General features: G+C 42.3%; 5 protein-coding genes across 8 annotated transcripts; all 5 read left to right on the top strand.

Moving 5' to 3' along the window:
* Nucleotides 1–3,445: 3,445 nt before the first annotated feature.
* LOC139299029 (membrane progestin receptor alpha-B-like) lies at nucleotides 3,446–7,113 on the top strand. 3 transcript variants are annotated; one of them, XM_070921891.1, is made up of 2 exons: nucleotides 3,446–3,466; nucleotides 5,280–7,113. In XM_070921891.1, exon 2 carries the CDS (start codon nucleotides 5,331–5,333, stop codon nucleotides 6,393–6,395), a length of 1,065 nt encoding a protein of 354 aa, XP_070777992.1. In that variant the 5' UTR covers nucleotides 3,446–3,466; nucleotides 5,280–5,330; the 3' UTR covers nucleotides 6,396–7,113. The 3 variants fall into 3 exon arrangements, with proteins under 3 accessions (XP_070777992.1, XP_070777993.1, XP_070777994.1); XM_070921892.1 differs by having other exon boundaries at nucleotides 5,294–7,113; XM_070921893.1 differs by lacking the exon at nucleotides 3,446–3,466 and adding an exon at nucleotides 3,480–3,514 and having other exon boundaries at nucleotides 5,294–7,113.
* A 5,408-nt stretch (nucleotides 7,114–12,521) lies between these two features.
* On the top strand, nucleotides 12,522–13,598 carry LOC139298926 (membrane progestin receptor alpha-B-like). Its single transcript, XM_070921752.1, has one exon. It carries the CDS (start codon nucleotides 12,533–12,535, stop codon nucleotides 13,595–13,597), a length of 1,065 nt encoding a protein of 354 aa, XP_070777853.1. The 5' UTR covers nucleotides 12,522–12,532; the 3' UTR covers nucleotide 13,598.
* A 5,396-nt stretch (nucleotides 13,599–18,994) lies between these two features.
* On the top strand, nucleotides 18,995–24,556 carry sh3bgrl3 (SH3 domain binding glutamate-rich protein like 3). Its single transcript, XM_070921536.1, has 3 exons — nucleotides 18,995–19,089; nucleotides 21,081–21,248; nucleotides 21,844–24,556. Exons 1-3 carry the CDS (start codon nucleotides 19,045–19,047, stop codon nucleotides 21,907–21,909), a joined length of 279 nt encoding a protein of 92 aa, XP_070777637.1. The 5' UTR covers nucleotides 18,995–19,044; the 3' UTR covers nucleotides 21,910–24,556.
* A 1,106-nt stretch (nucleotides 24,557–25,662) lies between these two features.
* On the top strand, nucleotides 25,663–201,014 carry trappc9 (trafficking protein particle complex subunit 9). Its single transcript, XM_070921413.1, has 24 exons — nucleotides 25,663–25,705; nucleotides 26,803–27,398; nucleotides 27,702–27,722; nucleotides 30,003–30,148; nucleotides 30,607–30,732; nucleotides 31,734–31,760; nucleotides 32,960–33,081; nucleotides 34,967–35,092; nucleotides 35,516–35,732; nucleotides 40,050–40,193; nucleotides 50,896–51,022; nucleotides 53,764–53,909; nucleotides 61,665–61,750; nucleotides 66,455–66,581; nucleotides 66,693–66,825; nucleotides 69,971–70,134; nucleotides 79,933–80,085; nucleotides 89,748–89,866; nucleotides 110,651–110,793; nucleotides 120,771–120,881; nucleotides 138,243–138,396; nucleotides 145,452–145,542; nucleotides 198,026–198,249; nucleotides 199,871–201,014. The coding sequence occupies exons 2-24, from the start codon at nucleotides 26,815–26,817 to the stop codon at nucleotides 200,048–200,050; spliced, it is 3,471 nt and encodes a 1,156-aa protein (XP_070777514.1). The 5' UTR covers nucleotides 25,663–25,705; nucleotides 26,803–26,814; the 3' UTR covers nucleotides 200,051–201,014.
* Nucleotides 201,015–209,421: 8,407 nt separating this feature from the next.
* Nucleotides 209,422–242,901, top strand: kcnk9 (potassium channel, subfamily K, member 9). 2 transcript variants are annotated; one of them, XM_070921977.1, is made up of 3 exons: nucleotides 209,422–209,439; nucleotides 209,849–210,134; nucleotides 242,018–242,901. In XM_070921977.1, exons 2-3 carry the CDS (start codon nucleotides 209,852–209,854, stop codon nucleotides 242,899–242,901), a joined length of 1,167 nt encoding a protein of 388 aa, XP_070778078.1. In that variant the 5' UTR covers nucleotides 209,422–209,439; nucleotides 209,849–209,851. The 2 variants fall into 2 exon arrangements, with proteins under 2 accessions (XP_070778078.1, XP_070778077.1); XM_070921976.1 differs by lacking the exon at nucleotides 209,422–209,439 and having other exon boundaries at nucleotides 209,522–210,134.
* The last annotated feature ends 7,268 nt before the right edge of the window (nucleotides 242,902–250,169 follow it).

A 250,169-nucleotide genomic window follows, 5' to 3' on the forward strand; every position in this document is an offset into this window, starting at 1 on the left:
ATTGAGCGCACAGTAGCTGCTCATAAGTTTTTCACTTGTATGTATCACAGCAGTGGGGCTTTTAGGGCCCCTGAAGCCGTTAGCTTGCTTTGCTCATTTGGCAACATGTGCTACCATACAGTCGTACATGGCTGGACTGGTTGAGCCAGTGATGTCCTGAGAAGTACAACTCAAGATGGCATGATTAAAAAAAAAAAAAAGAAAAATCTCACCTCACCTAAAAAATGTAAATAAAAGAAAAGAAAAACATCAAGAGACAACGACAGATTGTTGAAAGCAACATGGTAGAAAACTGACAGAAAAACCACAAAAATATTATGGTGATAAAAAAAAAAAAAATGAATATAGGCTTGAGGCAGGAAATGAAATTATTGAGCAAGTGAGTGCGGGTAGCAACAGGAAGCGTGTAAATATTTGTAAGAGAGATAAATGGACAGAGAGAGGGAGCGAAAACGTCAGCCTCAGTACGTCTGCGCGTGTTTATCAGAGGCCATATGTCTATATTTAAAACTGTGATGTTGCTGGCGATGTGAGTGTAACGCTTTCAGAGATCCTCCCAATGCAGAACCAACGATACGCTCTGTTTGCCTACCAACCGAGCCCAGTTTCACACATTACACTTGTTCTAGACTTAGATACGTGTATGGCAGTATTTAATCTAATTTTAATAGCAGAAATGTCCCTGATCTAACTTACCACTGGGGCTTTTCAAATGAGTCTCATCTATTAGCTTAGATGCAACCGCGGCTTTAATTTGCCCAGTGTGACTTACTAATTCAACATTATGCCGTTGCTACCGTCAGCACTTTACATATTTAAATGGGGCCAGTTCTTCAGACATGATGTCAATTTAACCCTGTACGGTGCATCTCATGAAATCCTGTCCCTGAAATAACACCGGTGGAGCCAAATTTAGTCCGAGCCATTGTAAGTGGACCACAGCTCCTGGTGTCGAGCACACTGTGAACTGGTTTCCTCCAGGACAGCAGAGGACTGTTGATTACTGCCAACATTTTCTACGCAGATGGAAAGCAGCCATACGTGTTTTTTTAATCTCACTCGGCAGATGAAACTTGCTGATATTGAGTCGCTGTAATGTGCAGTCGGAGTGGGAAGATCTTTCACGCCTGCGCCGGTGCTTTTCCTCCTCCTCCTCCTCCTCGTCCTGTCATCCTTCAGTATAAACAAACTCACAAATATGCAAACAACCGAGTACATTCTGCCTCCTCTTGTACACTTGTAAGGACATTCTTTGACATAATGCGCCGTCTTACCCCAACTTTAACCATCATAACTGCATGCCTCAACCCTTAGCATCATGCTAACCTATATAATTCTACCACACCTTCCAAAAATGTCCTGTCTGAGTGGTATATTGTGTTGCCTCCCTAAGAAATATCTTAGTATTTACTCCATTACATCGTCTAACTCCTGTGGTGATGAGACACTTTAAAGAAAAAGGTTGGGGGTGTTTTTTTCTTGCAACATATGCAATGAAAACACTGTATGTTGTGTTTTTACGCAGGCCTCAGCGCTGTACTGAGTCGAGCTTAAAACAAAGCAATCACAGACACTGTGAACATTCAGCAGAGCTCAAACCCCAGGGCCAGTTTCTGACTGCTGCTTCGGGCTAAATGACGTGTGGAATGTGGAACAGGTAGGGGATCTTTGAAGAAAACCGGACTTGACAACATACTGGGATACAGGAAGCCGTGGCAACGTGCTGGAGTCATTTTTGGTGTGCTGCACACGGCTGGATTTGAATTCAGAACAGTTTCCTGAAATGTCACAACACTGCAAACCAGACACTCGGGGACACAACGCCCTTTACAATCTTTCACAACGTCGAAGTCCCCCTTTAAACAAGCGCACACACCCCTTGAAGCGATAGTGAAAGTTGAGCTTTTATGCTACCAGCCTGAAGCCTTACACCGTATCTGTATTACAGGACAGAGTATTTCCCAACACTATTATTTCATTTTTATCTTTATAAATGTCAGTGTAATATCCCACCCCCCCCCCTTCGGTTGTAAATGAATGTGCTTTCAGTCCAGTAAAGGGAGCATGAGCTACATTTAGGACTTTCCTTTTGTCTGATAGACCAACTTCACTTGTATTTAGCTCGTTACATCATCTACACTGTACATTAACCACCACCTTAAAATATTAGGAGGAGATTTTAAAGTGAGAATAAAAGGTCCTGTCGGCCTATGATCATCAGATCTTTTCATAAAAGCCTTTAACTAACCCCCAGCAGGCCTTCTGGGTTCATCCTCCAGCACAGCGAGGTCTAATATGTAAAGTGTGCTCTGTCCAAACCGTTTGGAGTCCAATCATGTGAAGGAGCTGCCGCTGTTTATCATGTCTGTGTTAAACGAGCTCCAGAGCAGATAGTCACTGGCAAAGAATGTTCCAGGAGTTCACACCCACACAGGAGTAATACCCTCTCCACCCCTCTCTCTCTCTACCTCTCTACCTCTCTCTACCTCTCTCTCTCTCTGTCTCTTACGACAAGTGTTCCGATTTAAGTGCGATTTGGGGTTTACTTCTTCTGCTTTGCTCCGCCGGCGGATTCGCCTGAACGCACCGGAGGACAACTTCCTTTATTATATAACCGCGAACATCTATTGAATGTGCTGAGATCGGGCCGGGTTAATGCACCTCACGTCTGAGCTTTTCTTCTTTCTGCTTTTCAGTCTTCTTCGCAGAGAGCCACCGTCTTCCTCCCGGTCTCCCTGCGGCGAGCACGGCACGCGTTCCGCCACTCGGTTTTCAAAATAAAAGACTGATTGACGTTTAATCACCGGGCTGGCCTAAATACAAACCTTGTGTTCATAGGCCAGGCCAATCTGTAGGCTATGCCTGCCAATACGAAGGTTATATGATTTTTTACTTTACACTTGCAGAAATATACCAAACGTGTCCAATCTGCATGTATTTATCCACACTGTGCATGTTATTTCTACATCTGTAAGTACTGTTTCTTTGCTGTGAACTTGCACACAATCAAATTCAAATTGCTATAATATAACATATTATATAGTATATTATCAGACTCTAGGAGGCATGAGTTCTGAAAATCTAATCTATCTTTACTATGAATGAATTAATATCTGGGGTTTGGTTTTTTTTTTGGGGGGGAGGGGGGCATTTTCTCTTCAAACTTGTCTTTGATAGAGCTGACACTTTTTAATGGAACGATCTCATTTTTCGACGAATCAACCACGTTTGATCGCGGCCATACGATTCGCCAGCCAAAGAATCACTTGCTTTTATTTTTATGGCGAAATCACCAACGCTTCCGGCTGCGTTTGAAGGACGCTCGGTAACTTGACGGCGCCTCCTCACTTCAGAACAACGAGTCAATCTGTTGAATGTTTGTCCCGGCGGGCGGAGGAGGAGGAGGAGGAGGAGGAAGAGGTCAGTTGAGCTGCGGACTCCGGAGGAGACGGGCGACCACGACCAGGTGAGACGTGCCGGGCTGTCACTTCACGGCCACAGGGACAGTAAACAGGTAGCCTGCCGGGGGGAGATGCGCACTGGGTGTTTCAGGCTGTGGCAGAACTTTTTCTTTTCAGTAGCAGAGCCTACATGTGATTGACGGGCACATCGACACGACTCGGTTTAGTGGACCCAGATGAAGTCCGCCTGAAGGGGGTCCTCGACACACTGCTGCGCGTACTGGAAGAAAAAGTGATGAGTTTTTCCCCCCTCCCCTTAAAGCTTTAAGGGCAAAAGGGGGGAAATGTGTCTTAATGTCAAGCTCAACTTAAAAATGTCACCCAGTCCTGTTTAACCAGCCACACCGCTCCAAAGTAGACGACTGCAATAAAACATTGTTAAGAAAATAATGCTATTATTAAGAAAATACACTCTTCTTGAGAATGAGATAAGAGGTCTGGATCGATGTGCGATAAGTTCAGAGTTGGGGGCAGGATGTGGTTAGCCTAGCTTAGCATAAAGACTAGAAGCAGGGGGAACGGTTAGCCTGGCTCAGTCCAAAGTTTGAAAAAACAGCTACGCACACACACACACACACACACACACAGAGAGGAAGTGCTGTAACATTATTTTTTTTGTGCACGTGTCGCTTGTTTCCATCTTAAACGCCTGCTGATCCCTGGTCTGCTTTGGCTCTTTGTAATCAGAAAAGCCATGTCTGTTTTTCGGCTGCATGCAGGACATTGAGGTGAGGCCAAACATCCCTGGCCACACTCTCTTATTTCTACTTTAAACAGCACAACTCACAAACCGCACTAGCAGCGCAGGCTAATGGAGCGCAGCTCAGATTACAGCTACCAATCGGAGTCTGACAGGCAGGCTAGCTGTCTGTTTACGCCCTGATTATGGCCACAGATGCTACACTGCATACAAATGTCATACACCAAATGCTCAGCTACTCCCCTATTTAAGTGAAGTGTAAATGTCCAAGCCATACTGCTAAAGAGCATGACAGTATTAAGCATTGAATTGGCCTAACTTTGCAGTTGTTACTTACCATCTAAGTAAGGCCTGTCGGACAGTGTTTGGCTGTTCGACAGACCTGTGGTAAAGGATATTACCATTTTGGTAAAAGTAAAAAGTAATCAGTCACTGGCTGATCCACAGATTTCAGTTATTAATTCAGTAATTCAAATACAGAAACACAATCAACAAATTATTTGGCTAGCTCCAGCCGTAGCCATGGCCACTGGCTGTGACCATGGCTGTGGCTGCTGTGGCTATAGTCGTGGCCGTGGCCGTGGCCGTGGTTGTGACCGGCTCTTTACAGCACTTCAGATGATAACACTGGCCACTACATAGCCAGACACTCAGATTTGAACGTGGTGCATCTATCAGATATGACTGATGTGTTACCAATACACCGCAGGAGTTAAGGAAAAGCTCCAACACAACGCTCGTGAAAAATGTCTCAATGTGTGTAATTAATAGCCTCCAATAGTAATCTGAACATCAGCTGCAAAGGTTCAGACTCGTGGCCGAGTCACGTGGTGTTAGCATGATACATTTTCAGCCTCCGTCTCAGCACAACAATAGGACGGAGGTTAATCGACCTACAGTGGCAAACAAACTAACCAAGCCAAAGTTAACTGAAAAATAAATAAATAAAGACACCACATTTACAACCGAGCCAACTGCAGAGCTTTACATAGAGCAAGACTGTAGGTTGACTTGATATTTATATTTTTAGCAACAAGATATTTTAATCCCACTTAAAAGTGTTGGAAATATAACGCAACAAAAACAAAAAGTTAACTTTTGTGGATTTTACCTCTCAGGACCTTCTCTGCAGGAACCAGCCAGAGCGCACCCCTCAGCTACTGACAGTTATGGCGACGATGGTGATGGAGAGAATTGGACGAGTGTTCATCAGCCTGCAGCAGATCAGGGGGGTTCCCCGGATGCTGACTGAGGCGGCGCCCTCCATGCCGGGTACTGTGAGAGACACCGAGGTGCCCTACTACTTCAGGGAGCGCTACGTCTGCACCGGCTACCGACCCCTCAACCAAAACTGGCGTTACTATTTCCTGTCTTTATTCCAGCGCCACAATGAGACCATCAACGTCTGGACCCACCTGCTGGCGTTTTTTGTTGTCCTGGTTAAGTTGCGCCAACTCGCTGAGCTCGTGGACTTTGTCGGCGATCCTCATTCATGGCCCCTGTTGGTCCTCATCGTGTCCTCCTTGACCTACTCGGCATTCAGCGTTACAGCTCACCTGCTGGGCGGCAAGTCTGAGCTGTGTCACTATGCCTTCTTCTTTCTGGACTATGTTGGGGTAGCACAGTACCAGTACGGCAGTGCCATAGTTCACTTCTACTATGCCGTGGATGAGGGCTTGCACAGACTCGTGCATGGGGTCTTCATGCCCACTGCCGCTGCTCTCAGCTGTCTGTCGTGCCTGGGTTGCTGCTATGGCAAATACTGCAACCACAGCCTTCCGACCTGGGTGCGTAAGGTGTGCCAGGTGGTGCCCTCATCGCTCGCCTATGTCTGGGACAGCAGTCCTGTCGCTAAAAGACTCATGTCATGGTCCACAGCCAGCGATGACCCAGCCATTATCTATCACTTTGGCCAGGTGGCTTTCTTTCTCAGCTGCGCCTTCTTCTTCACCTTCCCCCTGCTGGAGCGCTGCTTCCCTGGGCGGTGCGATTTTCTGGGACAGAGTCATCAGATGTTCCATGTTTTTCTATCTTGCTGCACCCTGTGTCAGATCCGTGCGTCCCACCTCGACTACGTGGGCCGCAGGAAGCTGTACTCGCGTCTGCATCGGAGCGGTGAGGCTGCTCACTTTGTGGGACTGTACGTGGTCACTTTGGTTGCATGTGCGCTAATCGTTGCCTTCATGCTGAGGAAAGTCAAACAAGTGCTTGACGTCAAAACCAAGTCTAAATAATAGATTAGATGTTGTAGGAACTATGTGCAAAAGCATTTATGTGCCTTTCATTCCAGACTTACTGCTTTGATAGAGAGGGAACTAATTATATTTGCTGCAGGCTTGTATTATGTAAATGGCTAATTTACTAACAGTAAGTGGAGGATAATAAGAGGGATGCATCATATTAGGAGTTCGTATTTTGGTAGTGATTTGTATTAGAATTTTTGTAATAATTCACAATATCTATTTTTCATGCATCAGCAAAGGCTGGTGCTTTTTTTCGAGAAAGGGAACATCAACTTAAAACGTACGCATCGCTGCCATTTATAAGATCACTGCCGTTACTGATAAAAAATTTAAAATAAATCGTTGACATGCAGTTGGATTTGTTAAACTGTCAGATTTGTTGGGATTTTTTTTCTTTTATCCTGCAAAACTGGGATAATATATGGAATAGCATTTAAAATGTGCCAATATTTATTTTAAATATTTTGAAAGAGACTGACTTTTGTTATTGAAATGGTTTATTGGTGATACACTGATCAAAGCTTGTGGCAACATTTTTCCCGGGCAGCATTAATAAAAACAAATCTACCATTTTACGGTGTAATAACAGTGTTACAACACGTGAGGCCTTCGTCATTGTGCCTTGAAAGCCAGTTTGCACATTTTATGTTGAATTTAGCATAAAGTTGGTGCTGATTGAGTATTGCCTTGAACATTTTTTGCTGTTCTCCTCCCCTTAATGCCATCAGATAATGGCACAACGTGCAGACTCTTCAGAAACTGAAGCCTGAGGACTGAAGCTGCCATTGTCATGGGTTTGAAATCTTTAAAGACGCGTGATGAGATGTTTTTCATTGCCAGTCTGAGGTTTAAACCTTGTTTTTGTTGTTGTTTTGCTTGCTTAAGTTCGATTTCATAGCACTTTTAGATGTGATTTAATGCACTGCCTTTTAGACTTTGAGAAAGCGGGATATTTTGAAGAGGGACCTTACATATAATCAAGTCTTAGTTAGATTTATTTTAGACATGCAGTATATATGTGTAGACTGTTTTGTATTATGTATATTACGATGCCAGCAATCACTGTATTGTATGTCGTTTGTGCCTTTTGGAGTCATAAGGGAAAAGGGAGCGTGGGTGTTATGTGAGTGTACTAATTAAAGCTAAAGGTACCATGCTAATGTATGTCTTTGGGAAATAATAATGCCTACTACTGAACAAGATGTAAAAAACAGTAGGATTGAGTTAAACAAACATCTCTTGGAGACAGAGCTGGTCTGAAATAATCTCACCGTTTTTTGTCAAAGCACCGTTTCTCTCATAACCTTTTGAGTCTCTCGTGTGCAACACTGACGAACGATGCGACGTCCCATCTCACGACATGTTGCAGACCACCGCGTCGAATCCCCCCCCCCCCCCCCGTTACTGCTTTCACCATGAGCAGCTACAGAAATATCAAACTATGTCTGAAAGTGTCTGTGAGCTTCCAGATGGATGGGGTAGTGTTATTATGTTGTATTTATCAGGAGCGTGTTGACCTTTGCACACACTGTGCAAGGGACAACAAGTTATGTTATCTTCATTGTTATCTTTAAAATACAGTATAATAAGCATGTAGCCTACCTCCAGGCCAGTGGGATATAATGTAGGGAGCTGTATTTTCAATGACAACGATGACAAAAACACAAGTGAAGGTTAAAGCTCACTTGTCTGATCTGATGCCACGCTCTCTGCCTCTGATTGGTGTTTGATTAACTGAACCTCCAATTGGGAACTGAGTTCTACCTTATTGTGCCTGTTGATGTGTTGTTATGAAGCTGCTGCAGATGTATTTCTCTCAATGCACTTTTATTTTCTTGACATAATGCAAAAACTGTAGGATGTGGTCAGTTTTTCTTGCTATTGCCAAATGAAATGAATGTCAACCAGTGGCCTCCTGCTTGTGATCTCCTCAATGCTACCTGCTGGTTAGGTATGGTTCTACTGATGGTTCTACTGATGGTTCTGCTGATGGTTCTACTGATGGTTCTGCTGATGGTTCTACTGATGGTTCCACTGATGGTTCTAGTTGTTTTTGGCTGGACTCAAGTCCCAGAGCTGAAGAATGAGATGAAATGGTATTGCTTAATTTCAATAGCATGTAAATGTATTTTGTGTTACTGAAACCACTGTAATTTCAGTGTTGTTAAAAAAGGAGGAAAAACAACGAAGAACTGAATTCATACTGTTTTTGGAGGATATATGTGTTTATATGGGCACTGTAATCTTGTTTTTACGGAAGAAGGGTGGAAAAATACGAGTATACCATGAAATTCGTTTGATGCGAAACACATCTAATGGCTGTTTCTCGATGGATGTCTCTCAGTGGTTAATTGGTCTCCCTGGCAACCTGTTAAACACTGTTCCTCCTAGCAGGACCTCAGCTGTTATTTACATACTCTAAGGATACAGCTGACACTGCGATGCTGTGCATGTCAGTTGGTAATTTAGAAACTCAGACTAACAACTAGCACAAAGTGAATCTGTGCCTTTATTGTACCGAGTCAACGTGGAACAAACCCGGGGCTGCAGGCCAAGAAACTCCGTCAGGGCCATATGCAAGGGAAGCATGTCCTGAATCAGTAAATGAATATGTTCCTTTCATTCTAAATCTTACCAATTAGGTGACCTGTCGCCATGAAAATGGACCTCGCTATCTGTGTTGAGGTTCCTTAAAAGAGGACCAATAAAAGATGGGGACGCCATGGCAGCGGCTGCCCCCGTCAGTGTAGGTGTAGATGTTCTATTTCAGCCCTCCCTGACTGCCAGTGGCAATGAGCAAAGTCACGGGTGTGAGGCTACCTGCCTGCCTCGCAACCCGCTTGGGGAGTTAGTTGTTGCATTTGGGGAAGTAGGTCTGCTATATGTTCTGATAGATGTCCTGTGGCCCTTTTACTGTTCTAGCTCAGACTTCGTAGTCTGATTTGACAGTGATTTCATCTAATTAACAATTCATCATTTAAAACTGAGGAAGGCGATGAGCTGTGCCCCAACTGTCTGGATGTGGGTCACCTCAGGAAAGCCCTGTCTGACCCATGTCTTAACTGAAGCTACTCCCTGCGAGGCAGCAAAGGCTGCGTCAAGCGGAAGGCCTCCTATTTGGATGTTTAGGGTTATCTCTGGTTCACATAAACAGCAGGGGAAGCCATGGGTTAGGCTGTGTGATGGGGGCTGTAGCCCAGGACACACACATGCTGGGGGGTGGGGGGGTGGGCAAGGTCCGTCTCAGCTTTACAAGCAATAGCAAGGCACCTTAAAGCATTGGTGCTGGCTCCCCCTCTCCCACGCACCCCTCAGGTAGATGCCTAAGACTTGGATGAGATGGGTTCAAGCTCTCTGTTTCAGGACTTTGAAGTGGGTGCATTTTGCTCGTAGAGGATCCACCTCCAGAACTGCTACGGCAGGGATCTGAGTGTGCAGATCTTCCCGGCAGCAACTGGATTGTTGGGCAGCCAAATCGTGGACTTTGAAAACAACGTCCCAGGGTTATAAGTTGAATTGACAGCTTCACCTTTTTGTCACAGGAGATTGCCGAACTCCAACAAATGCCAGTAAAGCAGTAAATCCACATCCACAGCACGATGGGTTTCACTCAACATATTTTCCAAGGAAAAGCAATACTTTCAGGCCTATTCTAGACCTAAGAATGGGCCTAAAGATGCTTCGTACGGTCGACATCCTTCATATACAACCTCAGGAGAGTGGTTCATCTCCACAGACCTCAAGAAGGTCTATTTCCATTCCCAGTCACCTGGAACACAGACAATGACTCTGCTTTTCTGTCGAGCGCATACATTTCCCCTCCTTCCATTCAGCCTGTCCCCGGCTCCTTGACTTTTTACAAGATGAATAAAGGCGACCTCTAGGTGGCTTATTTGCGCCTCCTGCTTCCAGAAGGTAGAGCAAAAATACATCCTTGGTGGATGACAGTGTGTTGTGTTCTGGCAAAAGTTGCGCCAGGTTAAACTTGCCAGATGACCCTGCGTTTTGCTGGGGGCCCTCTACGTTGGTACCCCCCCCCCTCCCCCAGCGTCGCTGTACTCGCCTCATTCAAATGAATGGGAGGTTGCGTTTTTTCACACGGGGCTTAAGTCAGTCTGAACACTGCGTTAGGTGGTCAGAGCTGCTGTTTGTCTGCCACAGTAAGAGGAGCAAAGGGCAAGCACTGTCTAAACAAAGGCTTCCCCGCTTGTTGTCAGGCAGCAGTGATGTCTTTTTTTTTCGTTAAGCCACACGGGATTCCCATTCGTGCTGTGGTCAACCAGCGGTGGTCCACTACATAATACCTAACACTATATCATAATACAGCTCAGCCTTTTTTTTTTTTATGGATGAGAGGCAACGCAAAAAGTAAGTATTTTGAGGTAATGCAAAACTGTTGCAGTGCCCCAATTCTTTTGCATTACCTCAAAAGAATGCAAAGTAATTGGGGGCTCCAATAAATACCAGCTCCTCAATGTTAATATCTTGAAAGTCTTTGCGAGATCAGCATATGTATTAGGACTAAAAATGGAAAGAGCTTTCTCTTATAAATGCCTATACCTGCACATTCTTTACATGAGTAAGACATCTCGAAATGTCTCCTTTATCGCAGACAGGATTATGTCATTAGATGGATCTGGCTCAAATGAAATACAGTATACCTGCTGCCCCCAAGTGGTCTAGAGCGTAGCTTAGTTTGCATTAAACTCACATTAGCTGCAGGACAAGACAACAAGGACCTGGCAGACGCTGCTGGTGAAAAAGCTGTGTGTTTGCACAGTTTCAATCCACAGGTTTGTCATACACCAAAAAGTTGAGCTACTGGTTCTTTATCTCATGAGTAAACATCCAAGCCTTACTGCTTTCAGGGTTTGACAAACTCTACTGTTCATTTAAGCTTGCTTAGGACTTGTTACTTACCTGTGAAGGAAGTAGGGCCTCTTTTTTCTTTTCTTTCTTTTTTTTGTTTTGCTGTTCTGTTGACCTCTGGTAAGAACCCTTTTGTTACCTTTTTGTTAATAGACGCATTTGTTGTAATTATGTGCCGTGCGCATTATAGTGCTTCTATAAGAAAAGAGTGTCATTAGCTAAGTAGAGGGGGTGTGTATCGTTTTTTCATTGACTGGGTTGCCGCTTACATGAAGATTATAAATCAATAAATACATTTACATATGTTCTGTCCCCTCCTGCTGCTCGCTGTGGTCACTCACGCTGTGTTTAATGGCGCATGACTGCTGATTTAGTTGTAATGATTCACATTTTCTTTTTGTTTCTGCTGTCAGACCGTTGATTTGGGTTTACAAATGCTGCCTGTATACCAGATACGCAGGTCACAGTTTCTCTGCCAGAAAGCAGAAAAACACCACCACCCTTATGCCTGCCTCTTGGAGGGAAAAAGTACACGTATAATTTGGCTGTGATTACCACGTTCCAATCAAGTAAAGAATGACGTAAAGTTGACCAACCCTCAACAAAAAAACTCAGTAATCAGTTCAGGGAATAAAACCATGTGCTACATTTGACTTGACTATACTCTATTTGTGGAAATGACAGCTTAGTTAGTCTCACAAAAAAGTATGCCTGGTTCTCCATTGAAAACTCTTTTTCTCCCCTTACAACCAGTTCATTAGTCTTTAACTGCATTGGGAAGAGAAGTCACAAATCCTTAATCGTCATTGTGTTGGCTCCTTGGGACTTAACAGTCTGGTGTATGTAGTACTACTAAGTACTTCAATCCTTTGACACTTTGAAGGAAGAGTTTGGTCTTTCCCAGAATCAAGTCTGGAAGTGTTCACATCTCAAACGTGTTGATCGTTGTGTTTTTCATTACTTTTGGCCCATTTATTTCCCCTTTTTTTTGTCATTTTCTTTGTGTGGGGGGTGGGTTTACTTTTTACTTTTTTTTTTTTTTCTGTATGTGTGTGTATACACATACAGTGTGTGTGTATGTAAGTGTATTTGCATATGTGTATATATATTGCTGTTGAAATGCTGAATGTATATTTGGGAGGAAAATAATAAAAAAAAAAATGAAACACAAAAACAAAAAGTTCACTTTTGTGGATTTTACCTCTCAGGACCTTCTCTGCAGGAACCAGCCAGAGCGCACCCCTCAGCTACTGACAGTTATGGCGACGATGGTGATGGAGAGAATTGGACGAGTGTTCATCAGCCTGCAGCAGATCAGGGGGGTTCCCCGGATGCTGACTGAGGCGGCGCCCTCCATGCCGGGTACTGTGAGAGACACAGAGGTGCCCTACTACTTCAGGGAGCGCTACGTCTGCACCGGCTACCGACCCCTCAACCAAAACTGGTGTTACTATTTCCTGTCTTTATTCCAGCGCCACAATGAGACCATCAACGTCTGGACCCACCTGCTGGCGTTTTTTGTTTTTCTGGTTAAGTTGCGCCAACTCGCTGAGCTCGTGGACTTTGTCGGCGATCCTCATTCATGGCCCCTGTTGGTCCTCATCGTGTCCTCCTTGACCTACTCGGCATTCAGCGTTACAGCTCACCTGCTGGGCGGCAAGTCTGAGCTGTGTCACTATGCCTTCTTCTTTCTGGACTATGTTGGGGTAGCACAGTACCAGTACGGCAGTGCCATAGTTCACTTCTACTATGCCGTGGATGAGGGCTTGCACAGACTCGTGCATGGGGTCTTCATGCCCACTGCCGCTGCTCTCAGCTGTCTGTCGTGCCTGGGTTGCTGCTATGGCAAATACTGCAACCACAGCCTTCCGACCTGGGTGTTGAAGGTGTGCCAGGTGGTGCCCTCATCGCTCGCCTTTTTCTGGGACAGCAGTCCTGTGGCTAAAAGACTCATGTCATGGTCCACAGCCAGCGATGACCCAGCCATTATCTATCACTTTGGCCAGGTGGCTTTCTTTCTCAGCTGCACCTTCTTCTTCACCTTCCCCCTGCTGGAGCGCTGCTTCCCTGGGCGGTGCGATTTTCTGGGACAGAGTCATCAGATGTTCCATGCTTTTCTATCTTGCTGCACCCTGTGTCAGATCCGTGCGTCCCACCTCGACTACGTGGGCCGCAGGAAGCTGTACTCGCGTCTGCATCGGAGCGGTGAGGCTGCTCACTTTGTGGGACTGTACGTGGTCACTTTGGTTGCATGTGCGCTAATCGTTGCCTTCATGCTGAGGAAAGTCAAACAAGTGCTTGACGTCAAAACCAAGTCTAAATAATAGATTAACAAAGGTAAACCTACCAGCACCTCTATCTTCTATTTTCTCTCTGCTGTTCTGTTTACTTCCTCCATGCATTTTGTTCACAATCGCACGCCATGTTGTTCAATAAAAAGTTATTCAAGAGGGAAATAAAGCTATACAGGGTTCCCCATTTTGGACTCTCCAGCTCTTCGTCCCCTCAAAGGTCAGCTCTGCCAGCACGGCTTGCTATTGGTCAATGGCATGAATTGGTGTGTCAAAGTTCACCAAAGTTGAACACGGATTAATTTCGCCTCCTCGAGCGGATCCGCTCTCAATCCTAGTGTGCCCAGGCCTTTAGAATATGGCTTTAGTATGGATTAAACAAACAAGATTTAACATGCTAATACACAAGCTTCAGAGGTGCTGGAAGGCAGCCGAGCTGTTTCCCCCTGCACCCACTCTTCAGACATTAGAGTGACGCCAATATTGTCAATATAATATCTCATGTCAAACTATTCCTTTAAGAATTGATCACTTTTTATGCACTGTTTTCCTGCCATCGTGTTTACTTTTTAGACGTTTCTGTTTAAGCTAATTGCGCTTTTAAATAAAGACACATACACTGTCATGAAAGCAACAGCAGTTCTTGTTTCGAGGAGGGAATTTACATACTGTGAGGATACACGTGAGACTGTGCATTTGTGTTTTCAGAATAGCACAATGTGCATCTGTTCCATTACTGTACTGGGTCAACAAGTAGAAACATGGGCCCGTAGGTCCAGAAATGTGGTTAAAACTACATGCAAGCGACACTCGTCCCCTCTATTGGAAGACAAAATGAATCAAAACTCAGTGAGCGAATGAGAAATGTACCTTTTATTTAATTTCACATATGCCAGCGTGAAAATGTAGCTCTGTTTCAAGAGCTACATTGAAGGGTAACTCAACTCTTAAGATACACATCATTTTACTTGTCATGGGGAGTACTATGATGCCCCCTGCAGCTCTGAAGGACGCGTTCCAAAGTCTGACGAAATAAAAAAATAACCTCGAGACGTCGTGTTATCTCGGCTTGCACTTAGTTCCAATTTGCACCATTTACAGCCGGGTTTGAGTGCCAATGCCTCAATGTTAACAATATAAAAACATTTGGGATATCAGTTGTTTTATATTTTAATGTGTTTTAAAAACGTACCCATGAGTATCAACATTATAATACCAATTACCATACCATTCCATGACTTCTACTTCATAGTTTATGAATTGTTATGAACTGATTTGTACATAAAAATGTCTCCCTTATCAACATTTTTCACCTTTATTTTATTTTTATTTATTTTTATTTCAATCCCATTATTCACATTTGCCTCTTTGTTATATTGTGCAAGTATTTGCTGTTGCAACAACCAGTATTTATAAAGGCATCATAGAAGTTTCATGTTTCTTACTTTGGTCGCACTATTCCATTGTTGATCATGTCACCTCGTCCTTTTCTGTTCCCTGACCAAATTCCATGAACCATGAAAAACAAACAAAAAAAAAGAGACGTCTTTGAATATCTAGTTCATCAGGGTTCGGGTCTTGCTTGCTCAGATGGATCTGAAAAAAAAGACCTTTCTGCTGCCCCCAAATGTTGACGAAGGTGCTTTTATTTGAGGCAAACACATTAGCAGAGAGACCTGGTTTATTTACTCAAGGCAGGGGCAGAATTTTCCACTTCCTCTGTTGAAAACCTCAGAGACGGTATTGTTCACCTCACTCGCAGATATATCAGATATATTGACCCCTGCTGTCTGGCTCTGCAGTCCGGCTCCAGCCTTACTGCGTATTGGTGCGTACTGGTCCACACTGCACGGCTCAGTTGCTCACTAAAACCCTGAATCAGCTGAATTATGGCACTGTTGGACTCTCTCCCACATTCCTCCTGTCTGACTCACAATAGAAGGGGCCAGCCTGCTTCCCTTGTGATAAGTTCCAAATTAAATGGCATCACCGCTCATTAGACTTAATGGGGCTCAAAAGACTCGGCATTACAGCAAGAACAATACCCAGCTGATTTGTCGATGTTTGCGTGTGATGTCTCGTAAAATAAACATGCCATGGACAATTTGGGGAATGTGGATATTTTCAGGTTACTTACTGTTGGGTGGTCTACTGGTTTTACAGAATGTGTCAGAACTGGACTACACTTGAAATCCATGTGTCACGCTGAAGTTTCCTCGTGCAAAACACTAAACCCCCCCACCTCTGAATTTATTGTCTGTCCCTCACAGTGAATGGATGTTTGGAAGGCGAGACAGCTAAGAAAATGTCTTTGCCCTCTTATGAATATCAGAGGAGCTTCTGGTAAAGGGGAGAAATGTTGTAAACGTGCCGTTAGCAGTCATCAAGGACTAAATGCTTTTAGCCATGCTAATGAAATGGCTCGAGGGATGGCAGTGCCAAACTCTTGGTATGTCCAACATATTGGTAAATATCTCAACAACTACTACATGGATTGGAATATACTTTTGCACAGACATTCATGGTCCCCAGAGGATAAGGCCCACTGACTTTGACAAATCCCTGAGTTTCCCTCTAGTGCCACCGTGAGGTTGACATTTCTGGTTATTGGCAACATGTCTTGACATGCCCATGGTGCATATGGGAAGAAGAATCCCAATGACTTTATCCAGTGAAACATCTACAACAACAACTATTGGATGGATTGTAATCACTTATATTTCCCTTATATTTTCATCCAGTGCCGCCATCAAGTTTGATTTATTTTAATTATTTTTAGTTTGTGACCAAATGCCTGCAAAACGAATGACAATCCATCGGCCTCAGCTGTGCTTTTGTGTTTAGTGCTAATGCTAATGCTAAGCAGATGTTAGCAAGCTAACATGCTAAATTGAGAAGGCGAACACGGTAAACATTATACCGTCTTAGCATCCACATATTAGTATTGTCATTGTTAGCCTGTTAGCATGCCGACGTTAGCATTTCGTTCAAAGCGCTGCTGGGTTACAGTAGAGCCTCACAGAGCAGCTAGCACGACTGTAGTCTGGTTGTCACATGAGACAGAATCAGACTTTCAGGTGTGTAGTGGTGAAGACTGCTCCTCCACTGTTATGCTTGTGGCCACACACACACACACTGCAAGGCTCGCTGCCTGTGCTGCTGCTGAGTGATGTGGTTGCCGGCCAGGAACACTAAATCTTGTCGGAGGAATGAAGGCGTCCCGTGCCCCAGTGGATCCATTCTCCAGTGGCGTTTTTCTGCACACAGCATGCTCAGGGTAGAATCCTATGCTTAGAAAAGTCCTGTTGGTTGTAGCCATCACTAAAAAGCTCCACCGTACCGCAGTACCGACTTTCTGATCTACACAGCTATTATGCTATAATGTATTATTTTAGTTTTGCAGACAGGAATTTGTAATGATGCATAGTATAAATGCCTCATGATTGGAGATGTAAATCATGTTTAGACAGCAGGCAACATTTGTAGATGCAAAAACAAGGAGAAGTTCATTGCAGCCTGGATCTGTGAGCACAACTTCCAATGTTGGGCTCACTGCGACAGGCTTTGAATGGGGAGAAGGACAGATGGACACTGGCTGGCTTAGAAATGTTTGTGCTAATGTGCAAAGTTAACATACAGTTTCCTATTCATTGTCAACACAGCAACGGAAGAAGCGTCTTGGTGTTACGATTAAACAAGTAAATGATCTGTTTGTAACTTAAATGGAGATGTTCATCCACAATCATTTGAATTCAACCGTTTCAGTGATCAGAAATGTTCAATCTCTCAATCAACAAGAACATGAACATGTTTTCTTAGCAAATTCTGCAGTATGTCACTGGAAAATCTTATGTAGGACCCTTAAGCCTATAACACATACACACAAACACATGAACACGTTTGCTTTCAGTGTAACTCTTTTCACCAGTCACACACGCACACACACACACTCACACACACACACAACCCATAGACAATGCATGGAATGATTCTGTTGAGGTGAGGTACAGTTACCTATAAGAGACCACTGCTTTTTGTTAGAGAGATATATGTGGGGGACCTGTGTGTGTGTGTGTGTGTGTGTGTGTGTGTGTGTGTGTGTGTGTGTGTGTGTGTGTGGTCTGGAATTCCCAGAAAGATGGATGAAGCTTAACAGACAAAAATGAGGCAGAGGGGGAAGGAAAAAGGGGGCTAGGGTCTACGGAGGAGAAGGAGAGAAAACATGAGTGGAGGGAGGAAGGGATGCAGGACAAGAGACATAAAAAAAACATTAGCACACCCTTAATTACTATAAATTAATAATATTTCCATTTGATCTAGGGGTAAATGGAAACTTTAATTTTTAAAAGCGCCAAAGGAAAATATGAATAAAGTTCTGCACTGTCTCTTTAAACTGTGCAGCCAGTAGTGGTCCTCAGTCTGGAGGGAGAGTCAAGTGTACCAGAATAAAACAAATCATTTCCTGTTGTTTCCAATATTAAATATTTATTAACATGTCAAAAGAGGATGTCCATAGGTAAAGCCTATGACACATATCTGTAGGGCTAATGATTATTTTCATTATTACTATTTTCTTAAGGCTGGTTTATAAACTGGGCCAAGTGGGCATCTTCCTCGGGGGCCCCCAAAAGCCCAATTGTCACCGTGTGGCAATCTGTTAAACACTCACGTGTCAAAGAGAGGAAGAGGTGGGGGATAAAATCCGACATCCTCGTTCTGTCCCAAAATGCTTTTTATAGTAAGCCTAAATTAATAGGAGGCATCGGCAGACCAGTTTAATTATATCTAGTGGGTATGTTCTCCCCTCCACCGTGGCTCAGGAAGAAAACACTGTCCGGGGAAGCGAAAAGAGAAAATCTCGCATTAAAAAGACTGTAACTTTAAAAATATCCACTTGATTTGACTATTTCAGATGCTGAGGTCTCACATTGGCATTGGCCTAACTCTATAATGCATGGACTGCAGATTCTATCCCCCATGGCTTACACTGGAATTGCATAGATGAAGGGATCTCTTCCTGGCCGGTATAGATGGAGGAATGTTTTTAATACAGTGACTCTTTCAATATTCATAAGGCCATGTGACTCTTGTATTTAGACACATTTGAAAACACGTGAACCTATCCTTTCATAGGAGCCCATCCACTCATGTTTGCCCTGGAGGGCCCTCCAACAGGTTAGTCCGGCCTTGATTCCTGTAAGCTCCACTCTCTGAGATTTCCAGTCAGCTGCCACCTTTCACAGCGTCCATGGGGACTTTTTTACAAAAACGTAGCATTGCGAAGCACATAAATAACTTTGACATTTTTAGTCATAGCCGCACATTCCCAATATCAAGGGAAAACGTACGTCTTTTATTTTGAAAGCAGCGTCGCCGGACTTCCGTGCGTGGCGACCGGTAACTGTTGAACTTGACTCGGGCGAGAGAGGGGAGCTACTCGCGAGCAGATACACACAAAGGGAGTGCAAGGACCTGCGGCAATGGGAGTCAAACTGTACTACACCACCGTGACTGCCTCGCGGACGGTGAGTCAAGTGGCCGTATATGAGTGAATTTGTCCGTTATGTCGGTGTGTTCGGCTCCGGTGGCGGCAGCGGCGGCTAACAATGCTCAGTCCCACAGACACACCCAGCACCTTATCAGTAATAGCTTCCCCCTGACCAGCAGTGCAGTGGGCCTATGCTACTTTTGCGCCCATTGATATCATGATTGGAACGTCAGCGTTGCATAGGTCGTAGGCGGAAAGATGAATGTAAAAAGTCGTAAATGTAACAAAACGTAGAAGACGAGCCAAGATACACGATCCCACCTTATTCGCCTTATCTTGGTTGTGGGAAGGTGTTTGATGCAAGGTGTTTTTTTTTTGCATGTTTGGCTCGGTATTTCTGCAGGCAGTGCCCCTCCAAATGTATCGTATTACTCATCCTAAACGGTGACATTACTGCAGCGTCATGTTGGTACATGAGGCTGGCTGGAGTAGCTAACGTGTAGCCACCGTAAGTATCCGTTTCCTGCATCCAGCAGAACTGTGCGCCAAACTTCATGTAGAAATCGGGCAATTTAAGGTTGCCTTGCTTATGTTACATATAAACGGTGATGTTAAGGCCTTGGGTAAACAACATGTATTTGTCAGCTCTGCGTACGTCAAATGCACTAAACAGCACTTGTTTTGAAGGAATTTCATCTTCTGTAAGTGGCACACCTGCTGCTCAGTATTGCTCCAATTACTGCAGGTTGGCGGTAAGGGAGCATGGGAACCAGTAATACAATCAGAAAAGTTACTTAAGTTAGAGCTGCCTGGTAGTTTATATGTGAGCCGAATTGACCAGTAGACCCCTTTTAATCCAAGAAAAGTCAGACCTTTTATATTCTTTGCTGTGTGTATTAGTTTATAAGCCGGATACGTTTAAATAGATTGACTTTGTACTGAGGTTTTGCTACATGTTTTCATAGAATATATTAGGATGATTCGAGTGTAACAGGTTGACATCCATACTGTCTGCAGCAATCAATACGCTGATGTTGTAAACCACAACGTCCTTTTGCATGGATGATTGTTTTGCAGCGCTTCAAACAGTGTATGGCAAAGCACTGGGCCAAACATCTGGTACCTATTAGGTGTGAGGAAAAAGTGTTACAATACCTGCATTAGCTTTTAACCCTCTCATGTGCAGTATTGTATTACATCTACTAATAAATCCCTCTAAAATGTAAATCCCTTTGCCTTATGCACTTTTATAATGTTTTTTTTGCGTTTAAGTTCACTTTCAAATTTGCTTGCTCTCTTAATACATGTCATGAATTGTTCTGCGATGGTGTTGCACTTGTTTTGAGTTGTGTGATATTAGTGCATGCAGCAGTTCTGGGAGGTTTTGCACCACTCAGACCTAAAACCGAAAGTCGTGTTTCAAATGGAGTTGCTTCCTTTTCAACATGTTGCGTTCAGTTCTAGTGACTCTTATCAGCGGCTATAACTTTGTTCCTCGCTCGATTCAGAGAAGCTTTTAACTGCCGAGTCTACAAAACAAGTAAAAGCAGTTCCCCTTCTCAGTTTAAGGACGTGACGCTGGCCTTGCAACAACTGTGTGTGTGTGTGTGTGTGTGGCCAGCTAAATGCCAGCTGGTGTGTCTCCAGTTAGTGCTGTGCTTAGGTGTGGCTGCTTTTACAGACGCCCCCTCCCAACTTCCTGAGTCGCCCGAAAAGATAGCAGAGCGTTCAGCAGGTCTATTAATCATCGCCCAGGAGCCAGATAAAGCCACTGCTTTTTAAAGGCACAGCCTCAAAAAGTTCTGAAATCATATAGTCTTCTTCAAAAAGCTCTCCATAGACATAATAGTGTTACATTTGAACAGCCTTTGTCTGCGTATTGCGACTAAAACTCTAACGGCATGGAGGGCAAATGTTCCTATGTGCAGACAACATGCTCTGGGTTTAATGAGTCGGCTGCTTCCTGGTGGTGGTGCTGGGGTTGGGTACAGTTCTGATGGGGCGCCGTTGTTGTTGTTGTTGTTCCAGGTGAAGTCTCAGCAGGCAGAAGTGATGCGGATCCTTGACAGTAAAAGCATCAAGTACGAGCTCATCGACATCTCTGTGGGCGGGGAGCTCCGCGACGAAATGAGAAGCAAAGCGGGGATCCCCACGGCCGTCCCCCCCCAGCTTTTCAACGAGGACCAGTACTGCGGGGTGAGGACAGCGCACACACGTGCCTCATTGTTGAAAATAATCATAGAAAAACCTCTCCAGCTGTGTAGTGATTCAAATAATTAAAAAAGGCTACTGTATGTTTTTAACTGACACTTCACTTGTTTTGACGTTGTCACAGAAAGAGACGTTTAGTGGTAGAATTTCATTTTATTTAGTGCGAAATAGTTCACATGTCATCATATGGAAATGTGTGTTCCTCGAGGTCTGAAACCTGCGTTGTTTACATCCATTTTTACTCGTAAGCAGTCTTCTTCTTGCTGGTGCATTTGCGCGTTTCTTGGCCCATTACTGCCAAAAAGTGCTCCATAGCACTAGTAGAAGTCAAAACCTCCACCTTTACCTTTTTAAAGTTTCTGTGACAAGCACCCAAGTGAGACAGTTTCCATCTCAAGTCATGCAATTATTGTATTATATAACAGTACAGTACTGATAGCTTTGTGCCCAGAAATGTAAGAAATATTACATAAATTGGAGTTACAGGCATATAGATTAAGACCTTTATTGTTTTTATATTCAGTCACATTGGAACGTCTCTGCTCTCTGGTTTGCTGACTGACACTCCTCCTCTCCGCAGGACTATGAAATGTTTTCCGAGGCGGTGGAGGCAGACACAGTGGATCAGTTTCTGAAACTGGCGTGAGGAGGGCGGAGTGCGGTTCTCCATCTTAACCCCATTCCCCCACCCACCCACCCTGTGCCCTAATGGAGGGCCTTTATCCAGTCTTTCTCTACACCACCGGCAGTGTCCACTCACTTTCAATGCCATAACGAAGAATGCCAAATATCTCGTATCCAACCAATCAGAAGACACACATTCCCCCTACTGCACCGTTAGACTCTGAGTCAGTCTTAATCCCGTTTTATTTTCATGTTTCTTTTTCTGTTCTTTCCTTTTGATTTCTTTCCGCCCTTTTCTCTGTCTGACAGGCTAGTGTTACGCCGTGCTCCGAGTCCGCTAGGAATCAACGGGGCGTCTAAATGTGCGGTAATTAGGTGGACTAATCTTGGCCGTGGCCACATGATCGCTGGAGATTAAACTAATCCACTGGATGACAACATTCAACCCAGAATCTTCCTGATCCTCTGCAGACCAAAACACACCATCATCACTCAGTCTTAACTACTTTTGTCGTCTTTTTTCTGTAGCCTTCAGGTTCCCATGTTGTACTCGACTGCACACTAATCGTACTTCACATGGATGCGAATGCACACAGAAGTAGCAAGGACTGTAGTGTCCTTTAAACCCAATGAATTAAGAATGATAGCAGCTAAAGGCGTGGACAGCCTTTTGTAATATTGGCCACCACAACTGAAAAAGGGCGTTAGATTTGACAAATATTGAAAATGAAAATGACTTTAACGAAGCTAGAAACTCGTCTCGTGGCACATTAAAGGTGTACCCTGTGGTGTTTTTTTTGTTTTTATTACACATTCAGCGTTGTTCAACAAAAACAAAATATTTTAAATTGCTGTTTCATTGTTTGAACACATTGCTACTCTTCTTTGCGCATCACCGCCACCAACCGTGGATCTGAATGCCGTGAAACTGGTAGCAGGAGTGTGTATCGCCTGTGTGCACGATACCCGACAAAACAGGGACCCACTCGTAAAAACGCTGCTCCATAGCGCCACTAGTGGTCCAAAACTCCACAGGGTACCTTTTTAAGCCGAGTTGTGGAAATGTCTAACAAAGATGACGCCAGACGATGCGTTGGCGAAATTTGTAGAAAATCAAAAGCGGCACATGATATGTCGATAGTAATTTGTGTATTGATATTTTTCTTTTAATGTGGGTTCACACCTAAAGGTATCAGTGGACATTGCCATCAGCCACAGTGTCATTTTCAAATCGTTCACTTTGGGACTTTAAGTAATCCTTTGTGATCAGGGCCGTAGCTACCATTTAGTACTCGGAGGTCATGCCCCATTTATTTTAGTTTTCCCATTTTGGGATTTTAGGGACCTGTTAGGGGAATTAACATGCTACAATTAAAAGATACACATGGTGGGTATTTTATAGGCTTATCCAGTGATCTATGTATTCACATTTTACTACATAGGACAGCTAAAAAGCTTTCAGTATTTTCCCACCATAATTGTTTTCAATGTGGAAACGTTTAGACCTTCATGTGAGGAACACATGACGGGAAACATGACTGAACAGGTAAAATAATGGTTAAAAAAAGTAAAATGTGAAAAATCCAAATCATTAGACAATTTTACGTGCTTGTTTTGGTCTGGTTAAACTCTTCTGAGGGGGTTTCACGGGGGGAGTTGGATTCATGACTTCAGTATTTCTAAAATCCTGGCCCCTTGTTGGGGTTCAGCATCACAACATGTTTAATTAGGTATGTTATAATGGCCACCAATGTTCCAAACTTGTTTAAAAAGGTTGGTATACTCCTTTCAAAAAATCCGAACATTTCAGTAGTTAGCTGCTTCATGTTAGCATCCAGTGGAGCGGCGTGAGCACATTTCTTAATGTCACATTTGGTGCCAAGATATATCTGTAACGTGCTTTTGCAGGTGGTTGTTCACTGTAGTGTTAGCACTTTTCCTGCCATCTTCCACACTTCCCATAATCTGTATAACTTGAAAGCTTGGTTCCTGGCACAGACAGGTGCTCTGTATAGCCGACTGAAGGGAGCATTTCATGTGGATTGTGAATGATTAGACTGGAGAGATGCGAGTCTTCCAGCTTTCAACCACGTAGCTTTCCCTTCCTCCTTGTTTTATTTTTTAAGTTACAGTTTCACTGATTGTCCCGGCCATGAAGATGCAGTAATGTGACTATGCACTGAAACCCTGCCTCATTCTGAACACAGACAAAAAAAAGGTCAAAGCTGGTGTGTTCACATCGACCTGACTCAGTCTTACTAGCCTTAGGGAACACTCACCACATGGGAAAAATGAAGGCTTCACTTATTTGCGCTTTCATGTATGTGCATTTATTCAGTCTCATGTCTTTTTTTAAATTGCGAACAACGTTGTTTTCCCTCTTGTACTCGTAACGTCTGTCAATCCCTAGTAATGACGGCCTTCACACACAATGTTTGTGCACTGTTTTGTAAGTCGATGGTTGTAGATGTTTGCCTGTTGTTGGTGTATATTCACTATCAATCATGTTTTAGACATTCCATGTCTCTCTCTGAGATCCTGCTTTGCTTTTGGACCAATTCCCCTTGGCCAAAAAAAGAAGAAAATAGGGAATAAAATGCTGTTGTCTTCCAAGAAGATTTCGAAAAGTGATTTATGGGTTAAAAGAAAATAAAATGGAGTTGAATCTACCTGTCTGGATTGTGTTTTTAAACTGGTTTGTGGGACCTACCTAAAATGAAATGAAGTATGCCAACTCTGGCATCCTGAAACTCCAGTGTGAAAAAAACCTTTCATAGTCCTCATTTTAATGAGGAATTTTACAGGATAGTGTGGCGCATTTGCTCACCCACAAGAGGATCATTTCTAATTTGGAAGTCGGTGAAATATGGATTGCCAATACCGTCGCATTGATGACATCTTTCACGTTCTGGACCTGCAGTGTCAGTACATTCATAGTAATTTAGCATGTGAGCTACATATTTTCACTGAACACTTTTATTTAGACTTTATTATCAATGTGTTCTGTATAATTATGAAATATGACCAAGTTTGTACACACCAACCTAGTTTATTTATTAGTTTCATATGATTGGCTAATATGAGGCCATTCATATAATAAAGTTAAATTAACAATCAGTAATTAGGAAATCATAGTACATTTGATTATGATGAAGAACACTACAATATGCATATGATGATGATGATGAAGATGAAGCACATTAAAATGCACGATGATTTTAATAATAAAGTTTTGCTCAGTTGCAGTACCTCATTTGTTCTTTAGGCGGTGCTGATGTGGCATATTACACTTCATCTTTGCAGAAGAAGAAATAGAATACAAAAGTGATCAAGCGAACGAGAGGACGCAGGAAACAAGGATTCGGATTTCAAAATGAAAGCAAAGAAATCTTGTGGCACGTTTAACTCAAAGTTGCACATTCTCATTATCTTGTGTGGTAGGGCAAAGTGCATCTGTTAGCAGTTGCAGAGGATTATTCCCACATTATTTATTTATCCACCCTTCACCCTATACTACATCATTGAGCGGAATTACATCTTCTTCCTAGCCTAAATAATTGGACAGGGTTGATGTGGTCACTTGGAAAACTATCTGTAACGTGGTTATGGTGGTGACGCAGGTAGGGATATACATTGTTCAGTTCACCAAACTACAGCAGTAACATTAAACTCGCGTCTCCGAGCTGTATTATCTCACCATAAGGCAGACTCTTATTTTGAAAATGGTCATCGGACGTTTTGCCGTCGAGTTGTCGTGTGTCGCAAAACACTGGTCCAGAGGAGGAAGCTGTGAAACTTGACAGGTTACTACTGCTAAGGTAACGTGAGTTAATATCGTCTATGAAAGGCGTCGGTGTGAAAGACCAAATAAGTTTACTGAGCTGATAAATGCGCGCATGCAATGACCTGACCTATTTCAGCCTGCGTTGATACTGTGTGATTGTCACGAGCAGCCAATTCGTGGGGTTAGCTGGCTAAGCTAAGCTAGCTGACAGTGAAGTGTTTTGAGACGACAGCATAGCTAACATGAGCGATTTATTATGATGTAAAAATAGCGAAGTACAAGCGAACGACGCGAGGGCTTCTGGTTTGTTCCATATCTAGTGTTCGTCACGTTTGACGGCTGTAATGATGTTGTCAGTTGTTGACACTGCTTGGTGTTTTTAATGTTCGCAAAGACAAACGGCTGTGTTGTGTTTGCTTTTCGCCAGAGGTAACGTTACATTTAGTTAGAAACACCTTTTTTTCTGGACTGTTAAGGTTTTCCATCCTGTTCACCCCAGAGACTCCAAACAGCACGTTTTCATTCAAACTACAGAGGCACAAACCCGGCTAATGTTTGTTGTTGTACATTCATGAATTTAGAATTAAAAATAAATAAATAACCGAGCCACAAAAATATAGGACAGTCCATGTAAATTATTATTCTTTCTCTCATACACTTTGACGATGATGACGCAGCCTGTGCTCACAACACCAGACACGTCTTGGTTTGTCACTGGATTATTAAAACTGTACCCAAAGTACAAAATACAATTTTCTCACTTATTCTAATAATCTGTCCTTGCCGATAGACTTTTTTATTTGATGTGCCTAGATTTTGAGATATTTACCACAAAAAAAACTCTGCCTCCATCTCAGGGCAATGGAGATGAATGGCGTTTCATTTGAGGTGCTCACAGCCTTAAAAAAAAACTGCATTAAAAATTCAACTGCAGCATCTCTTTCCAGAAGTCATGTGCTGCTTACTCCGGATAATATGTGCTGTGAAGTTCTTTCTATTGAAGAAATGAAAGGTTGAATAACACGTTACGTTGTCATAATGAGATGGAAGTCGTTGGGTTGTAACTGATGAAACACAAAGCAGGAATATGATCTGCTCTAATAACTGTTTTTGGTTTTCTGTCCCATAAAGCCACATGTGAAGATGAGCGTCCCAGACTACATGCAATGTGCCGAGGACCACCAGACGGTGCTAGTGGTGGTCCAGCCGGTCGGCATCGTGCCCGAGGACCAGTTCTTCAAGATCTACAAACGCATTGCCAGCGTGAGTCAGGTGAGCATCAGGGACTCGCAGCGCCTCCTCTACATCCGCTACCGCCACCACTACCTGCCCGAAAACAACGAATGGGGAGACTTCCAGACGCACCGCAAGGTGGTGGGCCTCATCGCCATCACCACCTGCGCCTCGTCCAAAGAGTGGCCCCAGACCGCCGAGCGCTTCCACGGCCAGAAGGAGGTGTACACCTCCACGCTGTACGACTCGCGGTTGCTGGTGTTTGGGCTGCAGGGAGACATTGCGGAGCAGCAGCGGACAGACATGGCCTTCTACCCCGGCTTCGAAGACTGCTCTGATGTGGAGAAGAGAGTGGAGGACTTTGTGGAGTCGATATTTATTGTTCTGGAGTCCAAGCGGCTGGACCGGGCCACAGACAAGTCAGGCGACAAGATACCGCTGCTCTGTGTCCCCTTTGAGAAGAAGGACTTTGTGGGTTTGGACACAGATAGCAGGTGAGTTGTTCTGTTTGCCGCACCGTAACCCCCTTCTTCAAAAGCACTTCAGCACTTAGAGGCTGGTTAAAGAGTGCTTGAGTGTTCATTGCAGTCAGTAAATGTGATAAACTTCATTATTGGCAAGTTGTTTGTGTGTTTTTGTGTCTGTGTCAACTTGCTTGTTACATGTCAGCCTTGCCTGCTCAAAAATTCTCCTCCCAAAAATCTGTCTCTCGATTTTTGCTGCGTTCATTTTTCTTCGTTTACCTTGGTTTATTTGTCTTTCTTCTTTTTTGTTTTTCTTTCATACTGTCCTGTGAGTTTATTGTTGGGTGTGAAAAGGTGAGATGTTAGACTCATTAAGTGTAGTCCACCCATACCAATCCCATCAGCTTCAGCTCTGCCCTGAAAGAAACACCCAGACCTCTGTGCTGTTGTGCGTTTGCTCCCCGACTCTGAGCCAAACTCATCGCTCCTCCGCAGGTTTCAGTTTACGCACGCACACGCTGATTTGAAAAGGCTTGATTGACGTCACAATTAAGTTCAGATATTCCCATAGCGGTGGTATGAATAAACATCATACCAGCAGTAACACTAGCTACTGAAATTAGAAGAAGTGCTATTTTTCAGCAGTGTGGATGAGGCCTGATTTGCAGCACTACATTATAATTCATGGCATTAGTTGCACACAATTGTCATATCAGCAGTCTTGAGTTTGACACTACTTTACTGTACAGTTACAGTAAAGGAAACTGCTTACTTACATTGACTTGACCACATAGTGTCGACAGAGGCCCAGTGACATTCTTACATATTTGTGTGGTTGATTCAGAAGGCAGTTAAAGGACCATACCAGTGTTTTTCTGTGGTCCTGCCACTGGTTTCAGTCTCTATCTAGCCTATGTGTCTATCCATTGATGGTACGTATTCATGTATCTATCTATTTGTCTGTCTGCCAGTCTGTTTATCCATCCACTCCTCTTCATATTACAGCTGCTACACAGCACAGATGCAGTAGATACAGGGCTTTCAAGTGCTGGTGGGAAGCCACAACATTTGAAAGCTGAGCCGACCTCCAAACAGCAAATTTTTTAAAGCAAGAAGCTGTTTCATGTATGAGAACAATGTAATTTAGTACTAATTATAGGGAAAATAGGAATTTCCTTGAAAGAAAAGTTCCAATTAAAATCTACTTAATAGGCATTTATTAATCATTTATAATGGGGATTTCTCCATGTGAGTGTGTTGAATTGTGTGCTGGCTGGTAGACGCGTTTTACATTTTTGCATGTTCTGCTGACCTGACTTAATTGGAAGTCTCTTATTTCCCTATCATCAGTACCAAATTACGTCGTTCTTTCAAGGAAACTTCTTGGAAATGATTAGGAACTTGTTTAATAAGGTGTTACCTGAATCTCTAAACTACAATGCAATGTTTTGTAAACGTGTAAGTTTGGACAGTGATGTCCCCTCATTCATAAACAAAATGATGGCTCACTTGCCTCAAGCATGTTTCCAGTCTTTTCATTACAAAATGAGCTGAAACCAGTGGCCACCTTCACACTCCAATGTAACAGTCACGTGCCACACACTGTGTTTACGATTCAGAAGCGAGCAATATTTCGACATAATACTTATGTGCTGAAACGTTCAAAAACACTGGTATAGTCCCTTTTCAAGGATGAGCTGATAGTTTGGACTCACTGAACCCAATTTGGCGCAGTACATGCTGCTGAGGCTTCAGGAGAACATTTGGAGGTGGGAATATGGAAGGTGCAATTTGGGATTTTGACTGTTTGGCTGTAGAAGCCGGAGCGACACGCAGGCCACATGGATCTTTATTCATGAGAGAATACATTACCTTGCAGCTTGGCATAGCACTGCAGCTACTCATAAAAACATGAACTCCCATGTCCAAAGATCCAGCTTGATTGCTGTGCTTAATTTTTCATGACTCCCTGAAGAGCAGCCTTTTCATTTTCGGATCACTCTGCCAGAACCATTTCATTGTTGTTCAGAAGTAGCCTACTGAGCATTAGCATGACTATCTGATGAATGATGTATGATACAGTAGTTTATGTAGATTCTGAATATCTCCCTGTAAGAGCATTTTGTCCCCGGCTCCATTTCACCTCGAGTCCTCGATCACGTGCCGATTGACGTTATTGTCTTCACGTGAGCGTCCCAGTCTTTCAGAATGCTCAAATGTCTTGCACAATGGGGTTCATAACTTTCCTCAAAACAGTTACATTTCCCCTGTATCCTGGTGAAGCTGCTCCTTCCTGACTCCCTGTGTTGTTGTGCAAGACTGCAGGGTCGCACTGTAGGCCAGCTCCTACTGTCTGTGTTTTGTTGCTCTCCTTTGCTCGTGCTCTCCCACCCCATACATCCCCTCTGTAGCTGACTGATAAGAGCCCCCTCTCCTGGCACCCTGCTGACATAAGAAATGACAATAGCAGAAAGTCAGAGCTGTTTTTTTTTTTTTTTTTTAATAAGCCACTGTATGAATCAACACAAATCAATTTAAAAGCCAAAAACAACAACAACAAGAATTCGAGCCTCTTCATTCATTCTGCTGTGGTCTGAAAAAGTCTGTCTCTCTTGACCCGCTGCTCTCTCTCAGGCATTATAAGAAGCGTTGCCAGGGACGGATGAGGAAGCATGTCGGGGACTTGTGTCTCCAGGCCGGCATGCTGCAGGACGCCCTGGTCCACTACCACATGGCTGTGGAGCTGCTCAGGGGGGTTAATGACTTCCTCTGGCTGGGTGGTAAGTCTGGAGAATGGTGGCTTATTACTATAAACTGGGACTTACAAGGCTCAAATTAGTTCAGTGTTAGCTTATGTCTCAGCTGGAGTCTGACCGATACTGGGTTTCCTTTAGGCCACAGAGTTACATTTTCACAGTTGAAAAATAAACTGGTCAGTGCTCTCTGGTGAACCTACAATGTAACGGTAACCTCAAAGATATCGCTGGTATTACGGTGCTGCGATTTCTTGCTATTTCTTGGCCGACATATACACTGGCCGCATATCTGTGAGAAGCAAATAAAGATCAATAACATTGGCCATGTCAATATATTGGTCAGGCTCTTGCATCAGCTAGCTATCAACCCTAGCTGGTAAGTCTGCATTTTCTGTCTCGCTGTCCGTGTTTTGCTGTGTGCACATCTGCACATCTGTACTGACACGTAGTGAGTGCAACATTTTATTATTTGTGCTCTCCAGCCGCGTTGGAGGGTTTGTGCTCAGCCTCTGTCATATTCCACTACCCTGGCGGCACAGCGGGGAAGACCGCAGGACGCAAGCCAAGTGTCTCCCAGCCGGCAGATGCAGGGAAACGCCACAGACCAGGTGAGCACATTGCTCTGTAACCACGCTGATGGTACAAACAGTGTTCTGCAGGGGGACAATAGCTGAAGGCTGTTGTCTGTGAGTGAGCTGTGTGGGAACGTCACTGCTGACTGGCAACTCAAACATCGCTAAGCTTTGCTCGGCTTCCTTTGCCTGCAGAATACAAGATGTCAGCTTCCTACGCTGCTGAAGCTTCTCTTATTTACCCCGATGACCGCTAATTGAATTCAAACTTAACATAATTGAACCTGTCTGCTCTGTTATTAACATGCCATTAACATGGTGTTATATTAATACTGCCTTGCATATAACGACACTTGTACATGTGAAAGTACATGTTGACTGGCCGATCTGCGGATCAGCATTCTATGCCAGTGACTATGAACAGTGATAAAGTGCTGTTTTATGATGCCTGATCTAAGTAATTGAGTATGATGATCATTATTTTCGTTATTGATTCATTTACAGATTATTATTGTTTAATTGTTTATTTTATAGATTTGTAATCTGATTTACAGTGGTTTTGAATGAGATAAGATTTGATGAAACTTTATTGTCTGTGCACACAGTAAACTCCAGTACAATGAACAGCAAACAGTAGCAGAGTGCATAAATCAGTGTACAAAATATGCAGTACAAGTGCTCTTTATCAGTTTCTCAGTAAATTATTTCAGAACTAAAGTAAATGGCTTTCTCGTCCACTAGTTTAAATAACAAATGCACAACTTCCTCCATAAAACATTTGCAACGCTGATTTTTCTTAATGGTTTGAACGCTGCTTGGTTTACATCCATGTCTACTAGCTAGCACTCTTCTTCTTCTTTGCCTTCGTCGGCGCGTTGCCGTGTGTCCTTGGCGCATTGTTGCCTATAAGCATAGTTTCCAGGAGAGCAGTAGCAGCAGCAGCAGCAGCAGCCGTTAAGCAGATTGTTGGGACTAACACTGCTAACATTGCGCCTTGCGTCATGGAGTGAATCTGCATTCTTTCTCTCTGTCTGTAGGGGCTCAGGAGGTTCTCATTGACCCAGGTATGGTATGTCTAACCAACATAGCTCTTGTAGACAACAATCTGCCTGTTTGCTTGTGGTCACATTTGCCCTGTGTTTGACGTCATTTCACATCCTGCATTGTCAGCACCCTGATTCCTATGGTTTATTTTTATGGTTTGGAAATTGATTGATGTTTTTTTTCCCCTCCCTGTGGCAGGTAGTGTTCTCCTGTGTTGGTTTCCCATCACCCTTTTGTTTTCTTTTCTAATGTACCTCCTCTTTCTCACAGCCACACTCTTGGTGATCAGTATGACATCACTACACGATTGAAGACCAAGACTTTAAATGGCCACTCTTAGTCATTCGAATAACTCGCATCTTACTCTTGATTATCATACAGAAATCACTTAACCCTATCAAAAATGTTTTCGATAGCATTTAGCTATTTGAACTCGAGGTTACAGTATCTCTGTTGAAGCACCAGGCAGTCCATCACCATTGGTGCACACTTTGATTCCCTGCTCGTTGAATGCTCACTGCTTAACCTCTCACCTCCAAAGCTTAAGGAAAAGGACTTCTTTAACTTGATCATCTCATTAATTGTACTTTGTTTAGCTCTCTGCAATTGCTGCCGTAAGGGTTTTCTCTTTGTCATGTTGCATGTGCAAATTAGCCTAAGAAGTAGCGCAATGCAGCATCTCATTATTCACACGTTTGTCATAGTGACAGCACCACACTGTTGCTATGGACACAGCCCTGTTGCTAGGCGATGCGCTCTCAATTGGTATTTGTATTCTAATCAGATTTGGCCTGAGAGATGCACCTTGCAATTGCTTCTGAAACATTTCAGGTGCGGATGGAACGCTGCCTGGGACGTTAGCCATAAACATGAACATAAACACTTGATCACATCTTCGAGACTCAAAAAGGCCTCAGAATATTCATGATATCACTTGTAACTGGTGTAAGAGAGAGCGGGGCAAGTTGGTGCGGATGTAAGATTTACTTTTAGCTTTAAACGGGAGGATCAAGAGGCATCAGAACTAGGAATAAACTCACATATGTGCATGTGGCGGTGGCAGCCAGGGCGGTGTCTTTAAAGAGTATACGGTGGATTTTTCCCTTCTTCATGTTGTCCCTCCTGTTGTTTCCTTTCCTTTTGTGGTGGAACAGACTGATGGACGCTCATCCTGGTGTCTCTCCTAAACTAATCCTATGCCGTCCTCTTTTGAGCGTAGGTGCCCTCACAGCCAACGGCATCAGTGCAGACACCAGCACTGAGATTGGACGAGCAAAGAACTGCCTCAGTCCTGAGGACATTATCGAGAAATACAAAGAGGCCATCTCCTACTATGGAAAGGTACTGACCAAAAACGAGAGAACTGTGTAATCAAGAGCTCAATCAGTGCCACTGCTGTGATATCTTATACCAAACTGGGTGATTTCTTTTTGTCTCATGGACTGTATGCTGGTTCCCCCAGCATACAGTCCATGAGACAACAAAACTCTGCTAAAAGTAATGTATTTGTGCATAATATCAGACAAAATGTCTAATTGGAATCCAGTCAAGTCAAGGCCTGAGACATTTTACACCTATAATCTAAAAGTGGGATTGTTGAGTTTCAGTCAGAACCATCAGACCTGTAGCAAACACTGTCACTGCTGCTAGCTGCTGCAGCAGCTCGTTGTCTCATAATAGGCACGTGTCCGTTTTAGCAAAAACTTTAAATTCATTTTAAATTGGTTAATCCAATCCATGTAAAGCCACTCGATTGGGTCCAGGTCCCATTAATTGAGTTAATTATGCCATTAGGATTTATTGTTATATACTGCCGGGGAGAAATAAATATAATATATATCATATAATAATCAATAATTCTAGGTCATATTGCCCCTTCTGATTTTCCATCATACTTTCATACATTGGCTGATGTGTCTGTGACACAGGTATTAAATTGCGTTCTGTGTGGCCTTAAAAATGTCTTTAAAAAGTTGAACTTGGTGAACCCAGCAGAACATTAAAGATATATATTCATGAAAGATTTACATCTTCATTAGGAACAAATGGGCTTAGGGCTGACTGCCACAGACAGGGTAGGAAGGGCAGCAGCCCTCTAATGCAGATGGATTTGGATTTTGGATGAAGGCGCAATAGTGCCCGACCATAAAGACCTTTTCAAAAAGTGATCACAACAGTCTTGAACTGGATTCTGAATTTGTTGGGGGAGCCAGCGTGAGGAAGTCACATGCGACCACTTGTACTGGCTGTAATGCACAGCCCTCCGGCCTTGAACTGGTCTTACTGTATTTGTTCAGGTTGCGTTGATACAAAAGCAACACTGGTAGGCAGAAATGTAGCTACATGTCTGTGCAGTAATACTCATCCACCTCACCAGGGGGCAGTATTTGATCTGGTTTGATGGAGTCTGGAGGCAGTGACAACACTGTGTTGAGTAGTATCAGACCAGCAATAAACGCTGACAGCAGCTGTTTATTTCTGAATGCTACATGGCGACAAGACTTACAAACAAGCATGGGAGTGTATTTAATCTCTGGAAATACCACGTTAGTCAGTGGTAACCTTTTAAAAAGCACTATTAGACAGACAAAACAATATGTTTTATGTATCCGTTCCTTTCATAATACATTTGTGCTCTCCTTTGACCACTGTACTTGTACTGTGCTAGTCACAAAGAATAGCATTAAAGTATCCCTGTTGCTTAGGGAAGACTGAATAGGCTCATTATGCTACCAAACTATTCAGAGGCAACCGTGTGCTTTATCTTCATTATTATAATTGCCTTTTTGCACTGACCTCCCTCAGCCCTTTTACCTGTAACTAGTTCGTTGAGAATTAAATTAGATCTCAACACATAGCCATTCAGATATTAATTGAATTTTAATAAGGAGACAATGAGGGTGGAAGTGGTGGGAGGTTCAGGGACGGCGAGATAAAAAGTGCACACACTTGCGTGCGGCGTGAAGCCTCGGCAGCAGCAGCTCCGGTTCATAGCGGAAAAGCACGCAGAGTAGCTGAAAAGACGGGCGTCAGGGGATCTGAGTTATTACACTTGTCTGTAATCCCACGTCTGCGGTGACTGATGAGGGGGGCCATATGTTAATGAAAAAAACATTTCCCCCTGATTATGAGGTGGGTTGTAGAAGTCAAGGCGACCCTTGTTGACTATTCATTTTTCATTAACACCGAGCCTCCCCCCCTCTGCTGCTCCTCTTATCTCTCGCAGTATAAGAACGCAGGAGTGATCGAGCTGGAGGCCTGCGTGAAAGCGGTCAGGGTGCTGGCCATTCAGAAGAGGGCCAGGGAGGCCTCTGAGTTCCTGCAGAATGCTGTTTACATCAACCTGGGGCAGGTACGCTCTCTGACCGTTCCAGCTACACAGGAGGATTGATATGACCACTAGCAGTATGGTGACTGAGAGATATCCTACTATTAGTGCTACGCATCTATACCACCTATTGTCTGCCCTCAGAGTACTACACCTTTAGCTCTTTATCATCATCATCATTTTGTCCTGTTGCTGGAGTCTTGTTTCCTTGTGATCTATGCAGCCAATGAAATGTCCTCCAGGCTTGCCCTTTGAGTTCAGGGATTCAGCCTCTTTTTCCCCAGATTTTAAATCTTGCTGTTTTATTATAATATCATAATTAGTACATGTTCATATTTATTATTTTATTGGAAATCCTGCTCATATGTACACCTGTCAAACTCTGCACAGTGAAGCTCAAACATCCAAATGAAGTAACGGGCTTTAATGTTGTCCCCTTAACTGCAGCTATCGGAGGAGGAGAAGATCCAGCGCTACAGCATCCTGTCCGAGCTCTACGAACTGATCGGCTTCCATCGCAAGTCCGCATTTTTCAAGCGCGTCGCAGCCATGCAGTGTGTGGCTCCCACCATCCCCGAGCCCGGCTGGAGGGCCTGCTACAAGCTGCTGCTGGAGACGCTGCCTGGATACAGCCTGTCGCTTGATCCCAAGGACTTCAGCAAAGGTAAACTTGGGCACTTAGCCTACATGTGTTAGACTACGTGGAACTCGAGAGATAATAGGCCAGTTAGCAACCTTTTTTTTTTTTTTTCTTTCACACTTTCACATGGTAATATATTCATCTCACATATTGATAATTTTTTGGATTAAATGATGTATTATTTAGTTATAAAACAACGCCCACCACACTTTCCCAGAACCAAAGGGGACGTCTTCAATTGTCAAACCCAAAGATATTCAATTTACAATAACCCGAAGAGAATGAATCATTTTCTGTCTATCGACGAATCGAGTAATTAACTCATCGATTCAGCTCAAGTGTGTTTAAGGGTCTTCCTTGGGCACCTAAGGTTGAACATATCAGGGCCCTGTTTCCCGCTAACGATCGATCTTCAGAGTGTTTCCATGAACGCTTACACACGTTTTCCAAAGCAGAGCGAGTGCACGCTTCTTAACGTCGGCTGTCTGTGGTGCTGTAGAGGACGCTGAACACACTTTAAAGTAACGTCATATATTAAACTGTCTGTAAGGCCTGGTGTATATTAAGAATACATACATCACAAAGCGTTAAGTGTTGTAAACAACACAAAGAAATGTTTTATATTAGGAAGTGTTCAGTATGAAAATGAAACTTAATGTACAGTCTACGGCTTTCAGCTTCCTGCTCCTCATCATTCATGTTCCTGGGTGGCAGCCAGGAAGTAAACTCTGATTGATTCAGCTGTTAAACTCGTATGACTCATATAATTGAGGCAGTGCTGGTTCCTATAAGCTTTTATAAATATGCGCGTCATCTATTCTATCATTGATTAATCCACCAGAATGTGCGAGTGGCAGCAGTGTACACACACATATTTAATAGATAAAGAAAATGAATAGCATCGCCTGATTCCACCTCAAGCTTTGCTGTCCTCTCAAGAGTGCTCTTTCATTCAAGCCACCACTTTGCTGAAAAAGAGGCACAGTTGAGACCTGACCCGGGCTTTTGTACACTCTTTGCTCAGGTCCTCATGATAAGCCTCTTGGTTCTACAGACTATTGACCCTTGCTCATTGCAGCCACTCAATGGCAAGCATTGGCAACACAAAAGACAGAGCTCACGGCGAGCAGAAGGGCCCAGGGACATCCATATTTTCTTTTATGATAGTTATTCAAGGGACACCGTGAGAGGACTTTTCTCATATGTGTTCTTAATCTGTGGCCTAGTTTTCCTTTATAAACTGTGAAGAGAACCGTTGAAACGGTAAAATGTTTGCACTTAAACTGTGAAAGGTTGTGTTAGATGGCATTTAGGATAGCACTTAACTCTTGATGCCCTGGGCCTTGATTTCACATGAGTAAGTATCGGTCAATCTGGACCAGGATTTATTTCCCCTTTCAAAACAAAAAAAAGGTAAACCAGTGTTAAATACAATAGCCATATAATCTGTTTTTAACAGGTACCCCTCCATCTGTTCCCTTCTCAATTTCAAAATGTGACACCTCAAAAGTCAGAGGATTTTATGTGTGATCCATTTAGTTTGTCAACTTTTTCAGTGCGTGTTAGTGTCCACAGGGTAACTGGGTCATCTCTTCAAATTTGCATCTCAATTTACATTTTTTTATTCATGTGCAGTTTTATGTCTTTTTTAAATGGAAAAACTGCCAATCTGATGTCTCATGGAGAATGCAAAAAAATGCCCTTTTGTGATGACTTAGTGTTGGATTCCTCACTTGCAGAACTATGGCATTAAGGTTTGAGTGATTCCTCTGCCTTTTGTTCATTCTTTTTGTTCATGCTTTTTCTGTGGCAGGCTAAAGTGTCACCTTTCAATACAAATGTCTCTACTACACAAAAACAAAATAAACACAATCCTCCTCTGCAGATTGACATGAAAAATCTAGTTCACGGCAATAAAATGACCTTTATGATCTAAACTGAGCAAAGTTGAGCCTTTTAGTAAAAAAACAAAACAAAAAAAAGGCAACAACGACAGGCAGCTGTCGGAAATCTTTTTCTGGATACATTAAGGCCAGTTAGTGAATCATCATTTAAAAAGTAAAACAGTAGGGGAAAAGGGAGTACAGGATAAGACACGTGACCAGAAAGGCAATCCCACATTACCACATTAGTTTGTTATTGTAACAGCAAATGGATGTCAGACAAAGCTGGAACTGGAAACTTCACTTCAGTGAGTGTGAAATAAAATCTGTGAATACATTTAGAGTTGACCATTTGATGATTCAAGTTTTGAGATGAGACAGCAATATTTTTCCCGTACTCTTTTCAAAATGAAAAGACTTCTGCCAGGACTCCAGACTTTGGACACTTCTCCGCCCAGATATGTCAGTCCCCACCGCGCTGATGGGGAAGCAGGGAATGACAGTTGCGTGTCTTTTTAAGCAGAAGGGATCAGGTGGGAGTTTATCAAGCAATAAGATGGAGAGGGAAGTTGAAATAAGAAAGAGAATGGGCATCAATGGTGCATTGCAATAAGGCGGCTGAGATACAGTGGAACAAATGGCTTTGTTAAGTTTTCCACTACTCCCCTCTGTTACCAGAAATGGGGACATTCTGTCTTCTTTCTTCCTCTCACATAGACCCCCTGTTCTCCACTGTTGTCGCGCCGACACAGACATTTTGGGATTTTCTTTTCTTTTAATAATTTACATGTTTATTATGGAGGAGAATAACTGTGGCATGTGGCGTCTCATCGCCCTGCAGAGTAGAAAGTTCCCCTGGTTTCATCAGCGGCGGCCTGAAGGAGCAGTGCCTTTTTCTTTTCTTTTTTTTGAGTCAGGTTCTTTGCATGACAGTGCGGCTGCTTGGCCGCGGCACCGCGCTCATTATCTTGGTGGTGTGTTAAATGGATTGCCAGACACCTCCAGTTCAAGTCTGAAAATACCACAAATGAAGTAATTTTTCCGTGTTCGGGCGAGAGAGACATCCTCAGAAAATCCAAAGTGTCCTCTGGATTACTGTTCTCCAGATAAGCGCTGGTTTTGGCAGACAGGTGGAAGTCGGCTATTTTTAGACTGCTTAGTGGGTGCAGTTTCACGGCAGAAAAAATAGCGTATGAAGGAATTGCATTTCCAGCTTGTTCAGATGGCAGGAGAAGTCAGGATGAATAATAACCATGGTAGGAAAATGCTGATAACTGAAAAGCATCACGGCCATGATTTGACGTTATTGGAAGTGGTATTTAAGCTGAGGAAACATCAAGTGTTTACCAAATATCCTCCTTCCCTCCCTCTGGCCCCCGCAGCCTGCCCAGCACATCTTTCCTCTAGTTTTCTTTCCCACTTAGTGAGTCAACAGTCGACAGCTGGGAGTGGAGCAGGGGATCTCGTAGGGAGCTGAGGGTCTTATGTAACAGTTGGTGTCAGGCTAGAATGCTATTAAGATGTCTTGTGGAGCTCTGCAGAGCAAACAACGCTGGCTAAGTTAGCACCTCGCTGGAGCACATGAGACGGTCTGCAATGGGGATCCTTCAGTTTTAAGAGATGGCTCCGATGAAAAGACTTGGAGTTGGATCTAATTATGTGCGGCCTTGTCTGTGTAAAGCATGCCACATACAGACTTCTGGAGCTTTGTCACACACTTGTTGCACCGTCTCAAGCATTAATGTCATTGAATATATTGGAGAGTAATTATTGGTAGTTATTGTGTAGTTGTGTTGGCTAAATCACATTGCTAAATATAGTTTTTCAATGTCAGTACATATTACAGTACAATCTGCACATTTGTGCAAATTCACGTACTGTGATGTAATTGATGTTGAGGAAAATGATCTGTGTCCAATATTGTGCCCTAGTAGTTGATCATTCTGATTGGCAAAGATCTAAAAAATGTCAGGAAATAGTGAAAAGTGCCCATCTAAATGTATTTTAAGTCCAAAGTAAAGTCATGAAAGTGCTAGTTTTGTCTGACCGACATCCATCAATCAAAAAACACTTTCTTTACTTTCACATAAGACAAAGAAAAGCAGCAAATCCTCACTATTGAGGAGCAGGAGCTAGCAGTGTTTGTCATTTTTGCTTGAAAAATGAGTGAAGCGATTACAGCAAGCAATTGTCAAAAATAGCTGAGTCGAATCATTTGCTGTTGTCCGACAAATCAGGTAATTAACTAAACATTCCAGCTCTCATACGTGCTCACAGTGTTTTCTGAATAAAAAAAAAAAGAAGGTAAATGGTGACTTTGACATCATTAAATACAAAACGATGGTCAACAAGGAATTGATGCATCTGCACTGATCTGATATGTCAGCTGTGTAACATTAGATGTCAGCAATGAGCCTTGTTGTGAATGTGAACGTCTTCTCTGTTGTCTCTCTCTCAGGCACCCACCGAGGCTGGGCTGCTGTTCAGATGCGCCTCCTACATGAACTTGTGTACGCCTCCCGTCGCATGGGCAACCCCGGCCTGTCTGTGCGCCACCTGTCCTTCCTGCTGCAGACCATGCTGGACTTCCTGTCCGATCAAGGTCAGCTCACAATAAACTCTCAGAAAGAGGCTTGAAAAGTAGCAATGTTACACTTTCTTTTTTCATTGTAGAATTTAAACCCCTGTGAGGTGCTTCCAGCTTCATGCCCAAGCCTTCATAAAACAGCCACCCTGTCCTTTGGTGATTGCGGCATTATACCTTGTGCTTAATAGTATGTGATGCACAACAAAGCCAGTTTTTTCTTGGCGGGAGTGCAACATTGTGCTCTGACCAGAAATCCTGTGCTGCCAGGAGATAGGGTTTTTACTGAAGCAGTGTGAGCCACACGGTCCACTGGCCACACAATAGAGGCCAGCGTAATCCTTGGTTGGCTACAGAGCCTGAGAATGGAGGGAGGGAGGGAGGGAGGGAGAAGAAGGAGACGAGGTACGAACAAGATGAAGCGAGCTTACAGTATAAAATATTAAACATCAGCAAAGGGACGTCTGCAGCTGTGTTTAAGGTGCTGCTTATGCAAACCTTCTTAGAAATAATATTACTCTCTCCAGCCTTACATACATCAAGGGCTACAAAAACGCTACGCTAAATGATGTAATTACTACTGCTACAATAAAATACCATTTCATATTTACTGAGTGTAACTTTTTTTGAGCTGAGAGCGCTGCCTGCTGCAGTTTGGGTGCCCTCCTTTAATTGCGTCTTGTCCCGTCTGCAGTGTGATATTAGATATGTCAGAAAGGTTATTGTAAGCTTGCTCTAGTGGAGTAAGTCCCCATTGATGTGTCTTAGGTTTTGTGTGTGTGTATTTGTCAAGCATAGAATAAAGTTGGGCAGGAAAGGACTTTTATGGCTCTGATACAGTTAACAACAGCCTCTGTGCACATGTGGGAAGCCTGGAAAGACATAAGAAATAATTGGACAATACAGTTTAATTCAGGCTCTCTATATATGACTTTTGAGTAATAATACGCAGTCATTATACTAACTGCACATATTGTAGTCTCGTGGCATTCATCAGGGTCTTCATACAACGCATACAACTTACAACAAAGAACATTTAAATAGGATGAATTTAAAAAGTAAAAAAATTACAACGTAAGATAAAATACATCACAATCACATACATATCAGCCAATGGGGTATACACACATGGCTGATTTTTCCTGAACTGGTAGACAGGCAAGGGGTGTGCCTAATGATAAAAATGGGTGACACTATAGTTGGCCCATATATGGTGCATCTAGTGTATATATAGTATGTAGTGCATCTGTGGGAAAGCGCCCGAGCTGAAATATATGAAGTCTTTTCCCAAAATGTGGCGTACCATGAAAACGCATTGGAAGCTACGATAAAGAGAGAACTAGCAATGAGAACAATTATTAAAGCACATAAATTAGGGATTTGGAAATCCTTAAGAACTTACAAAACAACACTCTAAAAACTCATTAATTAAAAAGTCTTAATTCATGCCTCCAGCAAATAGCCTTTGGAGATTACCCCCCCCCCCCCCCAAACAAAAACCCAGAATTTCCACCTCTTTGGTTGGGCTTAATCACCACTCTACCCATAAAAAACTTTTCTTTTTGTTTTGCATTCAGTGACACCCTTAATGCTGATATTGGGGTGATTAAAAGACTTAAGGGGGCCGTATTCACAAACATCCTGAGAATACTCTCAGAGAGCTCCTAACTTAGCCATAACATGTCTAGCGAGGAGTCCTAGCTTAGGAGTGAGGATGACTAATGTTGCTTTTGAAAGTCACCTCAGGTAAGTCTTTGTTGACCTCCGCTACTCAATCATCATGTAACTGATCACTTTATAAGAAGTGATGAGAAAAGACGATGAAGCCGTGGTGCAGGATTTGATACAGTGACCGTGAACGCAGTCTTTCAAAGCTTTGAAAACGAGAAAAAAAGGTGATGTGAACATTTGAAACAGGATAGCAGTGACTGATGTTGTCAAATGGTGCTTCATGGAGCAAGTAACGTTTTCACTCATAATGAATTTGTGTCTTTGATGACACTGGTAATACCAAAGGTGGTATTCAAGCCGTGTGCCGGAGTTTTTTTAATTTGTTGGAGCTACTATAAAAAAGAATTTAATTGAAAAGGAACTAAAAATAGCAAGAGATGATGAGAAGAGCTCTAGATGTTGTCTTGCTGATGACATTACATACTAGTGTTGGTTGCTTAAATCTAAGGCAAATATAGATAGGATTGTCGTGAGGAAATACATTTTCTTGTAGGCTTGGATGCCATCTGCCATTCTTTCCTGTGTTAATGTCAGCGCGCCACGCACAGTAATGACATCTCTGATTTTTTTTTTCTTCTCCCCCCAAAGGCCTCTCTGATGCGGGCTGACCCTTTTCAAGTCCTGGCTGGTGTCATTAGAAGCATAGCTCAGATCTGTTTTATGAAAGCCTTTTTTATTTTTTTATTTTTTACCTTTTAGCAGTGCTTGAAATGAAATGAAATGAAGCGCTCTCCCTCCGGGCCGTGACAAGGTGACCAGGTAGGGCTGATTTATGGCTGATTGTAGGACGGCCTGAGAGAATGGCATCAGTGAGGGACACGCGGCGAGGCAGAGTGAGATTAAAACAACAACAATAAGGTGGAAAGGAAAGGAGCAGAAGAGTTGAATGAGGAGAGGTCATTCGCTGGTTTCCACTGGACGTGGCTAACCCTTGGTCTCATCTCTCAGAACAGAGCTGCTGGCTGTAGAGTGTGTGAGTGATGCTATAAAGACTTCAGGTGCAGTAAGAGAAATAAACCCAAAGCAAAACTAGACAAAACATCATCCTCACTGCTGCTCTTGATGTAATGCTTTGTATACATTTTGGACTGGGCACTATGGTAACAAATGTTGATATATTGAAACTTTTTTTGTATGGTTTTCACTCAGAAAAATCATCAGCCAGTTATACATATCTTCAGACATACACTACTTATGCAAACATGTTTTAAATGACTCACAATCTTCACATAGACAAAATGAGAAATAAAGCTCAAGTACAAATAAAAGTAAATAAAAACTTAAACACATATTAAGTGCAAGATACAGAAAGGCCTTCAGTGGTAATTCATCAGTACTTTTTATTTCCCAAACCCATATGTTCAGAGTGATTACCTCCTTTAATATGTAAGGGTTTATACCTGATGTTGAATTACTACAAAGATGCTATCCCCGATGGCTTTTTTAAATTAGCGCTGGTGTCTCTCAGGAAGTGTAGATCGTAGTGCCGTTTTCCCCACTGATTTGCAGCCTCATTGCAGTTGACAGTAAAGGCCCCCCCTGTCTCTGAATCATGGCTTCACGTGCCTCCATAACGTTAATCAGAGTGTTGCATTTAAAGCCTTATATTCTCTATAAGATCATCGACAAGCTTATGGAGCATGCACACCAACCCCCTTGTCTACATGCTCTGTCCCTGTTTTTGATCGCAAGTTTAAATTTGGACATGCACTTGCCTTGATGTGCTTTATTTGACCGGTTATTAGCTTTTACCCAGCTGGCTCCCGGATTAACAACAGCGTGATAATTGCGTTGTGACTGTTGGGTGTCTCGGGTGATTGGCGCTGTTGCTGTTTTTAACTCTGTAGCTCCCAACATTTAAGGTACGGTATGGTATGTAGGAAAACTCCACAGCGGGTGTTGTCGGCCCGACTTCATTATTCTCATTCGTCATTAGCCAGAAACTCTCCAGCAGGCACAGAATTACATGTCTGTATATCATTTAGAGTGATTAGATGGTGGCTGTCCCTAACCACCAGGTAGCCATCCTCTTGAGCTACAAGCCAACCAAAACCAAATAGTACTTATCATTTGGCAACAATGTCTCACTTCACTTCTCCAAGTAGTAAATTGATATGTTTGTCTATGGGGGTTGCAGACTCACAATAGTAAGTGCAGATGATGCCCCTTTTTTTAAAATAATAACTCAGATTTCCTGACTTACAATTTCCCACGTTTTTTCACCACGGTAATTATTAATGATAGACATTGATGTACATTTAATGTTCAAAGACAAGTATAAATCCAGTGACTTTGTGTGTTTTAGTAAATGAAAACTAAAACTGAAAAACAGGTCCTGTGAAGCAATGGTCTGCTGAAGCTGTTTACATGGTTGCAGTAACCTTCACGTAATAATCTATCTGTGGACATTTCTAAAAATGTTTTCTCCGACAACTTATTGACCACTATGCTGGTTTTACCCATTAAGATCCGTCATTAGGAGTACCACTCCGCCTCTGAAAACATGGAGAAGCTTCGACAAGTCTGAGAAAATAACCCCAATGATGTCGTCGGGATTGTCTCACATAGGCTTGGAGATTAGACATTCTTAATAATTATAAACTGGGGGCATGGAGTTTGAAATACATGGGCATTTACCAGGCTGTCAAAATATATGTAGTTGCATTATGGGAAGTATAGGATCCAGCATTTTGGGAACTTGAGCCATATTCGGGACTAAAAGATCCTGGGCTCTGCTGCTTTGGTCTCTTCTGAGTCCTCCAGCTTTTTGGAAGCACAAAAGTACCAAATTGCTAAAACACCCCGTTCTCTGTCTTTATTGGTATTGTTGCCATAGTCACAGACATTGCATATTACATGCTGTGGTGCAGACAGTCGAATCACCACATCAACACTAGATTTGCATTGAGAGGGCACATTGGGCTCAGATGTGTACTCTCACAACAATGGTAATTACTTCATTTTCACCAAAATGCCAACGCCTGACTTTGCAGTACCTGTCCTCCCACCCTCGCAGGCACACACAATGCCAAACTAAGCTGAAAGGAGTGTTCCAGGGTCAGGAAAAAGTCAACATGTCATACAAGCAGTGCAGCAACGGATTTTGTAAACACACAAAAATAGAGATGGGGAAAGTTTGATATTGCTTTACTTTTAAATAGTGAATTTCATGCCAGAAAGATTCATGTCACTCTTTCGGTTGCTCAGTTTCTATTCTACAAGGATTCTTTTTTCAAAAAAAACAAACAAAACGTAGTGTTTATTGTTTTCATGATTTTATATTTCACTTAAAGCCATTTTTTTGCTGCTGGCTTTTTGCTTGAAATCCCAGCCCGAAAAATCTAAATTATTCATCAAGCTGTTAACATGTCTGTTTGCAGTCTGTCAGTAGTTTTCATTTCACAATATAATTTGATAAATCACCCTTTGAAAATGTTCCCATTGTCTGCGCTGCCATGAAAAGTATTTGAAGCTCTAGTCTCACCTCTTCACAGTGATGTCTATAAAATAGTGAATGATAAGTCTCCAAGTGGATATAGCAATCTCTTGGGGGGGGGGGGGGGGGGGGTCAAATTGTGAAAATCTTTAAAAGAATCAGGAGAATGATAGCAGTGTCACTTCAGGGCATGCTCAAAGACCACAAACTAGTTTAAAATTTCTGTTTTTATTGCCCAGTTTGCCATTTGGTTACCACTCCATTATTCAGCCTGACATCAGCTTCTTGTTTGCCATTTTCTTCCAAACAGAAAATGGCTTATTATTTATGATTATTTTACCACTGACTGTTTCCTTGTTGCTGTGCACTGCGAGTCATGCAGCAGTCAATCCAAGTCTCTCGGCTTCTTGTGGGGTCCGCTCACACAGAGACACATTGCATACAAATATGCACATAAATGCTTTTGATCTCCATGTATTTCAGTGGAAGGATGCGTTCAGATGGCCCTAACCTTAACCTCAGAACGATCTTTATTGAAATGCACATTTCAATGCACATGTTGATCTGATTTAAGAGCAGGTATTTGAATCACTAGATTTAACAGCCTCAGTAGCTGCATCACCATGGTTCAGGATGAGTTGGATAACATTTCCCAACTTCAGTCCCTCATGCAAAGGCCCTAATTGGACATTCAGAGGTCTGCAACCTGTAGTTTAGCTTCGTCATCCTGCTTATTTTCACTTTTAACCACTGACTATATTCTCCCTTCTGGGCTCTTCACTAGATTCTGTCATATTCATCACACAGTTCTATATTAGCATTGTTATAGACTGGTAATTAAGAACCATTATGAAATAATCACAATTTGGTTCTGGGTAAGTGTGTGTGTGTGTGATGATGAGCCTAAATGCGACCAGAATTGATCAGAGTGAGGTGGGGGGGGTGTGTGAAGAACATTATGTTAAAGAAATACCTGAAAGCATACATGCCACTGGAGTACAACTCCATAGATCCCATTCTATCCCGTAGCCATGATTTAAAGGGATAATTTCTGTGAATATTTTGTGTTTTTCAGTGTATATATTCTTTTCAGTGTTAGTTTTACCCTCTCAGTGTTGTCACTACTGCTGTAATGTGGTGTATCAGTATTTGATTAAGTGGTCTCCCAACAAAGCTACGTAGTTCAGTCCTAAGCACCCACTGTTGGGTACACAGAGACCTGGGATCTGGATTTTCTTATGCTGGTTTTGCGATATGGGATATTTGTGCTGACCCTTCATGACGTGAGAGCAAGGTGCAAGTGTTTTCCCACTTCACAGAATAGCAAGGTTAACTAACATGCTTACCTTGATGATGTGAGCTGGTTTGCACCCTTCATATAACGCTTCACTCCTCCCTGATCAGCTGACCTAATAGTGCAGAATATGTCCATATCTTGTGTTGTTCACCTGTCTCTATTCAAGAATAGCGCCGCTAAAGAAGTAGCTTTTACGTTGAAACAAGAAGCTTTTAATGTACAGTAGTGTAGTGTTGAGCCAATCACTTTAGTACAAGACGCCGCTTGTTTGAAAGGAAGGAGACTGCCATGATCGACCCTGCTACCAAACACTCTACAGACTACTGCAGCGAAGCTCAGCACGACAATGCCCTGCAGTGAGGACACAGTGCAAACACATGAGTTAGCAGCGCGATTACAGTCAAGGCTAAAACGGGCCTGTGGAAATATTCTTTCTTCAGCCTCAGCAACTCCCACTAGTGGGTCAGAAAGCCTGAGTCTAGACCTACCAAGACCCAACCAGTAGAGTTGGCAGCAACGTGAAAATATGGAAATAAGCTGTGACCAAATTACAGCAGAGCTGTGCAACTGTGAACAAGAGTGGGAATTCTTCTTTAGAACAGTAGTCTGACTCACTGGATGTAGGCTGTTGGGATAAGTCAGGCTGACTATTTCGGTCGGAATACCTTCCACTATCTGCATGTAACCGCTTTGCACCGTCGCTGCAAAACAAGACAATTGTGATTGGTTTAAAGAAATACAAACAAGCCAGAGTGTTTTGTCCCCTATCCCAGAATGTCACAGGGTTCAGCCAGACATTTCTCCAAAGTGTGGAGATAGTTCTGGCTATGCGAAACTACTAGAACAGTAAAACTTGAGCTATTATGCCTCCTTTTGGGGGCAACAGCAGAGACACATCAAGGAAGAAGTAAGGCAGGCAGGGAGAAAAACAGAACATTTGTGCATCACAGCAAAAGCCTGCAAAACAGTTTCTGAACAAACTTAATTGACACCTGCTGCTTTACGAATTACGTTCGATCTGTCCCGACAAACTGGGGGTCATTAATATGGCTAAGTACAAAAGACGCTGTCAGAATACCTGAGCCCTCTCATTACTGTCACACTAATTTGTATGGTACGGAGCATCGTTTCACTGTTTATTCAGAAATGGATGTTGAGTCACGACTAGCTGTCGAAAGCACAGCGTTAACAAAATGGTTGCCAGGGAAGACGACTTTGCAAACAAACTTGTTCGATGAAGGCAGATTTAACAGGTGCAAATTTCAAAAGCGTCTCGCTCCGTCTACTTGTTGTACAACAGGGTGATGTAAGCTCAGTTTGCAGAGGAGAGGATTCTGAGCAAACTTTTACCCATGCTGCCTTTCATCCTGCCTTCAATTGTTATTCTTCCTCTTGACGGTTGACACTTGGAGATGAGATTCTGTCGTTTGGGGGACCGTATGAAGTGTTAAGAGCTGCACCTTTTCTCCCCTCTTTTGCTAAGAGTAAAAAAAGTGTTTCTTTGCTTATCTGGACAGTGTGTTCTAGCTGTCAGGCTAACAATGTGCTTTGTTGTGTTTGTCCGAGCAGGGAGCTTGGTGAAAGGAAGGGTAAAAACAAGCCAAAAATATAGTTTTTCTCCAAGTTTAACCCCATGGGTTTGATTATCAAACTGACCTTAAGGAACCAGCCCTGATAAAAGACAACTAAACAAATGTTTTGCTTTTGGTAAAAAATTGCAATCGCAAAAACACACCACAAACACAGTAGACAATGCCCTGCTGACCACTATCATGTATATAAGTCTATGTTAGGGGAAATCACTGGTCATAATCACAGTCCTAAAAGTTTTGGCAAAAGACAAACAAAACAAAGTACCCTAACATTTTTCATACAACTGTGAATCTACTTCAGTGGTTCTCTGGCTTTGCCAGCGCTTTAAAACGTTGCAGTCCAATATAAGGGAATATAAGAGACTGCACTATATGGGTGGCTGAATTGTCAGTCAGGTACTAATTCAACATGCTGTAAAGTTATTATGGCGGCAATTACTTGGAAATACAGTGTAGTAATCTACCAGGTATGTGCGCTTGCATATGTTTCACTGGCCACCGTGCCGCTTTGCCTGATGAGGTTGCGTTGCAGAAAAAGTTGAGCCAAGTTCAACTTTTTTGCCAGAGTCTCACGTTGGCACCCCTGCTGCGTCGATGGACTGGCTCCATTCTGATGAATGACAGGACTACTGTCAGTCTGAATGCAGTTTAAGGGACACCTAATGCTCATGGTGCCATACCGTAAACCGTTGGCTTGTTGTGTTGTGGATGGCCAGGCTTGAGTATAAAGCAGGGCACTATTTTGCTTCAACCTGTAGGTTTAATTGATTAGATGTTACTTAGTCGACTCATCTAATTCAGTGGTACTTACATTTTGTGTAGGTAGTTTATAGCATTGATTATACATAGCCATTTTTGTCAAAGACAGTATTTTTTGTAACCATGAATCATTCAGCCCTAATCTTGAAATTGTTTAATCTGAAATCTACACCCATGATAAAACTATTTTGACTTAAAGCTGCACTAATCAATCATATCAACAATGGACCTAATTAGTATGTGTAATGTGAGGGGTGTCCCTTGTAACAATAGCACAGAAAATTATCATCCAACTCTGCAGTTCCCCTCAGCCTAACAGAACATTTTTTAGCATCTTCTACAGCTCTCACCAATCTTTTTTCCAACCTGTTTTCCACACACACTGTACACTCCCTGCTCAGCACCAAACAGTAGGCAGGCAAAGTTAACAACAAGCTGGATGAACACAGCGGAGCATTTAGCAGCTAATAAGCCAGATACTTTTCTCAGGACTTGGTGGAGACCAGAGACTGATGTGTAAATAGTTTGATAACATGTTAGCCACTGTATATGTTTACAGATCGGCTGCCCCCAAGTGGCCAAAAATAAAGAATAAAATCAATTAATGGAGCTTTAATTAAAGATGCAGATTACAACTGAAAAGAGCCAGCATTGAAGAAATTTAAATGAATCCAAACAAAAATTAGGGCTGATAAAATGCTGTTTGTTAATGGTGTTTTTCTAACAAGTTTAAAATTCGAAAAATGTAACTTGGAATTGACTTTTACTTTGATTCATGCTGATTTTATTAATCATAATGGAAGAAATACACACTGAATGTTAGGTCATCACTCTATTCTGTTCTTTGCAAAAACACTTTATGGATACAGAATCAACATTTAAACAGAGATGACTTTTTTTTCTTTGAGCACACAACCACTGCTCAGCTTGTTGTCCTGGAGTGGCCCCTGAACAGGCGGCTGCTGTGTGAGCTCTCAGACACGGCAAACAAGAAAAAAAAATGGACAAATAAGTCATCAATCATGAAGGCTATGAGCCAGGAGGACAGCCGAGCTATCACCCATTCATCTCTTGCTCTTTTATTCCTTCTACGCTTCTTCCTCCGATTCCTTCCTCCCTCCATCCATCTCGATCTCACCCTCTCTCCATTCTTTCACTCCTTTCATTCCATCCTTTCCTGACTTCACTCTGATCTGCTGGCGGCGGGTTTCCGGCTCTCAGTCTGTATTTACAAGGTTGTAAGTTGTACACATATCAACATATTCACGTGGACGCTTTTCTTGGAATATTTTTACTATTGCTAGGAGACATGAAAACTCTTGGACTCATTCTTTTGGCATCTCATCTCATAGTATTTATAGTATTTATCTTAGGCGCCTGATAAAAACCCTCCCCCTATGCAAGTATTCAAGTATCCAGTATCCAGCTGTAGACATTTTGATGAGGTGAAGAAAGCTTGCAGTTATAGGACGTCATAAGGTACTCCCATGAAGGGTTGTAGATCTGAATGAAATCTTTGCCTTTTACGTCCTTCTCAGCTTGATGGAGACCCTTGAAACTTGCAGAGAAAATCGTATGGCTGGGTAAGCAGTAATGTTCCCTCAAAAGGTATTGATGGTACAATAAAACTTACAATTTTACTTGAAGGCTGGGGCTGTTATTGCTGAGAGAGACACCTCGCAGGTCATTAATGTCTGGTTGATTTATGTCACACACAAAGATGAAGTCTCTACAGTGGAGATAATAGTACTCGTGTTATCACGGTGCAGGGAACTTTAAAGGGAATTGTGTTATGTCATAATTGTTGCTGCCTGATCTTTGGGTAATTGTTTCTATAGATTTCTTTATGTACTCTGGCCATGTGCTCATTGATTTTCCTACTGTTAAATGCTCCCACATTTATAGAGAAGAAAGAGGTGACCCAGAGTCTGGAGAACTACACCTCCAAGTGTCCGGGTGGAATGGAGGTCATCACCCTTCCTGACGGCCTGAAGCTCCCTCCGGTGCCCTTTACAAAGCTCCCCATTGTCCGGTAAGTCAGGAGTGTGAATTATTGTTACTTTCGGGCATCATGTCATCATGTTGGCTAGATTTTTAATTTGGGAAAATATCATTTCAAATTAGACACATGGAGTAATTATACTATTGACACATACAAGCTTGGCAGTTAGTTTGCCATTACTGCTGAAAGATGTCTCTGAATATATAATTGGTGCTTTAAATGTCAATGGTTTTGAAATTAGGCTTTCTATTAATCGTTCATAGAATGTTCATTTTAAAACCATTTCTCAAATTGGGTAAATTGGGATTTGTTCTCATTGTTGAAAATCATCATCAATCATCAATCAAATTGTTTCAAATGGAATTCATATTGTCAACAAATCCCATTAAAAGACCAAACGTTAGTCCGTCTCTTAATAATGTCCAAATTCTCTAGCCTGTCTGTCGCATTCAAACGTTAAATCTTGCAAATGGGTTTAAAATGGGACATAAATATATACTTTTACTTAGAAAAAAAAGACTAAATAATTTTGTAGAACTGCTGGGCACTTTAGATTTGGAAAACAGGAGTATACTGTATATTTGTTGGGTCTTTGCCGTGGATTTGGTGCTTTGTTGTGTATTTAAGGCAGCAGGATGGTGTATGTGGGATCAAACCTAAAATAAACCACGATGTTAATGAAGGAATATACTGTATCTTCCAGTGAGGCTCATTGATGTGTTTTAATAGAGATGACCCGATCAGGTTTGTTTGGCCCCGATTCCGATGCAAGTCGTATAATATCGCTGTTTTGCCGAATCCAAGTTTAAATCCGATACTTATATTTACCTAAATGTTGATTAAATATGTATCTGACACATAGAAACAGCTGTAGCCCGCTAAATCTGAAACACCTTTTTCACAAGCTTCTTGATCCAAATACTGAAGGTCCTGATTTAAAACTATTAAACACCCTCTCAATATCTTGTCTTTGCTGACCTCCAGTGGTTTAACTTGTCACCTTGCTGCAGTGATGTGCAGGTGCACTCCAGGACCCCGTGACATCACTGGTGTGGTCACAGATGCAACAGAGCACATCAGCTGGAAAGAAGAACAATCACTCTGTTGGAGTTGTGGGAACTCCAGAAACACTCACGATTGTACAGTGGTGTTTCAGAGTGGAAGTTCTTCTCTCACAAAAGAGTTCAGACACGCAAACAAGTTTCATTTTGGTCGGTCATGAAGTTGCTCTTGGAATTAACATTAATTGGTGACAGCTGAAATGATCTGCTGGTGGCAACATTTGCCATTTCAACCGGTCGAAAGTGATGGTCAGCATCGGCTAAAATGAGAAGCTAATAGCCGAATGTTTTGGACATTGCTCTTAGCTAGAGTTAGTTAGCATCGGAGTTTATCGGTGTCTGAACTCAGAGTCAGTCACTGTTGCACCCAGGGTATTTTTTTACATTCCCACACAATAGCTGAAGACACAACAGACGCATGATGACCCGAAAAACATTCAATTGTTTTGCATGAACGAATGAGTTTTAATAATTTATTGCTGTAACTGCCGTACGTTTAAGAAACACTTTATTCAGCAAAAGTTGTTAGGTTCCCAGAGCTCCACACCCACCTCTAATGACACAGGCTGTTTGGGGTCATTTACATAATTTAATTATCCATGAGCCAGCACTCTGATTGGCTGGTAGGATTGCTACCCTTAAGAGAAACAAAGGCTGCTTTAAAAAAAGGAGACAAATCAAACCATATTCGGAGTTATGGTTGATACTGAGTATCATTATTAGTTTCCAGTGTGACATCACACCAGTGGGTAGTTGTGAGTGGCTTGTTCAAATGATGTCACTCAATAAAACGCATACAGAACTTGTTGGAAAAGTGAGGATACCAGTTTCCTGCTTTTATACTGCTTAAATAACTCATCTGACAGCAAAGTCCACCTCAAAGCCAGACAGATCTACCTCAAGGCAAGACCCCCACGACAGCTATCAGATTTTTTTTTACATTTTTTCACAGGCTTTAGAGTTGTTCTGCAGTGAAAACTACACTTGTAAATAAATTTTTCAGTCAGCCATTCCTGAATAAAACATTCTTGTACTCCAAAATTCAAAAAATAAGTTTACAAGGAGCTCACGAAGGCCGAAGGGTTGTTCTACCAGATTTCTTTAGAGCGCGAAAATAATTAGGTGATAAAAGTTATTTTGCACGTGCTGCAGTTAGTAGCCTGCTGTGGAAGTACTGGAGAGCTGGAAACCAGGCACTGCCAATGAAGTAGTTAAAAACAACTGTAACTTTCTCTCAAGTTCTCATCCCTTGGATTGGACAAGTCATCAGTGCCTAACCATAAAGACTTTTATGATGTTGTGAAATGCCTGACATATTAATGAGCAACAGTAAGTGTTTATCTACTACATTACATTGACAAAGTATCTGTGAATATATTAATAGGCCCCTGGTCCCTGAAATTGAGGAGTACACATTTCCCTCAAGTAGCTGTACTTCTGTTTTTATTGATTTGTTGACTTTTTAACCTTTAACAATGAGTAGTATTGTAAATATCTTGCATTTTACTGTCACGAATATTCATCACAAACACTTGGATTATACTGCATTAACTGTTGTAACTCTAAAGCTGCATCAACTAACTTACTAGGCGAAGTACACAACAAAACCTTTTCTCCTGAAATGAGGGTGAGATGGTCATTTATGGTGTGAAATGTGCGTGAGTAGATGACTTTACTCATATCATTGTTTTCCTGTGATGCCTAAACTAGATCGGTGAAGCTCCTCAATCTGCCTGTCAGTCTGCGTCCACACAAAGTGAAAGGCCTGCTGGGACAGAACATGTCCACTGCCAGCCCTTTCATCTACTCACCAATCATCATGCACAACAGAGGAGAGGAGCGTTGCAAGAAGATAGGTAAGCCCAACTTCATTTCTGTTGTGTCCATGCACACATATTTATATAGACTACAGACTGGACCAAATCACAACTTTCCTTTGAGTCTTCTCATTTCTTTAATCTCCCTTCCCCACTTCCTTCCACCTGTTCGTGACCTTGGTTGAGCACCGTTGATCCTTGCCGAAAACGCCTCCATATATAAAACATCCAATGGACATCGTAACCAATGTTTTGTGGTAAAGCGCTGAACTATAACCTTCTTGGCTGCACTCAAACCTGAAAGCCTGAAATAGAAGCTTGAGGGTCATCGTGAGCAAATGAAGGGTCCATTGGGAAGCGTGTCGTCAGTTGTGAGATATTGCTGACCCCTTTCATCCAGACTGCATACACGCATACATCCTGGACGTTCCCAAACGGAAGGCAGAAAGGAGCCTAATGTTTCACCTTGGACAATATAACTTGAATGTGAAAGGAGGTGCACACGACCGCACAAGACCATTATTACACATTGGCAAAAAGAAGGAGTACTTTTAAGTGACTGCTTGAAGAAGCTTTTGGCATGTCTTGGCATGCCTTCTTCAGACCTTCTTCCAAGCTTCCAAGGCCCCAGAGTTGCAGAACCATTAGCCAATGGAGCACGGTCGCACGGATTTTACCCTTACAGGTGTTTGGTAGTACTACTGGATATGCGGAAAAATGTTGTATAAAGCTGTTTCAGAATCAGAATCAGAAATACTTTATTGATCCCAGGGGGGAAATTGATTGTGTGTTGAGGGAGCTGTGTGAAGTCTGACGTCAGGGGATGTCACTTGCGTCAGCGTTGGTTGGCTGAAGACTACAAGTTTGAAAATGAAATAAATCTGTTGGTGTGGAGTTAGAAAGAAGCGACCTTACCAGACTTCTGTGGCTTGCTCCTCATCTCTGCCTGAGGCTAGAGGCTCCAGGCTACACTAGCCGCGATTAACACACCATCACATAACACACCCAAATCTCTAAGGCAACTGTCAGCGGTAGTGTTGCATTGTTGGCGATGTAGGCGCCAGGTGTTGAGGAGGTTTTTAAATGTCCAACGTGAGTCCGACTATGTTGTAGAAGTGCAGTGCTAAATCGGCGGAGTGCCTCTGCTTTTTATCGATATACTTGTTAAGTTCTTTGTTGCTCATCATGTTCAGTGTTTGGTTGAACATCGTTAGCAGTCATTGACAGGCTGAAGTCTACAACCCGCTGACATCGGTGGTACTCTCAGTTAGACTGAGGTCAGATCAAGAGGATTTCACTGTTTGCTCCTTAGTTTGCTGGAGGGTTGGTGTTCTTGGGAATAGTCATTGACATTGATAACACTTATGGGGATGACATTGCACTGGCTAATTGATCGAACTCCAGTCAGTGCAGTCTCTCCACTTCAGGCTTATCTCTGTTGCTTTGTCTTCTTGGTACCAAGATTTACGGACTGACTCTGATTTTGGAGTCAGTGGCGTAAAAATCCAAAAAATAAATTCCATCAGTTCTTTAATTGGGAGTTTGCTCCACTGAAGTGCAATATTATTCATTATTTTCTTTTTTCTCTCGCCTGCGTTCCTGTCATGGCGTCCTTGTAAGCAAAGCCTATCTTCTTAACTGGTCCAAGTTTGAATGTATGACTCCCTCTCATAAATGCCCTAACCGCCTGAGAAACATACAGTTTATTCATCACTCGGTATGTAAGCAGCAGCAATAGACTCAAAGCTATGCTGGAGTGAAGCTCTGCTCTCCTGACTGGCCAGTTTGTGTTGTGTCTGCAGTCACATTTAGCATTGCACTGTATTTAAGCAGCAGTGAGAGCCGTCCTTTGGCTGGTGTGTATTTGAGATTGCGTTGGTCTTGAGGTTGTAGACATCAACGGCAGCATGTTGCCAATGCTGAGTCAGGGACATCATGCAGGGCCCCCCCCTTCATCTCTTAACACTTTGAAGCCCTTTGAGGTCCGTCCCTGGCCCTTTTGAAGCAGAAGTTTACATCTTTTGTGTCCGAGTTTTTTTTATTTTTTATCATCAAAGCATAGTTGTGAAATAAATGCCCAGCCTAACTCATATAGCAATTAATGTAAAAGCTATTGACATTATATCAGAATACAGCTATTATAGTCAGTTTTGAGACAGATACTGATGCATTTGTAAAATAACTGTACAATAAGAGGGATTGTCATCTAAGTCAGGATATACAGAAAAGGGCATTAAATATTGGCATTTTTAAACAATATCTGTTATTTGTTCTTTTCAGGATACTGAAAAATGGCAGAGAGAGCCCAGCCTTTTTTTCCTCACTTACCTTGTTTCCTGGTTAAAGCAAAACTCAGAAACTTCCCCCGTCTTTATCTGTCGTCTTACTGTTCACTGCCCGTATTTCATCAGGATAACAACAGAATCATGTCAGACTCACTCTCCAACAGAAATACTGTTTTCATTCACTTTCCTGTCGTTTCCAGTTTTGCTGCTGTGCAGTTCAGCTACTGTCAGTGAAGCTGACACTTCCTGTCCAGCCTTCCTTTTCCTGGTAGGCTTTAATGTGAGAAATCCAACAGGTAGTGTTGAGTTTCATTGATAATGCCTCTACATCGATTGATAAAAACGACCAAGTGGAAGCGATAATGAAAGAAACTAGTATTGACATGATTAATCTGTTGTTGTACTGATAGAATAAGGGCTTTGGAAATTTACATTATGTTGAATTTACCACGTGAGCCATTATCGTACAGGTTATTCCACCACCCTCAGTGTTTTTTTTTTTACCCAGCCTTTATTAGTGACCGGCTAGCCACACCCCTGGCTATTACTTTGGACTAATATTATTTGAATACTGGCTTTTATATGCAAAATATTGGTAATCATAACTAGGACTTCTCTCACATGGTTTCCAGCGATCCCCCAAGAGTTTTTTTTCTTGGAAAAGCTGCTGAAACAACAATTTAGTTAATATTTAAAAGCCTGGATAACTCTCTGCATGTTCCGTTTAAGGGCCTTACATGGACAAACAAGTACATATTAAATACATTATCAATCAAATTGTACAAAATCATTGCCCGGGGGCCTGGGGATATATAGCTCTATGCTATATCTCTGTATAATGCATCAGATTTCAAGTATTGAAATGTATGTTTATTATACGTGATCCCTGTCAAATAAAAAATGTATATTAGAGATGGATGACAGTGAGTAAACCACAAGTGGTTTTGAATATACAGGCGATATCCATACCCCCGAGCGGCTCCAAGTCAGATACTCCTCTGGTGCAGTATGGTGTTGTGAGGCTTTGGAGATTAATTCAAACATGCCTTGCGTTAGTCCATCTGCCTCTGGAGAGCTAGCTGCCAGCTAATGAATTTACGATTCACTCTTAACTCCTTCAAAGCATCTCCCGGCACCAAGAGCTGTAGAACTCACGTCTCTGAACGATGGGTTAACTGTGAACATGCATTCATCCCACAATGGCCACATGTAGGCATGTCCCATCATGCAGAGTGCAGTATTATTTCTGCCTTCACCGACAATAGCAAACAGCTGCAACACGCTGTTTGATATCAGCTGCAACCTCATTTGCCCTTTTAATGACCTGGCACAGCTTGGAATTTCCAACCTGAAAAAGACATCTTTGGACTTTGGGGTGTAGTATGTGCGTGCCATGTCAGCAGTGAAATGTGCACTGTAGGGATATTCTTGAGGACTTCGTTATGCTCCGATATGTGTCACAGCTGTGAACCTTTACAGCCTCAGAGTAAACCATCACTTTGGGAACCAAAATCTTTAGTTTTCTGTGCGAGGCTCTGCCAATTGAGGTGTGCGGACACTGAGAATATATGTGCACGTATTTTCTTGCGCTTTAAGTCACATGCTATGAATCAGGTTGATGTTCAGCCATAAAAGAAGGGGTCCTCTAATGGGAGATTGTTTTCCCTATAATTGCTCTGATACTCAGTTTTAAGAAGTATGTGGTCTACAGCTCTCCATTCACTTTGATGTGGGTGATAGGCTGTCTATTACAGTGGCACATGGGCTGACAGGGATGTGAATTTCACTTCATCTAGTCCTCATAGGGGAAGCAGGGACACAGTGCGGTCTATAAGTGTTTGGACAGTGACACATTTTCTATTTTTTTTTGGCTCTGTAGTCCAGCATGTTGGATTTGAAATAAAACAATAACTAATAGGTTAATTTGCTGACTTCCATCTTTCAGGGTACTTGGGGGTGTTCACATCCATAGCAAGCAGAGCAGTGTCGGAGTCATTTTAAACATTGTGCAGCAGGGCAGTGATCCTAAACATAGTTTTCATAGTTTTTAGGGCCAAACTAATGATCTTTACTGGCCAAGTCACCTGACCTGAGTCCAACAGAGCGTGCTTCACTTGCTGAAACCCGACTGAAGGCAAAAAGATGAATTAATGTTGGGCAGCACTCTGGGTAGCACCGGTATCGGGATCTCCACTCATGATCTGTTTCCCCATAGTCTTTGGATTGAATGGGCCTGTCACAGAGACACACAGATGTTTCCCCATTATACATTTCTCAAATATCTCTACAACTAATTGTGACTTATTGTCACCTTTCAAGCTTTCAGTATGTTATGTCTCCACACGATGGGTCAGCATCATGATGTATTAAGAGGAATGGATACGGAGTGGCCAGGCAGCGTTGATGCCAATTTGCCCCAGTGGCCACCCACAGTATTGCAACACAAAAATCCCCTGTGGTGCAAAAATCATTTTCAGGACACCTCTGGAGACTACCAGCAAGATAAATGAATACTCTCTGTATTATGGGTTTTTAAACAATGATGGTTTTTAATTTGCAAAACTTTCCCAGAGCCTAGAAAAAAGTTTTATGGGCCATGCAAGACTGAGCTGGCAGTGCCCGAGGGGGCGGACTAATCGGCATGTCCAGTGGTCCTATTAGACAGGAGACAGTAGTGAGGGGAGAGAGAGGGGTTGAGAAAGGTCCCCAGTCAAACTCAGCCATTTTCGAATACATGGTCGGCATCTTAAACCTCTAGGTCACCAGGACAGTCCATGCCTGCTTTGTCTTGACCACCTGTATATCGCATATTGACTTAAGCGTGGCTGTCAGCTGCATCAATCATAATCATAAAGACATAATGACGTATGACGACATGACAATGGGGGTGGAGTCCAGATTATTTTATCAAACTACTATTTCTAAAGTCAAACAGATAAAGCATCCTTTGTTTTTTTTGTCCATTTACAGTACAGAACTAAATGTCCTCCAGAAATGTGTCTCCGTCTGAGGCGCTAATGACTCGTAATTTCAGACGAGCGCAAAAGCTCGGCTTTAGTTATGTTTGAATGCATTCCTTCCTGCTCCGGGGTCGCCTCATTTCACATGGATGATTTTTGCTCCAGTGCCCAGGCGTAGTGTGCATGTATTATTCAGTATGAAAGATTAATGTTGCTGTTTTACAGAATATTTCTCTGTAGGATGCAGTAAAGCCAGTAAACATCTTCAGTTCTGTCTCTGGTCAATAAAAGATGATTTTCAGAGCACATGAGAGATAGTTTGACGAAATAATTTGCCCATTAAGGAACCAAACACAATGTTTAACTAACCATGCAGCCATGCGTTGACTCAAAACATTCATTTTTGCTTTGTACGATGAGGTTTCAAAGAGCTGAAGCCTTCAGAGATCTGTGCAGAATCTCAACGGCCACTTGAAGAGTTTGGACTGAGGCAACACAAATGGCAGCAGTCCATTTTCTTTTTCTTTTTTCTGAGGTGTATTTCACACTTAATTGGCTGGCTATGAGAGCATGCCTGTGAGCCAGACCTGAGGTTGTGTGGGCCTTTCCAGACATTCATATCATAGATATCTTTCTTTTGACTGACTTAATTTCCCAAGGTGCATGGCTGGAGTTTGCTTTCCATAAATCCCTTTTCCTGCCAGCGTCTGAGCTGGGATTTTCAGGCCCTCTTTTGCAAGTCTATTTACGCCAATGGACTCTCCAAATGGACTAGAATATGTTACATTTGAAAATGGAGATAGGTATGGCTACAGTGGGACTAAAGTAGCTTCTCAATCTAACAAACCCTTTCAACAAGCCATTGAGGAGTGATGGATACTGCAGTGCAGAGCTGTAATGTCCAAAAGTAAGACTTAGCTGTTTCTAATATCCAAGTTTTTCTCTCAGGAAATCAATGACTACAGCTTTTCTCCGAATAATGCTAAAGGTTTGGACCTCTGCTTGACTACAGCACCCATAATGCAATACTAACCTGCCTTTTACAGTTCACTTTTCTCTGTCCATTTAATTAGTTCCTAACATAATGTGATCTCATTGTCCCTGCTGTTAGCTCGCTGCAACAGCTCAGTAAATGTCATTCTGTGAACTAACAATGATCCATTGAAAACGTCCTATCATGCCATTAACAGCTGCGGCATCAATTCAAATTATTGTAATTTCTTTTCAATATATTCAATGTATATATACCACATGGCCCAAAGTATGTCTGCACCTGCACATTACACCCATATGTGATTACTGAATCTTATTCCAAAACCATGGGTGTTAATATGCTGCTGTAATGGCCACCACTCTTCTGAGAAGGCTTTCCACAAGGTTTTAGCTGCAGGAAGCTGCTCTCTTTCTGTCACAAGAGCTTTAACCCTGCGTGAAAAAAACCCTCACTCATTCGAAAGCCACTCTGTTGACGCCAAAAAGCAGGGTCGTCCAGGCACTAACGTGGAACCTGGCTCAACTTTTGCTGGACTTTAATGCAACTTCATCCGGCAACGCAGTGTGTAGGCCTATCAAATACATGCCGGCGCACATTCCAGGTGAACTACTTTGTAACGTAGACGCTGTATTTCTACTGTTATCCTTCCTCATAGTATCATAAAACGCTGTGCAGTGTTTTGGCAACTTATTGGCTTTCAAACTCATGAATATGTTCTCCAACAAGTTAATCGTATTTTATCGTGAAGTTTGAAAGTGTAAAAAGTCAGGTTGTGGTTTTTATGTGGGGTTATGTGCCAGAATGTTTCTTGGCAGGGTGCAGTAACTTCCTGGCCATGAGCAGCAACTTCCCTGGTTCGAATCTGCCATCAAATGCCCCCAAAAATAATTATATAAAAAAAAAAGAAACAGTCTGGCACATAATCCTTTTTTATGGATTAACCAAAGGTTGTTTACCCCAGTTTCCTGTCTCTCGAGTTTCCAGTTTGATATTATGTGAAGCTTGAGCTCGCAGGTGATTGGCTTAGTTTTGCACATAAATCCCTGTAAAGCTACAAATGATCAGTTTTATGTGTATGAATTAAACAAACGAGATCTAACGTGTTAATGAGTTAAATTCCGCGGTAAAACTTAGACAGAGCCAGGTTCTCCTGCTTTTGGTCTTTATGCTAAGCTACGCTAATCGGCTGCTGGCTGTGGCTACGTCTTGAACGGATAGATTTGAGACTGGTCGTCACATCTTACGCGTGGCAAGAAAGTAAATGAGCACATTTCCCAAAATGTCAAACTATTGAACGATGCTTTAAAGAATCTGGGTGCAACCGAAATGTAACAAATGGATGAGCTCACAGGCATTTGGTGATTATTCAGGAAAATTTGACTCATTTTATTAGACTTTTTTTCTTTAATTCACGTCATCTATCACCGTTGCCTTTGATCTTTAAAAGCAGTGTAGCCTAATGGTGTATTTCCCTCAGCTCATTAATTACAAATGGGTTTAAATACTCTACCACTGACATCTTATTCTAATGTATTGTCTCTTTTTCTTTTCCCAGACTTCCAGTGGGTTCAAGGAGATGTTTGTGAAGTGCAGCTCATGGTCTACAACCCCATGCCTTACGAACTTCGTGTAGAGAACATGGTCAGTGAAATGTATTACACCTAAATGTGATAACATGCTATGAAGGAGAATCAGTGGGTTTAAATAGTTCATAAATCCGAATTTTTGAAAATCTAACCACAGCTTTGTGAAAACAGGAGGTTGCTGACCCGCTTTTCTTTTTTCGCTGTAGTAATACAAACAGTCCCTCTGGACCCACCTAAGAATGGCAACAGGGCAAGTGACATCGCTTTGTAGTCATCCTCGACACCCTAATTAAGATCCCTTAAAAGCTTTTTTGACAGTTTAATACTGTAATGATTGTATGAGATGGTGAGAACAAACTCGTCTCGCTCCTGACAAGTAAGAAAACATCAGTAGGGAGAGGCAGACCCCCTGTAGTGCCATTACTTTTATGGTTTCACACACCATCCTGTCAGACCAGATAGGTTCTATATTGAGGTAGGCGTAAGACCATTTGCTCTCCTTTTCTGTGCAAAATCAAGTTTGAATAGAGCCATGAGACATCAGGGAGTCCAGTTTAATTGTATTGTTTAATAGCTGCTTGGCGACTGCAGCTTTTTACGCTCAGAACGTTTCCCTATTAAAGGACCTCCAACTGTAGTGTAGACCTACACTTCTGTGACATCCATGTCTAATTTATGTACTTTGTTTCTCCCTTACCACTCCTTTTCAAACACACACACACGCACCAGTTGAGCCACTTTATCAGGTTCAAGGGTGCAAAAGATTACCAAATAAATTGCTGTTCTTCCCGCTCACTGCTGTGTCTGTTTATGAATGCAGTGATGTGGGACAACCTTGAAATGCAAAGCAATCATCAGGCTCAATAAAAGGCCAGCAGGGAGAGGTCTGCTCTCAGTGGCTGGATGGCGGCGGCACACACAGCGTCGCACGCAATGTACTACCTGTCAAAAGTGATGTTGCCTTTAATTATTTGGAAAGTCGAGAACAAATTGCCGTGAAAGTTTTGTGGCAGAGTGTGAACGGAGACAGTGGCCTCTTAATTGTGGCGGCTGTCTCAAGAGCTGACGCCAAATAGACTCGGACAGGTCTCGCTGGTTGATTTAGCCGCCCTGCATCGCCTGATAGCGCCACATGCTGTTACAGACATAAGGAATTGCAGGCGACCTCCAGTTTGGAACATGGAGATCAAGTGTTTAAAACTGGAGGAATAATCACCAACCAGTTGACCGAGTGTGAATTTGTGTGTGTTAAAGCTCCAGAGAGACAATGAATATCATCTCACTAGATCCCAAACTGTGGCTGCAGCGGAGAAAAGAGATCCATCCCTCCAAATATACAGTATCACCGTTCACCATTGAAAATAATGATTCAGAACTTAAAAAGCAAAATAACAACCTATTCCAATAAAGTGCGTTTTTTTTGCTGCTCCAGTCACTTTATATCACCTTGGACATTCCCAATTTAAAAGTTACTATTCCAAAAATGAATCAACTAACTTTTATTGATTATAAAAAATAACAGTTATTTGCAGTCCCCCAGGAATATTGCTGTGCTGTACAGTGATTTTGGAGTCGTGACCCCAGTCAGAATTACAGGTCATGTGACGTACATCACAATCAATTCAAATCAAAGATGTCTTTTCTGATTGTCATGACAATTTGTAAATGTTGGAAAATTAGCCATAGAAAGGTTTTGAAGAGTCGTATCAGTCAATTATTTTCGTGGCATTCGCGTGCGTGAGGAGTCCGCAGGAAGTCTGCCGGCTCAGCAACACAAGTGCTCTAATGACGAAGCTCTATGGGCCTTGAACATGCTTGGCGTGAGCACTCGAGGTGATTTGAAGTGCCATCTCAAGTACAGGGAGTTTCTGTACTGTTTGCAGAGTTCCTGTGTGGTGAAACAATCAAACCGGCAAGGTCAAATAGTGAAGAGGACGCCATTAACTCCTCCCACCCACAGGTGAATCGATCTGGTCACAGATGGAGGCTGGAGCCCTTCACAGCTCCGTGGCAGCTGGGAACCTCAGGTGGTGTTGTAGAGTCACGCAGGTGGAGACAGACAGGGGTGACGCAAGCTGCCGAGAGCTCCTCTGTACCCCAGACAAAGTGACTACCGTTAGACCGGAGCAACCATCTATCCACTGTACACAAACCAGCTCTCTGAAACACATGGGGAAACAAACAAACACACACACACACACACACACACACACACACACACACACACACACACACACACACACACACACACACACACACAAGGTCATTTTTCCATCTTCCGTCACCAAGGTGACCCTGTAGTTTGGCAAAGCAGGCCCTCCTTCTCAGTCACAGCACGACTTCAGTGCTGATATCCAGCTTTGCTTTATTGATTTTCTATTAAAGTGGTGCTTTTTTACCACAGCCCCCACCCCCACCCTTTCATTTTCAGAGGGGTCACTGTCAGATGCGTCCGTCACCCCTCAAACAAGTTTGGGATATTTCTTTGCTTTTTCTCAAACCGACAAATGATGCTTTTAGTTTTGCCTCTCATTTACTGAACTGAGGTCAACTGAGTTATTCACAGTAAAGATGGATTCATTATTTACTTCAATAATGAAACAAGAAAATAATATATATCCTCATATTGTGTGATTGAAGTACTGCTAAAAGTTGTATTTAATGTGCAGGTTTGAGCCAAATGAATACCAAGAGAATATCCTGTCTTGGGAATGTATGTTTCTTATTTTGTCTGGCTCTCTCTGCATGACTGTTTTGTTGCTATGGGATGCGCAGTTATCTGCCAGAGAGAAAGAAATAATCCCAATCATTAATAATAATCAGATCATTATCGTAGCATTGGTTAAAGCAAAACAAAAGGTTAACCGCATACTGTCAGTGTTGTACAATGAAGTCGATGCACACCAGCCCAGACAATATCATTGACTTGTACATGCTCTAATTGCTGCAAATGAACTATTTCCAATAGGTTAACATTGACACCTCTGCTATCCAATAAAGGCGTGTAATGTAAGAGTTTAAATCACAGCCGAGGTACCTCACAGGCTCAGCTCTTCGGCAGCCTTCCCTCTAGTGAGGTAGTGTCTGCTGTTAGGGATTGATGCAGTCATTACGTCACCTCAGTCTGCCTCGTGCAACCAGGCAGTGTGTACTGGGAATGTAAATAGTGCTATTCTGAGGGGGCATGAGCACACATTCAAAGAAAACTTGAAAGCCACGTGAAGGGCTTTTCTGACTACAAATTAGGCTTAGTGTTTTTGTCACTGCAGCCAATTTGACGACGATGCACTGTTCATTATTAAAACATTTTTTTTTATCACAGACTATTGAGAGGCTGCAGTTGACGTCACACCCTCTAGCAGCGGCCCTTCTAGCAGGAAGAATCCACACTATTCTCGGTAGCTAGTTTCAGATGAGACAGCCTTATCAAAGGAGGTATCCAGACCCGTGTAAACTGCACAATAGAAGAAATACCAAACCCATAGCTACATTTCACACTCCTTTCAACAAATACCACAGAAACGTATGGATATCTGAAATTAGAATTGACATTTTGGGGTAGAGAACTAAAGAAGAGACCTTTGTTGGGGTTAAGCTGGGAGCTGAGAGTTCACAAGGCTTTGTAGTGATTGTTGTGGGTGTAGGGATGGCAATGTTTGTTGGTCTGACCGTTGGTCGGTAGGTCTGCTGCTTTGGTCCAGACTGAAATATCTCAACATCTGGATGGATTGAAGTAAATTTTGCCGCAAATGTTTAGTGTCCCGAGAGACTAAATTCTAATGACTTTACATTTAGCACCATCATCAGGTCAAAATTTTAATTAGTTCAGTACTTTATGGCCAAATCCCTGCTTAACTCACTATTATTTTAAGTTCAGCGCTAATTAGCAAATGTTACGCTATGTTATGCTCTTTCGGGATTCCGGTTTATGATAACCTGGTTTTATTTTCACTAGTATTAATAATGGGTCAAACAACCTGTCTGATTGTCTGATCTTATTCCCAATTACTTTGGTGAGTGCAATGTTATCATAACCACGAAAACAAGACCCAAGTTGTAAAAAATCTGAATTATCCTTTGAGCAGTTCTTTCATATAATTGGATATTTCTGAGTTGATTTAAATTCGGTACAAAACCGTTCATTAAAGGGCTCTAAATCACTCTTTGGCCAGGGAGCTCAACATTTCCCAGTGCATAAAAAAAACCTTGGCATAGGATATTCCGGTCCCTACAACGCTCGGTGGGAATTTGGAGGGCTGAATTTGAAACCTGTCTGATCCCCCTTCCTTCTGTGTTGTGATCTGTAGGACTTATTTTCAATCACTTCTCCGGCACACATGGCTCAAGTGGCCATTTCCCACGGAGAGCAATTTTCCCCAATGGAAATGGCCATCTCATGCTGACAGAGATTTAATCTTCAGGACGTCGCGGGCAGATTAAGATGATGAATCACATGAAACAGCTGGAGAGATACTTCACACCAAACTGTTCCTGGAGAGTCAGGCAGCTGCACGTCACTCTGCTTTTTCAAAGGGAAAACAAAAAGGGGGATTTGATTATTTGTAGAGGCTTCATTGTCAGTTTATCAGCTTCATAGAACCAGACTTACAGTTTGAAAACAAACTTTTCTCATTCATTTTTTGACACTTTTTACAGCTATGGCACTATGTTATGCTTGTGCTGACAAAAGAAGCACAAGAATTCAAAGTTTATGTGTCTTTTGTGCTTTAATGAAAGTTCTATCGTATCTTGTTTTCAGGGTTTGCTGACCTCTGGAGTGGAGTTTGAGTCCCTGCCTGCTGCTCTGTCCCTGCCTGCAGAGTCTGGCCTGTACCCTGTCACTCTGGTCGGCGTCCCACGTACAGCTGGCAACATCACTGTCAATGGTGAGTCCAGCTGAAAACCTGCTCCATTATTCTGATGTTGCACATAATAATGAGCTGTGATTTCCGTTTATAAACAGCTAAACATTTTCTGTGCTCCGCATTTAAACCCAGGTTACCACACGTCAGTGTTTGGTGTGACCAGTGATTGCCTGTTGGAGGGCCTGTCTGGTGTGAAGACCAGTGGCTGCTTGGTGGAGGTCATTCCCTCCCTTCCTCGCCTCCAGCTCAGCACGTCACTACCACGGTCAGAAACTCCCTGAACCCTCTCTGTGTCATTTCCATGCTTTTAATTGTTCACTAAAGCTACTGTATGGGTATGAGTTTACGCAGTAGGTAACAGATGGGCAGAGCTACAGATGTGTTGTGTGGAAAGTTTGGGAATGCCTGCAATGTTTGAACAACTAGCTAACCAGATAATTTGACCAGTTCACAGGGCAGTCTGTGAGTAGGACACTGACATATTTTTTTATTTTGTAAGCTCTGTACTCCAGCACATTGGGTATGACATGAGACGTATGTGCCTTACTTTGAAGGTGTTAACATCCACATAAGTGCTTTAATGGGACCAACATTTATAAAAATGATTTATTAATCATTTAGATAAAGTTAAATAAAGTCATCCTGTTTATTTTTTTGGTCTTAAAACCTTTGCAGTCACTCGGGTTAGGGTTATTGTTGACTTCACTTCACTAGGGCTCGGTAGCTCACCTGGTAGAGAGCGTACCATCAAGGCTCTCTTTCCCGCCTTTCCTGTCTCCTCTCTGCAGCTGTCACTATACAATAAAGGCAAAATGCCCAGGAAAAAAAATTGTCTTTAAAAAAGAAAAAGAAAAAAAAAAAAAGAACATTGCACTCTTTGGCTATAAAAATCTGAAAGGGCAATGAGTCTTACAGTGTTCACCCACAATTGATGTGACACCCCGAAAGCTGAAAGTCAGCACTTTTACCTTTGTTTCATTTCACATCCGCTGTGCCGGAGCACTGGGCCAAAACTATGAAAAATGTGTCACTGTCCTAATACTCACTGACTGCACTCTACTTGGATAGTGTTGATACTCAATTTCCTACCAAGTAACAAATGGTAAAAGGGTAACCAAAGGAGTGTCACTGGCCTATTTGATGTATTTTCACATACAAATCCTATCATGTGAATGATGTGGGATGAACCCACATATGCCAAATTAACAACAAGATATTATAATACCTGGTCTTTGCTGTTCACACAAGCCCCGTGTGTGAAACTATAGTTGTGCAACAGGGTCATAAGTTTCAGTGTCATCAACGTGCTTAGTGCCGTGTTTACCCTGAAGATTTAACATGTTGGAGAGTGTGCATGAAGTGGTTTGAATATTGGGGTTTCTTTGTGCTTATTTGGTCACATCATCAAGTGTCTTTCTGATTAAAAAGAGGGGGTTTTAATGGCGGAGTGGGCTAAAAGTCACAACTAATACAAGCTGTAGTAACCCTATTGTAATCTTACAGTCAGTATGGAAACTCTAGTTCATGCCTTCATGCCGAGCAGCATTTCATACAAACTAGCAGTTTCACACTTGCTGTTTGTGTGGGCCCAGCCTTTTATTTAGAAACCAGATTCTAAGCTTGCGCTCTAACATTAACCCCAACGTTAAGATTAACTGTGGCCATAAAAATAGACTTTTAAAGATTATGAGTACGATTCAGTGTAATAAAATGCAACTGCAGGTGTTTAGTGAATCAGCACATTGCCAGTTGCAAAAAGTAATAATATTTTCAGAATGAATGTGATTAAACTGGTAAATAATGCTGATAGCGACAGCTAACATTACTATTCTAAACACCTGTTCAAATTAGAGATGAAATGATGATTAACAAGTAAGTATTGCATATTTTACTCAAACACTGCACAGGCTCTTATACACTGAAACACTCAAAATACACAACAAACCAAAAACACACAGTGGAAGTCTTGGCTGCATAACTGCGTAACATAACTGCTGATGTTTGTAACGGAGTAGGTTTCCTTTTGTTCTGTCTCCGACAACTTAAACACCAGAGTAGCAGGTGAAATTATTTTCATTTACATCCTGTAAGGTGTTTGTTGCAGCAAAAATGGGAAACACATGAGGAGAAATCTTGGGTTAAATTGCTAAAATAAAAAGAAAATGGCAGGTAAAGCAGGGTTGTAAATCATTCTGACAGCAGAGCTGCTGCAAAATCCACTATTTAGGTCATGCCTGTAAGTACTGCACTTCAGCAGCTTTTGATGTGGAAAATCTTTTTATTCTCCAGTGTTAGAAGAGCACCACAGCTGACACATGAAGCTAATAGAATACAGCTGTAATATGTGGACTTTCGGGTGCTCTCACTGGGTCCACAGGTAGACCTTCAGCTCTGACTTCAGTCGAAGGGGTCCCTCGTTGACTTGCCAGATATCTTCTCGCCTGCAGCACGGAGCTGCAGATCTTGCAGCTTCTCTTTTTCACATTTTTAACATCAGTGTTAAACATTACCTTTTATTTTTTTTTTGTAACACTTTTAAAGGCTCAGCGCACAGACCTAAAAAGTATATGCAGTTGGTGATGGCTGGCATTGTAATTCTAGCCTCGGGCAGAGTGTTTGTTGAACTTTAAAGTTATGATACTGAACATGTGCATGTATAATGAGGTATGATGGAGTTGTAGAGAACACCCACATGTGATCTCTCATAATCTTGTACATTCCCTGACTCTGCTGCATTTGCATTATTTTGCTAAAAACAGATGGCAGCAGCTCTTAAAGACTTTAAGCATCAGCTGCAGGTGCTTTACGTTTTCACAGCTGATGAGAATACTTTGCTGGGATGTCGCTGACTGAGATGTGGCCAAAAATGCGACAATACACACAGTTTGAACTCCCAAAGAAAAGTGGATGAGGTTTAATGAGCTTTATGTGATTCATTGAGGATTTGCTCTTTAAATTACTGTTATCCCAGGTATGATTTGGTTACACTTAATAAATGGACCTTAGCTTTTCACATGTCAAACACTTTAAATACAATCCAAATGAGGTTTGATGGCAAAACCCACAAATCATCGAAAGCAGCACTGAACTCTTGTCAGGGGGAAAAAAAAAAAGCTGTCAACAAATGACGTTCCAGCTAATGAGATTCCAAGCGTTTTATCATCTTCGTCCTCTCTGGTCGATTAATGCCCGAAAGATTGTTCTTCAAATTATGATAGAAGTATAATGGAACTGATTGCGTCATATCAAACCACATCAAAACTTACCGTCCCCACTACAAGCCTGATATCTCTTGACTTATTTTCCGGAGAAATCTTAATTCATATCGACCCCTTCAGGGAGTAAAAGCAAGATCAATTTCACTTTCCCTCATGGCTGAAAAGTTCTCCCTCCTCCACAAACCTGAACAGGTCGGCCCACACGCCTCAGCCAATGTCCAAAGAGGAGCTGTCCAGCACTGTGTCCGTCCAGCTTTTCAACGGAGAGACCCAGCAGTTGACCATCACCTTGGAGAACATTGGATCTGAGGATATCGAGACCCTGGAGCTCACCTCTAAGATTGTCAGCACCAAAGGTTAGTGCCCCGATCATGACGACGAAAGCCTGATCTGTCAAGATCTGTCAGACGGGAACCACCGAACAAACAGGAAGTTGTGTCAGTACAGTAAAGGAAAAAAGAAAGGCAGGACAATTTGTAGATTCATAGCAAGTATAGACCTGTAAAAGTTAAACAAACCGTGCATTGAGATTATTGATGTGCGTACATGTAGCATTTGTTAGCAGTGCTGTTTTAGTCGAGACAGCTTTTGATGCTCTTCATCACCTGCTGAGCTTCTGCTGCAGCCTCTTGCAGTCCTCGTGTCCACAGTACCACAGAGGTCACTAGCCCCGTTGTCTTTGGTTCTACATCTTTCATGCCCCCGTGGCTTTTCACTCTGTGTTCCATCTCTTTGTTCGACACCTGCTCAGGTCCTCAGATCTCTGCAGCCCCCCCGACTGGCTGTCTCTCTCTTGCTTTATTGTCTTTGTCTCTCTCTTTGTCTGTGTGGAAAAAAAGCAGCTACATTATTAAAATGGGCAGCAAAATGCCCTTACATTGCTCATTCTGTTAAGCTTTAACTGCTGGTATGCCTCCCAGGTGCTACCTGCGGTCAGCAGTAAATCAAGTACAAAGTAGGATTTAAAATCCCACTTAGTGTCTATTCTATATGAATACATTTGAAATGTGTCTGTAAGAGAATTCCAATAGATATCATGTCGTGCAGCATCATTGTTGCAAAAATGAAAATGAAAAGAGTAAGTAGTAAATGCTTATTAAATGGCTCGGTGATTTCATAAATGTGGATAAAATGTACGCAAGGATTAGACAGTTAGACAAATTCAGTTAGAATTGAGTTGACATGTAAAACAAAAAACAAATAATAATAAAAGTGAATAAATTGTTTTAAATGCAATAATGAATGTACAAAACTCCATTTCGGACCCTTTCCTGTTCCCCTTATGCTTTTTCTCACTCACCCTTCCTGAAAGCTGCAGAGCTGGTCGAAGGCCAAAGGGTCAAAGCTCAAAGTCTTAAGAAGTGGAAAAATGGTGGTTTTGAACTGGCAGAAAGAGAAACCACCAACAAAGCTCTTCTTCTGTCACTTTGTTGTTTAAGCGTATTCTGAATGAATCATCATTGTCGTCATCCCTGTTCTTCTTCTTTTTGTTTTATCTTTTTTTCAGCCCTTCCAAGCTGTCCTCTTCTCTCCTTCAAATCTTATTTTCTTCTCCAGTTTCAGGGGATAACTTATTCAATTCTGTATTTTCCTCCGATTCTTCTCTGTTTAAAGCAGGCATTCCTGTCCAGGGCAACAGAGTGACCAGCAGCACTGAACATTCAATTCACTGTATACTTTGTTGTAGCAGTCGTTCAGCAGCTCAACCATGTAGAGAACGTGATGGAAATGTGGCATTTCTGTTTGTTTCACGTGTTCATTTGAGGAAGGTTACAGTCCTCCTCATCGCTCCACTCAGATCAAAGGTTTCTGTCTGCCGCTAATCTTCACCTCCTCAGTGACGACTGACATTTAAGTCACATGTTTTATGTACATCATGTCGTACCAAAGCAGTACTTATTGATACCTAACTTCTACCTAAGTTCTCAAATGCATCTGTATTTGATATTGTCTAAACATTGATAAGTGTATCCCAGTTGAAAAAATATAAAAATGATCCATTAGTCTAAATAAAAAGAGTTCATAATTATTCAATCGGAGATTAAAACAAGCCTTGAATAACATCTAAACTCTAATGCAGTGCACATACAAAACAGTGATCCCATTCTCATGATGATCTCCAGTTGATTATTACATTAGCAATGAGTAGTATATTGGTTATATGTATGTATTAATATTTAACACCAAAATGACTTTTCCCCCCTCTTCTCTCTCTGCTGTTCTTGTCCTTGAGGGAACTCGGCAGCAGCGCCTGGAAGCTACGAGAATGCTGTTATCAGTCATCTAGCTCTCTCTACCTCTGCAGTCACTATTGTTTTGGCTATTTTGGGTCACACAAACTCTCCACACAACCTCTGACACACATACAAACCAGTCTTGAAAATAGTCCAGCACAGTTGTTATTAGTGTACATTTAGCGTCACCATTATCATGTCACACATTATGTAAATATGAACAGGATACAGCAGTGGTTAATAATAAAGTATGAACATTAGAAGAGCTCATTTACGTAAGTGTCAACATATTCACTGTTTTACTAGTTGTTTCAGTTGTCTTCTGTTTATCTACTCTGAATTGTTTTCTAATTTATGAGCAGCATCCAAACACATACTGTACTCCACGCAATCTGCGTCATTTCATCTGTGGCACAGTGACCACCAGTTAAGATTCCCTCCTTTCCCCCCCCCCCCCCGACACTCTGCCGTTTCCTTGGGTGTGCTCGTGTAGCAGGCTTCATTACAGTACAAAGAAAGAACCCCTGTAAGCAATTAAGTGTACCACATCTGAGCTGGGAGACCTTTGAAGGCCATTTTAATGTCAGATCAGCTTCCGTCTGGAGTGTGTCACAGGAGTCATTTTCTAAATCTGATCTGGGTTTCACTTTGTTCCTAAAGGCTGTCTGTGTTAGCGTTTGATGCTGAAACTGTTTAAGTGGTTGTATTGAGTGATGACATATCCAGGATGCGCTCTCACCACAAAGATTATTAAAGAAATTCAGACATTTCACTTCCGACATTAGCAGCTGTTGTAATTGCAGGTTGTTTTTGTTTGTGCAGATGGAACCTGCTAATAGAACAAAATTGAACAAAACAGCTAATGATTGAACCCAACTGAGATGTTCCAAAAAACATGTCAACTATGTCCCATGTCTCATCAAGATGTATTAGTTTACCCCTCAAGACATCACAGTTGTAAAATCTCACTTTTCTCCCAAGAAACAAGTAAGAGTGCTATTTTGCTTCTCTTTTTTTAGTAGGCAGCTCTCCATCCTTCACATTCTTTATTTATACCAGACTGGAGTAGTGCAGCATTAACTGACCAGTAACTTTGTTGTGTTCAGAGAATCCCCTGAATTCTGAGTGTATATGCTGCACCTCAGCTTGTTGAAGAGCGCCCAAACAAACATTCACCGGGGGGAAAATGCACCGCTAACATCAGTTCGTAGGCTAGATAGCTAATTAGCTGCCGAGCTGCTGCACGTTAAACAGCATGTAAACTGAACTGCAAGTGTCAATAAGGTCTGGTTACACGCTGCTGTGGTCCTTACTCCACAATACCACCACTAACAACGCGCTGTCTGCCCGTGACATGTAGGCCACAGCGCAGGTTTGTTTACTTTGTGTCTAGTTCCCTGCTTGAGCTCAGCCTGCCAGCTGCTGTCAATCAAACACAGACACGCCCCTCCCATCGCTGACAGCAAAAGGAGCTTCCCCCAAACTTTTGCCTTCCTTTTTGATAATACAAAAATGGTGACAATACATTGAACAAACACATTGGCATAATTTTTGACTGCCAAAAGAGGGGTGACCAAGTTCAACTTCAGTGGGACTTCAAACAAACTTTATTTTGGAAATATTCTTTTATTTAGTAGTATCTACAGTCCACTTCGTACCACCTCAAGGGCAAGACAACAGTGGTGTGTTTGTTTGGAAAGATTGTGCATTGGGGAGGAGGAAGAGAAGGAAAAGCTCTTGTTATCTTGCAAGGGTTCTCATTGTCCCGTCTAAAGTTGTATTTAAGTATTTATGCAATTGTCATCTTGGTGCATCGAGTCTGTCTGTCGGAGCCATTTCATCTAGTCTTGTTTTGGGAGTCAGGTAGGATACAGAGCTTTTCTGTCAAGACTTTTTTTATGTTTAGAAAGAGTTTAGAAAGAGTTAGTTTTTTTCCGCTTTATGCTAACCACAGTGACCCCTTGGAAGCTGCTCGTAGATGAGCATATTTGCATATTTGAAATAAGCCGTATTTGCAGTGTATTGTTCCCAGTTTGTCCTAGAGGCTGAAAATTAGCACAAACTGGAGTGCAATGCCTTTCTGCACTGCGGCCAAACTGCAGTCTGTGTGTTTCTTGTCTCTGTTAGACAGTACGAAAGTGTTCTAGGTTTTCATCACATTGAATAACAGAGTGTCCCCCCCCCCTGTTACTTGATGGAGTCTTTTGTAAATGTGTCAGAAACTGACAGTTCAGCCAAAGCTCACAAATTGCCTCAGAGGAAGAAAAGCCTGGTGGACTGCATGATACAATCCAACCTGCTAATTGCATTGCAGTGCAATTGATCATCCAGCTCTTTTCTCTATGCAACTTCATCTTCTTTTTGTTGCCATAACTTCTGAAGCCACTGCAGTTTCAAGTAAAGTGCTTTGAATAAGCCCAGTCCTCGAAGAAATTACCACATTTTAATGAAAATGTATTTTTAATCTGGTCAGTCTAATTTTTACTGGTGTTTTACCACCTCATTCTATTAATGATGAGCAATCATCTACTTAAAATGGTATTATTTAAAGGTGCTCTCTAGACGGATAGAGTTCTCTGAATGTGGGCCGCTAGAACTGAGTTAACTATCCCTTCTACTTTTATGTGCATGGCATTCTTGAGATATTACGAGTTATCAAGAGTTCCACAGCAGCCTTAACCCTTTAGATGCATAAAACTCTCATTCTTTGTATCAGATTTAATAAAGCTGTGCCCACTCATGGTTCTATTGTATGAATCTCAATCATTGTGAAACTGGGCGCACACGCCCACATATAGCCATAAATAGACATCCCCTTCATCACCCGTTGGCATACTTGTGTCTGCTCTACACCTGTCAGCGAAAAAGAACGGCAAAGAAGAACCTCAATTTCACCAATTTCTTTCAATTCCTACCACAGTGCCTGAGCAGCTGTCATTACGCACAAACATTACTGTGGCTATTTTTAGTGCCCACATCATTAATTCATCACATGTACCAGTAAACCATCACCATCATCATCATCATCATCATCGTCGGTGGTTTCTCACTTATCATCGTTATAAACCTCAGAAAGATTCTCAATGATTTACAGCGCTCGTATCAAAGCAGACTTTACTAAGTGCCTCGCAATTGATGCGATCGATCAGACAGGATAAAAAGAAAGGTTATAAACACGGGGAAATAAAATGTTGCCTCCAATCTCAATCACAAGAAAAGTGACCACCCCAAAGTGGTTAATTTGGTGGGCATTTTATGGATAGCCGTGTAGTCTGCAAAGAAACCCCCACAATCAGTGAAGTTTGGCCAACAACCTACAAAACAAACAATATTATATTATTAGATTCTTTCTCTCAACTTGTCTTTCCATCTCCAGCACATCCCCCTCAGATCGCTCTACAGAACCACGTGTATGCCTGGTCTGAAGTATTTTTAATTTAGTTAAGTTCAGTTGAAATTAGGGGGAGGACATTGAACCACACACACAACTAAAATGTCAAGGACAACACAAGTCCAAGACACCAAAGAAGCAGGATTCCAGGTGACAAAACCAACACAATTAATACCTATATTACCATCAATGAAATTACTCTTTCTTTCAACCTTTGTACATTATGCATTTTTTTTTTTTTTTTTTGTTCATTCCAGATATTGTTTCCACGTGATAATTCACCCTCTGGGTCCCTCAGTCATGTACGCAGTGTAAGTTGCCTGATCTCTAAGCAGGAGATCATTGATGCGGTAGTGATGGAGGCTTTAGTGTCGCACTGCAGCACCATGGCAACAGGACTTACCATCCCTGGTCATCATATTAGCTTGTCCCCCACCTGCCCGTGCCTCCTTAGTTATAACCCGGCAGTGGCTTTGGACAGGCCACAGTTGAGAGGGCCTCTCTGAAGCCCTCTGCATTTTCTGTGGGGGCTGAATGAATAAAAGATAAAGAGTCACAATAGGAAGACATCTGTGGCAAAGCAAACAAAACATTACTCTTTCTGCCACAGCACAGCCGCAGCCATCTTGACATATGAGATAGGAGCTCAGCTTGTCAAAAATAAATATTTATTCATAAAAAACTTTCTAGAAAACAAAAACAAACCCTTAATTCTATAATGTATTGTATTGTGTTTAAGTAAGAGTAACCGCAAACTGAGTTGTCTCCCAATAGCAGACAATAAGCCGCCGTCAGACCTTTTGTTCATCACTGCTACAGTATTGCTCTTCTGTGGATATTAACATCAACTCCGCTCAATTGTCCTTCTGCGCATTCATATCAAATGTCTCATAAGGACAAAACACTTTCCACTGTGCAGCACATAAAAAAAGGGAAAGAGGGGATTAATATTGCTTCAGTGATTTTGTTACCATGAGCAGAGCTGGCTGTCGGCTGCCGGTGCAGTCCCTCTTTCTCATGTGACTGCATCAGTTTCCTTGTGATGGCTGTTTATTTGTGGTTCCAGTTCTGCTTGACATGGGGAATGGCATCTGTGCCTTTGAGCCAGAAAACTCTCCTTCTCTTTTTCTATCTATATGGATATCATTTTCACAAGTAACAAGTAAAGCTTGGACACAACAGTTCACACTCCAGTCTTGTTTCAGTCTTTGTTTGTGTCCCAAAAAATGTTTGTTAACGATTCCGCTTGTTAGTGCTGGCCTCTTCCTGACATGTTGCTGTTTGTTGCATATGGAGGGCAACACACGCACTCTTGCAAGTCTCACGAGATTCTGAACCTCTATTACGTATGTATTGGCATGCATTGATGCACCGTCTCCTTAAATGGGAGCGTCACCGATTTAACACGTCAAAGTGTGTTCATAGGTGTTGGGGAGTGCATTTGTGAAAAACGTTGCATTGTATGTCCAGAGGGAGCTGCGTGAAAGCTGATGAATGTCCTCAAGTGATGTCACTTGAGTCAGCATCGTTGGCAAAAATGACAAAAATCTGATGGTTTGGAGTTGGAAAGAAATGACCTGACCTCTGTAGCCCGCTCCTCATCTCTGCTTGAGGCTAGCGGCTAGTAGCTACTAGCATAACACACACACACAAATCTCTGAACGAAATTTAGGCTGCTGAGTTGCCTTGTAGGTGCCAGGTATTGACAAGGAAGAAGAATGCGTGGAATAAAAAAAGATCTGGTTCTGCTGCATCGATTTTGATCCTTTTTTTTTGGCAATGTTATAGGAGTGCAATGCTAAATCATTGAAGTACTCTTTTAATACTGCCGTGCTTTTCTATTCTTATTTTAACTTTGTGAGGTAAAGGCAAATCCTACCACCAGCAATGAAACTTTAAAACTTTAAACCAAATACAGAATCAGAAATCATTGATGGAGCCTCTTCAGTCTTATATCCCTCTGATTTATGTCCTTATTAGATGATTCCACCCCCTGATGCCAACGTCTGATTTTCATGCAGGAGACCAAAGTAAATTATTGGTCTCCCAACCCCCAACCTTTCAAACCTCAATAACGGGGCTGTCACTCGCATGGCACTCACCACAGCACATGACCCTGGACACCCTCTCAACCCATTTTTCATTCTTCTCCCAACTGGCTGCAGATACAGGACACACATTTTGGAAACATTGGCATTTGCCTTTTACTTTTCACAACTGTTTTTTGTGTTTTTTCCCCACAACATTCAAAATCAATCACCACTACTTTAACAATTGCCATCTCCCATTAAATGTACCGCCTTTGTTGTGTGATATGGTGGCTCTTTTTTATACTTTATATTTATATATTTTTATTCTGGGACTCCACCAGAGCAGCTTTGCATGATCCACAAAGTCCTTATTTATCTTCTCCTGGCCCTTTCTGCACCGTCTGTCTGAAACAAGCCGTTTTACACAAACTGAACAACCTGCAAACACTTGGAAGAGTTGTTCCTGAGCAGAGCGCTCCAATAACTCACACAGACTGAGTGGGTGGATGAGCGTCCCTGCACTTGATGGGTGGTGCTGTGTCTGGAGCAGATGACTTGCTGGGGGGTGTGGCTGAGTGCGGTGACTGTATAGTTGTGACATCACAACCTTACAGAAGTCCTGACGGCTCGTTTTTAAATGAGTTTCTGAATATGGGCGGTGCGCGTTTCTGGACTGAGCGTTTTGATCCTTTCACAGTATTTATAGAGCACCTAGACCTGCTTTATAATCAAACAAGACATGGAGATCTCACTGTCTACAATATGGGACTTTAATGTTAAACATCTGTGATGCGCCTCTACCATCATTGGCTTTTGCTACGAAAAAAAGAAGGAACCTTTCAGTCATAGTGTTTTGTCATATATCTTTGTCAAGTCTTGACAATTAACACTTCAGTTAATAGGATTGTGATCGTGCACCTGAGCACATGACAGTGTAGAGGTCAGATGTTTCTCTTTGGTGTTGAGTCTTCCTTTATGCTAATCCATGCCTACTGTTGACACTGCATTGATTCAATTGGATCCTGGACCCAGAGCCCTTTGTTCCCCAATTACTTTTTGGCTTGATGAGAAATTAGATGTGCGGTGTCTCCTAAATTTTTAATTTTCAATTCAATTAAATTACAATTCAGTTTGGCAATTTTTAATGAGTACTTAGTCGTAGAAGTTTGGTGATTAACAGTGACACAATACCTCATGCAGTTCTCAGATGAGTCCTGATGTGTCCAGACTGGTGCCTGTTATACATACCTTCCAGCTCTACAGCAATGCCTCTACACGTTTCTAACAGGTGGATTATTGGGGAAGAAAAAAAAAAAGCAGGGGAGTATCAGCCAGAGAGAGTGAGATTATGAAAACCTAGCCTAAGTGTCTGGAGCAGTGTTTGAAATAGAGGTTGTTTCATATCTGCTCTGAAGTAGCACTGACTCCACATTGTATTTTTAAGATTAGGAATTTCTCTGGTTAATACTTTAAATAAGGCATGGAAGATTTCTCAACAGTCATTGGGGCTGCCATTTCTTGTGACTCATAGTTTAGTAGTGTGATGATAATAACGTCATCCACAACCCTGGCTGTCAACCTGTTGAATTACAAGGCCCGGCGTTGCATATTCAAGTGAACGACTTGTTTTTTCTTCCCGGTCCCATTTCTTTTAAATCATTTCCCCATTGCCTCCCTCTCTGTCCCCCTTCTCTTTTTTTCCTCTCCTTTAATTCACTGCAAGGAGCTCTGACTTTATGAATATTTAAAGTGGAGCGTTATTCACAAAATCTTTATTTAATGCTGCCTACATTCACATCCTCTCGGAGGATTTTAAAGGCTTTGGTTATGAATCAAGCAGGGACGTGTAAACTGTTGTTCTTACAGTGAGCTTGCGTCTCCCTTTCTGCTGCGCTTTTGTTCAAATCAGCCTGCTTGCTGTTGCTGCAATCCCTAAGAGCAGGAATGGCTCACCTGCATAGACAGAACACATGCTTTATTCAGGTGATCTATCATTCATTTGATGCTCCCGGCTGAAGTGGATGCAGCTGAGTCATTCGGCTCAGGTAGAAGGGGTTGGAGGCATAAATTAGGGAGTCAGGTCTAGTGACGAGCAGCCAAAGGACTCGTGGGTATGAGGCCAATCAGTGGCTTTGTTGCTCTGGAAAGCTTATTGCAAAAGAACTGTCATAGCGGCACTGGTTTCTTTAGTGCTGAGCAACCTGCAGCAGGTACAATCAGATGCCCGTCTCTTTTTCTTCCAATCTCAATTTGCACAAACTGCACAGACAGTAACCAGCAGCTCAAAGTCAATTTTGTTTTCTTTCTCTGGAAATATTTTCATCCAAAAGTGTGAAAGCAAAACTTGGCAAGTCTTGCCATATTTTATCCTTGCAGGTGTCATCATGCTCAGAAATGCCTTGTCATTTATCATCTAATTCTTTTTCATTTCATTTGTTTGTTTTTAATTTGTCTCTCTCGCTCTCTCTCTCTCTCTCTCTCCCCTTTGTGTGTGTGCAGAGAAAGTGTTTGGGGAGTTTCTGAGCTGGGAGCTAGAGGAGGCTTTGTCTCACCTGCCTCTGAAGCCTGGCCACACTGTGACATTGACTGTCAGCATCAAAGTCAAGCTGGACTTCTCTGGTCAGGAGAACCTGCTGCAGGACCTCAATGATGGTGAGTGGACACAGAAACCTGCTGAGTAATACAAGAGCTTATTAAATATAAAAAAAAATTCTAAATAGGTCCAAAGTACAGCACAATTGTGAAAAGCTCACAGTTTACTTTAAGGGTGTAACACATTTTTAGCTACACTAGCGGTGTGGCCCTGGGGATGGCAGTGTCCCTTGGTTGGTCAGTTGGTCCGCCATTTTGGACATATTTGGTTAGCAAAGACAAACCCTGTTGACTTTGGTGATGCTCCATCATCAGGTCAAAATTTGTCCAGTTATGACCCAATATCTGCATAACTAATGGTTCTCACCAGCCTCAGTTGTACTTTACTGTACTTTATGTTTAGTGCTGATTAGGAAATTAGCAGGAGCGTTGCTGTACCAAAGGACAACCTCACAGAGCTTCTAACGTGGCTAGAGATAGTGGCTTGATTGTAAATGTTTATTTGTCTGTATATTCATTGATGTGGGTCATAAATTCACAGATTACTTGGCTGACACATAAATATACCCTCATAGATACACATGTGGACAAAATATTAGAAACACCTCTTGTGTAATGCAATAGAATTCAACAGCACAACAAACTAGAGTCTTAAAATGACCATAAAGTTGAACCAACACTCTAAAACAAAAGCTGAACACTAACCTTCATGAAGGGAGGCTTTTTTTTGCAGGGCTGTTGCATGTAATGACTTCACTAGGTGTGTCTGTTAAACCGGCATTTGACGGTCCAGCTGAAGCTATGCACATGTTGGATGCAGAGTGTTAATGTGCTGTACACGGAGCGCTCTTTGTGACAGGGATTCTGGCTGCCTTATTTAAGATTCACCAGTAATAGGATAGAGGTCTCAAGGTCTCTCCACCTCCGTTTCCCTCCTAGCTTCTGGCTTCCTCACTTCAACTGTCGGATTTCCTCTCTTCTAATTCTTATTCCTGGTAAGATAAAAAAAAAAGAAAAAAGAAAGAAAGTCTGACCTTCTCCCCTACCTCGAAGCTCATTCATTGTGTTCCTTCTCCAGTCTTTCTTGTGGTTCACGCTCAGCCTCCTTTCTTTCCTGTCTTGCTCCCGACCTCTCTACCTCCTGCTTCAGTCTGCTGAACCTCTTCACCACAGACCCCATGGGCTGATAAATATTAATGAGCGATCAATATGGACCTGCTCCTGCAGCGCAGAGACTTCACTTTGTGTGTGCACGCATGTGGATGCAGATGACTGAGAAAGTAAACACATACGACGCTGCATGTTTATCTCAGCCCCGCTGCCACTCTCCTCATGAGGTCATTTAAGCGATACTGTTTCAATGTTTTAATTAGCTGAGCAATAATTGGGGCCCTGAATTAAAGAGATAAGACATGGCTCCGTCTAAACAGCAGCTCTGACTTCAGTTATTATGGTGACATTATGGGAGGCAGTTTTTGCCAAACACATTTGATGCTATCTACCACTCTAATACATTAATGAAATCACTTTAATAATGTCGTGTTAATATACTGATGAACTTATTTGCATGAAGCCAGTTGTTTGGCTTTGTTTTCAGTCAATGCTCCTGTGTGCTGGAAGATTACACAGCTCTGCCATCTTTGTTAATTAAACTGTGAAATCTGGATTATTTTGGGCACAGCTGATGCTTCCAACAACTGTTCAATTATGTTGCTTAGCCGCCACATATGGTCGCATGTACATTTTAATACTGCCACATTGTACCATTGGTGAAAAAGGGCCTTTTTAGAGGCAACAGTATAATAATATTTGCAGTTTTAACTGTGCAGCTGCCATTTAGTGATGCATGGGCCAGTTGACTATGAGCTGGTGATATTACCTGTTTATTTCCCATTTTGCAGAGAGTTGGATTAGAAGATAGATACACACTCTCGTGTGTGGAGTTGAGCCAGGAGGTGATTAACGTAGCTTAGCATAAAAGCTGGGGGGAAACCACTCAGCAAAAAAACGAACAAGCGTATTTCCCAAAGTTTTTAATACTTTTTTTCCTTTTGTCGCTAAACATGGTTTTAGTGTCTTCTGTGTAGATAAATTAAGCTTTTTGTATTATGAAACATTTTGAGACCTCTACAGTCACTCAGAAAATTGACATTGGGATTTTGACATATGCAGTCATGTTTCAGCGGACACACTCTTTTATCAGGTACGAACAAGGAATTAATTCAAAACAGGCCATGTTATACTGAAATTGAATTAATCATTATAAACATTGCTCCATTTCGTGGTAAATTACTGTATATAAAGTCTGAGTACTGACTATTTTTGGACTGACCAATGCAGTGAAATCAGTGTTATTGTCTGAGGTTTTGTTGTTCTGTCCACAAACAATGTTTTAAATGCAATTTAATATTTTAATATTTCATGGAGCGTAATGGAATGGCCTTGCTGCTCTGTTGTGGTATTTTAAATGACACTAATAAGTTGTTTTCATACAAGGCAAAGCATAATGCACTAATCTTAAATGCACAAACACAGAAGATGAATGCATATCATTGTTCAATGTTGCCATTTTCTACTTTTCTTCTTGAATACTGGATACAGTCAATGAACTAAACCCTTGCCAAACAATTGGTAGTCTCGACTAAATTTTACATTTCGTGCCACTGGGTTCCATGTGGTTGATTTCTTTACCATTCACTTCTTTAAATGGATGGTAAATGGACTGCATTTATATAAGACTTTTATCTAAAGTGCTTTACAATCTGTCTCTCGTTCAACCATTCACACACACACACACACACACACACACACACACACACACACACACACTCATGGACCAATGGCAAGGGTAGAATGTTCTTGGTCTGACCATAGGGAGCCATTTTTGGCTTTGGTGTCTTGCTCAAGGTCACCTTCACACATGGATGGGAGAAGCCGCCAACCCTGCGATTAGTGGACGACTCGCTCAATCTCTGAGCCACAGCTGCCCGGAGGAAGTTTGCTTAGAGTATACAACAAAAAGAGAGCGCTGTAAACAGCAATAAAACATTTAATTCTCACAAATTCTATCAGTGAAAGGTGAAAAATAACAACTTTATCTTCAGGGAAGAGTTGTCAGGGAAAAGGACAAATAGAAAGTCATTTTTTAAAACCGGAATCACGAAAGTATGTTCTTAAAAGATGACAGGATGTCTCTCATGTGCATATGCTGAATATGAAGCTAGAACCAGCAGGGGATTAGCTTAGCACATAACTCTAGCTCTCTAAAACTGCAAATCGTAATTTTTACTTTTCTGTTTGTGTACGAATTAAACAAACAAGATATAACCGGTTAAATGGCTAAATTTAGAGGTCTTTGTAGGTGGATTTGTATTCCCTACTTCCAGTCTTTATGCTAAGTTAAGCTAAGATAAAGTAAGATAAACAAAGCTAGACAAGACAAGAGCACTAAATACTGATGTCAAACGACCACCTGTTGCTGCATCCTCCTTTTATTTACAGCAATTATAACAACAAATCAATTTTAATAGGATATTGAAATTTGGAAATTAACCTTTATGGTCTTGGCCCATTGTTTCAGGCCAGTTTAATTGAAATCGGTTATAAATTACAAATATTCATTGTCCTTGGTAGCACCGGGTAGGTCAACACAATCAGTACTGAATGAAAATAGTCTTAATATAAACCGTGATAACATAACATCAGCTGCTCCCAATCCAACATGGAAAGTCTGAATATGATTGTGAATATGTGGAGGAATATGAATGAATTTCTCTGCTTTGCCCAGGTGAAAAGATCTGCACTCTTTTTCTCTTTCACACCTTCTCTTTTTCCAGCTCCACAGCTTGAGGATAAGTCACAGCTTGGGTAGTGTGTGTCGGAGTGTGTCTGATGTGTACGCTGCTGATATTTTGTGTTAACATCAGCACTCTATATGAGATATAACTGTCAGATCAGATGTGTGGCAGCCCTCATAAGACCAGCGTTTAGCTTTTACCGTCTGTTATGCTGTACTGAAAGTGGGAATTAGTTTGTACCTGACGAACAATCAGAATGTTGAGAGTGACATTACGTATCATCAGTCAAATGTTTTCGCTAATTATGCGCTATTTATTGATCAGCCTGTATTTGCATATGCACATTGCGGAGGGAGTCAATCCATCAGCCTTGACTGTGATGTTGCCTGGCAGTGCTGCACTCGATGTCCTTTGTGTTTCAGCTGAGGCAGAAGGGGCAAGTCAGACAAGGCCATTGAAAACAGTGCAGAGGGAACATTCAAAACAAGCCGAGGCACATTGATTTATCCTCAGATGGGTTTATCCCTCACTTTGAGTCCGGCCCGAGACCACGACGCCATAATTTAGGATCAGATGGGAGTGATGTCATCGCTCAGGACTAATGTGCCTCGACTTACAGAAAGCTTTATTGTGTTAAATGGTCTGAGTGTTGTACCTAATGACAGTGCTACCGCCTACATTAATGTTGTATTTGTCTTTGAAGACTGCACCTTGTACCAAAGTAAATGTCGGAATCAACAACCAAGTAAGACGACACAAGAAACACATTATACCAGCTGACAGCGATGTTGTAAGGGACAGGGAGATGCTGTCTCAGTGCGTTCTCATTGTTTGTCCTCAGTGAGAATTCACTGCTGTCCTACTTGTGTAGTTAGTTTTAAATTACTTAACTTTCAACTCACACCAGCAGGCTTAGCCCCCAAGAACGCGTTTTAAAGTAATAACCTGTGACATGTTCATGTTAGATTTCTCTTTCACTTCTCTCTGTTGTCAAGTGATACAACACGGCTGTTATTCAACCTATACCCATTTCATGAAAGGTTTTATATTTGCTGTTCCAAATATGTGGAGTCTTGTAGGTATTCTCGAGGGAAAAAAAATCCTCCTAGCAGTTACGGCTGGGTATCAAACTTTTTTGGTATCGACCAAGATGAGTCCTTAACTGAGTGTTAAAAGCAGTCAAGTATTGAAAGCTGGCATTGATTGTCTGGCCATTTATAATCTTGTGCAGAAAAGAAAAAAAGACCTCATTTGCACTCGGAAGGATCAAAAAAAGCAAAGTTTAAAGTCCCAGGAGCATTCGATACAGATACAGAACCACTTCGCAAGGTGGTCAGCCTCCAGGTAGTAATTATGACTGGGAAACTCAGATGTTTCTAATAGCTCCAATATACCCGACTTGGCGCTCACAAATACGGAAAAGCCTGAAAACTAAACAAATATAGATGCCTTACATCATCCAAATCAATGTCATTAAACCCAAATTTAATGGTGGTGTTGTATTGTCGATGCACAGTATTTTAATACTCACACAACAAACTGTAGTCATTCATCTGTCTTGATGACGTGAACACTTGCAAGTGGCTAACATGGGAATCTTTCCCATCTCTACCGTCAATCCCATAGGACGTGAATGTGGCGTAAGCTTCAAGGCCATTTTATACAATTTCTGTAACGGTCCCAAACAGACAATCCAAAGCCCGGGGTTTGAACCTCTTTCTCAAGCATTCTTTACTCTACTATTCCTGTCACTTTTCATCTGAACAACTGAGTGCAACGCTATGATAATCTTCCAAGAGAGACATCCATATTTAAACAATTTGTCAGACAATGTGTGGAAGCACTGAGACCTGTGTGTTATTGAACAATACAATACATTGGTAGCCGTAAAATGAAAAAGCCTGTAGTATAAAATGAATAGCTGACAGTTGACTCGAGTTAAATGCCATGTGAATCTCTGCACGCCAGACATTTGTTACTGCTGTTAAAACAAAGCAGTTGTTTATAGATGATTTCCCTCCGACTTTGATGGAACGTCGAGACCGACTAGAATGGCTTTCTGTAATGACGGTAATCATTTGTTCAGATCTTTGTATATTACCTAACAGATTGTAGCCCTGCTCATGTAGCCCCATTCCTCTCCCTCTCTCTGTAAGGCTGATAGAAGCGTAATGATGCTCTTACAGTCTCAGTGTTGCGTGTCAGCTCAGAAATAACAGTGTGGTTTTTGAATGAGGCACTCTTAAGTTTGTATCCTTCTTTTTGTCATAGATTGAAATGGATGTATGGCGCATGTGATGTCCAGAAAGAACACAAAGCTACAGCATCTGTCAAAGTGGTTTTACTCGCAGTAAAAAAAATGTTAAATGAGGCTCAGGTCAAGCTGTGTTTAGTGTTTGATTTGTATTTTCCATTCTCATGAACCTCTGCTTTGAACAGGATATTGTGTTTTTAATGTTTACACTGTAACAAGTCCTATTTTCCATACCTATTAGATATATCTATCTTCCAGGAAAAAGGGTGCTAAATGACACTGCAGAGATCCACAGTATCTTACGAGCCTTCAGATCTGTGGTAACAATGTTACAATTATTCCAGAAGTGATACTCTCAATCTTTGCTGTTCTACCTAAACTTAAGGCAGCGAGGTGGCCGCTGATAGAAATGCTGAATTCACCCGATTCTCCCCGAGGCCGTTAGACGGAGAACTAGACAGATACTGATTGGAAGGAGGGTGTAAAGGAGGGGATGATTGTGAGCAATGCCATCGTCAATCACGCCGCCCATTACTCACACGGTCTCTGTGCCACAGGACACGACGAGTGACGAGTGTGCCTCCTGAAACGGTCTGCGTCCCGTAATGAAGGATGCGGTTCATAAAGTCTAAAAGCGTCCTCTCTATTTTTGGTTCTTTCCTCTTTTTCTTTTTTTTTTGCCACTCCGAGGCCATGTCCAGATGCATATATAATCTGTTTAACAGCAGGATATAGAGAATGAGGCAATAACAAGAGATAGTTCTCACAAAAGTTGACGATCATGAGGGAATATATAGGGTGAAATGTTTGGTTGTTTATCAAAAACGGTGGATTTAGATCACAGAGCTGTGCTGACGAAAGACGGCCTGCTCAATTATTATTATTATTATTATTAAAAGTCTCACAGGATGACTTTTGTGACTACCCACGTTCAGACAGATTTCCAGCCAACCTGGCCCAGGTTGGGCCAATCGCAACCGTTTATCTAATATAGGGCAGGTTTGATCTGATTACTGACAGAGGAGCGCCGTTGAGGCATTTATGAAATGAGGCATTTTCAACCAAGATGATTCTGATTCTGATTCTGAGATGGCTGCCGCTGATGTGGAACGTTCTGTGGAACAAACTGGACGACATGTTTTCTCTACACCATCACAGCTCATCTCTGCACACCGTAATCTGTTTCCATTTTTCTGTCGCTAAGTGCTACATTGCACGTTTTGTTGCTCTGATTGGTTGTAGGTCTATTCAGTTGCGCCCAAAGGCATTTTGGTCTGTGCCTGTTGAAAATGCCTCTTGGAAATCAAAAATGAACAGAGGTTCCAGACTAATTTGCAGTTGTGAACTAGTCCGGCGATGCCAGGCTAAGCTTCATCATCAGAGCTCTGTGAAAAGTTTATGTTGCCATTACAATCGAAAGTATAAGTTATTGCTTTTGTTTTTGCTCAGGCAGATTTAAGTTGCATCGGGGCCACTGTAGTGGTAGACCTGTTCGGCCAATAATCATAAATTCCTGCACCTGTCCACATGCCAACGTGTCATTGATCAAAACTCTGAATCCCAACCCCTCCACTGAAAGGAGAACCAGACACATGCAGGGGTAGGCAGAGCCTGAAGCATCCGTGTATTCAAACAGACTTATTTGATAAAAGAAAAATGCAAGAAGAAAATCTGTGGGTGTTTGAGTAGAGCCTATGCTTATCTTTAATTTGCCTGTTACAGGAGACACACCCTTATTTCTTCTTTCTTTATGATTTATTTTTTTACTAAGGAGTCTCCCTGTTGCTGTTCCTGCTGTTTGCTGTTAATACAAACTCAACACTTCTTCTGTGTTTACCTGTTGTCATGCTATTTCACAGCATTAATTCCATCAGTACAACAACATATTCATTCCATACACACCAGTCTGTCGCTCAGACTTTTTATTATTAACACAAACACTCCGGTTCTATTTTACCAATCTTGCATGCAGTTGTTATAGAGTTTGATAGCCTGTGAACATTTCTATCTGTCTCTCGTGAACCCGATAGCCGGAGCAGCCGCAAAGGCCAGTTATTTCCCCTCTCTTAGGGGAAATTGCAGGGCTTTGCATTCCACTGACGTCAGAGAGCGATATGATTCCTTTGACGTCAGAGCGTGGGCTCTGGGCGTCACTTTTTGAGTATTGTCTGAGTGGGATGAAAGCAGCAGCCCCTGTGGTGGTGCCTAACGCAGCTGCTGATAGTGCAGCTGCTCCTGTGTCCACACTGCTTCTCTCAAGGTCACGGATATAAAATCATTCATTTATTCCTCACATGCTTATTGTAGCACCATGAAACCTATGATCTAATTTATCAAAATATTGGGCAACTACTGTACCAAAAGTATGACATTTGCTTTCTAACAAGACCTAATGACCACAGTATATTGAGATAAAGTACATTTGTATAATTAGTACATTGTATTAATTATCAAGTAGGCCTACACTGCCATAAATACCCATATATGGTCTGTATATATGTGTAGTTATATCAATGAGAGTAGAGAAAATATTAGAAACACCTGTCAGTATAATGAAATACAATTCAACAAACGACAGCTTCCAAAATGACTAAAAGGATGAATCAACACCTCTCTCGCTTAGTTTATCTAATAAACTTGACCATTTGCTAAGCCCTTCCCCCTTTAGTTACTGTTGCTATGCCAGTCAAGCATTCCATCCTCACACGGCACAATGATAATACAATGATACTGGTGGCAGATTTATCCTGCAAATTGTGCATAATTTTTGAAACAACTTCACAGAAGTAAACAAAAGCAGGCTTCTTCTAGCGACGATGCTCACGGACAGATTTGGCAAGCTAGCATCAGCTATAGCTAAAACTAAAACTTCATGAGGTGAAAACTGTCTAAAAGGACTTAAATGTGCACCTGATGGCTACATACACAATACAGTATATAAAAAAACTGGAAACAGGAAAACAAAGTCAGCATCAAGACATGGAAACAAAGGAGTTTAATCATTTCAGGCTCATATTTTCAAATGGTATGCTCCACTTTTACAAGAGGAAAGGATTTGAGGATGAAGAATGATGATTTTGGCAAACTTAACGCTGGCTGGATTGTAAACTTCCCCAAGCCAAATAAAAAGCGGGACAGAGCTGCTAACATTATCCTAAACTCTGATATACTAGCTCCTAGGCTCATATACTGTGGGTGTTCCAGTCCTGAACAGGTATTTTTCTAACATAACCTTCTAACACCACATAATAACATAATAAACCAATGGCCCTGGCCTTTGGAAATTACTCTAGGTTACTACTGTAGGTAGTATCCCAGTAAGCCAGAATTGCTAACATGTGGTGTTTTGAGGTAAGGGGTGCGATCACACATTAGAAAAAAAAAAATCCATATATATTCCTGCCTTTAGAACATGGCCCTTCTGGGAAATGTTGGAAATCACTAACTAAACAAGAGATAGATGAGGGAAAGTGAATACATTAAAAGAAAGTCATTTAAAACAATTCATCACAACATAGCTCCTGTAAAGCATTGTAATGCATCACAGACTGTTGATATCTACCAATGTGAGACTGTTTGCTCTGATGCTCTGCTAGCCACTGTTTAATGATAGCCATGTCTCTATACTTTGTTTTTTTTGCTGACTGTGTGATGCCATGGTGTCTTTTCAGATGGGATCAGTGTGACAGGCCTGCCAATCTCCAGTCCGCTGCGCCAAGTCCTCAAGCCCAGGTCCGAGACCAAGCCTGTCGGCAGTGAGTCCGGCAAGGCAGAGTACAGCCACATTAAGGTGAATAAACACTAGTCTGTGTAAAGTGCATTACAACCAGCTCTACTGTTTTTCCCCAGTCCTGGATTGAGATGCAAGCAGTTGTTTTCTTTCGTTTGTGTCTCCTGGCTTGTAGCATAGTTTAGGAAAAACACATTTTCACCCTGGTGCAGTCTCACTGCACCTTTTCTGCAGATAATGAATATCTCAGGTTGGAATATTTGACCTGCTCTCTCTCTCTCTCTCTCTTCATACCAAGCGCAGTGTGTACAGTCTTTGCAAAAGATGAAGTGAAACTATCGCATTATTTACTACCAACTACAGCTTTTGGTATGTGCCTATAGAAAGAACACTGAGTTTATTTGGCTGGTGTCTCATCTTGGCTGAGGATGCACTCTGCTCTTTGAATCAGGACTCAGAGCTTCACCGTAGGCATCGAACTGAGAGGAAACTGTTGGTGTGAAACTGCAAAGAGTACAAAGGGGAAGAATAGAAAGTGTGACAGGGAAGGAAAAGAGGCAAGAAGGAGATAGGCGGAATGAGAATGCACTAGATTGAGGTGATCAGCAGGGGAGAAGGTTTTGTCGAGGACTTGTGGATGTTCAAGGGGTAGACATGGGCGGACCGACAAGAGTCTACCTGCTGAGGGTCATCTGCAGCACAACAGCCACCTGCAAGTGTGGTGGCTGTGTTGTCTCACCTTTAAAAACTAGAAGAACCCCTCGCTCTCCTCTGTGAATCATCGGGAGAGAAAACCACATTGATGTCTAATGTTCAGCTGTGCTGCCAAACAAAGTAAACTTTTGTCACTTTCTTCGGAGAAGTTTGACAGGACGATGACTAATGGTAGAGAAAATACAGGAGAATGTCTCTTGTTCATGATCACAGAAGGGTTAGTCGGTGACAACTTTTGACGTAAAACGGCTTTTCAGAAAGAGCATAAATGTGTCGGACTAATCATAACATGGAGAAATAATGACATCGTGTTCCACAGAATTGTGTTACCAACCCACATTGGTTATACGGACTGTGGTCAACCATGTGCATCAAAAGTGACTGGGTTGAATAGGCATGGACGAACCAAACACCAAGAGCACAGATTTTCCACTGCCAGATATTAGCACACAAAGACATGACTATCCTTTATACTAACCCAAAGATTCTGCTGCACTGTGGAGGTGTAGTATAAAACTACTGCTTATGTCACAAAAATATACTTGGATTTAAACCAGAAGTGGGCAGAAATCGTCTAGATTGCTTCATTTTCTTTGTTGAATTGTTTTCTACTAGCTTGTATCTGTAAGTTTAGCTGCCAACAAAATATACAAAATAGTTTGTATTTGAACCCTATGTCCCTAAAAAAAGAGCAAAAAGTCTAAACTGAGTCTAAATGACACACGTGTTAATGGTGTAAGTGGAAACAAAACAGGATTTTAACAGTGGGAAAATACAAATCCGAGTTGTAATGGGCCACATTGCTTGAATTTTCTTTAAAAAACACGTGGTTGTGTATATAATGAAAGGAGGTCTAGATGAACTTAAAGTTGGTCTGAAATGTCTGATTAAAAATGAGAAAGCTTTGGACTAATATCGGGCCATAGCAGCTCATTGGTTCATATCGCAAAATGTTTAAAAAGGACGTTGTGTACGTAATGAGAGGAGGCCCAGATGAAAATAAAGTTATTTAAAAATGCAAAAAACCCTACACACTGTGGAATAAATCCTTACTATACTGACTACAAATCCTCCACATGCTGCACAGATACACTGCAGGTAAAGATGAAAAAAATTCATTCCCCTTGGGATTTATTACATAACTTGTTAGATATCCAATACCTATGCAGTAAGGCGAAAAAAAAAAGAACCAGCCATTGTTCAAGGTAAGCTGGGCCTTTTAATCAGTGGTTAGGCTTATTAGAGGCAAGGTTTGACTGTCAGCTCTGAGTTTCATAGCAGAATATAGTGTTGGAACCATGCTTAAAGCAAAGCTAATTACATAAGGATTGTGGTCCTGCTAGAAGTCCGCTTGAAAGCAGGTTGTGGGAATGTGAGCTCCCTCTCCTTTCATTTTGTAGATGTGCTGTTGGCCGTACAGTCGACACCAGGGTGATTCATTTCACTGTGTCCTCAACAAAAGCTTGTGCACTGATTTGCCTCTATACTGTAGTAAATGTATTCTGGGTTTCCAGCTGCATGACTCATCGCTTTATGGGCTGTGTTGTTTTCAGCAAATTGACTCAAACCCAAAGCACCCGGCAAGCACTTGACGCATGCTGATGTACAAGGGGTGGACAGGTGCAACACTGTTCCACGTAAATCCAAGCAAAGTTATGCAATACAATAATTTGGATGTTTGTCTATTGAAAAAAATCAAAGGAAGACTCATCAGCGATCAGTAACAGTCAAGGAAGCGACCCTTTAAGCAATCTAAGTATAAGAAATGTATATATTGAGGCATTTGACAACCATGGCACCACTTATGCGCGTTGGCATGTGGATGTGGGTATTTTCCCCTCTTCACCAGAAAGGTCCAGGTGCGGTCTCGACTATTTCTTGGTGAATTCTTCGTGACACCAGAGAAGTTTAAAAAAAACAAAACACAGGAGGTGTGTTCAAGTGCTGCATGACTTGCTGCCCGTCAACAGAATTGAATTTCCGTGTGTGGGTTTCACATAGCGCTGATGATGCAGGATGACAGTGACCAAAGCTGTCTAATCAGTGAGTCACCTGTCAGTTTGTATGACTGTTTGTTTGTTTGTAAAAAAAACAAGACTAGAACTAAAATGCAACAATGGTTTCGTTTTATTCCCTTGCCATCACAGACTTGTAATTAATATTCGCCTTTTTATTAACCATAAGCATTACATAACTTTTACCATACCAGTTGTCATGCACAGATACTGTAGAAAGCAAGGATTCTAAAAACTTTGGCATTGGAAGTAAAAAAAACGATTTGTCCAGTAGCGAGACGTTTGGTCCTGGAAAGCTGCTGAGACAAAGCCAGCAATGCCTTTCTTCCATATTTCTTGGTTGTCTTACTTGTCTGCCTTCTCTTTCTGTGTTGGTAGACACAGATTTATGGCAAAGGCAATAAAAAAAAAAATAAATAAAAAAAAAAGTTTTTCAGAATATGGAACCTTCAAAAACTGCCTTCACCCTCGGACGGCTTTCTAACAGGCCGATCTTCCTGATTCAATTTGTAACAGGAAGTGCTGATATGTTTGCTTGAAGGCATCGCTGTGAACCTTTCTAGCCCTCGCTCTGCCGCCTTTTTGAGCTATGTCTGTGCATATGTTAGAGTGCTTTTTGAATAGGCTGGAGTTGTGTGGTTCTTGATTTGTGTGCGTGCATGATAGAATGAGAGAGAATTTATATCAGCTGCTAATAACTGCTTTTGGCCCCGCAGGATGGATGGACAGATGCAGCGGAAATTGAAAACCTTTGAGCCAAACCGACTGGCAGTGAAGCGGGGCGTTCCCTGCATATCGAAATCCTACAAGGGCCAATTAGGTGTGAATTTGGCCATTTATGACCCCCTAAACCGAAGGTGGCCATTTTGATTGCGCAGGCTTGAGTTTCTACATACCGTTGCTATATGTTGTTTCTGTATATGTTTTGTGTGTGTGTGTGTGTGTGTGTGTGTGCGATGTGTGAGTATCTATGCTCTGTTTTGGCCCTGGCATTGCTTGGCATGTATACTTGCAGACTATGAGTAAGTGCAATCAATCATGACTGATCTGTAATCAGCACAGGAGGAGTCAACATGTTTATCTCACTGACCTTTCATCGCTCAATCTAAGCACCCGTTTTTCAATCCTCCCACCAAATTGCGAGTGGAATGCCTGTGGGCTTGAAAAATGTGTACGCTGTCAGGGAGGAATGAATCCACCGCAGGTGAAGGAGGTCTGGCTGCTCAGACGTGTTGCTTTTGCCGATTATTTACACATTTTTCGACGACTCATCCCCGAGGAGAGTGAGGGCACTTCCACAACTTGGTTTCTCAGACACTGTCAATTACTCCGCTCACCTCATCACCGCGGCTTCATGTCTCATTCCACCTGCCTGTCCTCAGTGGGAGTGCGTCACCTCCTCCAGCTCTGCGATGGTTTGATTGTGTCTGCGAAGAGCGCTGTGCCTTCGCTGCATCTCCGCAATTTCCGCTGTGATCGCCCCCCATTGGAGTGTCTGTGCACGTGACTACTGATGCAGCAGCATATGCAGAGTTTTATGGGGATTTGGACCCCCGACTCCAGCTGCTGGGGATTTATGTGAGGGGTGACTTGAGTGACAGACTGCGAGTGGGAGAAAAGAAGGGGATTCAGTAATCCCACTCATGAGTCACTGTAATGCTGGCCGGTGTGCAGTCGTGCTCATTCACTTCGCCTTCATGTGAGCCTATCTTCACTGGACAGATGTCATCGAGGGCATTTCACGTGAAGCTGTGATACTGAAATAGGCCGGCCCGTCAGACACGCCCCGCGATTATCTTCAAAACGCCAAATGCTGCGAAGCTGCACCCAGTGCAGTTTCACTCTCCTGTTCATAGTGCCATGTTATTGCAATACAGGGGCTGCTGTTGCAACGTAGACATCTGTGTTCCTCTGAGGATGGAGAGCAAACAGTGTGAGAGAGAGGAGGCTGTCACTGGCCTTCCTCCTGCCAGCATCAGGGGTCCTTAGAGTGCACTATTTTCTATATGATGGGCACCTCTTAACCCAGCCAAATATGAAATGCAATGAAATGGTTCCATTCCAGGTGGTCATTTGTAAGATATTACTGCAGTGGACACAGCAGTAATATCTCTGACAGTGGGAAACGCCCAGGGGGTGTATTGTCAGTAGCTGTATTCCGCTACGGTGGATCCCTGAAAAAATGGAAAAAGTTACACTTGCTTGAAATTATTTGGCAGATATTAAAAGCTGAACATTTTGGTGGTTAGTCAATTTATAGGTCGACAAAGAAAATTAATCTGCAACAATTTTGATGATCAAAAAAAACCAGTTGCTTTTCATTTGTCAAGCAAAAATGATGAGTTCAGCTTCTTAAACCTACAGATTATCTGCGTTTATCTGTTTTATATTATTATATATTGAATATCTTTGGACTTCATTTGAAGACGTCACCATGGGCTCTGGCAAATTGTCATTTCACTTTTTTGTGACGTTTAATTGACTAAATGAGTAATCAATTAAGTTTCTCGATAGAATAATTATTAATGAAATAATCGTTAGTTGCAGCTCCACATACTTTTGTCATATCATGATACAGTATATATTGATAACTGAAACGTATCCTTATTGATATCATAATAATGATTTTAACCATTTCATACAGCCCAACTAGTAATTATTAATTAATACCTGCTGAGAATAACCCAGGATCTGATGCCCTATTGTTGCACAAAAACTTGCTGTAAATTTGACAGGCAAAGCTGCGTTCATTTCTTTTTCTGCACAGCTTTTGATAATCAATCATAAATGATTAAGATCCCTATCACACGATGGCAAGCTGGTTTTGATGGTCGAGGGTTTTCGCAGGAAGGATAGGACGTCCAAATGTGATTATTTTTTGTTACCCTTTGTGTTGGATAACGCAACCCGAAGTTGCCGTGTCATAATTTGAAGAAGGTTTTGTTTGTTTGTAGATTGCCGCTAAACACACAAGTCACTGTATATATGCCAAGACATTAACCTTAAACATGGAGGCGAGTCGCAGAATTGGATCGCACTTCAGAAAAGTCGATGTAAGCATTTTCTCAACAAAGAGGAGTGCGTCTGTGGTTGTGTGCAGTGAGAGAGGACCCGGCCTCCAGACAAGACATGCTGCCACACACACAGTGTGGGGTGTGGGGTGGGGGGGGCGGGGGGGTGGGGGAGCAGGGAGCGTAGTTGGGGGTTGTTGGGGGGGCAGAGCTTCTTCAGGGCTAATCAAATCCAGTGGAGACAGAGGCAGAGTCGGCTGCCTGCCTGCCTGCCTGCCTGCCTGCCTGCCTGCCAGCCAGCCTGCTATTTTTAGAAGCCCAGCCCTGCTGATGGCAGTTCAGCTCTCTTCACGGATACAGATCCCAGCTCGTGATACAGATATTTATAACTGCCACAGCTGTCTACCCAAGTGTGAAACTCCAGCTGAACAACCAAATGATTTTCTTTTTCTTGGCTCAGGATTCAAACGGCTCCCTCTTTTGATTCTCTCACCACCAACTCTAAGTTCAGCTGTATGTTACTTTGAATGAGTATTGTTACTTGAAAGCGGATCTTAATTGATTAGTTGCTGATTCATTGCCTATGGAAGAAGAAAGTGGCCGGGGTTATTTTCTGGTTAGAGTCCAGAAGATTAATGTTTCTGTTCATTTCTCTTAAGGACGCAATTTATCAATAAAGTCTTACATTTATTTTCCTAATCTACCTACCGAAATCTGAGCTAATTATTGAGTCTATATGCACATTAGTGCAGTGATGATAATTGAGATATGATGTTTTTGTATGGAATGTGGAGGATTATTCATATCCCTCATGATTATAGCATAATTCAGCTTTCTAACTGCCGGCATCCTCGACATCCCCCTCATTTCTGTACAGACCAAGTCACGTGATGGGTTTGTGGTGTAACTACTTTGTTTTAAGGCCATTTACTCCGTCAGCAGTCTGTACATCCCAGCATGAACTGTTCATATTTTTAAGTGAACTGCTTTGATTATCGGATTGAAGCCGTATTCACTCACTTTGGCTCTGTTTTTGGTCTCTAGCAGCTCCTGAAGGAAATAGATGTCTCTGTAGCTGCTAAATGCTGCACCAGCTGACTTCTAACCTTGTCTGCCGAGCAGTGTACAGCAGGATTTTAGAACTTTTTTTTGCTGCTGCTGGAAACAACGCTAGCAGCTTAGATCTGTGAGAGTGAACCAAAATAGTAAAGTTGCGGGCCGGACAGATAAACAGTGAGCTGAAACTGACTCCATAAAGCTGAGGGGAGCTGCAGACTCAGCTGATAATTCTCTGTAGGTTCATCACATTACATTATTATTATAAAAAGACAGGGGAGGATTAAAGCAATAATTCTGTCAACCTATGATCAGGCTTCAAGCACGGGGAGGGGGCAACAAATGGACTATGCATCCCCTCCACACCCTTGGGATGGTGAGGTTGGTGTAGCGTGCCGCTGTCTGTCATTCTGTCGGTCTATTTTTAGATTATGGCGTCAGGTCTTCTTCTAGTTTTCTATCTCCGAGCCTCTTGGCTTTGCCTGGAGGTGGCTGCTGCAGAGAGGAGAGAAGAGGAATGTGAGATAATTAAGACTAATCAAAAGGCACAATCATCATAAGGAACACACACACACACACACACACACACACACACACACACACAGAAAGCCAACGCACCGCCACAGTCGCCGGCTGTTGGCCAACATTTTTATTCCTACAAGCCGTTTAATCTCCTGAGTGCTTAATTCACCTGTCCGCAACACACAGTCCTCACTGATTGGAGTTTGAAGCTACAGCTGCAAACCACAGCTGTGCCCCCCCCCCCTCCTCCCCGCCTTCACTTTTTCCAGTTTATCTGTATATGGCTGCCTGTTGTCTTTAGGCTACAACAACAACCTCCCTCGTGCCTCAGTGATAGATGATGGGGGGGGGGGGGGGGCATACGTGAGAAGGAATAAGAAGATGGATGGGGACTGTGATGGGGGAGGTGTCACTGAGGAGCTGATTCTGGTATGGTATTGTGGGCATCTTTTTTTTCTTCTTTTGGCTGCTTGTGCGTGAGTCACATGTGAGAAGATACTCGTTGCATCCTCCGTCTCGGCGGACGCTGCATCTGCTTCCATTCCTCGTCCTATCGCTCTCCGACAGAGATGCAGCAAGGCCTGCTGCTGGCTCTTTCATGCACTAGGTAGTAGTTCAATGAGCCCAAATGTAATTACCTGCGTTATTCTTTCCCAAGCAGGGTTGTCATCACACTCGCGATAATACAGTGTATAATTCACTCTACTTCTTTCTGCAAAACGCCCGCAAATGTTGAGCGATGCGATTTGCATGTGAGGCTTTTATTTAGCTTATGATTATATTTGCCTTGCGATTAGCATTTCCTGTAGGCGCTGGCGGCTGGATATCAGTAACTCATCAAATTAAACCTTTTAAGATGTGCTCAGATGAGGATTGTTAATATTTGAGTGAACAGTGAGAGCGTGTGCTTGATTTCCTGTGAGAGTCAGCAAACCTGCTGGTCTGCCTTGCAGTTGGCATTAGCGTTGACCTTAGCGCTGGCAGCAAGTCAGCATGCCACTTTATTGCAAAGTTTTAGACTATAGTTGCAAGGGGGGGGGGGGGGGGGGGGGGGTAACCGAGTTTTGAATTTGTCCTCCTAATTACTGTTTATGTAAAGTACACAACTGTGCCGGGGCTCCCGGGCACCTTTTTATGAGCTGCAGCGAGAGAGATTGGTTTGCCTGGTGGCTCTTTAGGATTCAGTGAGATCTCTTTAGATGGCTGTCCTTGTTCAAAGAAAGTACTGAAATGTAATCTTTGGCTTTTGAATTATTGTGTATGTATTAAATAATGCAATAATTGTATATATTTTATTACTTAATGCTGAAATGAACTTTCCAAGGAAATGATTTATTCTAGTACGAGATGGGCGATGGACGATACTCTTAAATCATATTTGTACAAATCAAAGTAGCCTCTGGCATGTTCCTGCGGACTAGGTTAATTGGTTTAATGTCCATACGTTAAATTCTCAAAGAATTATGTTCAAAGTCGAATGACAGGCTTAAGGCCAAAAGTTTTCCAAGGCAATACAGTGGGTTTCAGAACAAGCTCGATTGCTTGTTTTCAAGATAGTATGCAGGTAATTAGAGCTGAAACAATGAGTCAGTGTATCTATGTAGCGTTTCAATTGTGAGCATTTGCTGCTCTTCTCTGTTATGTATTATTTTTCTGTAGACTATATCTTTTGGACACAACACGAAATTGGAAGATGTCGCCTTGGGCTCTGGGACACTGTGACAGGCACTATTTACAGATGTTTTATAGATTAAAAGATAAATCAAAGGGATAATCAACCGATTAAGCAATACAAACTTTAAATAGTGACAGCTCTATTCTGTAAAGGTTAGGTCCGAGTCAAAATGTACTCTAGAGGGAGAAGAATTAGCTCCTATGGGGATTAAAGTTAATTTGCACTCACTTCTCGAAGACTTGAAGGACCAGTGTGGAGCATTTAGTGGCATCTAGCGCTGAGGTTGCAGGTTGCAACCAACTGAATACCGCTTCCCTCACCGCCCCCTTTCCAAGCATGTAGGAATGAGGATGAACCTTCAGTGGCCTTCAGGTGCATTCAAGCAGCCACTTCAACGTAAAGACGCGAAAGGCCCTCTCTAGAGCCAGTGTTTGGTTTGTCCGTTCTGGGCTCCTGTAGAAACATGGCAGTGCAACATGGACGGGTTCCACGGAAGCAGACCCGCTCCCTATGTAGATATGAAGGACTCATTCTAACGGTTCTTAGCTGCAGGTGATTATACACTAATGAAAACATAATTATGAATATATTTCTGCCAATAGAGCCCCCTTAATCCTGCACACTGGTCCTTCAACGTTCTCTATAGTCCCAAGTCCAAAAATATCAAGGAACAACAAGACCTACAGTGATCGAGCAAATGAGCCTTAGAATGAAACTCCCCCAGAAGGTCACGATAACGTTTTGTTTGTTTGCTTCTGTGTGTATGTGTGTGTCTGGAATTGCTGGTGTATGCAAGCCCGGCAGGTGGAATTAGTAGAGAATCAGGCATTTCATCATGCTCACTGGACTTGAATCCATGTGTGAAATCCGGCGAGTGTGGCTCCGTTTGCTGCTGCGCTTGATGGCTGAACCGCTGTCGATCAGATCACCTTCATCTGCACCACAGGATGTTCATATACCAGCATGCTTCACCGTCCAGCACGCCTGCTGTTTCATTTGACAGGTCATTGTTGGTGCTTTGTGTGTGTGTGTGTTTATTTAAGTGTGGCAATAAGAATGAGTGTGTGTTTGTGTCGCCATGCAATTTATCCTTCTTTTTCAGGCTTTGGAGCTTGTGGCTTTCAGCTCCGCTTGTCCCATCTTTGAAGCTGGCTTCACCTCTCCATGGTTGACTGGCTGTTGATACTATAAGAACAGCAGTGGGGGCCAGGGGTGATGTGAGGCTTCTCCCTGTAGTCGCTCCAGCTGGTAAATGGTGTGACACCTGCACAGGACCACAGGGTTACGTAAAAGAACAGCAGTTTCGTGTCTGAGGCACCCGTGGGTTCTTTGTTTACCTCTGATCACACAGGAACAGAGACAACCGTGTGTGTGTGTGTGTGTGTGTGTGTGTGTGTGTGTGTGTGTGTGTGTATACGCAGTAGCCAGTCTTCACCTCGGACAGATGCCACTCTCCCTTGACAAAATTTAGTGCTGCTGTTCATCCACTTTCCGTCCCCCGTCATGACTCACAACGCATAATCAGATTGAACCATATGTAAGTGAATTAGTCAACACTCAGAAAAGAAATCAAATTACTCTGGATGAAATGGTTCTTTTATTGTGAGAATTTGCAGGAAGTACTTATACGCATGAAGCAGACACACCTGGGTTTCCATTTTATGTGACAACAACCAAACACTATTAACATTAGGCTTGGTTTAGTGTATTTGCTAGATTGTAGCCCGGAATTTGAAAGAATGTGATCATTTTGCAAATGAAGCCCTGAGAGGCAAGAGAGAGAGAGAGAAAAAAAACCCCATCTGGTTACCCATTTTCTCAGACTGATCTTAATTGTTTTGAGATCTTTCTTTTTTCAGGATAGTGTTTGTTGTTGTAAAACTGATTCCGGCCACAAGAGGCTGTGCACCACTAAGCCATGTTCTAAATAGGACTACACGCATTCGTGTTTTCTTCCAGGTGACATTTAATTTCTCCATGCACTCTAAACACAAGGTGCATACTGTATGTTGTGTGTTAGCAAGTTATGTAACATTACTGTCGTGTCTTTCTTTGGCTAGAAATGTATTTTAATCTGCACTAGTCTGCCAGTATACATGAATGCTTTTGGTCCTGTTTAGAACATGTAGTTAGAAAAATGATCCTGGCAAAACTTTTTTTCCTCCCTTCTTCACCTGTTTTTTTCACCACCTTTTTTTTTTTTTCTCCCGGCAAAAACCTTCTTTTCACTAGTTCTTAAGTCTATTTTTTTTCTCAATTGCCTCTCAGGGCTTCAATATTAATCCCATAGTGGTACAAGTTTACAAATTCTCTTGCAAAAACACCTCCTTCTAATCAGAGTCCTTAAATGTCCTTAAATCCTTAAATGTGTTTTTTTTGCCCTCTATACAGTACAAAAAGACAAACAAGCAAGGCCACCCCAAAGTAAAACCTCACTGTGTCAAACTGGGGATATGGAGTTTGAAAGATGTGTGCAATTACCAGACAGGGAGGGTCCAACAAAAGATGCTTTTGAGTTGCATTATGGAAAATGTAAGATCCAGTGTTTTTTGTGCTTTACCCATATGTTATATGTATAAAGTCAGGATGTCTCAGCCTCTGTTTTAATCTGTCTGTTTTGATTTCCCCAACTTATTAGAAATATAGTACTATATTGCTGGAGCACCCCTTTAAGAATAAGTGCAGTGTTTTAGCACAGCACACGAACGATTACTTGTTTTTGGCAGCTGGCGTCCCCTGATCACAATCAATTAAAACAAATTCCTCAGTATTGGAAATGGATCAGGCTTTATATAAACAATATTATCTTTTGAAAAATGCCTCGATGGACCTAATCCAGACTAAGGATCAGTTCACGACGCTCCTTTCATACAAAAAAGTGATTGAAATGATGCAAATGGTGTAATAGAACGAAAATATCTCCTTTGACAGTTGCTTTGTGTGCTTGAGAATGAGGCTTTATAGCATTGCCACCTCGAGTGTCATTAGCTGTAAGCTCAATCTTTCATTGTTTAGCAGCTGGAAATACAAAGTGTGGGGATGAGACTCATTCGGCTGCTCTGATCTGTTGACAACAGACTCAGTCAAGTCTTACTGGTTTTATTTAAGAGTATGTCTACGTCGTGAGTTGCATCTTCTTGTCCGTGAATGTTTGCCAGGGGATAACACTGAAAGGGAGGGACGGTAAAAGAAGCATTCAAGACAGCCTTTTACGTCTGCCACTGCAAGTACCTACATGGATGGGGCCGATATCTGGGGATACCCAAATAATGTCGCCTTTGCCTGTTGTTGGTTAAGGTATTCATTTTTAATGGCAATTCATATTTGTTGTTGGCCTGCGTCCACCATAACATCATCAACATTGTGGCAGCTAACTCCCCGCTCGCATCCCCTGGGGCTCTGTGTCATGTTCACACTGGACGGTGTCAGCGCTAGTGTGTGTGTCCCGTGATGGTTGCTGCTGGGAGGCCAGTGAAGCACTTCAGCCACAGCCACCCCGTCACCGTGGCACTGAAGTGGACTAACAGGAACACGCTTCTTGTATTTCAAGTTATTTTGTGTTTTGTTTTCTCAAAAATGAACCGGTTAGTTACCGGTTAATGGGTTTCAGGCTATCAAAAGCATAACCTTGATACTGTCGGGTTTTGGTGACCCTGCTGTTCTAACCAGCCAGGGAAGCCAAGCCGTGGTTTTAAATATTTGCACAGGCTCCACGCAGCTGTTCCCCTGGTAACCTGGTGTTGCTGGAGGAGTATACACAGAGGATTTGTGGGAACGGGCAGTCCCGAAGGGGTTTCAGTGAGGCAGATTGTTCATGGAACAGTGTGACCTGTGTGCCCCATACGTCCTGAGGATGTCACCGTCTCCGACACTCCCGTTGATTTGCACTGAATAAACTAAGAAACCGCGTAGAATGACGAATCATAGCCAGCCAGCAGAGAAGTTGGTGTGGTTATTTCCCAACAGCCCGGCGCTGGTTGGGCAGTGGATCTGGTGTGTGTCACCACAGATTGACATCGGGGGATCACTCAAAGTAGAGACCGTAGATGGAACACACACCTGATGCCTTCAGGTGACTGTAAAGGGAGATAATCAGCTGGAACAAAAAGCCTTCATGTGGTATGCAAGTCGTTGTGAATATTAAATATTAATAAGACATTAATATTTACTCTGCCTCGCAGATGTATTTTTTAAATATTTAGATTTATCTAATTGCTGGGGATTGTATAATGAAATAGAAACAGACAACCACAACATGACTAAAAGGTGTTTGTGGAATTGTGGAGCGTTTTATGTGGGTGTCCTCTACTAATTAAGGTGCAGAAAGTATCCAAATACAGTGCTCTATTGACCTGGTCCAAACAGATGGGCGGCAGACTGTCAACAACAGTCAACAATTACAAAGTGCATTACTGAAACCAAACATAAATCCATAAAAAAACAATTAGAAAAATCAAGTGAAAACTGAAAAAAAAAGCAAAGAACAAAAAGAGGAAAAAGGACTAATAAAAGTCTGCCTCAGAAAATATAGCGGAGCTCAAAAAGTCCAGTTGGGTTGTCTTTTAATTACAGCCGTGGGGGACGTGCCCAGGAGTGCAACATATTTGAAGGTCTGTCATCAGGAATTACTCCCATAAGGGGATTCTTCCTATCTAGTAGTCAAATTAGATTCATTCTCCTGTCATTCATGTGTGACATGAACAAGAGATAAAATGTTTCATGCCTGAAACACGTGAAACAGCACTGTTTGCACGCTGCAATTCAGAAGGTATAACGTTTCACGCTTGCCTGAATTGAAATGAGATATTCTGGTTAAGAGCTTACCATGAACGATCAGTGCAGTATTGATCAGTCAGACAATAAATATGTAATTCAACAGCCTTTATCATGTCATGATTCTAGGGGTAGGCAAGGCTGACTTTAAGATATTTAAATCATAAGTCCCTGTCTGGAGCACATGACCTGCTGGGGGGCGTGGCTGAATGCGGTGACTTTATAGTTGTGACATCACAACCTTACGTAAGTCCCGGCGGCTCGTTTTTAAAGGCACTGAATACGGGGCTGTGTGCATGTCTCTGTGGACTGAGCGTTTTGATGCTTTCACAGTATTTATACAGCACCTAGAGCTGCTTTATAATCAAACAAAGACATGGAGATCTCACTTTCTACAATATGGGACCTTAAGTTGAATAGCAGGATTTTGTCTTTGGGACATCACTGCAGCCTGACTGTACATCGTACGGCGACTATCAGCTGCTGGAGGGAATTCATGTCGGCACGGCGCTCTCCGCGTTTTGTGGCAATATTTTCACTGCCCTCCACCTGCTATCATATTTTGAGCTTGACATCCCATAACCCCCTTTGTCACAGGTTCCTCATAGTTGGGCAGGTTGCTCACCCACTCTTTAAAATGTCTCCCATTCTAATTGCCACATCAGAGGCGAACCCTAACTGTGAGGGGGTGCAGAGCGTGACATTCTAAACGCTGTGGGCAGAAATGTCAGGACCATCATTAAGTGGACCGGCTCGGGGCTGTTCCTGATAGGCTTTTGGTTTTGCGGGTGGTTTTGGAGCTGGTGAAGTTATTATACCATGCTATGCAAACTTATGTGCTTCACTGGATCCTCTCCCTTAAAACAAAAAACAAAAATCTTTTTTCCCTGTCAGCTGTGTCAGCTATTTCGGTCTGCATGCAGCCTGGTTGTTACTGAGCAGTTTTAGATGCTCTAACCCCCCCATCAGCTGTCAAATCAACACAGACTCGTTCACAGCGGCCTCGCTCCTCATCATCCGTCGATTATTGCTAAGTCATTACACCATGGGGCCGATAGAGAACATACTCGCTCTTATCAGTCCTCCTGCCCTGCTTCTCTCATGAATCTATTGCCAACGAGCACAGCAGAAACATGATAATGTCAAGCTGTCTGAAGGCCACAAATACAATACGAGTGCCTCTTAGAAGCTGAAGCGCAGACAGGCAGACCCAGAAGAAGGTTGATCTTCTACGTTGATAAGCTCGGTATGAAAGGCAGCGCAGATGATCTCGTTTGCTCGTATTGTTGCAAGCACATTGCATCAAGTTTAAACCTTGTAGAGGCCATCAGTAATGAGCAGGAGTACAGGGAAAAAGCGCTGTACTGCTGTTTCTCCCACTTATCTGTTGAGACAGCAGACAACTTGGTCCTGCTCAGTCCTTGATTTGCATTTCACTTTCTCAGCTAGATATAAAGCTATCTTCAGGTTGCTGTTTAACTTCTCGCCGCTTCTCCTCGAAGATGGAACCCTGGGGCGACTAACTGATTGCCTCGGTGATTGACAGCCAGGTGTACATATGAGAGGCAGTCCCAGCAGCTCTCCGAATGGACATATTGCATTCAAATGCCCTCAAGCCATTTCTCAGTTTCCCGCAGAAGCCGGGGCCACCGGGCGACTAAATAGCTCTCCTGGCTGACGGCTCACTTCCCTGCCACCAGGCAGATGCAACCTAAGCAGGGTTCAGGCCTCATTTTAAGGACAATTAGGCACACAGGCATCCATTCCATCACATCATCAAAGTACACTGTGACCCCCTGTCTACCCACCATTCAACCACCTGTCCCGGTTATGAAGGAAAACTTCCTGAAAATAAAAACACCCGTTATCTATGGATAGATAATAAAAAAGAGATCATGTGTGTTGCTAGTGGAGCATGTTATTCACCACATTTTTTTTCTTCTTCCAAATTAAGGTTGAAAAAAATAAACGTTTTTGAAACAGAGAGAAATTGATGTTGTAAGTGTGTCTCCCATAAACGGGGGCTTTACGCCATTTCCAATTTGGCCGTCTGCAGGAAGATAATGATGTTTCACACCAGTGCCTTTTACTGTGGCTTTTGCTGAGACTGTGGGAAATTGCGTGGTGAAATTCAGGTTTTTTTGGTGTGTGTTTGCAATTATTACCGTTAGCTGTGTGTTATTTTCCCCACTTGTCAGAAAGGAAGAGAAAGTCTGCGGATGTGCCAAAAGTCATTTTATCTTGAAGCATTTTTGTCATTCTTCGGTAACCTGAAGCCTGTTGGTCTTTATTTAAAGCTACATTAACCACTCGGTATGTGTGTGGAAAGATACAAGTGTCCGTCCTGTTGGGTTAAATCACAAAATAGGGCTGCAAAATGTAGTGTGTTGGAGAAAATCTAACATAAACATGAAGTACAAACTGTGCCAGAAAGCTCTATATGAGGACTGTAAGGAAGTGGCACATGAAGACCACCTTTGCGCCAGGTGAAATGCAGACTTGTTCTGTCAACGGTGGGTCTGTGGTCCTGATTCAGGTGGAAGACGTGGTTTCATCACATCTTATCCTAGGCCAGTGGCTACTTTGGGAGAAAATTGGACTGGCCTATACTAATAAATGTGTTGTTTTTCAAAGAATCAGGTGGGAAAATTAAGACTTTTTGCCTTTATACTTTTGCAAAGGCTTCTCGGGGTAGGGAATGCATTCAAAAGGTTTGTTGGAGGATACACATAATGCATTTTGACTATGTAGAAAGCTTACAATATTTCATAGAAATTAGCATGACAATTAAACACACACTTGTCATGTCATCTCATCATTCTTTGTAAGTTTGACTTGCTTTCTAGTTCCAACTGTTCATCGGCTATTAGTTTCTAAAAACGAGTTACTAAACCACGCAAGCTTATGCAATTCTGTCCCTACCTCCCTGTCACTCTGATGCCATAATCTCCTCAGCAAGATGTGTCAGGATCTTTATCTCAGTGCCGAAACATTCAGAAAGCCTTCAGCTCCCCTCTCCTTTCTCTGTTTTGTTCACCTGTCATGAACACTGTGTGTGACGATGAAAAGAAGTGTAGTGACGGCGATGGTAAAAAAAAAAGGTCTAATACTGAGTCCGCTATCCATGTCATGTCTGTGATGCTCAGCAGCGAAACTCAGATTATGTAACTATTAAAACAAAGGCCAGGGAAGACACCAGCCAGTGACAGTTTCATGGAGCTAAACAATACTGTCATTAATACAGGCTCTGCTTTGTGGTTATAAGATTAGTGAAAATGTGAGAGAAACGGCGTAATGAGTGCAAACACAGTCAGGGAGTTAACAAATGGTTGGTGAATATTCGAAGAGGATTACTGCGTCATGGCTAGCAGAAAGTGTGCATCTTACCTGCAAAGACGAGGCCGAGTGGTGTTCAAGGATTGTCCAGTGACCTGCGTTGATGGTACACCACCAAGGGATAGGTCACTTGGTGAAAAGGGGTTGGTGCAGAATGAGCCGTTATAACCGAGTAAACAGCAATATTATGCGCTGCCAACCCACATCCTGACCCACCTCTATGTAAACTAGTTGCTATCGCTCGATACCAAGGTGTGGTGCCCGCAGTCAGAAAAAAGTATTCCCTTTATCTACAGGTCTTTTACAATCTGCCAGTGTAGTTATGATGAAGATATTTGCTTTTGATGCTTTTGAGGCAGGTAATCTTTTCACAACTCGAGTATTTTCTCACAGTACTGCAGTGTTATCTCAAGGCTGAAGGCCTGAAAAAAAGGCAGGAAATTGGCCGTTATGTTCCTGATAGTAATATGAGAGGCCTCATTATTCCCTGAGTGTGCCAGGGTGGGCTTGTCTTTGAGAATGCTGTCCTTCGAGAGTCTTAGGATAGAGGGTGTTTTATTTTGTACCGTTTATCAAACCCTCTGAGACAAATCTGTGATTTGGGGGCTATATGAATAAAATGACTTGATGCCTGTAAGCCCAATCAATGTTTTCATGCACTGTAGTAACAATAGAGAGGGAATTTTCCAACCCTGCCTACTTTCAGATCTCTGCACATCTGGCCAGTTGCTGTGCAAACTGTTTCGGAAAGGCGCAATAATTTTCAGGCGCAGTCCCCCTCCATTTACAAAAGTAAGACGCTGTCAGATGATCTGATAAGTGCTTAGTTTGAAACATACTGAGGCCTTGAGCGCAACCATATTGTGCTCAACATAGGGCTGCACAATTATGGACAAAATGATTATCACGATTATTTATCACGATTGCAAGATATGTCATTGCACTTTCACATTTAAATAAACAGAGCACTGCTTTCACTTCCCCGTTGTGCTATATTCCTGCTAATGTACGAATCTTTGCATCAAAATAAGACTCGTCCCTACTCACAGCGCATCTCCTGGAGGAAAAATATAAATTAAAATGTACCAAAACCATGCTGTACAGCGTCGTGCTGTTAAGGACGGGGATTCAGTGAGGTAACGTTAGCGCCGTTATTCTTCAACATGTGCTTGTATAGCTATAAGACATTAACTTAAACATAAAAGAGCTCGTGCAGTCTGGTTGGTGATGGTGGACCCTTAAACAAACTGTTACCTTAATCTGGGCATTCTTGCTAATCACGTTGTTTGTATGCAGGTGTGCGGTCGGGCTGTTTGCTCAGCTTGTGTGTTGCTACTGGCCTACTATCGAACACAGTCGGCTCATTACAGCAGGGCCTATTTATAGCACAGTGTGATTGAAATGGGGTCCTGAGGGGGCCGAGAGCAGACAGCAGAGAGAGGGGATTGAAGAGCTCGGGGTCGGCCCCGGTCTGAAAAGGGAATCGGGGTGCACAGCCACTGTTTGCCAGTGTCTCCGAGACAATCACTGTTCCTCAAGAGCATCATGTTGAGGCCATTAGTGCCACACAGGCAGCCACATTACCACACAGCTGCACTGGAGCACTCCACCACTCAAAAGAAAAAGCGAGTTTGCATATATTTTCAATTAGACCTCCTCACCATGAATAAAAATATGTCAGAATAAATAAATATACTGCACTGGTTGCGTTTACTGTTGTGTCAACCAGTTCTGTGGCAGTGCCAGGCTTTGGCAACCGACTATATTGTTAGAATTGTTGGGTTTTGTCTTTTCATGGGATTTGTTGATAATAGTTAAAAGAAAGAACAAAACCAGCCTCATCCTTTAACAAGCATGGTTAATGAGAAAACATAGAATTTAATGGCAATGGACTCCAACCAGTGTCTTTGCTCAAGCAATCTGTGCGATTTCAGTCCGTCAATTCAAATGAGATTCATATCAACGTGCTGTTCCTTTCATTCTGTTGCCAGTGCCGCAGGAGTCGGCCTCTTGCCTGCATTGTAGGGCTGCTGCTCTTCCTCCGCATCCAAAGCAGATTGGCTCCACTGTTAACCTTCCAGGGAAGACAAATGATGTGAAAAATGGTATTCAGAGAGGATATCAGGATTTTAATTTGCAGTCTTCACATCAGGTACGCTTTAGGAAAATACTCCGTCATGAGGGTGGTCTTCCTCTTTTGAAAATAAGCATGCTAATGATATTAAGGTCAGCGTCAACAATATCAGATGACTCACTGTAAGCTGTGTTTGTCGTAGAATACATTATCTTAGTAACCTGTAGTGCCTCTACCATACTACACGGCCGGATTTGAACCGGGGATGTTGCTGCTCATGGTGGGCGCCCTAACTTGTTGGTGCCTCCACAAGACCAACCAAGTTTTAACAATTCATCCAACATGAGGGCAACATGAATGTCTGTACCAAATGCCATGGCAATGCATCTAGTAGTTGTCGAGCAATTTCACTCAAAACCGACTTGAACCGCATGCTGGGGCCAGAGGACAAGTCGGAGTTAGTTGGGTTCATCCTCTGGTAACCATCAATGTGTGTATGATACTGTGCCAATGTGCCGATCCACCCAGTAGATGTTGAGATGTTTCACTGGATGAGTTAAACGAAAACTCAGGGGATCGTCCTCTGGGCCCCATGAATGAATGTACCAAATTCCATGGCAATGCGTCCAATATATGTTGAGATGCTGTGTTTCAGTCTGGACCAACATTGACCATCCACAGAGCCATGGTGCTAGCGCGGCTGAAAATAATACCATAATAATAAGATTGTATGTATCAGATGAAAATAAACCAGTGATGAGAAATAAAGCCCATGCAGTTGCAGCTACGTGAAAATGTACAATTAAGGTGCTTTGTCTGCAATGATAATAATCCTCTCTAATGTTTTCATCTCCCTTTGCTCAGTGTGCTGCCATTAGGTAGTAATAGGCCAGACGTCTAGCCACCAGGCTCCGAATCATTCCACTTGGCACTCTGCACACCCACAAGAGGGGATAAAGATTGAAAATAATCAGGGAATCAGTGAAATTTGTTCTGCGAAGGCACAGCCAGTGCCTCCATCAGCAATATGTGGAGGGATGATATAGGCTGCATAGGAGGAAAAGCGGGACCTTGGATGCTCCCTTTACCCCGCTGTAGCCCATTGCCTGAGTCAGCTAGTGCTTCCTCACCATAAACTGCCACTTTTAATTTCCCCATCCTTCGCCCACTTGGCTGAGCACCCCTGAGTAATTCCGCGTGTCCACTTTCCTCCCGTCACTGTGGAGCACGGCCAGCAAATCCCACCCGCCGCACCCACCCGCCGCCCTCTCCGCTATCACGAGACTTGTCGATTCTGGATCATCTGTTCGGAGCTGCCAATCGTACCCTCCCCACCCCTCAGGCTGTCTCACCGTCATACTTCCATTTCATTAAACAGCACAATAGCTGTGCTGCGCTGCTTTTCTTATTCCGCTGTAATGGCTTTTTATGCGTCGGTCTTAAAAACGCACTTGTTTTGTTGATGGAATTGCAGGACACAACGTTGGCCGGCTGTGACCTCTGACCCCAATCACACTTAGACTTCTATGCTGATGTTTTTTTTTTGAAACACTGATAGTGGATCACAGTTTCTTTTTGTGTGTTGGTTTGGCTGAATCAGCCCTTCAGTGTAGTGCGCCATCAAACCAGCTTGATCTAAATTTATATCCCTCTCTTGTCCTCTTGCAGACTTTGGAAGCGGTGCTGAACTTCAAATACTCGGGGGGAGCGGGCAAAGTAGAGGGCTACTACAGGGAGCTGTCTTTGGGAGTCCATGTTGACGTGGAGCCGTCTGTGTTCTTCACCAGAGTCAGCACCCTCCCTGCAACCAGGTAACACACCGAATTCACCTCCATTTTCTGTGGCTTGATATTGATAAGTATTAGTGAAGTTTGTGGGAGCTTTGGGCTCAGCCAAAGCCCGTATGAGGTTTCAGCAGTCTGGGTTACCCAAATCAAGCGGGTATCTTCATCAAATTTGGTAAAGGGCATGTACACAAGCACCAAAGCATCCCATGTATTCAGCGGCTACTGCTGTGCTCAGTGTATCTGCTGTTGCAGGCTGTTGTAGTGGGACGATAAACTTTGTACCACCTGTAGGCTTTCTCAGAAGTCACTTTTGTTTAATCCGATATAAAAACATTTTTTGGCCCATTTGGGGGCAGTCCAACAAGCCGTAAACACAACGCTGACTTATTATCACCTTATGAAGTTGATATGGCGGACATGTTAGCAAACAGTTGCCTATTTACACGTCCAGCAGACACTGTTTTGGTCTCTGGCTCTTTAGCTGCTTGATAGTGAACATGGTGGAATATCTAGCAGCTGAAGAGCCAGAGACTAAAAAACAGTTTGCCTGTCATTAGTTTGGTGCTGGGCAGGTGGCGTACAGTGGGTCTATCACAACTGTTTGGCTGAGAACAGCTGCCTGCTGCTTGAAATGCTGATTATTGGAGCGGAGTTGTCTGCTGGCAAATCAAAACAATGATCAAGAAGAGACTTAAAACGCTCTGTCTCTTCTTGCTTAGTTACGTTATTTTTACTGTACTTGTCACAAAAACGACTCCCATCACCCTCCACCGTACACAACAGGTGACTTCAAACTGGCATAACTCTGAAACTGAATTAATCTTCAGTCGTCATCTTCTTATGTCACAAGGTTTGCTCTTCAGGAACCAAATTCAGTCAGTCAGTCAGTCAGATGGTGCTGCCTCACGCACATTGAATGATCCTTGCTCACCAGCGAACTGTTGCTCTGATTAAAAAGGTGCTGTGGTTTCGTTACTTTAGAGTGGGTTGGTAAAGCAGTATTTGTTGTGGCGTTCAGTGGCTCTCCCTCAGCGTCTATGATCTGCCGTTAACCTTGCATGCCATTTGTGTGTGCATGTGGGCTTTTTATTTGTCCATTTAAAACCGGTCAATGTCATATAAGATCTCAATACTACTCAACCTTCATTGGAGTACCAGAGAAGCTAAGAAAATCGACCTCACAGCCGCCCTTGTCCCAGTAATTGGTGATAGATCTCAATTCTAAGGCTTCACTTCATCTCACGCGCGATACAAATGCAAGCAATGTTTTTTTTCTGTCTTGATTCGGTGAATAGATATTGACCTTGCAGCAACACTTTCACTATGACATTATTGTTATCCAAACCAGAAGACTCTGGTCAGTTAGCGGCAGACGCGAATGGATATTAAATGGATAGTCTGTCTCATGCTCTCACATTCTCTCTCTCTCATGCACATACACATACATTACCCCCCCCCCCCCCCCCCCCCCCCCCACACACACACACACACACACACTCATCCCGTGTCTCACTTCACTCCACTTTTCAGCTCCCCCATCTCTGGTGTGGAAAAAAAAAACTCCAAGCGAGGGAGACAGATCGTAGCCGAGTAATGGCCACTTGAGGTGAATCATTAGCTGTAATAATAACTGCAGTTTAAGCCATCCATCTTGGCTCAGCACTGATACATATGCGTACGTAGAGATGCTGCACTAGCTGCCATACAGTATCTCTTAGCTCTCGAGCTAATCTCGGAATATTTGAAATGTGTTGAAATTGAAGGTTTAGGGAGACTGCCTGCAGGTCTTCTCAAGTCAAGTAGAGTTTATTTCTGTAGCTCAGTATCACACTTTTTTTCTTACGGGCTCACATCAGTGATTCTTGATCTGCTGATCTAAAATCACATGTAAAGATCGACCCCAAAACCTTAGCACGTCAGCAGAATTGAACAACAAACATAAATTAATTTTCCAAAGTCCTTGAATACTTCAAACACCCACAACTGTCCCTTCTTCATTTGTGTCCCACGTTTGTCTTTACTGCCATAAAGGCGTTGCTTTTGGTGATCAGCGTCACATTTGACTGCTGAAGAGAAAAAGAAATAGAAATAATGTAGAAACATCTACATCTGTCAGAAATAACATTTTAAACATCAATATTTCTTAGCGTGATAATGAAGTTGCGATAGAATAATGATTTGAATTGTAATAATTGTGCGTCCTTTTCTTTAGTTATCATTTTATGAGACAGTGAGACAAACTGAATTGTCCTTGTTAACAGTTTTTCAGAATGAATACGCATATGAATAACTAAATAACAATAAGGCATGAAATTATGGGGACATTTAAAAGGAAAGAAAAAAATGGAATAAATCAATAAATAAACAAAACAAAAAGAGTTGGCTGAAACGTGAGCTTATTATACTTACCCTTATTACGTAAGGTATTCTAATAGGCAACACTTTCACGACTATATTTAACTTATAGTATACAAACCTTTCATGCAGTACACATTCTCAATTCCTTGTCACAACTATTCCACAAGTTTGTCCTTACCCTTGTTCCCCTAAGTTTATACTGGCTCTCTCTAATTTCAAACAACCTCTGACTACAGTCAGGAAGTAAACGGTATTGTGCTTTGTACATTATCTGTAGCCATTTTAAGATGAACTCGATCACTGAATTTCAAAGCATGTCATTTAGGAAATAGTGCGTTGGTTGATTCATAATAATCCGATTCATTTACAATTCGTATAGCTCTCTTCTGCAGCATGAAGGTTGGGTTCGTGCCTCCACACAGCAGGTAATGTATGGAACTCTGAGAGAACAGTACAGTATATATAGTGAGTTTTGATGAAACATTTGTAGACTGTTTTATTAAGGTATTAAGTGTTACGTTTTTGTAGGGCTGCCTTTGTATGAACATCACTCAACATCCGAGAGGCCTGGCTTTGTTTGTTAATTAACTTAATTAAGTGTCTTTTAGAAATGTTCCTCAAAGTAAAGCTCTCCAAATGTGTCGTATTGAAACTCAGGTATTGCACACTGCTACTGCTATCAATACCCAACCTTTATCCTGCCAGCAGTGATAATCTCCCCCTGACAATCCTGAAATATGGAGAAAGCATGTTTCCAGGATAACCTGCATCGAGTGGCTCGCATTAGAATGGCCAAAAATGCCTGGATGTTCGACAACACGTTTTGACTTTTCCGTTAAAGCATAAAAACATGATTGAAGCCATGATTACTTGTTGAGATAAGTACTATTGACTTTCTTCTTGGCTGCTGGTCAAAAGAGAATTTGGAAGTGGTTGTATGAAATTGCTCAATAATACAGCAACTTATCCTTTCGATCTGTTTTTGTGTCTCTGTCCCTCCCCCTCTGTCCACTCGTTTATCTCTCTCTCTCTCTCTGTCTGAAAAAACTTACATTTACTTTCTGAAAGTCCTCGTGCAGTAAAGTGTGTGATTTATCTGCGGTGTCCTCGGGTCCTAAAGCACACAGCGGTCCATTCTCTCTCTAATACTAACATATTATCTCTACTTTTGTCTCCCTCATTCTCTTCCTTTCTTCTTCATTCTTTTTCTTCTCCTTGTCTCAATATCATCATCGTCATCATTTTTTTTTTGTGTCTCTCCGCAGCACCATTCTCCAACTTTTCCTCCCTTACCCTCTTCTTTCTTCTGTTATCTTTAAAGTATTCCCATTATAAATGTATGTAGACAATACTCTGAATAGGCTCTTGCTATGTACAAAGTATTCTCCAGTTTCCTAACCCGAATAAGTCCGAACACTTTATATTAAAGTACACATATTCAGCATTTACTAGTTGCTTATTAGCATGCATATTAGTAGCATATCAGCTCTTTTACAGCACTTAGTAATGCCTTATTCTGCATGACCATATTCTGCGACTACTAGGCCATTAACTAAGAGTTTTCCCTCAATAACCTTATAATCACTGCTTATTGATAGTAAGTAAGGAAGTGGTTATGGGCCTTATAAGGTGGCAGTACCACAAGAATAGTCATTCTCCCTTGATAACACTTAACAAATATTATCTATTCATATGTAACAAAACACAAAACTACGAGTGTTAATAGTGTCCAAGGAACTCCAAATGAAGTCTTTCTAACTCAGAATTAGATGTTCTCCACTCTGAAGTGAGACCTGCTCTACCTGAGTAGTGTGTCACTTATTAACCCGCACAGCTTCCCTATTCTAAAGTTGCCTCCTGTAGGTATGTAAGTGTGAAGTGTATACTCTCGTACGGAGGTGCGCAGTCACAAGTGCAAACACACTCTTTCTCGATTCCGCATTTACGGGCTGCATGAACTGATAATTCCCATCTCGGTCCTGTTTATGATGCACAAATTTATACAAACCGCTGTTTATTTTACAGAAGCACAGTATGTGGTTCATTGATATCTACAGCAGTTGAAAGTGTTGTTGCAGTTGCAGTTAACAGGCCTATAGTCATTCAGCAACAGCCTGGTGCTGGTTGTGTTTTCATCAAGGTAACCAGGGGATTTGACGTGTATAATCAGGCTCTGACAATGTGCATCACTCCAGTTAGCTACTGTAGATGGAACACATACCTGCTACCTTCAGGTTGTGTAGGGAGTTAATTACCTGAAGGGGCGGGCATCATACATGCCAGCTGGTGTGGATGACAGATTCTGGTGGAATCCGATATTAATCTTTGTTCTGCCTTCCTGGCATCACTGCCATAATTAGAATAGAACTATTTTTGTCAGTGCAATTAGTCGCGTCTCCTGGTTGAGGAATGTATGGTGAAATTGAACGAGCTTTTTGGAGGTTTTAATGTGTTTTGCGCCACGGTTGAACCCGTGTGTGCTAGCAGTTGGCAGAAATTGCGGTGCACTGCTGGAGTGCCTGTGACACTTCCCCTGCTGGGCTTTTCCTCCAACTGCGGTGCATGGCACTAAAATATCCAACAGGTGCAGGCAAAAAAAAACAAACAAAAAAAACAAACTCACTGCACTGTTAGAAAATACAGCTTCACAAAGATAGGGCCACTGTGATCGTGAATCATCAAAGCTTCAAATAAAGCTAAAGGCTTCAAAAATCCACATTTGATTATTTTGCCCGTATCGCCCAGCCCTACATACATCCTACGGTGACGGTAAAATCCACTACAACACCACAAACCAAGGCCTTAAAAATGAGCATAGCAATCACCACCTCTCTGAAACATTTTCAGTTTCAGACAGAATGTATTTCTCACAGGGCTACTGTGATTGCATTACACTGTAACCCCTGTATCTCATTCTCTCTCTCTCTCTCCCTTTGTTATGCTCTCTCTCTCTCTTTCTCTCTGACTTTCTAGACAGACGTACTCTCTACTGTTTCTTCAAATGCTCTCTCCTTCCTTTGTCTCAGTTCCTCTGTCCGTTTCTTTTTTTAATTTTTTTTTTTTTATCTCAAATCAGTTTCTTCCTTTCTGCCTCCCCTCTATTGTGTCCCTCATGACTTATATCCTTGCTTCACTCCACATCTCTCTTTGCCTCTCTCCTACTCTCCTCTGTTGCTGTCTTTGCCCCAGCTATGGTATCACTTCCCTGCCGTATTCAGTACAGACCTCAGGTTCTCTCTTCTTGCTTTCTCACGTTATGGCCATATGTAAGGTGACAGGTCTGTTAAAGGAAGTGACTAAGAGCCAGGATGTGAGAAATACTCAGTGATCCATACTTTACGGGGACCTGTTAAAATCCCATTTGCTCAACATTGTGTCGCCCTGGAAAAATGCATTGCTCTACGGGGGGAAATGAACTGATCCTCCGATGTGTTGTCATGAAAGTGCATCCTGTGCATCGTATATACATCTATAGACTTGTGAGTAATTCCAACACTTTGCAGCTCCTGTATAAAGGAAACCCTCTGCTGTTCTGCTGCCTTCAGATAACAGATGTCGCTGTTGCCATTAGAACTCCTTTCTACCAAAGAAGTAGGCCCTATGAATATACATTGTACATCACGTCATGTTGACTGTTTAAAATAACAACGACAAAGTTTCTGGACAGAAATGTTGCTTTTGAATCTTTAATTTTTTTTAATGCTTTAAGCACTACAAATATAATTCCATTCACCTCCACTGTTTTTGGGATGGAAGCAGAATTTTTTTAAAACTGGTACCGATAAATCTAATAAGTCTATCTGCATGGCCAAATACTTTTGGAGGAGAAAATATGCTTTTGGGTGAACCGGCCCTTTAGTGGTTGGCTATTTATGAATTGATCTGAGTTTGATTATTTGACATGGTGCACATGTTGACAAGCCAGCAATTAGTTTTCAGCAAATTTTCATTCGTTATTAAATCTTTAATTGTGGACATAAAAGTTCAGTCAACTGTCCCTTATTGGCTCCCGTAGCTAAAAATAGCCCATCATTGGCAATACTCTAAATCCAAGCAGGCCAATTAAGGCCATTACATTCTGTGTGCAGAGAATATGTCACGTTTTTGTGCCAGAGTAGGGCTGCAAAATCAGCACTTATTGATCGCAGATTTGCAGAATTGACCGAGGTGTGGGCCCAGCTCCATTGATCTCTGCGTTTTTGCATCCTCCCACATTGTGCTCCATTTTTACCACCCACAACCTCACAATAACAATGTCCCCGGTCCCAACTAATGCCCACTCAGTTTCTGTGGCTCGACGTGTTTCCACATTGTTGACGCAGGGACAGAGATTATCAGACTGTGGTCCTGGCATTTGTCTGTTTCTTTTTTTGTATTGATGTCTGTTTTGTGGTCTTGGCATCGAAATGTGTGGCGCCAGGTTTAGAGAGTCGCTCTGCTGCAACAGGGTCCACTTGAAATCAATAATAGCAAAATGCTGACCTCATGGTTCTTTTGTTAGTGTGGTAGAGTTCTCAGAAATAGACGGTGGCATTCATTAACTCCCCTTTTTTTTCTCCCCCTTTTGGCACAACACCAGTTTTACCTGAAATGATCTGAAGTAAAGGTCTTCTTCATCCTTAAAATCCATTTTCAATTCGGAATTTGCACTTAAATACACATGGTGGTGATAGCGTGGTGCCATAATCCTTACCTCACACACTTCCAGGGATATGTCAAACGCATGCAGCCAAACTTGTTTTGTGCGTCATTAATGTACATAAGGAAGAAGTATTGATATTCCACTGATGGATGATTTGCTTTGTACACTGTGAGCAAAGAAGCAGGTTCGATGTGTGTTCGCTTTGAAACACAGAGGGTAACTTTGTTCCCTCGCCACCTCTCTCTCTCTTAAATGGGAATTTAAAAATTCACAGACTGAAATGGAGACAAGTAGTTTGAAAACCCTATTGGCGGCTTTGAATTATTTATTTAGCTTAGATCTCGGTGCCCTGCGTAGTTGCTCAGAATACTCATCAAAGTTGTGATTCAGTTCCCTCCAGTTCAAAAACATCATCTTCAGCTTTTGTCTGCAGACATGCTGTAGCAGTCCAAGAAACAGTTCCTGAGTGAAGTCGTCCACCACCGTTCCGACGGCCTTCCAGGCTCATGCTGTGGTAACTCTTATCGAGAGGTGCGAATCCACGTCGCCTGTGCCTACATCCCTTCAGTTTATCTCGGGTCCTCGGTGCATGAGCAACGAGCCCCTGTTTCTTAACTGGGTGGTCTGATTGATCACCCCAGCTAAACGCCCTGGCCTATAAATCAGTACCTTGCCCCACTCAGCCCGTTAATCACGTCCGCCAACAAAGACAACGAGACAATTAAAGAAACATGGTTAGGCCTTAAAAAATATGCTCCTTTAATTGCCACAGCAGTTTATTAGGGACTTGGGCAAGCTCAACTTAAGCCTCCATTAACCCTGAGATTTAAGATGGGGGGGTGGGGGGGCGGGGGGCCTTAGTGTTACCTGAAGGGATAGATGAGGTGATGGGCAGCATTTCATTTGTACAAAGGACACATTTTTACATCTGTTCTTTTGCTTTTGCAGTTTGATTCCACATATTGTAATTGCGTTGGAGAATGCTACATCTCCCTCCTTTCTAAATCTATTCCAAGCGTGCATGTGGAATATGTCTTTGCCCAGTGAGGCTCTATTGCTTCGCTTATGCTTTTGTCATGTTATGATAAGTCACTCTTCACCTCACTACCCCTCTCTGTCCTTTTTATTTCATTTCATATTTATCTCACTCCTCTTCGCTTCATTTCCATCCTGTATATATCTGTTCATGTGTTCATAATAAGGCATGTGCACCAGAAATAGTATTCATCGATTTCTAATCGGACACCTATTTCATTGATATTTTTTCTCCCTTTAGCGTGTATGGACTGTGAGCATACGTGCCCGTATAGAAAAAGTTGTTGACATTATTGTGTGGTACATGCATTTCCTACCAGTGGTCTGCCAAGACGGCATTCTAAAAATACTGTATTGGCTCGAATATGAGACAATGATGTTGTTGTATTACACTAAAGGACTAGACTAGCGTGTATTATTCACTCCGTCTCCTACAGAGAGCGTTGCATATTTGTAGACTTATTGTTGCTAAGCCAGCAGATGTCTTCAAGTCCTTTTATAGAGTGCATTTTGGAGTTAGTCAGCCCTCTAAGCGTTTAGGAAGCCCGGTTCAACCTACGGGAGTTTATGATGGCTTGTGTAATGTGTTTTACTGACGAGTGAAAACGAATTGAAAGAACCGCCTAATGAGGGACTCAAAATCAGACTGAATCTGAAAAATGCTAACGGGCAGAGAAAATAGTTTTGACTGCTTCCGACAGCCTGACAGGAGAGAGCGTGAGACTGATGGACTGGGATTTATGTCATGCTTTATTGGACATATTAGACATTTATCTTTTACATCTTATAATCGGGCTCATCTGATATTTGGGCCCATACGGCAGATTTCTTCTTGGCGCGACGTTACATGGCCACTCAATCTCTGAAAAACATGAGAATCAACAACCCTATTTACTACCAAAAAATCAAATATGTTTTCACTTCATTTGTGCGTCTGTTATTATGTATCCATGTTTGTATTTATAATGTTTCTTTTTTTTTTTCAAAATACGTTTTCATTCCATATTCAGTCCTGGCCAACATAACACACGCGACACCAATAACACCAGTTCACACAAACCGTGGTCACATAAACACAGACTTCTGTCAACAAGAATTGCAACAATGATTGTTTTTCTCTCTAAGCCTCACAAAGCTGAAAATGCAGCTGTACTGTGTAGCAACTACATGGATTTATATTGTGTCCAAACCCTGTAAGCTCAGCTCTTCAAACAAAAAAACCAAAGTGTGGATATTATGTGTAAAATGACTCCGTACTGTTTCATGTAGAGTTTGGTGCCATTTCTCCTCCACACCTACAGATACTGCTAATGTGACAGCACACTGGCTGCGTTGGACAGCCTGTTCTCTGTCTCTGAGATATCCATTCCTTTCATCCGTCATTACCAGGGGGAGGGAAAAAAAAAACACCTACTCGGGGGTTAAAATTAACTCTTTTAAAATCTAGCATCATCTCTCCTGTCTTGATCTAAATCACAAATTGGCCCTCTTATGATCTGCATGAGAAAAGCAGGCCCCGGGATGATGTGGAGATGGCCTGCTCCAGCCAGGCCTGCGGGTCTGATGAAAGCACCGCCACCTTTGATGTTATGACAAGGACTGATGAGTACTTCACACCGTGTCTTCTCTTGATCTCATGCATTCGCCGCGTGTGTGTGTGTGTGTGTGTGTGTGTGTATTTTTAGAAAGTAATTGTAACCTCCTGCATGAAGTATACGCTGACATACACATTAACAAGTCATTATGCGTAGTTCATATGAGCAGCAGTGTCCCTGTAGAACACGAGGGGTTGTGAGCTTCTTCTTATGTCTTTGTGTATGATGAATAAAGAAATCTTTGTCTCCAGTGGTGCACGGGACTGTGCATCAGTATGAGCCTGTGCAAACAGACACCTTATTTACTCTGATTTGAGCTTTTGAGAGATTTTGGTTCCGCACTCAGTTCTCGTGTCCGTGTCTGTCCACAGCACCCGACAGTGTCATCTGCTGCTTGACATCTTCAACCCGACGGAGCACGAGCTCACCGTCAGCGCCAAGAACAACCAGGACCTGGTCCTCCATGCCAGCGAGTGCCAGAGGTGAGTGGAAGGTTTCTCCTCCTACCTACACATATAGTGGTCTTGCCGCGTCCCATATGGCGAAGCACAATGTCCTCCAGGTCTCAAGTTTGCGTAGCTTATTTTCTCCCAGCATTCTTCCTTCTGTTTCTGTTTTCAAGCAGACGTGATGACAAAAATGATCCAGCTTTGCTCGCTCTTTCTTCAGCAACACGCTGATGTTAGTTCATGTTTGTTTAATGACCTTGCAGGTACCCTTTACTGCCAGTTGTTGCTCAAAGCACACCTTAAGTTTATGTACTGACATCCTACATTCCAGGCCCCCAGCATGTGGGTCTGAGCAGGGCTAATGTCGCGCAAATGTTGCCTCTTAAATGTACTTCTTTATAGGTTTGTTTATTTGCTTGTCATTGGCCTTAACAGGGGGGCTGATCAGTATATTTTTAATGGATCGGGATTGGCCCAATCCATTTATGATGCTGTGTTTATGCTCGCCCATTGCAATCTGGGTACGACAGCTATCAAAAATGCCCTGTTGTGTGCCATTAAATCACTGGAACCTGTTCTACTGTCAATGTCGTCGGCGAGTAAACCAAACAATTCACTGCCTCTCAGCTGTTTCCATTAGTAATATAAAGTGGCCGTGGTCAACAGCGAGCGATGCGAGCACGGCTGTGTTTTAGTCTATTTCAGTGACACTTCAGGTGCACCACGCCTCTAAACTGCCTCTGTAGATTCAAACTGCACCTAAGCTTCTGTATTTTCTTCGTAAAGGGAACGAAGGCAGGCTGTCCAAATTGTGCCTGAACCATACTGCCACAACAAGTCCACTATGAGACAGATCTCTCCGCGGACATATTACTAAAGGACGCTGTGCAAAATATTATAGGGAGCCATTAAAGCAAATCTTTTATGCTACTACGTTGATAGCATATCTAAATTTCTTCTGAATTTGACGTTAGGCCTACTTTAGGCCAGGCATAGTCTCTCATAGCCAGATCTATCTTCACACTTTGGAGAAAGGTCTGGCTGTATCCATTATCATTCTGGGATAGGGGACAAAAAACACTCGGCTTGTTTTTTCTGTTTGTTTTTTTTAAACCAATCACAATCGTCTTGGGTGGCGCTAAGCCCAGGATGCAGCGACGGTGCCCTGGCAAAGCGCTAACATGCAGATAGCGGAAGTGAAGCAGAATAGACCATGCTAGGTATTCACCATGCAGCTGTACAGCTGTGCAGCTGTGCCATGTATGAAAATATACATATCACATTGGACTGGGTGTCATCAGATACTAAATATTAAATGGCTCAGGAGTCGGGGCAAACCTGATCACGACATCTCTTGAGCTTAAGTCCATCCCAGCATTGACCTCGCAGACATATAAGCATCATATTCATTATGAATTAAACTTTGTTTACACCCAACCGTGTGTGTGTGACTGCATATAGACGGATATGTTTGGCTGGCAAGTTGGACAGTTCTTGCCACCAACATCTTTCATTGTGGAGTTTTCTGCTGATTTTTTTCTGCTTCACGGTGGGCTCCTGTCTATTCCATAAGGAGCTGCTAATTCACCTAAAAGAAGTTTATTAGTTTTCTTCTAGGCCAGGAATAAAAAAAATCTGGGAAATCCTATATTTGTATCGGACAATACAATATCTTTAATCCCAAAGTAGTCATTCCCTAATGTGCTTCCACTTTCATGTATATGATATGCAGATATAGCTGTACACGCATGCACACACATTGGCGTTTCTGCAGATTACCTCAGCCTCTCTCCTTCCCCGCTTGCCGTTTCACTGGAAAGTGGCAAATTATGATTCGTGTCAGTGCCGTCTCTCCAGTGCATCCTTCGCCACAAGCAGAGGTGCACTGTGGGTGACTCATAGGCCTTTCTCCACAGGGGTGCAATGTTATTATTTGAGGGGAATTAGGGGGTGGAAAGGGATCTTTTCAGACAGAGCCAAACAGCTCATCACTCAGCTCACTCCAAATAATCTTTCCGGTGCAGAAATGAGCTGTTAAGGAAGATAACTTCAGAAGTCGCTTCGGAAAGTTGCATTTAGAGAATCTGTTTTATTTCCTCCTATACAGTATTTTAATGGATTAGCTGGGAGCAAGGGTTTTATCATTAAACTGGGAGAACAAACAAAAACAAAAACAACACTTTCAAACACATTTTAATGCAGCATGCGCACACTCACCTGTTTGTAGTGTCGGGGAGTAGCGATGCTGCGTGTACTGTAGCGACGCTAGTATGACGCGAGACCATGAAACTTTTAAAAGAAGAAAGACCACATTTTTCCTCTTGCAAACAAAAAAGCAATATAGCGCACACCATCCAACATCACAGAGGAATTTAGTGGGACCAACTAATCTTTCCTCATTAACATGACATAAATATGTTTTATCAATTTCAAGTTAATTCCACTTAAAATGTCTGGTTCTTAAAGTCTTTTGACTTGAACTGATGAGTCGAGTGAAAGCACTGCTTCCCTCAACAACCTCAAATTAAGTTTAAAAGGAACACCACCAGCATATTAGCAGACTTCCCAGCATGCATAGTTTTAGCGTTAAAACTCTCCAGAGACTCCTCTTTTTGTAGTTTGAAGAAAACACACATGATTGAAACCTGGCGTGTGTCTTTAATACGTGTATTGATCTGTTTCATGTATGAAGCTACACTGCAGACTGGAGTTTCTGACATTCTCTTTTTTTTATCTCTTGTGGAGTAAAAACAGGACGAATGAATTGGTTTATTAGCACATAGCAGATGTGGCTAGCTTTTTCTGCATAATGCAGTGTAGCCTCCTACTTTCAACAAACTGTAGCTACACTAGCTATGAGCTATTCCCCAACAACAGTGCATGTGTTACTGTGAGATAATGTATTGTTTCCTTTTAAATGTAGAGTGGATTTCCCCCCCGGCTGTACACACAGTACAGCCAGGTCAGGCTTTGATTCAGTATAAATGTTCTAATGCCCACAGTGGAATCACTTGTTGGTTAGGTGTACTGCACTCCTTTCTTTCGCCTTGCTCTTTTTTGCTGTGCTGCTTCAATATATCAGTGGTTTTTTTTTTTGCTTGTTTGTTTTTCTTTTTCTGCATTTGTTTCATTAAATAAACAAATCATACCATAGAAAAAAAACAAACGTCTGCCTAAGAAAAGCACCATTGTGCTGCCGTTTTGTCATTTTCTTGAGTCTTGACAGAGATTTTGATCTCAAGGTTCCATGCTGGTTATCCATTTACCCCCCACTGTTCTGCCTGTGCAACACCAGCACTGTGTAGAACTGTAAGTGCTATCGAAGGTTGAATGAATATGAACATAATATATAATATATAAACGTAATATATTTACCTGATAGATTAGACGGTGGTCTTTTTGGTCAACCTTATAGAATGGTAGTGATAGAAAGTATTTACTCAAGCAGTGTGCTTAAACACATTTTAGAGGTACTTTACTTCAGTATTTTAATTGTATGTTACTTTATACTTCTACTCCACTACATTTATCTAACAGATTATAGTTACTAGCTACTTTTCAGATGAGGACATTTCAGACACAACACATTGTTCAAGATTAAACCGGTGGCTTTTTTGGCTCATGGCCTCTCACAAAAAAAGCAAACACAGAAGTGTTTTTTTCCTTCCCTCACATTAATCATCTCACCACCCTTCAGATTTATATTGTGACTTTTTGGAGGGGCCCGACCCCCAGTCTGGTTACCACTGTACTAAACTACCTAACCGTGTATAAAGTCAACAACTCTCTCCACCTCCACCAGCTGCAACATTAAAATACTGTTTGCACATTGATGCATCAGTCAATCAACACTGTCATGTATATATTAATATACCGGTCACAGGGGAAACTCCTTTGTGAAAGGATCTGAGTGCTTCTTCCACCACTGTTCAGGGACAATGCACAGCAGAGTATGCAACTCAATGAAATCAACAGAAATACAACAGTTCTGTGATTAAAAGTTGTGTTTGTCTCAGTTTTAATGTATTTACTTCACTTCTTTTTAAGTCAGGCCATCTGTCACTGTTATATAATGCCTCGAAATTCACTTAACTCCTCTCTCGTTGATACCGTCATGAAGTCAATGTTATCCATAAGAACCTAAGTAGCGGTCCGAATGCATATTGCGTCAGTTGTATAATTGATTTAAAGCATCCTGCTTCACTCGGAACTGATCCAGTATGACACAACGTGCCTCTGAGGCGAAAGATGTCAAGTATGGTAACAACTGCGGATGTATATATAGACGTACATGTCTTTCCCCCCCTTTCACTGACATTCCCTGTAGATACAGCCGTCGCCTTAGAGTCCACCAATCAGCTGTTGCATCCTGGAGATGGAAGTGCTGACAGACATAAATTTATTATCAGAAGATTAGCTCAGGTCCAGCATATTGATTCTTTTCACTGCACACAATATTTCTGTAGATACCCTCGTGAGGCAGAGAATGGCGGATGCAGCCGGACTCAATGAACCCCCAGCTCCTTTTTGGCAACGTGCTGATCATTTCCTTTTGACAGACACACACACACACACACACACACACACACACACACACACACCGGCACGCGCACAGATTATCAAGAGTGGGGTGGGATTTTTGCATATAGTGAGAGTCAGGGCCGCGGACTCGTAGATCTCCGTCTGCCAAGCCATATTGTGTGTCTTCAACACATCCTCTCTCGACATCAGATGGCCCTGTCATTTCATATTTCTCTCCTGTTCTATGATGAATGAGGTGTCGGGCGCAAGATGTTTTTGGAGTCTTCATCCAGGACTGGTGGAAGCTGAGGCTTCAATCCGACAGCCGCAAAAATGACTCTGTCAATCATCCCCACTGTCCTCCTACAGCAAACGATTTTTAATTGTTTCCATTGAGCTTTTTCATGATTACACAACTTGAAAAAGGGAGAAAGAGACTTCGTGCATGGATGGAGAGACACATAGCAGTTTGAACAGTAGATTTAATAGTTTCTAGACTTGTGTCCATATGAGGGGAACATAAAGACAACAACAGGGAGCTGTTTTCATCTTCTGTAGTTTTGTGATAACTTACATTCATTGAATGTCGCTACTGAAAAGCAAAGATGTTTTTGGCTGTGTTTGAGCAGTAAGTTAAGTTTGTGGAGTGTGTGTTCTCTCCCTGTGAAGGCGACACGTGGAGAGGGGGGCCAACAGGGTGAGCAACAGAGTGCTGCTTTCATCTTCTCATATCATTCACAGACATGTCTTTTACAAGGTCTTTATCCCCTTGATGGTGCTTCTTTAATGGCCAATGAAAAAAAACGTGAAGCGCCTCAGAATGTGAACAGCCACTTTGATGTTTGGGAGCCCAACAAGGCTCCCGAATGCACCACACGGCGAAGCCCAAACTAAAATGCTTTCCATGTTTGCTTTGAACGGAGCGGAACAGAGAGAAGAGGGCATGTAGGGGATGTGTACCTGTCTCTTCTTTTGTGGTTAGATCCTCCATATTTTCCTGGCATGACATTATTCTTGGTTAATCGATATTCACAGCATGGGATTTTACAGGCTCTCATTAAGAGAGGTCTGCTTTTGTGAAATATAAGGGTGCAAATGTAAGGCTTAATCAATTATTGGACGTGTTAGCAGTCAGTATTCGGCTAATCGTTAAAAAAATGATGCTACACAAAGTGCACATTTCCCATGATGACAGCATTTTGAAACTACTGGCAGGGCCCGTAATTGCCACACAATACGAGCTGCTCAGCTGCAGCACATTGAACAGCTTCTGAACGTGCCTGCTAATATCACTTGGGTCCAGTTAGATGCCGGTGTGGTCCTTACTCTTCAATAACACTAACAACACTGTCTGCCCATGACATGTAGGGCACAGTGCAAGTTTCTTTACTTTGTTCCCCTGCGGGTGTTCAGTACCGGAGCTCAACCTGCTGTCAGTCAAACACAGACACGCCCCTCCAGCCAGCTGAGAGGAAAATGAGCATTTCTGATATTATATAGGCCAATCAAAAAACTATTCACAGTCATAGACTGTATAGAAGAAGTGGACGTAGCCACCGTGACGTCACCCATTGGTTTGTGGACTACCGTTCTGAAGCCTTGAGTTTTGAGCATTTCGGCCGTTGCCATCTTTGTTTTTTGGAACCAGAAGTGACCATATTTGGGCGAGAGGGTAGAACTGTGAATCTGAGAAACCCGAAGACAATATGCATGCCTAGCTGCTAACAAAGTTAGCTTGTAAATGTACTTACCAGAAAAAATACAGCCAACTCCTTAGTGTCTTTTAGTACAACCGAACGTCTCTATCCTGATTGACAGGTCGCTGTGGTAGCGACTTGTCAATCACAAGGTAACCACGCCCTAAAGCATACCCTGCTTTATCGTCTATTTGACTCTAAGAGAGACCATAATTTACTAAATGAATATCATGCCGCATTAAAGAAGACTTGAAACTAGCGATTGAGACCATAAACTCATGAGGAAAATGTTTTCTGAGGTAATAAATCAAGTGAGAAGTAGGGTCATTTTCTCATAGACTTCTACACAATCAGGCATCTTTTTGCAACCGGTGGAGTCACCCCCAGCTGGCCATTAGAAAGAATGCAGGTTTAAGGCACTTCTGCATTGGCTTCACTTTTCAGACCCAGAGGTTGGTGCCTGTTAGTGCATTTAATAAACAAACGTATGTGATTTCATTTGGACTATACCCTTCGCACGCAACCAGGTAGTACTCCAAAACCTATTATTATTGGATTAATCATTCACATTCCTAGTGAAATAGGAAGTTTTAATGCAGAAGGAAAAATGAATGTCCTTCATATCTGATGAAATGATGACCACAAAGCTTTTGATGGTGAGACTGTAAAGTGTAACATCCATTCATCAGTATGCTCCACCATGCACATTAGGTCTGGTTTTGGCGAATGACTAATTCATCCTACAATTTTTCCTCGGTGGCTGGTTTTTGTTGTTTTCTTTTTTTAAACCACCTAGAACTGAGAAAAATGATCGGGCTCTAATGGCCACTGCTCTGCATAAACAGCATGTAAATTAGCAGCGCTCTCCTCGCTTCCTTTCTGTTCTTTCACTTGAGGAAAAAGGAGGGATCGTGATCATGTGCGCCGCTGGACAGCCCTGACCTTTCTGCGACTGAATCTTTGATCTAATGAGCAAATTAGGACGAGACAGAGCAAATTAAAGTGTCTGTTATTAATATGAATATAAGAAAATAAGAAAAGTTGTCAGGCTGGAAAGTCATTTCCATAAAACAAGTTCTTAAGCATTGTCATTACGTGGGTTTGACTGCAAGTCAGTCAAGTCCTTTAGTGGGTGATTCTTTGTGTAAGATGGGTTTGACGCAAGTGTTTGAACGGTATCTAAGTATCAGAATTGAAGAGCAGAGGCCCTGATGCACTTGTCTCTAGCTGTCAGCTGTATGAATATAACCAGTGGGAGAACACCCTCAGTCACCTCCTTGTGATATGATCCCTGATATCATCAGTCTCTTCCAGGAGATTTATTTGCTCCGCTCACTGCACAATCGTTTTTATATATAAGATTCATGGGGATGCTCCATTGTTTCCAGTCCTCTCTAGTCCTTTCAGCTCTTTGTTCCCAATGTGACTCACAATTTTATAAATCATTACTATTCTTGAATGACCAACAAGTGCTTTGTACGATTAAAACATTTCTGAATTGCAGGGAAATAAACAAATGGAAATGTAACGGGCCTAACATCGATAAAACAGCCTTTTTAAAAAGATGAAAATGATGCTGCAAGCTCTACCAAACCAGCATACTATAAGTTAGCACATATGTTAGTTATTTTGTGGCAGTGAGTGTCTATTTTTAAGCTCAGCATCATTTTTTCCTTGTGATAAAGATAACATTCTGTGGCACCATGCTCTCAGTCTTGAAAGTCATCCGGTGTCTGTTGCTCTGCCAGCAGCAGGTTGCTCTCAGACCTTCTTGATCACAATCCCCGCTCTGCATCAACGCCACAGCTGTGTCTCCCAGGGGATCTGAACAGGCCTTTGGGGGGTTTACATCTCATCACAGCGTTGGCCCCTTAGGCGCTAACTAGTTCCCACTGCCGTCCGCCATTATCATTGCGGGGCCAGCTCGGTAATACCCCCCTGCAGTAGAGTAAGCACTCGCTGCAGCAGCTTTCTCATTTTCAGCCATGCCTCCTCTCCATTCGCCATGCCTTCTGGCTCTGCCGGATCGGTGCGCACAAGGGCAGACATGCCTCATTGCACGAGCTTTTCAAACAAAGCTTGTTTCCATGGTTACCACCTTTCCCCTTCTTGTGCTACTTTTTTATGGCAGCAGAGCACATAATGCATCTGCAGTCAGTTATCCCATCTTCAACAGTCCCAGCCTCGTGCGAATATTATCATTTGATTCTTTTTTTTTTTGTGTGGCCTTTTTCTCACCCTGTCGATATAGTGTACATGCTGATTCCATGAACAGGATCATGTCTAATAAAAACATACTTGTATCCGTTGATAGGGCACAGGACCAATGTTTTCTGACAAAGATGAGAGCTGACTGCTGAGATATATATCCGCTGCAGCTCTCCCTGGGATTCAGCTTCACACCACTGTCATTTTTTCTCAGCATCTGCAGGAGGTTTTTTTTTTTTCTCTTTCCCTCTTTCACATTTTCTTGAAATAATGTGTTCCCTAGGGGGCGTTTCAGCCCTGTTGGCAGTCTGGAGATGGGTTAGTTAAGGTGCTAAAACCTCAAGATCTTAGAATCACTCCATCCAGCTGCCTTAGACCTCATGGCAGTCATTTGACACAGTGGTGTTTTTATATTGTTGGTATTCTGGAGATGCCGTATCTCCACCGACTCCATATGTTCATATAAATGGACATAGCAGGTTTATCTGGCTCACAGCCGTTTCCCTCTCCAGTCAACTTTATCGATGTTGACACTACGTCTGTGCTGTCATTGGATCATCCAATTCACTTAAAGTATCACATATAGCAATGTGTTATTATTTACAAACTGCAACGTCCCCGGTTCAAATCCAACTGGGGACTTGCATGTTGCATGTCATAACTACCCCCCCCCATGCCCTGCCTCACTCTACTGTGCTGTCTAATAATGGCAAAATGCCCCCAAAAAGAGCTTCTGGGTTTCAGCAGCATAGACAAAAATAGCTCACTCTGTCAACCCTGGTAATAGTCCACAAAGCCTCAATTTTCATGACAGCCAGCGCATTAGAAGATTGTCTGCACAGAAGCATTCTTGGATACCTATCCGCATTCAGTAATTGGCAGTAAGGATTCGGGTTTTTTTTTTTACCGCAGCTCATCATATCGAGTGAGACGTGGATGGATGGAGCGCCGCTGCCTCTGCAGCCGCTGCATGCAAAGGGTTACACGGAGTCAGCCGCAGTCTAAAAATAGACTGTTGCTCTCGCCTGCCTCTGCACAGGCCTCTATGGCTCTCCGCCCTTAAGCTCTTGCACGTGAGGTAAAAATAACCCTCTTTGTGAAAACATACACACACACTGGGTACGTTCTTCGCTCTCAGCTTGTCCCCCGTGACATAACACAATCACTGGCTGTTAAAAAAAAGATGCGAAAAGGCTCTGATAAAATGTTGGTTGCAAATGATTTGGCTGTTCCGTTGTGCTGTGCGGGGCATAATTCAAACTGTACACATTGCTCGCAGCATGCTCACCGCCGCACACTAGAGAAAACCTGCACACATTGCAGTAAAACCACAAGACAACAACAACAAAAAAAAACACATGTTAAATACCTCTACGCCCAACAGCTGTATAGTAGTGGCTGCATTAATACTGCAACAGTAGTTGCCTCTGCACAGCACGGAGGTGTTAGAACCGACTGTTAGTTTGTGTCCATGGTTGAGTTTATAGACCTCCTAGTTGAAATGATTCATGGCTCTGCAATGGTCAGATAAAAGCGACCCCATATGTTTTAATGTGATTATCATGTACTTTTCGTCCGAGGCAACACAGCATTTAATTAGCAAGGGGTCATTTCACTGTGACCGGCTCATCCTAAGCTGGTGTTATTACTGCCATTAAAAAAGGCTTCACTGCCACAGCTTATTACATGATGGTGGTAATTAGCAATATGGTGTCAGAAGTCACACCCGGTGGACAAGATGACATTTAGTGATAGGAGTCTGGTTTGCTTTTAGATGTTTTTTTTTTTTTTTTGTTTTTTTTGGCATAAAAATAAAATGAAAGGTTTGTAGACCTCAATTACCTCTGCTATACACCCAGATACATGACTGGAGCTTTCCCTTTGAGTTAAACTTTGTGTTTCACTGTGCGCTGTTCCAATAAGATAAGTGTAAAAACTTTTCTTTGGTTGGTTTAGTGGTAAGCTGCGTTCTTACAACATAAAGGTTCTTGGTTCAAATCCATCAATCGACCAGTTTGTATGCTACCCTCATGTTTGCAGTGGTTTCTTCTGGGTGCGCTCGTTTTCTGCTTCTACGTCCAAGAGCCACTTACTGGCATCTACATATAAAGAAGTCACGATCCCCACTTTCTGACCAACCTTTTTTCCTAAAGATTACATTCATACACAACTAATTTACAATGACAAATACATGGACGCTTTGTAGGCAACGTAACACCGGATGTCCGGATTACATAGTGTGTAGTAAAAAATGTCTATATTGAGTGCATCTGAAAACTGTTTATTCTGGTTGCGTCTGCAAAACATTCACTTTTATCCCATTGGGCAACAGAAAGCACTTGGTTAAGGTTAGGCAAAGGTTATGGTCTGATTTGAGGCACGAGACGGAAAGTTTAATTCAACCAAAGCCACAGTCTTTCCTTAACCGTAAACCAAGAGTTTTAATGGCCTGAAGTCCTGTGGGACACAGGGCTCAAATCCCAGTTTCCTCTGTCAAAGTCTTGTACTTTGTACACCCAACCATTCCTCCCTAGTGCAGCAAGGGATGAAACACACTCTGGATTGAAAACACTGCTTCCATTGACAAAGCAAATTACTTGTTTCAGAATGTATTTCGTAGTACACAGGGTGGATTGTGAGTTATTTGTTACAGTATAGAATAGTCATTCCAAGCACAACTGCATATACACAGAGTTTAATCTTATATCTCCCTGCTTGACAGTTTTATATCAAAGGCATTCAACCCAAATATTATTCACTGAGTGATAATATTTGGTTAGGATTTGTTCAAACATGCATGGCAGAGCCATGAAAATAGCTCCGAACATGACTGTGCCTTATGCTATGTGCTTTCAACTTGCTCTAAGCAAGCACAAATCTTCTGTTCCACACCTCTGCTCTGCCACTACTCTCACTTGTGAGTCATCAAAAACACCAAATGGATGCCGGCTAGAAAACAAAAAAACGAAACATTGTTTGCACCTGACAAAATGCCACTTGGCCAGTACAAAGCCCCGCAGACAATGTCGAAGACCTCTCTATCGGTATGCATCAACACGAATAACATTGCTTTTTTCTGCAGGACTAGCTTTTCATCTGTGCATGTCTTTGTGGGATTTATTTGAATGCTAACTGATTCACAGCTCACCCTTTTCGGTCCATCCATCCATCCATCCATCCAATCTCCCATCTACCCTTGTCGCCTTTCTCAGCCAGGGAAATGAAGGCCAGGCAGGCTGTTATCAGCGAGGGGCTGGGGGGGTGCAATGGACTGGGAATTAGGGCTAGAGATGTTCCACGGTGGCCCCAGCTGAGCACACAGGTTGTTATTAAAAGCCTTGTAATAGGCTAGATTTGTCTCCAGATATGGCCCAATCCTTGAAAGACTCCACAATCAAATCAGTGGAAAAAGAAGGTGGTGGGAGCCATTGGCCTGTTAATGCTCTCCTGCCTTGGTGCCGTAAGAGCTCTTTCAGGGGTGCTTGCGGGTTGGTTGTGGCCTTTTGTTGCACTTAAAATGACTGTTTTATGGACTTGCTTATACTTTAAATTGCATTTTCTGCACTGCTTTGCTGGTACACCAATAGGTTGTATGAACTTTAAATGGTTTCGCTGTTTTTGAATTAGGTTTCCATAAAGTTTCACTGTAGTAGAAAGTGGTTTCTTTCAAATCATGTTTGCTATCATGTCGCCATTACCTTGAGACCCCCGTGCTCATGCTACTTTGGCGTTTGTTGTAGTGAAGTCGCACCAGCATTTAAAATGGTAAAATGTAGACTGGAGACAGATCTTACTATCACGCTTTTTAGTTATGAATTTGTGTCTCATGATCCTCATAAGGGGCTTATCTCAAATGCAATTAACAAAATTCTTGGGAAGACACAAAACTAGTGATGAAATTAGTTGATTAACCAAACGTTATGAATTGATTCTTTTGGTTTTGAACTGAACCAAATCAACATTTTGTCCGTCTTTGTTCCACCTTCTTTTATGCATAATACAGACTAAGCAGCTAATTGAAAAAAGAATCAACAATTTATCAACAATGAAAACACTTAGTTAACTGAAGACCTACTCTGAATCACCAAAGCTAAATGCTGGCTCACATTAGCAGCTGTCAGCAGCTCTTGCTTCATAAAATCCAATCTATTTCCCTTTGCCACTGTTTTTTTATGTGTAGCATAGAGGTCTAACAGTGGATTACGAGTTAGCGGCTAATGCAGACAGACCACTCAAATTGACAAATCAAATCCCACCAAATGAAGGATGTTATGAAGGAAATTCTAGAGAAGATTCTGTGAATTCACCAATTCACAGGAAATATGATATATTGCTGTTGTGTTTTAATCCTTTGAAAACATTCCTTTCCATGTTGGTCCCCATTTGAAGTGTCAATTTGAATATGGCCGTCTGGCTCCTTGTAATGACCTGTCCAAAGATAACCAGGCCTTGCCAGATAGTGTCGTCCCATTTAGGGTCCATTTGCATTGTTGCAACGTGGTATTTTTAGACTTTTTAGGCTTTTGATGAGGACTGAATGAAAAGCAGCGCCCATCTGAAGATGGGACTTCAGTCAGTGACATAAGCCTCGTGCCACTAATCTTCAAAGGCGGATGTATTTGAGTGTGTCGCAGCGAGAGCAGGAGCTTTCCTTTCCTCCTTGTTTTGAAGTCTTAATTGTTATTTAATTTGTGTTCTGCTTTGTTGTAAAGGCTGCAAAACGATAATTGCATTGCCTTTTCTCCTCCACCTCACTTTGATGCATGTCTGTCTTTGGACTCATCAAGAGAGTAATTTTTTCTTGCAGTGTAATTTCATTAATTATTCACAATACAGTATGTCAGGAAGGTGAGGCAGCAGGTCACTTGTAATGATACTCGCACGCTCGCTACTGTGAAGTTCCATGTAACATAATGACCAAACAGACATCAAAGATCCAGATCGGACTTTCTCCCTCACATCACCGATTATAATAGGATGATTTCTGATTCGCCCATGTGATCTCTGTTCATGTTTTGATACTTCATTTGATCGCTCAGTGACGATAGCTGTTGAGAGGAAACGCAACAAAGCACTGGCCCGCTCAGTGAGTCTGACTGTGCTCTGCCCATCTTCCTCTCAGTACATCAGAAAATGACTCCGCAGGGAGCTGCCGTGGCCTCTGAACTGGAATCCAGAGATCAACCTACCGATAGATACATGGATCTGGGGCTGGGCGGTACGGCACTAAAATGTATGTCACGGTATGATTTGATGGACGGTAACAGTATACTTCACAGTGTATCCATTTTTCCTAGAATATCATGATGAATGCTGCTGAAGGGGTAAAGCACTGGTGTGGCAACTGCACAGCAGCTATTACTGTACTCTTAACTGTATTATTAGGACATATTTCACATAGTACAGAGGCATTTTGAGAGCATGTATTGTGCAAAATTGAAATGATAAATAGAATATAAAACCCCTTTTCCAAATAACTTTCATAAAACACGCAACTGTCTGAAAAACACTTTTTCATGAAATTCAAGCTGCACAAAGTGAAAAAATAAAAACTGACTTCAAATACAGCATGACAGGAGGTTTCTTCCCAACCAACTCAAACAGCGAAACTCTCAAAATTAGTTCAAATTAAGTAACTCTTCTTCCGTCATAGGAATGCAGAAATTGGCGTGATTGCTTCTGCACAGTCCAAAATAACATCTCTTTGCAGCATCTCGCCGTGCATGTTTACTTGGCGTCATTGCTTGTACCCTTAAATGTGCTGAATAGGTGATAGAACGTGTTTTGATTTGAGGTGATAGAAAAGAGTGCTTGTATTACCACCCCTGACAACCACTGTCGTCCGACATAATTTGCAGATTGTTGTTTTCTGCTCGCTGTCTGACTTTTTAAACCAGATCCATGTCCTTTTTTTTTTTTTTTGCCAACTCCTCCTCCTCCTCTTCGTTTTGTGCAGCGCTTTCGGCCATTTCTTTGTTTCCAAACAAAGCAGCATGGGCTCTCGCATTGTCCAGACGATTCGCTGGCGCAGGCTGATGGCGATGACACTTTTCTTTTTTGGTCGAGCAAAATGAGGGCTCTACCGGTCAGCACGGTGTAGTCAAAATTCATACCGTTTATACCCTCCACCCCTACATGGAGCCACTGTGTTTTGCCTATCAAGCAGACAAATTTGCTAAGAACATGAAGCTGCAGCACTTCAATATGTTCACTGAGAAATCTTCTGCAAAACAGGTCAAAACAGCGATTTATCAAGGCTTAAAAACAGAGGTACCTTCTGAGAGAGACTCTGCCTTCATAGGAACCTCTTACTGCGAGCTGGCCACCTGTGGAGATGGATGTCTAGGTAATTTGCAGTTAGGTGCCCACCTCAAAGTCACATTGTGTAATTTCTCTAAGTAGGGAATGATGGGAGTACTGAGGGCACAGAAAAATGGACTGCAGGTTAGACTTTTTTTTTTTTTGTTCTGTTCTCTGTGTGAAGAAGACTCTTGATGGTGTCTGTCTCCCAGTTAAACACTTGAAGCAAAGCCTATCACTCATCATGACAGTAAGAGGCCTGAGACAAATTTTCCCTCCTCTGACGTGCTGCTATATTGAGACCATGCTTCACTGAGCAATACGAGTTCAATGTGGATCTCAGAGTTTGGTGGTTTTTGAGTTTTCAGATAAGTTGAAGGATTACAGTACGGGCTACTTACTAAGAAAATCATCCTACCGCATATGCTCATAAAACCCTTTCAAAACTAGTGGATTATTGTAAAAATGGATTGTTACCAAGCTAAAAGTTGCAGTAATTGGCAGAATAATTTGGCAGATCCCCGCAACAAACACAGAATCGCAAAACTAACATATATTATCATATCATACAGTTGGTATGGACAACATTCAGCAAACATGCGCATATTACTACATTTTTTAACAGGACAGCAACAAAGTTTAATAAATAAGCTAAGAAGCTAGAGTGAGTCACAACTTGGAGATAATGTCAAGACCAGATTCATAATTAATTTAACCCCCTCAGTAATATTTAGTAGTCTTTCAGTGTCTTTCAGTTCATTGTTGTGGTTTTTCTGGTTCAGTCCCACCGCTCTCATCGACCTCGTTCTCAGCCACAGCAGACCGCTGTTTCAAACAAAAAAAAGCTCTGATAAACCCACTGTTCACTAAACTGCCGCGTGCCGAGCAGCGGACAAAACAAAGTTAGCGACTAGCTGGTGAAGAACATCTAGCAGACATTTACCTCAGACGTTGGTTGAGATCAAAACAGAGCAACTCAAGAATTGGTAAGAGTGTTCGACTTACATTTGTCAGGTGGCAAAGAACAATCAAAATGGATGCTATTGTTAGCTACGTATCTGCTGGATGTGTAAATAGGCAACTGTTTGCTAACAGAGTAATAATGTGTCGATGTTGTGTTTACAGCTGCTGCTCCCAAGCTGCAAAAAAACCTATTAATGCTTGCTGGTATTTTGTGTTGTTTTGGTATTTTACTGAGGCAGAGCAGTTGTTAGGCTGTGGGCTGCATCACACACTGCTTCATGGAGAGGACATTGGAGGCTGTCCACCTCATCCCATATTCTTCCTCTCTCATCTTTCCCCTTAGGATGTCTGCATCCGCCGTCTTTGTACTGAACTCCACTGGGTTCAGCTCTGAACTCCGCAGAGATTTGTGCAGTCAGACAAAGAGTATGTCCAAGTGGTATTTCCATTTTTGAATGGATGCTGTATGGGTAATTCAATGAGCGCGTGTGTGGTCTCGGCTTATTTACACTAAGGCTTTGAATCCTGGATGTGACACTTGACGTAACCTCGGGCAACGAACACCCTGGCTCTTGTTAATAAATAACATACCCACAGTATTGAGGGGGAGGCTTGGACCCGAGGCTGTTTGTTCAGTCTAGATAAATAATTTATCACTTGCTAAACCACACAAAGCAGCCCGCATTGGTTGTCATCAGGCAGAAATATAAGCAAGGTTTTCCTTGGTCCTAGATCATCACTGTTCTTTATTGTGGGTTAAAGTAGAAATATGTAAATGCATAAAGTCAGTTGTTAAATGTATTGTTCACCCAAATATATGTTTGGTATCAATTATTCAGGCACGATGTGAGTACTACACACTTATGGACGTTTTGAAATGATTTTGCTGTTTTTAAATTAGGTTTCCATTTGGTTTCATCGTACTAGAGTCTAGCTATTGTAGTTTGTTAGCTCTGTTTCACCACCAACTTTTATTTACCCTTCCTCTGTCGGGGGTATAAACTGTGTGAACTAAAAAAGCTTGGGGACTGACAGTTGGCCTGCTTGGTGTAGCAAACTCGCTAGTTTTTCCCTCATCTTCAATAACTCTTTACTGAAGCAACAAAATGTCAGGGGGAGTAAACGGCCCAGTACAGAGTAAACAGAAAGGAGCTTGAAGAGGTATAGTGACTGACTAGTGCTAGCTAGTTAGCAAGTTTCCCGGCTTGCTAGTGTGTCAGCCATTAGCTTTCCATTTCGTTTCCACTTTCCACAGTAGTTCCACTTTTTGGTGTGACGGGGTTTTAAATGTTGTTGATGTGATATTATCTGTATTTTGCTACCTGTTTTTTTATGTAATTGCTTACTATTTGTAACTATTTACATTGGTTGTCTATGGGAAGTAGTGAACCTGAAATGATTCTAAAGCAACATTATGTTCGGATTACTATTACGGTTTTTATTTCTCAATGAAAATAATCATTAGTTTAAGAACTACACTAAATGTTTTAACTTGAAAATTACCAAAGCTAAATGTTTGCTCAAACTATCAGTTATCAGCAACTCAAACGCCATACATTTGAGTGAAGTTTTAAAGTTTCAAATGACAGTTATGTAGCTGTCATTACCAGAGTTTTAAAAATGTTACTGTGTCATTTTCTTCTGGCCTGAAATGATATAAGCAGAAAGCTGTGTCTGTAAGTGCTTCTCCCAACTCCTGTTGCAGGATGGCCATCCAGGTCGACAAGTTTGACTTTGAGAGTCTCCCACAGCCGGACCAGGAGACGGCTCGCTTCACTAACCCCAAACTGCTGGAGGAGGAGCGACAGCATGCGCAGGGCTGCCAGATCAACAGCAAGCTGGGCATCTGTTGGAGCATCATATCCTTCCAGTGGTTACACGTACAGTAGAGTTGGTGTTGGTCAATATTCATAGTGTCTTTAGTCTATACTGAACCAATGAACAGGTAATAATCTCCACTATTTTTAAGTGGTCAAACAGAATTATTCAGCACTGTGTTTGTTGAATGTTGTTTGTTGACATCAGTCAGATCAGTAATACAGGACATCTGGATGCTGCATCTGGAGGCCCTCTGGCCAGCAGGGAACGTGTTCGCCTGCACTGACAGATGGGAAAGCGTATGGCGAAGTGCTTTCCACTCTGACACTGTCAATTGATGTCGTAGTGTGTGTGTGTGTGTGTGTGTGTGTGTGTGTGTGTGTGTGGAATTGTCCCGCATACTCACGTCAGCATGATATACCATTTTCCCATGGGTGCTAGTTTGGGGGCAAGCTTTGCGGTCCATCCAAGGTAATCTTTGACATCATCATTGTCAGCATGCTGCCCTCAGGAAGACAGCCGTTTGTATCTGTTCCTTTATACTGTTGTCTTCTGGCTTGCCATGTACATGTTCGCCATCAGCAAAAAGAAATGTATAGCTATAGGTTGTAACACAGGTGCAAGCTGGGTTAGTATGTGTGTTCCGTTCACTACACTGTGTCTTAAAACCTTCTCTCTTGTTTATTTTTTTTTTTGCCTGTTAGCGATTATCCAGTACGAGCATAAAGACATAGTTCATTTTTATAAAGAGTTGAATCCACTGGGCCACATGGTAGGTGCCCTCACCAAACAGATCCTCTGAGACGTGTTTTCTGTTGCTGTTCCCAATGTTGAGGATGTGTCTGAAGTAATGTGGGGTGACACTTTAAATTCAAAATTAAAAAAGTCCTTTACGGGGCTTTTGACCAAATAGTCTCAGGAACGAAGGAGTTTCTGGTATTAAACTCAGGAACTCAATCAATAAGGTCAAAAACTGTTGAAGGATGAGAATGTGTTCTTAAGTTCTTGCCTACGTTCCCACATCAAGAACTGTGAATGTTAATCAAATGTAACCATTACAAACTGACGCCCTTGTTTGAGACGTCATTTTTCATCTAACAAAAGGACATACTCTTGTAAGACTGATAAGGAGACATGCAGTCGTGGGAAAGGAGATTTAAAAGGGAGAATGATGGGGTTTTTATTTTTATTTTTTTAGATTTTTGGGTAGATGACCGAAAATCTTTAAACATCAGTCGTTTTTGATCAAGAAATCTAACTCAAGGTCCACTTGCTATTTTTTTTTTTTTTTTTTTTTTTACAGCGCTTTTAACTACTTCCCGCAGTCTTCATCAGCTTATCTGGTCTGTTCAAGTCAGTAACCTCAATTTGACCACCTGTGAGGCAAAAGGCGAATCTCCACCTATGTGGATGATACCGTGCTTTTCGATTAGTGACATCCAGTGCGTGCTTGCAATCTGACTGAATGTTTTGCACTATGTGTAGCAGATTCAAGGGCCGTCTTTGACCGGTTAGTGACATTCAACTCTGATACCCCGTGGTCAATCTGAATGTACCACCCAGGTAGTAGGGACTGTTTAGGTTGCAGAAACAACCAAAACTTGAACCAGGTTGAAATGCGGATAAATTTCAAGAGTTCCATAAAAGGTTTCTGGAAAAGTTCCTGCTGCTGAAATGAGCTACTACTCATCATGCATGTAGTGCCTTGTATCAGCCCATAACTCATCAGTTGGCAGTTACTGGTGCACATATTTAGAGATTTAAAAACTGCCTGTCAGCTTGTTGGTGAGCATGGTGTACAATTAATCTCTGAGCTACTGAAGTTGCCATTATATTTTTCTGCTTTATTAACACCCCCATCATTAGGTGCATTGTTTTATGTACAAGCAATTTGGCAGCATGTAGGCAGAGACGAAGACAGAAAATTACATACAAATATATTCCCAGCAGCAAGTCTGATAGCACTCATTTTACTGTAGTAAAAATCAGCCTGAAACAGCCCGTTTGATGATTTTATCCAATTTACAACACGTTATGAGTGTAATTTGCGGATTTTCTTTTGAAGCTGACCAGCATATAGGTAAGCTCAAGCGATTACGTCATCACTAGGCACATTGGTGGACAGTGAAACAGCCACTGTGATTTATCTGGCATGTACAGCGTAACTGATGTGATAAAAAAGAAAGAGGCACCACACTCTCTGAAGGCCGTATTGGAAAATTTTTACCAAAAGTGAAGGGTGATATTTTCTCATTCACAACTGGGAGGTTCAATTTAACTTATTAAGTTATGTTAAGCCACTTGTCCATTGAATGTCAGTGAACCAACATAGAAATTGTCACATGATGTTATCAAGTTAAGTCTCGATGCTATCGTTTCCAGCGCAGGAGAACACTTCTTTGTGTATAGAGAGTGACTCATCTGTCCAAAATCTTTGGAACAGCACAATGTAAATTCTGCTTTGGGGCAGATTTTCCGTTTACAGCACGAAGAACTAGAGAAATAAAAGATTTGATTACAGTGCATGTCACACTCCGGAGCGCTCACTTGGCCCTGAGCAAAGTAACAGTCACTTTAATTTGTAATTTATGAGTTCCCTACGATATTATTCCTGTTTTGTTGATGGCGTTCAGTTATAGTGATTCACTATAAAGGGAAAGGCTTTGCCGTGTACAGTACAGGCACTGAGAGAAACAGACAAAATGAAGGAGGGAATTTGTGTTGCTTGTCTTCCCCTTGAGGAGGTCATTGCCAAGTTCATGAATCATCCCTGTGTGTTGAATTTCATTTGTGTCGCAATAGCTCTCTTAACCAGCACTAATATCCACTTCAGTTATTATTGTAACCCCCGTAAAGCTGTCTTAGACAGCATAGTACATCCAGATTACAGTTTGTCTGAGATATTGCGGCCAGCCAGAAGCGACATCATGTTACTTCAAGTATAAATTGACTTCAGTGGACACCAGTGCAGTTTAGGACTTCCTTTAAAAATGTACAGATCACCTTCAAGGCATCGTGCTCAGCTGCACTCCTTAGGCAGCACTGTTTGTGTCATTCCTCAATGTAAACTTTGGTCTGAGGGTCCTCCTGACTGTCAAGACTCCCAGGCTCTGGAACCACCTGCCCACTGTTAATGTCTTTTAATACAAGCCATTTGACTGATAAGTTGCTAATATAGCTCACAGGCAAGCACCAAATGGGTAGCATTAATCACAAATAAATAGCAGAAAACTAGCCATTCTGTCAGCCCAAAGCACCAATTCTCAAAGCAACACTTTGCACTTTGTATTTCGAATAGCTGTAGAGAACTGTGAAGTTTTGAATGAATGTACGCATTGACTTGTCCATTTTCTTTTGCCGGGAAGAACTGTCGTGCATGACATAAAATTCCAACGAACAGAAAAGTGCCAAACGCTGAATGATTGTTGACAATAAGGTTTAGTGGGTGGACAAGCATGTTGATCATCAGCACACTGGCAGAGTTTCTATTGTTGCTCTGCTCTGCAGCAATCTAAGGGAATGGACTTGTCGGATGGGTTGCTCGTTGGCTGCAAATGTACATGATACACTGCGATACAAACTGGATTTCACCTCTTATTGCAGTGCCTAATCTTAGAATATAATCCTGTTTCACACAGCCACAGATACATAAATCCAATGGTGGTTACCAATAATCGTTTTTTTTCCAGTCAGTCCCATCAAATGTACAGTATGCTGTTCACGTGAGCTATTACCCATACGTATCCATGTAAAACCCCAGTAAGGGCTGAAAGACATCAGGGGAACCTTACCCCGCTGCCACTGTGACCCACACCTGGATAAGTGCCAGAAAATAGATGGAAGCAGCCTTTTAACTGTGCGCCATTTTTGACCCCTTGTTTCCAATACAGCTGGACTTATACTGTACTCATAAGGTAGATGTTCCTGAATTGGCCTTGTGAGACCATTAGACCTTTTATCTGCCGGTTTTGGGGAAACCTGAAGTTGAGTTTCCTTCATCCGTATGCAACACAGCAAGTGATTCCGACAACTTCAAGTCACAGTATAAATGCTAACATCAGCAAGCTATCATACTTACAGTGGCAATGGTAACGTGGTAATATTTAGCAGCTTCACCGTCTTAGCTTTGCATCTTATCATTGGACAAACTGACATGTTGGCCTGATGATTGTGGTAGAAAAGGCAGGGGATCAACGATGTCATTAGGGACACTGTGCCGTCCTAATACACATAATGGTGTAAAACGTGTGTTAGGACAGACAGCCATAACAGTGTGTGTAGGTGAAATGTACCGTGTGTGTACTGGTGGAATCACAGCGTTCAGTATATATAGGGTTGTTCTACAATCAAACAATGGCTACTCTTTGTGCAGTGGGATCAGTAGTTACAATGAACATCCTCATCTTATGTAACATGTCCGTTTGAAAGCGGCCCGCCGAGGGTTGCAGCAGGGAGTCAGATTCTCGGGCCGCTCGTCATCATCATCCCGCCGCTGTAACATCCGGGCTGTACTGATGAAGACGTGCTGTAGCTGCGAGGTGCTCCCGCTGCCCGACACTTCCACTGAAGCCTTGGAATTCTACATGTCCGTGCTTCAAGTGATCAGAGCCACAACGCTGCCGTTTGTTCGCCATTGTTCAATCAAACAAGATGCAGGTGCATGTTGTGACATGTGATTCATTATGAGTCAGGCTTTGGAAAGAGTCCAGCGGGCACAGTAGAAGCACTTTTCAGCACAGTATGTTTTGTCAGTAGATGCCTCTCTCTCTCTCTGCATGCATACTGTACTCTCCCTCAAAGGTTAATAGACACAGGTTTTGGTGCTCTGGGCGCTGCTCATCTCACCCATTATTCCAAATGTCAGCTGTGTAAATGATCGGTGGCGTGCTTATCATCACATATTATCTGGGTAATTGCTCTCTGACAGCCATATTTGTTTTGATGCGGCATTCACACGTCGATAGCCTGCCCTGCGATCACTTTAATGCTATCATTATAGTCGGGTTACAGAAACATGCTCGTCGTGTACCTTTGACATCTAAATGAATGACACAAATAACACGAAGCAGTTGATTTGTGGGGAGTTTTATTTCCCCCTTTTGCATATTGTGTGCAGCTGTAAATTGGGAAAATCAATGCCATTTTGTGCCAGTTTGAATTTGTAACTGACTCTTCTTTCCAACATTTTTCTTTATGTTCCCTTGTGATATCTCCCTTTTGTGGCAGCCTGTAATGCTAATCCACTACTGCTGATACTAGTATCTAATGCCTTATGATTTGGTGGCATTTCTTCTGTAACTTTGCTGTTTTTGATGTTTGTTTGAGGGGCATTCATCCACACATTCAGTATATACTACATAAGCAGCTTTCACATTTTTAACAGTTTCTCTCTCTCATACAAAGTCAATTTGGCCCCGTAATCTTCGGGTAGAAGAGTGTAAGCAGCTCTGTCCTATGAATAAAACTCGGAGGCAAGGGACTGTGTACTGCGATGCAAGTAGCAGACTGAATTGACATGGCTGAAAGAAAGCAGGGATGCTTCCTCACAGCTGATCTTCAATGATTGACTTTATTCTAAATGTAACAATTCAGATGAAAATCAAGTTATTTCCATAATATTTCTGGATTCAGTATATCATCACAATCTTCTGTATAAATCGGGGGACAAAAAGTACCACAAGATGACTCGAGTATAGGTCCATTAATGTTGTCTCTGCTGCAAAGCTAATTATCCATTAAGGTGCTGAACTTCATCAGTCTCAGAGGTTGTGTGTACGGGTTAATATGACTGATGAAATATGCTCATTCCCCCATGGTTGCCTGTACATGATTTTGATGATAACCGGAAAAGAAAATGCAGTGGGATTGCTGAGAGCTGACACTCATTGCTTGATAAAGTGTACCAGAAGGAGCAGCATCATAGACAATAATCATAGTTCCAGACAGTGCAAATATTCTCTCGGTCTCATTGTGTAACCCTGTATTGTAGGAATCCTCAGCTGAGATAAAAATGTGAAATGTATGTAAATATATATATAGTACAATCCTGTTCTCTGCATCTTAGAAATATTTCAAATATTAGTTTCTTTTTGACCAGTAACCTGGAAAGTGTTCTTCATGAACTTCATCACCTGTCGGCTGGACTATTGTAACTTTTTGCTTTCTGGAATCTGCAAACAAGACTGAGTGTCTACAGCCATGCTAGCGCCACTGTGAGGCTGTGCTTTGAGCTAAATGCTAACATGCTCACAGTGACAATGCTAACATCAGCAGATATGGGCAGGTAAGATCAGTCAGAAGATCCCCAGAGTGATTAGTGATGAGAAGATCGGTTCTTTTAAGTAACCTGGTTGCTTTTGGTTCACCCACCACAAGCTGACCGATTCATGAGCAACTCTTTTGGTCCTGTTTTTTTTAAAAATTCTGACTCAAGGAGACTCTCTGAGTTGGAACGTATGCACAGCTGCGCATGTGCCAGACAGACGCAGGGTTTTGGATTCACTTCTGCTTGTGAATGAAGTGAACTCGTTCCTCTTTAAGAGTCGTTTAACGAGTCGTTCGATCATCATTACAAGTAATTAGGATTTATCGTCTTGGCACCATAACACCATAACATCTATTCAGTAGATGTTGAGATATTTCACAGGACAAGTGAAAAGTTTGACCTGCTGGTGGCGCTAGAGGAAAAGCCAGGGGTTCACCAAAGTAATTTAGATTCATCCTCTGGGAGCCATGATTGTCTGTACGAACTTTACATCAATCCACCAAATAGCTGTTGAGATATTTCAGTCTGGACCAAAGTGGTGAACCGACATCTCCATCCCTAGAGCCATTGCTGTTGTTTTGATTTGTCTCATTGTAAAGTATTTATAGCTGTGTTTTTGACACCTGATGTATTCATAAAGTTTATTATTACATTATCTCTATGGTTATCTCTAATGTTGTCCCGCTCAGTTTTATCCTTTTACAATCACATTATGCAGGATGATTGTTTATTATTATTATTAACTATTGTGTCTACAGCAGAGTTTCTCATGTTGATTAATACTTGAAATGTACCAAGCCTTTCCACGCTGTTGTCCTTAACCGTACCCACCCTTCCCTGCGGCGCCGTGGAGAGGCCAGTGTGGAGGGAGTCCTCAACCAACTGGTCCTGGAGCACCTACAGCTTGCTCCTTTGCAGTGGGGTGAGTCTCTCGTGTGTGTGTGTGTGTGTGTGTGTGTGTGTGTGTGTGTGTGTGTGTGTGTGTGTGTGTGTGTGTGTGTGTGTGTGTGTGTGTGTGTGTGTGTGTGTGTGTGTGTGCGCGCCTGCGTGTGTAGATTGTGAGTTGTGATCACACACTTACACCACAGCCACGATTGAAAGTTTGTGGACTCCGTTTTCAGTTCCACAAATTTGTTGACTGGAAATCCTTCTTTAATCCAAATGTCTGTCGAAGTGAATGAAATGAGAGAAAAGGTTCCGATCATGTTGTTGTGACTGTAGATTTAGTTTCATCTACCATTTTTTTTAAGTGATGTTTTCCATGATTACGTTTGTCTGCCAATCACAGTTATCTTTGTGGTAACATAGCCGTCTTTTTACCTGTCAGTTAGTGCACAAACCTCCAGAACTGGTCTCAAGCCATGTTTTTTATTTGCATTCATAATGGGCTACAGGCTATTTTGGAGAAGTGTAGACAGCAGCTTGGGAAATGTGTGAATCACCGGGGACGCAGAATTTGTAGGAGCACTCTTCGGTTGCACCATCTGTGATCATCCTCTGAAATCACTTTTGATTTACTGCGGATGTTTGTTTTCTGAGATTCCCGGTCTCTCTTTGGGCACTGCCAGCATTTTGATTAGTCAGCTGGGGCCGTCCAAAACAGAAAGCAATCTGCAAAGTGAAGCGACGCAGCAGATCAAGCATGGAAATGTAAGAATCTATTGAGACAGGAATAAGGGGGGGGGGGGGGGGGGGATCAAGGCAAATACTTCACTGGATTCACTGCTCTTCAGATATTTTTGGCATTTGACATGCACTTCCTCCTGCGAAGGAGACATTCCCAAGAGTAAAGCTGTGGTGGAGATGTTTGAGATACACACCCACGTTTGGACTGATATTCTGTGTGTCATGTGTGTATTTTCTCAGACGATTGCTGGGCTTGTTATTTCCTCATGTCTCCGTTTCTCTAAAGGTAGGCTTGCAGCTTCAGTCCAGGCCATTGCAAGCCTTGCTGATTATGAGCCAGATAATTTGCCTCAGCCCATTAGGATCCCTTTATCAGGCCTTCCAAGACTATCACAGGCTCAATTACGGGTATAGTTCAAGCATTTCCCCTGTGTCTAAAATCGTTTGTCCAATTGGATGCTTTTAATGCCGTTGTGTCTCTGTGCGCCTCACACTTACAGAGACGCTGCAGATGAATAGGACTTGAAAATCTTGGTTGTAGTTGTATTTAATTGCTGTGCGAGACTGTACACTGGTACTCTTGTTTATTTCCCTTTAATAACATAGTTTAAGGAGCCAGACAATACAAACAGTGCTGCATTTTTAACTATTGATGATTCAGTCTGTCTTTTAAGTTCTAGACAATCTTGGTGATAGATTCTACGTCAAGAAGTCTTCAATTAAACTCTTTAAAAAGAACTCCCTGTCAGTTGCCCAAAGCTGCTCATTGGACAACCACATCTATGCTGCTTCAGTCTCACCAATATAAAATCATTACAACATTTCAGTGTCTTTCATTTTAAAAACAGAGATGCTGTTCTTCTCTCTTAAATGGCATCCTATATATGAAGTCTTGTGTTTATGGGTTCCACAAAGTGATCCTGTAACAAAAGAAATGTCAAGCAAATGTGGAATTCTTCATAGTTTATTGCGCTGCTGATGTATAAAGGCAGCATGAGATTTATGCTATTTGGAAAATGACGTTTTATAAAGTTTTATCCTTCATAATAATTGGGTCATGTGCAGAATGCGCCGTATGCATGTGCTTTTCCAGAGCAGCGGGGGGGGGGGGGGGGGGGGGGGGGTTTAAACCAGATCAATTTTTATGGATGTCCGTGGAGAACATGAATCAAATCATGCATACTCACACTTAAAAGATAAGTTGTTTATTTTTCCACATTTTCTGAAAAAAAACCACAACTATTATTATGATTGGAACTAATTGTTACGATATTCTAATGAATAGTTCAATCTCAAAATCTCATTCAAGTTGCTTCAAGGTGCAGTGAAAGTGGCTTCCACAGTCTTACACATACGTTTCTGTTACCAGCACTTTGATTTAAGATGTCGAGTGAGAACATTTTGAAGCGGTAACTCAGTAGCACTACGACATATGCAGAAACTGTCCGTGCTGTGCCTCAGTCAGAGAGAGACTCAGCCCGTTGTGATGCATGAGAAACTCGATGCCGCTTCATGATTTGCTCCCAAAGAAATCCATGAATATTTGATCACACAAGTTCCAGTAAACGGAGAACATGGAAAGGGCCAGACGGTCTGTGTGTTTGTTTACAAGCTCATTAGTATTGTTGAGTGGGGAGCAAACGGGGGCCATTAGTAAATGATTCTACCTCTGGGCAGTCACATGAGCAGAGCAGCAATAATGTAAGATCATATATGATGAAATTCACTACATTATTACAAATGACGTTTTTTGTTTTTTGTTTTTTTTAATTAGCAACACATCCTTTTGTTTCTGCTGGATTTCCATTTTGGGGGTTCAGAGGATGGCTATAATTCACCGAGTGGGCTAGAATTTAAAGCGGATTACTTTTATGTTAATGTGGTAAGCTTGTTTGAAAAACAACAACAACAACAACAACAAAAAAAACAAAATACAATTGGACACATTTTACCATAAACACAAACACAGACGAGAGGACTTGCTTTTTTTTCTTCCGTCTAGAGAGCATATCTCTCTTAGTGCTTATTTTCCTTAAATATGTGGACAGCTTGAACATTATTTCCTGCCTGTGTTTGTTTGATTACACATCATCAATATCATCAGCTGTGACTGCAATGTACCAGGCACATTTGCAGCATAATCAATTTATGGACAGGTTTTATAGACCCGGAAAAAAGCTTGTAAATAAGAGCAATTACGCCTTATTGGGTTGATATGTGCCTCCCCGCCTGAGCGCGAGTGCTAATTTGGAAAAAAAGGTTTCTACTGAATTGCTGTTCTTTTCACGGCCATTTCATTTTGTGCTCCAGTCCGTCTGGAGGCCGTTCTGTCGGTCTGTCACAGATCCCGTCAAAGAAGTCCGCTAAACTGTGTACGTTGGCCATGGATTTCATAGCGCCGCTGAAAAGGGTAGACGGTTTTACAAACAGTCTAAATGTCAGCAGAGCAGCCCTGGAGATTGTCAACTATTGTTTTTCAGAAGGTTACTGGTTGACTGGTTTAATTATCTGTGACAAAATTGTATTGTGTTCCCAAAACCTATAAGGGGTACTCGTCATCCTTAAAATTGGAGAATTCTGGGGGCTGCGGGACGGAACATTCAAAATTAGGACGTAGATATCGGGACCTGTTTTTCCACAAGAAATATTTCACCCAGCTTCCATTAAAACCTTAAAACCTTAAAACCTTCCTTGCTCCCTCGCTAATACAATATACAGTACACAATACATTGTTGAAATACGAAAGCAGATTTACTGAATTCAATGTTAGCACGGTGCCTATCAGTCAATGTAGATATAGATGATTGAGTTTTGATAAAGTAGAGTCATTAAAGGTGCATTATGCACATGTTTGAAGCCTAACAAACATGTTTAATGCATTCCCTTCCTCATAAAACTGTTTTTGTTTTGTTTTGTTTGTTTTTTTTGCATATTTTGAAACCTGTATGGCTTTCATTTGTCTTTCTTGCCTTCTGCTGGCGCATTGACACGTTTCTTGGCAAATTACTGCCACCGGCTATCAATGAACGGAATAGCGTGGCACAGTCAGCGGGAATGTGTATCACTGTGTGTGTATCATAGTCACATAAACAAAACACAACAACATTTACATATAACAGAATAAGAGTTCACCTGAGAGGCATGAAACTGAGAGCTTGGCTATTCAAAACGTTTACGTATTACTTGAAACATCTCTCGACTGCGGTGTGAAGGCAAGTGAAAGTGTTACCAAATGAATTTTTGTCTGCATCGAGCAAAAATGCAACTCTCCAAGTTCCAGAAATATTGCTGTTTGCACGTTCAAACGTCCGTGTCGGTGTAACCCTGTAGCTGGATGTGCAGCGGCTGTAATGCCAGAACAGGTGGTATCATTTGCTTTTTTTTTTTTGCAGGCTGGCATTATGTAAATAGCCCCATTGATTATAGCTCCTCAGCTGTCAATTTGATTAAAGCCAAAGTGGTGCACCTCGTGATAGGAGTCACTGTGTCAACTTAATGGAGTGTTGCTAAATAAACAGTCACCTGGGCCAATCAGACGGTGCTCTCCGAGGAGTTGACGCCATAATAGCAGGTTATGATACTGTGCTAAAGGAGAGCACGGGGTCTGTGTCAGACAGGAAGTGCCCTGACATTTAGAAGATCAGATTAATTAGGGTGAAATTTCTAATGATCCCTTTGGGAGAAATTGGGTTCTTGTAACAGTAAGTCTGACTGTGAGTAAGAAAAAGGTGAATGTTCTGTACTTAGGGCCCCACTACAATATACTGGAACACATAAAGTATTGACTAAGACTCTTAATATTTACATAAAACATGTACCTGTCAGATGAATGATGAATATGTTTAAATAATATTAGCTGATCAATAGCGAAGCTGTAACAAGTACTTGTACCGAACTGCATTAATTAGAAGCCATGTTTAAGTAACTGTGGACAGGACTTGATTTTCAGTATTGTCTCCCTGTTGAGTGCTGTAACCAAGCGAAATGGAAAACAGCGAGCCTGAATGCGGACTTTGCACTCCTTCCCCACCCTCCCCACCTTCCCCACCCTCCCCCCTTCTCCCACCATCAGTCTGCCACCAGGAGCCCATCTCAATGGAATACAAATTCACCCATGAATGGAAAGACAAATGTTTAGCCGAGGAGAGAGATGGAAAGAGAAGGGCGGGGGCTTGCTGTAAAAGGCAGAGAGATAATTTAATAAGACAGCGCTTCTGAACTGGCACTCACTGTCACACTTTTCCCCATCCTACCCTGCACACACACACACACACACACACACACACAGATGGACATTTGGAGCGGTCACAGGTGGTGGCTTTTCAACACACACAGGGGAGACGCCTCATGGAATAATGTGCCTTTAAGCTTTTTCAGGTGCCCAATTGCCACGAGGGCTGCAGGTTTGACAAATGGTGCTGCCAAACATCCCAGACCCACCTAACACTGAAGTCCTGTTGTGGTGGTGATGATGATTAGATCCGCTGACCTGAGAGAGAGCGAGAGAGCGAGAGAGAGAGAGAGAGAGGAGAATGAATACATGCATGGCTGAAATGAAAGAGAAATGTCCTGGCTGCACCTGTAACTGGTAAGATGTCACATTTGTGAGCATTCATCAACAGCAGACCGTCGTGCAGTTATCTGCGCGGCAGCGATAAGGCCAGGGGGAGATGGTAATAAGCCGTCCGAAAGCCCAACTTACAGTCCAGTCTGCCAGCAAGCTCAGAGGGAGGCAAACTCACTCACACTGATGTGTTATTTCAGATACGCTGAGACAAAACTGTATAAGAGAGTTGAGATAATGGGTGGATGTGTAAATGTTCATGTTTGGGTTATAACATGCATTTAGTTAGCACTTGTCTGATGTTCTGAAAAAAGGAGAAATGTAGCACTAAACACTAACCAAAAAATATTACTACGTTATTTAGAAGCCAAATAGTCTTATATTAACATGTTTAGGGCTGCAACTAACAAGTTTCATTACCTCCACTGATTCTTCGTTTGATCACCTCATCAAAGTCTGTTTACAGGTCTTTGGGAGGACTACTAAGCACAAAGCCTCATGTCACATGAGTCAGCTTCGGTCAGCTCTGAAGGGGGGGTGTGATTATCATTCATCACTAAATGTGTTTGTAAATTCTCAATAATAAAAGATGAGGTCAACATAAGAGAAAACAGTCAGAAAACAAATAAAACAAAAAGGTATTCGGGAACAGAGAAAAGCAACACATCCTCACAGAGCTCCCCTGTAGCCGGCAGAACTTTGCTGTTTTTACTTGTCTAAATCGTCATCAAACAATTTCCTGAAAACAAAAAAACAACTATTCAATTACAAATTACTATTTGCATTGCAAGTTAATGTGATTTGCTATTAGGAACTCATTTAAAAGTGATGTATTTTAATTCAATCAAATTGTGCAAAAACTGTTTTGTGGAAGTCCAATCTAGCCCAGACAGGCAGCTCTAGTTAGAAGTGGGGAGATCTTTTTTCCTTGTCAGTTCTTTTGTCAGGTTGTCAATGTAATCACAAGTTTCCATTATGTTATGGCCTCCAGAATGTGAGGGTATGGGCCATGGCTACGTTCGTGAAGCAGATTGCAGGAAATGCAGCCCAGCGTTGTACAAATGATTTGCATATTGGACTTTTCCGTGCCTTAGGATTTAAGTAAGAAAGGCCAAAACCGACGCTCAGCGCCAATGCTGGAAGTAGTGTGCCCCAGCGTGTGAAAGGAAGGGCGTTCTTCCCGGGTGGGGGAGGGACATGGGGCCAGTTTGCTGCAATTAACGTTTGCCTTTTTATTTAAGATAGCTACGATCTTTCTAATTGTACCTTAACCACAGTTTACAGCCACAATATTTCCGCGACCTTGACCGTATCGTAGTTGCCATGTGCAGAAATTGTCGAAAGAGTGGATGTTCATTTTGCATGTCCTTTTGGACAGCACCAAGAGAAACTTGTTTGGCAGCACTTTAGAGGAAACACCACATTTCAGCCTGGCTTGGCTTGAATTATATTGTAATCTTGATTTTGATCAAGGACTTACTCTAACATGGTTTCCACGTGTTGTTTAGTGTAGGCCTTAGTTACTGAGTTAGTTACTGGTTAGGGAAACCATTAATAAGAAAATCTGACCTACTGCCTCATATGTTTCCATGTCCCCAGGCATACATTACCACCCCACACCCCGCCTCGCCACCACCCACCTACTGGAGAGCCGATTTGCTTGAATTTGTGGCGGGTGCTGCCCATTTAGCTGACTGATGGGCGCTCGGAGGAGCACTGGGTAGGCAGAGGCTGATTTATCTGCTTGTTTTTCAGCTCTGTCGCCCAGGCTCTGTCAGTCAGCCATCCTAAAGGTCTCCTATTGAAGGCAGCAGAAAGCCAGAGCGAGATGGGAGGACGACACACACCTCTTCGGGAGGCTCACTCTGTCTCCAGGGCTAGTGCGGGTGATTTACAGAGGCAGTGCTGACTCAGATGGGCTAAGATGGGTGTGTGGACGGAACACAGAGATACTCAAATGGGTGATAAGTGCGTAATGACGAGGCCCTCGGACCCTTAAAATGACTCCTCTTCTCAGGTTGTCTAAGGAGATGAACTGCATGGAATTGTCTATTGTTTTTCAACCAGCTAATTAACCCATTATGAATGTGAGTAATGATTTTCATAATGCGGGATTATCATAACACAGGACTATTTGTTAATACATTTTTTTCATTAGGGGAGCAAGCATGAAAGGATCATTTGTTCTACTTTGGCTGGAATCACCAGTCTTATCCTATCACCCTGGTAGCTTTAATGTGGAAATGAGAGCAAAGAGTACAGCGGCCCACTCTATGATTGCCTATCTAGCCTTTTTTTTTTCCTCCCCCCTCTCTGGCCCTGTGTGGATCTCGAGTTAGCACATTTAACAGGCTCGGAGCGTCTGTTTATGGGGCATTTATCATGGCTACAGAACAATCCGGGCTGTCAGCGCGTCAGTTTGGGCGAGCTGTGGAAATAAATCAAAACTCCTCCGGCCTGCCACAGATAGCCCACCACACACTCGCCCATTCATTTAGACTGGTGGGATGGGGAAAAGAAGAAAAGAAAGGAAACTGGAGTAAAGGGAGGTAGATGCAGTTGGAGAAAAAGCAGAAGTTAAAGTTGTGGAGATTAGATTGCGGAGAGATCTTCAGACTCTATTTTGGCATTTTTCCTTTCCAGTGTGTTTCACTGTGTGGCCTAAGCATCCATTTAGTTACCTTGTTCACTCTAAGAACCACTGCCTTTTTTCTCCACCAGTTTCGAAATGTATTTTCAGCTTAAACCTGTTTCCCCCTCTCTGCTTTCTATCAAATAAAACCACCTCCTTCATTGATTTCTTTAGAGGAAACAAGAGTATCCCCAACGGCTGCCTTTTCATCCCTGAAAGACAGATTACCTGACATTTCTAAATGCAACCAAGTCCAGCCTCCGGTTTCATTGTGAGAATGTCTCGAGCCCCTTGCCACAGTATTTCAAGTGCTACTAAAAGAGGGGGATATTGTGACACAGCTGTTTCACCTGCTGGAGTACAGAGAAATGAGCATCGCCGGGTTATTACATGTGGCTCCGCACCATCAATCCTCGACTGTGGGAAACACAAATAGATCAGTAGTGGCCGCGTCCTCGACGTGTTTCAGCTAGGACTGTGCTCTGCCACAACAGCGGAAGCCTATTATGATTTCAGTTTGATTGCTAATAAATCCCAGTTTCGTGAAGTATGCCAGTGACATTGAATGATAGATGGGGGAAAGGCTTGTCTAGATTTCTAATCAAGAGTTTATGAAAAGGCTATAATGTGTTACACACCTGTAAGAGAAAAGAAAAGATTGAATTGATATTGTACTTGATGTCTGTGCCTACATTTTGACCTTTCCAGTGGATTCAAGAAATCCCATGATGATCTGAGAGCTTGAAAACAGTAATACAACCTTAAATACCAAGGCTTCTAGTTTGACAGTGGTAGCCTTAAACATGATTTACAGCACAAAATGTTGTCATACAACATTGGTACAACATTGGTATCAGTAAATCTGGTGGTAACACACACACACACAAAAAGTGGGGTTCATTAAATATAATGAGCTGCGTGAGTTGTGCTAGCCATACAAGCTATTTATATCAGGAACCACTTTATCTGTGCGTGACTACATCTTTTTGTTCTTTTCGCTCACAAACTCAAAGCGGCTTGTTCAACTGCACAGCTCATATGTTGTGCTTGCTTGACTCCTGTTGCTACCATGACCCCCAAAACCACGGCACACATACATGAACCCTAACTTTGTTGTACATCCCGACTGGTGAGGCTGTGCTGAGGCAGAGCAGTGTTCAGTGCATGCTAACATGCTCACAATTAAGATCTTTACTTGTTTATGTTTGGCAGGTTGTATTCGCCATCTTAGTTTAGTGTGTCAAGAAAGGAAAAAGCCCTCTTACATAGAAAAAAAAAAAACCAATTCGCCAGCATACCTTCAGTGAAACCTCATGGCTGTTTGAGCAGTGATTTACAGTAGAAGCCGTCAGCTGGCCCGTAAAGGTAACTGCTCTCACAGTAATTTCGGCACATGTATATGGCAACCCTGCCAATTTATCTCAAACATTAATGGGCCAAGGGTGCTTTTTTTTTCGTGATTATTTATTCTTTGAAATAAATATATCAGTTCTTGTTATACAGGAATGAGCCTTTTAACAGTAATCAGGGCAGGAACACACTTGACCTTTGGCCTGGTCCTTGGTGACACGGGCATCATGTTGAATCCAGGATTTGCCTCCTCCGGTGGGAGCCAGTCCGCAAGCATTTTGCTTGCTTGGACATCTGCAGAGCCTGCCAGTCTGTTTGACGATGGTGGGATATGACATAGCCCCTCAGAGGGAGAAGTCACTCCACTGCACTCATCTGTCGCTATTGATCCTCCTCAATGATGCTCCGGTGCCGCGGACTCATAATCAGACCTTTTCTCTGCATGAGTGGAGCAGCGTTTGTGCTGGTCGCAGACTGCTTCTCAGAGTTTGTAGATGCCATCAAATCTGTTTATGTCTCTACGCGCAGTGAAATCGAGGAAGGGAAGAATAGAAAGTCGGTTTTCTTCGTTTGGCCATCCATCATGTGGATCATGAGACGTAGCTGATGGGGTTACGAATAAACTCGGGTGAATATGGTTACCCACGACTGTGTCACAACAATCTCAGCATTGCATTGTCAGAACAAGTTGTTAATGATTGGCTCAGAGGGAACTCCACCTTCGCACTGTACGCTGTGTTTTGTTTGTGATCAGATATTCCCATGTGGGATTGTTGCATTATTACTTAGATGTGCTTTGCCTGTGCCATCGCTGCCCGTCTCTACCCCTTTCTGACAAGCCATCCGTCTTTTTCCGCGCGGCTGCTAAGAAGATGCAGCAGGTGATCCATCATGTTTGACTTGTGGCGCGTCAGATGTTGGCCGGCTAGAGATTCACAGGGACAGCAGCCCGCTGACAGGTCCGTGTCAACCCTGTGGGTAACTGACACTTTTTAGTATTCAGTGGACTGATGCTGCGCACGCTGCTGACAGGTTTCTGGCCCTGACACACACTGGCCATCGCTGTAGCAGGACACCTACTGAGAACCACTGAGCGGACTCTGTTACCCTGTCATTCCCCTCTGCCCTGGAATGCGAGCAGGAGGAGTGTGTGCACAGGTCTCGTTCTAAGAATATGTGACTGGTGACAGCGTATTATGGGGAGACTTCGGTGGCCGTGGAGCATCATGGCAGCATCCTAGTGTGCCTGAAAAGCACAGGGAATGTATTTTGGGAAACACTTGACAAGAATACTGTCACACTATCTTTTTCTCTCTTTACCCTTTCTCTTAATTTTCTCTCTTTCTCTCGTGCACACCCACGTACGCAGACCGAGTAATTTGACACTGAGTGTAAAAACTGCCATTATTGCCTCTCATGGTGGTGCTTGTTATGACTGGGGTCAGAGAGAGTGTGCTTGCCTTGGACCGGCATTGTCATAAGATAAAAGCTTTGCAGCACAAGAGATCAATTGAAATGGTGCTGGTAGACAACGTAATTAATCAGTCCGAACGTTGGCCATGAAAGTCGCCTTTAGCCGTAACGCCGACTGCTATCATTAGCTGTTGGCCTAATTGTCACTCATTAGCAGCTTTCATAGCTGTCAGCAAGGGCGCATCACTGGATTCGCAATAGAATATTAATAAAGTCTAATTGTCCCAGTAGGAAGCGGCTAAATTGATACAGTCAAACAGCTAAACAACTTAACTTCTTATTCAAATTGAACTGACCCCATTAAAAACAACTAACCAAGGCAGAATCTCCCGATTGCCGTATTCCAGTGTGATTGAATCGTAAGCCTTTAATAATACATTCTTTCAGGAGAACATTAGCTTGTGAAACGCCTTGGTTTCACAAGATTTCACATATTGGGTTTTAATGAGCATTCGTGCTTTGTTGAATAAATCTGCAGTAGGTGACAATAGGGCAAAGAAATTCTATTTTTGAGAGAAACAAAAGAAACAAGACAATTTTTTTTTGGGGGGGGGTGGGGTCCATGTTTTAGATGTTTCAATAGATGTTCATTTCTAGAGGTGTGTATCTATCCCTCTGAGGTGACCTGATATGTATCTACATTCATGGTCTACTGTCCATTACAAAAAGACTGTGATTCAAAGCCAGTTTGATAGTTTGCAGGCAGCGTTGTACACAGTAGCGCCTGACATTTTTTGCAGTGTGGCTCAAAGAAGATATGCGATTGGGAAATGCAGCAGGAGAGAGTTTCTTGAAAAGATTGGTTTTTGGCAGCCATATTGATTTCAGAAAACAAATATCAAACCGTTTGATTTGGATGTGTGGTTGAAGCTGTATTTCTGACTCTTGTATTTTTTTCTGTCACGTATCAGTTAATTCTTTACACCCCTCATGAAACCCCTTTATACTTTGAGATACTCACCAAAGTATAGGTGTGTGTTGTGGAGTTTTCATTTGTAGACTGATGATGAAAGACAAAGCAGGACTAGAAACAGCTGGTTGACCTGGCCATCGGTCTGATTTCTAATATATTACCTGAATCTACATTTGACGGCAGTAATTCAGCGTCGGCCACTCAAAGACAACCCATGATTTGGCTCCACACAAAAAACAACATCTCTCCACTTCTGAATGGTATGTGACACCTGTGGCCGCTGATCCATTACATGGCCTCACCCTGAATATGAGGGAGCACCGACTGTAAGGGGTAATTAAAATGAAGCCTGTGGACAGTCGCAGAGCTAGGAGAAATAATTGGTTTGTAGGCCTGGATGAATCGATCGGCAGGACTCATATCTAGCACTTGCTGTAGTCACACATGGGAGCGTCTATCCGCCTTCTGCCCCATTATTATTGGAGTGGCAGTCGAACAGAATGGCAGCGCGCATTGACAGCTTTGTGCAGATTTTATTCAAGTGCCGCCACCAATGCTGGGTCACAAAGAGGGAGATGGAGATGTTGGTGAAATGAGGCCACAAACACAGTTACTGTCTTTGTTGCTATGAAGCTACAGCAGCTTGAAAACGCCCCCTTCATACATTTGAAAAATACATTTGAACCCCAGACACACACCGCCGCCATGCAACCAGCACCCAACCCTGCGGTACCTAAGGTTGCCACCTTCAGAGTGGAAAAATAAGGGACACCTTGCCAGTGACCCCATGCCTGGGGGACACAAGTCGACAAATCTGACACCCCTGAGATTTTGAGTGTCAGACATTTTAATGCACCACTTTGTGCTTTTTTGGCATCAATTTCAATGCATTATGCAATAAATCTCATTTCAGCCTTCACTGCTACACCTTTCATGAAAGATGCGGTGACTTCCAGGATCATTTGTAGTGTAATAAAGTGCTTGTAATTTGCCAACTCAAAACATTTAGTATTAAGTTAGTCTTTAAAGAAATGGGACCTTTTCACACATAGTCAGGTATATTATCTGGATCACCATATTGTGTAATCATCGGCGCAGAGTTACAGTATAGCATAACATGCAGTGTTTATTGGTGTTGTGGTCTGACGTTTGAGCACAACACAGAACGTCATTACTCTGGCTGTGACCTTTTAGGATCGGATCGTCTGACCACACAAACGCAGACACATCACACACCCATAACATGTTCTTAGTGGCGGATTCACTTTATGTCCTCCTTTTATCAAACAGGGATGGCCTTTTGTTCCCCTCTTTTGTCTGGACCTGCCATTGTTCTGCCCACCTGGTATTTAAACACAATCATGGCGCGGCTAGTAATTAGCTCCAGGGATCCCACTTGCTGGTCTATTTTCAATGCTGGCTTTGTCTGCAAACATAATACCACAGTCTTTTTCTCAGATGCAGCGATCACAAGAGGAAGCAACAGCTACTTGTAACAGGTGGCTGGTCTTTTAATGTTAAGAAGATTAGACTGCAGTGTTCTGCTGAATCGCTTCGTTCCATTTCAACTGTTTTTAGAATTTTTGGGCAAAGTTATCCAGCAACACTTACTGCCAGCATTGCTGCCAGATCCTTCTGGGCTTTTTTTTTTTGGTTGCTTTCCCAATTCAAAAGATATCCAACTCAGTAACTCACACCTCAAAGAGTTCTGAGCTCCAACACTTGCACCTCAGTGCCTGCCAGCTGAAATACCTGCATCCGCTGCGTTTTATTCTTCAGAGCTCCGGCCTCTGGCAAGAAGAAAGTGATGGCTGATTTTTCCAGTCACCCTCGAGTCTTGCGAACACTCTCTCATTGGTTTCCATTCTTTACAACATTAACTACACTTTGCTTTCTGCAATGCCCGTTTCCTCCTTTATTACAATAGAAGGCACATTAGAGGCCTACATTATGTCTTGAGCACACATTGTTCACTTGGGACATCAGCAGTGAAGCAAGAACAGCGATTCTTTGTGGGAGAATTGAGTTGCATCATCTCCAGTGTTTTACAGGATGTGATTTTTTTTTAAAACTATTATCAAACGAAACAGTGATATTTCCCATTCTAACTGCAACCGTGCACATAGTAGAAGTCATTGTGACAGATGTCAGCGTCATCAAAGGCCTGATTTTCTAATTCTGAGCACTGCACACAGTGAAGTATGAAATGCAGCCACCTGTAACGAAGCAAAACTGAACTTAACAATAGCAGTGGTGGTCATCAGGAAAGATTGTACTATAACATAGTATTAGGATTGATTGTAGACATGCCTAGATTGTAATCTGGGATATCTTTGATTAATCTGGCCTAAAGATTTATTCAACACTTGCTGAGGCAGGTTCACTCTGACCTCGCACTGAACTGTTTTTCTAACTTTGAATGAATCAGTCTCCACTCTGTTTGAACTGAGCAGCTGAGTGCAGTAGATCAGTGTGTTGTATATACAGTGTGTGTGTGTGTGTGTGTGTGTGTGTGTGGGGGGGGGGGGGGGGGGGGGTCTGGCCTGCTGCAGCCCCGTCCATTTATCCATTTCTCTCTCCCCATGGGGGCCAGTGTTGTACTAAATAACGGCGTACGCTCACAAAGGTTAAGCGGTGAGTCAGAACCAGTGATGACAGGTTGACCAATGAGTCCCAGCCAGGCTGCCATGAAGCTCTGTGCAGCACATGAGACAACTTTACACACACACACACACACACACACACACACACACACACAGTGTCCTTCTTGCAGCTCACTGGACTTTATTGGATTTTTGTGCACGGTTTCTGTAAACTATAAATCTTTCCTCTGTACTCCTTCTCTGTCTTACAGACATCGACTTTGAGGTATTAATGATGGCTTTACTCCTCTGTTATTTTGCTGACTGTGTGTCCATTTTATTTCAAACGTCTCTGTTTTGTCCTAGTTTTTCTCACTAGTTTACAGCGGGCACTGTTCCATTGTAAAAAAAGGTGATGTCACATGTTTCCGTGCACCAATCAGAGTTCAGCAACATTTGAGTCAACAGGTTTTTTGAGTCTTAAGATGGTAATGAATAACACCTACAGTACCGATGTTCTTTCATAACTTTAACTTTGATGGTTGCTTATTTGGTCCTGAACATTTTAATATAACTTTTCTCCTTGCCCTGCCTTTAAGTGCCTGAAGAACATATTTGTTCTGTGATCAGTTTTCTTCTTTTCAAGAGCACCTCAAGGACCGGACTTCTATGTGAAACTGATTAGGCCTCTGCATTCGTTTTGTAGGAAAATGTTTCTGTCCTACATTTCATGTGAAAATGATGTGGCTTTGTGTTGCAGATGTGGAGACACATATAGTACTGTAAGGAGCTTTGGGGGGGCCTTTTTTCCCCCAATAAAACTGGGTCTATTGTAGTAATGTTTGAGTCCCAGAGCTGAGTCCCAGACTCACTGGTCACAATGGAGAAACTTGTAAAGGGACTGATAGGGAGGGAAAGCCTCTTCGGTCTGAACCCGAGCAGTGCTTTGTTATTGGACCTTTGTGCTAATTATGGATTAGTCGAGCCAATTTTGCAATTTCCAAAAAAAAAGTTTCTTTCAGATTGCAGGAGGCAGAGTCATCCAGTAGGAGAGGACCTCGAAGACTCACTGTCTGTCTGTCTGTGCTTGAAATTTAAAACATTTATTGAAGAATTACAATATTACGAAATAGTTTAAGGTCAAGAGCGAAGTTAACGCTCAAGAATTACAATGTTTTGGTCCCTAGATGTTCAGCAGTCCTTCATATATTAAATTGCAAGTCTTTTGATTACTATTTGTTGGTAATGTTGATAAAGGGTTGTAGTATTTCTACAAAATCTCATGCAGATAGTGTCCTTGTGTACATCTTTTGAAAGTCCGTGGTAGATAATCTGTTGCCCAGACATTACGCAGTCCTGTAAAGCCTTTTATGTTTTCACTGTATTAAGCCCAGTACATTCCCAACAGTATGTCCTTGTGTATAAAGAGATTTAATATTCGTTATGGAGGCTCCAGTGCGGGTTGAACGGAGAGAAAGAAGATGAGATGCAGCAAAAGCAGAGTAGATTTATTGATTTCCTCATTGATGGATGCATACAACCCCTCAGAAGCCTTTTGTGAAGAAATATCTCTCACGGCATTCATGCTGTATCTTTTTTTTTGCTGATAAATTTCCTAACATGATACTGCCTTATTCCCTAAAGAGCTCTTACAAAAGAACACCTGAAACCTTGAATAAGCGTGCGTCCCCCCCTTTTTTTTTCTGTCTCGAAAAGCAATTCCCCAGAAACAGGAGATATGAAATTGTAATTCTGCAGGAGACAAATGGTATGTGGCGCTGCTCTGAATTATAAATGAAAGCAGAAGGGCCTTAGTTCAGCCTTCTTGCCTGAGCGTGATTCAGACAGTCTGGTGTGAGCAGGACACGGTCGCATAACAGGTGGAGACACACACACACACACACACACACACTCAATCTGTGAGTTCCACTGATTCCAGTATACCAGTGGCTCCATTACAGTTGGACTGATATATCGTTTTTCCAAAATCTCGGGCAGTTTAATACAGTTTTTATTCATGATTAGATCAAACTACAGTGCTTGTGAAGGAGTTAACCGGAATTTATTTAGAATTCACATTTAAAAAAATGTATTTTAAGTAGCCTGTGTATTACAAGGCAGCGTTAGTGTTCTGAATGCAGTTTAAAGGGGAACTCCACCGATTTAACACACCAAAGTGTGTTTCCAGGTCTTAGGGTTAGAAAAACCTTTTGTGTCTCCAGAGGGCGCTGTGTGAAGTCTGATAAATTGCCACTACTTTCTCTATTGGCGCTGAACGTCGGTATTGGATGGTACCTCCAATAGCTGTGAAATCGTCCAACATGGACGTAATTCCTACGGATACTGGGATGTTTTCTCCACGATGAGGATCAAAGGTAGTGAACATTAGCACACAATTACAGTTAGAATACAGATGAAATCCAATAAAAAAAAAAAATGCTTTCGGTTCACATAAGCTTGTCAGTCAAGCCCAAGAATGTAATATGAGACTTTTTACAGGCTTACATGTAGCCACTTCATGAGTGTTTGGCCCATCAGATGGATACTCGGTGTTACTCCGTCTCCTCACACTGTCAAGGCGGCTTGCTATTGGTCAACAGTTGGAACTCGCGGGTCAGTGTTCGCCACAGTTGAACTTAACACGGCGATTCCATTGGAATGAATTGAAAAAGGGAAATTTCGCTGTTTTAAATGCTGGTGTGGCCAGGTCTTTAGATACAGACACCTTCTGGACTGGATTGTGCCAGAGCCTGCTCAGATTTGACTTAGAAAGACCATGATCTATCTGGCTGGTGGAGATGCATATTGAATATGTTCATGTTGCTGTGTGTAAATAGAAGTGCATGAATTGGATTTGTTTTTAGTCAAATATTAGAAACTTAAAATGAGGCCATAAGCCTTTTGTCACTTTGTCCGCCAAGTAAGAGAACATTTTTTGGATCTGCAGCAGGGCTTCCAACTGTGGCCAGTCGGCAGTGATTTCAGCGTTATCGCCAGTGTCGCTCTTTTAAAAAGACATATCAGTAGATCTCCCTGGTCTGTGCATGCTGTGAATGTTGGGTGCTGCTCGGAGAGACGGGTCCCTCTCTGACAAACCGTGTCTCAGCGTCACGGCCAGTTGGTTGCTCAGTGCTCGGCAGACTGCAGGAAGTCCTGGTCTGCTGTGTTTTACTGGTCCGAGGTCAGTGCGAACGTGCCGCTGACAGCATGCAGGGCATCTTCAGTGCTGCCAACTGAGCCCACCAGAGCGCTGACTGTAATGCTTGTGTGTGTGTGTGTGTGTGTGTGTGTGTGTGTGTGTGTGTGTGTGTGTGTGTGTGTAAGGGACTCTGCTTACAACTCATACCAATGAACTCTTGACGGTTACAAAAAATATTAGTTTTAATCTAATTTGTAATTCTACTACAGGAAACAAAGAAAAAGGCTGTTTGAACTATACACTCATATTTCAGAAGAAATACAAACAAGTAGAAAGTCAAAAATAATATTAAACACCTACAATGCACATCTTAGAGACTCTTCAGCTATGTGTGGGTGTGTTTTGAAGCCTGGAGGTACTGTACTGCTATAAATGTGTCTCTGCTGCCTGTGCGTGTGTGAGGGCTCCCCCCTTTAATGAGCTGGCCAGTGAAAGGCATTTTAATGTCATCCTGACCTGTGTGGATGTTTACTGGATGCCCTCTACCCATCTGCCAGTCTGAGTTAGTCTCTCCTCTCACTGCGCATGGAGACGAGAGGCACTCGCCCTTATGGCACTTAGAGAGGGAAGCTGCAGAAACATGCCACGCCACGGCACATGTGTGTTGGGCGACTGAGAAGCTGAATTAGAGTCCATGCTCCATGCCAACTGGAACAGCAAAATCAAGCCCAACTCGCATTTCACCTGTCCCGGCCGTCACATGGACAGATGCGGAGCACGGTATCCTGCGTTGCTTGATACTTAATTTGAGTTAATACCCTCTGCCAAACGCCATAAAGCGGAGACAAAGCCCAGCTGTAACACCAGTGTTAGATTGATGCACACATATTTCTTCATGCATTCCTTTCTTTCCTCTGCATCCTCAGCCATCACACTCACAGGTTGCTTAAATCATCCCGAAGGCTGTGGGGTCATTACTGCGTTATACTCCTGCTTAATGCAACACTAAAATTTTAATGACGGGTTATATTTAGTTGGAGCCATATTTTACCAATTTGCATATTTTAACAGCAACAGCTGTGGAATCTCCCACCTTCCTCGGGGCTTGCCTGCAGCATGTGTCTCATGTGAAGGTAAAAACGGAGTCATGAAATGATACTGCATGCAGTTACTCACACAAGAATCCCTGGCACGCATAAAAATATAGCAGTGGGAAGAGCTCTGCTGTTACTTATATTGTCTTTAGATGTGTCATAAATATAGCCCCCGGTGAAGACCACGAGGAAATGCCTCATCACTGTGAGTTGGTGTGGAACGCTGTATAAACGCATTTCCACACTGGTTGAGTCAGTGTTGTATCAGAGGTGCTGTTACATCTGCTGTCTGAAAGATGTTAATCTCTGAGATCAAAGTAGGATTTAATTCTACACTTAGCACCCAAGCTACTGGCAGGCTTAAGCGATACAACTGTTCTTGGCTTTTTTTTTTTTTTTTGGCACTCTTTTGCTTAGACTTCCTGTTGATTTGTGTTGGGCTGGTAGGGCAGTCAGGTTATCTGTCGTGACTTACTGTCTGCCTGAGTAGCTGCCTACAGTTTTATACGGAGGGGTTGGTGAGAGCCGTGAAACTCCATACAAGATATGTGCTGGTCAAACAACCGAAGCAATGCACTAAAAGCTGTGTGTTCTTTACTAAAGCCCTTATCTCGTTAAGCAAAATAACTACTTCACCAGCTCAGCGTGCTATCCTTTGGCCAGCCACTGCAGTTACATAAACACATTGTGACGCTGAAGGGCAAGTACACACCCTCACACCTCAGCACTCTAATATCTATCTGTGTACACAAGTGACAAGTGTTCCACGTCTATAAAGTTTGACAGGTCTCCAACATCAGGTGAAGAACTGCGCAGATCTCTTGAGCTGTCCTGATGGAGACAGTGAATGGCTCTGCAGGGAGCGTTAAGAACACACGGTGTGAGGTGGATTAGCATGCCATGCATAAATAAAATGCTAATTGTTTGCAAGCTAATGAGTCCCACTGAAATATATCAGTCCTGGGATGAGTCACTCACATGTGGTCTGAAACGGACGGTCTTTAAGTGATTTAAATATGTCCAATGCTGCACTTTATCTTATTTATTAAATGATTTATATAAGTCATATGTTCATGTGACTTCCTAAGTTACTTATGGGTCACTTCTCATGGAGTTTACTTGAGTTCTTGGGAGCCCAGCAACGGTATTGTTAGTTTAAAGGTATGCTTGGATGTAACCTAGCTGATTTCCTTGCTGTGCATTTTAAACATCAGATGGAATTATTCACCCATTTTTTGAGAGCGCTTGGGAAAAAACACATGAATAATGCAACAGCACTCGGTGGCTGCGGTGGGCCTTAATGAGATTTTTTGGGAAGATTGTGCTCACTGAGTCATCGTGGGGCAAGAGGCAAGTCGGGGGAAGGAAAGAGTGAAGGTGAGCAAGAGTTTCAGGTATGTGCTCCTCAGTTTTAGTTCTAATTCCAGTCGAGGCCGGGGCTAAATGTAATTATGGTGCCGCAGAAGCAGGGAACGGGGGTTGACGCATGGGCCGTCTGGTATTATCCTCACTTATCCAGAGTGTCCTCTCAGAAACTGAAGGCCACACTAGAGCCACACAAATGCTACTGTAGAAATCAGGCTGATTTACATGCCTGCAGAGGGCAAGCTCAATAAGGCATGACAATCACATGAATACAGAGTTTGATTTTTAATTCCTATTTCAAAGTTTTCTGTAACTGATGTCCCTATTTTTTTTTTTAGTAGGCTAGTCTAGTTAGCATCAGATTGGGCTCGTGTCTCCATATCTGTAGAACTGAAAAGGCTGAAAAGAAAAACAAACCTCTGTTTTTTTTAGATGTGCATCTTTGAGACTACAGCATATTGCCACAATCTCTAAATATACAGCGGGGTACTATACATGTAATAACCATAATTCTGTGCAAATGACACTCATGAACTGGGCATTGTACTGTAAATAAAGTGTACACATATCTATATCTCTAAGCTGGCAGCGCAGCTCTCACTACCTGCAGCTGGACTGCTGAACACCGTCACCCCATCACCCCTAACGATTCCATAGGTTTAGAGGGGGGAAGACCTTTTCACCTGCAAACACTGCAGTGATGTAACAAGCAGCAATGAGTGCTGCAGGAATGTTCAGTGCTGACAAAGTCACACACAGCTGCCTGCCAGAAATACAGTGTTCTTCCTCTCTTCACATCACACCGAGAGAGGCAGCTCGCCAACACGAGGTGGAGGCCCGTATTGTTGCTAATTAAGCCCTGTTGCATTGATGCGGTAGCTCCAGCAAGGAAGTAAACTGGCTGTCGCCGGGCACGGAGCTGTTGTGTTCCAAAGCAAATGGTTGGGAGGGCTTGAATTTTTACTTGGCCCATGCTGAGACTACAAACTATGCTGCAACAAGGCTGGAGAGAAGAGCAGAGCAGCATTTTGTATTAGAGACAGTGACCACACATGCAAAAGCCTGTTAGGATATCCATTGTGGTAATTATCAAGTCCAAGAGTGTCAAACGCGTATCTTTGTGGGGGATTTCTTTCATCTTTATAATGAGGTGTAGCTAGTTTTATTTAAGAAAACTGTATATGAGTACTGCACTGTTGCTACTTATCATTGCTTCTGTAAGTTGCGTGCAATGTTAAAGTGACTGACTACTACTTCTACAACCACACTTAAATATTCGTATAGTGACGGGCAAATCAGAGAATGGATGTGGATAGTCTGCCAGTCATATGAGCAGTCATGATTCCACTCCTTTACAGCAGCATGATGCTGGTTGTGTAGGATTTAATCAAAGTAACTTGATTAATCTGGCGTACGTATTCCCGCTTTGACAATGCGCGGCACTCAAATTAGGGCCTGCAGATGGAACCCGCACCTGCCAGCTGTAAAGAAAGTTAATCACTTGGAGAAAAAAAATGCCTTCATTACATGCAAGCTGTTAGGCAGAGAGATTCTTTAAAGGATCAAATCTTAATCTGTACTTTTCCTCGCAGTATTGCCATAATTGGAATAAAATGTTTGTTTTTAATCAATTCGCTGAGTTTGGATTGAAAAGTGTATTACTGTACCCGTTGGAAACAGCTTCCAGCAATATAGCACATGACTCTTGAGCGCCATGACAGCGTGTCTTTGACATGTCCGGAGCTGGCAGGCAGCAGAAGGTGCAAAACATCGTCCACTTGACACCAAAATGGCTCATACATGTCTCCTTCCACTAAATTCTAGTCCTAACAGGGTCCATGTAACATGTATCAGTTCAATTTTCCATCAAAAAAAGAAGATTATTTCCAACTAAATGCATTTTGGGCATAGATGCCAACTCATTTAAAGTGTGACTGCGTGTGCTCATGTCCAATATAACATGGGAGCTTGAGAGTTACTTTTCCAATATTTGCCAGAACGAAAAAGCTAAATATGGCAGCTTATGTAGCCAGCCTATTTTTGCCAGTGAATTTGGGTTTGTTTTCTATTTTATTCTGGTGCTTGGTGGGTTGTTTGTTAGGTTACTGGTGAATACTGATAAAAATCCAATAGCAAAACTATTTCAAACCAAGGTCTCATCATGCACCTTATGTGTAGGTTGAAATGTGTACATCAGCTTTCATACAATAGATTACAGACTCTGCAATGATCATTTTGAGAATATATGATATCATCAATGTTAGAAATGTACCAAAATAAAGCAGCAGTAGTGTGGCATGTTTCCCGCTACAGAGCAGGCATCAGAGGGATCCAATCTAGAGTCATTTGCAGATACGCACTGTGCTCTATTGAGTCTTTGCTTTTTGTTTGTGTTCCGGTGTAATTAAAAAAAACCTATTTCGCCTGTCACTCTCTGCTAATAGCACTGGGATTGTGGGGCATCTCAAGCATCAACACACAAATGTTGGGTGGCATACTATCAACGCTCCAGATTTTCATTGACTTGACCGTCTGAAAGTGACAAACAGGCCTTGGCTGGTTTTCTCATCACAGCGATATTAACGCAGATGATCTTTCCTCAAATCCTCCTCACCTTTGTTGGGCTTCCTTTTCTTTGACATGTTAGTTCATTCATTCATCTTTACTGGCACTGTAGAAAAGCTAATCCTGGCTCTGTCTGTTTCGTTCCTGGATGAATTCCTGGATCTGAAGCATTTCAGTACTACAGCCGCAAGATGATTCAATGAAATGCCCTTAATATCGTTCTTTGTTGATCTGAATAAATCATATTCAAATCAATAGTTGTTGAAAAAAACTCCACAGAAACTTTACTGCGGTACAGACTCAAGTGGGTAGTCTAGTAGGTTATTCACATTTTGCCTTCTGTTGATTGGTGTGTGTCAGATACATATGATGGCCATTGTAGGTTAAAAAAATGTATTAAATTACACATCCGGGGAGGGTGGTACTATTCAGAGAATAAAGTTGTAAATTTACGAGAGAAAAAATTGAAACTTATTTATTTTTGTTCCATGACAAAAAAAACTGAATTTCTGAATTTTTTTCTCACTAATTTATAACTATAATCTCAGGGAATATCCAAATTTTTCCCTTAAATTTTTTAGTTTTTTCTCATTAATGTGCCATTTTAATTTCAGATTATATCCATTTTTTCTTTCTCAGAAATGTACGATTTTAATCTTGGAAATTCTGAGTTTATTCTCAGAATATTACCCACCTCCCCAGGTCTGTGATTTTTCTGCCCTCATACGCTGTCATGGATAAAAGCCATGAGAAGTTTTTATTACTTGTTACTTGTGAGATCACATTGTAACCCTGTGGGTTTATGCAAATGTGTACCAGCATGGGACTCATGAATATCACCTCTTCAAACTATTTTATTGTGCTAATATTTATTGGAGATTAATAAGAGAGTCGACATCACCGAGCTTGTTATGCTTCCTCGTCCAGTAGTATATCCTCTTTGTGACAGTCTTTCTTTCTTATCGTCGACATTTATAAGCCAGATACAGGCACCAGGATTCATAGTTATGGGGCCGATGCCGTGGGAAATATGTAGTCTATACTGCAAATATTTGTGTGTATGTGTGCATATTTGTGCGTTTGCTTGCTTGCTTTTATGTCATGATTGCATTGGAGGTAAGCGGGGAAAGTGATGCAGCGTGACATAACCACCTTGAACTGTGAGGGCACTCAAGGGTCTTTGGGGAGGCCAACTAGGGGACAGGAGTGACAACATGGCTGCAGGATTCTTTTTATCCATGTAGAGAGCCTCTGAATCACCGTGCCCAGGGCTATACGCTAACTCACACCAGGGCTTTTCCTGCAGGCAAAGGTGTTGCCTCAACCGTAACCTACTGAACCTTCATTTATTACTTTAATGGGAAAACAAATGTAAACGTGTGCTAGGTCCTCAACAGATGGCTGGCTGTGAATATAGGAAGCACGGGCTACGATTTAGATAACCTTATAGCTGTATAATTGAGGAGGGGGGGTGGTCTTTAGGTGTTAGCGTGTTGAGATTTAAAATTAAAGGGCCACTGTTTACAAGGTAATTTAACAATAAATAGTGCAAAGAAGGCATTTTACAACCACCTTGTAAAGATCTTTTTTTTATCGACTGATGGTGAAATACTCACTGAAACACACTGAAATACCAAACATTGCTACTCAATTCAATTACAAAAGCCCTGCTATAAATCTTACCTCTGTGCAGCCAGTCATATTCCGTTTTTGTTGATAATGTGCCACTGAGTTGTTGATTCACCGCTGTATTGTGTCATCAGCCTCTGTCAGGCTGTGTTGGACTTTATTACACTTTAAGATGTGTATAACATGTTGGTCTTTATGGGCAAAGACTATTGAAAAACCCAGTAGGAAAGTGCTATAAAGCCCATAGTTGATCTGGCTGTGTTTTTAGCCATGCTAGAGGCCATCTCCAGAGATGGCAGTGTTGGTCAGCCTGCCACTTTGGTCCAGAATGAAATATACCATACCATGAGGTTGATATTTGTGGTTCGGAGTGAAATATCTTGGTAACGACAGTATAGGATAGATTGCCGTGAAATTTGGTTTACACAGTAATGTTTTATTAATGGCTAGCTTTGATCCCTTGACCTTTCATCTGTTTTGTGCAAATGAACAATGTTAGCATGCTAACATGCTAAGCTAAGATGATGAACATGGTTAACATTATACCTGCTACCCATCAACCTGTTAGCATTGTCATTGCGAGCATGTTAGCATGCTGATGTTGGCATTTCACTTTAGGCACTTGTTTATGTTTTGTTGTTTGTATGTATGTTATGTTGTGGTTCCACTATTTGCTAATACTCCAAATAAAAACCAGAAAGATAATAAGATATTCGCAGCCACTCATCAACGGTATGTCACTTGTGTTTCATTGGCTGACACCACTGCCCATCGCCATGGAACTATGGAACTATGGAATGCCACTCTACTGTGCCACTTGTTTTAGTGTCATATGCCAGTTGTTAGCGGTATGCCTCCTTAACTGGCTTCCAGTTTTATACCTGCCAGTGAAACACAAGTGACCTGTTGTTTGTGTGTGTCACATGCCAGTTGAACAGCAGTGGCATGTCATCGTGACAAGAATTGGCATGCGCCCCCAAACCAATAGTGGGATGCCATCAATAGCAATGTGAACTGTGCTTTTAATGGCCAGCACTAATTAGCTCATGAATCATCTTGCTACATGCCGTATTACCTAACGCCACTCGAGAGTGATTCCTCTGTTGCAGTTATTGGCAGTGTTGGCTTTAACGCCACACTCTTAAAATAATCATTGCCAACATGGCCATGTTCTTATACAAGCAGTGTAGTATTTATGGCAAGAAAGCTGTCTTGAAATTCTCTACGCAGGAAAAACCCTGTTGTCGTCTTGTAGGACCTACTTTATGAAACAGGGGGGAGTGTAAGGACTCAGGGGACATGGTACACAGATCAGCTTTAGAGCTGCAAGAATTTGAGCATTTTAAAATGAGAAATGAAAATGTTAACAGGCACACTGTGTGCAACTCAAAGAAAGTGGCATTCTGACATAAGCAGCCTTGCCTTTTAGGGACCCTGCTGAGCAGTAAACATATTAGTCTTGTGAGACAACGTAAAGTAGCTTTTGTTAACTGTAGTGATAAAGTCCATGACATTTAGGAGGCTCAGCGAATGTGGATTATTACTCGGACTAGGAAAAAGACATTCCTTCACTCCACATTAGTTAACTGTGTTGTTACAACCAACAACGGTTATGATAGTAAAAACTTGGCTAAGAAAAAGAAACAAACGCATTCTTCTTCAGTCTTGCATTCTGAAGGCTAGAAAAAAATCTGACCCACATTCCCGAGTGATACTCTGGCCTTGCCAACAGCTTTTGCTATGAGCAATGTAAGCATGACAGGCAGTGGCCTGGGAGCAGATGAATGACTGCGTCACCATCATCCCCTCTGCTGATGACAGAGGAGGAGAAACGTCACAGCCTCCCCTATCTATTTTTCTGTTGTGTTGAGATGCTGTGTAATTATATCCACGTTTACTACAGTAACTTGAATCCGGTGGTCTGGTGCTCCACAGATGGCTCATGTTGTTTGTTTCCGGTGTTCAGTCAGTCTGTCAGATGTGGTCAAAAGCGCAAAAAGAAAAAAGCTATTGAGTGAACTTTGAGTTCAGAATGATTTACCACAGATATGTGTTCCAAAGGTCAAGAATGAACCTCCATGCTCAACTTACTTGCATGTCTGTTTTTGTCGCAAAACGATGACAGAGTGTGGAGAAGGAAAGTGAGAAAAGCACTTGCAGGAATCGATAATGGACCAAACTGCAGGTTGGCTATGCCCACACACACACACACACACACACACACACAAATCTTTCCTCCAATTTTGTGTTGGCAAGCCAGGCATCATTAGGGTGACCCTGCATCTCAATTAAAATGGTACAGTCCAGATTCTCAAGGATTTTTCCCAGGTAGCCATGGAAAAAGTGTATGTTGTATATGTTTTACACCTCTGTAAGCACCTCTGTGGTTTCAACAAGCTACCTGAGATGTTGAAACACATGAAGGTTGATTTGTCAAAAGGGGGAAAAAAAAGGGACTGGAGCACACTGATTGAATCGTGAAAACGGACCCAACGTTTCAACACAACTGTGTCTTCGTCAGAGTCAAAATGAGGAAAGGTACAAGGCAATCACATATATAGTCTACCTAGAACAGGTGTACAGGTGTCATTTAATAGTTGGTAGAACAGCATTTCAAATCTATTGGATGCTGGATCCAAGGGTGGGATTTTCCATAGCCAATGTCCAACTGCCACTATAGTCAATCAGTTAGAGGGAACATAACACAGCCGGACCTTCATTTAGGCCAAAAAAACTGTGTTTTCAACTGAGTATGAAGCTAATATGCTTCTCTGCAGAGCAGTGAGCTCGCTATGGCACCAACTCAAGGAGAGGGTGAGATTTGTTTCTTTCTTTAATGATGCTGCAGAGCCGCGGTTAGCCTAATGGTTTGCAATTGCATAATCCATGTTTTTTGTACTATATATGCAAATCTTCAAAGGCCTTTATGTTTGTCCAACAGACACCAGGCGACGGGGACATTTCAGCATGGAGACAACATGTCATCATTGTTGATGTGAAGTGCTGTGGGAGCCTAGCTGTGTTAGCTATGTCTGCTTCAACCATTTGATCTGTTTAGCTGCTGTGTTGAGTGCTGCCTCACGTTGAGTGACAGCTAAATGTGTGTATTCATAAATATTGTTGGCTATATCAATGAGGTCAGTAGGTATTTAGTTCAGTTCAAATGTGACAGCTAACTTGGCAATTGACAGTGCTAACCTATACGAAGCTAACCTCCCGGCGGTAGCGTCATACGTCATGTGCAGGCATGAGAGTGCTTCTTGTCTAACTCTCTGCAAAACAAAGAAGTGTATTTCCCAAAATGTTTCACTATGCCTTTTAGATCCTTATAGCCACAAACTGGGACAAAAAAGTTGTTGTTGTTCAGTCCTTTTGCTAGCATACCGCACCTGCACCAGCATATCGTTGGGTTGCAATGCAGTTCCAAGCGCTGAATGAAGCAGCAGCAACTACAGTGCTGAAATACCACCAGAGGGATCTCGGAATCTTGTGAACAAAACAGGACAAGTTAGCAGCCTAGCATCATCTCCCACAGTCACACTGCATCTTGTGCTATGTCGAGAATCACACCACGAGGGTGCTAATGATGATGGCGACCGCAGCCCGTAGCCAGAGGCAAGTGCAGCTATTCTTAGAAGCAGCACTTTTTATTTAGAAGGAGAGGAACGTGTCGTCGTTGGCAGCGTTGAGCCGCCTGTTCTCTCTCCTCACTTCATTAATTTGTTCATTTATTCAGTGGACTACTCCTAATCTCATTCCTGTCTCACTCATTCATCATACAGGGAGCGTTTCCTCCCTCAGTTTCTCCTTGTGTCTCTGCGTCTCTCCCTGGTTGAACAGCAGTCCCAGATATCAGTCGTCACCAGTGATGTGAAGAATACTTCACACATCTGCAGCTAGGTCTATCTGTGTATCTTACCTTGGCCTGGAACAGGCCCCTTGCTGAGTGGCTCAAATGCTGTGAGATTGTTTATTTTGCCAACACGCTTCAGTAGGAAGCAAAGAATCTACTGCTTAGTTTTCTCAAGGTGTTCATTTAGGACTCAGTTACCTTCAGCTACATTACCAACATCCAAGCAAGTGTTTATTTGGGTCTTCCATCTCTGCAGAATGGTAAACTTGGATAGTGAGGGAGTGTATCTTTAACTTTGTGTTGTGGATTGAACCACTGAGGGAAAAAAACAGCATCCTCTAGAGATTTTACAGGGTGTTTTACCTTTTCCAAGGGTTTGAAGTTGAGGTCTGGGCATGAGAAGGGAAAACCACTCTTTGCTCCCCCTTGGTCTGAAGGTAGGAACAGCAGGGTAATTGCAATAGTTGCATAGAGCATCTTTTTTTTCTCCATTGATTCTGGTAGACAAAGGTCTTGAAGGCAAATTATGTTCCTGTCATCTGTAACTCCATTTGAATTGACCAATAATAAATAGAATTTACTGTCACAGCTCAATGCACAACTGTTGGTATACAAAGTGGCATAGTTATTATTTGTCCTGCTGGTGTGCATTTTTAACACTGCTGCACTTTGTACTCTGGTATCACGGCTGCTCTCGACTGAACCCAAACTTCCAGATAATTTGCGGAGGCAAGCCAAGGGGCACAAAGAGATAAATGTGATCCGGGCTCTGCTGTCAGCTCTCAGTAGACTTAGACTAACATGCTGTCAGAGATAGTTGTGTCTTCCTCCTGTGCTTGTCTGTCATGCATGTCTGCATGCCTTGGTGTAATGCTGCATGGGCAGGAGCGTCCATGCGGACCTTAATGTGCGTTGCCAGTCAGACTTCTCTCACGCTGCGCTGAAGTCAGAGCAGTGGATCGGATGATAAGAAAATATAAGGCAGGTCCAAATCGTGCAAGACATATGTAGGAAGTGGGTCACTGCCCCCACCCTTTACTGCCACTCCCACCATTATTTGACTGACATGTAGAAAGGGAGACCAGCTGAACTGAACTGGCGGTTCATTAAATGGAACGATGCTCGATGTAATTGATCAATTGATTTTTTTTTTTTTTCTTTTTACTACCAACTGTCCTTTGGTTCTTTCCTCTCGCATCATGTGATGGGTACCTTGAAGGGGGTGAAGCACCTCTGAAGCACTGATTGTAACTCACAAACTCTGTCAGGTTTAGCAGGCTGCAGATTCTGCACAAGTAGAATTAGCTGACAGGTAGCTTTTCTTCGCATTCATTATTAGCAATGACATTTCTATGAACCAGTGGCACAAATACCAACTACTAGGTGCTAGAAATGATAAAAAAATCTAATTGATAGGTATTTGTGCTGTTGCCAAGTATGTCAATGCAAGCGCAACTGCTGCCACAGGAAAAAGTAAAACCAACTAACTGTTTCACCAACTCCACCAAAGTTGTGACAATTCATCCTGCAGGCTGTCTTCAGGAAAAACCTCCGTCTGGACCACTTTAAGAGCCGTGTTTCCGTGTCTCTGTCCAGACTCTCAAAATACATCAGCCTCCGTTTATTATTACAGAAAACCATAAATCATTCAGTGGATTTTGGTAACTCGGTGCCCTCGTTGGCTGTTTTTAGAAGTCTGAGCTATTTCAGGGCCAGCACTTACACAGCTTGTGTTAAAATTAAATAATTCAAGGGAAGGAGGGATGTGCAAAAAAAGGAAAATGGATTGAAGAAATAACTTCTTTTTATGCGCACCACTTCTTTCCCATGATATTGAAGGGTGTCGCTTCATCTCTGTCTTTCGCCTATATCAGTTTTTGTAGACTTTCATTTCTATTCTGCATTTTGGTATTTTTACATTCTGCTTGACTTGTGTTTACTTCATTTCTGTGAATGGTGGTAACCATTTGATCAAAGCTGAATCAATTTTAACAGTGGAAAATGAACTTTACTTTAAAAATGCTGCACACCAGTAACCGTAATGCATTAGACACTGTAATACAGTCAGGTTTAGGCCTCATTTCTCATTAGACAAGCCAGTATCTGCATACAGACTATACTATTCAGAGAGAAATGATTGTCTGCATCAAATTATCAACATAAAATACTGAAGTGTTTTGGATGATGGTACTTCATCAACAGGTTGTGCCTGATGCTCTGATCTTGGTCCTCATCAGTGACACAGCCTCTCCTCTACCTCTTAATTATATCAAACACAGGCAAACCTGCTCTTTGTAATTAGACCTCGGCTGAGAGGCACAGAGGTCTTTCTCAAGCCTCCTGTAAAATTGCATCAGATATTCACTCCTTAACAAGATTTTTCTAACCTTCTATTGACATTTAGACTATAAAGTCTCCTCCCGTCTGAAAGTTCTGATCGGAGGACAGGTGCTCAGCCGGCCCGTTAAACGTCCTCCACCTGTCTTCACTGCAATATCAATGAACCTTTTGCATTTATTCAGCAGCCGCGTTATCGATGTCGGGAATCATCCAAAAGAGTGGGCCTTTGATGGTTCCCATGACATCACATCATAGATTGTGGTAATGTCATTCATGAGTCTGTCCGTGATCAGTTTGATGGAAGAAGAAAGAAGAATTGCAATGGTTTGATTCTGCTCAGTCACATCTCTGTAGACCAGCTGGTCACAAACACATGTTACACCGACTCCGACTCACTTATGTACAACTCATTTCCATCAACAAATACAGTTTGAAAGACGAAGAAATACTGCCCAAATTACCTTTCTTTTTATCACAACAAATCAAAGGTATGAACGCATCTGCAGAACATTCGCTGTCAACTTATTCCATTTGTTTTCTTCATGATATCTGCTCATGGCAACGTAAGCATGATCCATGTTTGTATGGTTATGGACAGGCCACTCATAGCATGTGGTTAAGGCCAGGAAAAGACGCAGGTTTGTATTCTCAAGTGCTGGTTTGAAGGTCATAAATTAATTTGGATGAAAAGTCCTGAGTGCTCAGAAAAAATACAACTCAATGACAGATAGGAAAACTCTGTTGGCTTATACTTGAATGCATCAGTTGTAACAAATCAATATAACAAATAAATGTATAACACTGATAAGATTTTGAATGCAGGATTTTGAGTTACAACACTTTTACACTGTGGTATTTTTTCTCAAGTAAAACAACTGAACACTTCCGAACCCAAGTTTTGGGACGTGAACTCCCTGGTCTCCTGTGTCCCAAAAGTTGTGAAACGTCAGAAATGTTATATTTTGGTCACTTTATTTGGAGCTCAGGAAAAGTAAAATCAGGGAAACTCATTCATTTCCTCTATTCCTTCATTTATTATCGCCCCTAGTTCGCTCCTTTCTGCTTCTATCCATTCATGGATTTCCCTACATCCCTCTGTTGTACTGTACCTCATCAGTGCAAGTCTAACCACTGCTTTTGGTCAATGGAAGCACAAACTAGCCTTACAGAGAAGTGAACAACATCACTAAACTACATCTTCAAAATAATTACCATAGGGCTGAAACCTTTCTGTCAGTCTCAGAGCAGAAATTGAGCATAATGAGCTTTACAAATGTCACGTTTATTGCAGGGCTCCTTGCATTATATTGTACAGGTGTTCAGCAATAACCATAACAAGCTCCCATTTGCTGTAACACCAGTTTGGTCCATGCACAGATGGCATATAAATAGCCAGATGTTGAGTGGTACTACAGTAAAATTTAGTCAGCTTCTGTTTGTGTGTAACCAGAAGACCTTATCAGTCGCGAGACCTTGTAGTAGTATTGTTTTGCATTAGTCTGTCTTGTGTTTGTGGAAGTTTTAACTTCAAGGACATGAAGGTCGGCAGCACTGCTGTATCATAAATGTGGATATTAACCTTGGGATTTATTCATTCAACATCATTCTTTCATCACCCAGCTGAAGGCAGCGCATGGAATTTTGACCAGTTCCAGCTCCAGTTTGGCAGCTGTTCACCATTCAATTAACTGAGTAACCTCACATAGCCGAACATTGACCTTCCTTAGTCTGAATTGACTGTAACATCACTAAAACTGCATTACATTTACATTCATCTTGTGACTTTTCTCCCAAGATATAAAGGGTTGGTCCAAGCACACGGGGAAAAGATTGATTACATACACACCCAACTGTGCTCTTTAAATGCATAATCTTTAAGATTACAGTCCTGTAAGCAAGTGCTGTTTAATACTAGGAAATGTCTCTGAAACGGCTGTATCCAGTGACGATGGATTATAGGCCGAATTGTTGCCTTGTGAATACCTAGCATAAAATTGTACCCAGCACGGGAATGGTGGACCCCGCCACTCACAATAAAAAGTACCATATAGAGAGGTAATTACAGCATGTAAATATATTGATGATATTGATAAATAGCATCAAAAAGGGGGTTTGATTTCATGAAAATCTTCCTCTTCCCGGTGTAAAAGATTTCATTAAATACTGAAAGCTGGATGGGAAGGTCTCTGATCGGTTTTATTTCCCAAAACTTAGGTTTGAAGTTTCCAACTGGTTTCTGAAAGGACCAGTTTGTCTCATCAAGAAGAGAACTCAGTACAAGTTAGACAAATGTGTTCAATCTATCATCTGGAAGTGTCCTGTAATGCACGAGGCTGAACACAGCTGTGTGGCTTAGTCTGAAACTCTTATTAACCCAGCGACATTCATTACACTCCTGGCTGTATCTTGATGACCTGCTTGATGACCTATAGAGCTATTTTACTTCACTTATCTACTGTACAGATAATTGATAGCCCCCAGCATTCATTTTTTTCTCCACATTAAATTCTCATTAAATTCTCAAACTATGTTAATCAGTTAATGTAAATAACTCACAAAATGATTATATAATTGTCTGTTTTATTACCTTTTATTACCAATCATCATAACACAATAGTCTCGAGTTTTTCGGTCTTGGTCTTGGCAAAATCTGGTGTAGCTGCTACAGTGGGATGTTTGGGATCAACTGAAACAGGCACGATTACGGGGGGGTGCAGTACAAACACACCACCACAGTGAGCACGTGACACCAAATTTGTTGGGGGGGAAAAAGTCGTCATCCCAACCAAGTCGTCTGTTCTTCAAATCAGTGCTTTTGTACTTTAACACTTTGATAACTAATAATAGCACTCAGAACGGCTTGTTAAAAATATCACCAACTGTTGTAAAGTCTGTGCCACATTTAGAGGAGAAGATATGACTAATGGAAAGTAAAATGAAAGATTGCGCTGATTGGGCTGGCAGTGCAAAAGAGGGCATGAGTTGGAGGAGGACAGAGAGGGGGGTTGTGGGTTCAGGGATATAAATGAATGAGAATGAGCGGGGAGAGGGAATTAACTTTGACTTGTGAAGATAGATACGACAAGCCAGTCGGACACCGCTTAATGAGCGGGGATGATAGAGTTGGGAAGTGACAGAGTGAAAAATGGAGATGGAGTGCGGCCGGTGGACAGGTATGGAGGATGCAAAGAGTTTCACTGACTGACTGAGTGACCGAGGAGAGGAGGGAGACGAGAAGAAGGGTAGATGGAGCCCAGAGTGATGGAGCGGGAGCGTTGGGGGTACCTGCTTTAGTTGGGTGATTGATGGCAGACAGGTTAGAGATGTAATGCAGTTCGTGAGTGATTTAATTTAGAGGCTAGGAACTCGGATTGCTTAGCATATAGGCTCATTCTGTTTGACCTTCTTCGGGCTGTTAAAAGGATTTCACATTATTTCTCCATTAATCTCATTGAGTAAACTCACGTCAGCTGGCTTGAGTTGACTCCACTGATTTGAGAGCTGTCATGTCCATGCTGTGATAAAGATGATCTTGATAATGATCCCGGCTAGTTGTTCCTTTCGTTTGACCAAAGCCAAAAAAAAGGAAATATAGACTATGATGCCACTTTTCCTGTCACTATAACCTCCCATTTTCCCCCATGAAATCAAGGGCAGGGTCAGCGCTGTCAGCAAGCTGTATCAACATTTATGCTGTGAGTTAGCCAAACTACAAAATGAAACTGTTACCTAGTAAATGTGCATTGCAAGCCAGCCTGTACCCTCTGCCAAAGATGGTTTTTAGGCAGTGAAATTAAGGAGAATTGCGTACTTTTGCTGTTCTCAAAGGCAGACAGAGTTATGCATCAATAAACAATGCAGCGTTACCTGCCAGTGCACGTCATTTTCCAGCCCTGCATTGTTCGATACTGACTGACAGCTAGCAGGTAGTAAACAATAGTCACAAGTGGAACACATTGGGGGTACATTTTGTTTGTTTATATTGTTGTCTGTGTTGTTCATTACCCCCCTCGGACGGAGCAGTGATTCCTTGGAAAAGTACTCAGACCTCCCAGACAGTCCTGGCTTAAACGCTGCACATGCACAGTCTGAAATCATGCATTGATAAGAGCACAACAGATTTGATCAACATTCTCCTCAGCTTTAGTCACACGTGATGCTGATCAGCATTGTTTGTGTGCTGGCTCGCCGTCTCACAACTGAAATTAAGTGCATTCATCTCCAGTGTGGTGAGAAGGGTGGTAATTAAAATGTGTTAAAATACAACAGTGCCGTCATTACAAGACCTGCAGCGAGGCATTACTGAAAGATCACAACCGAGACAAGAGCTCTGGCTGAACCTGGTCGTCTCATTTAGCTTTGGGTATTACAGAAGGTGACATACACTCAAAGACACAGATAATGATTCATTGGCTTATTACAAACCTTGGACGTCCAGCCTTGTCAAACCCACTCACGTTCTGTCTCATGTATTCTTACACAAACGGCACAAACCCCTTAAGTAGCATTTTTCCCCCGCTAATGAGTGTTTTGTTTACAAAACAGGATAAAAAAAATCTCTGTGGATCTGAGTTTGTGTAAGTATGCATGTATGTAAGGAGGACGGTAGAGCAAGTTTTTATTGAGAAGACTTGGCTTTTACCACATCAATCCTAGTTGAATACTCACTGAAGCAACTTTTCTAAAAACTCAGTGGAGGAAATAATAACCTTTAAGGTAGCTCTGCTGTCTATAGTGATTTGCCCCACAGTGCAGTACTGACAGCTCATCACCTTAGTGTTCCTGCTTCCACCCCAATAATCCACCCAGAGAATCATGCATGTCATGCCTCTTCTGTTTTTTCCTCTGAAAATTGTGCTTCATTTATGCGGTTGAATGTGGTTCTTCCCAAAGAATCTATTTAGTTTTAAATGTTTGTCGGAATAATACTGATAAGGACCTACCTCCTCACACACAAAGAGTGATTTTCGCTGAACAGACAGCTGACGGCCAGGTCACACCAGCAGTTTCTGGACCAAAATGAATTCATTGCAAAGGAATTTGCTCACTGAGGTGACGTTAACCTGTGCAAAGCTTTCATGTAGAGTTCAACTTTGGTGAATTTAAACCATTGACCAAGTGCAAACATTCTTTGCAGTGCTGACGTACAGAACTTTTGTCTCCCATGTAGAGAGAGAGAGAGAGAGTTGTGTCAACTCTGTTCTCTGACTTCTCTAATTACCCGCCAAGAACTTCCTGGAACTATCTGAAGTCTACATGAATCACATGATGATCAAACATTTTGAACTTCCTTGATGCGACTCTCTCTCCACATGGCTCTGCTGTAGCCATCAGCTCTGGCAAACCAATGGATGACATAAAACGCATCACTACTGGTGCACCAGCTCGGGAATGTCGCCACAGACACCAGATTTAAAAACTCTGGTATACTGTGAAATACACAGAGAGATTTACCCGGCGGTGAAAGGGTGAAAGTCCTGCACTCTAGCTTTAACAGTGTGAAGAATGGAGAATCCAAAATGCGGCAATGAGATACAGAACAAATTTTGTCACCGAAATGAACGTTTCATTTATTGTCCGGTTAGTGACCCAGCTAGCTAGCTTTGCAATCTGTTTTGGCTGTCTAGTGTTTACCGTGTTTACCTATGCTCGTGGTTAGCTCAGCAGCCACAGTATCTGATTAACTAGCAAACCAAAGATAATGTTTGAGCTGTAAAATATCCTGCTTACAGGCCTGACTCCAGACAACAGGGGGCCCTAGCATAGATTTTCTTTGGGGGCCCTCCTTTCTTTGCATGGAGCCGAGAACTATGAAATAAATTATGTACGCCGAAACAGGATATTACATCACAATTCACTATGGACAACTACAATCAGTCTCTCACTGGCTTTGAGTGCAGACCACCACCAGAGGGCACATAACTCCTTTTACAATCGATCTTGAATCCACTTGCAGCTGTCGCCAGCTCAGGCAAGCGTTATTGATATATTATCTCTGCTTTCCTTCATATATCATTTTTATATCATCCTCTCCTCTCTACCTCACATTACGCTGCTCATTTCCTGTCAGCTAATTCATATCAAATATGAACTACCACTGCAGTTTCATACGTCTGTACATATTTACATTACTCATTACTCAAAATATATGGACAAATCGTGACATTTTAATTCATTGACTGGTTGGTATGAGGAGTTTTTATGCTTCTTTATCGAGCAGTGTCAGGTGGTTTTCTCATCTGTTAGACGATATTCAGTGTTTTGGAATATACCGTATATCTGGTATATATTTGGTGTATGTATAATATAAGATATTGACAGTAAGAAGATTGTTTCAAACCCCATAACCTAAACCAACATGGCTGCACTCTGCACTAGAGCTTGTTATTACCCCGCGTTGCCTAGTTAAAGAATTTTTTTACCAGTTACTCCGCAAGGGACACTGCGCCAAGCATAAACCCAGCTAGCTACCCTGACTGATGCATCATGCATGCTAGTAGCCACGCAAGTAATCTTAAGGTTTGCCTTCTGTCAGCAGCAGCTTAATTGCTTGTGAACAGAAGTGGCTAATATTCAGGCGTGGGTTGCAAAAAATATCAGTATCAATTCCTTCATTTGCAATGAATGACCCCGTGACACATACCTGAATCCCGATTTCTGCTCTCTGTCTAGATTTTCTTTATTCAGAGGAATACTTGCGCTTCGGCTGTGCCATCACATCGTACTTTTGCAGCTTGATGATTGATTGGACAGTTTCTGCAGCACCTGTGCCAATCAAATCCATCCACTGACATGATTGACGTGGGGGCCGTCTGTACTGGGTCAGAGCCATTGATTGGCCCAGTGCTTCTAAGTGCATATCTTAACAACAACAAACAAGAATTTAATGGATTAACTCTTAAATATTCATATAGGATTGGCCTCCACAATCCAGTATCAGTCGGACTCTATGGCATACTGACTCAGATTGCTACTTAAACTGTTAAGCTATATATTATACTGTCTATATATGAAGTGTCCTGACATATGGCGCCTGCCAGCCAATCAGAAACCAGCATTTTCCGCGGCCATTGTGTAATATAAATGAAACCTAACATTCCTTTCTGTCTCTCTCTCCATCTCCCCTCGTTCGCCCTTCAAACCAACAGTTTGTTGGTGACATAAAGTTTGTGTGCTGTATGTTTTCCTTCCTAGACAATTTGCCAATGTATAAATAGATAGTTACAGATGTTATAAGTGCCCTAGGGTTAATTTGTCTTGGACATAATTGCCACATAGAAGTACTGTACCCCACACTGTGTCTGTGTGTCGTATTATCTACTCAAGAAACAAAAAAGCAGCAACAGGAACATCATGCGGCAGCAGATTGTGTGTGGGTGTGCAGGCAGGGCTTTGTTGTGCTCCTGGTTTTTACATAAGAAAACGACATTCCTTTAGCAGCACTCCTTTGGTTCTTGCCTGGGAAATCCTCCTCTAGTCACTGCTGCATGTGCGTCATCAGGAGCAATCTTTACAGCTTTCAACTTCCCACATGATGGCAAGCTTGAAACACAAAGAGAAGGCGGAATGGGAAACAGAGGTGCTTCCCCTGCCTCCTTTAAGACAGCTTGTAGTCAGAAACACCTCGTCCATCACAGCTTTAACTTTAACTTTCATTTCATACAGTAAAATCTAACTTGACTTTGATCTTTAGTGGCTTGAGGTTTGTTGTGTGGCACTTTTTCAAGTATCTTTAAGGTAAAGCCTTCCTCCAGATGAGAGGCCCTTTACTTGTTTGTTTATTTTACGTCTTTCAGCCTCTGCCATTGTCTGGCATTTTACCGCATCAGTATATGGAATGAAACTCTTACATAGTTACAAGGACTGTCTTTTCAAAGATCAATCTCATGAAAGCTAATCATGTCGGTGGAGGCTCTGCCTCATTAAACAAGGATCAATGCGGATGTCAGCAAAACAACAGCAGCGGTATCTTTTCCCGCTTGTCTTCAATTGGCTTTAAGGTTAGGACTTGGACAGGAATTCCACCAACACGCCTGAAGGTATCCACACATATTAGAGTTTTAATTGTTGAAGGTAAAGTGGATTCATTTGCATAATTAGAGGAAGAAGGGGCAGAGCATAGTAATGAGGCAGGGAAATGGGAGTAAGTGTGCAGCGCAGCATATGACAGCAGCCATGTTTAGACCTCACTACAGTGAATTTCTCACGGGAGGCTTACTAATGACTTATGACTAATGATTTTGCTGGAGATGAGTCAAAACAGTCGCCACCGCCACCGCCTCCTCCCACTCCCCCACTCTGAATCTGTCCTCCTCAAACAAGCACCTCTGCTGCCTGTTGATGTTGTTCCAACGCCGAGCGTGGAATTGACACAGCGGGCTATTGTACGGTTGCCTTGTTTGGTTTTCCATTCTTGGAGATTATGTCAGAGGAGGAAAAAGGTGGACGCTTTACAGTGCAGCGTGTCCCCTGCACTATCGAGTGCCATACCATCCGAGTGAGCAAATATTTGGTGGTGATAGAGGCTTTGTACTCCATTGAAACCATTCTCAGGCAACACACTTCTCATGTGCAGCATTTCAGGTTGTTGTTTGTGCTTTTCTTTGTTTGTGTCCAGACTGCAGTCCTCACCACATTGTAGATATTGTTCTTACATGGCCAGAGCACTCAACCTCCCAGCGCTCTGATTCCACGTATATCCCAGTTTATCCCATGATTTCACACACCAACAGAAATAATCAAACAATTGTTAGTCTTTTATGTACTGTGAAATGTTTTCTTTATTTTAATTAGCTTCAAGACAATTGTGTGTTTTTAGGGCTCCCTGTGGACTGCTTGTCAGGCCAGTTGCAGTGTTGTAATATTAATCAAACCAAATGAGCCTCCCTCCACCCCAGGAATATCGCCAGTCTATTCTATACACTGGTGAGCAAGACAGCACCCAATTAATTATAATGACACGTTCAAGAAATTGTCATTCAAGAAAAAAAGAAAAAAAAAAAGAAAAAGTAATCCAAATTTAATCAGATGTGATGTGCTCAGAGTTGTAATCACAGATATGACTCAGAACCACATTGCTTTATGTTCAGATTGATGTTCAGAAGTGCTTTACAAAATGAGAGGAAAGAAAAGAATCAAAGAGCTCAAAGCCCTCTGTGAAGAGATGTTTCTCCCAGTAGAGTTGGAGAAGATACCAGATTAACATAATGAAGGGTAGGTCATCCCAAGGTACGCCGTCATTAGCCTTATGTAACTGAGGTGAGTATGTATAGCTTTCATAAACTGGGTATATGTTAAAGCAATAATTACGCACGTTGGGAAATATTGTTATTCGCTTTCTTGCCCAGAGTAAGATGAGAAGCATGATACCTCACCTGGCGGAGTGCGTACTAATAAGTCCTTGCCGCTGCAGCCCGGGTTCCATTCCAACCTAGGGCCCTTTGCTGCATGTCATCCCTCTCTTCCCCCTTTTCTGTCTTTCTGGTGCTGACCATTGAGGGCAAAATGCCCCCCCAAAAAAATCTCAAAAAAAGGTAAAATTTTTATATTGAAATTGCACAGTGTTTCCAGAATTCACGAGCTTAACGTCCCGTCGAAAATGTCCTAGTCCTACTAGTCAGGTTGGAACAGTTTCGGTTATTTCACATGAGAGATTCCTGTCTGATGTGCTGTTTTGTCTGCACTCTTCACGCTGGTTTGATCTGTGCAGGGCTCTGTTTGGAAACCCACACAGTCCTGATGAAGTAGATTAGCAGAGTTTTTGAGTGTTAAACTTAATGACTAATATCAAAGGGGCAGCCGCTTAGCTTAGCTTAGCATAAAGACTGGAAACTGGGGAAACCTGGCTCTGTCCAAAAGTAACAAAATCCACCTACCAGCACAAAAAACTGGGGGAAAAAATGGTTTTACATCGGCTATGTGCAGGACTATTTATAGACCGGGTGCATTGAGTCCCAATGCCCCTCCCCCTTCACCCCTTAAAACCACAAATTGTTTACACTTAAGCTTTTAAAGGGGACCTATTATGCTCATTCAATGCAGATATAACATGTTAATTAGTGAGTTACTGTACTGTACAATTTCCCCCCCGGGGATCAATAAAGTATTTCTGATTCTGATTCTTCAAAATAAAGGTGGGTAGATTACGTTGCCTTTGTTTCCCCCTGTTATTTTTATGCTAAGCTAACCAGCTACTAGACATCGCCTTATATTTAACCGACATATATATACGAGAATATCATCAATCTCATCATCTAACTCTCGGCAAGAGAGCGATTTATTGTATTTCCCCAAATGTCCCAAAATTGTTCCTGTAAAAGTTCTCTGCACATGAATGAGAAGGTGGATATTTTATTCCAGTTCAGTTAATGAACAGTGACGACTATCTCCCCAAACTGCAAATCAATTATCTAAGTCATTGCTTTATCAGCAGACGCTCAGTGGCGCAGTCGCTCTATTGACTATACATAGGTGAGTGAATTGTGATAGTGGCCAGAGTCAATAGAAGCACAACTTTGTAATTACATTTTTGTTTGTGGCCCGACACACAGTCACCTTGATTTCGTAGCAGTCAGAGTAAATTGTTTTAAATCAGATAATGAGAATTTTTTGGAAATCACCTCGGATAGAGTTTTTTTTTTTTTTTTTAAGATAGGTCAAATAAGGTAATCAGAGAGGGGGGAAGGATAATAATTTAGTTAAGTTAAGTATAAGCAGTGAGAATATAGTCCGTCATGCTACGTGGTCACTGACCGTGAGAAGAGCTGTTCTGGTCGTGTTCAGATCAGCACTCTGGATTATCAGATCAGATGTATTGCAGCCGCAATTTTTTCCTGCTTCAACACCCAGGCTATCGACGTCTGCCGGGGGAAGATAGCCCTAATTATTTACCATCCATATGTGATTAACCGAGATTTGCCTTTAAATGCTCAGTGCGCGGGCCTGTTGAACGCTCATCTCCTGTCCAACTCCAGACACGGACCAGTGGCTTCAGACTCGCTGCGTGAGCTCACGGCTGACTGTGCTGCAAGCCTCCATGGGAATGTGGGAGTATGAAATTACATGGTCTCTTACTAACGGGGTTTTAGTTGTAACTTTTCCTCAGCAACTTTTACAGTTTATTATCTTTTTTTAGGATTCAGCAGAAATTGAGAATGTATTGTGTGGAAGGTCAAAGAAGCCGGTAGTCACTATTGTATCTATTTATCTTGTAAGCTACCTCTACAGTAAGGAAAGCTCCTATTTGTCCTGTGTCTTGTCTTATGTATTGCAGTTATGTAATTGTTGCCCCCTCAAGCAGGAGAGCTCATCTATGAGCCACGTTGTTGATTAGCCCTAATTAATTCAGAGTTTTCTGACATAAATCGCAAACTGACGGCAGCAATCAAGAGTGCTTTTTTTGCCTAATTGAGGCCAAGTGGCAGTAAATTACATTTGGAAAATAGAGAAATGAGATCATTACAGTTTTAATGCCATTTGGTTACAGGTGAAAGTGTGGTAAGGGAAGCAGATAAGAAGGACTGCCAAAACCCATAGCTCACATTCCGCTGATGTGTAATGATGTTTACTGAGGAGATCTGCAGAGAGGGAATACAAATTCAAAAGGCAATAGCACTCCTGGAGCAATACATTCACCAAATTAAAGCTGCACAAGGCTAGATTTTCATGTGAAAATATGCGCAGCCTACTGGCTTCAGTTTGAGTGTGGCTGCTTTGAAGAAAGCCTTTGCCTCCTACTATATGAGATGCAGCATGGCTATGGACAGGTTGGCACCTGTACACATCAGGCGTTAGATATGGTCACTTTCACAAGAGGTGTCAAATCAACATGTGAGACTGACAACAGTCAGACCATTCAGAAAGAGCAGAACTCACTAATAACAGCTAAAGCCTACTCTGAAAACGATTTCATTATCTATGATCACCTGCAAACCGCCATCATTTCACTGATTTCATATTAGTTCTAATAGTTATTTCCTACTGCTTATGTACATTTCCAACTTTCATATCTGTGACTTGCAAGGGAAGATGAACAATTTTTGTCTATGTATGCAGCATAAGTGTGAAGTGAAATACGTTAACACAATTTTTACTGTTCAGCTTCTCCAGGGCACTTACATATAACACTATTACCAGAATGGCCAGATATTTAGCTATTAGAAGATGTTGTGGGGGTTTGCTCTTTAGATCAAATGACTCTTTGTACTCCAAATGGCCCTGGAGTTGTCCGTTTTCACACATAAGTAGACAGATCTGAGTTCAGAGGGACTTATTTACAATGCAGTTATACAACCAGAGAAAGTGATATTGTGAGTAAACACAACGATAATCCCAAACATCATTCTGTTATGGGTCTCTTTGGGATGCTGTGTCTCATGTCTAAATGAATATTGTGTTTTAAATGTAATTTAATTTCTTTTTGATGGAATAGGCATTGATTTTATCATGTAGGGACTTACAGCAGGAAGCAGCAGAGAATTAAAGGACTCCTTCACATCCAGCCGATACTAATAACCTAATATCTGCTCGCCTCCTGTTATGCTTATTATGGATGTGTGAATAGACATTTAGTCCATCAGTATGGTGGGAAGAATACTGTGAATGTGTCCAGTAGAGTAATGCTTTAAATGTTATCTATAGTGTGTGTGATGTCGTCGATTGCTGACATTTAAGCCGAACTGAATGAGCTGATGCACCGATGTAGCCTCATTTGGGACTTTGACTGAAGGTATTTACTGTCCATCATGAACTGTCCATCACGGGTGCCACAATGTTGGAGAAGCGGAATGCGAAATCGGTGGCGTGCTCCTTTTTAAAATACAATGCAGATTTGTGAATGAACAAGACGAGAAAAACAAACAAACAAACAAACTGAAGTTCACCTGCACAAATGATTCAGAGTGACACAGTGACTACCTGATGGTCAGCCTACGAGACGGTGACCTTTTTTTCTTGTAGCCGGAATTGCAAGATGACACATTATTTAAGATTTGACGTGGCACTCTATTAAATGCTTATATGTTGTAAATTGCACTTGTGACAAAGCACGACTGTTGTTTAGAATAGCTCTTAGACACTGTCCTGGGGGCACTGACTTAATATTATTGGCTTTTCGCAGCCCAGGTGCTTTCCTTACTGGTTCCTTCTCTGGCAGGATTCCTGCAGCTGTTCAGGTGTAACACTTCTGTTTTCACTTTGTGTGTGTGTGTTTGGATGTGCTGTAGCGCTCACACTATAGAGTCATGGGTTGCATCTCCATTCTGCTTTAGCCACAGTTAGATCTGACAGCAGGTCAAGAACTTCATGAGACTTTTCCAAAATGTGAGCACACAGTGCCTTTGCTGAAGTAGTGGAATTTACAGTCAGACAAAACCTTGTTATCCAGTCCAACTCCAATTCAAATACACAGGTGCAGCATTAGCATTCAAGTTTAAAGCCAAGCCATCTCATCTAAGTCAATTTAATCAGCCCATGCAAATTATGTTCAAGATTTGCGCTTGAGTCCTGGAATAAAGGCAGCAACCCCATCCACGGATATATGTTTAACTCACATATGGCTTCTTCGTCTGTACAATGACACATTTACTGCAGAGGTTATAATACGGATATAACAGGCCTTCCACAGCTCTGAACAGAATATTCAAAATGTAGGCATAGTTTGGGAAAAGAGTCAGATTGAAGGATTGTATGACTGCACAGCAGAAAGCCCCAAGCCAAGACTGCCATCTCAGTATGAGGCCATTAAAGTGTAATGGCACCCAGCCACCACTCTAGTGCTCCCCCACACTATTGATTTGTCCTATTTTAGGAAGTTGCTGTATAACAAAGATACTAGACTTCCAGTGTTATATTTTTCCTGATCAGCCACACTCACAGGTCAGTGGAAACAAAGTGCTTGAGGTAATGTCCAGGTGGCTAGGTTTGCCAAAGTGTGAACTATGTGCCTGCAACATGCTGCATTATATATATGTCCTCTTCTTCTCTCCGAAATGCCTTTTTTTCCACTTAGATTGAGGCAAATAGGGACAAATTGTTTTATATCTATAGGTGGATAAAATCTAATCCTGCTTCCAATTTAGAGGCAGAAAGTCAAATGGAAATATAGACTTATTGGCAACTTTATAACACACTGCTCATTAAACAGCATGATGTTATGTGGGTGCATGTATAAAGCATGAAGGCATGGTTAAGGCCAAGAGAACATCCAGATCCATTCAAGCCACAGTTACAGGAAGCTAACAAGTACGTAAATAACAGCTCAGTCCAACACAAGTAGGACACGCCGCTCTACAACTTGTCAAACCTTGATGTCTTGTTGTGACAAGCTGATGGTAGAGGTTGGATGTGGCCTTAACAGTATGAACCTTGGATGACTCCTGCCTTGAGTATCAACAGCACAGGTTCAGTGCACATTAGGCCTTTAAAGCCCTGGTGTCCTTGAAGTAAATTGGCTTGTAGTTCATCAGGCGTAGGTTGTGCGATGTAGTTCTTATGATGATGCCCACTCTCCTCAAAGACATTCACCACGTTGTACTCCTTTGTGCTCACGGAAAAAATGACGGAAGTAGTGCGAAGACTAGCAAAACAGAGCTTGAGAGAGAAAGTTTAAACATGCTACTTGCTTGTTGGATTGTTTCAGAAAGTTACAATAATTGTCAGACGCAACTCCCGACATTGGAAAGGTGGGGGAAGTGAGTTTCAGACGCTCTTTTGGCACTGACACCACCACTGCGTCTTTTGTAACTGCCTATGTATATTTTCTTTGTGTATTTGTACCAAACCTGGGGGTGAACACTCCCCTTGGGAACAATAAACTAAATCTCCGAGACACCTCCTCATATTTATAGACCTCCTTGACGGTAATCATCAAAATTAGGTTCATCATTAAAAGTGAGAGCCAACTGTCACCCAGATTTGGTCATTGTGTCAGCCTGTATTTGTATTCATTCGGCATTTTCCCATTCTCACTAATACAAGAGTCTCTTCAGGCCCATTGTGATTCCCTTTTAGAGCACCGCAGAGTGCACTCTTATTCCCACTTGTTATAGTTTGACATTTAACAATAAAGCAATAAACTGCTTTGTTGGATGTCTCAATAAATGTGTGTAATCTTAATCCCTGCATCCTCACAATTTTCCTCCTGCTTTTTAAAGCTTGGCTGACTGTGGCTGAAAATGGAGGATAAGGATGCTAAACGGTGCTTACCTTGGGCGCTACCGTGCAAACAGTGAGCCGGCAGAGTGCACTCCTTGTTCTTGAAGTGGGAAAGGGAGAGAGATCGAACGAAAAGGTTGGGAGGGGAGAAAAAAAAAGAAAGGGAGAACGATTATTTGAGCAAACATAAGTCACGTAGCCCACAGTGGGGAATGAAAGCGATGTTGAATGTTTTGGATGAGTAACGCTGTTGCTCCGTTGGTCGCGAGGCTCACAGAGCAGCGATGAGTGTGCACAGGCCAGAAGCAGCTCAGCTCCGTTAGGTGCCCCGCGTGGAGACCAGCCAATGTGAGTCTGCAGAGCTTCTGAACTGTTTCTGCAACATAACCCCCAATCTTTCTGCCATAGGCCGCTGCTCACTGCCGATTGAAATTACAGCGCTCGAGCGAGTCCGCTTTTTTTTGGGGGGGGGGGGGTGAAGCGTCTTAAATATGTCCTGCTAACAGTGAAATAATTAAACGCAGTCAGGGATGGATTTCAAAGAGAGTCACAGATGGGCGGCGATTACTCAGACCTTTTAGAAAGAGGCTGCAATGGGAGACATTGAATCTGCAGATTTACGGTTGGTTTATATTGCCTTCACCAAGCTACAATCCATTAGACTGCATATGTTGCCACAGAGCAGTGAGTAGAGCTCCTCAGCTCAAGACGTACTGGGCTCCTGCTCCAAGCTGTCCACCCCAACATGCTCCAGGCTTCTTTTCGTGAGGGCAGATGGAATCTTTAAACGTCTGTTGAAGGAAAAGACAACAGATATCAAGTGAGTGGTTGTTATGGGGATAATTATTAAAGGGGCAGATGGCTTAGGGGGATATCAGAGGCTGGCAGGTTATTTTTAGACTGACTGCAGCACACCTCAACCTTTTAAAGCACATCTTCCAGCTCCATTGGAGCATTCATCAGTGACCCTGCCCGGCTTAGCGGCCGCTGGCCGGGATGAGCTGTTAGACCCCGATGCCCTGGTCATATGGGCCGGATCACAACTCTTTGTTAATGTTCATCCTGGAGAAGAAGAAGAAAAAAAAAAGACACTCTTTCTATCAATGGAAGCATTTTCATTTTTAAATGTATATTTTAATTTTTAGACACAAGTCCTGTTTCTGACACTGTCTCCGAATGCTGGACTCTATTTATCATAGCACATTGAGATTATTGTGCTTCGGGTTCCACAGTTGGCTGGCCATCTCTGTCCGCACGGTGATTGAGTCATTGGTATATTTTTATTTATAAAAGCCATTCTGGGCAAACTACCATCATATTTCTGCAAATATTATTTCACAGAGTTCATGTAATTATTATCTCAGAACACATGACATACTGTACATCTGCTGCCAGCCCATAATGTACGGACAGAGATGGGAAGGAAAGCCTCCTTGGATTAGTCTTCAAAAGGAATTTAAATGGAGGAATGTGATATCTCTCTCTGGCAGAGTTTTGGGCTATTGTACACAACGGTAAATAAGTCTGTCACTACTTTTCATTTTTGTTTCATATTGTTTTTGTCTGCAGCTTTTCATGCTGCCGTGTTGGCCATGTCTGCCTCGGACTCACCTGGTTAGATAAAGGTTGAATAAAAAGAAAATAAAAGATCTGTTCTGCAGGTTGATTATCAGCCTTTTTAAATATTTCTTTGTTCTAACACTGAAGCCTTACTGTCGGTGCATATTTTTCTTTCAGGTAAAACAAATTGCAGAATGTGCTTTTTCATTTTAATATTAGTATTGATTAATGGGTCTCTCCTCCTCCCTCTTTCTTTTTTTTGTGCGTGCAGAATTTCCTCTTCTTTTTAATATGTAGGTGTGTATAGATTTAGTTTGTTTTGTTGTTTGCGCTTCTTTTTTTTTCTCCCTCTATACTCAAAAGCGTTATATTTTCTTTAGGAGAGATTTTACTGAAGTGTGATGTGTTCACGTTTTTATTCTATTATTTATTCATTTATTTCAGTTTCGATGTCATTTTGGATTCATTGAGAATAGTTGTGTCTCTGTTGGACGTCATTTCTTCATTTCTTTCTACCAAATGTAATGTAACCATTGGTCACAAAATATACATATGTATGTATATATATACATATATGTGTGTATATATATATATATATATATACACACACATATATATATTTACATATATAGAAGCAGAATGAAATGATTATATAGTAATACATACTATATATATAGAGAGAGAGTACGTTATGCAATAGTATTCTCTGGCAGGCTTCCGTTTGTCCAACACCAAACCTTAATGTCTCTTCTTTAAACTACTGCCTTTTCTTCATCACACACACACACACACACACACACACACACACACTTTGACGATTGCACTAAATACAACCGTGTTGCTGATGCAATCAGTTTTTGCAGCCCCTTTGTGTAATGAGCATTTCCGGCGCGCACGAGGCGTGATGAACGTGACATCTACATTTGTTTGGGATGCGATCTGTCCGCTCTCCGCCTCGCGCTGCACAGTATTTTTCGAGTGAGTCTTAATGAGCTGAGTCGACACCCGGCGCGAGGCGCGCCATAATCTCGTGAACACCGGCAAACCTCCGAGTGTCGGTCGTCATCTTTATCTGCACCCGCGGGTGACAGCGATACGGCGGAGGGGCGGAGAGGCTTGTTTATCTCCGGCGCCGTAGTTTGATCTGTGGCTTTCATACTCGTACAGGAGGGAGGTGTCGTCTCTCTCTCTCTCTCTCTCCCTCCCCCCCTCCCTCCCTGGTTGCTGTGGCGACGCCTGCCGCAGACTCCGGCGGCGGCGTCTGGGCAGAGCTGCGCGCGTGCTAACGTGGAGGCTACACGTGTTACGCGACGCGTTGTGAGTGTTGCACGGGTCAGCTCCCCTCATGCCTTCCAGTGCATTAATGAACCTGTCACAAGGCAACAAGTCGATGCATTAAAAATGAGCTGACTGAAGTCCCAGTCAGTTCTTAACACACACACACACACACACACACACACACACACTCTCACCCTGCTGTGCACCTGTTGCTCGTGCAGCACTTGTTGGAGCAGTGTTTTGTCGCAGTGATATTTCTACCTCCTCATCCTCCCGCCTGCAGACATATACCCAGCTTTATTAGGACATTTCTTCTGACGGGCAACTCTGCAGCTCACGTACGCCTTCGTCGTCCATTCTCCTCTTCCTCCGAACGTCATGTTTTGATAAGTGTGAGCTAAACTGGTCTTTTTTTATTCAGAAAACTAGCCACGTTTACTTTAAAGGGAGTTTTCTCTAACTGAAAAAAAGGGAAACCTGGTGGGACCTCAAGAACAAGCCACAGAAATATTTGATTCATTTGATTTGAACTGATTCCATTCATGGAGAAACAAGTTTGTGATGAATCCTGTTTGATTCTTTAAAGTACACAAATACACGCCTCTCATTTCATTTGTGTAAAGTAGTGAATTATCGCAGCCTCAAATGATTCAGCACTCTGTCCCCCCCCCGTAAGCCTGAGGGATGTAACCTGTGCTCACTCAGCCCCTGGGGACTCTACATTCCTCGACATACCTCCTTAACAGGAGCACTGTGGAGGTAAACTAGAGAGCATCGGGGCAGTGGCACGACAGCACTCAGCTCTGCACAACAGGAAACACACAGCAGATGCTTTTAAAAAGCGGTGTTTTGTCATGACCTTTCCGGTCCTCTCTGGGGAGATGCAAAGATGTTTGCCGTGAGTCCGGAGAGAGCCGCAACCAATCGGAAACCTCGATCTCTCCATTCTCGGTTGGTTAATTTGTTTTGAGGGTTCCGTAATGGATGAGTTGTCTAAAACTTTAACATTAGCTGCTGCCATCAGTGCTCATTTACCACAATTGCAATAAAATCTCTTTTTTTTTTTTTCTTTTTTTTTAGCATTATTATATAAAATGACATGTATTTTTGAACACAGTGGCAGTTTTACTCATTGGAGCTGGCCACAGTTTCTTCCCTCTGCTTGGTTTTTGGCCTTATCCATATCAGTTGATGCACTATCCAGGATAGCAGAGTGGAGAAACTCTGTAGCAAATGTTCAGTCTGTGGGTGTGTGTGACTGAGGCTCCTGTGTGTGTGTGTGGGAGTTCATCAGCTCATTACAGACTAACCATTCTCTTTTGTTCGCTTTTAATGTGAAAGAATTTATTTCCAGTTTTAGAAACAATGTAGGCTACCTATAATTTGCACATCTCCTAGCAACAAGACTTTGAACAAACTAAATATAACTACTTGCTGAGGTGTCACTATAGGCTCGGCGCTACTGGCTATGAAAGGATTGTGTTATACGTGTTTGCATGTATATGTATGTGTGTGTGTGTGTGTGTGTATATATGTATATATATATGTGTGTGTGTGTGTGTGTGCATGGGTGTATAAATGCACCAGCAGTCTTTCAGTAAAGCAAAAATCCATCCAAGTTTACTTGCGCACTTCACAGCGGCAAGAGGTAATTGAATTGATGTGGTAATTGAAGCGACCCATGGTTATTAATGCAGCTACATGGCTAACACAACTTACTTTACCCCTTCACACTATGTGAAAAATAGATTTGCAGGTGAAAGGCCTGTATACAGACTATGACTTCATTACAGAGCTGCAGCTTCTCCGTTCCGTTATCTCATGCACTTGATAATTCCAGTGTTCATCCAAACACATATACATTTATAGCATGTGGCTAGCAGGTTTATTGCAATATAATGCCTCATTTACGCCGTGCGCTGACATGTGATCTGTATCTGGATGAGGAAAAATACATGTTAATGCAGGTGTGAATGCAGGCAGAATGCATTGCAACAGGAATGCAATCGCATCAGCCGAACCATGTCTGGAGGTGGTCTGGCTTGCGTTGTGGCTGGATCTCAGCCAGGTGTTAACACAATCAAAAAAAAAGGAACATGAAGCAGAACCCATACAGCATTAGAACTGCTGATAATATAGCTTGCACTTTAGCTGTCCAACAGAAGCTGAACCTGATATTCACTCTCCCCTTTTGAATTCTTTGCTGCCTCATGTAAGTGCGTATTATTTCTTTACGTCTGGATTGTGTCAAAGTCAACAGTTTTTATATCAATCAGCCAGTGGAAAAAGTTGTACAGATTAACCATTGCTAGCATTTTGCTGTTGATTTCAACGAATGAAACTACAAAAATGTTGAAAAATGCAACAAGGGCAAGCCAGTTACAACTGACGGATAAACTGGTGCCCAGTAATGTGATTTTCCAATGTTCAGGGTTTGTAAGGAAAAACAATGACTACAGAGACTGCTCTTCTTTAATGAAAAATAATTGTCCTTGTTGGGGTGGCTTTATTTTTTTCTATGTTGTTGCAATCACATGTGACTTGAATTGATGAATGGCAGTAATATAAAATAGTTTCATAACGACCTGGATGCTGTGCAACATTCAATGACAATATTGCTATCTGATGTTACAAGCTGGGTGTCATTTGAAAAAAAGATCATTTTTGCTATAACTTCAAACCTCTCAAACACGGCAGTGTTTAGTGTTGTCTTACCACAGGCGGCCATTATGTTTTTAGTTTTGCAAATGTATGGTTTGAATCAGAAAATGTCTGATCTAACATGTTTTTAATGTGTTAGTGTTATGTTTCAGTAGTCCAGTACCCAGCCCTACGAATGTACTGTGGAAAAAAAATAGAAGTAAGCTGATTCTTACTCCTGGTCCCAACCTAAAGCTGGTGAATCAATGTTCTCCTCATAAATAAGGAGTATAATAAATAATGGAAGGATGTAATCAGAGAAGAATAACATTTACTGACTGAAAAAGAACCTTTTAATAAAAGGCCAATGTCAGCAAAGTGATACGTCATTCCAAATCCAGGGAGACTTATATTCTTATTTTCGTAACAAAAAAAAAACTCCTCTTCTGAGCCCCTCAGTGAGTGCTGCTGGTCGTCAGTGTTGGAGTGGAGTGTGTTTTTAATACAGACGTGCAGCTGAATGTCACCCTCCTGTAGCTCCCACCTCCCCGGGGCTCTCCCACTGACTGTGTTAGCATGGCCTCAGCCGCCCACACCCACCCTCGCAACCCCTCCCTCCCTCCCTCCTGCTTGGATTGTCTATCCATCTTCGCTCCCAACCCTCGACCCCCCCCCCCCCCCCTCCTCGCTGTACGCAACAGATCGGCACACCAGCGGCACCGAACGCGGCTCGTCTCTTTCATCAGGCTGTCAGGCAGGCTCAGCCGCCCTGATTCACAGTGTTTATCACAGCCGCGGGCGTGACACTAGAAAGCGTATGACAACCAGTTGGCGCGTGTTTATGTGTGTGTGTGCGTGTGTGTGTGTGTGTGTGTGTGTGTTATTCTCATAGGACTCATTACTCGAGTGATCTCTTCGGGCGCCCCTGAAATCCCCCATGTTTGGAGTCAGTCTTCTCCTCGGGAGGCCAGGAGCGTGCGGGAGCTCAGTTCACTGAGCTCGTTGTTCAAAACAAATGATTGTGTCTCCCTCCACACCTTAGCCAAATAGAGGCCACATCAGGAGTGACTGGCCACACATTAGTGGAATTGAATTGAACTCACTCAGTGTTTCTTGGTTGGTTGTGACAGGAGGGAGAGAGAGAGAGAGGGGGGGGGGGGGGGGTACAGCCGTGTGAGAACAGTGAAATGTACTTCAGGGTGTAGTGTGTGTGTGTGTGTGTGTGTGGCACTCTGGGATTGTTCCAACAATCTCATTCGTCCCTTCTTGACAGAAATTAGTCATGCATGAGATTAACAGGAGGGAAATCAGTTTAATACCCACGGCTCCGGCCCTCTCCACTGATGTCAATAAAATGTATTTTAGGACAAACAAAGCCTATTGATCCTCCACCAGAAACGGCATGATAGGCCATTAATGGTCGGGCTGAGTTGTGATGAATTCAAATGAAGTGGAGATTGGATGGGAATCCCGTGAATGGCCGCGCACGAGATTTGAACGCTGGTTTGAAAGGTCTTCATTCTTTCTAACAATTTCTTCCGAGTTCCATTTCAGTACAAAGTGTTGGACAAAAGAGCGGTCCTGCTAATCCCATCCTTTCTTCTTCTTTTTTTCTTCTTCTTCTTCTTCTTCTTCTTCTCGGTTTCCAGATGTGTTGGTGAATGGGAAGCCATGTGACTGCGATGTCATTGTCGACTGTAAAGTGGGTGACGCTGTGAGCCTGCAGGTACAGCTGACCAATCTGAGCAAGAACTCAGTGGGGCCCCTGGCCCTGACTGTGGTGCCCTACCAGGACTTCCAGAACGGAGTCCAGAACTACGATTTGGAGGATGCGGTCACCTTCATCGGTTCCAACACCTTCTACATTGACAGGGTCAGTAGAGGCTGGAGTACTATACTGTTAACAAACAGCATATGTCACATTATGTAACCAGGATGCTTCAGGCTGTCACAGAGTTAGACTTCAAAAGTAAAGCTGAGGGTACAAACTAGCAATAGTTTATAGTAATAGTTTACGCTGGCAGACACATTGAATGCACTAATAATGTAACTATAGTTTTAACACAGTTACATCCCATCTTTTACACTGGAATGCTTCATGTCGTGATGGGGATAGGCTCAAACAGTAACAACAACGTTTCTGCTGGCAGCTGATGAGCAGTTTGAGCTAAAGGTTTCAAACACAGGTTATTCAACATTTAGTATGTGCAATAATTCTCCTAGACTTTGATAAAAGGCCGCACTAGAACCACTAGTCATGGAAATCCCAGACGTACTAGTGGAAGGAGAGGGGAAAGTAGGCCTAGACAAAACACCACTACTACTTCAAGTCCCCTATTTAGCGTGTATAAGCAGCATACAAACATTTGATAAATGTTTTATAACACACTATAATGTAGTTATACACAGCTATAAAGACATTTGTATGTGTTTATTGATACGATATTGTCATTCATTATCTGTTTATACAGCAGCCTCCACTTATGGGTGCCCACAGGAGGAGTTATAGTTGTTGACAAATACATTAATGAGCACTTATATGAGCTTAGAACTAGAACATTATAGTGTGTAATTAACCATTCATTAAATGTTTATATACTGCCTATAAATGCTAAATAGGGGGACTTAAAGTAAAGGGTTGCTGCAGCATTGCCACCAGTAGTAATAGCAATAGTAGTGGTAGTAATATGTCTTTACCTGTCAACCATAGTGGTTTAAACAGTGCCGAAATACATAAAAAGTCATGTTTTAAATTTCTAAATTAGTTTCTTTTTCCCTATCCACGCAGCCATTGTTTCTCGTTCAGTTTCGTTCAATATGATATTTAAGTTGCAATATAAGATTTATAATTTGCTGGAGTTGCATAATCATGGCTGCTGTTAGTTCTGTCAAAATGATATTATAACATTGTGTTTGATTGCAGCACAGACTATAACATACTCATTAATGCGCCTCTGGGAACAGTAGAGGCAGACATTGCTTTTGCTTTGATAGATTACGTAACTCAGGCATGTTTCCAGTCACTGTAAATTGTGACTTGAAACGAAAAGGAAACCAGTGTCTGTCTTGCAAATATAGGCTAAAACCACAAAAACACAGGTACGGTCCTTTAAAGGCCATGGCTGATGTATTTAAATGAAAAAGAACCTTATCAGGAAGGGAGCCTTTGACTGTAACAAATTCTCACTCCTGAAATTTGAACAAGCTGGAGGCAATTGAAAAAAAAACAAGTTCATAGCCTAAAAAGTAGATGAAAGCATGAATGTATTCCCCATATTCCTGAATGTGCAAAACAACTTAATTTTGGGAATTGTTCTCAACTGAAGGAGGAAACGCTGCACTTGGCTGTACCTTTTCATCAAAGCCACAGTCGGCTTCTAACTTACTCCCCTGCCGACTTGTCTCGGGCTGACAGTGTGCCAGGTTCATTATGAAACGACTGAAAAGGGGTCCTGCTGATGATTCTTACCGCTGTCTGTCTTTGCCATCACCAGGTTAAACCCAAAGAAAGCTCCGTCTGCGTGGGTGCCCTGCTCTTCCTCTACACTGGAGATTTCTTCCTAAATATCAAGTTCCAGGACGACAGTGCTGGGCGAGAGCTTCCTTTAGACTGGTTCACTCTGCCCAGCGTCCACATCCGAGCCCTGGACACTCCGCTGCAGGCCGGGGCCTAGGGGCCTGGTGGCCTCATCGCTTTAGCTCTGAATGAAGGATGGAGAGATTTGCAGTTGATGTTCTCTGTAAATACAATAGTCTTATGAATTGAATCACATGTAAATATCATTTCATTAAAGGTTACTGCATGTGTACAGTAGAGTGCAAGGGGATTTGAAATCTCATTTAACACTTGAGTGCTTTGTTACAGTCCACCAGTGTGGAGGCGTGTTTGGACAGAACCTTAGGGACATTTAGACATGGCACTATTCCATATCAAGTCAATGGGACAAGAGGAAAATAGTACAACACTGGAGTCGCTAGTGAGGTCGGATATCAGTCACAGTCCGACAGACACTCCCGCACAAGGTCGGTGCATATGTTGCGCATGTAAATGCACATGTGAGAGAACTGAGCCGGACAGTCCATCTGATTTTACATCGCTAACTCTTTCCTTGCGGAGTAGGAACTGCTCCACAGAAGAGATGCAGTGTGGTCTTTCCGGTTTGCGCCGAGTTAGATAGCTTGCTAACTGGTAGGTAGCTAACTTGGCTAGCTGTTTTGGCTGGCTAGCAGCAGGCTGCTACCAGCTAGCAAGACTAGTAACCACGGCATGAAATGCAAGCCGCCACTATGTTACCGAGCTTCCAGCACCGAGGATATGCGATTGTCCACTTCCTGGTGCGACAGAGCACTAATATCATCGCCACACTGTAGCAGTGCCATTTATTCAGTGGATTCTTTTCTAACCTTGTGTTTCAAACAACAAAATATCTACTGAAAGAAAACGCGACCCTTATTGAAGAAGGGGGGCGCATTCCCACACTGGAAATGTGACTAGCCAGAATCTATAACCAGTCATGGTCAAATGTATAATTTCTGCTGCTGTTTGGACAGTTTCTTTTGCCTCTGATGAATTTGACGGTCTTAGATCAGCCCATCATTATGCGTGACATATAATTGTTGTAAATAAATGTTAAAGGAAGGCCACCTTTGTTTATTTTGACATTATTCCAACTCTATGTATTTGCGTATCCCAGCCATCGTAACCCCGTGATCATCTTCATTTTCTGACCTTTATCGCCCCAGCCTTTTGAGGAAACTCGAGTCTGACATTCCCAAACACCCGAATCCATGAATGATGATTACCGGGGAAAACGTTGCTGACTCATAATCCTTTTTAACATTTGATTCTGAGGGGGAAGGGTGCCGCTGTCCAGTGACACCTTGCAGTTCGCCTCAAACTGAAGGAAAGGACTCGCACACTTCTCCTTACACTTGCTTTGACATGTTTCAAACATCAGCGGTTCAGATAGTGTCACCGCAGATTTAAGGAGGACCCCGCGACCTCACCACGGTTCATCAGCTTTCAGTACTTTCTGAGGCACTGGGAGTAAACCAGTGCACCCACAGCGCTGCTGATGCACTGTTGGGAAACGTGTTACTCATGATCCATCTGGGAACCTGAATCAGCTGTCTTCCAGTAACAATCTCACTTCTCCAGCCTTTTAGGTGGCTGATGTAGGATGCGTGTTGTGTTGTGAACTGTTCCCTGCAGGGCCTTCCTCCATCCCCTCACTGGTGAACCAAATGTGAACTGGGTGATAGGGAGATGCTGCAGGAAGATTAGCCTTGTCGAAAGGCTAAAATGTCTTGGGGCTTTGAAAGGAGGTTTATCAGTGATAGAAAAAAACAAAAAAAAAAAACACTCAACATAAGGCAGACCAGCGTTGGTAAGACCAGCTTCTCCTGACCAGCCGTTATGTCGGGGCTTTGTGTGGAATGAGAGCTTGAGTGTGTAATAAACAGAGGATCAGGGAGCACTTTCTTTTTATTCACTCTGCCTGACCATTAACCTTACACCAGGAGTGAGTCTGTATTTTTATAAAGTAATGGCATAGACAATATGGCAAAGTAAAAAAAAGAAAGAAAAAGAAATGCTGTTTTTGTAGATCTCGTCTTTCACTGTAACTCTGTATTCTTCAAAAATAGCAGGGATTTCTGAAAAGTGAAGCCTCTTTGTTCCTTTTTTTTTTTTTTTTTTTCCTCTGAATCTAGCGATGTCTCCCCGTGAAGGTCACATCTGAAGTTCAGTGACAAACCGCGCTTTCCGCTCGTAGTAAACGTGCTAGTTTACATATGTGAATAATACATCATGGAATCCGCCGAGTTCATCAGTTATGCATGCAACGCAAACAATTCCAAAGTCATGCCCTCCATGCTTATTAATTTGTTCATCTGTTTATTTGTTTGATTATGGGGAGAGTGCCTGTGTGTGTACGGGCTTAGAGTTACTGTTCATTTTTAACAAATTGGCTCTTCTAAGTGGCCTGTGTCGGTGTGAGAGCACGGACCCAGTACAGTCTGCATGAACTTGCTTCTCACATGCAAATTCTTCTTCCTCATATTGTTTACTGACCCTTAGAACTGTCTTCTTCACTGGCGGTAAGCCGAAATTACAAAGCAGGGCTACAATTAAGAGTGTCCTTATCGAAACTCACTCACCTTATTCACACTAATTAAATTCTGGGGTCTGGCATGGACTCCTCTCTGTGCAGAGGAAGTAAAGAAAAAAAAAAAAAGAAGTTCCATTTTTGAAAACTTTCCTTTGACTCAACTAGATGATCTGATGGCATTAGAAATTAGTTATAAATCTGGGTATTCTAGTAAAGGTTTTGAGTACTTCTTCTACCGCAGTGAATGACCTTTTGAGCCGCTTTAAAGTGTGTATGAAGTCTTTGTGTGAGACGACCGCCCCAGACAGGGAGCTGACCTCCCCAGAGCTGAGGACATCCGGATGAGACCGAGCATCTCGCCTTGAGTATTAAATGAGCTTTCTTATCGGGAAATCTACAGCGCATTATTTAGCCACCAAACCTTGATTACCTTGCAGCATTCCTGTAATTCGGATTGTAATCAGCCCAACAATCGTCCATCAATCTGCCCCCTCCACCCACCTCGCCTCGCCTGATATTAGGTAGCTACAGCAGTGAGGAAAATGAGTTGTTTGAGAGCAAACAAGAGCCCTTTCATTTAGTGGCGAAGAAATCCCCCGGAGCTCTGCCCGAGACTCTGCATGAAAACATCCATGCAAATGAATCTCCAAGAAGCCAGAGTTCAATTAATTCCCTTTGTCCGCTCGTTCAGTTATTGAGTGGTAAGTCACGTCCATCCACATATATATATATCTGCAACCTTGATATGGAAATGATGTCAGGAGTGGAGCGATGGAGTGGGCGGGCGGGGTGGGGGGGGTGGGGGGGATTAGGGTGTGTGCTGAAGAAGGACGAGTGATTTGACACCTGCACTGCTCTTTCACTCTCACGCCTGTAGCACTGCAGAGAGAGAGGTGCACAGGAGTCCTCATGCACTGCATGTTTACTGATCCACTGTGACTCCCTGGCTTAATTAATGCGCTATCTGCCACGGCACACCGGCTGCTAAATATGAAATAAACCCAACCTGAAGTTTCAAATGGGAGTGCAGCTTATGGAGGAATTTCCTTCCAGTTAAAGTCGCCATGAAATGAAAAAATGACTTTTTTTTCACCTTGTTCACTAACCTTCCATGTCAGAATAAGTATAATGTTTTTTATTTATTATATATTTAACCTAAAATGTACCCCTGAACCAAAGCGTCTTTATTTGAGGTGAAGATAAATTGAATGTTTGACAAAATAATCTTGACACAAATTCCACTTATCAGCTTCTTCTAGTCCTTTCAGCCGCATCTCATGGTCTTCATCAAGTCATCAAGTGCTAACAATGGGGGGGGGGGGGGGGGGGGGGGTTTGGGAGGTGGGGGAATGAAGGCCGGGAGAGACACTTGTTAATGGGTCTTGTGTTACAGTTATTTTGTCAAATTACTATTTCATGTTGAGACATTTAAAGATTGTGACCAAAAAAAAAAAGGTTTTCTTGGGATATGTTTAAAAGGAAACAGTCAATGGCAGTAAGAAGACATTAAATTAAAGTTCAGCCAATGAAAAAAGAGAAGAATCACAAATAGCCCGTCTGCATCCACTCCCCTCCTAACGTCCTTTTGATTTATGCTTTCACATCCTCTGTCTCGCCTGCCCCGTTATTCCATTTCAACAGTGAATACGTGTGATCAATCATGCATTTTTAACAGACCACAGATGATTTCTGTAGTTAACATTGTCAGAACTGTCAGGCCGGTGCAGAACTGCTGAATCCCTTTTTATTTCACCGATCCTTACTTACTTCTATTTTGTTAATAGTCAGATGTGAAGAAAGAGATTTATACAATCAGAATCATTCACGTGGAATGTTCTCCTGAAGTCATTCAAATACCCAAATTCCCAGAAATGAAATACCAAGAAGAAGACCTCTGAGTCCTCAATGGTAGGTCCAGCCCCCCCAGCCCCTGTTGTCTCCTTCCATTCATGTGGAATTCAGCCAATGTGATTTTGAGTTGACTGATTTTCTTTTGATCGTTGTCCAATGACGGAATCATACAAAATATAGACTCTAGTTTAAAAGAACAAAGAAGTTATTGTCATATTCTGCGTGCATTGATTTAGTTGATTTATAGTGTTCTCACTGCGTGTCTCGCTCAGCCCTGTGCAGCCCTGTATGATGAGCAGGGCCGTCCTACTGTACGTTGGCTGTCATTACCATGGAGACTAATCTAAGCAGTTGCCATTATTAAACTTTTCTCTCCGAGCTTCTCCAGAAATGCATTAGGAGTTCTGTAGGTGGGCTGAGCGGGGACTTGAGATGTGAGAAAGGGGGAGCTAAATATAGCGCAACTCCAGATCCAGACGCTGTTGATTAGTGAGAGCTGTTTAGACTCTTAAATGGCTGCGTTTATGATACACTGTGGTTGGACGTCTTGGCTACTGCATGCACTGAACTTCTTACTGAGACAAACCTGTTCCTGTTTGCGTTAGTATCTGTGTGTGTGTAAGTGGGTTTGTTTTCATGGAGAAGATGGAAGATTTGCAGTGTTTCATTTCAAGCCTAAAATTAGTCGGACGGGAAATAAGGGATCCCTAAACTCCTTTGTGGCAAAGCTTTGAAAGCTTACAGAAGTGGGAATGACATCAGTGTGTATTAAAAACACTGACAACAACAAAACACAATGCAGCATTAGCAATTCAGAAGCTGATAAAAGCTTTTTATGTTTGCTCATCTAATCATTTTGTTTACTTCCACCCACATTTTGGATGTAAAAAGAAAAGGCAGTTAAGAAAAAATGTGACAATGACAAAAGACTGAACCAGTGGTTACCACCAATAACCCAAATAAAATAATGTCTTTTTTCTCATGAGATGTCACCATCTCTGTCCCATTCCCTTAATATCAGACTGGAGGACTAGTATCTGTGTCCCAGGCAATGATATAAAATATATATGATTACTGAACTCCATGGGTAGAAACAGTAGCTACACAGTTGAGGTTTTGGCCCAGGCTCTATAGCTGCTGGTCTGAGTGCAGTCCAGGATATGATACTATAGATTTATTCTCCAATTATCTCCCAGTAAAAATGAGAAAAGTAGTCGAACATTTGCATCAGGTCGAAGGGTTAAGGGACCATGGAGACTGTCACTGGCATCAACTATGCACAGTATAGGATTGTTCTATAGGTGCATGTTATCCAGTTTTCATTGGTACTTCATATAATGAGCATGGGAACCTTTCTGGACGCCTATTTCCTCTGTACTTGTTCAGTGTGCTACTGTCTATTACTACATAATGAGGTGGCCACAATTGTTGACACTTATCTTTATTCATCTATATTCGTAATATAAATGATGAGACCAAAGTAAAAATTCCCAGTGCAGTACAGTTTTATAACTTTAGTCTAGATTTAAACATGTTTCACAATTGAGAATGAAGTTGTGATGGTACTCACTCTCAGTCAAGAAAATCAGTTTGCATAAGGACCAATTTCATTAATAGAATCTGATCAAAGAGTGATGGCAAAGGCTCTTTCTTGATGATTAGAATTATATTTAGTATCTCTGGTTTCCATCGACCAATAAGGTTTTATTTTGGGTCATGAAGCTTTCCGTAATATCAGAATGGTTCTCAGTGCAAATGAAATACCCAATTGGGAAAACAACTTTTGTAAATGGATAAGGATTCTGTGCACTATCCCCTCAGCTGTCCAAAAACATAATTTTTGGACTCCAGGACTGCCTTTCACCATTGCTATTTGTTCTAGCCATCAGCTGTCATTCTGATATTTCTGGAATTAAATTTGGAAGCTCAGAGAACAGACTGACCTTATATGCAGATGACGTAGTTTTGTTCTTATCCCATTTTTAGCACAATTTATACCAGCATTATCCCATCTTATTAAAAATTCGAATCAATTTCTTGATATAAAGTGAATGAGATGAAGTCACTTACACTTCACCTCGAATAACCCCCCCCGTCTTCCTTTCTTTTTTGTTTTGTTTGTTTGACGCAGATTCAAATCAGAATACAATGGTTAAAAAAAAAACCATGGGAATACAATCTCACCACAAGGTCCATTTAGTAGTTGTTCTGTAGCTTTCAGTCATAGCACCTCATCAGCAGATGGAGTTTATTAAGTTGTTATCAAACTGTAGATGTGTCGTCCGAGTTGGCTGAAAAGCCTCTCGCACTTGGAAACAGCAGTTGAGAAAGTAGCCTCACCACAGGGTCCATTTAGTAACTCTTTTCAAGCTTTCCATCACGTAACTTGAGCTTCATCAGCATGCCTCACAACTTCAGGCACTAAATCATTCAGAACTCACAGTGCTTTTCAAAAATATGATCAGTGATGATGGTTGTTTAAGCTGCACATGACTGAACCAGAGAGGAGCACGCCTTTTCAAATCTTTATGAGAAAGTCCTATCAAGGCCGCTAGTAGGTTTTGGAATGGACACTTTACATTTGGCAGACTGGTCTATGTTCACAGTTTTGTCTGCTGTTTCCCCCTCCCTTTTCTTTATACAGGGCTAGCACCCCCCCCCCCAGCCCCACATTTCTACTACTCTTTGTGCATAGTGTGTGCATAGATTACTAATAACTTAGTTGTAACTTCTCACTTGAATCAACATATTTTCACACATCTAACTGAAACTGCATTTTTAATAAGTCGAGGGAAACTATTTTAGCAGAGTTAGATAAACAGTTTATTCAAACTGTAGTAGATAATTTACTAAAAAAAAAAAAGTATTGTATTGTATTATCATGCATTACAGGCTCCGGCCTGCTCATCAAGAGCACGTGGAGGTTCAGTATCTTCACTAAAAGCAATAGGAGGTGCCCTGGTGGTGTAGAGGTTAAGGCACCGATCATAAACTGTAACGCCCCTGCTTTGTGTCCGGCATGCCATACCCCATCTTTCGTTTCCTGTCATCTCTCTACTGTCTACTGTCTATAAAGTCATAAAACGCCCAGAATAGATTAGGCTTTGCCACTAAGTCTTGAAATAATAGCCAATCCACTCTTGAGCCCGAGTCAATCTGGTATATGGATTCACATTGGGGAGCAAGTCGCCAACACACAGCATTACTCATGGTCTAACCACATTCAATATTAATAACTGATTGTAGGACAAAAATAGAACTGTGGAAACGCAGAACACAGTGTAAATCACAATAAGGAACACACACGAAATTAGACTTGTCTATCAGTCTGTTGCTCCAATGCATGCTGGGACTTTTCCTCCATGCCTGCTCTGGGATGCTACATTATAAACTCATTCAAACTATAAACTGACTCCAACATCAATGTTTAATGTAATATAATCCAGACGAGAAATAACAATTCAAAAGCTATCAGACTATTTTAGACTGGAACTGCAAGAAACAGCAGCCGTGCTCTACGGTTTTCAGTGTAAACTATAAAAAAAATGTAGGTTTTGGGGGTCCCTACAAGATGGGGCCCTCAAGGTTAGGGCATAATCAGGCTTTAGTTTTAAGGCCCTTATCACTGCAGTCTATGTTGGGCTTCAGTGGTGCTCACAGCATCAACAAACAGTTCTGCAATGTAACCACAGGGTAAGTTGCTACGCTGTGAACCTGGAGCCTTTGGGCCCCTTATGGGTCTGGGGCAGTTGTCTTCTTTGCCCGGGTGGTAACCCCGTTTTTCAGGGTGGGCTGTGTATAAACATCTCTTTACATGTATCCCTCCCTGTTTCATGAGATGTGCCTCGGTGACTCCTCACCGTGTGCGTACAGTAGCTCCAGCACCTCGGACAGCGCAGCAGCAGAGCCCGGAGCGGAGCGCTGCTGTCCCGCTGCAGCCCCGCTGCTGTCCCGCTGCAGCCAGGATGGAGAAGAAAAAGCACTAACGTGACCATCTGAGTCTAAGTGACCCCTCTCTGTCCATATAATGAGTAGGAGTGGTCACTGTGGGAGGGGTCGCGCGGTGTTGAAGACTGGACGGGTGGGGTGCAGTCAGTTGTGCCCCAGCAGATCCCCCCCCCCCCCCTCCCTCCCTCTCTCTCAGAGAAGACTTCCAGGAGCAGACAGAGGACTCGGGCCTGATTCGTGACACTTTGAGCCAGAGAAAACCCACAGCGGCAGGAGGAGCGACGCCCACCGATCAGAGTCTGGAGTGTTTGGAGACATAAACTGTGGAGCCTTCAAAATACGAGCAGTTCGTGCCACGCATGGTTAACTCCGAGGCCCCCGCACGGCGAGGGAAAACACATGCATTCTTTTTTTTTTTTTTTTTTTTCCCAAAATCAGCTTGAAATGATCAGCAGACAGTGCGGGAGGGGAGGTTTGGATGTGCGCAACGGAGCACGAGTACCACTGCGGGCACGGAGCGCGCCGTAGCTGTAAAGTGTCATCCATCTCCTACACACCCTTAAAAACACACACACACACACACACACACACACACACACACACATATATATATATTTATACATTTGGAGAAAGTCTTCTTTGCGATGGAACCTGTTGTCGGCGGTGATTTGTTGCGTGCTCGGGAGATTGTTTTATTCCTACAACAAGTGGTGAGCTGATCCTGGAGCAGCTGGAGACAAAAAAAAAAAAGAAAAAAGGAAATAAGGCTGTGAAATGATCTGCGAACGGGGAGAGTCACATCTCTCAAGTTGATGTGCCTCTGAGATACTCTGTGACGCCCCCCACCCCCACCCCCCCACCCCGACTTATCGACGACTCAGCACATTTGTGATGAGGATGTCCGCTGTTTGCGAGGAAGATTTGAGGATTTCACAGAGATGGGATGTTTTTTTGGATATGTGGAATGGCCGCTAAAAATAGTGTGAACGCTGATGAGGGTTACAATGAACAGGTTGGTGCTCAGCTGAAACTTAGAGACATGCGGAACGATGCTCAGTTACAGGACATTTAGAACCACATCCCAGGCAGAGTGAGGACTGGAGCATCAAAGACCAGACAGGAAAGGGGATCTGCTTTTTTTTTTTTTATTTATTTGGTTGGAAGAATTTATTCACCTCAGATCAGTTCACTTGAGGAGAGTAGAGACCAACAGGCGATCTTGGGAGCAGCTTGTTGATGGCACTGCGCACCGGGAGGACTTGGTTTGGGCAGGTCTTGCGCAGGGTCTTTCGGCTGCAGGGCTCCTGGTCCAGGCGATCGAGCAGTCTCTTGTGTCTCTCCGCAAACCAGGAGCAGGATCTTGGGGTCTGTCACCGGGAACACCGAAAGGCGGAGGATCTCCACCGCTGCTCCGACTCCGGCGCCCACCGCGGCCACCATCACCGGAGCGCACCTTTCTGCGCCTCCGCCTCCAGGCGCTGTCCACACGGCTTCCCCCACGCTCGCTGCGCCTTCCCGGGGAACCCGAGGGGACATGAGCCCCTCGGTCGCCGGTTCCTGTTGGCCATGAAGCGGCAAAACGTGCGGACCTTGTCCCTGATCATTTGCACGTTCACATACCTGCTCGTCGGGGCCGCCGTCTTTGACGCCCTGGAGTCCGACTTCGAGATGCGGGAGAAGGAGCAGCTGGAAGCCGAGGAGAAGCGTCTCCAGGGGAAATATAACATCAGCGAGGATGATTACCGCAAACTGGAGACCATCATCATGGAGGCAGAGCCCCACAGAGCCGGGGTGCAGTGGAAATTCGCAGGGTCATTTTACTTTGCCATCACGGTTATAACCACCATAGGTAAGTCCCAGTCCCTAAAACCAGTACCGCTGAGCCCCCATAACCATCACAGGTGCGCAACAGGACACGGTTTATTGTGAGGACGGTCACATTTTCGGGGCAGTGAAACGGTCTGTAGGCAGCAGTCGACATTCAGAGCCGCAAACAGTCCGACCTGATCACAAACATTCACATCGGATAAAGTTTTTAAGCAACATGTTGCAGCGCACGCTCGCAGGTCCAAAGGGAGTTGTAGTGCGAGGAGGGGGGTGGTGGGGTGGGGGCTTTGTGTCAAACAGCGCGAAGATGTTTGGATTTACACTTTAAAAAAAAAAAAAAAAAAAAAAGCACCCATAGGCGAAATAAGACCGGAGAATGACGTAGCGCGCCCTGTTGGAGCGCACGTCCCCTCCGCTGCAGCTGGAGCAGGACACCGTGATTCAACTTTGGCGGTGCGTCACCGGGAGTGTAAGGGGGTCCAGGGGTGCCGGGCATGCCGAGGTGTGTGTGTGTGTGTGTGTGTGTGTTTCTTTTTAAAGGAGGATAGCGAGGCTTTGTGAGCAAGGGATGTGATGTGGTGCTGAAGGGGACAGCTCCTCTGAGTTCCGCCGCTTCTGCTGATCCCGGTATACTTTTGACATTTCAAACGGCACCTTGCTGCGTGTGTGTCCCCGAGGTGAGGCTGACACGTCAGGTTAGGTGGTGCTGCGTGATCAAACAGCTCCAGAACTCTTCTGCTTTACCACAACAAGTGATTGGAAATGAAAGACGGGAGACACCTAAAAGCGGTTTGCCAGCCCAGTTTCCATCAATGCGTTTATTTGATATGCCCCCCCCCCCCCCCACACACACACACAAACATAGATAACATCAGTTTGACGCTGCACTTGCGATGATGCATTTGCGTCATAAAGATGTATCATGAGCTGTGGATGGGGCGATGTGTTGCGCCGAGTCCCTCTCTGTTTACGCGCCACAGTCAAAGCACGTTCTTCCCTGCATTTTAATCACCGCAACAAAGAAGCAATCGAGTTGGACTTAATTGAATTAATTCAAACGCGCGTTGTTGAAAATGCAGCCTTTCAATCGACCGCAGAACAACATTTGGGATGAACTTCCCTCCCCGCAGAGGCCGCAGAGACGCGCGCCCTCCATTATGGAAGTCAGATACTGTTATTCAGGATGAGGACTTTTCAGCTGGTGGTGGTGGTGGTGGTGGTGGTGGGGGGGGGGGGGGGACTAATGCACCAGGCCTGTCCTCCAGTTTGCCAGGCAACACTTAAAAAGGGGACGACTGCACAGAGCAGGGAAGGTGGATCCAGCGTTGTTTCTAGGCTACAGCAACGAGAGCCATTGTAATATTCATGTCCTGTGAAGTGGTTACATTTACTGCGGCGGACTGCGCCTCCTCTGTAGGAAACAGGCCGCTCTCATGCGCTCTCATGCTCTTAACAGTAGTCAGGACGGCCCAGGGCACATTGCGACTCCCCCCCCCCCCCCCCCCCCTGCAGAATGTACAGAGATGAGCTTCATTTGACTGCTTGCTGTGTGGATTAGAAAGGACCCCCGAGGCACACAGTGGTTTCAGATTCAAGTTGGACAGGACAGGCAGTGTTTCAGGACAGCGACTGCGTTTCTTTTGGTTGTGGCAGACTGCGATAAAGAACAAGGGATCTCAGGTGCCGATTGCAGGGAATTCATTTCATTGCTTGTTGGTCCAAATTACACACACAGGTCCAAACACAAACACAACTCTAAAATACTGGCGGAGAGTATTAGTGTGAGCTAATGCCATTGTTTGGGAACTTGGGTTACGAAATCTACCAATTCACTGACTCCAACAGGTAGTGTCTGTGTATCCAAAGCCTGATGCGTCTCCATTGTTGTCCATAAACACAGCAATGATGCACAGCGTTGCACTGTGTTGCTTTGTTACAGTAAACATTGCGCTTTATTGTGACTCAGTCCTACATACACTCTTCTGCTGCTGTAAATACAAATTTTAGAGCTCTAAATACATAGTATCAATCCGCAGCTGAAAATAGTCCCCAACAAATGCCCACTTTCCTCCTGTTTGAGTGCCATTTTATAAAAACTACAGTGCCCAGTTGCTTTAGGAAATAATTTGGTCTATTTTGAAAATTAAACTACACATCCGTGACCCATTTTTAAAGATTTAAAACTTCAGGAACCAATGGGCTCGTGGCTGAGGGCAAAAGACAGGCTGGGGAAGCAGGAAAGTATTGAGAGACAAACATTTTTGGTTTTGGACTTTTCATGGGATTTGTTGACGATAAGAAAAGTACAGACTATGACCGGGCTTATCCTTTAGCCATATTGCCTAGCCCTTGTGTGAGGCCTACTGTATGAAAATGGTCGACACTGCAGGTTGGAGCAAAGGCCAGCAGCACGTCGGGACTTTGGTTTACTGAGAAACAAGAACTTCCTGTATACAACAAAGAGGAGCTATCATGGACAAAATGGGCAAAGCCGTCATCATTAGAAGAAACGTATTTTCTCCTGGTACAATATGTTCAGCACTCTTTGTGATATTACTGTAGGTTTGGGACAGATGGAATATCCTTGATGGCTCAGACCATGAAGTTAAGACAATCATAGGAAAGTGTCTTGATGTCAGTTTGATATCTTCTTTTTTTTTTTGTGTGATTTGCCCGACTTCATCCAGACTCCATAAGGCAGACCCATTTCATCTGGCACTCCAAGTAGGTTAAATCCAAAGCTAAGAATTATTTGCAGGTAGTATTTGACCCAGCCATCCATGTCTTTAGGCAGCGGAGCTTTGATTTGACGAGTTCGCTCAGTGATTGGACGACGGTGCTCAAACATAGCGTTCAGCTGACGGTATGAGATTTATCACCTCGTACTCTCACCTGTTAATACCTCAGAGGGGAATTTTGCTCTCAGAAATAATGAAACTAGATTTATTCTTCTGCACTCTATCAATAGATTTTCAAACTAAAAGTGAATGAATTGAAAGTGGCTTTGTGCAAAAAAAAAAAAAGAAAAAAAAAAGAAACTTCTGCTGCAAAGATAAGGAAACACTTTGGACTGTGTCAACGATGAGCTGTTTGTGGAAACTAATTAAATCTAGTGTCATCATGTGGGACAGTAAAAATGGTACAAAGATGTCTATATAGATATGTGCTGCCACGCTCGAGAAAGACCAAACACCCCAGGAGGAATGCAACAATACAGTTCACCACAGTGCTGTAGGAGCCACACAGACAGCCATGCACATGAATCGTCTGTTCTCTACACATCTGAAGAGCTGCTCTTTATTTTCCAGAGTCTTTTTTTCCATCTAGTCCATCATCAAAACACCAAACGAGGGAACATCTTTTTGGTTTGGCCATGAATTTGTCACCCGTCTGTACATACAGTCTTATATACACTTCACTCTGCTGGCTGCACAGCGTCCTCATCTGCTCTTTCTCTGTCCTCTATGTTCCTGCACCGCGTTATTTTCCCTCGTCATCGTTCTCCTGAACTAAAATAAAAAGCAATGATCTTATTTTCACAAAATAAAATGTGAAGAGAAGAAAGTGGCGTGTGAAAATGTAAAGGGAAGAGAATAATATCATGTAAAAGAATATGGAGTTAAGTTAGTGTGTGACGAAGAAGTGATTTAAACGCTGATATCAACTCTGCAGGACTGATCTCTTCAGGGACGTTGTAGTTTAGTCAACTAAGGACTGTTTGTTTTGAAAGCGTCAGTAGCAAATATCCTTGCAGAGGTAGTTGTAGAAGTAATGGCAGGAATAGTTTGCAGTATTTGTAACCTTAACAGCAATAGCAGTAGGAACATATATTAGTAGAAGTCGTAGCTGTTGTAGTAATAGTGGCATAGCAGTAGTACTAATAAGTAGTAACAGCAGTTTTAGTAGAGGCAGCCTTTGTGGTAATAGTAGTAGTAGTAGTAGTGGTTGTAATAGCAGCAGCAGCTATACACATTTCAAACACTAATACAACGTCCACAAGTAAAGGAAACCAATTTCAATAGTTTTCACGGTCATTTCATACCAACATGTTATACAACAAACAACAAAATCCATAAACCGTTAACAAAATGTAGCTGTAGGTCTACTGTATAACTGTAATACTGGAGGAATCAGAATGTACATGCACACTAGTTAATACTGACTACATTGATTGTGTTCTTTTTCAGGCTTTTACACAAAGTCAGCCAACTAAATCAACATTTTGATATTTGATTGTTTTGTTGCGCCATTTTCATGGGAAATTGAAACTCTTCTCCCAAATCGCACAGCTCACACAACCTCAATCTGCCTCAATAACCAGGGGGAGAATCCCACTTAACTAAAGATCTTTTCCTCCTAGATCAGTTGGGTTTAAATTTGCTTTAATGTGCATGTGTGTCATTTTGGTTTTGACAAGATAGTTTCAAAATGTTTTTCTTCAAGCTTGAATAAAAGCTTACTTTTAATGGAGTTAATATTTCAACACAAATCCTTCCTGTAGGTATACAACGTATCCGCCTCCTTAAAGACTCTGTAGTCCTGTAATAACAGCGGCAGCAGAAGGTAGAAATTTGTACCCAAATTCTTGTCTTTGACTGTGTGTCAGGCAGATATAGTGCAATCCCAATGTGGTTAAAGCAGCTGATAGTAGATGTAATAGTAGCAGTAGCAGTTGTAGCGTCAGCAGTGGTTGTTATGGGAATAGTAGTTGCAGTATAAGAAAGCCTGAATCTCTGGCCTGCACTTTAGATTGAGGATCCGAGGCCACACACGTACTCACGGAGGATTAACAAACCTGTAATCCACAGCTGGAGGCCTCACCTGACTGTGCCGCGTTGATAATACGCTAAACGCAGTAAAATCTCCACTTTCGGGGAACTTGGAGCGGTAATCCGCGATCAGATGCTCATCGGCGTCATACCTCCAAAAGCTGCGCGAGCAAAATGAAGATGGCCGGAGGTCTGAAGCTCGAGCCAAGCTGTGATACTGTTAGCACATGTCGAACCAGCTGTCTTGAGGGGCCCCATCTCAGTTGCCACGGTGAGGCTGTGAGCGCCCCTCCATCCAGGCTGACCCTGAAAGTTGACTCTGTGTATTCCTGTGACTAATTGCTCCGAATGTGACACGTAGCGATGACAGCATGTGGTGAGCGCAAGGTGTTCTCACGGCAACTCTGCTCGGAGGGAGAAAAGCAACGGCAGCGTGCAGTTGTGCATATATATATATCTATATATATATATAGATATATATATATGCCTTCCTCCCTGTGTTGAGTTGCTCATGTTGCCGGGAGACTAAATATGGCTTAAGGGGTGAAAATCATCTCTGCTAAACGTCTGGAAATATCCACATGAGTATATACAGTAGATAGGCAGGTATGACTGGTATTGGATTTTTGAAGACTGAGACCGGTGATATTTTTGAAACAATAACTCAAATTGTGCCAAACTTCTCGTCTATAAATGTGTAAATTACCGTAACAATTCAGTATTTCCTTTTTCGACTGGCGAGTGTAAGAAAGCCTCTGAAAGAGCACTAAGACTGTCACCAAAAACTCTTCCCGGACTGCAGACTAATGACGTTTAATCAGGGTGAGCAGCACTTTGAGCCCGCTTTAAATGGCAGACAAAAACATAATTGCTTTTTAATGACGAATATATTATATTATATATATATATATATATATATATATGTTGTGCTCTTTGTTTTGTATGAATGTCAAAACTGGCCAATATGTCGTTTTCAATAAAGGGACTATGCCAGACAAACACAACGATAAACAGATAAAATATATTCCCTGCGTCAGTGAAAGATTACGACGTGGTCGGAGTAACATGTTAGCGTAGCAGTGTTTGGTTAGCGTGAGCAGTAACGGCCCGAATGGAAAATCACAGAAACTGTCAGAACGCGGTGTTTGACTGAGCAGCGAGCTCGTCGATTAAAACACGCCTGATGATGACGACGACAAGCGGAGAGAGTTGAATGGAACAATGTGGGAAAACAAGTAAAAAAATAGCATTTTGGTTTGAAAAGCTTACAGAAATTATAAAATAACATACAGTCCGTGTATGTATGAAGATTCTACTTACATGAAAATGTAATCTGAGTGTGTTCAAGCTGCATTAAAGCTGCATTCACTGATTTTTTCTCCACTAGCCTGGTTGTCAGAACTTGCTGAGAATAGCTGCCTGCTGTTGCCGGAAAATAAGGTAAATGAGAGTGGTGAGTTTGTGGGCTACAGAAACAATACAATGAGCTAAAATGCGTGAAAACACTGTGAATAGCTGAGGGGAACTGCAGAGTTGGATGATAATCATCTGTGGATTTGTCGCTATACCAAACCCTTTCAGATCCCACGTAGCAATCTGATCCATGGTTAAAAATAAAAACATTGATTAGTGCAGCTTTAATGTAACACATAGTGACACATTACACTGTTTTCATGCTAAATAAGTGTTTACTGCCAACAACGAGACAAGGTTCATGTTAAAGGAAATACCAGATACATATTCCAAATGTCAAGGTAACTCTAGACACGAGTCAGTGCATGATTATTTACATAATAGTGGAGTCAAATGCTTCCATTTTTGAAGTGCTATACAAGTGGGTACCATCCTCACAGATAAATCCATCGCCCGTCACCTAATGAAACTGCTTTGTGAAGATGAGTCAGATGCCGTGTCTTTGTTGTTCCTGTTGTGCTGCTCACAGTTTCCATTACGCTTGTACAGCGACAGCCACTTACAGTACAGTAAGTCTGTCTGCAGGGTTTCTCCACGCGCGCGTTACGTCCAGTTTATGTGCATTATGAATCAACAGTGTGTAACCTGTGTGTGACTTCCAGTTGGTGATTACAGCTATGCAGTAAATCATACTTCAGGAAGCATCATGTTCTGTTTGTGTTCTCCTTAAACTCTGCATTTATTTATTATGTATGCGAAATAAATAGGTGATTAGGTGTGTATATACTCCAGTCCACCCACCTGTTATTTGTCTGATATATATATATATATATATATATATATATATAAATGATATGGTGCCTATAAGGGTTAGGGTATTGAAACGGGCTCATTTGCATACAATAGGCGCGCTCTGTGATTTGTCTGATACCACACACAGGCTGCTAAAAGCTGCACTTTGCTTCCTCTCAGCTGTCATCCTTTGGTTGATAATACACACTATATTCTTGACAGGGAGTCCGGAAGATATGAAGCGTGTGTGTGTGTGTGTGTGTGTGTGTATGTGTGTGTGAGTGTGAACATGAGCAAGGTGGGCTGGAGGGTTGCTCCATTTAGGGAAAAATGCAAATTGTCCATCTACACCGCATTTTGACGAGAACTGATTGGAGAGCTGGATGTACAATGTCACTATGGAGGAGGGCAATTTTCCCCTTTGCTTTTCCTGGCAGGCAGCAGAGTTCCTTTCGTTTCCAAAGGGTACCTGTTGATGGTTCTCCAGCTGTGTTGCTGTCCTTTGTTCGCCCTCTCGTTCGAACATCAAAAGGCACAACCACGGGGAGGTTCAATGAGGCCGCTTACTCATCTGAATTTTCTTGATGACATATGGGCTGTAATGCCCCGGGCTTCCCATTATTTAGTATGGATTATGTAAATCCCCAATACATTAAGGACATAGGATTTCATGACTTATTTTCTCAAGCAGCAGTCAATACAATGATTGAGCACATTTTAAATCCAGGCGATTTGCTCAGTTTCATAACAGGTGTGTATATAATGATTAATGGCTTATGTCATGTTTTTGATGGTGTTCATGCTGTAATGGCAGAAAGAAATCTTCAGAATAAAGAGACTATGTCATGAAGGTCTTTGTCACAGATTGTATCTTGTTTTAACAATCTTCTAGTCATCTAAGCGAAACAAACACATTTTTAAAGAAAGCGCATTTCTCAGATCATCATAGCAACCTGTTCTGCTGCAGTGTCCCATTAAATCTCCTTCAGTCTTATTCTTGAGACACATTTGGCTTCAAAACACATGGTTATTCTTCAAGGATTAGTTCACCAAAATTACAAAGCAACTCACTTACCTGTTGTGGTATGAAGCGATGCAGACAGTTTTGAGATATCTATCTCTGGGATTTGAGCCTCCACCCCAGTACAGTGGAGGTGAATGGAATTTCATTTGTACTGAAAAGCACTGAAAAAAACTTAAAAAGCATAAAAAAAATATGTCTGTCCCTGTTACTCTGGATAATCCACAAATCAAGTTAACAGTTTATTTTATTGGAATATATGTTCATCATGGAAATAGTCCCTTTATCAACGATTTGAGACAAGCAAAACTCCATTCACCTCCATTTTTTATTGGAGTGGAGGCACAACTTTCAGAGGTTGATGTGTCAGAGGGTCATCACATACATGTAAAACTGAAAGTATCTGCATTGCTACATACTTCTAGAGGTAGTAAGTCAGGAAATCTGAGTCTAACAAGACAATAACCACATGTTTGCTTTTTAGATGTGTTTGTTGGTCGATCTAGACTGTTATTATACTGTTACAAACTATAAACTCAGCTGCACTTTGTATTTAGTGCTGATTAGCAAATGTTAGCATGCTTGAACCAAGATGGTGAACATGGTGAACAACAGCATTTAGCTCCCAAAAGTTTCAATAGTAAAACAATCCACATTTTCCCTCAGGATAACCTTAAATAGCTGTGAGTGATCAACCTGTATGTAAGAATACCGTCTTCTTTACTTCACTTTAGATTCATTCAAGATGTTATAATGTTCATTTTAATTTATTTAACCAGTCATGAGCTCAGAGTGGTTGATGAATAAGAACTGTAGGAATGTGTTGCAGCATCACACGGCTTTCATTGAAAGACTTACTAATTTACATCAGTATGTGCATATGGAATTTTAAATTCTAGTGTTTTGCACTTTTTTACAGTTTGATTTAGTACTTTACTGAAGGAACATTGCTTAAAACAACAAGTAGGACTGAGTGAAGTGAAGATTCCTCTGTTGTTACCCCCTCGACACTGGTGTTACGTTACCTGGACATATCCAGCGAGATCTATCAATGATTAATGAAGTGTTGCTGAAGTGTTTAGTGGTTTTGTTCGCCTGAGATCTTATTTCCATGTCCCTAATTTGTGAGATCAAATCTGGGCAGTAAATTAACGCCTCGCTGTTTGGCAGCCTGCTGTAATTCCTTATAATGCTGGATGAGTTTGTTCTTGCCTTTCTTCTGTTCGTCCGACTGCCGCTTATTGAAAAATGATCCGAGGCGTTCACCCTAGTTGCACTTTGTAGCCAGTAGATTATTTTCACTTTACTGGCGTGTCCTACCGGGAGCTTGATGGAGGGCTCCACACAGATCGATGGGAATGGGTTCCTGTGGTGCTGATGCTCTCTGTGGGAGTCGCTGGCTCTGGAGCCGGCGGGTCTATTTTCCCCTTCTCAGAGGGTAAACTGTGCTCACAAGGTCCCTCGGTACAGCACAGTTTGCCCCCTTGGCTTTACCCTAAAAAAACAAATAGAGATATTATTAGTCTGACAGAGAGATATAAAGGACTCTAATACGTCCATATATCCTCATCTTAAAGGGGCACAATTTTACGCATCAAAGTCCATTTACTCGTCATAAGAAGTACTACTAAACAGTTGCATAATGGCGTTGATGGCTCTGAAGGGAACAACCCTGATGATGTCATCAGAAAATAACCTCTGATGACATCATCAGGGGTTATCTCAGGTACCTTAAATATGAAATATGAAAGTGACTAAAACATCTCTATCTCTCTCTAAGATGGATTAACTTGAACATACTGTGTATTTAGTAATAATTAGCAAATGCTAACAAGCACTAGTTATTACCTGCTTCACATGAACATGTTACGCTGATGTCATGCCTAAGCAGAGTCAGGGTTAGCTGCTTGCATGGCTGTAAACTCTTGTCTCTCACAAGCCCCCAAACTTTAGGGAAGTGCGCAACTAAACTGCTGGAGTACCCATTTAAAGGAAAATTACAGATTCATACAAATGACATATTTTTGTAGTGTTGGCCGTCGTTCGTGTCAACAATAATAACTTTTTACCCATCAAGTTAATTGTTACGATCTAGCAAGAAAATAAATCTGATGGGTTTAGAAAGACAAAACAAAGTCGGAAAGTAAAAAATGACCCATGTTCAGTTGTAAACATCCATCACAGTTTTTACAGACTGACTTCCTGGTTCAACTCTGACCTACAATATTCGCCATAGTTGTTCCTGCGCAATGACGGATCACCACAGGCGTTTCAGGGGCAGTTACTTTAGGTTTTAAGATGCAAGATTCAAAGGTTTATGTGCAGTAAAATGCGGGGTAGTATTAAGGCTGTGCTAAAAAGGCTAGGGTTCAATGAGGGATAATTGTACGGATATGAATTTGGAACAGAAACATAAAGGATAGCTTACATTTCAAAAATAAAAATCATAAAAATATGAATATTACAATGCTGATGTGAACTGTATATTCTCAGGTGTATAGGTGGGATGTGCAATTATACTCTTACTCGATAATCTGGTGAAACTGTCGGCTTGTCAGAACTTGTCTGATTATAATTTAAATGGTAGGAATGACAGAATTGATGACCAAAACTATGAAAATAAGACCAAAGCTGTGATAAACCAGAATTTTATTTCAAACTTCAGTTCTGCTTGTCTTGTTCTTATACAAGTCAGGTACTATGACTACTGTTCATCCATAGCAGCCGAGATAAGCCACACACTTAAATCTACTGTATCCCAGCTCTTGACCTTTAGGCAGAGCGTGCATTTGGAAATCCTGCTGTACTCCCCTCAAGTGGGTCTCTTTCCTGGCTCAACACTTGTCAGTCATCTTGAGTAGCTATCTACCTCGAAACAGCGACTAGCTGAGGAAAGCAGCATCCATAGGGCTACAACAATAGATGAAGCAGCAGCGAGGAAATGTAGGTCATCTGAAATAAACAGGCTGACTAAATTGAAATTTGTAGCATATTTAGCTTTACTGGACTCTTCTGTTCTTACTGCTTGCCTCCAATGCTGTTGCCACTACTTCTGCACTGTGCCACTGATTTCATCTATCACAACAACAGCGGCGGCTTGGGGCCAGCATTTGTTGAGTGTCTTCTCATCTCAGTTTCTCAGAGGACTCAAGTGGTCGCGACCAGTGGCTGTTTCACTCCAGCACAGACGGAAAAGAGCAGAGCGACGAGCCCAGTGGGCTCATCCAGGCTCAAGTGGGCCACTGTGGAGAGTGGGGTTGCCGAGCTGTCGCTTGATGAACCGTAGTGCCTCTTTGTAGTCGGAAGGGTGGGGACCTGGGTCCAGGTGGCGTCCTTCTTAAGTAGCTGGCAGAGAGGAGCCATGTTGGGTGAAGACTGAGAATGAAAATGGAGGTAGACAGAAGAGGATAGAGGGAGAAATCCTTAATAGATGAAGGGTTTGATATATTTAAAGAAAAACCAGCACGGTTACATATCTCTATGGGGTTAACATAGAGACTAAGCAGCTCTAATGCCTGACTTTCAAAATCTTTGTCCTTGCTGTTGAAATTCTTCCTGGTTGACAATAAATGTCAAAATATAAAAAAATATAGGATATGTCATTCAATGCACTTGCTTCTTCAGCTTCAACAAATGTGCACAGTGAACTCCTGCACTTTGCAGTTAATAAAACAAGCGCACCTTTTACCATCCTGGCACAACGTACTAGCACTGAATGCCAATGTAAATGTCATATTTGATAGAAACAGCGATCCAGGTGGAGACAAGTTTGCTCCAATCAGCTGCGGTACAGTAATGACTCGAGACCTGAGTGTGCCAGTTTCATGCTGTGTCTAACACGACTCTCATGACTTTTCATGAAAGTCAAAATAACATGAAGGACACGCACTGCGAAGGGGTGTGCTTATTAATTATAGAAGAAATATGAATGCATCCCATATTTCCTTGAAATATTGATATGAGATCTTATAACATGCACGCTGGGCTCAAATGGTGTTTAATATATGAGGGAAGAAGCTTAATGGATAATTCTTGTTTATTACAAATTGAGGTGAGATGATCCTTATTAGTCCACAAGACAGATATTAGGGACTGCGTAAGTCTACATTTAAGGGCCTCATCTTGAAGGTAAATTGCAGTTTTACAGCTGGGTCTTATTTTAATAGCTAGGCCGTCATTCTTATAGGTTATAATAACTTTTGTATTTCCCAATTCATGTATTTAATGGTTGGACCTGGGAAAGCCGCGATATCGCTCAAAGAAGTCAGATGGGGCAAGAAACAAGAGCAGCAAGACGATCAGACAAACAAACCCATAGCTTAGCTGTGTTAATGTATTTGGAAGAGGGAATGAGGCAAATGATACAATTATTAAACATCCATCACAGTTTATAATTAATAAGACATTATAACCAACATGTTGGATGTGTTCACTTTCAGTTTGCCTCCAAATGAAGTGGTTTAGATAATCTGGCTAAACTGCATCGGACTGCTCCTTTTTCTCTTTGTTGAGATGTTGGGACTGGGTGACATTGTCCTCCTTTACAAAAGACACAGGCATTATTTTGAATCAATCCCACATATACTGTCCTGATGCTGTAAATATTCATTGGTGCACCAAATGTGTATTAATGCCCAGTTGAAAATGAAATGAAAAAATGAAATTATGTATTTGCGCCCCCTTTTTTTTTTAAAGGAATAGTTAGACATTTTTGACATACTCTTGCTGCTCAATACCACTCTTGTTGCTGTGCACTATGGAGCTGGAAGCCAGGGGGTGATTAGCATAGCTTAGCATCATGGCTGGAAGCAGAGGGGAACAACCAGCATCTGCTGGTTGCCTGACAACATCAAGGTGACAATACGATTCCAAGAAGTCGTTGAGGAAGTTGTTTTTTGCCAGGAAATACAGCAGTCACGATGTCACGTCCGGGCTAGCCTCTATTCAGCTAGCTTCTATAGTATTTCCTTCATTCTAGAACAGAACCGGGAAGTTCCTGCTTTATTTCGGCTCCCTGCAGTTAGGCTACATCAAGGAACTCTCCCTGGATCTAAAACTTGTCATTTTTACCTTTCAGTTTGTGTACAGATGAAACAAACATGATACATTGTGTTAATCATGAGCGTATTTGTTCACTTCAAAGCGAGCCAGGCTGTTTCCCCCCGCCTCCAGTCTTTATGCTAAGCTAAGGTAATTGCCTCTTGCTCCATACTTAACGGACAGATTTGACAGTGGGAGCGATGTCTTTAGTAGCAACAAATAGCTTGGATGGGGAGTCTGGAAGTATTGAGAGACTAATGCATCGTTGTTTTTGGTCTTTCTATTGGATTTGCTGACAAAAAGAAAATTGTAACAAGTATACTGCATTGTGAGGATATCTGGTGTGTTCTTCCACCGTCAAACCTGAAGACGTTTGAACCGTATCACCTGAGTCTACCAGATATTTCCCAGCAGTTTGGGAATCAAGTGGGCACTGCACCACAAGTTCTGACATTTACCTCACGTCATCCTTTGGCTGCTCGCTGCATTTTGATCCACTCCGGCCGCCCCAGGCTGTGAGTCAGCATGACACGGTGCCCAGCTGCCAAACTGCTGGGTTTTTCCTCCTTGCAGCTCAGGCACAAGACGGATTTGCATTTCATCTCATTGTTATGTTCATGCACCGAGTGTTCCCGGACTCACACATTCTGCCCATTTCCCTCTCTGACACGTTATTCCCTTAAAGGACCTGCACATAAAACTCCAGGGTATTTTATGTAATTTGTCAGTGGGTACAGTAAGAGTGTGGATGACCAAATGCTACTCCATCGCTACCACCTGCTGTTAATTCTCTCCGGCTGGACCCTGACAATCATCTTCCCTCGGTGGCTCTGCGCTGTAATGCACTCCCACACGGTCTTATCACAACCACTTTATTCCATCTGTAGAAAGAGTGGGAGTGTGTGGTCTCCTGTATGAGTTACTGCCGCGGAACAGCAGCATGAAATCAGCGTCGGCGGCTTGCGCACAGTGTGTGGTCTGCTAGCGTTTTTTGATACACGAGTAGTGTCTCTGATACTAAATGCGGTACCCCCGGAGGGTGGAAAACAAATACAGTGTGATAGCACAGTGACAGTGGAATTACATAGGTTGGGAAAAAACAAATCAACCAGTGGGATGAGGGCTGTAATTCTCACAGCATAACCTTCAGTTTGCATGTCATTGCTGTGAGTGCTTGTTGACATAGTTTATTCATATTGTAGGATTATTAATTAACTGTAAAAGAAAGGTATACAGCTGAATTAATATCATGAAACACGAGGCGCAACATGTGCCCTTTGGGACTGCTCAGTTGTGTGATTCCTGCAACATTCTGCAGGTGTTCAGTTGATTCAAAGTAATCCTGATGTATGCGATGATTTATGTAAATGCAAAGCTCAATTAGCTTCAAGTCGTTGCATGTGTTATAAATGCTGATCTGCTGCAGAATTGATTGCCATGAAATGCGATGTGAGGCACGCTGAACAAAAAGCAAGGTGGAAAAACAGGAAAGCCGGTTTGCAGTCTGTTCTGTTTGGCCGTCCTCGGCCCGCCTCGGGAGGCCGTGTGACAAACAAGCTGCAGCGTGGAGCCGAGAGGCGACTGGCCGGCCATTAGTGAAGGCTGCCCAGCTGCTGTGAGTCAACATAATCACAGACCTGCTGGGACTAACGCCGTATGTCTCCGTCTTGCAAAAAAATACCTGAGACATCAGTTTGCGATGACCTTCTGACTACAGCGAAACAGATCCCTGTTACAAGTCTGTTGGCAGAGAGGCAGCAGGGCACACCAGGCCAAGTGGTGTCAGTTTCTCTGGGGAGGGAATTTTAGTGGGAACAGCGCGAGTGCCTGTTGCTTAGCAGCACTCAAAGGCCGTATTTCCCGACGCCGGGCAATGAGCTTCGTTAGGTGAGGCCTAACAGGGGATATGGAGTGACACCTGGGACAGCTCAGAGTCCTGCCAGGAGCAGGCTGCAGGATGTGAACGCGACGTGACTTTAAATATCTGAAGAAATGATAATGATGATAGGAGGACTCTGATGACCACACCGGGCTACAGCTGCTGTACAAAGCATCCAGTGTAATGTTCTCTACAGAGGTTTAATTGGCATTTTATAGGAAGCGCAAGGAGATTATGCTTTGAAGTTAATGACAGTTATCGACACTGAGCAGAGCTGATGCTGTTACCGTGCTCCAGGTTTCCCCTGATTCTCTAGTTCATCTGGTAAAACATCACGCTGCAATTAATCTTGCCTGAAGCACATTTAGTGGGGGATAACTCGAACAACAGAGCTGGAGAGAAAAACTCCTCTTGGGGTAGAGCAATATTATTCATTTCAATATCAACATTTGTTTAATTTCATTTTTATTCATTCCTTTCTTTTTTGCACTTATAGAACCAGCATAACATCACTCAACAAATAAAAACTGATGTGTCACCAGAGGTCAAGAACCAACAGGCTTATACAGTGGATGAAAAATAAAAAGAAATACTTGTAATTACAAACAAAGTAAAAGAAAGAAAAGAGACACAAAATGCACAGAACAATGCAGACACTCATCATATACATATGTATATAAGTGCAGGAGGATAAAGCAAGACAGAATGTCAGATCATAAACAATGCAATGACTACTCCTTGTTAAAATGTTGAAGCGGTTACAAGCTCTCTGCTTTCCATATCTGAGCACCACGATATCTCAGGGAATGCTGGCCTCATGTGTGCCTCAACAAAAAGTAAAACTTGGAAGTATGAGAATGAACTTGAAAATGTAGTTTCAAAGCCGCTATAATCAATATTTTTACATTAACAATGGAGCACATGACTACTTGTAAGGGAAAGGGGTCATTCGAAGTGACGAGCCCACAGAGAATTATCGCCTGACTCAGCAGATTCCCTCAGCATTTTAGCATCTTTGAGCTCATTGTTTTGGTTTGACAACCCGCAACTTTACTGCTTTGGCAAACCCCAGCTGTATAGTACAGCAGACTAGCTGGTGAGCATAGTGGAGCATTTAGCTGCTAAAGAGAGACATATTGTCCTCAGGAGTTGGTGGAGACCAAAACAGAGCTAAAAGTGAGTTTATGAATATTGGATGTGAGTCATCAGGTGGCCAGAAACAAGACTCCAAATGAAAGCCAATGCTGCTCCGTGTCTGCTGGATGTGTAAATAGGTGAGTTCAGCATATACTGCATATATAATCATTGTATAACGATAATAATTACAATGAATGCATATAGTCTAACTTCCTGCATAACTGACACACACCACATGCCACCATCAACTCCACACCAAACACTGCTTAAGAAAACATATATTTCTACTCTTACATCTTACACAGAGCCTTAGTTTAGACGTGTTCAGAGAAACGCCCAGGTGAGTTACAGGTGTGCTAATATCTGAGTGTAGCTGTGCTTCAGTGACACAGAAATAGACACAAATTGCGTTTTCAAGCTGTCAAATCAGGTACGAACTGTGTGGCGTAACGTGCTGTAGAGCCTCGCTATCCAGTGATGAAGCAGAAATCCATACCGCTCTGGCCCATAATTGTCAGCTAAGAACAAGTAAGCCTCCCCGGCACAGCACTAATTACTGGCCTTTACATTATTGACAGTCCATCGACGTTTTCCTTGACTGCTTATTGGTGAAATAACTTTAAAGTTGGAGTAGCTGTTTCTGGAAATAGCTTTTTCTTTCGATTGCTTCTGTCCCAGTAATCTGGCAGCTTTCTCTCTGCTAAATGTCATTTAAGAAGTTAATATGTTTTGCTATAAACGGAAAGGATCCAATAGGAGAGTGGGTTGCGGAGAGTTGACTACATGAAGCCCAGAAACGGCATGCTCAGTGTTTATCAGCCCTGGTGAAGTATAACTTAAAAGATCACTCTGGTTTATTACAACTTGCAGGGCCGGCACTAGCATAATTAGGGCTTTAGGGCTCTTACCTAACTATATCTATCATCCACACAATAATGCATTGTGAATTCAAAAAGCTACCATAAACCTTGCTTTAGGACACACATTATCCATTGTTATTTAATGTAATTAAATATTACATTTCTTAAATAATCTAAACAAAAAACTACTATGGACAAAAAACTAAAGACTGTAGAAATAACCAACACTCAAAAGTATTGCGCAAAAGAAAACAAATACAAGTGATGCAGTTACAAATTAATAATCAAATTAACCTATAATGTGTTAAGGGCCCAATTACAAGTATTGCACACAAGCAATAAAATAAATACCCAATACAAATACAAGACAACAAATTGAATAATTATATTTCTTCAATAACAATAAAAATGATGATAGTGGGAAAAAAAAACTAAAGCAACTGTAAAAATCACCAGCACTCAACGTGTCACTCTATATAAAAGTAGAAAATATACAATAAAAAGATTCCTCTTCATAAACACATTTGGCCTGAACTCAATTTACAGATATTGCACACACACACACACACACAAAAAAAAATAGCAGCAGCAGCCAATGTAAATATGAGAAAACAGATGAATGCACCCTTTAATCATTTGCCCCATTTTTACATGCTTTGACCACAGGAAGGAGCAACGCATGAGCCAGTCTCGTAAATGGTTCTACACCATGGTATGGTAGTTATATACTCACTGTGCTCAGAAATATAACATAAACACCAATAACAACTTGACTAAACCACCACAGTACTCGTCACTGAAAACGGCACATCACATGTCTGCAATGCGTTACTGCCCAACTCTGTTACTATTACCAAAAGGGTTGATGGCCAAAAATACTTAAATAGGACGCAGGTAGTAATAAACTGAAATGATCCTGTAAAGCTTGCAGGCTGGCAGTGACAAATGGCTGCAAAAAACGACGCTTTGAAGTTTGAACTCCGGAAGTCATGCAAGCAGACATCAAAACTGCACACAGCACTTTTCATTTTCATCAACCAGGCTGGTAATTTTTACACCAAAGGATGCATTTTTATTGCAAGTGAGCTTTATAATATTTTTCTTTTTCTTTTTTTTGTTGTTGCTAAAATGGCCTTAATTATCATGAGGTGTAATGTAACACACAAGAAATAAAATATCAAATATCAATCTAAAATAAAAATAAAAACTACCCCCCCCCCCCCCCCACCTCCGAGGGTTAATGCAGGTTCAACTCATTAACTCACACATCAAAACAAACCACACATTTTTGACCCGACTAATCTCCCATACCGATCCGTGAGTGCGGCCGCCCGCTGTGAAACTCACATGATCAGTGCAGTGTGCCACTGACAGCTCAGCATCTCGTAGTGAACTCCTCTAGCCGCTGTAGTAGCTCGCTGACAGAGGACACACACACACACACACACACACACACACACACACAAACAGTCTTCAGAGGGGAGACTTCAAAGACAGCTCACAGCATGCATTTAAATGGGGGAGAAAAAAAAAATTTGTGAAACATCCTTTCAAATGAAATATGGAATTATGATTTGCCTTGAAGGTTGCAGAAGCATGAGTCACCTTTGTTAATACTCCTCTCCCCTGTGGTGTTTTATCCCTGAAATTGCTCCCAGGCAGCGTTGTGCTGCGAGCTGAAGTGAAAAACACAAGATTGAAGAGCGGTGCTACAATGACTATCTGATAAGGTGCTGGGTGACTCATTGTTGATTAGTAGTTTTCAGGCGATAGGTAGGCCTCTAAGTCCCCTTTGTGAAAGTATGTTTGTGTGTGTGTGTGTGTGTGTGTGTGAGAGAGTGTTGGAAAGATAAACAGAGAATTGTAGGAGTGAATCTGAGTAGGCAGCACCACTATGAGTTTAAATCATTCTGGTTTACCTCAGATGCTCTGTCATTATATCTCAACACCATTGTCATCAAAACTAGGACTTTTTAAAAAAAATCGGATACAAGCTAGATGTATCATGCTAGTAGTCAACTTAGAGGCATGTTAGAATAAACCCAGCGATGGAGATGATCCTGATCCTGCCGCATGTGTCCAGAGAAGCGCCATTTGACACAACGATAAGCAATATGACTGCACATATATAACCTGAGTCAAGTTTTTGGCCTGTGTGGCAGCTTGGCTGACTCAAAATCAGCAGCGAGAACAATGAAACACAACAAAGGAGGGAATGATAAATAAATAATTCAGAAACTGAAGCTGCGCACAGTAGTTCTGAGCAAAAATGGGTGTTATTTTTGTGATTCTCACTCTATGGGTATATGTTACATCCTTCAATATAACCACAACTACAACAACTTCTACTAGTAGGCTCTTATTACTAGAACTATAGAACTGTTATCACTATCGGGCTGCAGTGAGAATGGAGCCTGAGTCTGAGTTGTTCTGCTCGTCATCGCTCTAAGCAGGCTGCCATAGTGTCTTGGTTGTATTGGTCAATTGGACAAGTTGCGGCTGACCTGGACCAGACGCTATTGACTAAAAGGCTTATTGTACATGATGTAGGAAGTGCCATCGACTGCCTGGATGTTGAGCATACAAATAAGTTATTTACTGAAGCAATGAAATCAAACAGCATTGGCACTGTCAAGAAGACAAGTGCACTCTGACAAACCCAATCAGCATTTCTCAAAACACACAATATGTATTTCCAGCCTTTGTGAAGATGCTCTGTCTATTGTCTCTTCATCATGCATATAGATGTCTGCAGTATGTATGCTCAGTCAGTGTGGAAGAACTGCTCAAAGAGAAAAATCCCCCCTGCAGCCCAAAAAGCATTTTTCCCATGGCGCTTTTATATTTGTGAAACTTTCCTCGAGCTGTGATGTCATCTCAACGATCAGGCCAGGACTGGGGATATTCAGTGGGCCGCATACCCCCGGAAGTAGCTCGAGAGCTATGAAGCTAGAAACTTGTATGGCTTATGCGCCAGTACATCCGTGATGACAATGCTAACATGCCGATGTTTAGCAGATATATTGTTTACTGTGTTCACATTCTTATTTTGGTGAATTAGCATGCTAACATAGCACTAAACCAGAACTGTTTAAAATTCAATGTGGGAGACATGAATGTGCATACAAAATTAAAAACAAACTACTAAAATCAACTGACAGTATTTAAGATTCTTCAGTGGTGGAACGTCCGATCGACAGACCAAGAGCAGGTACTGAATTAGTCGCTTGTATTATTAAGGGTTAGTAGAAACTAGACTCAGAATGGAGGGTGGCTGACATAAGGAACGTCATTTGTCTTGTAATTACAGATGTTTGGATTAATAAAGCCAATAATCTACTCAGAATAATCCAACCAAGTTACGACTATGATCTCTCTGCTTTTTAAAGCTGGTCAGACCAACAGCCATGTGTACTTTACCTGCACAACGCTGATACCAACTATTACTGTTCCCCACAAAATCTCCCGTGGAACTGCAGCGTATTAGCAGACACCAGACTGGCTCACTACCTTCTGTTTCAAGTATTATGTCTGGCAGGGCGGTGATGTCACCTGCACACTAACTGGTCACTGTCGGCCGACACACTGATTCAGTCACGTTGGTCTCCAGCATGGTTTTGGTGATTTGTAGACATGTAGGTTTCCATGTAACCATTGTTTCAACAGCAATTCAGTGAGTATATTTGAATGTATAGGACCTGCTTTACATTGAAATACAGTCACTGCAATGCTCAAAACAACAATGTACCAACCAACCAACCAACCAACCAACCGTTTAGCCCAGTTTGAACTGTCTCGATATCTTTTGACCTGCAAATGTTTACTGGTCACCAGTCGCATTCCACTAACTCGACTAGGTGTTTAAAACCTGACAATCTGCCACTTGCGATGCCACTGACGCTTGTTAGGTCTAACTTCTGCTTGTTAGGTCTAACTTCTGCTTGTTACTTCTGTCTACTACACACTGCTGTTTCCGACTGATTCTCCCTCTGCCATCCCAGCTCCTTCTTTTTCTACTCCCTCATTACCATACTTGGCGATGGCATCTCTTGCCTTGTGCATTCTGTGTGTCCCATATCTCAGTGACGTGTGTCTGTTGGCTGCTGTTCTTCATAGCCTCAGGGGGTTGTTTGTTGCGCTTCCCCGCTGAATCCTGCACTGCTGCTCGCATTCATCAGGGAGCACACTCATGAGAAGGGCCCGTTTCGCAAAATAAGAGTATCACCATTCACGGAATGAATGGATCTCCATCCTCAGATGCAAGTGTCATTGAGAGAATTACAGTCAGAATAGACACAACAGGACGTGCTCATGAGATGGATTACATACCTCGCATACATTGGCTGTACCTCAAGATTTAAGGAATCTCTGAGGAGCAACGGCACCCAGCTTCCAGAGGCAATACTGAGGATTACCAGCTTCTCTGTTCAGGTTGCTCAGCTTCTAGCTCAGACTCCCTTTTGTATACTGTCTACCTTGCCTCTCCAAGAAATATTGAGCTCCCCAGAGCAAACAGACAACTGAGGGACGACAAATTTAAAGCCGAGCCGTCCCCTATTGTAAATTGACTCTGCTAACGGTCCGTGCCTTAATCCAGCAAATGACCCTACACGTACATAACTCATTCCTGTTTATTTAACCTTAATTGCTGGTGCAGGCAGTCCGACACTTGCTTATGCAGTGACCTTGAGAACTTCTCTGAGTTCCCTCCCAGACAGCAAATGTGTAAATAAAGATGCAGGCAATGTGAGCTTTTGATGTGCTGGAGCACAACAGCAGTTTGGCTTCTCAAATCCTCTCATGGCATACTGTCTTAATATGGCAATGGGGTCTGAGTTTGCCCGTGTTTGTCTTGCATACCTAAACTGACTCATTTATCACATCACCCACAGGCACATGAAGGTATTTTGAAACTTGGAAGGGGGTGTACAGCATATTGTCGAATCAGACATGAATTAGAATGAGACATTTAATTCACATATGTCTTCTCAGAGTTGACATGAATTGTTTGTCCTCTATGAATTGCAAAAGTAGAAATAACATGAAAGTGTTAGGGTGGACGGGTCGGCAAAGCATTTAACTTTGACACTGAGGGCTACAGTTCACATCCAGCTTCATGCCAACAGCCAATATTGGTTTCTTTTAACCATGACGACGATGTTTTCCTCACCTTAAAGCTGCACTACTTAATATTTTTACATTAACAACGGATCAAATGACTATGTGTAATGTGAAAGGGGTCACTTACAGGGACAAACCGGAAGAGAATCATCACCTGGCACTGCAGCTCCCTTTTTTAGTATCTTTTGGCTGTTAGGGTCACTGTTCTCAATCTTGTTTCCAGCTGTCTTTGTGAAAAGGCTCTGATAAACACACTGCACGCTACCTGCTCAGCATCAAACGGCAGACAGATAAAGTAATCGACTTAGCTAGGGAGCGTGGTGGAGCATTTCGCAGCTAAAGAGAAAGATTTTTGAGACCAAAACATAGTTAAAGGGAGAGTGAATATTGGACTTACATTCATCAGGTGTACAGAAACATGGCTCCAAATGAATTGTAATGTGGCTCCACGTCTGCTGGGTGTGTAAACAGGCAGTTGTTTGCTAAAATGTTAGGCAGAACACATTTATAAGGTGATAATGTGTGGATGTAGTGGTTACGGCTTCTTCAGCCAGTGCTTTCTCGGAGCCAGCAGCTGGCTGCCATTAGTGGAGCAGCATCTTCTGCTGCAGGGCACTTGTGTGGTTGCCATGTTGTCTAAAGCTATAGTCAGATTGTGAGACCATAAAAGTGGTGATGAACATCAATTTCCTTCATTTTTCGTCCTTTTTTTTTATTGATTGAGTTTGACTTTCTGTATTGTATGGGGCACTGTTTGTGGGATCAGCCATGATGGCAATTCACATTGGCTGACTTTTTCTTCTCGTTTTCTTTGTTCCAAATAAACTGACAACATTAAAGGAACCACTTCCTGCCACTCATCATAAGTAGAGAAGCTACGGTTTAAGTCATTTTTGTGTTCAATAAGTTGGTGACTTAGAGCAGCAAAACATGTATGTTGGATGATGACCTAAGGTGGATCTGCTTTTTGTCTGTAATTCGTATGATCCTGCACTCATTTTACGTCTCTGGATGAGACCTTTGGACAAAACACTTAAAATGTAAATGTGATCTTTCTAAGCTGCTGGCAGGCCTCTCTGATATTGATGAAATTGCCTCTTCATTGGCGTAAAATTTCATGTTTGACATTTTTCCCTTAACAATAGAGTTAAGACGACCAGCAGCTGAAAGACCATAACCATTATGGTACCATAACAAAGTGGAATTGTGGGCAGACTTAGTGTTTCAAAAAGCACTGACAGCGAAAGGCTCCAGTCTGTAGTGGGTGACTGCGGTGTTCCCACTTCCCAGACGCATTAAGCTCTTGTTGGTGACGTGGTGGAGACTCAGGCAGAGAGCTGAACAAGGTGTTCTCACCTCTGTGCTCCCTGCTCTTCTTGACCTTCATTAAAATGCCGTGGCCTGTAGCAATTAATGCCACCGGGGCACCTGAAATAATACCAGGCAGATTAACCTGCGGATCAAACAGGCAAAAGGGGTTGGTTTAAGCAACTGCTCGACACTTGTAGAGTAGCTACCCAGGCTGTGTGTGGGTGCTAATGAGGAACTACCTTGATAGTGTTATGAATAATGAATGATGCGTATTATATAGCAACATGTGAAAAGGAATGAAAATCCACTCTACTCTACCGTTCTCTGTTCATGATGTGTTCAGAGGATCAAATGCGGATATCAACTGTATTTCTTTTTTAGTTTTGTGTGAATACTATATACTCTTTTCCAAATGAATAATTTCAATCCCATCCGAAATATACTCTTATTTCAGGTGGGATACAGCAAAAGGTTTTTTTGAAAAATTAAAGTGCAGTTGTAGTCCATAAAAGGGAAATGACATTTATGAAAAAGTGACAGTGATAAAGAACATAAAAATCAAACTTAAGATAACCCTTTTACTCCCCTAATACCTGCCCGTGGTAATAAGAAAATTAAGAGAAGAACCAGAAAAAAATAGTTAAAGCTGCACTAATCAGCAATATTTAATATATCCAATGGATCAAATGTGTAACTTGAAACTTAAATAAAACAGTAATCCTCTCAGCTTTTTAGTGTCTTTCAGCTCATTGTTTTGGTTTTACGCCCTCAACTTTACTGTTCTCTCAGAGGTCACTGGAGAAAATTAAGGCACCTAAATAAGCAACTGTTTGCTAACACATTTTCCCAAATCTGCATTTCATTATTAGTTATGGGGTCCTACACGAACACGTTATTATCTGCCCAAATTAGTTCATGACAGCTTTGTGTATTTGTGTTTTTGTCTGTGCTTTTTTCACTGGTTTGAAATGGGTGGTAACCCGTTGAAAAAAGGTGCTCATATTTCCGTGCAAATCAAAATCAGATAACAGTTTTGAGGCAGTCTGCTTTGTGTTAAACTGTGTTATGTTTATAAATAATTCATGAGGATAGGGTTTTAACTTTTATTATGTCGTATTTAGTCATGAATATTCAATTTTGCAGAGAAATACTTCATAGATTTAATTTGTTTTAAATCCATAAATGACCAGTGTGGAGGATTTAGTGGCATCTAGCGGTGAGGTTGCAGGTTGCAACCAAGTGAATACCGCTTCCCTCACTGCCCCCTTTCCAAGCGTTTAGGAGAACCTTCAGTGGCCTTCAGGTGTATTCAAGCAGCCACTTCAACGTAAAGACGCGAAAGGCCCTCTCTAGAGCCAGTGTTTGGTTTGTCCGTTCTGGGCTCCTGTAGAAACATGGCAGTGCAACATGGCGGGTTCCATGGAAGCGGACCCGCTCCCTATGTAGATATGAAGGACTCGTTCTAACGGTTCTTAGCTGCAGGTGATTATACACTAATGAAAACATAATTATGAACATTGTCTACCATTTCTGCCAATGGATCCCCTTATATCCAACTCACTGGTCCTTTACGGATTAATGCTGAGTCACAAGGTAGCAGCTGAGAGGCTGCCCGATCTGAAGCATCTGAACTCTTTCAAGGTGTAGGCTGTTGGTTAATTCATTAAGCCATTACATGACCGTGAGATGTTCCTTTTTCTTCCTGTGCAGGAAAAATTAAATATTTATGATATAATAATAGAATGATAGCATAATTGGATTTCGGCTGCCAGCTGTGTCAATTCAGAGTTTGAGCAACAATGACTCACACTCATTCACACGGACCTATGGCGCTCGCATTGTGGGCGTGGGCAGACATTCAAAATAAGTCATAGTAAAGTGGATTGGAGCCAAACACAGGTTGAGTCATGTAGTTTATGATGAGAGCTGCCTTGATATATTCATAAATGTGTAAAAAATTAGAGGCATTTTGGATATGACTGTGGAGAGCCACGGGGGGTGTGATGAATTTATTCAATTATAGATTAGAGAATTTGAGATGAAACAAGACAGCTGCAATTTGTTTGAATGGGATTATATTATATATATATAGTGTCAATAGGTTTGATGTAGTGATATACGTCTCGATGGACTGTAGTGTAATGTACTGTCTAATATTCTGCTCTTTGGTTTTCAACAGCCATCATCTTTAAAATACATTTGTAGCCACTCTAGCAGCTCTAGGGATGACGATGTCAGTCTCAACCATGAATTGATGGACTGTCATGAAGTATTGTGCAGACATTCACGGTCCCCAGAGGATAAATTCACAATGACTCCGGTGATCCCCTGACTCTTCTTTTCGTGCCACCATGAGGTTGACATTTTTGGTTTCTGATAAACCTTTGTCAACTATTGGATGGATTGCCATTACACGGTACAGGATTAATTATTTACATTCATTCATTCGGCAGCGACATACAAATAAGGTACAATACAAGCCACAGCAGATCAAGGAGTGCGACAAGGCCTGCAGGTACATGAAGTGACATATAAGCCCCTGGGGGATGGCTGTTTTAGTTGAAGAGCAGATGTGGCGCTGCATTTTGGACCGCTTGAAGAGGTTTTACTGTGCATGGTGGTTGCCCTGCCAGAAGGGCGTTATAGCAGTCAAGGTGAGAGATGGGCAATCCTAAGGACTTCCCCGACTTTTCTCCGTGTGCCACCAGCAGGTCAAGGTTTTCACTTATCCAGTGAAATATCTCAACACCTTTTGGACGGACTGGCATAGCATTCACGGTTCACAGACGATGTATCCTAATGACTTTTGTGATTCCTTGACTTTTTCCTCTGGTGCCACCGTGAAGTTCACAGTTGTGGTTTTGAAGGAGGTTTCTTGACAGCTAATGGATCGAGTGACATTTGGTGCACACATTCATGTTCCCCTTTGGCGATCCCCTGGCTTTTCATCTAGTGCCGTCATGATGTCAAAATGTTGTCCAATACTTTGGATTACGACCTGCAGCTGTACTTTGTTTAGTGGTAATTTCCGAATGTTTTCATGCTAACATGTAAACTAAGATGGTGGACATGGGAAACATTATACCTGCGACATCAGCATGTTAGAGCTGTCAGTGTGAGCATGTTAGCATTTAGCTCAAGGTGCTGCTGTATCTAAGGATAGCCTTACAGAGCTGCTGGCATGGCTGCAGACTTTCAGTCTCGTTTTATATGTTGTAGAAAAGGATTGTGCCAATCGAAGTGTACTGAACTACAGTTTTTACCTCTTCCTACTCCAAATGACACTAAAAATATTTTCAGGAGGCACCTTTGTGTGGACGTGTTCACACTTCCCACTCTGGTTTGTTCAAACATTTAAAGAGTGACTCAACAGATGTTCAGTGATACAGAAAGCTGTGAGAAGCTGCTGTACTAAACTGACCTAAAATGCTGTTCTCTGTGCTCACGTTAAGGCACACAGAAAATTAGACTTTTACTATGTTTTTTTGCTGTTTATTTTTTTTAGCAGATGGCCAGCCGATTTAGCTTTATTCCACTTTTGAATGCTACGCTTATGGAGCAGTGCTGTGAGCACTGTAAATGATTTTTAGCTGTACAATGTCAATCTCTTTCCATTAAAGCAATCAGTTGTTACATTGTTTATCATAATCCAACCTCCTTAAATATCAAGATGCACTAAAGGAGGCCCAAAAGGATTTCTGTTTAAGCAAAATCTGTTTAGAAGACAGTTTCTGAAAGATGTCATCTCAATTAGTGGATTCTCTGTTGCAGACACACTTTGTGCTTCCGGCTGATAAGACTGATTTGTTTTTCCAAACAAATCTCTGCTGCAGCTTGTAGGAGAATATAGATTGAAAATATGTCACGTGTCGTCTTCTTCCCCCTCGACGTCCATGGCAAGAATACGTTTTCAAAAATGTGCTTATTATGCAATATTTGAGTGGCCGCGCCTTTCTCGTGCTTTCACCCTTTGTTAAAGAGTGTGATTCTCTTTCGGCTGCGCTGAGCACACGCGTTCACCTGTGCACACATAAGCACAAAAGCACCTGTGCATGGCAGGGCTCTGTGCGGTGGAGCAAATATGTCTGTTCCCAAGACAACAGCAGATAATAGAGTCATTATAACAGGACAAACAGATTACACAGTGCAGCGCCGCCACGGAAAGCCACACATCCCATCAACGGCATCAAAGAAATACTTTAAGAGACGGGCAGGGCAAAAAATAAATAACTCAAGTTATGATAATTCATCTTTTTCCTTATTTTTTTTTTGATCTATGAAAGAGAGCATAGGTGTGAAATGCATCAGAGGACCCAGGCAAAACAGCAATCTGAAAAGCTTATTGTCTTATTGTCCAAGTGGACATTATTTGATATGAAAATGTCACGGATGATTACTTTTACAAGTTAATATCCGCTCTGTAGGTCTCCAGGTCATGTCACTGAGCCCCTGTAAATCCCTGCTAATTCCTGTATTTATTGCCTTGGAAATGTAAGGACACTAATGAACGCTGGAGCTAAAGCTGAAACACGAGAGCTCAAATCAACATGACATCACTGTGGCCGGGATTTCATTGCTCTTTATCCTTTTAATACACTGCTTTCATGACTTCCTGTGTCATCAGATCGACTTGGACATCACAGTGCCGTCAACCGTGGCCACACGGACACTTAGGCGCTCGTCTGACTGTGTGTTTTAAAGTGTAGAAGAAGGCGGCAAACCTGACGGGGAAACACGGCCCTGCAGTTGGCGGCTGTTGAATCGATAGCTAATACACTCCGGCGCGATTGCAGCAGGGAGAGGCTGTTGGGAGCCGCACACGAACCTCAAATGACTCGTCCAAACAGAGACAGTTTTTTTTTTATTTATGTAATGTCTTTGAGTGTGAAACATGATGTTGAATGCAGCAGATTTAGTTAATCTGTCGAGGTTGAAGCGCAAATCAAATGAAAGTTGTCATTTCTTCACAGCTGCCGCTGTAATTCATTATGTCCTAATTACTCCCTCACAACAAATTGAAACAATAAGAATCAATATCAATTAATTTGCTAATTTTGAGGGAAGGAGGGGAGAAGACAGATGGCCTGGTAGAATGCATTGACTAACACTTCTGGGATGTTGCAAGCATGCATCTTGCACATGGTGTTTACTTTGACCTTAACTGAGTTTTCACAAGCAGTATGCGAAGGGTCTTTAAAATTGGTTTCTCCTGCATGAATTCGATTCAATTCTGTGGGATAAAGCCACGAGTCATATTAGTGATCTTCCACAAAGCACGTCCCCATTAATATCCCCTCTGTGTTGTATGAGAGACAATGAAGATGTGTGTGTGTGTGTGTTTAACGTATTTTTCTAATAGGATTGTTCATGTTTGTTGATAAAAAGCCGCTCTCCCCTCCCCTGCGTGTATGTGGGAGTGATGTGCACGTTTGCCGCTCATTGTTCGAGGGATTCAATCGGCTCATTTGCAGTCAGCACACGGGTGTGCTGCTGCTGACCTGCCGCTGGTCCTTCAGCTTCCTGCACAGACCTCAAACTTCAAGGAGCAACCACTGATTCTGCATGTTTCAGTGTATTTAAAAAAAAAAACCATTTTCCAGAGCATGCCACAGTGTTTTAGGTTTTATTCTCTACCCTCCAGGCAGCCCACTGGTTCTCAGTGAGTTCAGCTCACTATGAACTTGAAAAGACTCACACATGCTCGAAATACTGTAGATAATCCACAGCCTTGGTTAGCTTTTGTCCAAGCAGCATTATTGTTTTTTGATTAAAAAAAAAAGCTTTTTCTGGAGCATTCAAGCACATATCACGGTCATCGTGTGACCTAAGTATGGAGCTTCAGTCACGTGATAAAAGGGGGGCGTATGTGATCACCGTTCAACTTAATAATTAATAATTCTGTCAAACTACTATTTCCAAGGTTAAGAGAGAGCTACCATGCTTTAGCACTGTGTGCCCTGAAATCACTTCTGTTATGATTTACAAATTAGAAGCTCAATTAAATTAATTGAAGTCGAAGCATTATTGCTGCTGGACTGCAGAATGCTCTAATCAGTCTGCACCCACAAGTGCATATAGTACAGTATACTGTTCATGATTTGTAGTTTGTAGAGCAACTCCACACTAGGCTTTGGAAGGAGAAAAAATCCTAGCTGCTCTGCCCCCCTGTGGTGTAACATCCCCCAGGACGTGCACCGGGCTTTGAACACAATTTCACATGGTGGCCAAACTGTGTAATTACAACTTCTGCGTTGGTCACGTGATGCAAAACTGGACCCAAAAAGACTTTTTCCCAAAAACGTATGTTGTTATTTAAATCAGTCTGTCCTTAAAGTTGCAAAATTTGCATCGTCTCGTTCATATGAGTGAGACCAAGCGGTTGGCAGGCTGGGTTAAAGGAAGCGCTACATGTGGAAGCTATGCGGAACATCCGGATGGCCCTGTCAGCTCTCTTTATGCATCCGTGACCACAGCTGGGTGTGGTCAGCTGTGGTCTGTTGTACTTGTGACCACACCCAGCTGTGATGTAGCATGGTGCTACAGTGCCACACAACGTCACTGCTTCACAGGGTGTTGAAAATCTCCTCTAGTTGGCAGGGAAAGTTACCCATCAGAGTGTGGTAATGTGTTGGATTATGACTTTGAGTTGAATCAAACTCAGGGCGAGTAGCACGAGCAAGGTTATATATCAACAAGTGTTTAGTCATGGTGATAGGGGTTTTTCTTCCACTTCCATCCGTTCTTTCAGTAATAAACTAGCGCCAGAGTCAGATCTCGACCACAGGAAGCCACTTTAATACAAACGCTTTGTCTGGGATAAAATCTGTAGCTGTTCTTTTCCAGCAGATACCAACAAACCTAAAGCGGATGTTTGTTCTAACTGCTTTTATTTTATCACAGAGACGATCCATCACTACTCTAAGTTGCAAGTGTGACGTGACACAAACAGTGCAGCGTGTCATTTTAGTCAAACTAGAAGAAGCAGGGTTTCTGTACATGTCAGTTTACATTACCTAAAGACAACTTAAAGCCGCATAATTTATTCTTTTGGCTAATTGGGGGCAGACAAACACAACTGTGTTGAAAACACAACATTGAGATGATAAAGACACACAAACACATTAGCATTCAGTTAGAGTTGTGTTTCTGGCCACCTTGTGAATGTAACTCCAAAATGTATTCTCCTTTTTACTTTGTTTTAGTCTCCACCAACCCTTGAGAAGAATACCTGGCTCTTTAGCTGCTAAACACTCCACCATGTTCACCAGGCGGTCCTTAACTTTGTCTGCCTGAGCTCGTTTGCAGAAAAACTGCCTCTCGACTGATGAGAGAAGACTTTGTGGGGTGGACAACCAAAACAATGTCAAAAAAAAGTCTGTAGATCAGGTACATATATCAGATTGAGTTGAGTGATAATTAACTGTGGGTTCATCACTAAAAGCGACATGTTTCATTACACTACATCGCACACGGTCATTCGACCCATTGTAAGTGTAAAAATAATGATAGTGCAGCTTTAAAGTTGCATGAATTCTGAAACTTTTTTAATTTAAAGAAAGCAAACGGATACAATTTAGGATCAAGCAAGTAAATACAAAATAGATTAAAGTCAATAGAAATGTTTAAATCTGCCTTTCAAGCCTTGATTATGACATTATTGGGAACAGACATTGTACATGTAAATATAAGTGCCAAGGTTCAAATCAGACTGCGAGAGCCGAGTTGTTGTTTTTTATAAGTGCATAACTAAACACATGCTCCGGTGGGTGGAAAGCCGTATGGGAAAACACAGAATCAATATTTGAGAGCGCAAAAACACAGAACTTGCTCAGGACATATCTGAAATGAATAAATACATGAGAAATGCAGTACAGCACACCGAAAATATTCTGTCTCCATTTGGAAGGAAGTTGTTGAAGTGATGCACATGCCAACCGATGGTGGGTGTTTCTTGGCTATGACTTTGGTGTTTGATACTCACAGTTATGGGCCGCGGTAGAGGAGAGATAATCAATACGACACTCTTTCTTTCAGCCCTGCATATTCAGGAGCAGTAGGCTCCATTCATGCTGTAATCTCTGAAGTAAATATCCTGCAAAGCACATGCAATCATTTGTATTGCATTAGAAAATGAAATCTAACACCGTGTATGAATCCTATTGTCAGCCCCACAGGTTGATTTTCAAAAGGTCTGTTTGTGTGTGAGTCAGCAGCTTGTGGCCTGAAGATAAAGTTTAATTAAGCTAAAAGCTTCACTGGCTCCTTCATGACTCCTTTTTCCGAGCCCTCCCCCAAACTCTTCTCCCTCACCGGAAACTTCTGACTAATTGGACGCCCCACTCGCCATAATCTTTGAGCCCAAATAAGATTAATGAACAGACACATTTCTGTGGCATGCACCTACTTAATACCCCTTTTGGCAGTGCTCGCAGACTCTTAGGGAGATTTCTTGCTTGGTCATGTTTGTAAACAAAAGCTGATCTGGGGCTTTTTGAGTGGCAGGTAGTGCTCGTGACGCCACTGCCGCATCCCTAATCTGCTGTCTGTCTGCTCTCTTCTCAGGCTATGGGCATGCAGCGCCGGGGACCGACGCAGGGAAGGCCTTTTGCATGTTTTATGCTGTCCTGGGAATCCCATTGACTCTTGTCATGTTCCAAAGTCTGGGCGAGAGGATGAACACTTTTGTCAAGTACCTCCTGAAGCGCATCAAGAAGTGCTGCGGCATGAGCATCACCGACGTGTCCATGGAGAACATGGTGACCGTAGGATTCTTCTCCTGCGTCGGCACGCTGTGCATCGGGGCCGCTGCCTTCTCCCACTACGAGGACTGGAGCTTCTTCCAGTCCTACTATTACTGCTTCATCACATTAACAACTATAGGCTTTGGGGACTTTGTGGCCCTTCAAAAGAACAGGGCCCTCCAGAAGAAGCCCCTGTATGTGGCCTTTAGCTTCATGTATATCCTGGTGGGCCTGACCGTCATCGGGGCCTTCCTCAACCTGGTGGTGCTCCGCTTCCTGACTATGAACAGCGAGGACGAGCGGCGGGATGCCGAGGAACGGGCTTCGCTAGCCGGCAACCGGAACAGCATGATCATCCACATCCAGGATGAATCGCTGCCGCGGGGCCGGCGGCGGCGCGAGCCGTACCGGGCGGAGGTGACTGATTTGCAGTCAGTCTGCTCCTGTATGCACTACCACTCGCATGACTTCGGCAGCTCTGGGGGAGGGATGGGAGGCCTGGGCTGTGCCTTCTCCCATCAGAACTCATTCAGCTCGCAGCTGAATCCCAATCAGTACTTTCACTCGGTTTCCTACAGAATCGAGGAGATCTCGCCCAGCACCTTGAAAAACAGCTTCTTCCCTTCGCCCATCAGCTCGGTGTCGCCGGGCCTTCACAGCTTCACAGACAATCACCAGCTCATGAGGAGAAGAAAATCCATCTAAACCCTGACACACACAGGACAAAAGAGTTTCCATGTTTTATACACAAGGTCAAACATTTCCAATGCTGCTCCTTACCAAATCTTATTTCAGCACTTTTTTTTTTTTTCCCTTTTTGGTTGATGTATTATAAAAAAAGTATTCTTGGGAACAGATGAAGAACACTGCGCGGAACAGCAAGCGTGGACACAACGGGATGCAAAGCATGAAGCATGGATGTCTATTTTTTCAAGAGATTGCTCCATTTACAGACACTACACAAACTACAAGACCTTCCTTATTTCAGATTTACAGTACAAAATTGATATATTAACTTTGGTTACATGCCAAATGATGCACACTGGGGGAAATGCTATTTTTCAAAAGGGAGTATGCTTGTTTCACCTTAACTTGAAGAAACTTTTACCGTTATGTACTATTCCATTGCCTCACTGCAGACAGAGATTTTAAAATGACTTAAAGCATCAGGTATTGTTTTCTATAAGCAATCATATATTCCAATGGTTTCGCCACACATCAAGCCAAAATATTGTTGCCAATATTAGCATGTGCATTAGATGTCATTTAATGAGTGTGCCATGGTTTTGTGTCATTCTTTAGTCTGTTGATAGAGCAGCTGTATGAAGGGCGTCTGTTTGTCTTGGATTCAAAGGATCATGCTGCTGTTATTGATATTTCACCCTCGTCTCGAATCAGATCTGGCCACAAAAGCTTTAATTTCACCCGCAGCCTTTTTCATAGTCAGAGTTAAAATTGAACTAAAGGAAAATCCACCCGCCCCACTACACTGTTAAACTGATTTGCCAGATTCTTTGTGTATATTTTTCCCTATTGACATTGGTATTGAATATCAGCTCAATTAAAGTGCACTCCTCTCTACATGACTATTTTGCACTGATATTCAGCAATCATATGAGGATAACTACATTGTAAAAGAGGCAGAGAGACCAGTTTCTTCATTTACAGTCACCTTAGTAGACCAGAATGCAATTCAGCTAAAGATCTGTAACAAAGGGGTCGTTCTGCTATTTAGTGTTCCGTAACGTTTGGAGACCCACAGGTTGTGTTTCCCTCATGGCTCTAAAGTACTTGTGCTAGTACTACTACCACTACTACTTCTAGTAGTAGTAAAATTGGTGGAGTGGCCCTTTAAGGTGGCGTTGTGGCTATGATCATGTGATCACTGATACGCCTGCTCTTCACAAACTGAATGGCCAGGTAGCTCCACACAACCACCTTTGATTGGATGCAACAAGATCTTGAATGAATGAAGTGAGCATCACAGTCTGATGATATAGGACAGTGTGAGAGGATCGGAAGGTGGAATTTTCCTTTAACCTGCAGCTACCAAAGTGCAATTAATTAAATGACTCCTGCTAGACTAAGAGAATAAGAAATGTAAATTCCAATCAAAGAACATGCATGATCAGGCTCCAAAGTCCTGCATAGCACTGTACGGGATGCACGCCCGTAGCAGCTGACCCTGAGTCTGCAGATGGACCCTGCTCAGACCTAACCACGCAGCGCTGGGAGCGGAACCGTTTACCGTGACGGAAAAGCATGCAGATCCAAACTGACAACTCTTGAGGTTTGGATGCACTTTGGAGCCATTAGGGAAACGCAACCTGATAAACGCGTCAACACGGAAAAGAGCAGAACGAGTGAGTATGACTTAATGTGAGCAGACAGCTGAAGATCACAGATAAGAAAAACTTCATAACATCAGTATGATCCTTCTGTAAAATACCAGAAGAAAGAAAAGGGGATAGGGATTTTTTTTTTTATGTTTGAAAGGTCTGATAAGTGCATGAACTTTGTATGATGAATGGGGAAATAATTTCAAAATAACTTTAAAAGTATCGTAATGATTTACAACATGAGCTTTTTCTTCTGCCTGCAGCAATTCCTGCCCGATTCCTGCAGTTCTTGAAGGGATACACTTTATTTACTTGATTTCTACTTTTTCATTCAAACAAACAAATTGACAGAACATTGTACAAACTGTACAATAACGTTTGTCCTCAGGTTTGAATGAACCAGCTCTTTTAGGTTTTCTCCCATAACCCGACACAGTCCCGGAAGTGCACACGCATCTGCCAAAACAACACAATGAACATATCAAATCCTCATTTCCAAATAGTAGGACTTTTTCAGAGAAATGCGACTGAGATGCATCATCTCACTGAGGCTGGTGCTGCGTCTGATGCAGACGTGTACACCAGGAGTCAGCTCGCATCATAGGCATCATTTGTGAGAGCCACAGGGCTGGAAAACATTTGAGCAATTCTGGATATTTATGTTGATTTCAGGCCTGTTTTAATGCCCAATGCGCCTTTGCTGTCATAGCTGACCCACTGCTAGCTGTCAAAAAAAAAAGACAAAACCTTCACTGAGCTCCTAAATTAAGCAGGATTAAAGCGCTAAACGTGATTTCTAAATGCTTTTTAAGCTGTAAATGTATATTTAAGTGTGTGTTGTTTGTAAAGGCTGGAGTAAATGGGAGCTTTTTTAAGTTACAATACACAGCGCTGGGAGCTATTTCTTTTTTCCCTTAGCAAGTTCTAAACTTCAAAAATGAATCAATATTTCTAGAAACAATTCTTACACCAAGTTTCTGGATCTTCACTTTCAGGAAGCGTTACCTTCAGTATTCTCTGCAGCCTAGGGTTTAACAGGCTTCTATTCATTTCCTGGGTAGCTGAACACGCATTATAAGGTGAATGCCACTCTGTTTGGGCAAATGGTAAATTGCCATGGATCCTATTCAGTTGTGACAAACGTAACCAGGCGTGGAGTCTGAGATAAGCCCTAAAAGCATTGTTTCATTATTGGAACTATACTGGCTTATCTAAATATCCTGTACAATATGTTTATAACAACCTTTGGAATAAAAAGGCCTTTTCATGGCTGAGATGCATATGTATTTTTACACATTAGCATATGTGCCTTGAAGAAACAGCAGTCAGTGTTTCTGTTGAAGTGGGCACATTTAAATAAGGTGGCTGTGGATCTGTTTGTGCTTTAGCAAACCTATTGGAGGATTATGAAGGTCTGGCTTTGGGGCTAATAATAGTGCAGATGGGGTTAATGTATAGACAGATATACGTCCTGACAAGCAAGTACATATGAGGAGATGTACCTTCTATAACCACGAACACACCCAGCGCCAAAGCAGATTGAATCACTCCCTGACTTACGACACAATCATCCTATAATAGCTTGAAGGGTCATTTCAGTGTATGGCAACGTGGATCTTCTTTTCATAGTTTTGGCCATCATTCCTGAGATTTGGGACTGCCACAACATCACGAGTCAGATTGCGCAAGAGACATAAGCAGGCAGATGATTAGACAGGTTCAAAGGTAATGCATGTGATATTCCGTCAACGAATCCCATTAAAAGACCAAAAGCAACAAGGAAATGATCCTACTAACAAGTATTGCCTGTTTAGCCACGGCTTGAAATAGCTTATTCCAGTGTGCCACAGAGCTCCATTGTTGTCCAAAACTATTAAAAACACATCAATGAAAAACACTGTTGCACAGACTGACATGTTCTGTCATTATGATGAACGTGGGCACTGTAGTTTATTTTGAGTTTGTCCCACATATTCAGTCCTGCTGTTGTAAAACTCACTAGAGCACCACGTGTATTACTCCCCATCTGAAAATAGTCCCCAACAATTGCAAACTCCTGTTTGAGTAACATTTGCTTCTACACTACAGTGCCCAGCTGTTTTAGGAAATTGCTTAGCCTATCTACCTGTTTTTAAAGCTGCATTAATTTTGTTTTTGGCCACTTGAGGGCAGCAGAACAAGCTGAAAACACAACATTGACGTATTAAACCTTTACTTTATTTTTTGGTTTTATTTCAAGATACATTTAAATCCAATATTCACTCTCCTTTTAGCTCTGTTTAGGTCTCTACTAAATCCCGAGAAAAATAACTGGCTCCTTAGCTTGCTAGTTGCTTTGCTATGTTCACCAAATAGTAGCTAACTTTGTCTGCCTGATATTTGGAGCCTGACAGGCAGCATACAAGCCAAAACATTTACCAAAAATAGACAAAAGAAACTGCAGAGTTGGGTGACTATTCTCTGTGGGTACATCACTACAAGTGATCCTTTTCTCATTACATCAGTCATTTGATCCATTGTTCATATAAAAATATTGATTAATGCAGCTTTAGAGATTTATGTCTTCATTTGGAACAAATGAACTTTGGGCTGAGTGTCACAAACAGCGTAGGAAAGTCAGAAAGTATTGAGGGGAGGACTAGCAAATTGTTGTTTTTGGTCTTTTCATAGGATTTTCTGACAAAAAGAAAAATATAATGTATAATAATGTAAGCCTTATCCTTTGAACAAACCCCCTGGTTAGTCAAACTTACTTGGAAGAGAAAACAAAGGTAATGGTAAAATTATACCCCAAACTGTTTGTTGTTGGTTTTCCTGTGCAATGAGAGATTATGGCAGGCCTTTCGGGTCTTACCTCCAAAAAAGTGTTTTAGAGAATCTGACTATTCGCTAACACCTCTTTGATGTTGTGGCTTTTCATTTCTTGCCTCATTGGAATTTGTTAATGTTGCCTTGTTTCCAAGTCTCAGCTACTATTTTTTGGTAAATACCATGTTACTATAACCGTCAACAATGATGGCCAAAGGTGCAAAAATAGGACCCAAGTTGTGATAAACCGGAATGAACATTTCAAGACTGATAACGCTGAGCGAATATCTGCTTATAATAAGTGTCACTGATGGAGATCAGTGTCGTCTGCCTTCCATTCAGTTCACAGTCAAACTTTTCCAAGCAACATTTTGGGGAATGTATCAGCCATAATGGATGTTTCTTTTGAAAGGCAGCAGCAAACAAATGAACTCATTTGCTTTTCATGAGCTGCAAGTCGGATCGTTTTTCATACACCCTCCCACACGCACACATATTACTCAGATTTGTCTGCCATCACGCCACATGTCATATTGATGGCCCTCGACTGAATGTTACTCTATAACACAGATGGCGCAGAGACACAGCCACACACACACACACACACACACACCGTCGCTCTCAACAGACAAACAGCGCGACATTTTGTTTTCTCGCACGTCTCCCTGCCACGTGGCATCAGACAACACGAAGGTGAATTGATTCCTGACGGTTATTGGCGGTTGTTTGTTTTTTGGCATTTCGTACGTAGCCGTGCTTGGCTTCCAAACGTCGTTTACTGCATGTGGCAGTATGTGCAGGCCATTTCTCTGTCAACAGTGCCATGTTTTCCTATGACAGGGACAAAGAGACACAAATTGCACTACTAGCTGTGTAATACAATATAATAGAAAGGCTGTGTTCCATAACTTCTCTTTGTGAAATATCCTTTGCAATAGGTTCTTCTGTAGGTCTGATGAACAAATAATAATATGTACCATATTCCTTACAGGAGATTATATCCCATCTCGTTGGCATCCATGTGGTTTGACGGTCATGTTGAAGCAACTTGACGTCTTCTGTCTGATTTTTGAAACTGATGTCTGTACAGTACACTCCTATATGGGTCTGCTCTCTTTTCAACACACAGAGAAGAGACTCTTGAGAAGTGTTCAGAGTGAAATGAACATTTTACATAACATTTTACATTTGTATGTTTTCTGTTTTTTTTTCTTTCTTTCTTTCTTTCTTGTTTTTTATTTTATTAAATTTTTTTTCTTCTGGTGCGTGCGTGTGCATGATTTGGTGTGGATGACTCACTGGGTTACGCGGCCTGGGTGAAGCCATAACACACTTGAATAAAAATGAGCCTCCTTCTGAAACCTTCTGTCTTCTTCTGACATGCTGCTCGACTGTGAGGTTATTTTAATTCACAAGTGTTTTTTTCATTGTTAGAAACAGTCAAACTCAAGACCTGGAGTTTATATATTCATTAAAACAACAGTTTCAACGATTTCTAAAGGCGCCGTAGGCTTGTTTCTCCAACTAAACTGATTCCAGATCAACAGAGCAACTTTGAACTTACTAATACTGTGAGAATTCATTAAAAGTACCTCTTGGGTATATTTTATTAACAAAGCTAGAGCTAATATCTTTCTTAAGATGGCAAGACTATTTCAAAGTCAAGGTGAGCGCGTGTGGCCGTCTAACATTTGAAGCTAGCGGAGCCTGACCTCCAAGAGTATCAGCTGATAAATACATAAAGAGACACTGTGAGCAAAACTGAAGAGTCTCAGCCTTAAATATTCAGACTTTCAGGCAAGGATCAGATCAGAGTGGAAAAATCTTAGCTGCGAGAAAAAAAAAAGAGATAATCTTATGCAAACCCGTGCCTCTGTTTTGCTTATTTAACTTTCACTTTATTTTCATGAGTCAGAGTTAAAGGAATCACTTGACATTTTGGCAAACTCGCTTTCTTGCAGAGAGTAAGATGAGAAGATTGATACCTCTCTGAGATTCAGCGTGGTGTCAGTCCTCTCCTCTACCTCTTGGAAAGAAAGCTAACAAGTGCATTGTGTATGCGTTTTTGCCAATTAGACCAATAACCAGTGTCATATGGCATAAAATGCAACGTCTCTTGAAATCTGGCTGAATGTGACTGATAAAGGATCTCTGTTGTCCAGTGCTTCTTCTTCTCTCCAAGTGGCCCGCGTAGTGCAGCTGGGTGTTCAGTAGGTGGGAAAATGAGCAGGCAACATCCCTTTTTATCCCTTCCCACACCGCAGTAATTATACTGTCAGCCGTGAACGTCAGGCAACGCAGAGGGCGACACAATAAGAGCAGTGGCAGAGGGGCGTTGAGGCCATCTCTTGGCGTCAAGCCTGTAATTTTGCATCTTAAATGATCATGTAAGCGGAGCCAAGTTGTTCTGCAGCGGGACCATCTCCACCATACCACTGATATGATGAAGCTTTGCAATAAGCAGGTGCTGACATGCTGCCTTCTCTCTCTGGCTTTTGTTGGGGGTTTTTTTTTGGGGGGGGGGGGGGCTGAGGCGAGAGAATGAGACAACGGAGAACAGGAGATGTTCAACGATGATTGAGTCTGTCTGCCCGATGAGAAATGGATCTACTGTAGGAGGCACAACTGCCCACTAATACGAGTCTCATCCATCGCAGGAAAACTCTGCGACAGTCTGCCTCTAAATATAATAAATGAGGCTGACGTGGGAACGACGGAGCAAAAATTTAAAACAAGCCGCTGTCTGAAAGTGACTAAGATCTGCGGATATTCCTGCAGGCGACGCGCACCACATCATTGTCTTATCTGGCCTGTCGGAAGATATTT

Source organism: Enoplosus armatus, chromosome 16, assembly GCF_043641665.1.
Source record: "Enoplosus armatus isolate fEnoArm2 chromosome 16, fEnoArm2.hap1, whole genome shotgun sequence".
Taxonomy (NCBI): Eukaryota; Metazoa; Chordata; class Actinopteri; order Centrarchiformes; family Enoplosidae; genus Enoplosus; species Enoplosus armatus.

Excerpts from the sequence above, each read along its gene's own strand:
- LOC139299029 (XM_070921891.1), top strand. The coding sequence starts at position 5,331 with ATGGCGACGATGGTGATGGAGAGAATTGGACGAGTGTTCATCAGCCTG.
- LOC139298926 (XM_070921752.1), top strand. The coding sequence starts at position 12,533 with ATGGCGACGATGGTGATGGAGAGAATTGGACGAGTGTTCATCAGCCTG.
- sh3bgrl3 (XM_070921536.1), top strand. The coding sequence starts at position 19,045 with ATGGGAGTCAAACTGTACTACACCACCGTGACTGCCTCGCGGACG. Across the intron at positions 19,090-21,080 it reads CCGTGACTGCCTCGCGGACG|GTGAAGTCTCAGCAGGCAGA; the intron begins GTGAGTCAAGTG and ends TTGTTGTTCCAG. Across the intron at positions 21,249-21,843 it reads ACGAGGACCAGTACTGCGGG|GACTATGAAATGTTTTCCGA; the intron begins GTGAGGACAGCG and ends TCCTCTCCGCAG.
- trappc9 (XM_070921413.1), top strand. The coding sequence starts at position 26,815 with ATGAGCGTCCCAGACTACATGCAATGTGCCGAGGACCACCAGACGGTG. Across the intron at positions 53,910-61,664 it reads GGAGCGTTGCAAGAAGATAG|ACTTCCAGTGGGTTCAAGGA; the intron begins GTAAGCCCAACT and ends TTCTTTTCCCAG. Across the intron at positions 89,867-110,650 it reads CAGAGTACAGCCACATTAAG|ACTTTGGAAGCGGTGCTGAA; the intron begins GTGAATAAACAC and ends GTCCTCTTGCAG.
- kcnk9 (XM_070921976.1), top strand. The coding sequence starts at position 209,522 with ATGGCACTGCGCACCGGGAGGACTTGGTTTGGGCAGGTCTTGCGCAGG. Across the intron at positions 210,135-242,017 it reads CACGGTTATAACCACCATAG|GCTATGGGCATGCAGCGCCG; the intron begins GTAAGTCCCAGT and ends CTCTCTTCTCAG.